Here is a 231,291-nt window from a genome sequence, read left to right on the forward strand (position 1 = left end):
GGCTTCGAACAATCGATCGGTCGTGCAGTCACTGTCGGAATTTCTTACCGACTACACGCTACACTTGCCTCAGTTAAAGATATTATTGATGAAATTTGAAGAAGAAAAAATTCAATAAACTACTGGTTGCAAAGAATTGTAAGAGTTCCAGTAAAATCCATGAAATTTTTTTCTGTACCCATTCGATTCGTGGAACTGCCCGATTAGCATAGCAGTATATTATAGTAACGCAAAACAAATTATTCCTTTGTTTTCTTCTGGTAGTGAATTATGGAATTTAGAAGCTGATGAAAAGTAGACATTATATTTCCAAATTCATAGGACCATCGATGAGAAGACAGGTACCTTCACGAAGTGTCCTGGACATTCGATTCGGCAAAAATACATATGCACTCATTCTGCTCTCCTACAAAAATATTAGGCTGGCCGGAAAATTTTCACCAAAATTCCACCGATTTTCACATTTTTTTCCAAGCAATTATAACTTTATCCATCAAAAATATCAATTAACAAAGTAATGATGATCATGATCCACCACGTATGTCTAGCACTTCACCGGCCTAATCAATTCGAGAAGTTCAGAACTCTGATCCCGGCGAATCGACGAAGCGTGAAAGTTCATTTTCCAGCTCTTTCTAGCCATCGAATTTTTCCTCCCGTAGATGCAGCTTCAGTGCCCGAAATAAATGGTAGTCAGACAAAGAGAAGTCAGGACAATAAGCGGGGTTTGGTAGAGCTTCCCAACTAAGTTCAGAAATTTTCTGGCGAGTAACCTCTGCCACGTGTGCTTGGACATTGCCATGAAGCTTACTCGTAAATATAATAGTTCTTTTTTGTTCTGAAGCGGCCCATGAAAATGATGTACATGTTCAAATCATTCTAATTTTTACTAATTCAAATCATTCTAATTTTACTTTTCATTTTTCATCCTGTGGAATACGTACAGACACAGCAAATCAAATAAACAATCTGAATTATGTGTGTATTCGAACAACTGTCATTTTTGTTAATTCATCCTATGCATACAATGTCTTACAGTATCACGTTCATGATGACTTTATTTTGTCCTCAAATACTCCACCACCTCTCTACCTCAAATACTCTGAAACTATGCACCTACTGAGGTTCAACTATGCATTAATTGATTTCCAGTGCCAGTCTAATAATTACGTTTGTTTTGGGGTTTAAGAAAGCCTAGTAATCTACTCATTTCGAGTTTTCAATCTCAATTGAAGTCGAATCGAAAAAAGATCAAAACATTATGTAGAACTACTTTAGCAACAAAAGAGTGAAGGATTAAAGTTATGGTAAGAAAAAGAGGCACAGAAGGATTTCTTATGACTTGTTTACTTGGAATATCCTGATCCTAACGCCAACGACCACAATGACTAGTTGCCCGTTAACTGAAAATAACGCAAATGAAGTTGAGTCAAAACGACATGAAGCAACGTACAGGCGGCTGCGCTCGAACCGGCGCGACAGAGATAGCGGTAGGAATCGAGGTGGGACTATAGCTAGCTAGAAGCGAGGAATATCGTCACGAAGGGTCCCTCTAGGTTTTAACCGCTAAGCTCCACCGCATCGCTTCGAGCGCAGCTTATTACGCAACTGCACCGTGCTTCATGTCGTCTTGATCCTTCTATACACAAATCAAAACGGAACGTGAAAATTTCACATGTTCAAATTGATGGTGTGGTAAAGGAAACTGCATAGTCCGATCATAAAAATTCTTTCTAATTTTTTTACAAGCTTATGCGTGGTTGATGAATATCGACCAGTGGACTGTGGCTTGGCGACATACGCGAAAACACGAGTTCTCTGTCTCAGATTTGTTGGAGTTTACAATTTTCCATGGATACCGCAGCGGCGGAGGGAGAATGAGACAATGAGGGAGAATGTTACGAAATGATCGACCTTCCTGAGTAACATGTACCTGTCGATACCATCAAAGAGTGCATTACTCGCCCATTCTCGTCCAAACTGCAAAGAGCATGAGCGCGTTCCATCAGCGCTCGCATAACACTACGGGCAGCCCTAAACAATCAGCGTATCGATAAAAATATGTGTCACATCCCGTCCAGATGGCGAATTCACATCGGTAAGTAGTAATAAATGGGATGAACTATCAGGCAAGAAAACGTTTTGGGCAGTATTCAAGATGTAACACAGCCTCAAAGCTGGATTCCCTCTCATTTTTTGAACTAAATCTTCCAGGATAATTTCAGTAGCACTTTTCCAGAAGTTTAGCATCAAGTATTCTAATTCTCTTGAAGGATGGCTTAGATTTCAGCTTCTTTATGAGGCATAATTGCGCCTGGATAACTCCCCGAAGACACGGGAAAATTGGTCGGTAACTACTGTGGAACGGCTTTCGTTCCTTTGGCTCAGTTCTGTTGCCAGTCATAGATACTTTCTGGCAAATCGTGAGATGTCAAATACGATGCATTTTTGAAAATTTACCCATCTCACATTAACGAATGATTTACAACAACGCTAATTGGCACCAGATACCAAATACAATAAAACCCGTTTGTTATATATTCCATAAATATCCTTATATCCATAAAGCTATCGATTTAGTAACTTCAAATTAAAGACGAAACAAATATATTCGAGAACAACCGTTGTAAAAGAATTGAACAATATAAAAGGAGAACAACAATGAGAAGGAGGAAAAGCATAATATCACAGTCCCAGTAAACAAAAATATTTGGTTACTTCGAAGAAGAAAGATAAGATAAGAAAGGGGAATACTTTTCTGTAAGGATTCAGACACCTCATGGAGAAGAAAATAGAGGGATCCTGTCGCGACACTCCGACGCTTAACCGTAAACAACGGTAGACAGGGGACCTCTGGAAATAACAGTTTTTTCTTTTCAAAAATGAGCTATGTTAAAAGTAAAACTCGACATTTTTTTCCACTACCATGTACAGAAACTGTAACCTGATATGTGATTGAAAGAGAAGATAACCAGTCCACAATTTTACTTGTAGACAAGTTACCTGAACAATGTTCCGATCAAAACATATACATTGTGCTGTCAGGAGTCTGCTTCAAATCCGTGGGCAGTGTAGTTGGTAGGTAAAAATGATCTGGATCTTGTTCGTAACCACGATTCATAACGACCGCATCCAAAAGTAAGGAGAGCAGAGCAGCGATAAACAGTTGGCTAGAACAGAGGCAGAAATTAAACAAAAGAATAAATAAAGAAGCAGTCGTCAACAACATTAGGTTGCACTTCGAAATTGTCCATTGATATACTTAATTTTCTTTTCTCAAAGCAACCAAATCTGTCTTTCTCCGCTTCAATTTTTTTCTTTCTTTTTAAAAACCCATGCTTCTAACTTGGTTAGAAATTGCAGTTTAAATGAATTAAGAACAAAATGTAATGGTTGTTGTTCAAGCAGTTACACCCCCATGAGAAATTTGACGAAGACTTAGTGCTCGAAATGTTTAGGAAGTTAGCTACGGTATAGAACCACTAAATTTTATAATCAGCAACCTGAACTTGATTCTGAGCCATTTTATATGGGACCACACTCCCTAAGACTTTTTAAACTTACACAACAATGAATATCATCAGCTTGAATTCTCCTCCTTCAGTTGGAAAAAATGTTAAAATCGACAACGATACGAAAAATGTTAATGGCAGACGAACAAGCGCAAGCAGAACAGAACGCTGATGAAGAAACGGTAAAACGGTGGTCTAAAATAGCTCTTTTAAGCTCTGCTATTGAAAGGCAAAAGATCTTAATATACGATAGTAGGGTACTTACTTGCAAAGCTTCCATTGCTGGACTGTAGACACCGCACGCAATTTCGAACACCACAAGGCAGAAAAATACACGTTCGAAACGAGTCGCAATCCAATCACCGTTCAAGAATGGTAGTTCACGAATTCTAAACGTCTCAATCCTTTGACGAAAAATTCGTAGATAGGAAGCAACTCGTCCCGTAAACTTTGCAACCAACTTCAACTCGAACATCAAATGAAAGATATTCTTAGTCTAGCAGAAAACGTACGCAACGATGAGCACAATGAAAGCAACGACCATCGACGACACAAGAAGGCGTGCATTCCTGACTTTTTTCGATATAGAAGAATACAATAGCAGCCCAGCAAGATATGATGCAACGAAAGAAGAGTAAATAACTCCAAGTGTGTAGAGACTGGAACGCAATAATTTTAAGAGTATAGGATGATAAATCGCAGAAAAAAAAAACTAAAATATAATGACAACCTTGTCCCAGTATGTTCAGCACGAATGAAGAGAGGAGCCCACACAAAAACAAACATTTGAATCGCCATCTCAGCACAGCATGAGGTTACGCTTATAACCAATGCAATTGGATTGGAGCGAATCACCTAGGAAAAAATGATGAAGATGAAAGTTAGAAGTTATAAACTACTATTTCGACAGAACAACAAACGAGAATCTTTGAAACTTCGGGAACAAATCGCAGAAACTAGGTTGAAAGTAAAAAAAAAGAATAATAAAGTAAAAACAAGCAAAACATGAAACTTTACCGAAAGTGCTCTGCCGATAACATTGCTGAAGGGCAATGGCGCATCAACGGACTTATTTTCTCTCCATTGTGTAGAGATGAAAACTCCACCTGATAGAAATCAAGTTATTTTCTAGCAGGTACGAACTTTTTTCGAAAAGGCCATTTGATATGATATAATAAAAACAAGGTTATTTTAGCAACCACAGCGCTTGCCAAAGTTAATATACTACTATGTGCAGGCTGCTGAAGACCTTCATAAATTATTCAATTGCTAACATAACCACATAAATTACGGCTTCCTCAAACATTTGCTTCCACCATAATCGAAATGCACCTTTCCTGCTTTTTAAAGACAATTTTTCGTTTCTTTCTCAAGTACCTCTGAATGATTAGGCACGCCCTTAGCTTTTCTGTTTCTTCTTCTGCCAGGGCTCCGATCAAATATTTTCGTTTGCACGGATAGCATTCGTGTAATTGTGTATCATCAACGCTCTTTGTAGTGGTTGCTGCAGAAAACTTCTTTTCCTTTTCGCCATTTTAATATTTGCTTTTGGTGCTATTGCGCCTTCTCAAAAAGCTAACTAAGCAAAATTACACAAAAAAAAAACAGAAGAACATTCCTTACAAACTAGAAACGGAGAACTATTACAAAAAAAAGCTTTGAGAATCTAACAGACACCATCATGCTACCGACCAATCGTTATATCGCGTCCACGCATCTACCGAAGGCGTGATTCGGTATGTCAACACAGCACGTTTCATACTTTCTAGAGGTTTTCCACTCGAAGAATTCCCAAAAAAAGAACCCTAAGGCCGAAGAACTCAAATCGCTATATCTCATCCACGCAAAGGTAAAGGTCTTAGCCTTCGGCTAACACAGTGTATTCCGAGAAAATCTAGAAAAAAATTACCAATGACTAAAGAGCAGATGGACAGTAGATATGGAATAGCGATCACTTTTGAAATGCCAACAACAATATGCGAAGTAACTCCAGCACTGACGGATAGGAAACCAGCCGAAAGCGAGAGCACCAAAAATGTGGACTGAATCCACTCTGCCGGAAAGTCGAACGAAACTTGGTGCTCATCGACGTACCTGTAGGAACTCATCAAACGGCTTACAGGATATAACTACCTATAAACAATCTTGAGCGAAACTCACCACTGCTGGAATGGGCTGGTAATAAGCGCGGCAAAAAGCCCGTCGAGAATGCGTCCAATAAACAGAACCAAAAATGATGGAAAGAATTTGCAGCCACAACCCAAACAACCAGCAAGAATACATAGTAAACAAAGAGCCTTCCGTCCTAAATTCAAGTATGAATATTGGCAGTTCCAGAGAATAGCGCGAGATTATCGCAATACAATAAAATGTTCACCATATCTCGCAGAGAGGTGGACACAGTAGAAGCTGAACATCATGTTGGAAATAAGCCCCGTCACGTAAAGGACGGCGATTTGCGACGCTAAGTAACGCAAATCGTAATAGAACGCGTACAGGTACGGTGCCTGAAAATAAACAAAAACAAATGCGATTGCGATGTAAATAAATGATATGCGTTATTTAAGAGTGCATGTTCGAGATGTAAGACCTTGCAAAAATATTCGAAAGCATTTCGCCTAAAAACCATTGCATCTAGATTTTTTAGAGTGCTTTACTAAATGCACTGCAAAGCTTCACATTTTGAGAAAGTGCTTGCCATAAGTGTCCATACACAACCCCAGACGGGTCAAAGCAACCTTAACTTTTGTCCATTTGGGTAAGCGGCTGCGTTCGACGTGTCATTTCAAGCGCAAGGATTAGATTGTTTTGTCCACACTTTGCTAAACTGGGACATTTGTCCATATAAACTCCACCTTTTACACACTATTCACATTTCTTCGTTTCATTTGAGTCGATAAGACGATCTTGGAGGATTGATCTTGAATTCTCGAGTGATATCTTGACCAAAACATACTCGAAATAAAACAAAGGACTGCATGTAGCGTTGCGAGCGTATTTCAGTGTTCAAATCACCATAAAATCAATGCAGACGCAATCAAATGAGTAAACGTGGTAAACGGCTAAATTCGAGCTAAATTCTAGCGCCTCAAAAAAGGTTCGAAGTCAAAGCTCGGAGGAGAAGCAATTGAACTGCTGAGAGATCTTCACAGTTGACCAAATCATTTCTAAATATACAGAAAAACCTAATAATAATAGAAGAATAGCAATAAGATAAGATGAGACGCACCTGTAAACTTTCCGAAAATAGCACCACCAGGTATGGGAAGAGAAAACGTCGCTGTAATCCGCGAAACTCTGTATTGTTTTCAGCTGCATCGCGTGGGTGGCTTCTTCTTCTTGTATTTGCAAAATATATACTTGCAGCTGCACATATTAAGCACCAGATCCAAGCTAACAGGTGAATATCGAACATAGAGAAGCTTCTGAATGCTCAAAAAGAGCTGTTGCACATCGAATTTGTGGAAATGACTTGTAGAAAAAACAATTTGCAAATAGCAACGCAGGACACTATTTATGAGAGAGGAACTGGCTCGAAGATGCGGGGAGAAATGTAGTTGGGGAGGGCACTGGACCGCGCTCTTACTTCTGGAATCTCTACCTTCCTTTTTTCTCTTAGTAACCTTAACCTACATGTCACAGATCCTATAAAACTTATCCCTACGTTTTAGGGTGCTGAACAACTTAGTTATGCACGTCCAGAAAAAAGAGCGTGGTGCCCCCTACCCCCTACAATTGCACATCACCCCGAAGATGCTCCTTGAAAAGTGGGTAAAGCGTACCATATACTAACAGAACAAATGAGAGAAAGGATTAATAACATAACAGCTAAAACTAATTCAAGAGACTTGAGAAATTCTCTTTTTCCGTTACCATTCAATCATCAGAAAATACCATCCACCCAGTATAGCAACATGGACCTTGAAGAAGAATTTTGTTTAAAGGTTACAATAGACCAGAAACACTTCCTATATCTACACGCAGAACAACAAAAATCGACATATTATTAAGTTATTGGATTTTTTGTGATGAAAGGTCATCCCAGTGCATTCCACCATTTGACAAACTAGTCGAATAGTTGCTGGAATAGCACTTTTCGTAAAATATTTTCGTCTTGTCCAACCTATTCGTCATAGGTGAGAAGCAGGACCCTCCTCAGGTGAAGGGGGATTAGCTCATTGGGTGCAGCTCAAGTGAAGGGGGTCCTTTCGCCAGCCGTCCAAAAGTAAAGGGGGTAATTTCACCAACCGTTTAAAAATGAACGAGGTGCTTTCCCCAACCATTCAAAAGTGATGGGGTCAGAGCACCGGCTTCGACTATCACATCTATGCTATTCGTTTCCTTCTTCCTTCAGGAAAGAGCGTGGAGAGCCTTCGCAACCTTTTGGAAAGCTACGTACCAAGCCTGTACCAAGCGTTCTTCTACCCAGCGGAGACACCGCTACCACATATAAGAGCCTATTTACTACTCACGGAGCGGTTGGGAGATATCTTCTAAAATTTGACCGCTGCGTACAACATTTAGCAGGTAACTCTGCAGCTGCTACTTGAAAAACAAGTTCGACGTTAGGGAATAAAGGAAACAAATATCGAAACCCGAGGATGGATTACCCAGTCAAATTGTGAGAAGAAGGATCGACAATAAATGAACTAAAAGAAAGTTAGAGTGAAACCCAAGAGTCGTTAAATCCCCTAGAGAAAAACCAGCAACGAAAAGGCCACGCAGATGGATACCAACAGATAGACCAAAGATTTCATAAACATAACGCACGAAACCTACGAACATATTGGATGATGACTGCGAAGGAAAGGAATGAAAGGGAACGTGCTGAGATCTGCATGTTCAATAGAGGAGTAAAGAGGTCATTTAGTTGTCTAAGTAAGTGAGTTCAATTCAAGCAAAACGTGACTTTTTAAGGAATATGAAGGACATTTTGAAAGAGAGAATCAATATTCTGCGTTGAAGCCAGCATATCACAAATTATACTATGCTTGGATCTTTCCACTTATGGAAAGAGGAAGGGATGTAGTTCAGCAACATGAGTGCTCAATTCTGCCAATAAAAAAAGTGAAAAACAGCCTTGATTGCACCCGTGCCTCCAACGATGAAACTTTTTGCGCAATACAACGAGGGCAATCCCGTCGCCGTCGAGGGTCTGCAATCCAACTAATACGCTTCAAATGAGCAACAGCTTTCCGAACAACAGAATCGCAGACGCGTTTCGTACTGCCATCGTACCTATCTATCTGTAATGTTGTGTCGTTGGGAGACGCGAATGCGACCAAGACTTTTTCACACCTCTTTTTCTGAATTAGTGACGGAAATAAAATTAGCGAAAAAGACAAAATGAAAGCAAACGATTCAGCAAATAAACCGCAGGAACGCAAATGACAAAATCACTTTCTAAAATGACCCTTTAAAAAGGAAAAAACTACTGGCCGTTTCAGTGAAACATTGATTTAAAACGTGGCCGAACAGATAGATGAACGACTTGAACAGACTCCGTCTTAGTGGAAAGGCGTGCAAACGGACAATACTTAATGGAAGGTGTGCGGGGGCAAAAGAAATTTCCTTAGAGGATAACAAGAAGTGTTAGAAAACCTAAAAGGCAGATGTGACCAAAAAGGAATCTTAATGCAACGATACAGCAGAGTATTCGAAACCAGCTAAATGAAGCGGAAGACGAAAGATACGCAGACAAAGGATAAAGGATAAAGTATCTGGCGTTAATCAATCCATTTGGGATGCGCCCCCACGTTCACTTCAATCAGAATCGTTTGAGGTTACGAACGTGTAACCGGCAAATACAATGACTTGGCCAATGTGTGGCTAGCCGATGTGTCAAGTCAGTGTTTTTATCCTCCCAGACAAGTCTGGTACCAATTTATTGACCCCGGAGGGATGAAAGGCTTGGTGAGCACTAAGGCGGATTCGAACCTCCGATCGATCGTTGCAGGAAGCGGAACCTCTAACCGCTACACTATACGCATATATATTCAGTTAACTGATGATAAAATTTATGTCATAATTTCTCGAATATGTTTTGACAGAAGATAAAACGCTGATGTCCTAACGCTAACGTGAGTGAATATAAAACGTGCATATGAAAAGGTACGTTTTGCAAATGTTGGATGAAGTGGATGAAAATAGGTCATTCTTCCCAGAACTCAAAAAGAAGGATCATTGATGCATGGAAAATGAAACGGTGGTCGGTATGAAGACAAATAAATCAGATGTGAGACTTATGTAACAATCCCAACTGAATAGCAGCACCTCCCGTATACTTTCTTCGGAATGCGTAACTATTATATGAGTATTCCGAAGGTATCATGAGTAATCCTTCAGAAAGAAAAAGGAAAGACATATCGAAAAAATGGAACACTCTTTGCTGTTGGAAGTTGTCGAACAACTAATAAACAACCACCAGTTATACCCGAAATGAATCAAAAGTCGCAAGTACTCAATCGTTCTTCATCCTTGCAACAATGTAAAGAAAAAACAGCGAATGATTTTGAAAATGAAAACAGCGAACGTACAAAGCATACGGTTTCCATATCATTTTTTTTAACCACGAAAATTACCCACAGAATTATTCTAAAGTATTAGCACATTTTTCTAAAACATCCGCACTGAAAGACAAACATGCTTATTACTTCTTTAAGCTCTTAGCGCTTGATAGTTACATGTTGATAGCCGCAATAAGGTGAAAAGTGACTAATTGAAAATGTTGAATGAAACTACGAAAGTCGTAGGTTTAGGACCTTATCATGTAGCGTCAGTCCAAGAAAGCAATGCAGACATACAGACATTAGTAACACTGATAAGGAGCATAATTTACAAGGTTCTAACTCTATAGAAAAACAGAGATACAGAAACCATCGATGTGGTTACACCTAATTTTTGCATTACTATCCTAACTGCGTCTTTGCAAAAAGAGAAGTCGCTCCTGACCCCTTGATATATTAAGTAGTAAGCTCACTCCGAAAATATATTGTAGAAACTGTTGGTCCTATCTAGGGGAAGCTTTGTTTAAGGAGAAAGCAACAATTCCCAAAATTATTTTGTTCACCTTTTAGCAAAAAAAAACTTAGAATCGCATCATGGCATGAAATACCTGTAGCAGTGACCAAATGACAATTTACAAATGACACCGCAAAATAATACAATGATTAGTTAAAATAGTACAGAAGTTACAGTAAAGTAAAAAGAACATGAAGCACGGTAGTTACCGTAGCAAGTTACGTAAGCGGCGCGGTAGAAGCACCGGCTGGAATCGAGGTGGGACCATCGCGAACAGCAGCGAGCAACGATGTCAGCAAAGGTCTTCACTAGATCATAACCGCTACGCCCGCCGCATCGCTTTGAGTGCAATGGCCAACGCAATTGCTTCATGTCATTTTGACTTTACTATGCGTTTCTGGTGGTGAACAGTTTGCTATGAGTACTCTTAACATCAAACTAAATCAAATAATCGGAGGGAACCAATACAGAAAATATTTGGTTATCATAATAATATTATAAAGTCATTTATTCCAAGAGCTATAAGTACTACAATGATTCTATTCCACACTCTCTAAGAACCACAACAAACTATGCAAGCGATAGGCACCACAGCGTTAATACACGCCTATCCAAGCGAATGAAAACTAAATACAAACATTGGAATAAAAACTCTTATATCTAACGACATAACGTAACAAATGAACCGCAAAAAATCATCTAGAAACGGTGCAATTCAACAAATATGTATCTGTAGGAACTATGGTTAGACAAACAAGCATCCAAAATTTTCGGATCAATCGAAACCAGCGCTCTTGCGCCGACTGTTCACATCAATACCGCAAGTACACGAACAAGTGCAATTGCTCACATAACTGAAGCTCCTGATGATAACTGTTAACAAATAAACGTTGAAAAACACCCTTTGTTCGTCTTTTTTTTTCTCAAATTACATGCAAACAAAAGCGAATACGTAAATATATTACTGAAGGCAATAGCTTTTGGAAAAATTTGAATAGGAAAGTCAGAAAAGGCTAATTAGAAAAAGAAATCATATTCGTAACAGAAATTGCTTGAATCTGTGTTGCGCTGAGATATCTCAATCATGAATTAATCATGAACCAGTGATCTGATGTATTATTGACATAGAGGAGCCTTTATATGATGATCCAAAATGGTTCCTGAAACAAATCGTATTACACATCAGGATCTAAAGGAACAAGAAAATCTAAAGGAACTGTACAAAAGATGCGGGAGAAATTTACCGAACTTACCAATGATTAAGATGATGAAATAGTTCATATAGTAGAACACGTTGTCTTCGGCCCGGTCTCTCCGGCAGAACTTTGTGATACTCTGCCCAGAAATCGCTTCCATATCCACCGAACATGTTCATAATCCCCTGTTCGAATTCTGGATCACAGAATGCGCCCGCAGGATCGAAGATAACTAGAAGTACAGCAATAATTATTTTGAGTTTTTGTCTAACTTTCTTCAAGTGAAACTGAAACACGCAAAAAATTTCAATGTTGAAAATCGAATTGGCAGAAGGATTGATTGCTATTACAATTGTATTTTCGTTTTTTTTAAGCCCTGTAATTCGCTGCAAAGCATGTTTTCAGATTTCACAATAATTCAGAAGTAGCCAACTCGACATAGAATCTATTGTTCCGATGTGATCTCAGTGTTGAAATAGCATTAAAGCTATCGAGTATTACTAAACATTTGTAAGATCCAGTTATTCTGCGTATAAAATCAACACCTTGCCTCCTTTGCTTCCGTCCAGGTATGGTGCAATCATCCGAGGAGCAAAGTATGCTACCAGAAAAAAAAAGACGTTGGTCAGGTATTTCGGCTTGCTAACACAAATGATAATTAATGATATTACTTAAAGATAGGGTATAACGAAACTGATGTAGAAATGTAGAATTCGTGTTGTGGATTAGGGAAACGAACATGGCTCCGCTCCGCTCATTCCCCCTAATCGTTGTAAAAATGGAATGGGAACCGCTTTAGTTCCTACGAGGAATGCAAAAACGTGTCCCCTTGTACAAGCTTCGGTCCTTTCATGAAGCTTTTCGTTGGTTTTACCTCAATAGCCTTGTGAGGAAACATAATTGGTTTTCGACCACTCGCATGTGGATGGGGCGCGCACAAAGATGGCACGTTGCAGATAATTTCGTAGGAAGGAAGGCCATCTTCCACGTCTTTTGACGACGATTAGAAGAAGATGAATGGACCCACGCTCTCTGTAATTTACAACCCGAAATCTACGTTTTCGTTGGGGTTTCTGTATTACGTCAGTTTTGTGATACGAGGCCTTCAATGGTGTGATAGTGATTTGCGTGAGAGGATTGTTTTACCTGGTCCGTCATCGCAGCTCGACCAGTTTCCACCCCACAAGTCTCCGTGAATCAACCCCGGTACCACGTCAGCACATGGAGCGAGAAGCTGTGTCGCCTTTCTTTCCAGTTCCGGCCACACGGATTTGATGTCTCTATCGCCTTTCTTAAAACTATTGTATTTGGGAAGAATACGGTAAAATGTCCGATGAACTCACCTCGATTAATAAATCAACTTGTAGTTTCAAACGGTTTCGAACGAAGAATGTCTATAAGGCAAATTTCGTCCATGGAAACGCACTTCGACTTAACATATAGTCGGGTCAATACGACATGAAACACGAGTGTAGTTTATGTGCATTTGCGTACGCGCTCGAAACGGCGCTGTGGATGCAGCAGTTGGAACCGAGGTGGGCCCGTCGCCAACTGCAGCGATGGGTGATGCCAGCAAGGATTTCACCACGCTTCTAGCCACTATGTTCCACCGAAGCGCCTCGAAAGAAGCCGCATACGCAATTGCGTACGTGTTTCATGTCGTTTTGACCCTACTATATGTACGTACCGCCCAATCATCACACCACTCGTTATTTTGAGGTATAAAACCACAGCAAGTCGACGTATGGAATCCAAATTGCTTTACGCCTTGCTTATAATTGCCAGTAGTATGGCCTCCACCGACATAGCTTCCCGAGCGTTCTGATGCTTGCAAGCACTCTTCATTGTGTTTGTGCATCCTGTAAAATTGTGCATATATAATAATGTGGAGTGCAAAAGTATGTTGAGAAAAGAAACATGAACCAAAAATGCCATGGTAGCCAACAAACGTTCAGAAAAACTTGCACCCATATAGAAAAACAGTATTACTTTTTTATATTATGACCTTGCCAGCTGCGTGCCTAGTTTCACTAAGTCCTGACGATTTCCACCACCCATCTCGATATATTCAGTAACCAGTGCCCATCCATGCGCTAAACTGTGATCGGATAATATCAGCATCAATATGAAATTATATAAGACGAGTAAAACAGGATAAGAAAGAGAAACATTCCTATTCCGGATTACTCGTATGCATAGATGCGATAATCGGAGCCGTGCTCCTACCCCTTCACTTCTGCTCGATTGGGAAAAAGACTCCCTTCACTTTTGGACGATTGGCAGAAGGACAGCGTTCGTTTTTCGATGGCTAGCGAAGAAATCCTGAACGCATGAGCTCCGCCCCATGAGCTAGACCCCCTTCACTTGAGGAGGGCCCGGCTCTTCTCTATCGCACCTGTGCTCCTATGCAGCACAATTGTCAACTATTTTCCACTACAACAAAACAGAAACCACTTACTAGCATCTCACCTCCGAGGTTCACGACACTAATAGGTCTTGGAACGCGTACTGTCCCAGTTTCGAGCATAGCTTTCAGTGATGCGAATTCTCCACGAAACATGACATCTGACTGCAAAATAATTCCAGTAGGATCATCAAAGTTTATGATAGTGCACGACTATATAAAGCATGCATTTAGCTGAAAAAAAGATGGTATTCAGCACGAATATTGCACGAAAGAATAAGAGAGAACGCTACTAGTCAATGTTTGTAACGGTTTTTTTTTTTGTTCAAGGGGCCTTGCACTTAAAGGCATCACTCCACGAATCTGAGGTGGTACGGATTTCAGGTGGAGTATTCGTATACGGGATCGTAGATTATGGAGAGAAGGGTGACTCCGTCCATTTCTTCCTAATTGCCGTAAAAAACGGCCCGGAAGATACGGCTTCGAGTGTTTCGGTACGCTATTTTCTACGAGTTCGATTGGAGCGCGCCAGCCTTGTGCATGCATTTTTTTTTGCGCAATATAAATTCGAAACTATCCAATACTCACCGAAATCCCCTCAGATTCTGGGGTGATGCCTAATGTGAGAGTCCTGACAAAGGCAAAAACGAAAATTATTTTAAATAAAAATTACACCAAATAATATATAATATATATATATATTTTTTTTTTTTTTTTTTTTTTTTTTTATATATATATATATATATATATATATATATAAAAAGTCCAAGCTGAAAATCAAACTCCTGAAGACATTTTCACTTGTTTTCCTCATTTTTTTTTTGTTCTTTCCTATGTACACGAGTTGTACTGCCTTAAACTTAGTAGCTGGCCAACTACAGACATTTTAGAGTACTCGAACATTTCTCGTTTGATAAAACCACTAAATTTCACGATGGAATCACTGAATCACGGCATTAAAACAACTTAAAAAAAACCCTTCCTCTCCACTACCAGCACTGTTATGGAAAGCCATTACGGAGTCGAAGTCGTATTAACAGATATCAGTCAATTCTATTCAGCACTGATCTAACGAAATTCAGATCTACCGGCGCCAAAGAACATGTGCAACATGGACATGTAATTTGGAGAACATCGGCTGTTGAGGAGACCAATATTGTATCGGGTAGGGGCCAAAACAGATAGACATAATGAATGAAGAAAAGAAAAGAATAAAGAAAATCATAGATGAAACAGAAGAGTTGAACTCACTCCTTTCTTTATGTTGGACTTGACAAATACCTTGCCAAGTGATTTTGACTCGTAGCCTCGGCCAGAATTGATGCAGCCGCCTCCGCCGCGACCAAACGGTTTTACTTCTTCATTTAGAGCCTTTCTCAGGGCTTCCTCCATAGTTTCAGCCGCCTTACTAAAAACATTGAAGAAAACCGTTTAACGTAGTTCGGAGCGCACCGCATGAGTATAAAACAGTAGATTTCATGCAATTATAAGTGCTGAACACTATTACTGAGCAAAGGAAACAGTTCAAAAAATGAGAGAGAGCTACAAATTAGAAAGCTATAACCTAAACCGAAAGAAATACTGGTAAGTCGTCACTCAGTTGTCCACGTAGAAGCAAAACCTAGATGACCTCTAACTAGAAGATTCATGCAGTTCTCATTTTTACACAAGATTTCTTCATTTGCAGAAGCAACATGACGCTCTCGAAAAGTATCAAAAGAACAGATGGCACAAATGATATGTCAATCATAAGGAATAAGGAAGGACAAAGTAAGCAACATGTCTGGTGTATGATAGATATACATCTCGATTTTAAGTTGCACACACAAAATCGCCTCATTTCTGAAAGTGAATGAAGCGATAAAATCAATAACTGAGCTCTGGAAAAGATGAAGTGTGAATCATTTTGTTTAAACAATAAATGAGAACACATGATGGAACCGCATGCAAGTGAGTTTCGAAGCAAGTGATCAAGAAAGACTCTTAACTGCTTCTCAAAAGGAGCCAGCATCATGCCAGCAACACGAACGGAAAAAGAAACATCCCTTCACAATGAGAGTTTTGAAATTATTAAAATTTAGAGCACTTACATACTATACTTAGAACGACATCTAGACTTGGCAAGGAGAGGAGTTTGATGGGATATGTATAGCAACAAAATCCTTTAACCATTTTCAGGTTTTGATAAAGCCGAGGTTATCGAAACGTCAGGTCACGGAGAAAGTCCCACCAAAACTTCGTTGGGAAAACAGGAAGATATAAATATAGTTGTGAAATGAACTAGTTAGAAATTATTCGAAGACAACAGTGGACAATAGTACTTTCAAAAATAATGTGAAAATTCTTTTGTCAAGCAAGCATATTTTATCAGCAACAAGATATGAAAATTAATACAACTGACCGAAAGAGGCCAGTGAAACCAGAAGAAGTATCTCTACAAGTTTCAGAAGGTCTTTGACCCCGTTTCCATTCGCAGCCCTATTACTGACGATAAGGAATTGTTTTTTGCGTAATCCTTTCATAGTTTGTCAGTGAGTAGGCCCACAAAGGCAAATTCGGAGCCACTACCGGTAATATTTCCCTTTTTTTTCATAGCCTTATACCAGCACCCATTTTTGCGGACTCTCAAGATATCGTATAATATCACTCTTGACTATGGTCATTTGTAACGACGGAAGAAGCGAGAAGATGAAGGAAGAATTGAGCGTAAAACTGAAAGTAAAAAGGGTAGGATGAAATGAAAATATAATCCACAAATGAATGATGGAAATACGACACCGATTGGATAATGTGGGAAACAGTGCAGTTCTCTCCATTTTTGTAGAATTTCCCACGAGATGTTGGCTATTACATCACAAACACAGCCTCCGTTGCACCGGAAGACCGCAAAGCATGTCTATATGAGGCGCGTCGTTAGATAGAGATTGTGGATTTTTAGGCGAGAAAGAAAGAGTTGCAGTGTGTAACACAAATGCAAACACCTCCATGCACATCTTGGTTTTTTACGGTAAATAAGATGCCTCGCAGAAATGTGTTACATGCAATGGAAAGGGGATGTTTTCTACATATATATAACCCCATTGATTTAGGGAGGACTCCATGATTTTATCCCGAGAGAGGACATATCCGTATAAAATCCTATATTGCAAATCTCTCTCGAAGTTTTTGCACTGACGGGAACGGCTCTATATGAAACTTAGTTGTTATGGGACATGAAAAGCAACCATTATGACTTTGAGGGGATTTAATTTTTTCATTTTGTGGTGAAAAAGGAACAATAGGAAAAATCTGATTCACGAAAGAGAAAGGAACACGGCTACCGGGCAATTGAACCAAGTCCTCAAATACGTGTTTGTAGGGAGTGACGCAGCATCCAATCAATATTGAGTCTATGTTCGAGCAGAAAATGATGAAAATGTCCAATAGAAATACATTAACAATTGTTGAAGCAATAGTTGTTGTTCGCAATTGTATTTTTTTTTTTTTGCATAGAGAGAAACGAGAGATGCCAGAATTTCAACTAATCGCACTGGAGACAATCAAACAACAACTGATCATGTTCAACGCTGAAAAAAAAACCACTACAAATTTAATAACGTCGAACAGTTGGGTATAATGTAATTATTTATTGTAATTTTAGTCTTCAAATACTGAGGACTGGAAAGATGAACAAAACCATCAAGTACTGCGGAGCATACGTGACTGCATGGATGCATCGTTTCGTTTTTGCGCGCAATCGAGAACGGCTTGCGGAACAAAGAACACTCTCATAACAAATGGAAAATCCACTTTACCTCATGAAACGAAGCCCAGCACCTCGACACATCCTTCTTCAATGGATGTTTCGTTGCGCACTCTCACTGCAGTGAACATCCATTTGAAAATTCTTGTATTTTGTCCACATGAATTCTATTCCTACATAACTGCAGCAAGGAACTCTCAGAAAGATGTCAAGAATGAAGAGGAAAGAAACAAAAATAAAAATTTGAGGCATTAGAATGTTCTGTGGTCAGCGATAATGATCTAGATGCCACGAGTACATGCAAAGTTTGAAGAGCAATCAATTTTCCAGCCACCATACCACATCGCCACCGAAAACAGGGATCAACTGTTGCTGAAAATCAATGCTCATGAATTAGAAATTGTTTAGTATACCAAAACGTACAAAGGTACAGTTTTAAAACTACTCTAATTTCATCCGAACTAGAATAACGGAAACTCTTAGAGGAAAAGTTTGGAACAAGGTTTTAAGTAAAATAAGTATGAGAAGTTCCTTGAAATTATTAGAAGCTCTGTAAAAAAAAACAAAAGTCTGTTGGGAGAATTTTAATTGGAAAAGCTCAGATAGTGAAGAAAAGAATATTTCGCGAAATAGTCGTTCTCATTCGACACACCCATCCCCTAGACGTCATAACTTGCATCCGATTAGAATACACATCAATTTGATGGATTTGAATCCTAAGCAGCTTCCGGCAGTGTTTTCGAAAAGGAGTGGAAGAAATCGCTCGTATGAAAAAATCATCATTCTGAAGCATATCTAGAAACGTAGATCGCTCAGACCAGGTTCATTACAACGCATCAATGTACAGAAGTGTTTCAGCTGGGCGATTAGTTTCCATCAACGCAGAAACAGACACTTTTTTTCGGAAAATCAGCATAACAAAAGGCAAAAGGAAATTTTCTTTGGTGGACTTGTTTTCCTAACTCAGAAGTTGTCGGTGACTCTAATGAAGTAATAGGTTATCAATTTCGGAGAAGAAAAGACGTTGCTTATCCAAGTTTCTTTTAGTGTCGTTGAAAGCAAAAAGGTATTCCGTTCTGAGCAGTATGTGTGCAATGAAGCGTTTGTGTAGGGGAGAGCTGCAGTTTTCCTCACAGGTAGGATTAGAAATTATCGAGTAGAACCCGCACTATAAATACAATAATAATAAAAATATAAGTAAGTTCACGCATGAACACATGGGAACTACAAGCAACGAATAACGTAAAAAAAAAAGATATCTAGAAAGAATATCTAAGTAATCTACTGGAAGGATTGGAGTGTTTCGCAGGAACGAATGTATTCATGGCATAACACTCCAGTACCTCAAATGAACTATCCAGAAGATGTGTGAAGAGTTTATTCATCAGCCTTTAGTGTTTTTATGGAATGCCCTTTATCAACACGTATGAATAAATCAACAAAGTCATCCATCAATCACGGAATAACCGCGCAGCACCAACAAAATTCGTGCAGATCCTCAAGTTCAAGACAACATGAACTACATATTCTCAGCCGTCTAAAACAACGCCGATAATGGGGGTGGGGGAGGTATCCCAAACACTTATGTTGCTTCTTAACGAAAGAATGTTATAAGAATAGATGACAGCATGAACACGACCACAATCAGGTGAGGAGATGGATATAGATAAAGATGGGATCAAATCAACATCATACCGTAATATTGTACACAAACAAGCTTGAAGATGAATAAATAGGAGAAATAAGCGACTAGAGAAACGCATCACAAATGGCAACAACTCATCAGTACACGGTATAAACTGGCAATTTATACAATCATGCAATTTCTGCCCTGCAGATACATATTTTGCTAAAACCACAGCTACTCGTTAGAAGACTAAGTAGCTACAACTATAAATTACTACAATAAGAAAAACATGTTGAAATCTGGAGAAAACGCTATACTCTCCTAGACCTAGGGCTTTTGGAATGTAATCGGGCAAATATTTTATCCAACCTGTTATTTGGAAATATCGTGAGTAGTAACCGCTCTAATAAAACGTACAACAAACGACGATTCAATTGCTTATTCTGCAATGCGCATGATATGGTATTTATACCCGTATAGGTCGTATCTGCACCGAGGATCAATCGTAGTTCGTCTGGCAAAGCAGACAACATCAGAGATTTAGCTAAAATTCTTGCACGTGCTTTTAGCTCAGGTGAGCGTGGCAGAGAACTGCTTGCAAGTTGCCCATTTGGCCACACTGAATCCCTATAAATAAAACAGTTGTACGTATTTCTTCAAATGTTTGAAGGTATTCTGAAACTTCCGAATGAAAAGAAAATAACTTGCTAAAATAATAGGTCTGTAATAAGATTAAATTAATGTGTTTCCCCAGATGTTGCCTTTAGTGGGTTTGGATTTAGGAGGATCTCGCATGGGAGCTTTTCACTTCTCAAACAAGAACCACGACTTGACAACTCCCCAGAAAATATGAGGATATGGAATATACTCTATACAGTATATTTCGGTCAAAACCTGGATCGGTGCAGCTGAGCAGCGGTGCTCGAAGCGGTGCAGTACGGCTACCAGCTGGGATCGAGTGAACCGTTGCTGGAACCAGTCCTCTCGCTCTATTTGAGTGAAGCAAGCGATGATCCCACCTCGATCCTAACTGCTTGCTCAACCACGCTGCATCGAGCGCAGTCACTTACGCTACTGCACTGAGCTTCACATAGCTTTGACTAGACTATACCCACTTTCATACATATGGCAGCTAAATTTATTTATTTCTCTTCTTCATGGTGCTCTTTGAGTGCATTGAAATAAATAGATGAACAAGTAGAATAAAGCTCTCTTACAAACCTCAGTGCAGTAAAATACAGGGTGACTTGTTGTTCGCTGGTCAACCAGTGCACTAGGTCTACAATGCGCTTGTTGATAGACGTACCGAATGGCGTTACAAATTGTCGAAGGACTGTTACCTAAAAGCTCTTCAAGTCATCAAGTTGTGGAGAAATGAGCCCACTGAGTTCTTTGAGCCAGTGAATAGCACTAAGGCAAATATTTCATACCAGCTGTCGTCGAAACCACGCGTTTCTTGCACGCACACCGAAAACTTCATCAACAAATAAAATCAGCACACGGAGAGGTATGTTGTTATCAGCAGTCGAGTCCTGAAATCACAATTTCTGGAAACATTTTTGTTGCACATTTCGAACGATTCAAATTATTGTTCTACGGTTTGTCTTAGAGGTACCAGAGCTGAACAAGGGATGTGGTAAGAAACATTTTCATGATACAATGCTGCAATGCTCCAAATATGAGGTCATCGTCTGGAACCGCCTTAGAGACACTATGAATCTCAGGCTCTTGAGAGATATCTACAAAATGTTAACAGTGATCAAGAGGTAAGTCAGAAGAGATATGTCGCTACCATAATTGAAAGGTGATGGTTATCCTAGTAAAATTATTAATGTGAAAAAAAGTTAAAAAAAAAATTAAAAAAGTCAGTAGAAACAAGCTAATATTTTGTTGAAGGAATAACACTTCCCCGAAAATTGTTGTGAGAAATACAAGCTAGAACTTTTGGGTTCCAGATTGAATGAGAATCCAGTCTTTGGATCCGAATATTTCATTTCAAAAATCGCTAAGATAAAGTACATGGATGGAGATGAACCCACATCATCCGTTATTGCGGCAGCCACACGGTCCGTGTCAATAACTGGTGCCTTCGGAGCTCCATTTAGAGGATGCTAAATGAATGAAGAAAAATGAAGGCTAAGAAACAAAACTAAAAACAAAAAAGTAAAATTAATGGGATTAGGTGCTCACAATGATAACTTTCGCTGCGTTATTGATTCCAGCACCGACCTTAGACACACCGCCATACACCTGGTCAGGCACAGCTAGTACGGTGCTACCCACAGCTTTTACGCCCAACTTGATGGGATCGAACATTGCAGATATGACCTGCGGTTCAAAAACAGAGATCTGACTAAAATGAAAAAAGAAAAAAAAGTAGCTAAAGAGAAAAAACTCGAAATAAAAGCAGAACCAGGAAAGAGAGTCCAAGAAAATGAATAAATTTTCGTACCTTTTTAGCTATGGGCTCTCTGTTCCCCAAATACTCTTTCTGACTGAGAAAATCGAACATTATACTTTCTAGCTCAGCATAGGTATCAAACATTGATGGTTGAAGAACGCAATCCAGAAACAAGTTCAAAGCCTAAACAGACATGAAATATACCGAAGAGACAGATATAAAATACACTTCTTCCAGATGAGAATTGATCAGCGCTCGCACCTTCGTTCTTCTTTCCAAGAAATGAGCATCCAAGTTGTTAAATGTTTTCTTTCCTGGGAACGACAAGTTGGAGAGTTTCGGATACTAAAAACTTGTTAAAACTTTGAGCGGAAACACCAGGCATAGTGATCTCCAAACCTTCTGTATAATAAACGCATGTAGAGTGTGGAAATCACTATATCTCCGCAGCACATTCCATCCACTAACTTTCTTGCCATTAACTGATCTGCTTACACGCACATTGTACAGCGCAAATGACTGCCTCCCCTGTAACGGTACAGACCATAGATGGGGATATAATATATAAATATAATGTATATAAATATTATATGATGTACATGAATACAATTTGTGTTGGATTACGTCGAATCTATTCCAACAGCTGATGCTAGTTATCCTTTTCGGTGCACACTCACAGAAAGCCTTATTTTCACGTCGATAAATTTAAAAAGCTGTTTTTTTTTTCGAAGTAATATTCACAAATTACTGCCCATTTCGCATGAATTTGAAAAATATTGGTAAATTAATTCAACCTGCTGGCCAATTCCAAGTGTTTCCACTGCTGCTGACATTACTGGCTTGCCGTCATTCACCATACTCTCCTCTATGATCTAAAACTGCAAGTGCGTGAAGGGGATGGATTGGATAGAAAAATACGCAAAAATTAGCAGGAAACTGAAAAAAAGCTTGCAGAAAAATTCTTTCACCTCGCTCGACGAAGTACGTCGCTCTTGATCAGAAACACCAGATGCGGAGTACGCAGATCCAGCATCTGATGCTGGTGTTTCTGGACGATCCTCATCACTGTTTATGCCCAGCTCAACAAGCATCTTCGCATACAAAGGATTCTTTTTGAAACCTGGGTAGAAGTGTTCGTCGGTACGCAATATTTCAATGACCTGAAAAAAGGACCTTCGCAACCTTAAAGGGTAGATTTGAGATACGGTAAAATATGGGATCAATATGATGTTGCTAAATCTCGAATCAAAAATAACCTTCTCCTGGATTTGTTCAAACCAAAAATCGCAAGGCTCATCGTTCCTCACCCGAGCAAGAAATTTGGCTATGACACTTTCATCGAGTGGTACACGTGTTATCGCCTTGAAAGGATAACGATCAGCTCTTATACAAAAAAGGAAAACCGAAGATCATCCATATATTGCAGAAAAATGCACCCAAAAAAAGGAAATAACAATGACAAACCTCTTGAGAAAGATACTGCTGATACATAAATTGCGCCGCTTCCTTAATCGTTTCATAAACGTCACTCCCAACGGTCTCACCGTTGGAAAGCGTCCTTAACTGATGCTCCACCGACACTTTAAAACCCTATGAAAGAGCACAGAATATTTTGGTGAACCTTCTTCGGTGCTTCAACATATGGTTTCCATCATACCTCAATCGCTAGATAGAAATCGATGTAGTTTTGGCCTCCAACAGTTTGGAGATAATCTATGAAATACGATACAGCAACTCCATTAGTAAGAACGACGTGGAGTGGAAGTTGCACCAGTCCATCATCAGACAGGCAAAGAGCTCGTGCCTAAATTTCAACACTTTGGTCGGTGAAATCAGATCAAATTGAGAACAGAATAAGACGGACCAGAGTGAAAGAATGCGCTATAAAGTACAACTAATGAAAATAATTTATATGATTAATACTAATGTAAATAGTTTCAATCCAGGAAGGCGACCAACTACTAATAGAACGGTAAAGCAGGAAAACGCTTTCAATTAAATTCAACAAACTATCTGCAAATTTCAACCTTTGCAAAGTAGAAAAGTTAGGAAGTCCATTCATATACTACATGGAAGACACGTAGTTTCTGAAAATTTCTAAAGTATAACTGCAACAAAATAACAAGAACTGACTTGATTCAATCCTAATGCAGCCCGTTTAATGGCTGATCTTATTTCCTTGTCAAGACATTAATGTTTTTGAAGAGCAAAGACTTCTTCAGAGGAAATGAATAAAAAGCGTACAGCACAATTATTGAAACAGAAAAGACAGTTCGAAAAATTACGATGTACTTTACTTTGGGACACAATAATGGTGAAATTTTTAACACTGTCTCTGATTATCATCGTTGTTAACTGCATTAATTTAAAAATCGATAGGCAATTTCCGGACTAGCTTTAGCTTACAGCTATTTCATTAAATCACATTTGTGCAGTTCTATCTCCTCAAATACGGGCAGAATCCCAACCGTCATCCAGAAAATATAAAGTACATGGTCGATTCCGGATGTGTTCTACCTACCACATCTAGTCCGCCGTTATCAACCGTGTTGTTAGCAAGGAGAATAAGTCTTTTCTTGATGAGGCTATCGACAAAATCCAGGCTGCTGAGTTGTTGCTTGACAAAGACGCCTGAAAGCAGATCATAGCTTTGAAAGCGATAAAGATAACGTTTTTCATTACATTTCTCCTCACACTTTAGCAATTAGTCGTTTTTCCACCGATATATAGGATGAACATTTTTATTGTCGAAGAAAGTCAAAAATAGCACAATGCTCATTATTTCGCCTTTTCTCTTACCACTTATCAAAATCAAAGAGAGCAGGGAGAAAGATGTAAAATCACCTTGTTCACCACCAGAATCTTTTCCTCGCAATACCACTTTTTCTTCCTGAACCGATTTGTAGATTGCTTCCAACTCATCAAGAGAATTACTATTCTCAAGACAAATTATGAAATCATCTGGTCTCGGCGATATTTCGCTGAGCTGGAATATGTAAAGATCCGGAAACTTACAGAAAATAGAGAAGCAATGTGAGAAAAGACAGACCAGCCAAATGAGAATCTGGTTCATTTCATCAGCCTCGGAGAAATGGTCTAGAAGAGGGAGAATGAGCCGTCGCACTGAAAATTGTGACCATAGATTACAGCCTTTAACCGTATTTAAATAATACTATGTGAATACTAAAAGAAAGCACTGTCAATTCAAAAAGTTAAGTTATAAACAAAGAACAAAGTTAGAAGGACAGAAAACGGTTTTGCAATAGGTCAAGAGGCCTACCAATCACTTCTCGAAGTAAAAACCTTAGCGGTCTGCAGCGAAAATCTTCTGGAGGCATGATGAGGTAAAGTACAATATCAACGACATCGTGTAAGTAGGCTTAAATGAAAACATTTTCAAGCAACTTACACTAAAATAAAGATCAAACAACTGAAGGGATTACCTACCATTTTCATAGTGAGGAGTGGTGCATAAGAGGTCTCTGCATAATGTCTTCTCCATCTCCAATTCATAGTCAAAGAAATGACTCAACAAATCATTCTCTGATGTAATTATTTCGTCTGCAAACGTTAAAATGTGTAATAATCGAGGAAAAAACCCAAGTATAAAAGTAATTCTATAAGAACGAACATCTTCCATGTGATGGAAAGCTCGTGAATTAGTTTTCGAAATGATGGAAATCGTACCCTTTTTCCCCAAGAACTTAAATTTCTCGCTAGCCATCCGATAAAGTCGAAGATGCGAGGCGAAATCGTCAACTACGTGGCGAGTAAAAAACGGGACCCAATCCACTTGTCTCATGCTACAAAAATATCTTGACTGGAAGCGATAAAGAAAGGTAGAAAAACACAGACCATTGAGACAAAGAACCGATAGATCTGCGAGCTGTTCTCTTCAAACTCTCTCTGAACAGTTCGTCGTTGGTGATCTTCTTGTACCATGAATCAACAAAATCTCTCATGACATAAGAAAGCATCTGAAAAGGAAAAGAGCGGTGTCAAGATCGGATAACAGGATAAATACTAATGCAATAAACACCACATAAACCTAAATCAGCATAAAATTTCAAGAAAGATACTTTCAATTCCTGTACTATAACGTTTCGAAAAGTTCAACACCGTTTCCAGAGCATTTCTCAAAATTGGCCCCAACGCACACGCCCAGCCATTTCCCACAACGGAGAGTAGACGATGTGCACTATATTTTAGCTCCATGATGCTCTCGCATTTGAAAAAAAAAAATATTCGAACATCCTCTCAATATATATTGGATTTGGATATATATATATATATATATCCAAATCCTCATTTACACCATTTTTGAACAATATTAACAAGGTCACGCAAATACATTACATTACATTATTAGTTGGTCCTGATTTTTTTAGTTCTAGAAAAACGAAGACGTTTTAATATTTTAAAATGGCATTGAAGACATACACAATCATTCGAATGAATTCAAAAAAACGTATCAAATCGAAGAAGTAGAAATTCACATCAGCGCAAAAACTCAGTTATTCAGAAAGAAGAAAACAAACTTCCCATGCAATTCCAATAAATGCTTGAGAAAAATTCAGCATAAGAAAAGGCGGGAGATTTCTCTATCAATTCTTTCGATATGTAAACCTCCCGCACTAAACTTTCCTTCTTCTAATTGATTTGATTGAAAAATATGCCAACCGCTGGAGCTGCACCAGTTGCTTTTTTGATTAATTTAGAAAACTAAAGTAAAGACCTGCTCCAGAACAGCATCCATTCCTGGGGAATTGGTCATCGAGTGTATTTGCTCGTACATGGATTTGTCATTGAAACGATTCCTATTTTTTAGAAACGTGCCAATTCCAGGCCGGAATTTAAAATCCTTCAAAGCATTGAAATCAGCTTCAAGCTCCCTATAATTCTCTTCTCCACGACGGTAAATAATATAGGAGAACCTGAAACCGACCGTTTAAGACGTGTGCAAATCAAGTGGTAAGGAAATGGGAAAAAGAGCCCTGTAGAAAAACTCGAAAAGAAAATGAAACAAATAGTTCTATCTATTTTTTTTAATGATGAAGAGGACTCACCCGCCAACAAAACACAGAATACAAATAAGAAAGACAAATAATCCATGAAGCCCGAATGATCCAAGAGATAAAGCTATACCGAGTGCGATATATAACTGGGATGATCGTGAAATCATCATCGAAATGACGAGGTGAATAAGAATTTTGTTTACATTTACATCGGAATGAAAGTTCCCGCAATACAGAGAACAACCGCACTCCTAAATAACCACTTATAACCATAGACTAAACAGTTGTCTTACAAGAATAAGACACATTTTGAACAATTCCGACTGAACGGTAAATACACAACTTTTGTAAGGGATGAATGTAAGGGGAAGAAGAGAATGTAAAGAGAAAACAAATGGTGTACAGACGCAGTATCTCTCTAAGTCATAACGTTTGTGTTAAGTAGTGGGAACGAAGAGTCATCCAAAAGACATTTAAACCGCAGAAACATGCAGGTGACATTTTCGGGAAGGAAGAAGAACCGATACTTTTTAATACACTAATCGGTACATTTTTCCTTTCTTTTCTTAAAATATAGTCAACTACAAAACTTCAGTTCTTACCTGATCACCAATTATATATGATACAAACGTCATCAACATTTTATTTGAAATACAAGACAATCAATTGGTAAAAGGCTTTGCCCACTAGCTATCTGTCAAGTGTTACTATCGATTGTAATTATTGGTGGGAAGAGGACAGCAATAAAATTTCAGTTAATATTAATGTTTGCTTTCGTCTGCTGCCTCCAAAACAGCGGAAACGTATGGAAACAGCAGATTATACACGAGCACATTAGTATCAAACCATGAATTCACAAGGGACGTTAGCGGTTGGGATTTTTATTTTTTTCTTTTTTCAATTTTTCAGCAAAATTGTGGATGATAGGCAACTATTTATAATCTAACATCAAATATCCGTCCACAGGCACATGGACCACAACATCAACTATGCAAAATTGCTGAAAATGTGTGCAGATGAAGAGGAACGTGTGGCTGCAGCTGGTCGACTCACTTATTTACTTAAGTCGATATTTTTGCATTTTTTCTTCACATTAACTACTGAGGAATGAAATGAGGACACATCGTTTCACGCTTGATGAGCACTACGATTCACATAGCAAACATTTCATCAGCACATAATGGTCCGGCATAAAACAAATCCCAAGAACAGAAATTCCATCAGAGGATAGAACACGAAGGAGGGAAAATTTCAAAGAGTCACATCGAGAATAAAACACGAGAGAAAATGCAAGCAATCCGACCCAACGATGATAAAGCATAAAACTTTATCCAGCACAAGAAATACGCTAAGGATGCTCCTCCAGAAAATGACGTGATTCACTTCGAATTCCGCGCTCGAATCGAGAAACCGCACCGTTGCAGGCGCGAACGCCGACCTGGCGCAGTCCGTTCCCGTTTCGAATATTTTTCTCAGTGACACATTTCCTCAATACGTTTCACAGTGTGTTGCTTATCTGTTTGAAGCTTTTTTGACGTTTTATGGATGGAAAGAATCATTTCCTACATATTTGTGTTGTCTGCTACTTGTCTTCTCTATTTTTCACACTCGGGGATCTCACTCAACTCCGAACATGTGGTGAAAGTGCCTTTTTAAGCGGATTTGAAACAAATCAGGAACGAGAGTAGACGGAGAAGTTTGGGAAGAATCGAGCTGTATTGTTGTTGTCATGTTGAGTCATACTAACATTCTCGAAAATCCACCAGAGCTGGGAAGTTTCCGCAATAAATGTGTTCTAGTGAAGTTGATCATAGAGCAACTCTTGATCAAGTTAGATCATTTTGAACGCTAAAGATTTCGAGAATCCTCGTTTGGGTCCACGCCGCCCTTCTCTCGAACTTCATATTCTCATTCGTGCACTGTTTTATCTTTCATTTAGGTTTGCCCCGCAGTAAATCGATGAGATCCAGGATAATTTATTTGCTCACATTCACATTTCTTTCTTTTGCTGCGTTCTGAGTGTGCGCAGTGTTCAGGTGCACATGGTGTAGCTTCGAGTTTTTGGATGAAGAAGGATGCAGCGTAGAGTCGATTTTCTCGTTGAACTGTGGACTACTTTTATATTTTAGTGGAAATGTTAGTTTCCAGAGGAATATTTAACCAGATTTTGGTTATTCGGTACTTTAAAGCACAAGGGCTACTACTCCTACTGTTAATCGTTCTCTATCAACGCCTTAATTAGTATTTTACGCTTAGGTTCTTGGTTTATTTGGAACTAAGGTTCAAAGTGTTCGAAGGCCGACCTTTTAGCCGTTTTCCTTGAGGAATATCAGCTATCATCGGACATTTATTCGAAGTCATAATGATTTCCTCTGCTAGAATGCTTCCATCTATGCTTTATGGGAAGAAAAAAGAAAGAACAAGAGGTAAATCTCCTGATGAATAAAGTACCCTGACGTGCTAGCAAGGATCGATCATTTTAAAAATGTCGTAGTGGTGAAGAAGGGAGCCTCTCGATATCTGTCAGACAAGCTGGGGATAATACAACTTTACTCTTCCATTCCTTCTACAGTTTTACCTGTAGAGAGGATGGAAGAGTACACTGTCGTTGTCATCATCACTATTTATTGATTGCCTCAAAGCGTGCCAGCGTTTTTCTACAACGGGCGATCGTACTTTATTGTGACTTCTTCGTGAAGGAATAAATATTAGTTCCTGCGAAGTTTTATGAACTTAAAGTCGGCGTGTCACGGGATCGACGTAGTTTGGAAACCTCATGGAGAATATAGAGTTAGGAGTGTAGGTTATGAGGACGAGCTTGGTCCCACTCAGTTTTTCTAATATTTCGAAAAACGGCGTCTGCGCGGGATCACGTTCGTATTCGTAAAGAGAGGGTGAAGATAATTAGTGTGAGGATGTTCACGCTCAATCCTTCTAATCGTTCTGAAAAAAAAAGATGTGGGAAACGGGCTACGTGTTCGAATTTCTTACGGAGCCATTTATACCTTTGTGCCATTTATACCCCGCCACCTTTGTATGCGTGCCGGATCCCTCGCCAGCTTATTTATTCGTTTTGCTTGAGTAGGCTTTTGGGGGAACCTCACTTAATTTCTTCCGCTCGGCCGTGGCGCATCCACAGGAGTGGAGCGTTATAAGGAACAAGAAGATGACCGTTTTTTTCTTTCAGAACGATTAAAAGGAATTGAGCGTTAAAGGCCGCACGAATCTGAGGTCGTGCAGATTTCAGGTGGAGTATTCGTATACGGGATGGGAGACTATGAAGAGGGGGGGATTCCGTCCATTTCTTCCTAATTGTCGTAAAAAAACGGCCCGGAAGATGCGGCGTCGCACGAGGCTGGAGCGCTCCAGTTGAACTCCCTGTACAAAATAGTGCGCCAAAACGCCTGAAGCCGTATCTCCCGGGCCGTTTTTTTACGGCAATTAGTAAGAAATGGACGGAATCACCCCCTCTCCATAGTCTCCCATCCCGAATACTCCACCTGAAATCCGTACCACCTCAGATTCGTGGAGTGATACCTTTAACACGGTAATCGTGATCTACACCTCCAACCCTATCCTTTCATCCAAGAGATTCCAACATTATCAATTTCTCGATAAGCTGCCTTTAACACAGGATAGTGACTCTTCCCAAGAGTTGTATTCCCACAACAACGAGCGATTGTTGTTGCGAGCATATACATCGGTTGCACCCAATTTGTTTGGGCTCCTCTTGTCTGCCTCATTTGGTAATTTTCAAAGTATTGTTTTGTATATGTTGGCTGGATAACGTTACTTTCACTAAAGTATATGCAAGTGGAGGAAAGGAGTATTTTGGTAGGTTATGGCAAATACGAACATCCCTTGATCCATTTCCTTCTGTTCTGAGTATTGCCAGGACTCTTTAATTTGTACAATTCCAAGGAAGTTACAAGCTTATAGAATATGTTGTTTAACAGTACATTCCTTTAATTTTCCAATTTAGTTCCCACTAACACATACTTTGCGTGACATTCCGTGGCTTTCATCTCTATGAAAGGCTCCCATAATTTAGATGTGATTTGTTTCAGGAAATGACTTCAGTCGGTGTACCAATCAAGATCTTGCACGAAGCAGAAGGACATGTGGTGACCCTTGAAACAGTAACTGGTGCGCTACCTTCCTCCTTATGCTTCTTAGCTACTCTTCCTTTCGGATTTTTTTCCTAAATTGAGAAGAGAAGTTCTTTTTCTGTTTCAAGGCGAAGTATACCGTGGTAAATTGCTTGAGGCAGAGGATAACATGAACTGTCAAATGGCTGAAGTGTGTGTTACTTTCCGAGATGGGCGAACACATCAGCTGGATAATGTTTTTGTTAGAGGAAATAAGGTAAAACACTTTGATATGTCTATAACTGCATTTGCTTGGTTTGAAGTGTAAAACTCCAGTGAACGGAATTCGTTACAGATTCGGTTCATGATCCTACCAGATATGCTTAAAAACGCTCCTATGTTCAAGAATATTGGTCGTGCACAAAAGGTAAATTTCCTCCATTTTTTCTCCTTTGAAAATGTGAAGAAGAATGGCTTGGGTTCGCCATATTATAAGCAGTAGTTCAGATCCAATGCAAACTGCGTTTGTTCAAGAGTAACATATTGTTTTGTTGATTTCTGAAATTGATTATAGGGAGCCATTGGTATGGGTATGGGAGGAGATCCCAGAGGAGGTCGCGGTGGTCGAGGAACGTCGTTCCGAGCGAGGTAAGCACTTTGTCCCTTGGTTGTCGCTTTCCGCTATTGCAAACAATATTAAATATTCAAGGTACAGTATGTTTTCACTTATAAAAACCAGCTAAGTACTAATCTGTTATCGTTATTCCTAACTTGACGAGCTGCGGTATTCGACTACTTCAAATTTCCCTGAGAAATCCGAAACAGAACTTGAAAAAAAAAACTTGACTTTTGTCTGAATATTTAAAGAATCACTAAATCTAACCGCAGCATAGATGACATCCGGGAGTGAAACGTTGCCAGTCAGAGGATCTCTCCGTAGATGGGATTCATGTCTAATTTTTGCTATTCCGTAAGGGGATTATCTCGACTGGATTTAGTTGGGTAGGCACGCATAAATAGGTGAATTTTTGTTTCTTGAAGGTGCAAGTAAGATGCAAGTAGAAATTTCAAGTTTCTGAAGAAGAAATTACCACCAAAGAATAGGATGCTGAAGAAAGAGATCGCCCTCCCCTACGAGTCCCTCTTATGAGGGAATCTCTTAGCTATGACCTGTGCAATATTTCAGTCATGTTATATGAAATACTCAACTTCAGACCAGTGAATAGTGAGCTCATTTCTTCATCTGAAAACCTGTTTCTGTTACTTACTATTTGTCGTCTTATTGCTCACGTGTGAGATTGTGTGATGATTTTTCTTCTCATACTCTGCGTCTTTTGACAAACTATATTCCAGAGGTGCAGCAATGGCCCGTGGTGGAGTACGCGGAGCAGTCCGTGGAGGTCCTGGCGGCTTCCGAGGGTAACGAAATCGCCAGTGCCAGTATCAATTTGGGTTATTTCCTTCCGTTGATTTGTCGATTACGTCGTTATTGAAGTTGTTTTTCGGCGATCTCTGAGCTATCGTTGTTGTATTTTTTGTGTACTGTTGTTAATACGTTGCGGAGGAAGTAAATATTTTCTTATATTGTCATTCCATTCAAATAAATACGTGGATTATTTACTGAAGTTCGCATATTAAAATCTACATTTGCAGTTGACAGAGACGAGATGTTATTCTGAGCACCAATTTCAACCGTCAGCATGGGAAATGAAGAGGTTTTTAGGAGTGGGAAAGGAGAGAACAAGCATGCTAGAGGTTTCAAATCGTGATCAATGTTCTAATTGTTAAATCTTATTTTTGGCATGAATTAGTTGCAAGACAACTCTCTTTTTGCATCATGATACTGCGCCGTCTCAGAGTGCATTGATGGTTCTTGCCCATTTGACCAAAAACTATACTCTCAACTCTACATTGCTACTACAACATTGAAAATTTTCCGTTTACCTCGGCAACCTTGTTGTTCCACTACCATCGTATTCGCCTGATTCAGCTCCACGTGATTTCTGGCTACTCAACTAAAAAATCACTCTGGGAACACTGTTTCGAGTTCATAAAAGAGATTCAACATGAATCGCTGTATGAACTGAAGGCCATTTCGGAAATCGAGTTTGACAACTGTTTCAAGAACTGTTTGGAAGAAACGTGTATAAGACATAAGTGTATTTTGTCGGAAAGGGGTTACTCTAAAGGGAAACGAAATATATTTGTAAGATTAAGTAAAGGCTGTAAAATTTATTTTAAAAAAAGAAGTAGCACTTCAATTTGATCGCTGTAGTGTGTCAGTCATAAGCTATGCATCTTTAGTGCTATCCACGGTGCACGTTAGCTCTTACATATAGTCGGGTCAAAACGACATGAATCACAACGACATGAGTGTAGTTGCGGTGCATTTGCGTAGGCGCTCGATGAGGCGCGGTGGAGGCAGCAATTGAAACCGAGGTAAGACCATCGCAAATCGCAGCGATGGGTGGAGCCAGCAAGGATTTCGCCACGCTGCTAGCCGCCACACTCCATCGAAGCGCCTCGAGAGAAGCCGAGTACGCAATTGCGTACGTGCTTCATGTCATTTCAACCCTACTATAGGTGAGTAGTCGTACATGGGGTCTTACATGGACAAGTATGTAACAAGCCGGATTCAGATGAGATCAGAAAATGTTATAAGTAGGTTTTGCATGCAATTTATAGTTTTGCAGATGTTGCTGGAGCTGCTCCTTTCACTCCATAAGAAAGAAAACTTCTCCACAAAGAAACATGCACATATCCTTAGCGTTGGTTAAGTAGTAGCTAGCGGGTAACACGACCTGTAAGACCCTTATCTTCATCAATGGTATGGCCATACTATTCTACTTTAACACAATAAGAGAAGAAAAAAAGTAGAATTTTAGTTTCATACAGTTTAGGATAAAGGGTAACTCACACTTATCAGTTGGAGACGGGCAGTGTAGCGCATTCGGTAAGAAGTTGCGCCGTGTCTGCACGAATGGTCGGACATTCGAATTCGCCCTATTGCAAACTAAACCAAGCCTTTCATCCTTCTGCTGTCAATAAATTGGTACCAGGCTTGCCTGAGAGGATGAAAAACAGTGGTCTGATACATCGGCTAGTCCCCGTAAGTCATTGTACAGGCTAGCATGCTAGGGATAGTTTGTAAATCTCAAACGATTCTGAATTGAAGTGAATGCGGTGGCACATTCCAAGGAAATTGATTGACGCCAGACACTGCACTTTTTTTTTATAAGGAATGGCCAATGAACTCTCAACATAATTTATAGTCGAATCAAAACGACATGAAGCACGGTGCGGTTGCGTAAGCGGTTGCGCTCGAAGCGATGCGGTGGAGCGCAGCGGTTAGGATCGAGTGAGGACCCCTGCGGTCACCCTTCATTGCTGTAGTTCGCGACCCCGATTGCAACCGCCATCTCCACCGCACTGCTTCGTGCGCACTGTACTTCATGTATAGTTTTGACCCTACTATAGGTCATGTTGATTTTCTTGCAGACCGTTAAGGAACGTATAGATGTTATCCATACTCCATTGTAAATCGTTCACAAAAGGAATAGGATCGGAGATTTTGAAACGAGATTAGTTATTGCTGTTGCTGATGAATACCATACGGTAATGTCAGCGTTCAACATCAAACGACATCAATTCTTGACTTATCAAGCGGCCGCACTCTACGCCATCGTTTTTATTTTTGTGTTCGTCAAACTCGGCAGTGTTGAGGCGGTCGGGTTTGCTTTCGTTAACCTTTCTTGTACATCTTTGAGATTATTGAAGCTGATCAATTTCTGAAAATGCTATGCCCCTGAGAGCCTTGATTTAGGAGCTTGAAGAGAATTCTGCGTACGATCTGGCAACTCACTGCTACCACAAGTACTGGAAGTACTTCAACCTTGAGAATGTAGGTAATTCACATCCCGTTGGATTACTACGTCTTTGAAAGATTACAATTTTTGAACACATTTCTGCAACTTTACCCATTGTTTAAAGTTGTAATTTAGTTTCTCGATTTACTGCCGTTCATAGCAGAACGATGTGCACCATCACCTAGCGTTATGGACGTCTATCGTTTTGGTGACGAAGATGATTGGCGGTACAGTATGATTCCAAAGGCAGCTGTTAGTTCTTTGTGAAGCGGTTTATTGCTTATGACCATTTCGAAACCCCTCTTCAAAAATGAAACCAAAGAAAAGGTAACCGTTATTTGCATCGATTGACAATTCGTTGTTATCAACAATTCAATTTCGTCAAATCCGTGCATACCTTGAAGAATACGCACAGTTCAGACAAAAAATTTATTGTATAGTCGGGTCAAAACGACATGAAGCTCGGTGGTGCTCGGAGCAGTGTGGCGGAGCATAGCAGCTGGGATCGACAGGGACCCTTGCTAGCAACATTCATCGCTGCAGTTCACGATGGTCCCATTCTACCTTCTGCGAGGTGCACCGCGCCGCTGGCGCACCCGCTTACGCAACTGCACTACGTTTCATGCCGTTCTGATCTGACTAGAACAGTCGTTTTATTGCCTGTGTGCTTCCGGCGAATGTTACGTACGCTGTTGTTTGGCGACATGCTCGCATATCTCTAACCTCATGTGGAGGTTATCGAATTGCTGCGTTGCGATGTTCTGTACGTAGTTGCTATCGCAATTATGCACTGCATATCACAATAGACAGAGTAGAATCGGGTGAAAACGACTTGAAGCCTGGACAAGTTTCACAAATGGTTAAAGTAGTACTGCGTGGTATTTTCTGGAAATGGAGAAATCGCAATCAGATTGCAAGGATCTCGATCACACAAATACTTGGATATACTTGGATTTGCGTTTTTGTTCTCATAGAAGTGCAGCAAGGTCAAATTTTAAGTTGTATAGAACTTTTGATGAACATGCCCATTTTTTCTTCATTGAATTCACCTTCCATTCACTTCTCATCTACCTCTGCGTTTTGGTTATCTAACTCCATCCATACATGATCTCATTCTGGCTCATATATACTTAGAACATAATCATACATTGAAGAATTGATTGATGAACTCAAATGTACAACTAAATGCCTCATTAAAACTTGTTTTGTTTAGCCGCCACAAAAGAAATGCTATGCATTCGTATTCGTCGGCTTCTCACATGGACTTGCAGTTGAACTCCAGGTATAAATATGTATTCACGTATTTGGGCTCTTTTTGCTTGATTCCTCATTGTTTGACGGTTGTAGATTAAACGGAGCCTACTCTTTAATTGTGACATGATGGGCGTTCATCCAGCTGCCAGCGACACTGCACACGACTTCGCACTTGTGAGTCTTTCATAAACGACAAGAGTTCGAAAAACCTCATACGGAATTCTACTCTTTTGAAGTCGCCAACTATATCTCCTTCCATTACTCGCTGATCGATTACACGATTTTCGATATTTTGATGGCGCCAACCAACTATTCCGTGACCCTTTTCTTGTGTTTGATAGTTTTTAGTTCTTTCTTCTTCTTAGAATTGTACATGGTTACAAGTCTTTAATAGTCTTAATCATAGCAAAACTTTTTGACAGACGGAGGGACCCAATATCCTCCTCCATCGAGGAATTGAGCTGATCTTGGTCCGTCAGGATACTTAAATGCTTACTTAGATACTTAGATGGCCCGTCTTCACTGGACGTGCGGGCCCCAGCATCTCTTCCACTCGTTTCGTTCCCTCGCCATTGTCATCCAAGATGTTCTCAAGCTTCGTGAGTGACGTTGACGAGGTCCTTGAGCCGTATCCAGCTGAGCTCTCAGCTGGTCCATCCGTGCAGCGAACACGTCACCCCATCTCGTTGGCGGTCTCCCTCGGGGGCGTTTAGCGTCCCAAGGGACTTAGCGTTCTTTTAGTCCATCTATCGTCGATTCTTCTCATGATGTGACCGGCCCATCTATGTTCTGCTTTCGATACATATTCCGCTGGGTCGCGAAGACGGGACATTCCTCTTAAGTCGGAGCTACGAAGACCGGCAAGGTGTTGTGTGCGCCGGTTAAACTTCAGGAGACATCTCTCAAGGGCTCTGTGGGTAGTAAGTAGACGTTTCTTTTCCTTCCTAGACGTGGCCGCAGTGTCTGCCCACGTCTCCGCTGCGTAACAGAGCGATGGAAGGACTGTCGAGTCGAACAGATGGGCACAAAGATCTTGGTCCGTCAGTTGGTCCGTAGCTTCCCTGACGGCTGGACCCGTCAGGATAACCAAGTATTTTCGGCGACGGCCATATTCTATTTAAATCTCAGGTCGTAAATTAAGAGTTGGTGGTCTTCGGTCTTGCTTGGATTAGAATTCGTCTACTCAAGCTCGTAAACCAATGCGTATGGTAGGGTCAAAACGCGGCTGCGGTCATAGCGGCGCGGTAGAGAAAGAGGTTGGAATCGAGGTGTTGACCATCGCGAAGTGCAGCGATGAGTGGGTTCTCCGTGGACCTCAGCCGCTACGCTCCACCATGCAGCACCGTCCTTGATGTCGTCTGTTCTGGTCCCGAGGGTTGCGTTTTCAGCATTGTTGCAGCAACAATGCTGAGAATGCAGCTCTGGAGACCTTAGACCACCTCATTTACATAACTATTTTCTCTTTTTTTGCCTCGGAATTTCAAGAGAATCGATGTCTTGGAGTTGGTTTGCGCGAAATTGATCCTTCAACACACTTTCTTTGCGTATTAGGTGTTTAATTTTACACTACTTCAGCTTCTCTGAAACTGGTAATCTTCTGTTTTTGGTTTTATTCATTATCACTGTCTGGTATTTTTTAGAATATCGGAGAATTTGAACAAGCACGAGTGCAGTCCTGGAATGGTATGAGCTCTAGGAGTCTCGCCACCATAGTGGCTAACAACGTGGATTATGCGGTATGGCTACCAATATGTCTACACTTTTGTCCCCATTGTTGTTTTTACAGCGAAACAGCCAACATATAATTGCCGAACATGTGTTTGTCACGGAAATCGACGATATTTATGAGCTTCTTCCACGAATGCTCGAAGAAGTTGGCTATTCAAGATATATCGTTTCTTGTCAGGTGAGTTTGCTACAATGCTACACATGAACATTGGAAAATTACGCTAGCGGACGTTTCTGACGGCGCCCGCTTCCAACTTGTCTTAAAATAGAAATTTAGAATCAATTTCTGCAACCTTAATTTCCCGTCTCTGAAATCATAGCGAACTGTCACAAAAAAAAAAACAATTGCGGCCCAATATAGCCTGAATATGTAGTTAGAAGTGTTTTCAGGGGTCAAACTTCCATATTTTATCAAAACATCGAGAAATTGTCAGATGCAACCGTATAGTATTGTTTCATTCATTGTCTTTCCTCGCTTATGCAACTTTGAATGAATTTTGTTCTGTAAAATTGTGTTTTGGCTCGAACCTCTGTCGCAGGAAAAGAGCTTATCGAAATAGCCAGTAAAGTCGCGATTAGGCAGAACCATATCTAACCTTTGTGGTTCTTTGTATGCAGCGAGTGAGCTTTGCTAATAGAATAGCGCAGCCGAAACTTTGAAGATCTCATTGTTTCACCGACTTTTCACGTGAATCTTCGCAACACAGCTCAGATTTAAGAAGTCGAACCAGTGCTCTCAGAACATGTAATCTATTCTTGAAAAATGAAAGAGAGGGATAGAGAGAGAGGCAAAGGGAAGAAGAAAAGAGGAGGAAAAAAGGCGAGAGAAATAAAAGCTACGGAGGATATTTTGATAGTTTCAAGAGCGGCCTCACCTCGACTTCGACCTAGAATGCTGCTTGACCTCTAGATGGATTTTCTTGCTCTCTCTCTCTCTTAGCTATCTTCAACAACTTTCCTGTAAACAGCAAACAAGAAGATGAAACATTCGGCTATATTTAATGCTACCATTTCAACATCATACTCATTAATTTGCATAAAAGAAGTACCATGCGTATCAAAGAGTTCTATCAAGATTTTTTTCCAATTGAAATTCATTTGCAGAGATTAACAAGGGTGCAGAATAGAAAAAAAAGTGAAAAAAGGGACGAAAAATGAGTGCTTTTAATGTTTGCGCTGCTCTAACGTACCAGCAGAATTTGTCTATCAACGGAAAGCAAAATCGAAAAGGGATGAATCAACAGTTTTATATAGTTGCATCCTCAGTTTTTTTTTTCAATTATTCATTGAAATATGGAAGATGGAGTTTCTGAACATTTTTCTAGTTATGACCTTAAAGCACCACCACACGAATATGGGGTCGTCCGTTTACACTGAAAGAAGGAGAGATGAACGGAATCACCTTCTCCCCACAATCTACGACCCCGTATAGGCGTATAACCCACCTGAAACCTGTACTACCCCCGATTCGTGGGGCGATGACTTTAAGCTATGTTAAGAGGCAATAATTGCCTTTTGCTGCATATTTTTTTCAAACATTTTGTTTCCTTCTTCAAACGCTAGTTTTTGCATAGATGAGAGAGAGATGCCCGAGGATATGAACTGTTTTGAATTCTCACATTAAAACAAGTAACGAGTGCGCCACAGTCCGTAGCCTTGCTCACTGTCACTTTTTCCAGTATCGAATATGTGTACATATGTATTACTGAGCTACTATTTACATTGTTCAGCTTACGATCGACATTCCTCGCCCGGATGCTCGACAAATTCAGTTGTTTATTTCTTTCATTCAGCAGATTATCACTGAGGAACATTACACTATTTTGTCTGTCCTTGATATACGGAATGTTATGAGGTAAATTGTAAAAAAGCAAGATTGATTTTTGACCTTCATCGAACTCTGATTTCAGGATACATATGTTTAACCATCACCACAACGTTTGCATCAAGCGATATGGAAGCTGGTGATTGATTATGAGTTTTGCTAGCTAACGATTATTTTTTCATAGGATATTCTATCATATGTGTATAAACATCTTATGAGTCAATATATTGAGCGTTCAAATGATTCCAGTAGGTACAATAGTTTTCGTGAGTGTATATGATGTTCAGTCATTCTATTCGACACTTCGACATTCGCGCGAAAATGCAAAAAAAAAGGTTATGGAATGGGGAAAACGTGACGCAAGCATGTAGTCAGTACAAAACGTTGAGTCAGACACCAATCAACAGTTGTAGAGGGGTACGCACATAGCGTATGCGCTACTACAGCGTTATGTACTTGAAGAAAACTTCGGAATCATCAGTAAAGCACATCTTCGGGAAGTTTTTAGAGTTGGCACAACCACCAAAGCCACAATGATTGTAACTTTTTTCCTCGTAAATGTAAGCGGGCGCGCTCAAAGTGGCGCGGCTAGCGATTGCGATCGAGGCGGGGTCTTCGCCGGGTTTGATCGGAGTGCAGAGATGAATAAGAGACTCCCCACGATCATAGTCGCTAGCTCCACTTCTTCGAGGCAGAGTCAAGTGAGTGGAGATGTGGACAGTTTCGCAGTTGCTGAATGAAGCATAGCATGATAATCAGAACAAAATTAGGTGAATTCCATGTAAATGAAACATTTGAAAGTTGTGAGCCTGTTTTTGATATTAGCTTGGCTAGTTACGTCTTAACGCATGTATACCCTTTACAAGTTAGTTGATTGGTTTCTTAATCATCATCGTTTTAATCCTTTCATCGGAGTGCCCGAAATGACATGCGCGCGTCCCATGTTGCTCAGACCATTCGTCGCCAATTTGAGAAACGTTGGGAAACGTATCCCATTCACCTTATTCTCCAATTCACCAAATCATATTGCCACTTGCTGCGGGACTTTAAACATTCGTTGAAGCAAAAACTATTCAATTATTCCACTGACCTCAAATTCGCTGTTGAGTTGCCCGTTGCGTCTCAGCCCCCAGTTTCTGGGCGCAGAGAAGTGAACCCTCCAGGGAAGATGGAACCGTGATAGACTCTCATGATAAATCCATCAACGGATGACAGTCAATGTGTGATTGAGAAGCTAAGGAGTTGCAGTATGATTTGTGTATAAAAAGTGAGTAGCCAACCTAGTACCATGTACAGCTAGGGAGTATGATAACCATAATCTGAACATGGTAACGATAACCATCATATACAGGAACATGTTAATCACTACTGGAACCAGAAAGCTTGGAGACCGGTATCGGTCCGTAGATTTATGCGCAGACGCTAGAAATTATGGTCAGCATGATTGATGTACCATAAGAAATTTTCAAAGGAGTTGTACAAGAAGTGTATAAAATAGCGTGTACAAAAGTGCGTTCTCAAGTACCTCGTGGGAACAAGCGCTTTCCCTTCTCAGTAGGATTAGAGAGAATTGAGCGTTAGCACGGTTATTTTCACAATTTACATCTCAAATTCTATGATCAGGCTTCCACAGCATGTCAATTTCTTGATACGCTGCCTTGAAAGGAGGCACATCACGAAATTCGCAATGTTTTGATCTCTCTAGGAATAGATAAGGTTAGGGATGTAGATAAAGAGTAATGACATGATCAGTTCCTCATAACTGTCCTGAAAAGGGCGTGGGAAACAGGTTTGGTGATCGAATGTTCCTGCGAGGCATCTTATAACACGCCACATCTGCGAGCGCGGGCGCACTTGCTGCATCCGCCAGTGAGTGACAACCAATCAACTATTGACGCTGTTTCTCCCGCTCGTTGGAAGCTCGAAGATGTGGCACGTTATCAGGCGTCTCGTAGAAAAATTCTATCGGAAAGATATTTTTCATGCTGTTTTTCAGGAGAATTAGGGGGAAATAAAGTAGTCACACTCGCCATGTATATCCCTAAACCTTTTTTTTTTCGTAGAGAAATCCCGTCGTCAATTTCGTTATATGTTGCCACTGAAATTACGCTATTTCCAGGTTACGGTTTACTTTCGATCATGTGTCACAAGTCTCCGAAGCGGGCGAATTTTCCTGCAGGGTACATTCTGGTTATCAAAATCGAGCGCAAGTTAGTTGGTCCAAGATTTCCTTGGCTCAGTTTTTAGATGTGACAATAAAGGGCGAAGAAAAGAGCGGTTAGGATCGAGGTGGGGCCATAACGAACTGCAGCAATGAACAATGGTACCAAGAGTCCTCACTCGATCGCAACCGCTACGCTTCACTTCACCACTTCGAGCGCAACCGATTAAAGGCATCACCCCACGAATCTGAGGTGGTACGGATTTCAGGTTGAGCATTCTTATACGGAACAGTAGATTATGGAGAGGGGGTGATTCCGTCGATTTCTTCCTAATTACCGTAAAAAACGGTTTAGCGGCGTGGCACAGGGCTGGCGCACTTCAATCGAACTCGTTGTAGAAAATAGCGCGCCGGATCGCTGGAAGCCGTATCGTCCGGGCCGTTTTACGGCAATTAGGAAGAAATGGACGGAATCACCCTCCTCTCCATAATCTACGACTCCATATACGAGTACCTCACCTGAAATCCGTATCACCTCAGATTCATGGGGTGATGCCTTTAAGCAACTACTCCGCGCTTCATATCGTTTTGATTTTACTATAGTTCATGATGCATTTGTCATAAGGGGATGTTTGAATGTACTCATGGAGAAAAAAAGGATGTGGAGTGCTTTGCACGGAATCAGAGAGCTCCTAAACAGAAAACAAAACCTGTTTGTTTTCTGTTTAGTTCTGAGTCTGGACGCACTCCTCTTAGTGTACTTTCTACTCGAAGAGACGAATAAGAGGAGATGCACTGATCTTTCTTTCTTATAGAAGGCAAATCCGTTAAGGTACTTTTTCTTTGCTACAGAACCTAAACACCTTAAACAACATGAAAATCTTAGTTTAATAACTAATTCCATAACTATTATAACCGCCAAACGCGATGTTTTAAAATTCTTTGTTGAATGAATTCGAATTGCTTGCTAGAATTTTTCTTTGCGAGTGAGTTAAGAACATCTAAAACGAGAAAGTTGGAATTCCAGTGGAAAACTTCAAAAAAAAAAAAACGCATAAACACGTGTAGTGGAACTTATCTCGCTTCTGTATTTTAGATACATTTCTCAAAACTGATCACATCCCACAAATCTCGCCGATCATCCAGAAACCAAAACTGGTCTGATCACCAAGGAACTTTCGCAGCAGTTTCCAGGAATTGTTTAAGATTTCGCGCAGACATATGTGTATTCGATAATATCAACATTGTATACTGGTCAGCGTCAGAAAGATATCGTTGTCGACCTCGTTTTCTCAAGCCTTTCCTAAAACAGCAACACTTTCTACAGTTTGCTGATCCATTTCTTTTTTTCCCACGTCTTCAAACTATGAGTACATGGCGTATAGGCAGTGTTTGGTGCAATCAAAGGATCTATATCGCCCTCTTGATATGTTCCACGGCTACGTGGACGTTCTTGTCGCTGGGTCGTTCCAGTACATCGGTGAGTGCAGTTGCGAACTTTTTCGATTTAAGTCTAAAGTATCCTATTTGTGAAGGCTCCGCCCGCTTACTTCAATGAAAACAGAGAATGTCTTCTCGAAAAAACAAGTCACTTAGATCCACGACAGGTAAGGTGACATTTACTTGCTGGCTCAAGAAATTAGATAAAATTTACGGACATATGAGGTAGGAAGTAATGTATATATCGAATGAAAATAAAAATTTCTTACAGCTTTGGCTTAGTTTTCATGCGGTTGTGAACGAATGTACAACAAGGAAACATTTGGTTCTTCATCGATATCACAACAAGAAATTTGACATCGATCATGTCAAAACTGCTATCCATGTATGACCCGTAAGATTTTAAATTTGAGGGTTGTTAAAATTTATGATCAAAGCAAATGTCAACAATCCCATCTTATTTATAGTTTATTTTAGATGTTTATGTTCATACGAATCTTAGACCTTCTATAGTTCCAGATGTACAATAAATGTGCAAAAAAAGGGCGAACGTTCGTCTCTGCACATGTTCACATCAATATTTTGTCCACAACACAATCTCTTCCTCGTTTTTTTTTTGAGGCATCGCCCCACGAAGGTGAGGTGGTGCATTTCAGGTGGAGTATTCTTATAAGGGATCGTAGATTATGGATAGGGTGGTGATTCCATCCATTTCTCCCTAATTGCCGTAAAAAACCACCCGGAAGATGCGGCGCGCGCATAAGGCTGGCGCGCTCCAATCGAACTTGTTGTAGAAAGTAGCGCGCTGGAAGCCGAAGCCGTATCTTCCGAACCGTTTTTTATGGCAATTAGGAAGAACTGGACGGAATCACCCCCTCTCCATCTCCCCCATCTACTATCCCGTATACGAATACTCTAGCTGAAATCGGTACCACCTCAGATTCGTGGAGTGATGCAAAATTTAAATCTCTGCTTCCTTCCACAGCAATTCTTTCCCTGCAATACAAATAACTGTTCCCTTTTCCTTTTTTAGTCTTATTTTCTTCAGAGAACTCGCATGATTGTAGTCATTGCTGCTCTTGCTCTATTATTTCGTTTCTAGACGGTTCAATCGCATTAGGATTGAAGGCGCCCACAATGCTATGCCTGAAAAACTCGGAAATTTCCCGAAAGATGACTCTAAGATTAACTCAATGAAGAATGCAGTTGGCATCGTCGTCTACTGGTTTTTGAGAATACGGTATCCACTGGTCTCGTCCGCAGAATCGTATTCATTTTCTTTTCTCACTGCTCTGCTGAAACTGAGTGTTCATCACGGTTGTCCAAGCAAACGTATTGTCTGGGCAAAACAACATGGAGTACGGTACACTTGCGAAAGCGACAGCGCTCGAAGCAGCGCGGTGGAGCGTAGCGGTTGGAATCGGCGTGGGACCACCACCAATTGCAATGATGGATGGTGCTGCTAAAGGTCCCCTTGAATCCTAACCGCTACGTTTCATCTCCTGGGCTTCGAGAGCAGGCGGTTACGCAACTGCACCGTACTTCATGTCGTTTTGACCCTAATATATTATTATCAGCGTCATATAAAGGATAAAGGATAAAATGTCTGGCATTAATAAATCCGGTCGGGATGCGCCAGCAGCGGAACTTCCAAACGACTGCGCTACACCCGCCCCCACTGTCATATAAGGCTACCAAATATAATTTCGAATTTGTACTGTAAAGAGAACGGAATGAAGAAATTGGTCGTTAAAGTGGAGCAAATAATTTATTTGCATAATTACTTTATTATTCTAAATTGTTCTGACATGTCTCTTAAAGGCTGGAAACTGTACGATCGCATTCTATGGGTTGAGTGAATCGCTGTCGGCTGAGTTGTCGTTATGTCAAGAAGAACAAAACTGTCAGCTATATGGGATAGATTCCAATAAAAATCAAGAAATCGACTTTAAAAAGGTACTGCTTCAACACTTCATAGAATATTCTGATGAATTCTTTAGTCCTTTATCTTACAGATAGGCAAATTTTTTGAAGCTAAGTCGAATGATGTAGATATGGCAGGTAAATCTTCAGCTTTCTACACTTCTTCAATAATAACTTTCAAATAATGGTGTTGCAGATAAGACACACACGTCTGAAAGAAGAAAAAGAGAAGAAATTATTCTGAATGATGGTCAGTGAATGAGATGCAAAAACAAAAACACAATTATTAAAATGCATTTTAGAAAGGTCAGGATTCAGAAAGGTGCCAAACTCCATCGAAGAAGATGAAAAGTTCACAAAGAAGCACAATAAAGAAGGTCAGCCCGATCCACTATTGTGTAGTGTAACAATACTTCTTAGACCTTAGAGTATGTAGGTTAGAAAAATTCCCCTTATTTTTTTGCAACAGCTGAAAAAAGATTGAATTTGGGTCACTTTAAATTCTCTTCTCAACATTTCTGGACCTTTTCCTATGAATCTTGTTCAGATTCAGTTTTATTTTTGACGATCTCACCCCCGTTTTGTATCGGACCTCATCTCTCCTGTCATGCCGTATTTCCAAGGAAAGTCCTGATTCTGAAAAAAATTTCACTAATAGTACCAATAGTTTACATACCATTAATGCTGTTTTCTAATTACACGCCCACAACATTTATGTGTTTACGTACATATATCATACGCCAGATTAAAGGCATCACCCCACGAATCTGAGGTGGTGCAGATTTCAGGTGGAGTATTCCTATAAGGGATAGTAGATTATGGAGAGGAGGGTGATTCCGTTCATTTCCTGCTAATTGGCGTAAAAAATGGCCCGAAAGATGCGGCGCGTGCACAAGGCTGGCGCGCTCCAATCGAACTCATTGTGGGAAATAGCGCGCCGGATCGCTCGAAGCCGTTTTTTACGGCAATTAGGAAGAAAAAGACGGAATCACCGCCTCTAAATAATCTACTATCCCGTATACGAATACTCCACCTGAAATCGGTACCACCTCAGATTCGTGGAGGGATGCCTTGAAGCAACTACTCAGCGCTTCATATCGTTAAGAGTAAGAATAGCTTCTATATGAAGATTTTCTAACAAAATTAAACGCTGTTTGCCTGAATAGAGTACGAAAATGAGCTGTTTGTATTAAAACAATTGGATTTTCATAAATCCAGACCACGAAATGTAATGAAACCAAATAGTCACGATCTGTGAATAAATTCCAAATAATCTTAGGGTAAAGTGTAATTGGGGAGAAGGACACTCAACTGCGCTCTTATTTATGGAGGTGAAAAAAAAGTAAATAACGAAGTCCTTCGAGGCCTTCAAGGCTTAAATCTAAGCATTAGGATAGGGGGATCCTTGAAGATGCTATGATTGCCCCCCTCCCCAACTACATTTTGATCTTATTCCAACAGTCAGTTCTGTGATAGTTAGGAAATATTGTAACTGTGAAAAAACCTGAAGCTCGGTGTAGATGCGTAGGCGGTAAGCGCACGCGGTTGTACTGGTGGTTGCGAGCGACTCGGATTGCAGAAATGAGTGGAGCCAACGAGGACCCCTCCTCGACTAAAACCGCTAGCTTCACCGCGCCGCTTGAGCGCGCGCGGCGTTTATGGGGAGTTTCAGGGTCCTTTCGACCCGACTATATCAGGATATATCTAGAAAAAGAATTGAAAGATAAAGGGGTCAGAGAAGTCAAGAAATAACGAAAAAAAAGAAAGCTTTTATTATCTGGAAAAAGAGACAAATTTAAACCATAAGTTCTTCTGACACGAGTTTAAAAAAAGATGGAGAAAGAATGAAAAAAAATGAGTTCGGCTTTCGTCACGCTCAATCTCATCGAACTAATTTTTTCCAGAGAATTTGGACCGGATTAGGGATTCTAAGAAGAATCTCAAAACAATAACAGATTTGAGACGGCATAAAGAGGTGTCAGAGTTGAAGGCTAGTGTTGGTCTGGATGTCCCTCATTCACGGCAAAACGATAAGGAAGTCCATAGAGATGCTGCTCATCCTTCTGTTATTTCATTACAGAGCAAGTTTTTTTTTGCTTTATTGTTTTTCTCATTTTTTTCTCAATTTTTTTTCCGAACATATGTAAAATGGTAATGGATGGGGGGTTAAGACTATTCAAAAATTGGATCACTTCAACCATTTTCAGAACACAATGAGCCGCCACAAAATATGGACAAGAAAGGTGCGTGGTAGTTGTTGTTTTCTGTTGTGGAAAAATTAGGAAAAAGTGTTTCATTAAAGGAAAGCACATCAATAATGTAACCGTTATTTGGGATGATCAGTCTGATGAGCAAAATGGTAAGTGTAGAACGATCTACGAAGTTGTGTAAGGTGCTGAACGAATATTGTAAAGATATTCGTATTGTTAAGGAAAGAAAAAAGATCGGAAACTAGCAAAAGAAGTCGGGGAGACAAAAGAAGTAGAACGTAAGTTCCTCAATGTTATTATGATTAAACAGCGAACTTACAGCTAATGATAAAAACACCATGAAACGTAGCACAAATGTTAGAGACACGTTATGTTATCTGGATTTTTGCGGATTTTGTCAATTTATCGTATTACTCAATACGGTTGAAGCTCATAAATCCATCGATCTACGACTGGATAAGAAGAAAGTGTCGTGTTCCCTCAAAACGACGCTGCAAAAGTTCCTAAAATATTAACTTTTTCTAATCTAGAAAGCTTTCTGGCTACTATAACATTGAGAATCAAAGAATTTCAAATTCGTCCCTACAGTTGGTCCTTATTCTCTCCTGGTGGTGGAAAGCCGTTTAAGGATAGCAAAGTTGATGAGCCCTTGCACTTGAGGTCCGCCCATCCGTCGCCCAGAGTCTCTGACGGATTCCTCCGTTCGAGGTTAGGTTGGTCACCCAAACCCTGGCGTCCGTTCATCTACCGTAGCGTTCTGAGTTTGAGAAAAGGATCTCGCGTGAGGACTTCTCACCTTCTGTAACAGGAGAATGACCTGCCAACCCACCACTCCTCATACTTTGAAGGGAAAGTCTTGCTGTGTAACCTTTAGGCGAAATTCTAGTGAGCTCTGTTCCATCTTGTTCTTTTTTGTTTTATGGCACACCTGCAGGTGTTTTCAATAAATAAATAAATAAGTAAATAAATAAATGTACCGTATGTGTTTTGAATAAAGCAAAAATTTTATGTGAATACTTCCAACTTTACAAAAGATTTAATATTAAAAAGCTGTGCATAGAATCGTCAAATGTGGAGGACAAAGTTGACAAAAGAGCCGACTATCTCAAGAAGTATAACGCAGGTAACAATGCAAAAATATGCTTTGTAAGAACTTGAAATTTAATTGCATATTTTTAGGTCCCAACAGCGCCGAAGAGAAAGCAGAAAAGAAAGAAGGTATAGCGAAACTTCTCCATTAATATCCTATTTCAACATTGTTCTTCAGATGCGAAGGATTCAGAACAAACTTTGGAAAAGAAACGAGAAAAAGGACCAGAAGAAAGAAGTGACAATTATTTTTATAGGTTCATTTTTGCCAATCAGTATAGAATAACTATCATTATTACTATTTAGAAGAAACAACAGTAACTGGTGATGAAAAATCGGAAGATCTCACAAATAATAACCCAGGTCAGCTGATATTGAGTAATGATTCGAAAGAAAGCCTGATACTTTCTTTCCGTTTCTATTTTTCTATTTTTGCCCTTCTACAAAAATACACCATACGGGGATTACCTCGCTATATTCATCAAAGGTTAGACACGTCTGTACTAAACTGAGATTTTGTCTATTCTAAAATTAAATGATCGAGAACGGAGAAGATTTTCTGAAATTTCCATGATAAAAATAATGATTTTACAACAAATGCTGCCAGTTTTTATCAGGAAAAAAAAGAGAAAAATTGTTTCATCCCTTTCACTTGTGACGAGATAACGAGAACTGAAGGAAAGTTGGAGTGTATTAAGATGAATAAAGTGTTCAAATTAACTGTTGCTCCCGCGATATGAGGAGGGAGTCGTGATACAAGAGCGAGAAATGTTCTATTGAATGATGCACATATAAGATTTTAGGAACAGTGCATCCAAAGAAGAAACAGTGTCAAAAATGCCCCGTTTCATCCATTTGATACTCCATATGGAAGATCTTAAAGAAAGGAAAATCTACAACACCAAAAACTCAGGATTAGGCTGTATTGTATACTGAGGAATTCTCCTTCGAGAGAAAATCTGGAATTTCTGAAGTAGTTTTTATTCGTATGTGTACTTTTCAACATCGAAAAAACCGCTTGTGATAACGAAAACGCTAATTCCTCAGTCCGGTACATAACTACCCCGATTGTCGTAAAAACTGTCAAATTGCAGGGAACCGTGCAGAATCAAAAAATGTAATGGGCAAAGTTGACAAAAGAGCCGACTACCTCATCAAATACAACAGGGGTATCCCAAAAATAACTCTGTAATAAAATTAAAACTAACTCGCCTCATTTTTAGGTCCCAGTAGTGATGAAATTATATTGGACAGGAAAAAAGGTAGGAAGATATCTTTGCGTCATCTAGTTCTGTCTATTTTACGTAACAATTCAGAATTAAAAAAGGCTGAACAATTACTGGAGCAAAAACGTGAACGAGCATCGAAAAAAATAGGTACTGTTGTTCCTGCTGTTTTCTGGGATGTAATCACCAATCAATCACCTATTTAGAAGAAACTATGGAAATGACTAGTACTCCAACAGAAGATTTCGCCACCAAAAAGCCAGGTTGGTTTGCCTGAATTGTTGGGAATTTATATCGCTGGGAAATGAAGAAAGTCTGGAAGATATGTGGAAAACACTTTAACTTTGAGACTCTGAGAGCACTACCGTTGGAATCTATCCAAAACTCTAGCCGAATAGCCTAAGCTGTTTGATATTGGTGAATAATTTCTCAACATAAACAATTTTAGGCAGTATATATGCGACACTGTTTTCGGTTATCTTGGATTTTATAGTCTATAAGACACATGAACGAAAAAGTTTTGAGCAAAATTTCGTGGTCTTCTTGTTTTGTTAAAATAGATTCAGACCCGATCTATACATCCATACACGTCTCATAAAATCCATAGTTGGTGTTACGATGTTAAGAGCTCACCACAACGCTTTTTTTTGTGTAGGGAACTCCGTGCCCACTAAATCTCTCGACAAAGATCATCAAAAATCCGCAAACGGTTCGGACGCATTAGAGTCTACGACTATCTCGTTTGACAAGGAAACATTTGGAGTTAACAGTGAGTTGGCTATCAATTTGCTTGGAAGATGGTTTGCTGTAAATAAACGGATTTTTATTCCAGATGATGATGATAAAATGATTGAAGATGATCAAGATTACGTGATGCAAACGACATTATCTACAGATGTACACGGTGAAATTTTCTTTTTTACTCTTCAGTTTTTGAAAGTAGAGATGAGAGGAGATGGAAAAGATTGGAATTCGGAAATTTTGTTTCTCTAAAGTATTTACACTGAAAACATCAACTGAGGACTACCGTAGACTGTTCAACCGATAAGTTTGCATAACTCTTTCTAATCACAGATTTCAACTCTTAATAACATTAGTTTATTGCGGAGCGGTATCGTCGTCGCAAAATGACTCGGAAGTTTGGTGGGATTGCGTGAGCGGCTTCACTCGGAGTGCAGGGATAAGTGGAACTAGGGTTCCACCTCGGTCCCAGCCGCTCGCTCCGTGGGAGACCATCGCTGATTTAACTGGAACTACATCGATAGGGCTCGCTCGCTCTGCCGCCCTACTTCGAGCACACCCACTTACGCACCAACTATGCAACTGCTGCCAGCTACACCTGCAATACGCCATAAATTCGAAATTTGTTTTAACAGACATGTTGTTGAATGTTATCCTTCACCAAAATTTTACGTCGCATCATACTTTGATTTCCAATTTTTCACTCCCATTTTTAGGACCTACGAAATACTAGGTCTTACAGATACATAGGAAAGAAGCAAAAACTACTTGTTGCTACTTTCAGCCCATAGATATTGAGACTACGCTTTACTCGCAAACGTACACCTATTCAAACCTCTAAATAAAATGCGGCTCTCCAAACAACCAAATCTAGTCATCTACTGGAACATGCATCCAACAGGAGATGAAATTGACTGCCCGCTATAGCAACGGCGTTGTCTCTGATGGGAACATTCGAGAAATTTATTATTGATTTATAGTAAGGTCAAAACGACACGAAGCCCAGTGCAATTGCATATCCAGCTTCTCTTGAGGCGGTGTGGTGAAGCGTAGCGGTTCGCAGCGTGGAGAAATCCTTGCTGGCACCGCTGCAGTTTGCGACGGTCCCAAATCGGTCCCAACTGCTGCCTCCACCGCGCCGTTTCGAGCACGTACTCGTCTTTATGTTCGTTCTAGATAATTCCAATTTGGACAAGGTTGGCCTTCGCCAACATTTTCCCTCAGCAAGTAGTGAGATATCGATCATTTTGTATGCTTCCTTTTTTTTTGAACGGTAACCGATTGTTCCAGAGATACCGAAGGAAATCTTGAGCGTTGATCTGGAGACGTTCATTCTTAAGAACGTACGGAAACGGGTACGTTCGATTAATAGTTCAAGATTTTTCAGTTAGAGAGAATAGAATAGTACCTAGAAATTATTGTTGAGCCAATCATGAAAAACTTTGAGGAGAGCGGACAAACCCTTAGAATGATGAAACTGCGTTTCAAGCATAGTGAATAAAAAAGGCTTCGATAAAATAAATATAAGTTGAAAAGGAACTTTGATTTCTGAGAAGAAATGAAAGGGTTGTTTCCTGTTTCGAGAACGGTCCAAATCCATTTGGTCAACCTATTCATTTTCTTTTAATTAAAATACTATAGCATCGAAAAAGAATAGTAGAGGATAGTAGAGAGCAACAGGATGAAATTGGGAATCTTTGTTCATCTGAAACTAGCTGATGCCAGCAAAGATGCGGGAGTGCAGAAAGAGGAGTGCTGTGATTTCCATCTAACTCTATTTTTTTTTTTTGGATTTCTACAATTTTTCCAAACGTGCACTATCACGTAAAAAATTTTGAAATATTAAAAAATAAGTGAACCTATTCCTTTTCTTCCTGAACTCAACCAAAAGTTTTATCCAGAACGCAGCTATTTTTGATTGAACTGTCGTTGAATCTTTGTAATCTAAAAAAAAACTCTTGTCATACAATTGTTTCATATAATCATCTTCTTTCATTCATAGAGTGGGAATTTATGGACACGAAAGAACAAAAAAAAAACGGTAGTAATGTCTTAAGTTCTGCTCCTTACGTAAATGGGAAAATTAAAGCAATCACGTTTTGGTAAGTGATTTCTTTTGCAGCTGATTTACCAACTATCGATTAACGTCGCTAATGGATTCTACATTCTAGAAGAATTAGCCAAGAAAGTGCTGAAAAGTATTGATATCTGTCAGGTATCAAAAGAAAATTATGCTTGCTCCTTCCCTTTACATTTAGTCATAATCTCTTTTCAGATTAATATCATCTTATTGAGGCCGTCAAATAAAAATTTGGAACAGTTCGCCTTATTTCACAAACACATTATGGAAAATACTGGTTTGCTACCGTTAATTGCGGAAGAAAAGAATGAGAACATAAGGTGAGTGGTCAATCAAAAATTGTTCGCTAATAATCTAGCGAGTGGATTTTGAACTCTCAAAACTATAGCGCATGGTACGAAGTGGAAGAGAACTACTGGGTGCACTCGAAAAAAGTAATTTTTTCAACTTATTTTATCAGATATTTGCAATTTCATCATTTATTTCAACTTAGGAAAAGAATACCGAATAACAATATCTAAAAAAAAACAGTTCAATGTTCCTCCTTTCGCTTCAATCGATGCCTCTAAATGAACGACCACCAAATGTGTGTCGCAGACACATTGTTCTGACCCAGATCATGCCATATCCTCGTAAGTTCACGATGCAGACGATCTTTCTTTAATTTCCAACATTTTCTTAGAATAATCATAGACAGAGTATTCAAATGAGTTAAGATAAAGTTCATGCTCTTGGTCCATTGAAAAGGACTCGGAGGCATAAGCGTATGCAGAGGTGTTCAATCTTCACGAAAAAAAAAATCTATTTGCGTTTTGCTGAACATATTGCTGTCATCAAAGGCGGTCGTTGCTAATATTTCTTCAGGGCAAAACAGTATATAATAAGAAAGCCCATGAAGATAAAAGAAATTGAAGACAGGTGGGGCGCAGTCGGTAAGAGGTTCCGCTGTGCCAGCACGATCAATCAATGGTTCGAAACCGCCCTGGTGCCAACCAAGCCTTTCATCCCAGGAGTCGATAAATTAGTGCCGGAATTAGTACCAGGAGAATAAAAACACTGACTTGATGTATGAAAACACGAATTCGTAAATTTCGAACGATTCTGAGCTGAAATGAACGCGTTTTCGCATCCCAACTGATTAACGCCGAACACTTATAGAAAGATGCGAAATTTTTTCTGCCATCTCAACAGTGAAATATCGTTGTTAAGTAAAGTGCAGTATTTCTCAAGATTTAATTAGGCCCTGGACTAGAGGACACCATTGTCTACTCGATCATTTAATGAATTAATAAAGGTATGAGGCATCCCTTGCGCAAATGAAGGCAAGAGTAGTTGATTAGTTCTTTTTACGGACTTGAGATCAGGGCAACAAGTATTTTCTGCCTGAAAAGAAAGGGAAAGAGTAAGGAAAGGAAAAAGGGAAGTTGGAGAACCAGAGAAATATGGAATTGGTTTGAAGAAGCAGCAGTAAATTTGCTCAGATGTTCAGCAACCAAAAATAAAAGTAGTGAGAAATTCAGAGATTTGAATCAAAAGAAAGTATGCTAGATTCTTCTTCACTGTTTTACAGTTCTTTATGTTATCGTTATCAGAGCAATATGATTATTACAATTAAGAAATTAAAATAAAATTAGAAAAATTAGAAGAAGACTTTGATAATAGGTAGCGCCGCATCTTTAACCGGATCCTTCGGCTTCCACTACATGGTTTCGTACAGAAAAATTGGTCAAAATTAATTTATAGTCGAATGAAATCAGCAGAGATGTACATAGTTCTAAGATTTCTGGAACAAAGGAAGACCTTCACTTTTTGCCTTCCTGACGCTTTGAAATCTTTGATTCTTTCCTACAATCCAAGATCAGATAAGCACATAAGAGCGCTCAACATACATAAACGTTTCACCTTTGAATTTCTTCACATGTGCCATATTTAATCATATTTTACACCGCGTAATAAGAGACTTTTTTTCAGGATTTACCTCCTCAACACTTCTTCGTGGAAATGCCTCGAGCTGTACTCTTACAATGGTGTTAAGCCTAAAAGTTGAATGTTACAATATTCTGGCCATAGATTCAAAAGATTTCTCAACAATAAAGATTAACTATTTTAATTGTGCTTCTGTAAATCAACTCAATGGGAAATTTTATCTTTTTATAGTATGCACCCGCACAATATACTCATGGTATGAGTATATTGTATACTATGATGGGTACAAAACACAACTATCTGCCGAGCCCGGATAGCAAGCAATTTAGACTTGCTTGTTCCTAAACAACAAAAAAAAATCGAGCCAAAATGTCAATTTAGGGCAAATTCCGACAAATACATGGAAGATATCCAACATTATATGGGAATTTCATCTCCGCTTTTTAGGAAAATAAATTCTGTGTGCGCGGAAATTGTAACACATCCAGAGAAATAAACATACACGTAAAGAAACAAAGCGCTGACTTCCCTTGAAACCTTTTTTTTTTTGCAAATATACACACGTACATCACCTCAAACATTACTAATCAATTGTGATCTGACTGGAGCGAAATCCTCGGTCCCAAAATTTTTGCCGCTTTTCGATATTCGTGTGCTACGCAGTCCCACACATATGTACACCGAATTTAAAAAAAAAAGGCCTGTGTAAAATCCCGCAAAATTCAAAGCAAGGAATTGCATATACGTGCACAACAACAAAAACAAAAAACAAGCATGTTTTCCTAAACCTACATGTCTAGTTTATGTCTAAGGAAATGATTTACCAAAGTCTTTTGGATACTTCCTCTTGAAATGGTTCTCTCTATCATCAGATATGCGCACTTGAGATGTACTTAGATAAACGGACCTTTCGCCGACGACATTGATCCTCATCTCCCACCAATTCTTCCCTTTAAGTGTCAGAATCTATGTAAAGTTATAACACATTGCATAAATGATATTTCTAAAGATGTCAGCAACAATCTTAACACACACTATCTTCAGGTACAAATTAGAAATATCTATCTCATCATTTCCTCGATGTCTCTACAAGTTACTGAAGTCGTCTTAAATAAAAAAGGTATATATTTTATCAAAGATCTGTGTTTTTAAGTGAGAAACGCAGTTTTCAAAATTATATTCCGGAATTAATTAGATTATGGAGGTCAAAAGCATCAACAACACTAAGCTCCGTTGCAGCCAAATGTTCCCAATTTTTAGGGAAAAAATCAAGCAAAAAAGGAGAAAAGTTTCTATCGTTCATTCTGAAAGTGTTTTCTGCTGAATTGCTGTACACTGTAGTAAAAGACGAATCCAACATATATTCCTGCAAAATAGGCGGAAACGAAGCTTTACACTGTTCCTGGCTGCTTAATTGTTTTAATCATGCAGAATCGATACTATATATTCCTCCTCCGCAAGCAGTAAATAAGCCATAATATTTTTCTCCATGCTATTTGATGGACGCAAACGAGAGTTGCCCCAGTGTTCATTTCGTTTTTCTCGTCTTTTTCTTCTCAGTCTTTTTTTTTCGTTTCCAAAAAATAATCATTAATTCCATACGCACTAACATTCCGAGTCCGTAAGCCTATCGTCTATTCTTTTAAGGATTTTTGCTGTTTAAATTACAAGAGCTTCCTATCCAAGCAACTAGATAGCAATACTTTTGAATTTTGGTGAGAGTTCTGAAATTTGCAAGGAAGAAACACAGTAATTTCCTTGATTTTTAAACTCTTTTTTGTTTGTTTGTTTGTTATCCCACAAGTCACAGAGTAGGAGCAATGCAAAGCAGTCGTATTCCTTATCGTGAACCACTAGCGGTTCCCGGTAGTTATATCTGCTGAAATGGAGAGTGTAGGAACCTCTTCACGAATAGATAGAGTTAGGAATATAGTTGTAGCATGAGTATGAGCGCAATCACGTTCAATTAACACCCAATGTCTTAAAAAAAGTGTGGGAAAGGGCCTTGCCCCACCAGTGTCACAATGTCTTCCTACAATGTAGCCTAATAACGTTCCACATCTGCGAGCGGACAATCAACGGTTGCTGACCCTATCTCTCCTACTTGCTGGGAGAGGAGGCGTCTGCTGCCTTCTCTCGTAGATGTGGCACGTTCTAAGGTAACTCGTAGGAGGACTCGTTTTTCTCGACAGTTAGGGGGAATTAAGTATTACCGCACTCATATTTGTGAATTACATCGCTAACCCTATTTAATCGTGAAGAGACGCCTTTAATTTTGTGGCATGCAGCATTTAACTGTGCCAGCGTCAACCATGGTGATTCGAAATGACCTACTCGGACATAGCCCACTTAATATTATCACCTATCATATTTGGGTTGAAATATTTCCGCCTCTTAAACCTTTAAAATATCTCTAAGGACCGAATTAAGAACATAGCAGAACAACAAAGAGAAGAGTAAGTTGTTCAAATTGCAAAGGAATGACAAAAAAAAAAGGAAAAGAACAAATCTTGTTTTGTCAATGTAACAGTGGAACACAGGTTCCACGTCCCGCTAGGCTGCATTCAGCGCTCTGCAAAAGAGGCAAAAAGTTGTAACTGAAACCCAAAAAATGAAGATTTAGATGCTTAAGTACTTCTTTTCTTGACCGCCTGATTCTCTCAAAATCCAGATGGAGAAAATCCAAGGAAGAAAAAAGAAAATTTACAACTACCCACCCAAATTCCAAAAACAAATTAAGATTTTAGAAAAAATAGCAATGCGACTACTTTACAAGGCAAACCTTAATGTATCGAATACTTCTAAAAATATTTCTCAAGATACTCTTCTCTTGAAGTCATTTACGATCTTCTTCACCTAAGAAAAAGCACAGAACCTCAGCTTTTTAAGCAATATTTTTTTTTGTTCAATTCGTGTTGAAACCTTCGTTTAGGTGTAGTTTCAAGTTTCTAATTCTTTTGAGAAAATTGACTCAGCGAGATCTCCGACCTGTCCCATGACTTACCTTACTTTATCGACGAGCTGATATCATCAATTGACTGCCCGCATCTTCGCAGAGGTATGTCGTCCTTGAGGATAATCAAGCCCAACTTTCTCGATCTTCAGCAGAAGCTTGCACAGAATCAATCCATTCGTCTATGTTGCATATTCTGGAAAACCTGACGTCTCGTATAAACTGCCTATCGATGCTGAGTGTCCTCAGTTCTTCTTTTACCACCTCAGTTCAGAACCCTTGTTTTCGATCAAGTGGATTTTTCAAGCTTGAAACCAACTTCGTCCTCAAAACACGTTTAACAAGGTGCTCTGCTGGTCTCCTCAAAATGTGTACAAGAGGCGATTCTCTACGCCAACTTTTGACGGCGGTGCAAGATGTTGATACCTTTCACATGTCATCCGCCACCTTTCCGTGCGATCAAGCATTTTCATCACCGTAAACAGTGCTGCTCATGTCCCCGATCCGTACATTATGATGGAGCGAATTGCGGAAATGTAGACACGCAGACTGACTTGGTTGGCGATTGGAGTCAACCACATACATTTCGTTAAAGAGATGAATATAAAGGTGGCCTTAGGGAGTTCAATCGGCTGATCGTCCATCTTGATTTCGCTGGAGGTTTCGGCGAGATCCACATACGCAGCACCATACAACAATGACAACATGCAAAAGCTTCGCACTGCTTTCCACCGTCGGCGTAATAACTCATAGTCGGTCAAGGGGCAGAAGGTGCTAAGATGACGACTAGAGCATACTGATCGACTGATCCTCGCATGATGTCATCGATGGTGAAGTTGAACAGGAAGTATACCGCCACTGCACCTTGTCTGAATCTAGTTACCACCTCAAGCGGTGTTGTACATCCGGCTGATGTTCGAACTGCAGTAGTGATTGACTCATGTCATCGGTGGGTATTTCAGACATCAACGCATTCACATCATCATAAGAGAAGTCCTTATTGTTGTCCTCAGCGGTTTTCATAGGTGCATGCGCACTTACAATCCAAAGTGTAGTCTCCGCTAGTGATGACGAGCCGGTCTGTGATGCGTGGTGGTGGTGTAGCAAATGGCACACAGAGATATTGAAGAAGCCTAGAAAGGACGGTTTGTTGGAGTTCATCCGACAGTGTTCAAGGCAATAGACCTTTCAGGTTGTAGGCTTTGGCAATGTGCTGGACGGCAGCACCTTTTGTAATATTAGAGATACCCACAAGTAATCAATTATTTCAGCGGCAGCAAAAAAAAAAACCTTACTTACACTTAATTTTATCCCTAGTCGGTTATGTGCTTCCCGTCTTTATCCACGACCTTTTGTCAACTTTGCTTGTGTCTTACTGGTAGAATTTCAATCTCCTGTTCTTAAAATTTCGTCCTCCTTTGAAGGAAAAAAAGATTCTAGGTGAGATCGCTCTTCATCGATATTTTTAAAATTTTTATTCCTTGGGAAATCTTCCATCGAGAAGTGAATTTGTAGACAACTCAAAGTGCAACAAATCATCTCTAATGCATTATTTTGTCGCCGTTGTATCCTTTCTTCTCTAGTGATTGTCACTCATGTTCAACGTTTTCCACAATTCTTTATCAAAGAATTCTACGATTTATTTCGCAGATATGCGATTAACGTGGATTTACATATTGTTCTTCCATCCCCTATAAATCATAAACTTCTTCAACAATGCTGGCGTCTGAAAATAGAAACTAAGGAGAGTGCACTCTAATTTCCTACGACTCCTGAAATAATTTAAACCGACTCAACATTTAATCTTCATTCAGCGGCATAACAAGGAAATACGCAAGACTTCCGCTGCCACGTTACCACCCTACATCTAGAATTTATTTCATTTTGTCCTGACCATCATGCTGTGCACAACTTACCTACTGCCCCACTCTACACACCTCCACCTTCTTACGATCCCCACCCATTCTTTTATTCCTATATAATAGCAAGCATGATCCTGCCTCCACCTACAATGTGCGCCGCTTTCCTGGTTCTACGACTAAGACAGTGCGCTCGATTCATATCAAGATTCGCAATACGGAATATTGGTTCTGTAATTTTGTGAACATTTCACTACATAAAAAAGAACATTATTGGCACGACTTATGAACTCCTAGGAATTAGCGCGCAAGAATTATCTTCGGCATAGTGAATCTGTCCACATGGATCTCAAGAATGTTGGTTTTTCCGCTCGTGTTTTTTTCTTCAAAAAGAACATCTTATATCATTCAGTTTTTGAAAAAAAAAACTCTTGAAATCATCCTAATCCGTCTCCGTAGGTCATTTTGTCTGTATAATAGCTACAGAAGGTGGGTGTAGTGTAGCGGCTAGAGGTTCCGCTGCCTGCACGATCGATCGGAGGTTCGAATCCGCCCTAGTGCTCACCAAGCCTTTCATCCCTCCGGGGTCGATAAATTAGTACCAGATTTATTTGGGAGGATAAAAACACTGACTTGACACATTGGCTAGCCACCGCAAGTCATGGCATAGGCCAGTTACACGTTCGTGAACCTCAAACGATTCTGAATTGAATTGAACGTGACGGCGCATCCCAATTAACGACTGATTAACGCCGGACACTTTATCCTTCATCTTTTCAACAGCTACAGAAATGGGAGTACATCACATTAATACAACTACAACGAGACATAGTTTTCTTCATAATTCGATTCGCGATTGCCAGCACATAAGAACTATCCTTCATGTTGTCACACACATTTACACATAGTGTTCCTGCAAACTTCTCAACATGATATAACTGGTTGTCATAATCCACTATTCAAAAAACTACCGCGATGGTTGAACGGAAAACTAAACAATATTTTTTCTATTTCTTTGGCAATAATAGCACTGGCACAACTGATTCTCATAGTCAAAATCCTAGATGTTATTTTCTCTTTTAAAGCGCCTCCAAACTCAAACTTGGGAGTAAACGTTTTGCAGAATCATCAGCAGAACATGTGCACGTCGCAACACACGACCCAGGCGACTTCAACAAATCAACCGAATCGATATATACGTCATCATACTGTCCACCATATTTGGTGTACATCATGGCGATCATCTATGTAGTCGTTTCAAGTTCTTCGAACAGAGGGGTACGTTATTCCTTTACCCCAGGTGGTGTTGCAACCATTATAAGTTCCCACAACTTATATATTCTAATAACTGATACATTAGTAAGAATTTCTATTACATAACAATCATAGGATGACCTGAACACTAAAATGTATCAAATAAATAAACTGAAATATGTTGTGTAAAAGAAAAGTAATTAAAATAGACTTCTTGTAAGTACTATGATCGGAAAACATGAACGTCTACGCATGACGATAGAAGTGGAGATCCTCGTTTATGTAGCTTGCATCACGGGAAAGGAAGAAAATATTTTCACAAGATATTTCATAGCAGAATGTTGAATTGTTTGTCTTCACAGGACGCATCTAAGATGTTCGAAAGGAATGCAGAGTGCTTGCGAACACGAACGGAAACTTTGGATGTGGAAAAGGTGAGTAGCTTGAAGACAGCATACCAGGAATCCGAGAGAATCCGCTTGAAAAGCTAGAAGTAGGGTCGTAGATTGTGGATGCGGGGTGGTTCATTTCTCCCTAATCGTCGTAAAAAACGGCATCGAAGACGCCGCTTTTTTAACGATTTCAGTTGCTACGCGCCACCTCTCTGTCGTCGCATTCACGTGCAAGCGGTCGAACGACAGTGATGTCTTCTCAAATGCCTGTTCAAGTGAAACTAACGAATAGGCTGCTAAGAGGAAACGGGACGTAAACATAGAGAGGGATTCTAATGTATCTCGTAGGAACAAAAGCGGTTCCCACGCCGTCATTACGTTTAGGCAGAGATGAGCGGAACCACGCCGGATCCATCTCACCACCTCTAGCTTTTCTCGGAGATTTCTTCACTAAGTTAGATTCATGGTATGCTGTTTTTAACGATAACACGGTAGCTGCGTTTGAGCTTGTTACTGTAACACACCCAAAGGAGAGATATAAAAGGTCAAGATTACAAACGTTCGGCATCGCAGTCCACACACGCACCAGTAGCTTCACATTACTCAATTTCAACTCTAGAAATTTTATTGCCCATTAAATGCGAAAAACGAATTATGTCGAAAATGTTCTGTTTTTTTCTAACACTTTTTAAACAAAACAAACAAACAAACAAACACACACCTATGAAAACAACTCACCTGAGTAATTCCTGTAAGTGAGGAACGGATGAAAGCCGGATTCTGCAAATAGTATTTTGATGTTGTGTCTGTGTGATGTGTACAGAGACACAAACGTAGCGATATATCTCGCGCCTTATGCTTGCGAATGACGGTAATAAACTTCGGAGTGTTGGACTTCTAGAATGGTAAGCTTACATTACTCAGCGCGTATAAACATGACAGGATTACGGTGCCTTTTGTCTTAACTGCCTAACTTTTGTCGGGTTCACTTCTATGGTAGTAGTGGTAGTAAAATAAGCGGTTTAGCGGTTAGTATCGAGTGACGACCCTTGTCACCACCATTCAATACTGTAGATCGCGATGATTCAACTTCTAGTCTTCACTACCATTTTTACTCCTAGCTATGGAGCAGAATCGCCATGATCATCAATCAGTGCACAGAGAGGCGGTACTTACGGATTCGAGGATACAGCAATCGCGACGAAATAAAAGTGCATGTGATGCCGAACGAAGAGGTAGGGAGAACATCATATCCTTTGTGTCTTTTTATAAGTCAACTGTTCATAGGAGAAATAAAACGTACTTCAGGCAATTTTGGATGAATATGCGTGCTCAATAATTTCACTAGGAGTTGGCCGAGACATTCAAGTGGAGACGAAGATGAAGAAAGACATGCCTATGTGTGCCTTTTACGGCGCTGACCCGATAAAGGAACCCAATCAAGAGATGTACGAGGAAGTGAGCTGTTCACATCATCGCATTTGAAGCGGTACCGGTTAAAAAGGAGTAAGTAAGAGCCTCCGCAAGTCAATGTATAGGCCAGTTACACATTCGTGAACCTCAAACGATTCTGAACTGAAGTGAACGTGGTGGCGCACCACAAGCGGATTGGTTAACGCAGACACTTTATCCTTTATCTTTTTTCCATTGTGCGCAGGATTGTAACTGTGGATTTTCGACCAAACTGCGCAGAAATCTCTTGGTAGCTAAACTCCAATTCTATTATGGTAGTATGAAAGTGTCGGATACAAATCAACCGTGTAACAGTCTTTGGATGATCGTAACAGAAAGAAAGCTTTTGTTTTTCAACAAGACCGTGATTGCCGCTAAAAAAAGAACTGTAGAAATAAATAAACAACAAAACCTTCTTCAGATCGGCGTCTTCTATCATATAGCAGTTGGCGGGAAGAACGGCACGTCAGAAGCGTCAGTACTGGAACCAGACAGTACGCGTCTGCTTGGAACCGTTTAAATCTATCTAAATATAAACCTAAAATTACGAGTCCTACCTTCTGGTATTCTTAATTCATTCTTTTTCCCGAAACGAAATCTTTAGCTGCCAACTATCGCATCCGTGAAGTCAATCATGTCGACATTGCAACCTTTCTACGAAGTTTCATCGGAAAACAGGTATGGTGCTTAATTCCTCGCTAGCATTGTGGACATTTCTTGGGAAAGGCAAACGAAGAACAAAACAAACATCTGAGATTATGTATGTAAGTATTTTCTAAAATGACCTTCATTTCATTCTGTCTGTAATTGTTCAATCTAGCATAATTATACTTGAAGAAGAATTTGAGATCATTCGTCAAAGAAATGGTATGTCCGAAGTTTAACGAATGTCCTCTTGCTCTGAATGGTTCCTGAATAGATAACAGAGATGGATAATTCAGATGGGATTAAATAGTGTGCAACCCTCCCAGTACCTAACGTAAAGATCATATTACTACAAGAACAAGTAGGAGACAGTCGTGTGATTGCTAGAATTTACTCCAAATTATAATTCCGGACGTTCTGATCTGTCAAGATTTAAGCGAAGAATCTAAAATCACGTGCGTCAAAAAACACTGTTCATTGCTAGATCACATAATAAAAATCACCCGAACAATGGTAGTAATTAACTGTTATGCTGACTTCTTTGTCGTTTGAAAAGCACTCACAGTTTCACCAATTTTCTTCTCACAGATAATTGATCAGCTGATGATCGACATTGAGGGCGGAGAATACGACGTCTTCCCATTCCTATTGAAAGGTGGTGATATTGAAAGGACGAACGTTGTATTGTGTCAGGTGAGTTGCGTAGAGTAAAGAATAAACTAAAAATTAATAAGAAATACTAAAAACAAGCAAGTTATCACCTTTTCCAGTTAAACATTGAGATTCATTTGCCAGACTACGCACAGAAAGCACAGTTTTTCGAATTTTTCGTAGAACTTTTGGATGATGCAAGGTATATGCCATTAGTAGCTGATACTATGCTTGGTCATATCAGGTTAGGTTGCTTTAGGGATTTTTCATATTTTGCTATAAATGTGACCAGTTTCTATTCAGATTGTACATTCTCAACTATGAACATCCAGAGTGCACAGAACGATACATTAACGGAGAATAGTTTCGGTGTCATTATTTCATACATGTAACTTTTTCGAGAACTTTTGTTTTGTTTTTAATAAATGAAAATTCTTCAAGCTTATTATAGCTTTGTTATTTTAAAGGCTATTTCGAGACGTTTCTTCCCGTAAAGGTAGCGACAGCAAGTGTAGAGGTCTGTTTGGCTAGCTCAGAAACTTCCTGTGTACTTATCTATACCACTTTTTCATTAACCGTCACCTCGATATTTCTATTTCTAGTTTTGTGGCAACAGATTGGGGCGCTCAACTGCAAAAATGTCAAATGTGTTTCGAAAGTGTGTTGACTCAATTCACAATTATGCTTCTTTTTTGTAGTTATGTTCACGAAGCTTTAACTCTACTCACGAAGCTTTAGTGAGATTAACTTGGACGCCAGATCATACATTCGCGGGTAAAATGTTACAGCATTTTCCTCCTGCATACAACCTTAGTGAATTCCGAAGCAGGCTCTCACTACCTGACATCTTAGTTACATTCAGAAACCAAGTTTAATGAAAACCACAGCTATTGCAAGCATGTTGGGTAACTGAAACAATATAGGACTAGACGTCCACTGCTTCAGCTCCACTAACGCCAACTTTACATCATTGTTATCACTCAGACCACTCTTGTAAAAGATGTTATTCCAGAACACATCGAAACGTGGACAGCAGCAACTAACTTGCCCTACGCCGCTTACAGTCCCAGTACTATCCCAAATCACCATTAAGGTTAATTAATAGGAATCAACTAACATTTTAATTATAAAGTAATATCAATTAATACCTCCATTTAATATTAATAGATAGAGTTTAGTCAGTTTAGTTTAGTTTAGTTAGTCACCGCAAGCTCAGGCTAAACACGTATTCGCAAACCAGCGTAATAACTCTTATTTTTGAAGTTACTTGGTCTGTTCACTATTGCAAGTTTCAAAAATATGTGATGAAACGCTACAATTAACTTTGCTAGTATGTCATAACACTCCAACATACAACAAAGATATTTATTAGTTTAAATATCTTACAAAACTAAAAATACAGAGCTTCAGCGAGCCCAACCCAGATCTTCGACTCGTGGTTATTACAGAGATCAACGACAACATTTTAGTCGACTTCTTCGATGGTTGGTCCACCAGCGTTAGAAGCACCACCACCAGGCATGTTTCCTGGCATTCCACCTGGAGCACCACCCGCTGCTTGGTACATCTTCGTGATGATAGGGTTGCAAACAGATTCAAGTTCCTTCTGTTGGTGCTCGAACTCGTCCTTTTCAGCTGTCTGATTGCTATCGAGCCATCTGATGACCTCATCACATTTCTCTTCGATCTTTTTGCGGTCATCAGCCGAGATCTTGTCTTTCAGCTAAAACACAACCAGTTTAATATAAATTGATCAAACGAGTAACCTTTACAAACGCGAAGCTAAAAAATTGCCAACCTTTTCATCATCGAGAGTCTGCTTCATGTTGAACGCATAGCTTTCAAGCGAGTTCTTTGCGCCAATGCGATCTTTCTGAGCCTCATCTTCTTTCTTGTACCTCTCAGCTTCGTTGACCATCCGTTCAATTTCATCCTGCAAGTTGCAATTTAGTAAACACCAAGATCGCTACAACATTTCAATAGCAGTGATACTACTTCCTTTAACTGAATACCTTGGACAGACGACCTTTGTCGTTGGTGATGGTAATCTTATTCTGTTTTCCAGTAGATTTGTCTTGTGCAGAGACATTAAGGATGCCATTGGCATCAATATCGAAAGTAACCTAAACAAATAGTTATTCAGATTCGCTTTATAACGTTTTGTCTTTACCTGGACACATTAAATCATCCATACCTCGATCTGTGGAACTCCACGAGGGGCCGGCGGAATTCCGGACAACTCGAACTTTCCGAGAAGGTTGTTATCTTTTGTCATTGCACGCTCTCCCTCGAAGACTTGGATAAGGACACCAGGTTGATTGTCGGAGTAGGTGGTGAATGTCTGACTGGTCTTGGTGGGAATGGTGGTGTTCCTCTTGATCAGAGCCGTCATTACGCCACCAGCTGTTTCGATACCAAGTGACAGAGGAGCAACATCGAGAAGTAGAAGATCCTGCACCGCTTCGGACTTGTCACCAGAAAGGATGGCCGCTTGGACAGCAGCACCATATGCCACTGCCTCATCAGGATTAATGGATTTATTCAGTTCCTTTCCAGAGAACAGATCAGACAGAAGTTTCTGGACTTTGGGGATACGGGTGGAACCTCCCACAAGAACGATATCGTGGATCTGGCTCTTGTCCATCTTGGCGTCTCTCAGAGACTTTTCAACAGGATCCATGGTGGAGCGGAATAAATCAGCGCACAGCTCTTCGAAGCGGGCACGAGTAATGTTAGTATAGAAGTCGATACCCTCGAACAGTGAGTCAATTTCAATAGAAGCTTGAGACGAAGATGAGAGAGTACGCTTGGCACGTTCGCAAGCGGTGCGGAGACGACGCAAAGCACGAGGGTTAGTATTGAGGTCTTTCTTGTGCTTGCGCTTGAACTCGGCTACGAAATGGTTAACCATACGGTTATCGAAATCTTCTCCTCCAAGATGGGTGTCACCGGCGGTGGATTTCACTTCGAAGATTCCGTCCTCGATGGTTAGAATGGACACATCGAAGGTTCCACCTCCAAGATCGAAGATGAGCACGTTTCGCTCTCCGGTACCCTTCTTGTCGAGACCGTAGGCGATAGCGGCAGCAGTGGGCTCGTTAATAATTCGAAGAACATTCAATCCTGAGATTGCTCCTGCATCCTTGGTGGCTTGACGCTGCGAGTCGTTGAAATAGGCAGGAACAGTGATCACGGCATCCTGAAATGGTTACCTTAAGATCTAACCTATCATCTTTCGAATGCGATTAGATTCTGAAGTTTGGCATTTCAGAGAAAGACTAAGCTACAGGAATAAACCTAGCAATACTTCGAGCTACGAAAATCAACATTAGCTGACTGACTTTGACCGTGGTTCCCAAGAATGCCTCGGCAGTATCCTTCATCTTTGTGAGGACCATAGATGAGATCTCCTCAGGAGTGAACACCTTCGTTTCTCCCTTGTATTCGACCTGCACTTTGGGTTTGGATCCCTCAGCTGAGATTACTTTGAATGGCCAGTGCTTCATGTCAGACTGCACAGCCGGATCATCGAACTTGCGTCCAATGAGTCGTTTCGCATCTGTATTAGAAATGATATGCTGAGGAATTCAGACAAAAGTCATAGGAAGAAAAAAAAATAAAAATTAAAAATACGTACCGAATACAGTGTTGTGTGGGTTCATCGCTACTTGGTTCTTAGCGGCATCTCCAATGAGACGCTCAGTATCGGTAAATGCGACATATGAAGGCGTAGTGCGGTTTCCTAAAAATAGCATATTTTAGTAAAAAAATTTCATCCCAGCGCGAATTATCCAAAGAATATGGAGCTACGGAGTGCTCACACAAACCAACCTTGATCGTTGGCAATAATTTCCACTTTTCCGTGCATGAATACACCCACGCACGAGTACGTGGTGCCGAGATCGATTCCAACTGCGTTGACTTTCGTCATGGTAGCTGTAAAATCTCAAATTCAGACTCAATTTCTTCCAAAATAACAATTAATATTACGAAATTGCGACATAGTAAGATACTAGAATACGCTGACAACTGTCTCAGAAAAAGAATTAGAAGATGTAGACATGAGAAATACTAGATCAAAAAAAAGGAAGATACAGGAGAAGACTGGGTCGTAAGCGCAATACGTCTAAATACGGTCACTAACAGAAAACGCCACGAAAAGAAACTACACACGCAGACCAACCTACTTACAGAATCATGTGCGGTTATCGTAGCGACTCATGCCAGTCACCAAGATAACCGCGCAGAAACTCTATGAGGCACACAGACAAGAACCAGCATAAGAAACTTCACAACGATCCCCTCACAAGGGACAAGTACACCAAACGCCACCACAGCCCAACTTGTAAATCACCGAGAATTTATGTGCAACAAACGCTGGTGGTATACTTCCCGACTATTTTACAATCTTTCCTAACTACTCACAAGTTCACAAAGCAACCGCGAAAAGGAAAGACTAGCAGAATGAAAAAAAGACAAGGCGACACTGGATTAGACATCCAGGACACGGCAAGATAACTCAACAGGCCACAACATCCGTCTACGAGGATGATTGAGATCGCATGAGGACCTAAGACGAAGAATAGGATTCAAGGAAATCAGAGAAGCCGAGTGGCACAACCACACCTACCAGGGAAAGGAACAGAGCTATGCGGTCAGCGCGACGAACGGTGTTTATATATGCGCGTACGAAGAAGGTTCTAGAATCGCGTAGAATAGAGCGCGTTATCTCGCTCCTCCCACCGATTTCGACACACTCAGGGCGGTGAGTAGGCCGATTCAGTGCGCATAGATGCTTCCAGAAGTCTCTCGAGTATTTAAATCAACAGAAGTCCATTCGTCCGGTTTCAAAGGGATTCCTTAATACAGTTACTTAGTCACTACTGTTCGTAATTTCAAAGGACTCCCTTTGGCGCGAAGTTTCGAGAAGATTCAGCGCATTGACGTGTGTGTGTGCCTATCGACATGCAGTTTCCTTCTCGAACATGCGGCAATCAATTTCAGGAGGGGACAAATACGGAGAAAGAAAATAGTTCTTCCCTTGCAGGTATTTGCTGTTCTTTAGAGACGATCCTGTTTCTTTTTTCGTTATTGGATTGGGTTTGGCATGGACAATTTATTTTCTTAAGACAGGGTTGTTGGAGAATATTCCCGGACCCGTCCAGCACATGAAATGGAGGAAATACAATAAAGTCCTGCTAATTCTGTTATTTTTTTTCTGCCATTTACCGTTTTATTCTACAAACTAGTTTATCTGCAGAATTTGGACTCTTCAATGTTCAAAATTGTGACTTATGTTTCTTTTCAACAGCAAAGAAATGGAATTTTACGAACATAAAATCAATCATGAGATTTAGAATTGACTGCTTATAATCAGACAAGGAGATTTGTGTTTTCATTTCAGAATTCTACGTAGATCATGTGTCTATGACCTGAGACAGGAATTTAGCGTGACTTTGATTTTAAGCCTAAAAATGTAGAAGATGCTGAAGAACACCGCACTGATATGCGTGTTGGTAACTTCTTTCTTTTTTTTCCAATCTTTTCCTTAATATTTCTCAAACATGCGGGCTGCCTGGGTTGAATCCTCCTGCGACGAAGAACTTCATGTATAATACGGAAAAATACTTATCAAAATGCAATTTTGGAACTGCTGTAACGGTTTCGGTGGGAAAAGCGATGTTCCCGATCCAAACAAAGGAAAAGGTCTTTTCAGAAGAACTCAGCAAACTTTTGCAATTTGTTTCTGCATTTGAGTTGTGTACGTTTACTGTTATCGAAACTTCTCAAGTATAGATAAACACATCAAACACAGCATGGTTTTGTCTGATGAGTACCCTGATTATATGGTGATCTCGTAATCAGTGTCCTAGTAACTACTGTACTTAGTTGTGAGAACTGAATTACTACCCAACTTGGAGAAAATCCTTCGATCCCTTTGTTTTTTCGTGTCCTAGCAAGTACCAGATAAGAGAATAGTGTTAGTAGTGGTCGTTTACAGTTGCATCAACGCGATACGAAGTCCTTGTACGGGATCTGATATTGCGTAAGCAGCAGGGTTCGGTACGGCAGACCCAATAGTTGCGATCGAGGTGGGACCTCTCGCTGGCTCCACTCCGTAGTCCGAGTGGAGCTAGCAATGTTCCTTTAATGAAGGTCAGTTCTCACAGCTAAGAAGCTTGCAACCAGTAAAACTTGTAGGATCCTAATCAAAGGCAGCGCATCACCAAGTTGACGATGTGGGCAGAGATGCGATAGCCGGAGCCGGTGCTCCAGCACCTTTCACTTTTGGACGGTTGACGAAATTACCCACTTCACTTTTGGACAGTTAGTGAAAAGATCCATTTCACTTGAGCTATACCCCGTGAGCTAGATCCCCTTCACTTAAGAAGGGTTCGGCTCCTTCCTATCGCACTTATGGATGTTGGGATCTTTCCACGAATATAATGGGGGAAGAGGTATAGTTCAGGGTTATGAACGTGATCGCTCTCATTCTCCCCTAGTTATTCAGAAAACGAAAAGTTAAGCAGTTTTGTGAGCACATGTTGCCGCAACAGAATCTGCGGCTCCCGCAAAATCGGTGCGGATTGCCATTGTTCTATTATTTGTACTAAGTTTCATCGTTGGGTAGTCGAAACTAAGGGATTCCGCAGTTTTCTGAATTACCAGAGGGATTGGGTGTGACAACATTTATATAAAAGAACGCATATCCCTGTGTGTTCGTGGAGAAATCTCACCATCGTCTGTTTCATGATACGCTACCTTTAAAGTTAACAAAAGGTGCACCAAACAGAATGACGCGTGTTCTTTGCACGTCGATGACGCAACAGTCGGTTGCGGCATCTAGGTCACGGTTCGGGGGATCCTGTTAAAAATATGCGTATTGATGATCGTTCCATCCCTGTGCTAATCATTTTCCCACTCAATTTTCTGTCAGATAACTCTGTATTGCTGCAGCGCATTTCAATCTTGATTTTTTCAGTTGTGATTTGTAGAAGATTCTCAGCGAAAAAGTATGTTTGTGCTTGAAATGACGAGACAATGATTCTGTTTATTTACATGAATAGTGAAGAAATAATTCGTCACAAATCCAGTCTTGAGTCACGCTTTGAGTAGTAGGACTCCTGCAACGAAAGCTTCCGAGGTCTTGGCACAGGCTGCGTAACTGTTCTGACAGGTGCTGAAAAAGAGACATATTACTTTTCATTGGCATTATTTTTCTTTATACACGAGATATGCTGTTTGACCCTTTCCAAACAAGCGCAAAAACGAGAAGATGTTACTTGGGCATCTTCTCGTTTTTGCGCTTGTTTGGAAAGGAAAAAGCCTCCTACGAAAAGGTATTGTGAAACAGGCGAATAAATGGAATGGTGTAGTTTAGGCTGCCCGCAGAGTTCCTGCCTGCCCGCGCGGGCAGCCTCAGAAGTAGTCATTTCTATAGTCAGTCCTTTCGACTAGTAACTAGGATCGGGAAGTAGCTTACAAGTATCACATGGACAGTGAAAAACATGAACACTGCAACTGTTTACGCGTATCTCTTCACACTCCATAGTATTTACAGAATTGAGGTGAATTTCATTAGGAGTGTCAAGAGTTGATTTATCGGATAATTTCAAACTTCTACAAACGTTGTATCACACTAGAAGAGAAATCAGAATTTTTCCGAGCTTTCCCATTCAGGGAAAAAAATGAAAGAACTTGAAAAGAGCGTAGAATTTCCAGTTCTCCCTTCTGATTTCTGAAAAAAAAAGAACTAGGAGAATAGTATAGAACTAAAACTATAAAAAAAAAACTAAAACTTAGTATAGAAGTTCCACATAACTAGCCCTCTTCTACAAAACACGTCTAGAAAAATTAGTTAAAACGCTCTTCTTGTGAAGGATCTTCTAAACTTAACGATATTCACTCAGTTTGAACAATTATTGTTTTTGTATGATTGATTCTTGGCGCCCGCTGAAGAGATCAGTACTGAGTGATCCTTGATGTGCTGTTTTCAATCGATAGCAGCATGAGCAGCCGCATACGCCCAGTTGTCCAGACCTAACAAACATGATTTTTCGATTCGATTCTACGAATGTGGCCGCTGTTGTTTCTTCCAAATCTTACCCTTAGTGCTGGCTGCAAAGTCTGCACTAAGGGTAGATAGACTGTTGCTGTTCAAAAGAGGAATAAGCGAAGTTAAAAAATGTTATCATTGGTTTGTCTGAAGTTATTAGCTGAATGTTTTAACGACTATTTTTACTGGGGGCATAAACGTCGATATAACTTTGCTATCTCTGTGATTGCAGTTTTCAGCGCGGTTGTTCTTGTTAGTTGAAACATTCGATTGATGGAGGGCGTTACAGGTGCAGTGGAGCATCATTGATTTAGTCTGATGATGTTGTTTAGGGTTGTGTTCACTAATATTTAAGTATAGCCACAAAAATCGTGGACATATTCAGCGAGAAATAATTACTACTTTTGTCCGAGTTAGAGTGAACTCCTAAAGTGTTTCCTTGGTAAGATCATTTTAGCTGTTTTATTTTGTCATAGCTATAGGTGCAAAGAGTTATATCGCTAAGTAAGGTGATGTCTGGGGTACTTTTCTTGCTTCTGATTCTTGGATATGTAAGTGCTTTATATGTATTTTAGTTGTAATGCTAACAAAAAAAAAAACGTTCAGTTACTACGCCACCTGCTGTGGAAAAAATCAAACATCGAACGTTTTCTTCAAACGCTGTCTTTAAATGCATCACCCCACGAATCTGGGGTGGTACGAGTTTCAGGTGGAGTATTCTTATACGGGATAGTAGATTATGGAGAGGGGAGTGATTTGGTCCATTTCTTGCTAATTGCCGTAAAAAACGGCCGGAACATGCGGCGCGTGCACAATGTTGGCTCCAATCGAACTCGTTGTAGAAAATAGCGCGCCGGATCGCTCGAAGCCGTATCGCCAGGGCCGTTTTTTACGGCAATTAGGAAGAAATGGACGGAATCACTTTTCTCTCCATAAGCTACGATCCCGTATAGGAAAACTCCACCTGAAATCCATACCACCACAGATTCGTGGGGTGATGGAAAGTGGAAACGGACGACCTCGGTACGCTGTGCAAGGTAAGAAACAGCGTTCGAGGGTCGACCGTTCCCACTGATACAGACAAAGATGGACAGAATCACCCTCTTCCCCATATTCTACGATCCCATTTAAGCATAACCCGCCTGAAACCCGTACCACCCCAGATTCGTGGGGTGATGCCTTTAAGTAACTCCAACAAAAGTCAATGAATAGATTAGTGGGAAGAAATCCCCGTTCTTATCCTCCTAGTTTTCTTAAATAGAATATGGCTTGTTTTATAAGGTGTTATGTGATTTTCTTGAGTCTGTATTCCTTGTTCAGACCGAATCCAATGTTCTAAAGTAAGGGAATTTTGTCACTATTTTTGATAATAGCCATTTCCTACTATAAGTAATGTATACGAAATGAGAAATTGACGAATGTACCCATATATCGATTTACTGTGCGGGACGCATGAGTCATCCTGATCGTTGTTTCACTGTATGGAAATGTTGTGGGGATTACAGAAGGATCACGGGGTTCATGCGTTGACTGAATGATTAAGTGAGATTTAAAACTCTGTCATAACCCATAAATGATGTGCTGGTGCATTCTTAGGTCACTCTTGATCTTTCAACGATTTCCATCCCTAGCTTTTTCTGTGGTGTCAGTCAATCGTACGTTCGCGCTACAGTTGGTAGAGTGTACAAACAGAGCGCACATAAACGGAAGCCGTTGACAGGATTAGGGTCGCATCGCTAAAACAGACGACACCTCGGCGATCGAACCTTGTATTTGCGCAAGGCGCACTCGTCAAGTGGACAACTTGTTGATGTCTTTACATAGTCCATCCTGTCGGTCTTTATATTTTTTTACATTGGATCTTCTAAGTTTGGGGAAAAGCAGTTGCATAATTAGCTCCTATAATTCTAATTATTGAAAGTAATAATAGATGCTCATATGGATAGGCTAGTAATACACCAAGGTGTGGACGAAATCAGTGTCTTATTATACAAATAGAGTTCAAATGCCTATTTATATGATTGTCCAAGTGTTCCTTCCCTCTTTCCCCTTCACTCTGTTTTTCTTTTGTAAGATACGAAATTGTCTGCAGTGCGGAAAATTTCGTGTCTTCGTGTCTTTTCGTGTCTTGTCTTGTCCGTTCCTGCGTGGAAGACTACTGTAGACGTTACTGGCTTCTAAAGTGAATGTCAGCTAATTTAGGGGAGAACAGACAGGAAGAGAGGAAGTTGACTCAACTGCCAGTCAAACCGTTTCTTTCCGTAAAGTTCAAACATTTTTCTTCTTAAAGGCTATTTTTAAGATGCTAGCAAAGGTTTAACCATTTACCTACTACTTTGTTTAGGACTTATTTCGGACTATTTCATTTTTGCTGAAAAATCAGCGAGATCAAGAGAGCAATAAAATCGACTTGAAAGTGTTGGAATTCTATTCAGGAGAATTACATTAAAAAGAATAGCACAATTACCTGAAATGTGATGGAGTTCCTGCATCTTGGGTGGCCTTTTTAGAGTCAGTGCAAATCCAAGCATTGACAGTGTCATCTGATCTACTACCAATATCAACGCGAGTATAAACGGCCATCGAAGCTGACAGAGTCCTAGATTGTACCTGAACACGAGGTTATCAAGGCTATAGATTAGTTTTTGTTCTTGGATGATTTGTTGGTTTTGCTTCTCTGGAATATATCCCCAATATTAATAGTGTGTGTTAATATTATTAGTGTTAGTAATATTACTAATATATTATATGTGATGTAAACTATTATTATATATCACATTGTGTATAACATATACAGTGTAATGTATAATAGTAGTATATTATATCGTATCGTAAGATTTGTTCAACACCAATTCACAGAAGTAGGTGGAAGATACCGGATGTCATCGATGACATTGGTCTGCAGGAGACACAAATGAGTATTGGACAAAGTATTCTCGTGCAGTTGACAAGTACATTTCTCATTATTTTTCATTCTTTACCATGTTGAGGTTTCATTTGTCTGCGGTTACTAAGTTGGATGCAGGCATATAGGGATAATGTATGAGCGTTACTGGGTTGTTGTTATTGTTGTTGTGAATCGATGACGATGTTAGATGAACCTTAATGACAGAGCAGTTTCCGCGTAACGTAGCTGAAGGGCCCTGCTCTTTCAGTATAGTACACACGTTAATGAGACAAAAGCATATTTTTGAAGAAGTCCAGAGATTTTCTCTCGGAGATAAGTACATTGGCTAGTGCTGGAGAGCGAAGGAAGTTTGTGGACACCCTACTGTCCACAAGCGATTGAACTATGTATTTACAGATCGTAACTTCGTCAACAATTATCTTTTTATAGGTTCGCGTACATTGGAACTGCTTTTTGAGTGTAGCAGAAATTGATGAATTTCCCTTGTATTGCACTTAGCCCTCAGAAATTCTCCAAATTAAAAAAAGCATGTTTTACATAGGGCACTTGCTAGTAAGAGACATTGAAGTTCTCGAAATAGATCTCATCTGGTTGTTGTACGCCTGACTGCCAACCCTAGAATAAAACTACACTAAAAAGAAAGGAGAATATGGAATCATTTTTGACTTTGTAGCTGCCTGCTCTGTTTTGTGATTACTCTTCATTTGAAACTACCAAGTTTTTTTCGTTCTGATCTGTCTCTCTTTTTTTTTGTGAAAGTAATTCTCTGAATTGCTCACTGTTATGCAGGAGTCCAGTTGTTTACGCATCGGTGGCTGGATGATGGAAAAATATGTTTTTCAGTGTATACTCGTAGTAAACTCTACTTCAGTGGCTTCAAAGTGGTGGAAATTTGAAAACTTCAAATCACTTGCCTTTTTGACTCACAGATCTCTCGTACTCGAGGATGGTCCCATCCATAAGGAAAGATGAGGCAACCAGCCAACATCGATAAGACTGAAACTGACCGATAATTTACTAGGACACGGGAATGACCGGACTCTACGAAATCGTCCATGCTAACAAATTCGGATGAAGTCACAGACTTCAGAAAATCTTCAAAAATGACATGTTTGAGGCATTCATTTTGTTGAACCTGTCGTCAGCTGTCTACTTCGTTGAGTTGATTGGTGCAAATAATTCCTAGACCTACATGAAAACAGGTACATCCATGAGCAAAGAAGAAGCACATATCGATCCCGTAGCAAAACGAGCAACTGGAAAAACTTTCCGGAAACAATGCATTGGAACAACGATATCGAAAAATCAAGAGAAAAAGACTTACGAATATCGAAAACACTGCAAATGAGCTGAGAATCGTTGCTATTAAAACTAGAAGAGCAGAAAGTTCGAAAGAAGTGGTCAACGTACGAGTCCTGAAATAAAGTCTGTAAAGGGAGGAAGCAGGCATGCTTTCGCTGTCAAAGAGCGGAACTAACGACAAATTTAAAATAGTAGAAATAAATATAAGAAGTAGACTAATAGGGAGTCAGAGAATATCCAACTTTATGTTACATCTGTTTATCTTTATGCTTACCGAGATGTCAAAGGTTCCAATTTTCATACGAATAAACTTGTTTTAAAGAGGCTGTGTGTTCGTTCTGAAATAAGGCCGTATGCGATTCTATTTCGAGAAATTCGGGTACCAGAGTGAACTTCCGAGTCACTGTCAATTCATTTTTCCGAAAAGAAGACTTTTTTTTGAAACTTTTGGCGCTTCGGGAGCTTTTGGCGTTGAGTCCTTTACGCAAGTAGAGTTCTTAACGTACTTTCCAGGATTGGCAGCGAAAGCGCGAAGCAGCGGAGGGATCAGTTTACTAAAGGAGGAAACTCTTTATGCTCATTGGATTTTTTTAGTGAATCTTTGTAATATGGATTTCTCTGCAAATTAAACAGTTGCTTTGTACAGTAATCTACATTACGCAACTTGAATCCCTGAGCAAGCGTAGCGCCTTGTTGGATGAACTGCTGTTTGAGTGCAACTTGTGGTTCTCATGCTTGGATTTGTAGGCGATGATTGTGATATTTGCAAACGACTTCCTGAACTTTGCCCACTAGTGGAAAGAACCTCATGCTGGGAATTCCTGCAAATTCTGCTTTTAAAATAAAGTCTATAATAAGTATATAGTCGCGTCAAGGGCGGGTGTAGCGCAGTCGGTTAGAGTTTGCGCTGTTTGCACGATCTATCGGATATTCGAATCCGCCCTAGTGCTCAGCAAGCCTTTCATCCCTCAGGGCTCGATAAAATGGCCCAGACTTGTCTGCGTGGATAAAAACACTGACTTGACACATCGGAGTAGTCCCTGCAAGTCATTGTATAGACCAGTTACACGTTCGTAAACACCAAACGATTCTGAATCGAAGTGAACGTGTTAGTGGATCCCAAGCGGACTGATCAACCCCAGACCCTTTATCCTTTTTATAGTCGGGTCAAAACGACTTGGAGTGGCGTAGGCGGCTGCGCTAGCGGAGGCACGGCGGAGCTAGCGGTTGCGATCGAGGTGAGACTATCGTTAGCTCCACTTGGACTACATAAATGAGTGATGACCCCATCCCGATCGCTACTGCTAGCTTCACCGTGCCGCTTCGAGCACACCTGCAAATGTTTCAGGTCGTTTTGTTGCGACTGTAACACGTAGGAATACTTTTAGATCTCCCAAAGTCTCCAACAATTTTTTTTTTGGAATCGAACTGTATTTAAGCTTTGCCCACGTGACACTCCATTTCAGTGACTTGAAAAGAAAGAATCGATAAAATAGTGATCAGAATACCACCACATAGCGAGAAATACACTATTAAAAGATATAAAGTTTCGCAGATTCCTCTCATCTTTGTTTCATTATTTATTTTTATTTTATTCTATTTTGGTTTTAGGAAAGCGCCCAAACGAATGAGAAGAATGAACATTTCTGTAGCTTAGAGTTGACTCAAAACTAACCAAACCTTGTGGTTTAACTGCGTAAACTAATGGGTTCGCTATATTACTCCGCTTACCGTAACTCCGACATAACGTAACTGAATAGGTCCTGCCCTATCACGCTATATATGTAGTGTAGACGATAATAAACTTAGCTCCAATTAGACAACAGAGTTGAGGAAGAGTCCCACCGCGTCTTTTTGAGAGCAGTCGCTCACGGATACTATGGCATTCTAATTGGATTGTACAATTAAAACTGTATATTCCTACCTATTAATTTTATGAGGGCATCTTGCTGGCTAATGTGATTGGAAGCTATTAATTTCTATAGCCTATCTTACTTTCTTATTTCCCAATAGTCTTAATCCCCGGCCTGTCGAGATTATATGCTTTTTGAAATTACTAAATTGTCCCCTGCTTTACTGTTCGCGTGACTTATCCCTGCTTATTCTTATTCTACTCTTCTCGTTGCTAGATTTTCTATTGTTTATTTGTATTCATTTCTTGCTTCTTACTCTGGGCACACCATTGAGCGTAATGAATAAATAAATAAATATTCAATTATTCAGAATTCTAAGAATTTTTGAAATGGGATTCTCCTACATCTTTCTAGTAGTACAAGGGATCTAGAAGAAATTTGTAAACTTAAGTTTGATTAATCGTTAAATAGGTAAACCGGTGTGTATGCAGTCTGGTGAACCATCTCCGTTTCTCTATACATCGTTTCCTAATATATATATATATCCAAAACACGTTTTGTGGTTTTATTTGTAGGAAATAAGAAGCTATTTTTCGGATTTCTTTCAATTCCAAAGAAGGACTCACTCAAACATATTCCACGTGCATTCCATTGTGATGCAGTAGTTGTACAAGCCGAAATAACCTCCTTCATCGCTGCCTATCCAGGAGGGATGGACTAGCACAAGAAACTGTAGTACATCTGAAAGTGCTGCGTCTTATGATTATTCATTTCGTGATGTTTTATAAAAGAGTATGTGCACCACTGTAGTTATTGTGCACATATAACTACTAAATTAGGGCTTGTAAGTAGAGCAGAGTCTGTTAGAGGTCCGCTGTAGCCACACGGTCGATGGTTCGGAACCGTCCTAGTCGCAACCAAGCCTTTCACCCCTGCGGGGTCGATAAATTGGTAACAGACTTGTCTGGGAGGATAAAAACACTGATTTGATCATTTGCTGTATAATATGTAATATAATTTCGCTTTCTTCTGTCGTAACGAAAAACTATGCAAATCATCGTTTACTCTTCCAAATTCAGAATGATGTTCGTGATTTTTTTCTTGCAAAATTGAAGAAAGCAAGCGTAAGGAGATATTTGAAGGACCTGAGACTGAAAAATCGGTTTGAAAAGGTTCAACGAGGGAGAGTTTTTTTAGTATCACACATTATGGCTGCCAACAGTACGCTACATATTTTCTCTCAAATGTCTCACCTTTATGCCATATACAAATGGCAGAGGATAACGCAAAACGCACCATCGGACAAACTTTGTCCGGCAATCTTTCACAACCGTGTGAATACAAACAAAATAGTTTGGTAAAGCCGATTAAAAAATTATGTGAATTTCTGTGACAATGGTATTTTGTAGGTTAAAATGAGTATTGGGACAATTCAAGTGAAATGTATTCTGTTGAATTCTTGCTTCTATATTTTCACATTATTAACATATTTGTTATATCGTGAACAATCGGCTAAGAAGTCACAAAAATCTATTTAGTTTGAGGTATATTTTCCAGAGCAGAATTCAGAATGATTGAGTAAAGAAGTCAGGAGAACGAGATCTCAGCGAAATGGTTTCTGGACTGACCAACACTTTGTTCCTTCTATGTGGCCGCAAAATGTGAATCGAAATCGCTAGCGACTAGAAAATTTCACATTACGTTTATATGTTGTTGCATAATTACCGTCTGACCTGCCAAGAATTATTTGACAGTACCTGGAAATGTTACCAGTTTCAGTTCTCTTGAAGCTGACTTAGGGAAAGGGATGTGATCTGCGAAAAGTTGATTTGAAAACAAATTTAGAAAATAGAAATATTTTGGGACGTTTCTTTTGCTTCTGGGTGTTGATGAAGGTAGAGAGTTTTAAACAGGTCTTACATAAGTTTCAAGAAGTTTTCTGGAAAAAAAGAGGAAAATTCTATCTCCTATCCTAAAGTGGATGCGCTACCCTCCTTCCTCGATCGATTGGAAAGACCACCGTCAAAATTTCATCGAATCGTTAAGAATCTGGCCAAGAATTTACGTTGGAGAAAAAGATGATAGCTGAGCTCATCTAGAAAACACAAGATTAGTTTCGATTAGATGGGCAGAGCGAAAACCTGTTCACCACCAATTTAAAAAGAAAATAAATAAACTGCTAGGGAATTTTTGGGTTACACGAATGCTGACCAGTCCTAACGTAAAGAAGAGTTCTTAGAAATACTTTGGATTTTTTATTACATTATTTGTGCTTACATTGCTTTAAATTAATACTTACAGAACTTTTGAATTTCGGATAACTACGAAATAATTTGTAGAGGTGAAAGTGGGACTGGAAATACCATATTTTGATGAATTATAAATGTGTAATTACTTTTCTAATGAATGTTTGACCTACGCAATTGACTGATTTATCTGTGATTGCTTTTTATATTCACGGACACAAATATTTCAATGACATTTGTTACTTTATTTATTTTCCTCATCAATTTCCATTTCATTGCTTATTTCTTTGTGCTATAATAAATTCCATCGTTACCTTACAACATGCTCAATAAAATCTTCCAAAGAAGGGTTCTTGAGTCTATCGGTCTTGTTTTATTTTGGATTTATTTCTTATTCTGTTTATTTCAGCAAAAGAGTTATCGTGTTCTTTACATGTGAGGTCAACTGTAAATGAGGGAAAGAAAAATGAACGAAAGAAAATTCTTCAATCCTTTTACATCGCATCCTGACTAGAGAGACATACCAATGAGCCACTCTTTATTGTAGATATGGAAATTAGTTGAAAGTTATGTGTCTATGTCTATTTATTTTCTCCTTCAAGCATCTACATATGTGTTTAGTGCACAAATTAGGGAACGTTTCGAAACCTCGAGGTGTGATTTCCTTCCTGCAAAGTGGTTTTGAACTTTCTGCTGAAATAATTCGGTTTTTTCTCGGTAAGACTCGAATGTTGGTCTTCTGAGCAACCAATTTGCCGGTATTTTTTGCTATTGTTTCGTTTTTTTAATGCTATAGTCATTTTAGGGTTTGAAATCAGTAGTTGTCGAAATTTAATGGTAGGATTTCTGATATTGAGTTGGATGAGCATGGCACCTGCACAATCCATTTCTGAGACGTAACTATTATTATTATTATTATTATTATTATTATTATTATTATTATTATTATTATTATTATTATTATTATTATTATTAATATTATTTATTATTTATTATTATTATTATTATTATTATTATTATTATTATTATTATTATTATTATTATTACTATTATTATTATTATTATTATCAACGTTTCTGAAGAAATAGTGAGCTTTCATGATAAAAGTCTCTTAAGATCCCCAACCGGACTCAACTGGAAGTTCAAACCGAGGCATTGAGCAGAGCCCAATAAATCCCCTAGCCTAAAACAAAAGTTGGTCGCTTTGCTGTTGTGGATGTGGGAACACGATTTTTGTTAAAAAAAAAAGAATTCATTTCAGTTAGCGAGACAACGAAAAGTATGAAGATAGTGATAAGAGTACACGCAAAGAATAGACAGTAGCATTCAGAAAGGGATTTTATGATCAAGTGAGAATCTTGAATCTCTTAAGCCGGATTTTTTTTAAAATTAGCGAGCATTTTATATAGATTTGATTTGGTTCAAAATAGTTTTTTCCATATTTTTTTTTCTAAAGGATTTTTCGAGAAGACTAGTACGAAACTTTTTAATCGCATTCTAAATCCATCAGGATTCTTTTTTTTAAATTCGTGTTTGTTTGTGGTCTTAAGATTTTTTTTTAGCTTAGTCTTCCTGTGTTTGTGAGCGATTAGGAGCCGTCACATGCTGTGCGAATAGAAAATCTGCAGAGTTTTTGTTAGTGGACGGACCAGACATGCGGCACGAAAAAGGCTTGAACACTTCCAAACACTTAAATGTCCTGTTTTTTTTCGTCGTTTAATATTTGCGAAAGCAAGGACGAGTACGTTGCCTGAAAATAGTTGCTACACTGATGTGATGTTTCGTTTCAGCTGCAGAACGTGTATTCAACATTTTTTTTTCAAGGGAATCTATGGTGTTTCCGCTCTTTGTAGAGAAAATCGCAAACTGTTCGAACAAATTTTTTGTCGTCGAAAAGAGGAAAAAAAACAACTCACTGGTGCAAAGCGCGCTTAACACCCATACTGCCGCCAATACTCGCCATTTTCGAACGTAAACAGAGTGATAAGCTAGCGAATAGACACGCATTTGTACAGGAGAAATGGCGGTCGGAAAGTGGACAGGATGAGTCGCACAACGGACGGACGGTCAAAGAGGGCGGAGGGAGACGTCATTTCGGTCTTGCGCGTGGCCATCACCACCAACCGCGCAAACATGCCGGTTTTGAAAGCTTTGCGGAAAATGTTCGTTGACGTATGGAAGATCCTTCAACCTAGGTATTTGCGTATGGTATTTGATCTTATGAGAGTACGAGCGGACTTCACTGCCTCCTGCCCGATTTATTTCTTTGAGTGAAAATCTGGGAAAATTTCCCACACATATATGATAACATGGATTTAACGGAACGAGATCTAGCTTTTTTGTTGTTCATGGTTTTTTTTTAACAGTTATTGTTAAGAATTGCCGAAGAATACTACTTTCAATGGAATTCCAAGCGTTGATTTACCTTTTACCAGAAAATTCTTAGTGCACTATTTCTACATATTTGAAGCGATTTTCGATAGATTTAACTCCTCCCGCATCTTTGAGGGATGTTTAGTAGCTTTTCGGAGTGATCTTTCTTAGAAAAACGTATTGTTTGGAGTTTTGAACACCTCAAAGTTTTATGGATAACTTTCGCTTGGGACTGAACAAAATCCACGAAACAAGAAAAGTAGAGAAGTATTTATTCGATAAAATTGGAAGCTCTCAAAGAAAAAAAATCTATAAAACAAAGAAAAAGTCCACGACATTGCGTCCGTGTATGGCACGTTTAATTTTTATTATTACTGCTCAAGACAGTAGCAACATTCACAGTTCGTCGTTTCGAGCAGAATATACTGGTGAAAATACGTCGGAACTCACGGTGTCGTATCACAAAAAGAACGAAGTTGAACATGATCTTAAAATAACAGCTTTTAATTCAATGCTTCAGTGAAAACTTTGAAAGTATTCGTTGAACAGTACACTTTTACCGCATGTTAATGTGTGAACTAACACCTTTGAAGTTTGTGATAGAATTCATCTCTTCCTTGTTTATGAGCAACTCTATTGGGATCTTTTGGTTGACCATATGGTTGCTAGACGAAGAAATCCCTGGATAAATGGACTTAATTTTGCTATTGGTTGTAGGCATGTTCATGTTCGTCGTGTTATTACAGTACAAATGTACAGGTAGCGCTTTCCGATGATTGTAATGGTGATGCGTGATTGATCACCTTGACTAGATTTTTGCGTGTATAACACTTTTTTTTTTGAAGGGAATAAAAGTTTGCTTGCGCATCTTTAGCGGAATCAGCAAGACCATACACAATCACATCGTGCTCATCTCCTTTCATTCATCTACAACGACTACTGCTGAATCGCGAGCAAGATTCTTTCCAGTCGCATCGAGCTGAATGGAGCCAATCCTACTCATTCCAATTTCATCTTCTCCGCCTTCATACTATCAGAAAAACTGCAGCAACATTGCTTTTGCCAAGTTTGAGCAAATATAGTTTCTCCCCATCAATTTTTTGTTAGCCTGAAAATGTGCAAAAGTTCTTATATGCTGACCAGTCTGAACGTCCACTTAAAGCTCTCTTCGCTTTCCTTCACTTATAAGTATAAATTTAAAGCAGGTGCAAGTAAAGCAGGTCGTGAAATTCTGTCTGAGAATTATAAGTCCTTTTTTTTCTCAAACGACGATTATTTCGCTCTTTTTCAAAGAAACGTACACATTGTTTGATCTCTTTCTTTCATTTCACTACAGGTGTCTCCGTATTCTACACTCAGATTTAAAAGATATTCAAACTTGATCATACATCTATATTCTTTCGATACCGCAGCACCTTGAAAGCATATATCGAAGTATTGGACAGTTTTCTTCTTTTTTTTCAAAAATTAACATGCAGTGCAAACGTGAACTGACATGAACACCATCATCATTCTGATAAAAATAAGGAGCTGCGTCAAACCACGCAAACAGCTAACGGCTATTTAAAGGCATTTTTCCACGAATCTGAGGTGGTGCAGATTTCAGATGGAGTGTTCTTATAAAGGATAGTGGATTATGGAGAGGAGGGTGAATCCGCCCATTTCTTCCTAATTGCCGTAAAAAACGGCCTGGAAGATGCGGCGCCGCACAAGGCTGGTGCGCTCCAGTCGAACTCGTAGAAAAAAGTGCGCCAGAACTCCCGAAGCGGTATCATCAGGGCTCTTTTTTTACGGCAATTTGGAAGAAATGGACGGAATCACCCTTCTTTCCGTAATCTACTATGTCTTTTAAGAATACTCCACCTGAAATCTGCACCACCTCAGATTCGTGGGATGATACCTGTAAAGGCATCACTCCACGAATCTGAGGTGGTACGGATTTCAAGTTGAGTATTCGTATACGGGATGGGAGATTATGGAGAGGGGGATGATTCCGTTCATTTTTTCCTAATTGCCGAAAAAAGGGCCCGAAGGTACGGCTTCGAGCGTTCCGACTCATTTTCTACAAGGAGTTCGATTGGAGCGCGCCAGCCTTGTACGGCGCTGCATCTTCCGCGCTGTTTTTACGGCAATTAGGAAGAAATGGACGGAATCACCCCTCTCCCCATAGTCTCCCATCCCGTATACGAATACTCCACCTAAAATCTGCACCACCTCAGATTCGTGGGGTGATGCCTTAAAGCAACTTTCTGCATGCATGTACCCAGTCTTTGAATGAAGGTTTCATCAGACATGGTGAGGGTAACCACGGGCTAGAAGGCGCACGGATACCTACATTTTGGTGCAGTGTCACGTCCATAAAACGGTTCACAATGTCTTATATACGTTACAACACAACGCTCGGAATCACTGAGAAATTATGACACACTAATCCCGTTGATTCTAAGTTCTGGCACCAATCCGACGCTGTGGGACCCGTATCAGTGCTTTCTGGAATTTTGTTACACACACAAACACACGTGACAGAATAAGCTCTTTATTACATAGCATGATAATCTGTATTCGAATGTGATGTACTACAATGTAGAACTGATTATGATTGTACCAGTGTGAACGTCCGGCTAACGCCAGACATCAGACTTTTTCTAGAGCACACGTCGTCCCCTTTCTGGTCAATAGAAATTAAATGTAATGGCATTTTCCAAAAATTGAATCGAATCTCTAACGACCCTTTTTTCGCTCTTTCGTTTTAGAAATTTGAGCATTCACGAAACGATCATGAATTGAAGTGATAAATACATGGCTTTCCTTCTAAAGGCGCCCGCATTACATTTGGAGGGTGTTCAGACTTGATTTTACACCTGCGTATGTTCCTTTGATGCAGTAACAGTTGGGAAACACATGAATTTTTCTTCTTTTTCTCCTCAGCACTTAGGCCATTATAATGTACTAAGATGAAATCATAGGAACATCACCATCTGTTAAGGATAAGGTTCCACATAAGATCGTGTAAACTTTTAGCTAGTATTTAAAGGCATCACCCCACGAATCTGAGGTGGTGCAGATTTCAGGTGGAGTATTCGTATACGGGATGGGAGACTACGGAGAGGGAGGTGATCGTCCATTTCTTGCTAATTGCCGTAAAAAACGGCCCGGAAGATGCGGCGCCGCACAAGACTGGCGCGCTCCAATCGAACCTCTTGTACAAAATGGTGCGCCAAAACGAATGAAGCCGTATCTTTCGGGCCGTTTTTTACGGCAATTAGGAAGAAATGAACGGAATCACCTTCCTCTCCGTAGTCTCCCATCCTGTATACGAATACTCCACCTGAAATCTGCACCACCTCAGATTCGCGGGGTGATGCCTTTAAGCAGCTAACTTTGTGTTTCCAATTTCTGAAGGAGGAATGTTAACAACCTGATGAGGCAAACGTGGAGTGGGAGTAGACGTGATGTAGAGTACAAGAAACGCAAAACAACATTTTTCATAGGCATAAAACGGTTCACAACGTTTAGTTTAGTTCTTGAAAAATTCACTTCGAGTCATTGCGCGGTATTACTGCACCGCGTCGGATTAATTTGACCAAAGCGGCGCGGTGGGACCCATACCACGCATTTATAACGGTTATTGGCCCCGGCCAACTCGACACTGTAGGATCCTTTTTTGTGGCTTTCTGGCGCCAGCGCACTATTTCGACGTTGTGGGACCTGTCCCACCTCATTATGACGTTTATTGGCGCCGGCCCACCAAAAACGCACACCCGTGAATAAGCCTGTTATTATATAGCATGATGACTTAGTGTTTGAATCACAATTGTTTCTTCTCTCAGACTCCGATATATCTGTAATAGTAAGATTGTCGCGGGAGCGCGACCTTTCAAATGTGGATCGCCATGAGTCAGTGAAACCTCCTGCTTCAAGGTCACCTTTTCGTTGCTTAATTTTACCGTCATTAGGACAACCATAGATTTGAGATTCCTCAATCTTCCTGTCAAACGCTCGAGTTTTCAGAAACAAGTAGTGGAGAAGAGGTGCGAATTCACGTTTTTCGGAGTTTCTTTTTGATCTACGGAACATTAAAGACATGAACAAGCGGCTGAGCGTTTCCGCAGTTTGGGAATTTATCAGATAACCTCCACTACCAGTCTATACCTTAGAGTGCCCAGAGTTCATAGCTGTGCGCGCGCCGCCGCCCGCACGGTCTGAGGTCTGATTGTTATTGAGTGCACGATTGTAAACGATCGATAATCATCTCGATTAATGCAGAGCCGTACGAGCGGCACCGCCCGCTCGGGTGTGAACTCTGCAGGTACCCTTAGACGGACTCACGGATCTCAAGCGGACAGAATGCATTTGGAAACCCATAGTTGCAGCGAACGTCCTATTGCCGCTCGTTCCAGCAAAAATGATCCCAATGTCTCACTCAGTAGGAAGAGATTTTCACTGGTAACAAACACCATTCACATCGTTATTCTATTCTACACCTAACCAGCTACAACGCAAGGAAAAAAAAAACTGCCACTAACCCTGTTTAACATGAGTGAATACAAAATGAGGAACGCCAAGTGGGCTTTGGATATACGAATGAATAGCAACACGTCAGGGATAAACATAAACAAAAGAGCATTCAGCGTAGATAGACCTGAATATTACAATTATTTTAAAGGTATTTCAGAATTCTTGAAATCTACAGTTTGAGTTCGAATGTTCTCTAGCCTCGAAACCTCGGCATATTCTGTTTTGTGATAGAGATCTGTGAAATATGTGAAAGATGTGTTGTTTTTCCTTACGGAAAAGCAGGTGACTGCGCACAAATGGAGGCAATATATGAGATTGAGTGCTTGATGTGCAATGCAACTTACATTGGGGAGACCGGTAGGAATGTTAATTGTTTAAAACTTTGATAATTCCACTAGGAAGACACAGACATGAGGTCCACAACGGAAACGATTATGATGTGAAATGCGTTATACTGGCTCACGAAACAGAAATATCGGCAAGAAAGACGTTGGAGGCGTTTTGGATTCTTAAAAGAAACCCTTCAATGAATAATAGGAATGAATGCTTGTCGATAACGAATGAGTTCTTGCCACTTGTACCGCTCTGTGACCTATAACTGCCTCATATTCTGTGTGTAGATCAAATCATCTATATCGTCGCTGGTGATCTACACGCAGCAATATTCATTCACTGGTACAGTGACAGGTGCGTGCTACCAGCCGCGCCACATACGGTGGGACAACACGTAAGGAGTATTTTCAATGTAGATGGGTATCTGTTTTCTGTACCCTGAACGATTATCGAAACACTGACCCAGGGTAATGTGGCATTTGACGGGATAAACGTAGCATTGCTCCAGTATGTATCTAAACCTCTGAAGACGGCGAAAAATCCGAAACGTCGGGCAAATAAAATCCATTTAAATCCATTTAAAAACTTCGTACACTACCACAAAAAATGTACAGTTTGAATTGTACATTCCAATTCGTACACTATCACAAAAAATGTACAATTCAAACTGTACATTTTTTGTGATAGTGTACGAATTGGAATCTACAAAGAGAAAGAGTCGCTACTATGATAACTAGTCAGGCTGAGACGTCAGACGAATAAAGGTTCCATCTGAAACCCTTCTAGGGACACTATTAGAAAACATAGAAAGAAGCATGCCGAAGTTTCAGGACACGAGAACGTGAACTGAAATGTTAAAAAGGAAATTTTTGAGAAATTTATCACTCTTTTCTTCCTCAATTTCTTGTTCGTCGTACAGTGGAAATTAGCAAACAACATAACCACGATTGTTGGTACATCTAACAAGTAGGTTGACACTCCTCTTCCCTCGGAAATAAGGAAGCTGGGAGTAGGAGAAGTCGCCGATATCCTGACCAATTTTTTTGAACTTTTTTTTGCCCGAAAAATCACGAGAGAGCGAATCCATTGATAAATAGAGGAGATAAGTCAAGAGCGTATAATGGATGAGGTGACGTGTACCAACCCATCTCTTCGATTTTCCGTCATGTTTCCGTGGAGGGCAGTTATTGACGTGGAAGAAGTGCAGTAAAGCCCTTCTCGATTGCCTACGGTTTCCTGGATCTGAATGGCGCAGATGATAGTAGCGACGGTGCGTCCAAGCGATCAATGGTATCGGTCGATATGCATGTGTTCTGGTCAGTTCAAAATCTCTTCTTCAATCTAATACAAGAATTTTTGCATCGAACGGAACGAGAAGAAAAAATATCACGAAAAACGATTCGTCATGGTACGGAAATTGAGATTAAATTTGGCAAATTTAGTGGAAGCAGTAAAAGATCTAAGGAATAGATCTTTGGCTTCCTTCCAATTCTCCCAGTTGTGCTGACTTTTTCTCTTACATTTTTTTTCTTCAGCAAGAGATGTCCAAGTTAGAAAGATAGCAAATCTTTCTATCTTAGATATCTGGAGAGACGTTAGCCATCCAGACGGCCTTGAATCAATGAACTGAAAGTCAAGAACCAAGGAATATCAGTTGCAAAATGAACGAATCTTTCTATCTGTAATTACGGTAAAGAACAACGGCTGTTGCGGACCTGCGGAAAACGACATGAAGCACCGTGCATTTGCGTACGCACTCGAAACAGCACGGTGAAGGCAGCAGTTGGACCCGAGATGGGACCATCGAAACCATCTCCCTCCCCCCCCCCCCCCCCCCAAAAAAAACCCCTAACAAATTTCCCCGTTTTATTTTTTTGACTCGACTATATATTGCTTACCCATTGTAATAGTAGCATTTATAAGATTTTTCTTTTGCTGCACGTTCGGTTGTGTACCTCGAAATTTTACGACGTTTCGAGCAAATTTCTAAAGCATAGCATCAAACACAGGGCGCTTTAAGATGCATAAATAGTTTTGCATATAGTCAGCAACAAACCTTGTAAAGTAATAAGGAAACGATAATGTATATAAGGGCTGACAATATAATGCATCCCCAACGATGAATAAACAGGGGAATACGAAAAGGCGGATAGAAGGAGTCAAAGCACATTGCAGAGACAAGGTCTCCACTTCTGGAAGCGTCATATTTTAGTTTTGTTAAGAGATCTTTTTCTTTGTATTTGATACATATTTCCGTCATATGGAGGATAGTAGCGCCCAGATCAGAGGAGAGTTACTGCAATCGTTCATCCTCCATCATGCGCTACTGTTTAAATTCAGTGTTGACGGAGGATGCTAAAACTCGTAATAGCCGATTAATGGATACAGTAACCAATGTTTGTTTGACACAGACAGTCGTTGCAGAATCAGCAATTTCTTTTAGTATACCTGCAACCGTGTGTGAATGCGATAAATGATTTAAAAAAATATCAATGGGTGTTGCAGAAATTTCCCTTTGAAAAGTGCAGAAAGGTGCAAGGAGCCGGAAAGAGAGAGCTCATCGAAAATTTGGTTCATAAAATAAAAAAAAAAGAGTTGGAAGTAAACACATGTCAAAGAAAAGATAGAAGATAGAAGATCGTGTAGCATTTCGTGCCAAAATTCATCGAGAACAAAGCAGACTAGCGGAGGGAAATCGGGAAGAGAAGGAAATCGAACTTTTTCTACTGAGAATGGCACTGAAGACGAACCGAAACTAATTATATATTCGATATTGTTGAAATGTGCTTACAAACAAAGGCGTTATCAATGATCAGTGCTTCATAAAATTTGAAAGAAAATCCTGAGTGAGCAAAGAATCGTTTGTGTTGACACTTGTTGTAATGGCAATTTTTACAACACAAGGGAGTTCAATAAGTTATTGCATCTTGAACGGGGTCAAAAAACAGCCTTTAGAAGTAGCAGCAAAACCTAGGATTGCCAATGGTAGTCATTCTGCTGTTATTTTAAAAGATCCACCAACAACGCCTCGGATTTTGGTTGTTGGCAGTGTTCCTCTTTACGTCAATTAAAGGCATCACCCCACGAATCTGAAGTGGTGCAGATTTCAGGTGGAGCATTTGTAAACGGGATGGGAGACTACGGAGAGGGAGGTGATTCCATCCATTTCTTGCTAATTGCCGTAAAAAACGGCCCGGAAGATACAGCTTCATTCGTTTTGGCGCACCACTTTGTACAAGATTTTCGATTGGAGCGCGCCAGCCTTGTGCGGCGCCGCATCTTCCGGGCCGTTTTTTACGGCAATTAGGAAGAAATGGACGGAATCACCTCCCTCTCCGTAGTCTCCCATTCCGTATACGAATACTCCACCTGAAATCTGCACCACTTCAGATTTGTGGGGTGATACCTTTAAGTGTCAGATTTAAGCGTGAGTCCAAGTTTCTCACTCGTTCAACCGCCCTTTACGATGATGCGATAGTGGGCAGCCTGCAATGTGTAGATGGCCGTTTGGGATGTAGGACAAAGTTAGAAGATCGAAAAACGAAGTGCTAATATCGCTCCGGCTTTCGCAATCCTATTTGAGCCAGAATATCCAGATTCTGACTGACTGCTAAGTTCCGTCTACACACCAAATCGATTTTCTCGATTCTAAAACGCTTTTTTAAGAAGACGTCTTATCTGTGATCTCATTCCAATGCAACGCTGGGGTCTTCGTGAGACACGCCCAGCCTGCACTCGTGACAAGAGTTTCACGAGAGGAGCGAGACGACAAATAAGGAGAGTTTTTATTCATTTCAAAGTGAATTTCATGTAATGAATCTTGTTGTGGTCTGTAGGGAGAGATTTTCTCTATATTCCTACAAAGTTTGGTGCTAATAGCTTCCCTAGTCTTTTTGAAGCCTAGTTGAGAAAAATCCTAAACTTTGCCTCAAATATTCGAGTTTTTCTTAACTAGGTTTTGGGAAAATCATAACACCTCCAGAGACCAAAATTTGCAGTCAATTGTTTTCGTTGATGCCCTATCAAAATATAGCGTCAAATTTTCCAGCAGTGCTACCGTAATCTTGCAAGGGGAAAAAGTGCGAGATTTCAGATTTTCGGCAACGCGCCAAAATCTGAATGACTTCAAACAAAGTCCAATAACTCTGCTCGTAGTTGTAAGGATGAGTTGGTTTTGAAGTATGTTGTAGAGGAAGATTTTAGTTATCGAAGATCATCTTCACTTTCTTTCAGTTAGATTTCGTTCTCTCAAAAACTAGTTGAGAAGAAGTTGAGTAAAATGCTAAATTTCTCAACTTTTTCTCAACTAGCTTTCAAAAAAAAAACCAGAGCGTCCCTGAATAAGATATTTTATCCCCTTTATAGCTCGAGCCTTCCTTTACGGAAAGCAGCCACCTTTGTCTTCCTCCTTCTCTTCTGTAGTCCGTTGTTCATATTTATTTCAAGCTACTAAAATCCGACCAGTCCAACAGTAATTTTCAAGCAGGGCCTGGTTCTAATCGCTAAAATAATCTCCAAATAACACCTACATGCGACGAACAGTGCATCTAAATACAATTGCAGAAATTTCCTGGTGAAATGCTCGTCTCGGTAATTTTTTTTCGGTTTTGCAAAAATCAAGATTCCGAGGAAAAAAAAAAAAAATTTTTTTTAAAAATTTTAAAAAAGGGGGAAAAAAAAAAAGGAAAAAAAAATTAAAAAATAATTTTTTTTGTTATTTTTTTTTTTTTTCCCTTTTAAAAAAAGGAAAAAAATTTGGGGGGGGAAAAAATTAAAAACCTTTAAAAACCAAAAAAAAAAAGAACTGTGTCGTCTAATACACGTTGAGAGTTTTCTCATCTTGAGTCAGTTTATATCTGCACATATGTCCTGACTTACTTCTAACCCTTACAGTGGGCTATCAGTGGCGTCTATATTATATATTTTTATTTCACTTGCGACACCTTATATTAATATTCAACATACTTACTTAGATACTTAGATGGCCCGTCTTCACTGGACGTGCGGGCCCCAGCATCTCTTCCACTCGTTTCGTTCCGTCGCCATTGTCATCCAAGATGTTCTCAAGTTTCGTGAGTGACATTGACGAGGTCCTTGAGCCGTATCTAGCTGAGCTCTCAGCTGGTCCATCCGTGTAGCGAACACGTCACCCCATATCGTTGGCGGTCTCCCTCGAGGGCGTTTAGCATCTCTTGAGATCCACTCTAGCGTTCTTTAAGCCCATCTATCGTCGATTTTTCTCATGATGTGACCGGCCCATCTATGATTTGCTTTCGATACATATTCCGCTGGGTCGCGAAGACGGGACATTCCTTTTAAGTCGGAGCTGCAAACACCGGCTAGGTGTTGTGTGCGCCGGTTAAACTTCAGGAGACATCTTTCAAGGGCTCTGTGGGTAGTAAGTAGCTTCCTAGACGTGGCCGCGGTGTCTGCCCACGTCTCTGCTGCGTAACAGAGCGCTGGAAGAAGTGTCGAGTCGAACAGATGGGCACGAAGATCTTGGTCCGCCAGTTGGTCCGTAGCTTCCCTGACGGCTGCGAATGCTGTCCATGCTGCTCTCATTCTTCTATTCAGTTCTTCCTTCAAATCATTTTCCATGTTCATAGAACGCCCGAGATATACCTATGACGAAATTTTCGCGATTTGGGAGCCTTCAAGTTGTACTCCTCCGTCCTCGCAGTAGGCGTTCTTCATGAACTGTGTCTTCTTTCTGTTTATTCGCAGTCCTTTTCTCTTTCCTGCTTCGCTCAATTCGTTGAGCATCGTTTCTGTTTCACTGGTGCTGCTCGAAAAGAGAACGATGTCGTCCGTGAAACGAAGGTTTGTGAGAAATCTTTCATCAATACGTATGCTCCTTTCTTCAATATATTTATTTGTATTAGCGTTATTATATTATTTCATTTATTTATTGAGCGTCCAATTTGTTTTTTAATTCTATTTATTAATAAAGGATAAAGGATAAGTTTTATGGCGTTAATCAATCCGCTTGGGATTGATTAACGCCATAATATTTATCCTTTACCCTTTACGTTCACTTTAATTCAGAATCGTTTGAGGTTCACGAACGTGTAACTGGACTGTACAATGACTTGCGGTGGCTAGCCAATGTGTCAAGTCAGTGTTTTATCCTCGCAGATAAGTCTGATACCAATTTATCGACCCCGGAGGGATGAAAGGCTTGGTGAGCACTAGGGTGGATTCGAACCTGCGATCGATCGTGCAGGAAGCGCAACCTCTAACCGCTACGCGACACCCGCCCCAATTCTATTTATTATAACTAGTTTTTCATTGCTATGAGCGGCTATACTAGAAAGAATGAGATGAGGGGGTCGTTTTCTGTGCTCTCGTTACACTGCTGCTGGTTTTCTGAAGGGTCTTCTATAAAGGGGAAGGGGGTCGCTTTGGGGAGGGTTTTTCTTCAACTACACGATTGACCCTGTACCGACCCTTGAACAAGAACCTTTCTTGTACTGTCGTTACACTGAAAAGGAATAGCTATCTGTAGAAGGAAAATACGATCCACGTAGAATATGTTCGACCGAGTGATTACAAAAAACGCCCGATCAAAGCTAAAATACTGAACATTTGGAATGGTAAAGAGTGTGTGAAGCGAAACGAGTTGCGGAAACGTCAGGCGTTCACCGTGTTGAACAAATTTGGAAATAACTACAAATGTGGAGGAATTTAGTCGGAATATGGACAGAATAAGTTAGAAAGCGTGGCACAAAATGTGGTGAAACGGATTTCTTTCGTGAGCTTTCGCTGTAGGAACCATCACGTCGAAGCGAGCATGAATAAATGAGCCACAAAATACTAGTCAACTTCACCTGTACGCCATTACGAAGTAATAATTAACCGCCATACATATGATAGAATTGATAATAGGTACTGTAATTAAAACGAGAAGTGCAGGTTTCCGATCAGTTGGTTCACCTTCTTGACGTTGATCAACTTACTGAGACACATAATTGCCGGATACCAGAAGCCCTGCTTGAAATGCCACACAGGATGGATAGTAGCGATAAGACGATCTATTGCAGTAAATAAAGTCATCTCACCTGAACTAGCAACTTTTAAGCGTTCTGAGAAATGTTCTCCTTATATTACAACATTTTCCCTTGTAATCTGAAACACAAATTTGCACCTAATTCAATCCTAAAAAATCCTTTAAAAAAAGTAAAAAAATGATGTTTAGATTTACAAATTATAAATATAACAAGAGAATATGTTTGCTAACCTACGACTGCCGTTCCAACGTTGAAGAGCACGCTTGAGAAATCCTGGACACATTCTCCTCTGGTTAGTTTGATGTAGGTAGTATTACCCAGAATGTGAATCTTCCAGACACAGAGAAAGTAATGGCAAACGAATGAAATAAATAAGTAGACAAATAAATAAATAAATAAATAAGTGCATATGTAGGGTGGTCCACTTGAAGTGTGAAGGGGGATGGAAAATCCAGAGATGTAGTGATTCCTTCAGCCAAAGAAGCCGGTAATAATACTCATTGGACCTTTCTGAAAAATTGGGCGCCAGCCCAAGGTGCAAAGAAGACAGTGGAGTGGTGTGAGACCAATCTTCCGGATTTCTGGACGAAGGTGTTTGGCCGTCAAACTCGCTCGATCTCAATCCTTTGGATTTTGCTGTCTGGTCGATTTTAGAGGAAAAAGCCTGCTCTTTTAAGCACAAGTCACTGGATTCGCTGAAAAGAGCCTTGGATGAGACATGGGGCATGGGAACTGATCGCGTGCATCCTCAAAAAGATTAGGATAGAAGAGATTGGATGCTTGTTTTGAAGCTAAAGGCGGTCATTCTGTATGTGATGTGTGAGAAGTTTCGTGGAATTTTCTAACTGTTGAATTAAAAAAATATATATTTTATTTGGATTGATTGGTGCAAAGCTGTGCGCAATTTTTTGCGTCACACTTCAAGTGGACCATTCTGGATACGTAGATAAATGTTCTCACCAGCTTTTTAAAAAATTAAGCTAAAAACTTGTGGGTACAGGGAAACATCTAATAGGAAAGCAAAGCGAGAACATGTGACTCAACTTAAAAACACTTCCGGCAGCGCGTCTCAATCGCATATTTTTTTTTGGAAATATTGCTTTGGAAAGAACTAACAGTTGAGTAGTTGGGGACAGTAGTTCCTAACAACAGACTTAATGAAGAGGAAAATAGTCTGCTTTCTATTAATCCTGTCCATGAGCTCTGGGAAGTCTTGGGCAGGCATTAAACCGGAATAACTACTGTCGGTCATTGATAAGGATTCAGAGCGAAAATTTGTCCACAGTAGTTATACGAAGGGCACTTTGTAATGTCGCTTGGCACGAATCTGCTTGTTTTATTACCACCATCCCCATTATTTGAATTAATCAAAAAATTAACTGTGCAGTTTTGGTTCACCGAAGTCTGAAGGAAGAGGACAGGAGGTGTAGTTGGTGTTCCCCTTAAGTCACCTCCGTGCGCGTGCGTCAAGCGCATCCACCTCACATTCGGCGATGGTTTTTTTTACCGTACTACCCAGTCGCGTCAGCTATGGTTGGCCATGGTCACTCTACGCGGAGATGCCATAATCCAAGTTACACGAGCCTTGATTGTGAAGTGATTCACATCAATAAGTTTGACGTATTTAAAGAATGGTTTAGTAATTCAGCGTAGAGAACAATCTGCGTTTCCACAGAAGCTGTTAGTGTGTGTATTTTGTTGTAAATCGGTAATCACGCTGAAACATACATTTGAAAGATACAGTCGGATCAAAACTGCATGAAACGTGGTGCAGTTGACTGAGCGGCAGCGCTCGAAGCGGCGCGGTGGAGATCGGGGTAGGGATCGAGGTAGGACCATCGCGAATTGCGACAATGATTGGTGGTAGCAGTGGTCCTAACTAGATACGGCCACTGCCTATCTCTATCGCAGCGCTTCGAGCGCAACAGCTTACACAACTGCACCTTGCTTCATGTCGTTCTGACTCTATGGATGCGATGTACGTGTGTGCAGATCATCTGCTAGATAACAATGGTCCGAAAATGTGGTTTCTTTATTTTCTTATTTGTCATACACTAGAAACTAGCCCTCCACAACGGTTTACCGCCTCATAGTGATGTGGAGGTGACTATGGGCGTCAAACTGCAATGTAGAGCGGAGGATCCCCTCCGTCAGTCTCCCAAGCTGAGAAGGAGTTCGACACATCCGACAATCCGAGTTCTCGGAATCGAAAGCCTGGCTAAGAGTAAACCACTGCTAAAATTCATCACCGTCTTAGCAAAATGTCGCAAGGCGGCTTCGTGATCCATATAGGGTGGGCGACGACATGCGGTGAAAGCGTTACGGTAGTTCAATGGAACAAACTTTAGCTGTATTGGTTTATACATCTTTTGTTTCTGAATCATTCCGCTCCCGATGACAATCAAAGCGTGGCAGAGTGATGAAAATAAGAATTTTTTTAAATATCGGAAGCTAATTTCTGACTACTTTCATGTTTAGTTTGTATACATTTTTTATCCTCCATATAGTTACCGTCATAACTTCCAGATGTGAGAATTCGTCGAATTGAGACAGACATGTAGCCAACGGTGTAGATAAGATCCCCAATAGTCACACCGGCAATGAACAGAAATTCTTTACGCTTCCGAAATCGTTGGAATAGTAAAATTACTAATACAAATGGAACATCCATGACCAGGATGAGCACACCTAAAATATTCCAAATTGTTTGATCTTGCGATTCGAGACTTTAAAAGTACAGGAAATAGTTAGTCTAAAGGAAAATTATTAAGAGAATGCTAAGTAATAGCGTTCTTCGGGTACTAGTTTATTGGAACATTCCTCATTGTGTTTCTGTTCTTGTCTCGTTTAGGTTGTTTTCAAAAACGCCACAGCAAAGTTATTCAAGCTTTAATCTGATGCTTACCTTCACCACAGAAGATGTACGAGTTGATCAACAAAGCCGGAATATTTCGCTGATGCATAGCCTAAAATATTAATTTCTCAATTTTTTGATAGTTCTTACAGATTTTCGTAGAAGTCATGTCACGGAAAGATCGATATTGGAAAAGATTAATCCAATTAAAATAATTACTTTTAATTTTTCAGTGAATGAATGTTGCGTGTTTAGGATAACGGCAGGTTTTCATAGTGACGTAACCTTATCTTTCCTTGATTCAAGTATTCCAGAAAGCTTAGTGGTTGTACTTATTACTATGTAGGTTGTTTTTAGAAAGGATGTAAAAATGGTTATGTTTCTAATTCTTTTCACCCGCAAATTTTCATCTAGGTAACATGGATAACATATTACATTTATCATGCTTACATGCGTGAAATGTTTACAAAAGAGACACACATGGGGAATAAATTAGTGGATATACCACATCTGCCGCGAGCAAACTACGTGCTGCGAAATTTCCTAGGAAACTTCATTAGAAGACAAGAATGAAACAAAAAAAAATAATGGTGAAGAGGAGCAGATTCAAGAAAAGTATAAAAATTAGGAAAATTGTTCGATGTAAGCGTGTGTTCAATAGTAAAAAAAGAGGGAATAAGCAAAATAGCTCAGAGGCCCACACCCATGGTGGCAGAAACTACTGAAAGATTTTGTTTAATCTATGGGAATAGTGATAAGAATCTATAATGTAAGGCAACTATTTTTGAAGAGTTCTAATTAAAATAAAAAGTAAGAAAGCGGAACAGGAGAGTACAGTCAATAGGCGGTAGTTAGTTAATTAGTTAGTCTTTCTTAAATCTTTTGTCATTCATCGTTATGTATATTTTCAATGAGCAGTTTGATTTGAATTAACATCTCACTGTTTATGCTTCAGGAGTGTACGCGTCCTAGATTGAAGAAATAGGAAGAGGAAAACTGTCAAGATGTTAAAAGTGTGACAAAAATCGATTCTTTATAAACTAGAATGAAAAGTGTCTCAATTTTTCTATCTAGGAAGAGATGAAAATTTTGAACCTCCACGTTAAAATCTGAGAGGCTGCGGACGAGAGAACTTTTGCAGGCAAAAGATCTCGGTTCTTTCGAGTTGTTTTCTCTAACCTGTGTCGGTCCTTTTTTTTAACATCCTAATAGTGCTACATTAAGGGGAATTTAATTTCGTGGACTTTACTTTTTTTGTGCCCCCCTATGGAACAGAGTCGAATAAGTTATCATGGCAGAGATTCCGATTTCTGATGAGCTGCCCTTCGGCGGCACAATGTAGGTTTAATGAAACTGATTTCAGATGTGTTTGAATTTTTCATTCCATCAGACTAAAATCTGATTTACAATAGGAAAACTAGTGGAGAAAGAAACTGCAAAGGAATTCATCATTTTCTCTTAAAAACATTTAAGGTAAAAACAAGAGCAGATTCGATGAAGAGCTCTAATTGTGGACCTCAGAAAGTGAATAGGAAGAAATGGACTTTGCGTCCCACCAATAGCCAAAAAAGTAAAGGAAACTAATGCAATTTACTCGTATTCATAAAGTTCTACAGTACTATTCGATTGGAAATCCTTCTCTACGTCGCAATTCTTCGAAGTCGTGTTCTTTGTTTACAGAATTCTCAGAAAGGAAATGCAGAAGGAGATAAAGTGAATTTCTACATTGAACTGATCATAACACGAAATTGACGTATCACGAAATTTTCTTGTGGTACGGAAACCACAGGAAAAACGTAGAGTTCGTGTTGTAGATTAGGGAAATGAGCATAGCGCAGCTCAATTCCTATAGTCGTAAAACGCCCTGGGAATGGCTTTAATACCTATGAGGTACGCAAGAACGCGCACCCTCAGTTGCCTATTCATTGGTCTGACGTGAATAGCCTGGCGAGAAGAAGATATGTTGCATTAAAGCTGTCTGACTGCACGTCCCTCGACGAAAACATTCATTATCCGATAGAGAATTCTATGAAGACTAAAAATACATCTTCTACTGCACAGGTACATGCTCTTAGAGCAGTTTTGACATTTTCAAGAAGTGGCTATCGAAGAAATTATTTACATACTTAATATCAGAGATATTTGATAGGGCACATTCTCATGAATCATCAAAGATTATCCAATTCAACAGAATAATAGTAGCAACTACACATGGAATGAAGAAATAAAGGTCAAAGTCAAATAAAATAAAACTCAAACGAAAATGCTTAAACTGAAGAAGAAAGAATTATTTTAATTTGTTGAGAAAGGTAAGGCTAAACGGTTTCTCTATCGATAGGATTTTTATGACGGGAATTTTTAACGATTTCTGAGATCATCAGAAGTTTTTATCCAGAAATACCCAGTGGCAACTATACGTGGGATGGAGAAATAGCACAACATTATTACAGATGCACACATAGCCTGTATTCTCCAAGTGCAAATTGAAAATTAGTGTACCTACGATTAACTCTCTAATTGACTCCTGTAGAAAATGAAAAAAGTCGTCAATTATATGTGCTTTGTGCGTAGTTATGGTGCTACAGTAGACAAATTAACCACATAAAAACTACCGTTGTTAATACTAATATTCAGAAAATAAGTACTTCCCAGAGCGATCATTTACTTGGAATCTTACGAGTTTTTTTTTTTATTGCACGTACTTTCTATAGAAAACACACATTAATGAGAGTTCAAACAAATCAATGAAGGTTGGAAGGGAGAGAAGATTAATGGTTACTATATTATTACTATAAACAAAACAAAAGAGATTGTTATGTGGGGTAGTCGTTAATTCCCACAGAAGCCGCTAATTTAGGATTTAAAATAAACCTAATAATTATGAACATTATACTAGCATATCTTCGATATGTTAAATTGTAATTTGTGCAGTTTGGGAAGGGTACGGGGCAGTCGGCAAGAGGTTTTGCCATGTTCGCAAGATTGATCGGAGGTTTGAATCCGCCCTAGTGCCAACCAAGCCTTCATTCCTCCGGAGTAAATTGGTATCAGACTTGCTTGGGAGAATAAGAGCACTGACTTGACACATCCCGTGCTCCGCTAATTATTGTATAGGCTAGCCGCGCGTTCGTGAATCTCAGACGGTTTTGAATTGAAGTGAACACGGTAACGAATCCCATAGGGATTGATTAACGCCGTACACATTGCTCACTTTAGTTCTATGAGATCTGTGAACTTGAAGAAATGAGAAACACTTGAAGAAAACGCATACACTTTTGCAAAGGATTGGTGTTTTTGGAGCGTTCGGTCTGAAAGTTGTCCGAATGAAACGCGGTTACGGAGCCACTGACAATGTGCAATCCAAGAATGGTGATTGGCTGCCCGTAGGTTCAAGGAAGCTACCTCTGCGAATCAAAAATCGAAGTCCGAAAAAAGAAAATCCGAAATCAAATCGAATCAAATCCTCATCTCATGAAGGCGGACGAGTATAGGGCTGCCGGTAGGTTTCGCTGTGACTGTGGCAATCGGTCGGAAGTTCCTTCCTCTTTTCAGCACAGTAATGTCTCTGTTTCTCTTTCAGAAGGTGGTTTTTTACGTCTAAACTTGGAAGTTTAGAGCAGCAGAGTCCTACCTGCCTCTGCTAATGCAGGCGTCCTTCTCTCCTTAAGGTCTTTTTTCATAACCTCTCTTCAAAGCTCTGCAAACTCTGTCGCGAGCTTAAATTTGTTTGCGAGTACGGGTCTACGTGATGTGTCGGTTCGAGAGTTTTCGGACACGGATATTGGTTACTTTTGAAGGCCTAGTTTATTCGTGCAATCGTGAAAATTCATCGATAGGCTGCTAGTAATATTTTGGATGCAACAATTTCTTCTTGGCCGGCCAAAGAGACTGATAGGAGAAGGCGAGCGAAGAGAACATAACAAGAAAGTCTGGAGTCCGGCTTCAGCCGGACATTCAGGCTGTTCTATGTATATTGGGTAGGTTCCGCCTCTTGTACGATCGATCGGAGGTATGAATCCGCCCTAGTGCTCCCCAAAGCCTCTCATCCCTTTCATCCGGGGTCGATGAACTGGTACCAGACTTGTCTGGAAGGATGAAAATACTGACTTGACACATCGGTTAGCCCAGCAAGTCATTCTATAGACAGTTACACGTTCGTAAACCTCAAACGATTCAGGGTGAAAGTTAGCGTGGTGGCGCATCCCAAGTGGAATGATTAACTCCAGAGACTTTTCACACTTTATCTGAAGTTTGGAGTTAAAAATCGTTCACTTTTATGTAATCTTCAATTGTTCTGAGAGATCTGTGGTAGCAAGGTGAATTAATCGTGTTGCCAGTGATCGCCTAATTTTCGAGTTGGTTGCAGGCGTTTATGGTTATCCTATTGTAACACTAAGCGCAAATTCGTCCTATTTAATTTCCGGCCATTCTACGTTAATTTCCATGTAAACGTAACGATCATGTATGCCATAAACTCATTTAGAAACTAGACGCTGACTTCGGGCACGAACGAAAAGTTGGAGTATGGTTCTACTGCGCTGACGTTCATTGTAGATTAAAAAACAATTCAGTACAGAAACTTCCAAAGAAATGTCATTTGGATGTACACAAGCGGACAAGCCTGAGCCGTTGAACTGGTTTTGAACGAAAAAGAGTGTGCGCTGCAACAGATGCGTCGTGCGCCCGGGATCATAGGAAATCGACGCCGATTGCGTACACCACGCTTTTTATGAAGACCGTTTTTCTTGGTTATGCAATAGCATCAAATGTTGTTGTAGGATGAGATAGGCGACTGATGATGGTGGTGATTGCACAATTACTATGCGTAGCGATCTACTCGCAAAACATTCAAATTACATGCTCATGCGATTCCTCATTCTTAGTGACTTCCTCGATTGAGTAGGTCTCAAAAATCTTCTTTTCACAAGCTAATAAACTACGAGAATTTGATGTTTGAAAGTCGACACGAATGAATTAGAGAATAATTGATGTACGGTGCGATGGAATAGTATGAGACGTCCTACGTCATAAGATGATGAACCTCTTAACAAAAGTCACTTCTAAAATATTCTCCTAGAAGATGGGATGATTAGTAAATAATAAAAAATAGGATAAGACTTAAGTTCTACGAATATATAGTAAAATAAGAAAACATAAGCTCCAAAATATGACCATCAAAAATCTTGATTGAGAAGGAAAATGAAGATTGCTGTACTTTGAACCGAAAAACTTTTTAAAGTTTGTGCTCACAAAAAATTCAATTGTTTACCTCACATGAAAATCAAACCTGTTCAAGTACTGAAGGCAAAAGAGCGCCTTCTTGTCGTTGTTATCAAAGAATTCCGAAATGGACTATCTTCCCTCCCCCCCAAAAAAAAATCCAAAAAAACAAAAAAAAAACTTTTTAGCACTATTTGAAGGTTTTCACATTTTTTCACTTTATATTTATTGCTTTTTTGCTGGTTTTACAATTGTTGTTTCATGCTTAATTCTCTTTATGTTGCAAGAAAAGCAACCACCCTAAAACCATCGCGCCTTTTTTCAATTGCACCCTCAGAAAAATACTAAACCAATAAAATACCGATCTTTTTTCTGAAATGGAAAAAAAGAGCGCGTTTTATAGATTCTACTTTGCTAGTACGCACATTGTGGTCTCCGGGTGTTCCGTCGACGAGTTAGAATTGAAAACAGCATACCGCGATTCTGAGGTGGTGCTGATTTCAGGTGGAGTATTCGTGTTCGGGATAGTAGATTATAGAGAGAGGGGTGATTCCGTCCGTTTTTTCCTAATTGCCGTAGAAACGACCCGGAAGATGCGGCGCCGCACAAGGCTGGCGCGCTCCAATCGAACTCCTTGTAGAAAGTAGTGCGCCGGAACGCTCGAAGCCGTTACTTCCGGGCCGTTCTCTATGGCACTTAGGAAGAAATGAGCGGAATCACCCTCCTGCCCATAATCTACAACCCCGTATACGAATACTCCATCGGAAATCCGTTCCACTCCAGATTCGTGGGGTGATCCCTTTAACAACGTGTCTTCCTTCCGAGTTACCAAAAGTGTGCACTCACTTTCACGAAGTGTTGTTGTATCTTTCAATTCTATAAATTTCTACAAACTAAATGTCAAACAACACTTCAAAGATTATCTACTCAAAATATATTTTGTGGATGAATTTCTTCAGAAACTTTCAGAGTAGAAGAGAAAGGAATATAAGTAGAAATTCTTATGAAGACGGTACCTTATATCCTGCATTGTGTTTGGATGGCAGAAACGACAATTATGTGTGGACTTTTTTTTCAAATCAGAATGTTTCTGAGTGTATACTAAGCCTTTGGCTCTTTGCCACACTTCTGTAATCTTTTCGGTGAAGGGTATCATTCCTGATTATACGCTAGCATCCATCTTCGCAATTAAGCGGTGGCTCACATTATGGGACCTTTCTAATTGATCCATACTATTGTTCCTGTGTTCTGTGATTGTGATTATTTCTTTTGTAGTTTTTACCAATAAGATCTCCAACAATAAAAATAGGCAAGAACAGAACAAAAATAACTTTCCCGTCCACCAAAACCGTATCCTGAACTGTCCACGCTTAACCTTTTGTTAGCCTTATGTAGATAGGAAGAGAACAGCGTTTAAGGAGTTTGCGATTTTTATGGATAGAATGAAATCAAGAACTGGTACCTCATTGAAGCCAGTGTTTTCAATAATATCGACATTTCTTTTTCTTTAGAAACGTAAAATTTTAACAAGATACACTATGTACATCAGGCGCATTTTACAAGATTTTGTAAACGGTTCAGAAATTTAGTATTTCTTACTATTCTTCGTTTTCATCTAACCCAACGGAACACACAATGTGCCCAGCGGTGAACGATATAACACTCTGCACAACAAATACAAATTTAGTATAAAATAAGTTGATGGAAACAAGCGTAGATAAATATGAACAGAACCTCCACACGTGAGAAAAACGTGCAGTAGGACGGATTATTTTCGAAACAATGGCACTGAAAATTGATAGTCTGCTAAATATAGAGGTACATAATCGAGAAGTATTTTGTCATAAAGCTTGTAACGCTGACGAAAATAACATTAATTTGCACATTTAAAGGAATAAGCGGTAATGCTGAGAACTATGAGAAGTGACAGGAAGTTCTAAAGGAATTAAATCGTACAAAAAACTTCTCACTTTTGCAATGTCGATGAAGAGATGGTGTTGGGGTGGCTACGAAGGGTAATGTGCGTCTTTTTCATTGATAGACATGGTGATGTAACCACGCACAAGAATAATGATAGTTCAGAAGAGAAGGAATGTAGCAATTATGAATTCCTAGCTAGGAAAAATTCTTTATGCCATTGATATCTCCATGGTAAGAAAACAATAGGTTTTCTCTCACCCACCCATCAAAAGCCAGATTTTTGAGAAGAAGACGCAACTCCCAGAATGCACCTTTTCTTGAAATGAAGATCAGTTTTTTATTTGGAATTTCTGGTCTATAAGGCTGAAGATCTGGAACATGAAAACCGAACTCTGTTTCATTGTACAGTTATCAACAGCAGTATTCCAACGTCACATTTGGACAGTTTTATTCATATCTGTTAGTGGATTATTTGATTTTACAGCTAGTTTAAGTTTTTTTCACTCGATACCCCAAAATGTCAGAATGTCAAACTTTTCCTACATTTGTTGCAGGCAATGAAAATAAGGTTAGTTGCAAGCAGATGCAAGAATGGGAAACAACTGTGTCAGAATGGACACCGAGAAAAATCCAAATTCCAAGAAAATTCATTTTTGACGACCTCAAGTAAACTCAATTTGAATTGCGCGTTTTCACGGATGCATTTAAAACAGCTTACTGTGCCATCGTTTACTTACTCGATCACCAAAACGGTCATCCATCAAAAATTGCACCTTTTATCAGTGAAATCACTCCTCCTAAAAGGAATACCGAGCATTCCTCGTCGTTGAACGTTCGACAATTAAATAAGTGCGAAAATATTAAGGTTTTTGGTATCTCAGCTTGATATCTCCATTCAAAAATTGTATACATGGTTTGACAGCAAAGCTGCTCTCATATGGGCAAGATGTAACAAACCCTTACCCGTAAGAGTTCGCGTGAAAACATCCAAGCAAATGCTTCTTCACCGTAATTACGTTACATGCCAGAAAATCAAAATCCTGCAGAAATCAGTTGTAGAGCTATGACCCTGAAGACTCTACTTACATCAGGACTTTGCTTTAAAGGACTCCATTTTCTTCACAAATCTAGAGATAAGTGGCCAAATGACATCAGCCATTTATGCCAAACTAATGACGAAAAGGATAGTAGTCTTTTCACCGCAGAAGTTACAACATTCTATTGTAAACCGCTCTTCCAAGAAGAACGATTACTTCCTGCACAAAGCTTTTGAATACCATCTTCACAATTCCTCATTTCATCGTTAAGAAGTTCCCAAAAGCAACGCAACGCTTTTCAAACGAAAGAAGCCGGCTATTTACAACAGCCGAAATCATCATTTGTCGACAAGCATAAATGAATCATTCTCCAAATGACACCATCGATAAACAGCTGAACTTATATTACTGAGAAAAAGCTCGCTTATAGAAACTCAAGTTATCATCGAACCAATATGCCAGAACCAATATTCAGAAGAAAGCTACGAAAAAATACAACAAAACAAATTTTAGTTTTTTATTTAGCTTTTGTGTTTCTAGATTTGTTCACGGCACTTCCTTTCTCTCTGAAACTCCTAAAATCTCTCTATCATGATCATGATATATAATAACGGGCTTATTCTGTCACGCGTGTGTGTGTATGAGTCACGAAATTCGAAGAGGGTGCGAGGGGACCACCGGCGTCGGGTTGGTGCGTCGGGGCCAGATGTTTATAGAAGGGGTTGTGACGGGTCCACCGGCTTCATACTGATGCGCAACAACTTCGTGTGCATGACGCAAAAGATAGATGGTTGCAGCCGTTTCATAGCCGTGACTACTGGGCCCTTTGCTTTTTACCTTTATGATTCCTCCGCATGTCTATTTCCTTCTTCGTTCGCCTCAAGTTGGTAGCATGCCGTTCTCAGAAAGTGGAAACGCGCATGCAAATGACTGCTTAAATAGTAGCAAGACGTTTATGTGATCTGACGTGGAACGTTATCTTTATCAGTATGATGATGTTGTTTACGTAATTGTATGTAAAAAATCATTCTGTGATGACTGATGGGGGAAATCAGGAGGAAAACCCATATTTCGCGTGATACTTCTAAATTTTGACTATAATATATTGGTAAGGAGTGTTTGAAGCTGAAGTTCGAATGTTCTCCGAAAGGAGAACTGACGCGTTGAGAAAGAAGACTGTGAAAACTTTCGCTTTTAGTTATAACATAAAAAAGGAAGAAAGATTCTTGGAGATACACAAGTACAATTTCATAGAACAAATAACACTAATATTAATCTTCGTTGATCAGTGAAAGAAACACCACAGAAAGTCTAAAGTTCGGCTTTAGCCGGACGCTCAGACTGGTATATATACACACTGAAACTCTTCGAATATTTAGGAATTATAGTTTTTATTCTGATTTTCTTGACAGACTCAGATTACGTTCATGCATTTAACTACAGCAAACTAAGGGAAAAGTATCACTATTCAGGCCATTTTCAAATGCTTAATTACTAGTAAACATATCATTTATAGCTATCTTGAACGATGTAAAGAACGTAAATTTAAGAAACCCACTGTGTTAGTATCTAGCGTATATATCTCCGGCCTGTTTGTACCATATGCACATCCATTTATTAGTTATAGCTCCCTAGTTCCGTATACGTGGCTGGCTCGACATTGATTTCTTATTCTATTTACTTCTTAATGATGAGCCTCGGGAGTGAACTATTATTATTAGCTCTGTTAATTTGACTTAACTTCTACTCCTATTCCGTCTAAAGGGAGAGGGAATACGAATTTCCAAGCTTAACACTAGTTCGTTCCCTATTATTAAATTTAATTCCATTCCAATCTATTATCCTTTGTTCTATTCTTTTATTATTTAAAAAAAAAAACTATTATCACTAAGAAAATTTTCAGCCACAGAGAAGGGATGAATTTAAGCGCGTACTAGAAGAAGTGATAACTGTTATTCGAAAAAAGATTTTAAAAGGCAAGGCGATCTGCAGCAGCGGTTACTGAACACAGTGCATGTTTGGAATAGAAAATCATTTGAAACAATCCGCAATTACTATACTATGCAATTTTTGATTCACGTGACTAGATGTGTCCTTCGATAAACACCTGAATTTCTCAGAAAGTTGCGAAACTGATATACGATGCAGAATGCTTCGGATTTATGGAAGAGACTCACGAGGAAGGTAACGAAGACTTGCTAATACATATGGAGAAACGCATACCACATGTTGGTGGAAAAATCGAACAGCATCAAACTTAACAGTATAGTAAGATTTATGTGATATTTTTCTTCAAAAAACATTATAAATCGCTGATGTATATGGAAAGAATCGCAAGCTGTGTCCAGCGTTTTTTACTGCATTTTTAAGCATTGCCAATTACCAGAGGAATTCAAAGAGGAGACGAAGAGAACTCTATAAGAAGCGCTGAACCCTAGAGCTCCTAGTTTGCGACCTCAGTTGCTTCATCAGAATAGAAATTCAATATAATCTTGTCCACTCTACCCTATTTAACTATCCTATACTTTCCTGCAATGAGACAGGTCACTGAAGGGAAAAAGGACTTTCCTCCAGAGAAATATTTCTATAAGTTGTAGAAAGTAACTAAATTGACAAGCGATTCAATTTTTTTAAAACACTTGAGCAGTTTACAATGCTTACTTTTGTTCAATATCACGTATAATTATGATCACGACAGCCTGCAGATCATGGTGCTGAATTCGGAAGTACACATAACTTTGTTACTAAAGTTTTACTTCCTAACTTCCTTCACGAGTGAGAATTAATGTGCACAGGAATTAACCGTAATAGCAACTGTGAGGTCTCTATGAGGTGGTTGTGGTCTGCCCCTACAAATATCGCGGCTGCGAATCCGCTATAAGTTTTTGAAGTGAAGTTTTTTCCAATGAAGAGGTCGCATGAAAGACAATACAATGCTGATTAGAACGCTACGTTTTTTTTCTTATTTTGTTCCACATCGTAGAAAATTATGGAAATGCAAAAAAAAGCGAATCTTCCGGTAGCACGTCATATAAAAGGAAGATATGGAGCACCACTACTTTATGCGCATATATATACATAGATAAAGGATAAAAAGGATAACGTGCCTGGCGTTAATCAATCAGCTTGGGATGCGCCACCACGTTCACTTCAATTCGGAATCGTTTGAGGTTCGCGAACGTGTAACTGACCTATACAATAACTTGCGGTGGCTAGCCGATGTGTCAAGTCAGTGTTTTTGTCCTCCCAGACACGTCCGGTGCCAATTTATCGACCCCGGAGGGATGAGGGGCTTGGTGAGTTCTACGGCGGATTCGAACCTCCGATCGATCGTACAAGAGGCGGAACCCGTCCAGTATACATAGAACAGACTGAATGTCCGGCTAAAGCCGAACTCCAGGCTTTCTTGTAGTGTTCTCTTCGCTCGCCTTCACCTATCAGTCTCTTTAGGCGGCCAATAAAAAATTGTTGCATCCAAAATATTATTAGCAACCTATCGATGAATTTACACGATTGTACGAATAAACTAGGCCTTCAAAAGTAACCAATATCCATCTCCGAAAGCTCTCGAACCGACACATCACGTAGACCCGTGCTCGCAAACAAAATTAAGTTCGCGACAGAGTTTGCAGAGCTTTGAAGAGAAGTTATGAAAAAGGACCTTAAAGAGAGAAGAGCATCTGCATTAGCAGAGGGAGTTAGGTCTCTGCTGCTCTAAACTTCCAAGTTTAGACGTTAAAAAAACACCTTCTGAAAGAGAAACAGAAACATTACTGTGCTGAAAAGAGGAAAGAAATGTCCTCTCGTTTTTCACTTTGACCTTTTCACGATCTCTTGGATCTTTTGGAGGAAGGTAGAAGTGTTATCTCCTTGATTGGTTGTTTTATGACGTCCGATATCAAGATAATCCTTAACTAAGGGTAAGTGGAAACAGACTGCGGCGAAAGTAATTCAAAACGTGTAAGAAAATTATCGTTGGTCCTTGTCGTGCTTATCAGAATGCTCCAAACTAGTGGAGAGCAATTCTACACTATAGAATTGAAAATATTCTATCACAAGTCACAAGTATCATATCACAAGTCTGAATAATATATCATATCACAAACTCATGATAGACCAAGTCGAATGTTTTTTTGTAACGTTATGTTACAGTGTGTTTGTCCACTGGATATCCTAGATAGATATCAGTTGTAAGAACACGCTGTTCACTGATAACAGTAGTAAGAACACATTGTTCACTGAGTTGTTGTTGTGGTTAGGTTCATTTTTTGAGGAACACCACTTCGAAAGAGAACGGTTGCTGGTCAGCCATTATCTTCACCGTTGGCTTATCTTTTGAGCAAATTAATACTGATGTTGTCCTGCAGAACAGCTCCTCTTCTTGGGCGCTTTTTTTTGTTGAATTCGATTGTCTAAATTCTGGAACATTTCTTTCATTGTCAGCAACAACGTTGTTAAAAATATATTTTTAATTCTATAGTGTAGAATTGCTCTCCACTAGTTTGGAGCATTCCGGTAAGCACGATAAGGACCAACGATAATTTTCTTACACGTTTTGAATTACTTTCGGCGCAGTCTGTTTCCACTTATCCTTAGTTAAGGATTATCTTAATATCCGACGTCATAAAACAACCAATCAAGGAGATAATACTTCTACCTTCCTGCAAAAGATCCAAGAGATCGTGGAAAGGTCAAAGTGAAAAACGAGAGGACATTTCTTCCCACTTTTCAGCACAGTAATGTTTCTGTTTCTCTTTCAGAAGGTGGTCGTCTTCTACGTCTAAACTTGGAAGTTTAGAGCAGCAGGGTCCTACCTGCCTCTGCTAATGCAGATGCTCTTCTCTAATTAAAATCTTTTTTCATAACTACTCTTCAAAGCTTTGCAAACTCTCTTGCGAACTTAAATTTGGTTGCGAGCACGGGTCTACGTGATGTGTCGGTTCGAGAGCTTTCGGAGACGGATGTTGGTTACTTTTGAAGGCCTAGTTTATTCGTGCAATCGTGAAAATTCATAGATAGGCTGCTAATAATATTTTGGATGCAACAATGTCTTCTTGGCCGGCTAAAGAGACTGATAAGTATCAAATAATGGTCGTTTAAACAGGTCGTTCTGTGAGCTCCGCAGAATCTTCTCATGACTGCTTCTTGGTAGGAAAAACTCATCGAAACAGATGGTCTGATTTCACTTGGAACAATCACATTCTATGTTATCTTTTCCCTGTATCTAGGCAATCGTTGTGTCGAATTAAACTACACTGCGAACGTTTATTATGACCACACATTTCAACACTTATAATCATTTATATTTTTTTCTAGTTGAGAGTGGAGCGGTCATAGCACAAAGTATCTTTATGTAATAGGAATGCTTTGGAGGTCCAAGACGTTCCCACTAGATAAAGATACTCCAAGAGTTGTACAGGAACGAAAATTTCTCCGTTTTATAATGTCACGATGGGAGAGGGTTTTGTCAAGGTAACAAGATCTCATCCAAAATATTCAATGTCACTCTCGGGAACACGATGCGAAGACTGGAATTGGGTAACGTGAGAGTAAATGTTGATGGCTAGCATTTACACCATCTTCGTTTCGCTGATGATATCGCTCTGATGATATAAAGCGTCAAGCAGGTTGAGTGGATGCTGGCCGAATTTGATGAAAAGCAGAGAGAGATCGATCTTCGGCTGAACCTGGACGAGACGACGTTATTGAGGAACGAATGGCTTTCTGAAACATCATTCCGAACATTCGACGGAACGAATACATCCGAATCTCCCAGCTTTATATATCTAGGTCGTGAAAGTTCTGTGATCATCGACCTGACCTCCGAGCTGGCTAGGACAAAACTATCGCTTTGTGAGCATTTAAGAGCATCAAAAATGTAGTGAAGACGGCTAAGAACATCTGGGACCGTGCTCACTTACTCAACATCATCGTTCTTCCTGCTTTGACCTACGCTTTAGAAACCTGGACGTGTCGCAAGCACAAAGAAAATGCGATCAGAGTCTTTGAAAGCGCAAATGAAAGGGTGATGCTAGGAATATCCTGCTTTACACAAGGCAAAGAAGAGATTTGAAGTCCACTCCTACGTCACCGATCGAGGATCGGAGAGGCAGCCGAGTATGATAAGAAAAGTAAAGTTACATGGGCCGGGCATGTGATGCGGTTTAACGACATTCGTGGGACTAGAGCCGTGACCAACTTGATGCCACGTGACATCAGGCGCACCGAAGGAAGAGTGCCGACCAGATGTTCAGATCTCTTTCAGAAGTGATTCAAAGAAAAATATGACGCTCTTCGATTCCCTCGCAAGAAAGAAGCCACTGGGCAAATCTTCCATGCGATCGGGAGAAGTCAAAGCATTACCTATGTTTGCACGGGTAAATCGACTTAGAAAGAGAAAAAAGGTAACAATGGAGTTAGTAGTTGTTTTTGACATTGTAGTTTGCATTATAAAGATTCTAACAGAGCCTTCACTGTCGTCTCTTTCGCTTCCTACACTCCATATGTCATGCACTTAGTTGGCCTACTTCTTGGAACACATGTAGTGCCGCTTTTAACTCGCCGAATCTGTCGAGGATACTTCACCTCATCTCCCTCAAATTGCTCAAATTGATTGTTCGAAAAAAAAGATTGACTGAATCAACTACGATCACAAGGCTTTAGAGATGATTCCAATTTCTTTGTTGCATGATTTAGCAAAAAAATTACCTAAGCAATGCTTAAAATTCTGCTTATTCCAGGCTATGGAGTGGGAAAAAAGGGTCAATGGTTACCAATTGAGGATGTTTGCGTTGTGCTTTCTGTTTGCTCCTTATATTACTGCAGAATCAGGTTTTGGCATGCACTGGCGTGCTTTTCTATTTCATCACTACCAACATTTCTACGAAAAACCATTTTTCTTACAGAAACATTCATGAAATTCTGTCTCTCTCCATCTTATCAAGGAAAGGGTGTGTTGGAGGTAAGAAAATTTGTTGCGAGTTCTTGAAACAGTTGTCTTTACTGAATTGCTTGAACCAGTGAAAGGCTGTTTTATTTAGTTCCCCTTGCTGTGATGCACTAACTACACTTTTTTCCTCTTTGAATGGGTTCCTCATCGTCTATCATGTTTGTCCCCCCCTGGATAATCATAGCTTGAGCAGATATTCGTCGTGTTAAACGTAAATAGGTGTAAAAACGCAAGAAGTGACATGACTGAAACTTACCTACATGTACCTAGAATGTTGTTTAGGCTTCGTGGCAGCTTTAGTGCCGACTGAATTCAACTTTTTCTATGTATGCTAAATATGAGACGAGTGGCATCTCGTGTTTTTGCAACGCTTGTGTGTTTGATGAGTTTTAAAGCTGTGCATACGAGGTCAGAAGTACGGAACGACTTGCGAGTCGCAGTGTGCTCTCTCTCTCTCTTTTACCTAATCGCGTTGATCTCATTTTCGAACACTCTTGCAAAGAACTTGTAGACGATAGGCAGGTTGGCCGATACTAGTCAATGCCGTGCATAATCCTTTTCTTCCTCCAACTTCCGAACTCTTCATTGTCGTTTTTCTTCAATTTTTCTTCAAATATCCCGACACCAACTTAGAAAATTCATAACTTCTGGATTTTTTCTGTATCATTTTGTAAGTGGGGCGGGCTTACCGCAGTGGAGGTCCACTGTGGCTGCACGGTTGAAGGTTCGACCCGCTCCCTAATGCTAACTAAACCTTTCGTCTCTCTGAGGCCGATAAATTTGTACCAGACTTATCTGGATAGATATCGCGGCGACTAGGCACATCGGGTTGCTCCCGCAAGTCGCTGTATAGGCTAGTTAAACCTCAAACGATTCCTACTTGAAGGGAACGTCGTGATGTGAGACCCAAGCGGATTGATTAACGACAGAAGCTTCAACGTCTGCCCTTTATGATGGCTTGTTAAATTTCCAAGGAAATTCGGAGATCACGTGTCCATATCTGCCCAGGAGGAAAGCTAATGCAGCTCTCTAAATATTGGAGTAAAAGTTGTGAATGACCTTTTCGTTTCTCATACTTGGCGCTGTTGTTATTCTGTCTTTTATCTACAGTTTCAGCCAGTAGTATTCCATTTTTTTGAGAACTTCTTTATTTCTTATCTGCAAAGCATCGCGTCCTTGTTCGTAAGTTGCCGGCTGCATACGGCTTCAGGGTCGATCCACGTATTAGTTTATTAGTTTGGAACCTTCCGGATTTTTGAAAACTTCTTTATTTCTTATCTGCAAAGCATCGCATCCTTGTTCGTAAGTTCGTATTAGTTTGAAACCTTCCGGATACAAGCAGCTCCAGGTGATATCAAAACTTCGAGCTTCCCCCATGAAATGAAATCCACATAGAGATTCTTATGTGCTGATCCATTGTCGATATTGTCCATTTTGGTGTCTTCTAAAAAGCCAGCTAACCGAGCAAAAGGTCCATTTAATAAAATTTCCGGGACTACGATTAGTGAACTTAGCGGTTTTTTTTTTCGTGTGAAAGAGAATATTTTAGAAAGAATTTCTTCCGTTTTCTTGTAAAACTTTGACTCGACAGCGATATCCGTTAAAAACTTTGTTTGTAAATGATGTTATTTTTTTCATTACGATACGTTCCAGTAACATTACGATACCATCCAGTAATCGGGTAACTACCACATACAGTGCAAGAGAAGAGCTTGGAAATGCGAGTTTTTACGGATGCTTTCAGTGTTGAGCTCGAAGAGTCTCCTTCCTTTTCCAATCCATTGTATGGCGTGAGTTGCAGTAAGAAGTTCTCAGAAAGTCTCCTGGACTTAATTTTAGCATTGAAGTTTCATAAATGACCTATTGTAGTAGGTATGATCTCGTTTGAAGAATTTCTCAGGGTTCGTACAGAAGGTGTTTTCTCGTAAATTGCGAAGAAGGTGGTCAAAGCTAATATTAACCGGATTTATTTAGTTAAAGGAAGCCTCGACTTTCTCTTTTACGTGAGTTACGGTGGACGTAGTCAAAGCTGGCAATTACTCACATCTTTTCACCCGTAGGCATCCCAAGTTGTCATTAGGAGCCGATGTTCATTGTCATACTCGTGCTAACGAGAACACCAATACCATCAGCTCTTCTAATGTTGCATGTTGCTTGTAATGTTTCTTCTTCAGCGTCACCGGCTGTGTTAAGCGGTTAATTACGTTTCGTCTCAGTACCTTGACGTCTTGCATGATCTTCTTGGATTGGATCATCAAATCTTCAAAGGTTTTTCTCTATGCAACCGAAATGAGATTTGTTTTCAGATAGTCGTCAAACCTAGATGACCTCTCTTTTCCGTCCGGAAACCTAGATGACTTCTGTGAACTGCTCTTTTCTGGCGCTGCACAGACAAAACATGCTCCTTCTTATTACTGTATTTGGCGTTTAAATTGAAAACAACAAAGAGGTTACCTACCTCTGCTTTCACAAGCCTTTCGAATGCACATTACATCCTACCGTAACACAAATTTACTTCTTTGTTTTCTTTTTGAAGTGCTATAGTTTAAGAGCAATGGCCGTTGCACAGTGCAGTATCCCAAAAGGATGAACGATAGGCTGAAAGCGGAAGAATTTTGTTTGAGAGCTTCGCCATACACTTTCGTCGAGGCTGTTCCCGGAGAATCAGTACGATGTGTCTTTGGTAATTAAACTCTCTTTGATATACTTCAAATATTCAAACTTATGCAGCTATTGAATTGCCAATATACAATGACAGTTGGAAAAAACTGATTGCACGACACCGATAGAAACACATTAGTCTCCAACGTTCTGCAAGGGAATGAAAAAATACAACGAATGTTAGAAGAATTTTCAGTATTAAATCCATGAAACAGTATAAAATTGTGCTTCCAGAATGTCGGAATCTTAGTGTACAGGGTGCTCATGGTTATGAGAAGTGCAGTGGTAAACTATGACTAAAAGCAGACTTCTTTCCGAATGATACACATTTTTCCATTGGGTCTTTGTAGGTTTCAGATTAATACCTGGTCGGACGGTATCGACGAATAATGTAAACGGCAGAAATCGAAAATTTCCATGGGTTTATGGGAAGAAAACACAAGAGGCTAAAAGCGATTAAACCTGAAAAGACATTGTGTACAACTTGAGTACTCGTTAATCCTCGATGGAACGAATTTACCTCAATGCTCTTTTAATGTGCATTAAGATCTGGATGCCAAAAAGATGAGCGTCCTGACTCTGAAATTAAGGTGGCGACGATGAGGAACAGATCACAGAAAAGAACAGATTGAGGTCATATGAAAACTTCACAAGTTCAGTGGAGGTGACAAAGAATGATCTGTACCGTTCCATCTCTTCGACAGCACAGTTCTTTCTGTTTGTGCCATCTATACGTACCATCAGCTTGTGCGCTCTTCAAAGGTGGAAAGTGCATTCAGTGTCATGGACAGACTGATACGTAGAATATTTCGTGCAAGTAAAAGAGGATTCGAAGTTCTATGGGTTGTCAAAGACGCTGCCATCACGCTCTTGCCGGATATTTTTTTTTTGACGAAGCCTACCGAGAAAAAATGTGTTGCTCTTTCTTGACTCTTGTCTCTTTAGAATAACAAGCGGATCAGAAACGCTTAAACAACTCCGACACGAGATGAAAACGAAATTAGTGAAAACACTTCTCGCACCTGCTCTTCAAACTAAGGGTCGAGAAAAGGGTGATGAACACCAAACGATGTTTCTGCTGTTCATACAGTATGGAGTTAAACAGCGAACTTTGTCCCACATAAATAAATCCCACGGCGTCATTCAAAGTTTCGTAGGAAAATTTTACGATGAATTTTGCAAGTATACCTTTGTATTTCGCTCACCTTTCATACGCTACCTTTCCACTGTAACTGTTTTGCCGTAAATCCGTCTTGTCTGTTAGTAGTGAGACTACAAAGTTACTGAATAAAGAAGTTACAAAACGTTTCGATTGAGAAATCAGAAAAGAGAAAAATCAGAAAAGAGGTCTTCATTTATGAGAGATTTCGCTTGTGTGTGTGTTCTGTTAATGCGGGGAAAGTCAGCGAGATTCGCTCCTTTAGTCATCGCCGGGATCGCTGTGTGGTTCCTTAATTTGATTACAATTACAAGGATTGGTGTTCTTCGTCGACAGAAATCATAGGTGTATACTAAAAAGTGTGCGACACATTATATTCGACTTTTAGATCGCAATTGTGCTAGACAGGAGCAATTCGCAAAAGGAACACTTGCTACTTTTTCTTTGGCACCTTGAGAAGAGTCTAAAATACTCTACAATTGCCTTTTCTCTTCTTTTGCTGTTAAGTGAGGTGCTGAATTCTGATCTAATCTATTTACCCATTGACAGATAATAATTTCATCTGACTTCGCGCAGGAGTATTTTTACAGGATGTACAAATAATAAGTCGAATTTTTGAAATTATTTTATCTCTAGAAAAGCAAACTCAGTATGCAGCTTAGAGATTTAGCTATGCAAGCTGAGTTAATTAACACTTAGAGTAATTTCAAATGCAGTTAAAATTCTGCCACCACCGACCGAATTGTGCCTTATGACAATTGTCCTAACCTTGATGTGATATTTAGAGCAAGAAGAACACTAGAACATTAACCCACTTATCAGCAATAATCTGCGATGGGAATTTCCTGAAAATCAGGTCTTCCATTCCAAATGGTTCATACCGATTTCATCTAATGAATAGTGTCGAAATTGTGTGTTGTGCAGAACGCAATCATTTATATATATATATATATATATATATATATATATATATATACTATCACTTATATACTATATATATACTATCACTTTACAATTAGTGAAAATCAGTCTTCTGAGACTCTGTAAACAGATAATCAAGTTCCAGTAAGAGAACACGTTTGTGAAGACCACGAGGAGGATCTTTATGAAAAATGCTTCATCGTGAAACAAGCGATGGAGGGACCATTCAAACCTGATGCTTGCCCGAAGGAATACACTTTACATGTTGTCAGTGGCAAGATAGAGTTACAGTGGCTTTCTGGCAAGTGCACCGTCCATTCCATTCTCTTAAGAATGAATAAGTTGGTGAAAGTGTCTCAATAACCTACTTCCTCTATGTAATAGTTACTATTTTTCAAACGTCAATGAATCTGATTGTACCTTTTTCAGTTATATTCAGAAAATATCCCAGGGTATGGGTTGGAAATAAAGGAAGTTCTACCCGCGTGCTGAAACCAAAAGAACAAAGAGGATCAAAAAAAGGTATAAGTCTTGTTCCTAGAATGACAACTGAATAGATATATTGACACCAACCAGCATGATGCAGCAGATTGGAATTGCCCAAAAGCTTTATAATTGCGCTGAGTAATAATACTCTTGCATCCTTTGTATCCGCACTTCTAAGATTCTTCTCTGCTGTTTTAACGGGATATATTCCCATTTTTGTGAGAAAAGGATCGGACGTTGCTATGCAGGAACTACTACAGATGATGAGTTGAGCTGGTTGCTTCAATACTCATGTAATCATGTTGCGGAGCTAAGAGTCAACTCTTGGGTTCTATTTGAGAATTGCTCGTGATTTTGCTGCTCTACGATCATTATCGCTTCATTGTGCTTGCCTAAAAGACACTAGGTGAGTTTCATGTGCTGCAGTCGAACTAGCGCAAATAGTTTTTTGTGTTGCTCATATTTCATCCCCCTTTATTTGTGGGAAATTTTGCTAAACTGTAGCGAGAGGATCAAATTTATCCTCTCTATTTCCGTTTATGATATTGTTGAAAACCATAACTACTCGGAAGTCAAACTACCAAAGGAAGATGATTTTCTGTGGTCAATTGGCGGTTCAAGATGTGGATACTTTCACGTCTCATCTGCCTCTGCGCAACATTGAATTATACATAAAGTCCTCCATTACGGCATACCGTAAGCACCCGACCCGAAGCCGAAGCGAGCAGCCGTCTAAATAACTTCTTTTCCATACAATCAAGCTTATTCACTACCGTAGGCGGTGCTGCCTATGTCTCCGATCCGTACATCATGATGGGGTGAATGAAATTGCATGGATTGGTAGATTCATAGTTTGACATTGTTAACGATGAATTACGGGAACTTCGAAGTGAAAGCAGAGGTGGCCTTAGCCCATCTCCGCTGACGGCGAAGATTACATGAGAGCCTCTTGTCTAGGTCTGGTTATCATTTCAAACGATGTTACACATCCAACTGGCGTTCGTACTGCAGCAGTTACTTATTGATGCAGGTCATCAAGGAGCCGAACGAACATTCTTAGTACTTCATCGGACCAAAGCGGGTTGAGAAGACGGTCCTGTCGAAGAGAGTCGACGGTGGCTCAAGAGTAAAGAGCACCCAATTGCATTGATTTTGAATACCGCTGCCTAATTTTTAGACCCGTCGCACCCCCATATTATAGCTTTCTAGCGTCGAGACACCAACTCGACGCCGGTGGACCACCCCACTTTTTGAATTTCGTTACTGATACACACAGACAGACACACGTGACAGAATAAGCCCGTTATTATATACATGATCATGATCATGATATCTGAATATGAAAAGAAGATAAATGAAAAATTTAACCTGACAATTTATATGTGCGGCCGGTTACAGGTAATAAAAACTCAGAAAAGAGTGATAGGCCAATATTCGTTCAATTGGCGAAAGGATCATTCGGCGGACTACGGCGAGGAGAAGCCTATTTCGCCAAAGCCAGTGACAAACTGCCATATTATCTGTGCTCTAAATCCGCAGATGCGTTTCAAGAAAGTTGGTTTTGCACTTTGCTGTAGTTTCATCCTTATTATTACTCATTCGTTATTTTCACTTTTTCTCACCTGCTTATGCTTGATACAAATCTATGTTATAAAAATACTTCAATCTTTTCCAACAAGTGTAACTTTCAGCTTTTGCGGAAGCAGGCGAAATTCTTGAAATCCTTGGTTTTGAGTCGGGAAGCTTCACTGGCAAAAATGGTGAAAATCTTTACGTCGTAAATTTCGGTAACTTGCATGCCGTGGAAGCGAAACGATATGAAGCGAACTTCAAAGAACTTCACAGCACTTGCAGGGTTAGTTTTTTCTTAAATTGATGTCTGCGAGTTTTATGCAGATGTCTGTTGAGAAATGTTTCCATATTACAGAACATTTTCGTATTTTGACATTACCTGGTTGAGAAAAAGGTTTTCTTGTACGGTCGTATATCCACATCTCCCTCACTTTGAACCAACCCTTTGTATTCGAGTGGTTGCTCGGGTTACCTAGAAACTTCATGTCCCACTCTATAAAAAGCCGAATCACTCGAAAAAGGCACCTTGGGTCTGAAGGGAAGAGAATATGATTGACAGGTCTTGTTCATGTCTGCTTTGAGCGAGCAAAGACTAGAAGTACTTTCGAGTGTAAACTCTAGTACCTTATTCTGGTGCTTTTGAGGGTAGCGCAGCTGTAACGGAGTCGGTATTGCTTCACTGGTTGCTGCTCTATTTCCTTTCTTTCTCATCTTGTGTGGTGGTCACTTAGCAAAGAAACAGTTTCAACTTCTACGTGGTGCAGCTTAGAAAGTGGACTGGATTGCCGTATATGTCTCTCAAACATTTTTCACCAGAAGCAGCGTTGTTTTCTCTATTTCAAAATTGAAACTGTTTCGTTCATCATCTCTAAATCTTAATCAATTTCTGTTGTAAGAAACTGCAATCCTTCCTAAAACCACTGTCGTAAATTCTTAGAGAATGTGCCCATTTGGCTTCTGTTCAGTCTGCCTTGAAGAAAAGAATTAAAGAGTTGTCTAGACTCGTTGTGCTACGGATGAAGATGTTAAGAATAAACTGTGTAAAGTTGATCAATTTGCCGATTCCGACACGAAATCGTCTGAGGTTTATGAACCCATGGTGGTTGAGGATTTGCGAACCTGGTAGCTCCATCAAGCTTTTCCAAAGAAGTAAAGCACCAACTTATCGACTACGAATCAATTAAAAGAAGAAGTCGGAGATCCTAACGCTTTAGAATGTTGTAAAAACATTTTGTCTGCTTTTTACATATATGTTATTTCTCAGTAGCACTTCACAGGGAATCTGAAGTCTTACTAAAGACACACCAGTACGTGTCAACGCAACTGAAGTGTTTTCGTGTTCGGTTCCAAATCGAGTCAGCAATAATGAGGAAACTTAAAAAGATAGTTCCTGGCGATTCCCACCGTTTTGATTTTCGAATTTTTTTCTGTATTTCCATCGGGTTGCCATAGTGTAAATGCTGCGGCTGGAAGGCAATGGCAATGATGGGACAGCGCAGAGAGGTGGGTAATAGGCGAAGGCGGAGGGTTTGGTAGAAGAATGACACTTCGTTATTCGTTCATGTCTTGTTCACAACAGCTGTCGAGGTGAGAAATGCCCGTTTTCCGTAGATGTTCACTGCATCTTCTGAAACAAAAAAAAAACAGAAAGAAAGAATGTGTCATGTATCATGTGACTATTTATGTAGCTAGAATATGGCGGATTTTAATTGGTGACCAAACACAGAAGGGATTTTTCTCCGCAGCAGTGAAAGAGTTCTGTTGCTTGAAGATAGCTAGCACCATTTGAATTAGCAATACTTTTTAAATACAGTAACAATCAGAAATCCACAAACATAATTCTGTCATTTTCACATTTCATTGATCTAATGGGAGATCGTGCTGTAATAAAATGTTTGAAAGTCTATACTGCACGTGTTGTCCTGCCTTTGAAATAGGCGAGGAGGTCGAGAGGTTATACGGAATCACCAACATTCCTGAGTACTTGATATGAGAAATCGCTAAGCTGAAGCAACACAAATTCTTTTTGCAGAATAAACATCGAGATTCCATCTCTTTTTGGTCCCTACTCAATTACAATAATACGGCTATGCTGCAGGCTTTTAAAGTAAAATCTGTGTGATTGACTACCTAATTAAGATACTTCAAAATGGGTTCGTTGCCGCTCAACATGATTTCAAAGATAAGAACAACTTCCAGAAAGCTTTGGATCTGGTAAGTATTTAACAGCGATGTTTTTTTTTAAGTGAAATAATTATTAAATGCAATGAAATTGGACTTCTTGGTTATAAATGTGAGAAAAGAGCAAAGACTTTTGACTACCTTTTGCTACGATTAAAATCCAGCTTATTCATTCGTTTAACATTTGTCAGAGCCGAGAAGGTCAGAACATTTGTAACACTTCTTTTCAAATGTTTTATCCAGAACTATCTATCATCCGTTAACAGATCGCATCCGAAAAATAAAAACCAAAAAAAGCTGAGGTTGTTGTGGTTACCTAAGTAGCCGCATCGCCGCTAATGCTAATTAGGATGCGTCCTGCACATGACCACTGAACGCTTAGAACTGAACTCGCGAAGAAGATTGACCCTGAAGTAATTACCTTAATCCTTACCATCGACCATGCACTATTCCTTCCTTATTATTTTTGAACCTTTAGCGTTTATCCAAAACGCTTGGAAAGTTCTGAGAGCCAAAATTTTGTGTTCTCGCGATAAGATAGCAGCAGCTAATTAAAGAAAATATTCTCATGACACTGCCTGCGATTAGCAGCGAACTGTGTTGCTGCATTTGAGTATTTCAACCTATTTTGATGTTGTTTTAAACAAACAAAAACTGGTCATCACCTCATCTTCGTAAGATCTTGAAACCGGCCACCCAGAATCGCTACGGTTAATCTAGCGCAACGCATCGCGAGTTCTTACGTTAACATTTCTAATGCACCGTCTAGGCCACAGCAGGCCCCAGTCCTTTTGCTTAGCAAGAACATGCCGCAGTGGATGACGGATAAACAAACTTCTGCTTATCCGGCGACTCTAGGAGAACGATACGGGCAAGTTTGATGGGGTGTGGTCTCAAAAACCAAGTGGTAGTTGTCAAAATACCTCCCACAATGTTTAAGAAGCAGTTCTTTTTCCGATGGAGTGTACGATCGCTTCTTCCTCACTCCACATTGTGTCGCATATCTATTCGGCAAGTTGGAGACAGCGTGGTGTCTGGTGCAGTCTAATTTCGTGATAAAAAAGTGTGGATCAATATATTGGCCAATGAGACCACTTTGTGTTAATATAAAAGGGTATGAATGGGATATGGGATGAAGTGTTCGAATGCAGCAGCCGGCTTCGGAGCTCATCGGAGACTTTACAAACTCTGCTGAATTTGACGACGCTGAAACGTTACTTGTTGTAAGAAGTGTTAACAATCTTAGCTCCTGCTTCTTTTTTATAACCGACAGATTGTAGTCACCGCGCGAAGATTCGGGTGGAAGTGAACTTTTATGCTTTTGAGAAAAAATCGGGAGCCTCAGTGTTTGGGAAGTGAAGCTGTATTATTAGGTTGTCGCTTATTTGTCCTTTCGTGATTTTCTGGCTTTTTCTTCATTCCACTATGAAGATATTTCGATCAGCAAACTTCTCATCAAGGTAGTTCAACGACGTTCAGCAGTCAAATTGGTATTGTTGATTTTTAAATTCGTATAGATATTAGGTTAATAGAAATCAAAATGACCGAGGACTAGAATTATGGGGCGACACAATAAGTTGACCTGACCAAGAGTCGAACTCCTTTTTCTTTGTCCGAGTTAGTATTCGAGGTTGCAGAAATGAGAAGAAACATGTACCTTTCCTAAGCGCTCCAAAGAGTTGATTTAGGCCTCTCTCATTCCAGTGAGGTGAGCCACGAATCTCAGTAGAGCAGTCATAGACGGTTAGTAGAGATGCTGCGTTGCGCGTCCCCAATTGGCGGGTAGGAGGTTAACCGCTAAACAGAAAACAAACAACGTTGTGCCTAGGCTTAGACGGGGTGCATTTAGGGACTGGTTCCTGTTTCCGTATTGCCAGGATTGATTTGTAATATCCTTGTATCTCGCACGTCGGTCCAGCCAAGACCTTGTAATCAAGTGACTGCGAAGTCCAAGAGAGGTTGCCTCCAACAATAAGGCTCCACTTGTCCCCTTCGAGAGGACGCATCGTTCCCAAAAAATCTCATGGGACTAGAGGGTAATAATCTGGTCATGAGTTTTGAAATTATGTGCGTGTTACAGTAATAAGAAAGACTCTGACCATGGAGAAAAGCCTGATACGGTAGCGCCAGGAAGAAAGGTTACATGATTCATCCTGGGTAAGAAAAAGGACTACGGTCCTTGAAACATGATTAAACATGAACATGAATAAAACGCATGCACGCCTATGTCAAAAGCGACTATTGAAGTTCAGTGCTATTGATCAGGTTATTGATCATGCAAACCATAAAGATTAAGGTGGACGACATCGGACTGACGGAGGTGATACGAAGCCGCCCACATAACGCCCTTTCAGAAAGTGGAGAAAAACCGTTCTTGGAAACATGCGACTGTAGAGGAGTCAGTGGAGCTGGTGTGCTTATCCACATGAGCATGTCAGAGAACATCGGCGCTTTTGAACAATATAGCTGAGTCGGACGTCTGCGGATGAGAAGATGTGATTCAACGCCAGCTTCGATCATCTTCGTCGCTTAGGTCTCGACATAAAGGAATACAGTGTGATTAACAGGAGGCGAAGCTTTTCGAGTTTATCATGACGACTAAGAGCAGATAAAGAAACTCAAGTTCCGATCCCTTTACCACGGACGAAGAAGGTGACGGGTACTGTAACGGAGTTGAGCAGATCATCTTCAGTAAAGGGCGTTGTGTGACGGATGTCGTTGTTAAACCGAAGTTCTACAAGGTATCGGACCCAGATTCTTTTCTTTCTTCACACAAAGGAAATCTTAGGACTGTCCGTCTCTTAGGAAAACTCCGCAATGGACGACATCGACGGATTACGATCGGGTCGAAAGCCAGAACTTTTCAAAGTTACCAAGAAACGCCTCTCTCCAGAAACTCTCGTGCTAACAAGCCAGCGTGGAGCAGGGCGAATTGCTGGCAGACAAGATCTAAAGTCCGAGCTTGGCTTATTTTGCAGAGAGCCGGTAAAAGAAGACCTTAGAAAGATCAGAGCCAAGGTGTTTTTTAAAGCTGCGGAGGCAGGAAAGAGCATTATTTATGCCTAAAATCATCCACGATTTCTATGTACACTGTTCTTTTTTTACAACCATGTGTACTTACCTCCTCACCATCTGAGGGAAAATGGAAATGTCATTCCAGGTTTTCTTCCTTGCAAAGTACGACATGCAATCATGTCGGTCAGAATCAGAAAATCGTACGGCACCCGGTTCAGATAGAATAAGACCGAAACACCTGAAGAACCTTCCCCCAGTACTCATCAACACCTTAGCGAGGCTCCCTACACGTTACCTGTCGGAATGGATGGTTTCTAAATAGTGAAAGACCAGCAGACCATAAGTACATAAAGGCACAGTGAATTCACGACCGGAATTTTACCATTCTATAAGAATATTATCAGAATATTATCATCGTCTGGGATAACTGGGAGCTGGGATAATACGACACGAGAGTGAAGATTGATGGCTGGCATTTACACCATTCGTGCCTAGCTTGATGGCTGGCATTTACACCATTCGTGCCTAGCTGATAACGTCTAGCATCAGCCAAGCGGAACGAGTATAGCTGGATGCCCATTTACGCCCAATGGAACGAACATATCCGAATGCACCAGCTATACTTAGATACAACTCGGGAAATAAATTTGAAGAACGTCGTGATTCTCCAGCTAGGCAGGAAGAAAGGCTTGGAAAACGCACAAAATTATCTACGATGTAGCGAAGAAGACTTGGAACACCCATGCTTGGTTCTTTAACCCGGCAGTACTCCCTGTCTTGACCTACGCTTCAGAAACCTGAGCACTCCGCAAGCAGGAAGAAAACGCGGTGAGCGTCATTGAACGCGCAATTGAGAGAGTGATGCTAGGAGTATCCCGTTTCACGTGAGTGAGGGACGAATTCGAAGTTCCCTCCTACGTCAGCGATTGAAGATTAGAGACGCCGCTGCGTTGGCCTAGGAACATAAAATAAAGTAGACCGGACACGTGACCGTTAACGATAACCCTTGGGCCACAGCCGTGAGCGACTGGGTCCACGCGCTATTAACCGATACAGGACGACCGCCGACATGGTGGTCAGACTTCTTCACGAAGTCCTAAAAAAATTGATGCTCTTCGTGTCCCACGCGAAAGGCTAAACAACTGGGCTACTCTAACGCGCTATTAGGACAAATGGAAGAATTACTGGCGTCTGCTCGATTAGTTCGAAGAACTACGGGAGTCGTGGCAATCAGAGACTAATGATGAAACCTTCACAGACGCGCGTGTCAACGATCGTCAAAAAACAAGAACTAATTTAGAATGTATTCAGAATGACAAGTTCAAGAAATGTTCGAGACATCGGTGTAGAAGTAGGGCGAAACCCAAAAGCTGTTTTCTTTTCTTTGCATTATTTTTAAAACGACTTCTTTCATCGATGGTATCACTCTTTCATTCTGCTTCTGTAACATGGTCTATTTAGCTAGAACAACTTTGGTTTGGGACATCAATTACTCAGTGAAATTCTCGTTGCATGAAGACTTCAAACAGATCGCAGGAACTGCGATCTGTTTGAAGTTGGAAAGTCACTGACTTATACGGTTTATTCCCAGTTTCCTACTTCTTACATTGCAGTGCATTAGGTATACGTCTGTCACCGATATATGGATGTGTTACTGGGTTGTTGTCAGCGTAATTTCGATCCACCAATTTCATATAAAATTTGAAAATCAAACTCACGTTCGCATTTTGCTATAGAGGGGAATCAAGTCGCGGTAGTAGATTTGGCGGATAAGGTTGCCGCGTTTGGCAAAAATATCGTTAAAATCAAGTTCATGGTTCCTAAAAAACAATATTAGCGTAGCCTTTCTGTATTACCGCAAACAGATTGTAAGAGCTTAACACATGGAAAAGGTAAATTAAAAATTTGAAATTAATTGAAATGAATTAAGGTGGTTCTTCAGTTCACAGTCATTTAAACAGAAGTGCTGCAGTAAAAATGAACCTATCACGCAGACTCAAATAAATATTATATATAATATATAGAGTCTCAAATGTGGGTCTAGGCCAGATTCGCGTGCATACACTCTACCATGATTTCAATTCTTTCGGCCATTGCGTTCGCAGAGTACGTTACTTCTCTTCTTCAACACTTATGAAGCGTGGATTCGTGTGTCATCCATTTCCAATTTTATCAGGCACAATTACAGCGAAGCGAGAATTAATATAACACATGCTGGGATTTCCACTGGGACACAGGGGGTCAAAGGCGAAGTATTCTTGAGAAAATTGTTCAGGAGATTTTGGGTTTGACCAGAAGCCTTTTCCATAACCACGGATGCAAAATCCTGTATACTTTGTTTTCTCTTTCGTAGCACTAAGCACTCATTCATCTTGAAGAAAAAGAAAACCCCATGAAACAAAAGTGTTGATCACCGAAAGTGAATTTTTGATAGCGATCAATATTCTACCGCTTATACTCTTTCATCGCACAGCTGATCAGTTCTTCTTATTAAGCTATCTATCGGTTCGCTGTTAAGAGTTATAATATGCTACCGCGAGCAACAGTGGGACGTGAATCCTCGTATACAATGGATCCAAATAAAGATTGCAAGAAGGAAGAGTTTATTCAAGAAACCAGGAAGAAATGGAGTTACTTTGATGAGCAGGCACAACCCTTGGTAAGCCAATGAGGCCGGGTTTACGTCTCGACTAAGAACTTATGAGGAAAATTTATTTATTTTAAATATATTTCTACATATTTCTTACTTTCTGACGTGTCTACAACTGTTTGCATCAAAGCTCAACGATTTTAGTTACGAAGTAGTAACTTAGTACGAAGTTAACTAATACACGTACTAGTAGAGAGTAGAGTAGAGAGTTCTGCTCTGGATTGATGCTATAGTATACTCGTGCGTGTGCGTAAGCGCGTGTGTATGCGTGTTTACGTATGTTGTTGTGTACTAAACTGTGGTTGCAGTTTAGAGAGCAGAGAAACCAAGATTGTCAGGACTCCACCTTCAGCTAACGTTTAGGCCTTGTCGTTTAGACCTCGTGGCCTTGGTCAGCTTTTGGAAAGTCAGCGCATTTGTAACGTATGCTGCTGTCAAATGCATTAAATCTGAAACCACCACTTTATAAGAGATCATCGGCAGAATGAAGAGCCTAAGGGTCCGAAATAGTTGTGATTCTTCCAATAGACGAGTCGCTGTGATATTGGCAGGACCACAGTCTGATAGAATTTCTCCGCTGATAAATTTTAGTTAGGGTAAATTAATGATAGTAATTCATATTTAATAAAACAAATTTTAGTTAGGGTTTGACCAACATATGACCCGTAAATCAAGACTAGGTTTCTTCGGTCACGGTTATGTCTTATTGCTGGTATTCATTTTTATACTTTTACTTTTATCTCCCATCTCCTACTCCTATTTTTTAAAGAGAAGCGGAGAATTGTAGGAGTGCGCTCTGTATCATCTGAAACAGAATTTCTTGCTCTACGAGAAAATTGTGTTATGAATTTTATTCTCATTTTTTTCAGATAATTAAAACACAGTTCAAACGAACAAAGCAGAACATTTTCGGCCATCTGTTCTTTGCACTTAATCAAGTCAAGAAACAGTATATAGTATCATTATATTTATCGTATGTCACGTTTTCGACAGAAAACAGGATCGCGTGGATGTAGTGTAGCGGTTAGAGGTTTCGCTTCCTGCACGATCGATCGGAGGCTCGAATCCGCCCTAGTGCTCCCAAGGCCTTTCATCCCTCCAGGGTCGATAGATTGGTACCAGACTAGTGTGGGAGGATAAAAACACTGACTTGACACATCGGCTAGCCACTGCAGGTCATTCTATAGACAGTTTACACGTTCGTAAAACTCAAACTGAATCAATAATTCTGAATTGAAGTAAACGTGGTGGCGCATCCTAAGCGGATTGATTAACGCCAGGAATTTTATCCTTTTTTTTATCATTTATTTCAGGATTAAGTGGCAGAAAACCTATCATGTGATAGGTGAAGGAGGTTTGGAACGATGGAATAGACAACGATAGAAAATGCACCTTTTTAAATTACAGTAGTCCTCTTTTGTTTAAGAAAATGGGAGAAATGGGGAGTGGGGGAAATGGGTGAATTTGTTCTCGACGCACGGCAATTGGAGTATGGCCCATATTTGAAGTCAACAATCCCATTTTCAAAGACAAACGACGAGTTGTACTATAGAAAATTGCTTTTTCTTCACAGCACCAATCTAATCTTTAGTGACTTATAGTCGCTATTAATTATAATTATATGCGATGAACAGATAGGGATTATGTTGCGCTTTGTTCGCTTAATACCATATTTCATAATTAATCTAAAAGACAAAACAGACAACAAAATTAAAAATGTCAAAACACTATCCCCTTGAAAGGAGAGAATGTCTCATAACATGTCGTCAACAGTTTTAAGTTCTATGTGCACATTAACTCTGTTTGTGGTTGTGTCCACTTACGCGACTTCTTTAGATAGTTTTCCCCCCCCCCCCCCCCCCTTTTTTATTTTTTAAACAAAAAATTTTTTTTTAAAAATAGGTTTTTTTATTATTTTTTTATTAATTTTTTTTTTTGGGTTTTTAAAATGTGGAACTGACGCATTTAGGAAACAACCATAACCAATTTTTTTTATCAATCCTGGAATCTCTCCATGAAATATTAAATCAGTTTCTTTCGTACAAAATGCCACTCTTTTCAATTTTAAGACTTTTTAAAAGTATAATTTGCTGTAAAATACGGAACAGTACGACGAAGGGAAGAAAATAAGACGAAGACATAAAATACTGGAAGTGTTGAACAGATTTTAGCTACCAAGCAGCTAGGTGTTCTAAAAGATAAAGAAAAAAAGTCACCATTGTTCATTGCGTTCTCCTTTGGAGAGTTGTGGAATATTCAACGAAAAAAGATAAGATAGTGTTCTTAAACTGATCATGTAGTCGTAGGGGTGAATCATTGTGTTTTTAAGAGGTTGAGTGTTCGTTTAGCAAGTCAAAAAGGAGCATTGGTGCGACAAATTTCCGGACAATATGTGTGCGGACACACCACGAATCACCGCTGTTATGCACAAAGAAGGTTACATTGATATGCCAGCGATGGCACGTCGTCCAATATTATGCGCGTCAGGTTGGAGTTTTCAAAAAATTTAGTTTTTTTAAAGGTGTTCTCATCTCATCGTTTTTTTGATCGTTGATTTTATGGCAAAACAAAATAAAAATACACAAGACACAGGTAGGTGCCTGTATTTTGTCTGGATGATAATGTAATTATGACGATGTGAATCTTCTATGTGTGTATTTATGTATCATGTACGTGCACAGTCACTTACTTATGGGTTTCTTGACAATGGAGCTGATACCCTCGTAGTTAGTGTCCTATTTCATCTTACAGAAATTACAGGAATAAACAAAGCACAAACTTTCAAAAGAAAATGTCCTACTCGAAATTTTCCTGCTTAATGACTGACAAGCGACTCGATATTCATGAATTATGTGCAACCAAACGGAGCAAAGTTTGAACAACTTACCCTTACTTAAGTATAAACAACTTACTTAAAGGCATCACCCCACGAATCTGAGGTGGTACGGATTTCAGGTGGAGTATTCGTGTACGGGGTCGTAGATTATGGAGAGGGGAGTGATTCCGTCCATTTCTCCCTAATTGCCGTAAAAAAACGGTCCGGAAGATGCGGCGCCGCACAGGGCTGGCGCGCTCCATTCAAACTCCTTGCTATAAGGGTATCTTAGACTTTCAATGAAATTTGGAGTGGCAAGATGATCGATTGATTTTTAACGAGCTGTGCACAAGTTTGTAATTTTGCTGATTTTACCCCAAATCATCGATCATCTTTAGAGCGTGAAGTAGGACGGTTAGATAAACAGCGAAAAGTATGAAATCTGTTGGCGACCAAACAGATAAATCTCTGGCCTTGATTTTCAACTAAAAGTGGCGAAACGAAGTGTTCACCCTTAGATTGCAGTGCACGAGGTTTGGAGAAACTTTGTAGTGACCGCTTTTTGACCAGTCACCCAAGAATTAGTGATTCTGATGTCTCATTCAAGTCAGAAGAGCCATTCTAGATGGCGTGGGTTCTAGCATACTGAAGAAGTATCTTTCATATGAAGATTTCCAGGGGGCATCCAAATTGCTTTCAGCGATTTTCGAACCAACGAAATAGATTTGTGTGGCAAAATCATAGCTCTTGTTTTGAAATTGTTTCTTCGGCGCCTTAGTGCTCTGCAGGCCCTCAATGCATCGTTTTCTGCTACTTATTTTTCGCATGATCTTCGGTAATAGTGTAACGATAGCGCTGTTTTGCCGTCACAACCCAAGCAAGAAATTGAGTAGATTCATGTAGTCTCATGTAATCCCTGGGTGGGGATAGTAAAAAGTAAGGAGTAAAAAGTAAAGTATAATAATAATACGGTTTGTTTTGCATGACTACTGTCGTGCAAGCAGTTATGAACTAGCTAATACTTGAAACTGTTTGGTAGTACTTCTATATTACTCACTCTAGGAGAAGTGGGAGGACGGGGGCGGGGGAGGGGAATTGGGATCACAACGTTATCCTACCGTAGTATTTGTTCAATGTTGTAATGCTTGGATGCTCGCACAACTCAATGTCGTTTTGCCCAGACTCTGACAGTTCATTAAATTAGAAATTTTATCGGCTATAGTCGACGAGTCCCTCCTCCCTTCAGGTAAACATATTTTGGCGCATGGAATATGTTGTTAACTGCAGCTTTCCTTATTTATAATGAAGGAGTACCGAAAAAAAGGAGCCAAAAGTCGTTTGTTAGTTTAATTGACGCACATTTTTGTAGAGTACGTACCGTTCGTGATTTCAACCTGGAAGTTGAAAAAGATAACCATACATCATCAAGCCTCTCTCTTGTAACTTTCTATTTCTGGCTACTCCGTACTGACAGTCCAGCGAACATTTGCCCGTGTCCAACTCCCCTGGGAAAATAAGAAAGAAGTTGTCGATGTACCGTGGGTAAAACAAAAGGCTAAATTCTAGAACAGATGTTTCACTTTTGGTCATGGAAAAATTGTCTAGAATAGCAGGAAATCTCTACCTCTAAGCCAAAACTCTAAGTCGTGCAAAATAATTCCTCGACCATCCGGAGAAATTGCAGTTGTGGAGGAGAGCGAGAAGAACCATCCACTCTAAGATAGCTAATCCTTGAAAATTGTTGTCTCATGTTCTCAAAATTCCATGGTTTTTTGAGCGGTTTAAACGTAGCCTGCACTGCAGAGTCATTAGACACATCCATGTATTATGCCTCGATGTCGGAAGATTCCGGGAGGCATCCTCTTGTCAGATGTGCAGTGCAAGCAGTCTAGAAATATAACGCATCTGCTAAATGGACAGCACATAACTTAAAAGGGTTTTGGAATCACACTCTCTCATCTCAGGATCTCTTTCATCTTGATCTTTGCTACGATTGCTCTTCAAATGATGTAACAGGCGCCAGTCATCATTCGATTTGATCTGAACGCGTGCAGAAGTAAGCCAGTGGTTACTCGTTTTGTGAGCATGAACGTTTTTTTCTAAAAAAAAAGTTTTTTTCCCTTTTGCATGTTTAGTTGAAGACCGCTGCACATGCTTCGTTAAATTCGGCCAGCATTCGCTGATGCTAGATGTTATCAGAACGATGTCATCAACAAAGCGCAGATGGTATAGCTGCCGACTATCAGCTCTCACTTCCACATCGTCCTATTGCTACTTACGTATTTCACACCTCAGAGTACCCGTTCAAGTTTTAGGAAAGATTGCATCACACCGCCTAATCTCTCTCTTCACATCGATGATGACGTTTTTGTAGACTTCCAAAACTCCTACGCTGAACTTACTGAGCAGTTCTCAAGAAACGTGTGTGCACTGAGTATTGACGTTGTCCAAGGCTAACACTACCGCTTCCATTTCAACTGAGTCGAAGGGCCTTTTTCAAATCGATAAAGGTGGGAGATAACGGCATTTTGTAATCTGACTATACCCACGTTGAGTTTTGGAACAACCAACCTGCCAATCTCCCATTTTTCAGCGCCTTTCTCTCCACAAGATATTGAGAGCTCAGAAAAGATTTAGCGGTTGTTTTAGGGAAGCACTGATGCACGAGAATTCCGGAATTTCTCGGTGGTTATAGAACTCTCCGTTTTCCTTGGCAGTCGTGAAGGTGCTGTTCGGGCCGATCATATTCTTAATAGATGTTGGGTACAGCAATATTTTCTCAAGAACAGGCTTGGGATGTGGAGAGGTCCCAGTTAATAAGTTGACTTACGCAGAGGATGGTGTCGTCTTACGTTGGCGAGTCCGATAATGTTCTACCTAATCTTCCCCGGATCGCATCATCACAACCTCAATGGGATTTCCATTGCAACCGCACTGCATTGCATGTACAAATCGTCATCCTGGTGTTTTTCTCTTTTTTGTAACCAGATTGATCGTGCATCCTCGCCGTTCCTGGCGTTACCGTACCAAGAGTTCCTACGGAGTCAGATGGTACTTTGATAGTGCTGATGCGTCTTGAGTCTAATTTTGCAACTTATGGGAACAGGTTCCAGGCTCAAGTCTCATTGGTTTTGTGGAAAGAAGCTGCGTCTTTCTGGAGTGACCATGAGGAGATTGTCTGTTGGAGACTACTTCGAATGACTTCTCTTGCACCTCCTAGACACTAGATAGTCTTTGGGCAGGACCGATTATAAGATTATAAGTCGATTATAACCGATTATAAGTCAGTTTAGGGGCAGCAGCAACAGTGAGTGTGGTCCTTGAATAAGCCTGGTCTTAGAGCAGTGGCGAAATCTCTGTTTTGCGGTCCTTACTCCGTTACGTGTGACGCGCACCTTGTGACTAGCCGGCTGTGTTAACTCCAGGGAAAAGATTGGTGGGAATCCTTTCTATACACCGGGTTGCCCTTCTGATTTGAATAAGACACCCGAATGTTTCGCTTTCCCAATCAGGCAGCTTTCACAGTTCAGCTTTTCCAATATGAGGTGAATATTCAGGGGAGTTGCTATTTTTATGATATAAACGTTTTGTCTATTCAGTTCCGGAAAGATTTCATCCTTTAAATTGTGGATCGAATCAAACGTGTTAAACTCTAATGAAGACGACGAATGTCAGTCATGTCAATCAGTTGCCAACTTCGTGTATGGCTACCCCAAATCAATGCTTTCTATAGAGGTCCGGGCATTCATAGTTGTTGTGACTGCTTACGAATGAAGATTTCCGAAAACTTCAGTTGAACTTCAGTTGGATTATTATGTTGACGTGATCAAAGCAGTGGCAATAACCTACAAAATTTTTGCAGCTGGTAGCGCGGATCGCGGAAAACCTCCTCCACGGCGAGAAGAAGTCTGTAATCGTGCTGCCCATTTTAACAAGAACAGAAATCGTTGCGAATGCAACGACCCTAAATCTGATGGCAGAGTGATGAAACCAGAGCTTTATGGACATTATCCTCCCGTATGTTACCTTTTTAAATGCTTTTTAGTTTCAGCAATTTCAGCAATCGGCACCATCGAGCGTTGCAGGTCAATAAATATAAATGATAATAATAGGCCAGGTTTTGTGTATATTCTATTCAAGATGATGGTTATCCCCTCCCCGCAAAGCACACCATCGACTCATTACCAGTTCAGTTATGCAGTGCTTACAGGGGTGGTGGCCCCAGTGTTTGGATACTATCATCAATCATCAATATTTGGAAGTATCAGTCGTTGCAAAGTCTATGTCGTCGGCCTTGATGGTTTAAATCTCTCTTACTTCAGTACTCAACGTTGAAAAGTCGCCCAACCTTTGCCAGTCTAACTTGTATTGTGTCTAACTTGAGTTCGCTACTGTAGTTCTTTTTCGTTTTAAGACGGCAGCATGATGCAGTCGGCATAGAGTAGCGTTTGTGATGTTTCTACAGGGTTGTGAAGATCTACCGTCATTGTTGCCATACTGACTCTGAAGAGCGGTGGAGAGAGAGCAAAGCACTGACGGAGCAATGGAATTCCTCCCATAAAGGCATCACCCCACGAATCTGAGGTGGTACGGATTTCAGGTGGAGTATTCTTATACGGGATAGCAAATTATGGAGAGGGAAATGATTCCATCCATTTCTTCCTAATTGCCGTGAAAAAGGTGAGAAAGCCCGAAAGATGCGGCGCATGCATAAGGCTGGCGCGCTCCAATCGAACTCCTTGTAGAAAATAGTGTGCCGGAGCGCTCGAAGCCGTATCTTCCGGACCGTTTTTTACGGGAATTAGGAAGAAATGAATGGAATCACCTTTCTCTCAATAATCTACGATCTCGTATACGAATACTCCACCGGAAATCCGTACCACTAGAGATTTGTGTGGTGATGCCTATAAGCTCGTACCAGAATGTGCTCGACTCAGTGGGATAACTAGGAGGATTTGTATTCATCCGCGTCCCATTTGCATTTTTCAAAATGAAGAAGACTTAGAAAGTAGAAAATTTTGATTTTGATAGAAAAAGTTTTCCCATGTGACATACCCACAACATAACAGCGTTGCATCAGGTCAATCGTCATTATGACCTCAATTATTAGACATTCTCCAAAACTATACTATACATTTCTTTACGTTCGGAGAAAATCAAAATTTTATCGAATTCTCTGTGTCTATCAAAAAACGGTACCGCGCCTTAATAGTCATCTTCGTATCAGAATAGAGGATCTCAAGAAGTCCATCTGATCTGAGGATTCTTTCTTTAGATGAATATTTTTCTTTCGCAGCTGATCTGGTTCTTAGGGAACCTCGGTAGGGAAGATTCTGAAAACCATTTTGAAATTAAAGGGAAATTTTAGTCTCATTCTTAGTTCAAAAAAAGAAGTGTGAAGGAAAACTGCACTAGAACCTCTTTGAGTATCGGACATGAACTTTGTTTCTAGTTTTTTTTTTCACAAATCAGTGTGTGGTAGGTATATCTTATCTTTCGAAGAACCACATTTATTTTGAAAAAAAAAGACTATGCAAAAATTAAATTGCATCGTATTTAACAATTGCAAAGAAAAACGAAAAATCTTTTTTTCTGATGCTTACACATAGAACTGGGAGGTAGCGCAGTCGATAACAGGATCGGCTGCGACTATACGATCTATGGTTTGAAACCGTCTTAGTGCCAACCAAGCCTACGAGCTCAAAAAATGAGTGTCAGCATTGTCTGAGTGGACAAAAACACTGGCTTGACACAAACATTGCCATGCACCTTGTCTTTTTCCCTTTTGCCGCTGATGTGTCACTATCCACTTTTCTATTTGCTCTTCTTGTTGTTCTTCTTCTTTCCTCCCATATCCTATTCCATTCTCCTTCTCTTCCCGCTTCTTTATTCTCGCTTCACTTCTTCTTTTACAACACAAAAGACCCCTTCTTCTAGAAACGTCCCAACGTACGCCTATTTCTGATAGGAAAACTACAGTATACCTGGGATTGTACCACCATTACAAAATCCTTACCCCTTACAAAAAGTGTTTTCTAGAAAGGTTTCTGTATAAATCGAGGTTCTAAAACCTTAACAGGAACACGAGACTCGCGCAATGCCACTACTTCAAAGAGTCTTTTTGGGTACTGTATAGGACACGGCTTATCATGCATTATTAAAAATGTACGTACTGTCACAAAAAAAAGTGGCAAATAGAAAAGTAGGAGAGACCGTATCAGACCTCTCCACTCTTGAAGCGACGATGAATCTGAAACATTTTGTTACCTCTTTTAGAGGTAGTGCACTATTTTGACGAAGTGTTACATAGGAAAGCTGTAGTTGGAACAAAATGTTATAAATGTCATTTCCTACAAAGCATACTTCCAGCACAGAACTGTTTCCTGAAAACACAAATCTACTCATATGTTCCCACTCTTTGAAGGTTGGCCTAAAATCTCAAATAAAGACTTAAAAACAGATCTCGGTCACTCTCTCATAATGATGTCAAATAGTCATTCTTCCAAGATGACGTTAATAGTTCATTCTTGTTGAGTAACCAAGTAATTTTATTCAGCGTTCAAGTTTTTTCTCTGTATTACAATTGATCAATTAGGGGGTGTGAGAAAGTGGAGATTGTTTTTCGCGGACAACCTTTCTCAACAACAAATTTTTGGAAAAAACACGTTAACACCACTAACTGTTTGAAACAGAATAGAAAAGCGCAAATCTTCATAGTTTGTTCCTTCTAACTTGATCTCTTTTATGTCGCTAGATCCAGATATCAGACGGTCTAAAAGAACACGATCGATCAGAATGATATGAAGCAAAATTAAGGATGAAGCTAAAATATGAAGTGCGCGGCGTTGATCAATCCTTGTGGAGATGCGCCTACGCGTTCGACTTCAACTCAGTCCCCGGAGGGATGAAATGGTTGGTGTGCACTGGGGCGGATTCGAACCTCTGATAAATTCTAGCCACAGCGGAACCTCTTACCAACCGCACTACACCACCCCTGAAGCAAAATTAAAAAGAAAAAGTTCTGGTGCACTAGTGGCAGTGGTGGGACATCTATTGTAGAAAACGTAGTAGTACTCATGGCCGAAACTTAGTCGAAAAGTCGATACTGAGAAGCTCTTCGAGCTAAGTTTTAGGCACAGCTTCTCAAGCAAGGATTCTGGCCTTTTCGCAATTTTATTTCTGAAAGATAGAGTAGCAGCAGCCAAATGGAAGGAGTTGTGGAGAAAACGTGAAGAAACGCAAATTTATGATTCTTCGACTGCCGTAGTTATTGCAGGCGAGAAGCCGGATAGAAGCAACCGATAGCGTAGCCATCTCTGCAACTCCTCTACGCAAGGGTTGCGAGTACGAATGTTAGCGTAGGATAACGGAGTGCGTCAACGCATGAGAATTCTATCCTCATGGGATAGAAGCGGAAGTCTGCAGACAAAGCCATGTGAAAGGCCGATCAACGACGACCACTCTTATCAATATGACCGGTGAACTCAGAAGGTACTCAAACTCTCGGATGTCTATCAGAGCTGAAGCGCTCTAGCGCTCTAGCACACTAGCCGAGTTCGTGCCTGAGCGCTGCAGTAGAAAGGGTGGCTTGGTATCAAGGCGAAGAACAACGGCTGTGGCTTTAAAACTGTCTACACCGGTGGTACTGACACTATCAACGGAGTACGAATAATCGTCTCTGTGTTTCATGGGTGTAACCATAATAGTGGACCACTTCAATGACCCAACGAACTCAGCCATTGTCAATTATGAACCAAAGAAGACCAACCACCATTATTGTTGCAATTGCGGAATCAATAGAGAGAGCACATTCTGCAGTTCCCAATTCGTGCGAATACGGAAACTCGTGCGAATACGGCAACAGAAAATCGCAATAGATCGACAATCACAGCTAGACACCTTCTACTACATCTAAATTTATGCTGATGGAACATTAGAATCGACGGCTTGTCAGCAATGCCAAGGTCATATCTTACAGGGTTGTTACTTCACACGACGGCTAGGACCTATTCGTGTAAAGTAGTGCCAACTGAAGGCGAAAAATACGTTAACTCGTAAATTCAACTTGCACTTGCCAAAAACTTCGAGGATATCTGGAGCGAGATCGTAGAAACATCATCCTCCAAACTTGATACAACACAGGCCCCAGCAACCGAGAATAGAGAATCAGACGTGTCTATGGGCGGAGGAGGTGAAAACGAGGGTCTTGCAAATTCTCCTTGGTCTGCTTATCTATGCTGACTTCGTCTATCTTATTAGAATGGAATCTAGAGAGCCTTGCAGCAAATCACGTAATTCCTGGAGCGACTATAAACGATGTGCCAAAACAAGAAAAGGCATCTAGAAAAGCATTATCTCAACTCGCCTTTCTTGTTCAAGCTCAATTTTTTTGCTCATAACAAGGAACTGTATTCTACGTTGTATGATAGTTTCGTTTTCCGGAATGATTTAGCGAGTAATAGAGACTTGTTTGGCTCTTCCATTCTTCACTTTCATTCCAAAAAGAAAACGTTCAGCAATTTACCATTCGAAAGTTTTTCGAACTGTCGGATACGAATTAGACATGAGCATCTTCAAAATCCATTAGAAAACGGATCTTTTTCTTTAATGTTTAGTATAATTATTGTGATCGAGGGGGCCGCGTATACGAGTCTGATTGCTCGCCCTCTTAACAAGCCTCCTTTTTGGAACTTCCCATATAAAATCTCCAGCACATCGCCAAAGCCCATAACCTGAAAGGTCAACTGCCTGATTGGAGCATGGAATCTTTGCAACAACCATTCGTTTCGTTACGCTGAACTGCCGAACACTATCGAGTGAACTCCAACAAGCCGCTCTATCCAGACTCTTGCGATATCTCTGTGTGACTTTTGCTGCACTGCAGGAAACACGCATGAGAGATCGGCCCGTCGTCAGCATCGAAAATTACATCATATACTGCGGCGATGCTGATGAGAACAAAGTAGGTGGCTGCGCGATAGCTGTGAGGAACGATTACAAGAACCTGGTGGAGGAATTTGGCTCAACGTCGTCTAGATGCGCCTTTCTACGAATGCGGGGTCGCAGAGGACGTAAACTCTGGATCGTAGGTGCTCACGCACCTACGGAAAACGCTGAGGACAACAGCAAGGATGCCTTCTATGATGAACTCAATGCTTTGATGTCTAAAATACCAAGCCAGCAGGTGGTCATTGTCGGAATCGACGCAAATGCGAAGATGGGACTCGAACAGTAATCCGATGTGCTAGGAAGATGGTATTATCCAGCGGAGCACACGTCGGACAACAGTGACCGTCAGGTCGACTTGTGCGAATAGACGGGCCTCATCATCGCTTCCACGTTTAAGAGGAATCATCGACTCCATCAGCTCACGTGGCAGGGGTCGACCCTTTTAACGCCTGAAGAGCAGCTCAAGTGGAAGACTCTTAAGCTTCAGCTCGACTACGTTCTGGCGAGGAACATTCCTCAGTCAGATATCCGAAAATCTAGAGCTGTTTGGGACGTCGCTTTTGACTCTGACCACCGTCCAGTTCTTCTCAGCTTCAAGATACGGTTGCACAAGAGAAACCTAGGAGTTCCTCTTCAACCGAAAATCGACATGGCAGGTCTGAAAGACGATGAATGCAGAACAAAATCCCGCCAATGTTTGTCTATTCATGTTGGAGTACGGACCAGAAAAAAGCTTAACAATGCGGATTCCTTCACAAAGTGCATCCAGGGCGCTGCAAGGGAAACGCTCCCGGTTCTATTGCCGCGGAAGACGTTTGCCTTAGCATCTGCGGAAACAAAATCCACGTACAATTCTGTATGGGCAGCACGCAGTTTGAGAAGGCGTGGGAGGACAGGAACCCGCGGAAAGGCTATGCTCTACTAAAACAGTATAGCGACGAAATGAAAAGATGTTCTCCAGTCTTCAACACTGCCAATGGAGTAGCTGCCGGTGAAGCAACCCTTCCAATTTGGAGAGAACACTTTAAGGCCTTGCTGAACCGGCTAGCACCGTCAGCTCCTGAACTTGAGCACGTTCATAGACCGACATATGCGGTTGACAAGGAGCCACCGACCGAGTCGGAGGTTCTAGTCTGTATTCAAAAAATGAAGAATGGAAAATCTGGTGGAGACGATGGGATTAGCGCAGAAATGCTAAAATATCTTCCTCCGTCTGGGATTCGTGAGATGACAAAGATCATCTGTTCATTATGGATAGATGAAAGGATACGTGACTCGTAGAGACACGCTATCATAATTTTCCTCCACAAGAAGTTATCCGTCACGGACCCTAGGAACTGTCGAGGAATCTCTTTGCTGCGTGTTATGTACGAAGTATTGAAGCGCATTATCATGGACCGACTTATTAAACATCGCGAAGAAACAACGTGCGACGATTAAGCTGGCTTTGAAGCTGCGTTCGACTCTCTTCACCGAGGCCGTCTTCTCAACGCGCTCCGCGCCGATGGAGTACCAGGAAAGTTCGTTCGCTTGCTTGATGACATGAATCTACGAACAACTGCTGCAGTTCGAACACCAGCCGGATGTGCAACACCGTTTGAGATGGTAACTGGAGTAAGACAATGGGCAGTGGCAGGACCTTTCCTGTTCAATTTTGCAATCGACGACATTATGCGAAGAACAGTCGACCAGTGTCCTGCTGACATTGTCTTAGCACCATCAGGGTGCCTCTTGGCTGACCTCGAGAACGCCGACGATGTCGTTATATTTGCGGAAAGCAGTACGAAACTTCAAGATGTTGTCAACCTTGTATCGAAGCTGGCTGCAGCCTATGGACTACGTCTACGCCCTGATAAATGCAAGCAGGTGTGGATCTCTTCGAGACCTCGAACGGGAATCAGGGTGGACGGACAACCGATAGAACTCGTTGATGAGTTCTTTTACCTAGGCTGTACGCTGAAGAACAATTGCAGCTACGAGAGAGATGTTCAGCAAAGATGCGCTAAGGCCACTTCTACATTTAACTCCTTAACGAAATGCCTGTGGTCGACCCCCGTCACCAACGAAGTCAAGCTACCTATCCGCAATTCGCCCCATCATGATGTACGGATCGGAGACTTGGGCAGCATCATCAACGGTTATGAAGAGGCTTGACTGCATGGAACGCTGCTTATACGGCTACTTGGCTACTTTCGGCCTGCCACAATGAAGATCTTTAGCAGAAATTTATGTGGTATACCGGCGGATGACAAGTGGAAGACACCAACATCTTGCACCGCCATCGAAAGTGGCTAAAGTAAATTGTCTTCGCTTCTTCGGTCATATATTAAGGAGAGCGGCAGATCGCCTTTTTCAACGAGTTCTGAGGAGTTTGCCGCGTTTCAACTGGAAGAAGCCACCTGGCCCAAAACGGAGGTTCTGGACTGAGGTGGTGCAAGAGGACCTTAGGACACTCGGCATGGATAGGCAGTTCAGGCGAGACGTAAAGTTTCACAGAATATGGAATAGCGACGGATGAATTGATTCTGTGCAAGCTCTCGCAGAAGATCGAGAAGGTTGGGCAGAGCTGTGTTACACAGGCACACCTCGGCGAAGATGCGGATAATCGCGTCAGGCGATGACATCAGCCCTCCGATTAAGTCAAGTAAGTCATTGTGATCGAGATACCAATTAGAAGGAAGAGAAGAAGTAGTAATAGAAATAGTAAATTTTTCCGAATAGGTTTCTGAAAAAGAGGAAGATAATCTCTAAAACATTAAAGATTAACTATAAGATGGAAATATTGCAGGGTACCATTTGTCTTTCGTGTGATTCAACCAGAGAAGGAAGATCGATAACGTTCATACTTGACAGGACCGGAACAGTGGGCGTGGAAGGTTGGGAAAAGGTAAAATTTTTCTATAATCTAGAATCTAATAAGTATTAGTGAATGCTCCTAATTAATGCTGATTCTAAATGTACAGGTAAGAAGGAGTAGGCGAGCAAAGTAGTGCAGAGGGGTTACAAAGCTGCTTGCTTGTTTCGTGACGGTCACATGTACGTGCAGTAAGACAGTCCTAGTAGGTACTGTTCCATGCGCAGTACCCCAGTAATTGAGGAGTCTCATTGAGAATGACACTCTTTTTCAATCAGCGGTGGTTCAGTTCTTAGTTAGATGCCACGTGAATAAGCCTCAAACTTGGGTAATTAAACTTTTATTTATCACGTACAATATACACCAATATCAGAGGCACGTTACATGGCGAATGTAAAATAGCAGACGTGATATAATAATGCACGAACAGAAATGCATAAAATACAAGCATCACAAAAAGGGAGGCAAAAATATATAAGCACACGTGGGAGGGAGGCAAGAGAAAAGAAGATGCTTTAGGCGAATGCTCGACTATGCTCTGAGCAATAAACACAGTTAGACTGTTTATATACGGTCCAACCTCTTTGTCTGCCCTCGGCGCTGTGTTGCTCTCCCAATCTGATTGTGCTCGAATAGTTTTTGCACACCAGATGCGCCTGCTGCGCGAGAGTGCAACTCTCATTCATTGCCTGTTATTCAAATGCTCTTTGTTTGAGCATACCCACCCAGCGTAAACATATTTTTCTTACTTCTTTATTTTTATGATCTATGGTGACGTTTGTGACACTCCCCCCCAGGGTTGTGAATTCGAGGGCCCTGGTTGACTGTTTTGGTGGTTCCTGAGCATCTGCAGCTCTTACCTCACCTTTTCCAGCTCCTTGCGACGCCTATTTATTGTTTCAGGCAAGGTACACAAAGCCTTGTGGTGCGTACTGCCGCAGTACATGCATATTTTTCCCTTGCTCCAGCAATGGTCTGTGTCATGACGGCTGTCGAGACATAAGACACATCATGCTCTTCTCGATCTCGTGTCCACAGTTGCATACTCTGGACAGCTATCTGAGTAATGCTCTCCCTTGGCTAAACAGAATGAGCATGTTAGGAAGCGCTCTTCCGATCGAATGTAATTAAGCCGTCGAATCATCTTTTCTGGTACGTCCCTATTGTATTTGAGGAACTCCTCGATTCTGTCTCTTCGTTCATCTAATTGTTCTCTCCGTTCCTTCTCTGCATGTTCCCTTTTTTGTCGAATGTTTTCATTTGTATAGGTTGAAACTTTTTCGCTTGCATCCTTCTGCTCTCTACATTCGTATTCGTCACCTAGATCCAAGAGGTCTTCTCCGACTTCCTCCTCTTCGTCATTTCTTTGTCTTATAGGATCTTGATTTTCCGAATTAGGGTCCTCTGTCCAGTTTTTGGTTGTTGTCCCTTCCGATGCCACTTCTTTCGGCATGGTTGGCTCTTGATCTGTTTTCGGTGCGTGAGAGGGAAGAGTTGCCACCCGTGTTTCAAGCGAATTTTTGGTCAATTCAATGCTTCCCTTTATGCTATCGCTTTGGTCACGAATCTGCTCCTTTATTTCTTTACGACATTGCCCAAACTCGCGGTGGAGATTTTCCCGCATGCTATTGATATTTTCGCTCTGGTTAGTAATCCTTTTATTGAGTTCGACGAAGTATTGTTTGAAGTCACGGCAAAGTTCCTCCTTGATGCTTTGAGTGTTTTCGTTCTGATTAGTAATCCGTTTATCGATTTCGGCAAAGCCTTGTTTGAAATCTCGACGAAGTTCTTCCTTAATGCTATGAACGTTTTCGTTCAGGCTACGGGTATGTCCCTTAATTTCCGTATAATACTGTTTAAATTCGCAATGGAGATGCTCTATTTCTTCTTTGGTCTGGACGCTTCTCTGATTTCGGTTTCCACTTGACTTCGAAATTCCTTGATGAACTCGACTTCTCTGCATATGAAGTCGGCGGTAAAGCTAGGTTCCAATGTTACTCCTTCCTCCGTGTCATTGAAAAACTCGTATCTCGAGTTTGCCAAGTTATTGTCTGCCATCACAAGTAGTCCGTACAAATCGTACGTCAGCGATAGTCCTTGGGCAGCGGCGCCGATTCTTTCCATCGTAATATTGACCGCTTGATGAACCTGCTCTAAGCGGCACTCGTAGAGCGTTGCCTCCACCTTTGCGAAATGTTGAGGTCTTTTTCCTCGAGTTTTAGTAAACATATCGGAGGTTATTGGACCGAGGTTGCATTACAATAACTTTTAAAAAATTACGAATCTTCTTCTGAATTTCTTCTTCAGCTGGGAACGTTGCGGCTAGTCTGATACATGAGCATTTGTAGGGGATTTCCTCTATGAGTTTTCGTTCCTCAGCCTTTCTTTTCTTCGTGAACATGTCGTCGGTCCTATTTGATGCCATTACACTAAAAGGATAAGGTATTGTTCCATAATGCTTTGTAATTATTATTTTGTATGCTGAACGACGTTTAGAGAAGCTTTTCGTTGTTCTTATCCTTCTTTCCTTTGCGAAATGGAATTATAAGTTGCATCAGGAATACTGAGAATATGCACAGGAGTATGTTCCATCCATATTTAATGATTTTGAAGATGGTTTTGATGCATATCATTGTCGCTTTTGTACACACCTTTGGTAGGTATAGATAGCTCATAAGAAGAGCTCCCGCAACTGAAATCATGGTAATGAGTAGATACTTGTACCATTGCAGATAAATGTCCAAGATGTGATTGAGGTCAGGCCACTGGAAGTCAGAGGTTCGGTTGTGGTCAGATTGGATATAATGCATGAAACTTCCTTGGAAATTATATGGGTACTTCAAGATTCCTGTTAACTCGAAAGTCGACGTTTTTGTTCCGCATTTCAAGGAACATTGAATTTGGATTCGAGCGGACTGGAATAGGAATCCAATTTTAGATGAAGTGCCCGAAGGCGAACAGGGAATTGTAAAGCCGTCCTGTCCACATTCAACTTCAGCGGATATGTTGTTGAATGTAGATTTACATGTTACAGTAGCAGTTGCTCCTTTACTGCACTGATAACATCCGTTGAGGTAAGTGTTTTCAACGGTACAGAAGTCATCTCTGACTTCTCTGATGGAATTGTCGATACTTTCTTTCAAAATCAAGATGATCTTGGTCGATATATCCTCATCTGCTCTTGCGATGACTCCATGTAGTGGATGTGGCGTAAATCGTACTTGTTGATGTGTAATTGGGAGTACTTTGGTGATGTCGAAGAAATTTGTTCCGACCCTATCTTCGTTACATATGCACCTTACTTGAGACTCAGCAGCTACGCAATCACAATCATCTCTTAAATGACATTGTAATGTAATTGCATGTTTGCGTGTAGGACAGCTAAGTAGTGGATATGTCTTTTTATCCCATATCGCTGTTTGGTTTGTCGAGGCAATGAAAACTTGTTCCAAGGCCGGTAATGGTGGAGTTGCGAGTACGCTTAATGTTACATCCATGCTTTGGATTTGATTAGGAATGTTCGGGTGGAGTCCGAGTACGTATATGCGAAGTGTAGAGCCTTTGCTGATCTCGAGACGGAGTTTCATTTCTTCTTTCCAGCGTATGCACTTGAAGAGTTCGTAGACGTTATCATCTGTTGGTACTGCGTATATCCTATAGAACAAACACCCGGAACTGAGATAGAAACAGTCGCATCCTGGGCCATCGCATGATTCCATGCAGCCAGTAATTCCAGGAAAGGAGTTGCCGATAGCCAACTCAGGCACTATGCTCGTCGTGTTGATGTCAGCACATTTGTTTCCGGTACATGATCCCATGTGTGGGCATCTCTTACTGTCGATTATTTTTTGCACCACATTCCGTGTGTATGTTACCGGTATGCGGTCGCAGATTAGTCTCAGTCCTTCCCACCGAAGACGCGTCCTTAGTACGATGGAGTTGTTTCTCTGGAAACTTATGCACACGTCCTTTTTGAAGGGGTTCATCTTTACCACTGAGGCCACTTCTACTTTACAAGTGCTTTTTCCTGTTGTGGTTCGACAATTTCTCAGGTGATGTTGAAAAATGTTCACCTCTTGGTATGCTACAGCTCCTTGCAATAAGCTGCATATGGCTAATGCTTGCAGAATTCGGTTACGATGTTGCTGTTTTCCTCTATGCAGAACCCAGAGAGTAATCCGCTGGCAGCAACACCATATAAAGAGTGCCACTAAGTCAAGCACTTTGCCTATTCCCGCAATGATGATGCGGAATGGTCGGCCAACTGTAACTGGTATGTAACAGAGGGTGTAGCAGATGGCAGTGAAAAGGTATATTATTATATCTAGTCCTGCAATTGCCGCCAGAGGCCAACATTCGGGGTTTAAAATATTGGCGGCACACATAGTACAGTCTATTGCAGAGCAAAAAGGTAGTGCTGAACAAGCCGTTTCAACTGTAGTATAACTATCTCCTATGCGTATTTTCCAGTTTACTTCAAAGTCGTGAAGTACTTCTTCTGGTGGCAAGCGTAAGAGTTTATGTAGTGGAGGTGTCTTCTCCCTTATGCAGTAATTGTTAACGCATAATTCATATTCTTCTGCCTGTGGGCATGAAGGTATAACCCTTGTTCTTTGCATTCTATGGCATAGTTTGGGTGTGGGTAATTTTGATACGATCTTCAGATGAATGAGGCTAGTTACACAACATGTGAATATACATCCATAAACGTTTGTACGTTCCTTATGATCATCATGGACGGTTATAGGGCCGAAGTAGTCGGGTCCTATGTTTTCAAACGGGCGTGTTCTTGTTACTCTCCTTGATGGAAGATCGGCCATTTCTGGATATCTATATGGCAGATTATCCATCTTTTGACAAGGAACACAAGACCGCATGCATTTCTTCACTTGTTCTCGGAGCCGTGGAATCCAGTACTGTTGTCGAACTTCTGCTATTGTATGTCCTGTACTGTTGTGATACGGTCTATGCGCTTCGAGGATAATAAGACGACACAGCTCCGTATTCGAAATGATAAGGATGGGATTTTTTGCCATAATGTTTAAATTGGATTTATTAAGACGTCCGTATGCTCTGAACACGTGGTTTTCCTCCTCGTTCAGGTTTAGGTTTTTTGACAACTGTTTTTTGTAGTGAGAATTGAGGTGTACCTGCTGGTGATTTCTTATGAGTATGCTATGCGCTTCGAATATGTCGGTAGCCGTGAGCTCTTGATCCTCTGCTTGTCGAACTAGGTAGGGTAAAGAATCTCGGAGCCTTTCCTGCAACGGGCTTTTTAGACGAGTTGTAATGCTTCTCAGAAATTTTATCACGTAGGCTAAGATCCTCAGCGGCTTGGTTTTAGTATTATACCTTGTCAGATCAAGAATTTCTTCGACTTTGTCAGTCGTTGCATGTGTTTTTATAACATTCGCTTCTGCATTCAGTAGAATATCATTTTCATCATCATCATCGTCATTTTGTAATTCCGGATCTTTAACAAGGGAAAAGAGAGTGGATGTAAACCCGTAATTGAGAATTTTCTCAAGAGAATAACCATCCCACCACACATGAGACACGAATTCATGATTGGAAGCTCCCCGTGTTCCAATGTCGGCAGGATTCCATTTCGTGTCGATGTAGCCAAATTTCACTCCGACTTCCATACGTTCTAGTGACTGTACGATGTCGCGAATCTCGCGTATACGATTTTTGACGTAAAGTCTTGTTTTAGAATGATCAAGAGAACCTCTCAGCCAATTTAAGACGATTTCCGAGTCGGTTAGAAAAATGACGTTGTTTATGCTTATTGAGGATTTTAAGCTTAGGAAAGTATTGAGAGTAAGTCGTGCTCCAATGGTTATGGCATTTATTTCGAGTTTCGGTACGGTGGTTGGTCGATTACTGTCCGTAATCTTAGACTCAGCCATAAGAAAGCTGGATTCCCTTTGGCTAATGAGATAGGTACATGCTGTCATAGCAATTCCACTAGCGTCGAAATAGGTTACCAGTGTATAAGGTGCGGAGTTGTCGAGTGTGACTTTCCGTGGCACCCTTTTGTGGGAGTTGGATATTTTTGTTATAATGAGGTTCCACTGACGTCTATATTCTTCATTCAGTGGTTCGTCCCAATCATATTGCTCCTTCCACAAAAGTTGTTGGAAACGTTTTGCTTTGACCAGGAGTGGTATGAACCATCCTAGTGGGTCATAGATGGAAGCAATTTGTTGAGCAACGGTTCTTTTGCTAACAAATTCTATCGTAGGCAGGTTAATCAATAATAAGAAGTTGTCGGCTATAGAATCCCCATAGATTCCAAGTACCTTAGGGCACAGATTGGAGGAGCGATCCTTTGTGGATATTGCATCCATGATGTCCATGTGGTTCGTGACAAATGCTCTTAGGTTCATCTTGAGGTCGTTAAAAATTGATTTTAGCTCTTTATATTTTTGTACGCCCTCAAGAGTTGTTTCTGCTCCGACAAATAAATTATCGACATACAGATTAGACGGAATTTCTCAAGCTAATCCGTCATTTTTGACATAGTTGCTCAAGTGGAAGAGGATTGTTGCGCCGAGAAGAAATGGTGAGGCATTGATCCCAGAAGTGACTCTGGTAAATCTATATACCACCAGGTTATCATCTGTCAATGGTTTGGTGATATCCCTAAGCATCTTGTAAAATCTCTGTCGTCTTCGTGAAGATGTACTTGAAGAAATGCCTTTTCTACGTCAGATAGAAGAACGTATTTTGCAGTGCGGAAGCGTAATAGAATTCCGTATAGCTTAGGCAGTATGGTAGGTCCTTGGTGGAGAATATCATTGAGTGAAGGACAGTTTTTATAATGCGCGGATGCATCAAACACTTCTTAATTTCGTAGTGTCTTTTTGGGGGGTGAAGACGGGTCAATGTGGAAGATAGTGCTTCATTTTCCAAATGGTATCCTTGTTCTCTTTCACTTCTTCGAGGATCTTTTCAGCAATTTGATCTTGAAAGATACTGTGATATTGCTGAAGAATATGTGGCTCTTGTTGATATTTGCGAAGCACGCTTCGCAGTCGCTGGAGCGCTAATACTTTGTTGTCTGGAAGATATTCATGATCTTCCTTAAAAGGACGTCGAACAACATAACCAGCATTCCGCCTGGCTATAGTGTTGTTGAAGTTTTCGAGCAATTGTGCATTTATGTTAGCTTTTTCTTCCTTCTCAGGACCGCAGAACTCCTTTTCTACATCATGAGATTGAATGTTCCAGTGACGCTCCCATGGATGGTCGTGAGATTCCATGTAATGTACTGTGGAGTGAAGTTCATCTCCATGCTGCATTTTATCACTCATATGTTGTCCAGAAATCATATATCCTAGACGTTTAGGTACGAGGATGAGCCCAGACGGCAGAGTGAAATGTGCTGCTTGAAAGTTGATAAAGTTCCAGAGTTGGTCGCAGCCAATTAGTATTTCTGAAGGTTTAACGTCTCGCAAGGACTGCTGAGTTTTATTTGTTGTTGATGAATGAATTGTACGTCTTCTTTCCCTAACTTTCCTTGAGGGAAGCCCTTCGTAAGGTTGTCGTGAGTGTATACGCGAAGTTTGTATTGCTTTCCTTCCGAGTCCCATACACTCAGACATGTTTTTGTGCACAGGATTTCCTTTTTGGTTTGTGCTGCAAAGGTTTGTAGTTTCATAGTAACAAAGCCTTGGCTAGGTAATTCAAGTTCCTTAGCAAGCTTAGCATCAATGAAACTTCGATCTGCCCCCGTATCTAAGAGTATCCGAAGCGTTTTGAGCTCTTGTGTCCTTGGATGTAGCGCCTTCAAGGCTCCTGTCAAAAGGAATATCTTCCCTTGTCAGGTTTTGTTGGAGGTATCCTCAACTCTCATTACTGCGAGATTGGGTATTGAGCCCTCCGTAACGTGTGCGCTTTGCTTCTCGCACCTTGTGAAGTTCTGCCGTACATATGACGACTTCTTCTTTTCTTCCTTTTTTATATTTGAAACAGGACCTTGTTGAGGCGGCTTGACTGGTGCTGTCTTGAAGCACGTAGACGTATGATGCTTTTTTCCGCAATTTACACAGCCTTTGCTTTTGCAATCGGCATAAATATGGGACTTTGATCCGCACCCAATGCAGCGGTTTGTCTTTTTTAAATATTCCAGTCGTGCTTTAGGTGCCGCGATTTTCGTGCATCTTGTGGACCAATGTTCTTTGCTATCGCAATAGAAACAAAAGGGAGACCGCCCTTTGATTTGGAACTCCGGTTCCTTTGTAGTTTTGCTTAGAAGTTGTGAACGTTCTATCCTCTTTGGCAATTGCAGTTCAATTTCTTCTTCGCGTTTTATGACAATGTCAATTGTTGTCATCAATTTCTTTAATGTCCAGGTCTCTCCTTGGGGCAGAGAGACCTTTTCTTTAAGTGTGCTGCGTTGAATCCTTTCTGTGAATTTAGAAAGAATTTTTGATAGCAGCCATGGACTATCGAGAGGTTCGCCTTTGCTTTGGAGTTGTGCGGTAATTGCCGACAGTTGATCATGCAGTTTTCGCTGGTCCCTTAATTATGGGCTCCTAGCACTCCAATGCTCTAGCTGTCGATGCAGTCCAGTGATTATATTTTGGACGTTGCCGTATCTCTCCTTCAAATGCTCTACTGCTAGCGGGTAGTTTTCTGAAGTGATTTGAAAACGAGCTATTGATTCACGGGCTTCTCCTTTTAATGCTCTCACAAGATAGTTGAATTTTTGCAAATTTGAGAGCGGTAGAGAATGCACCGTAGCGTTGAATAGCTCCCAGAAGCTATCCCACTGCCAGCTTTTGCCGTTGAACTCCGCTATTGGTATCCTCGGCAGCTCTATCTTGGCTGCAGGAACTTCTGGAGGAGAATGAGATCCAGTATATGTTGAAAATGTAAGGTTATGAGAGGCTAGGCTAGCCTTGGTCATTTCCAACTTAAGAAGCATATCAGTAGTACTGGCGATGAGTTCCTCTGCGTTAGTAACATATTCGGAAACTTTATCGTCTTCTTCCTTGGTGAGGGGTTCCGATATTTTGTCCATCGTGTCCGTTAATGCGTATAGGGCTCCTTCAAAGGTTGTTTGAAGGGTTTTGATCTCCACTATAGCACTCTGGACTTGCTTTAGTGCTGCGTTGCATGCTTCCCTATCCTGAAGATTGACGTCGCATCCCAATTCTGCATGCTTTGCCAAAAGTTGCGTTAGGGAATTGAATGCCTAGTCAAAACTCTCTTTCTTGTTTTGAGAGATGTCGCCATTTTATCTTGGCTTGGTCAGGTTGGAATATAATTTGTGAACTGATGATGTTCAACAATTATATTTAAGTGGTTTCGAGGATAAGAGAGTGCTTTGTATGCAAGAGGAATAGTTTCCCAAGTTCGAAGAGGCGATAATGATGAATGCAAACGCAACTTTATATGAGCATGCAATAATATTGTGATGCTCACCTCTTTTTCGCTGTTTTGTGGTAGATTTGTTGCTTTTGGCGCGGTCGTTCGTATTGCCGATGCACCAGTTGAATCAGCGGTGGTTCAGTTGTTCGTTAGATGCCACGTGAATAAGCCTCAAACTTGGGTAATTTAACTTTTACTTATCACGCACAATATACACCAATATCAGAGGCACGTTACATTTCGAATGTAAAATAACAGACGTGATATAATAATGCACAAACAGAAATGCATAAAACACAAGCATCACAAAAAGGGAGGTAAAAATATATAAGCACACGTAGGAGGGAGGCAAGAGAAAAGAAGATGCTTTAGGCGAATGCTCGACTATGCTCTGAGCAATAAACACAGTTGGACTGTTTATATACGGTCCAACCTCTTTGTCTGCCCTCGGCGCTGTGTTGCTCTCCCAATCTGATTGTGCTCGAATAGTTTTTGCACACCAGATGCGCCTGCTGCGCGAGAGTGCAACTCTCATTCATTGCCTGTTATTCAAATGCTCTTTGTTTGAGCATACCCACCCAGCGTAAACATATTTTTCTTACTTCTTCATTTTTATGATCTATGGTCACGCTTGTGATACTTTTGCTAGAAATGATTGGTTAATTAGTCAAAAATAACGGTCGGCTTCGGCGCCTCACGTATATGAAAGCGATAAACCTGCCGATTCCCATTTTTGTCGTAGATGCTTATAATGAAGAGGCATAGTTTTCCTATAAGTACTATAAACAGGTTCAGTATTGAAGATTTTACACGATATACAATCATCATGATCTACTATATAATAACGGGCTTATTCTGTCACGTGTGTGTGTGTGTGTGTGTGTGTGTGTGTGTGTGTGTGTGTGTGTGTGTGTGTGTGTGTGTGTGTGTGTGTGTGTGTGTGTGTGTGTGTGTGTGTGTGTGTGTGTGTCAGTCACGAAATTCAAAAAAAGGGTGCGACGGGTCCACCGGCGTCGAGTTAATGCCTCGAAGCTAGGAAGCTATAAAATGAGGTGTGAAGGGGTCCACCGGCGTCGGATACCTATAGAAGGGGGTGCGACGGGTCCATCGGCGCCAGATACCTATAGAAGGGGGTGCGACGGGTCCACCGGCGCCAGACACCTATAGAAGGGGGTGCGACGGGTCCATCGGCGCCAGATAGCCTATAGAAGGGGGTGCGACGGGTCCATCGGCGCCAGATAGCCATAGAAGGGGGTGCGACGGGTCCATCGGCGCCAGATAGCCTTAGAAGGGGGTGCGACGGGTCCATCGGCGCCAGATAGCCTTAGAAGGGGGTGCGACGGGTCCATCGGCGCCAGATAGCCTTAGAAGGGGTGCGACGGGTCCATCGGCGTCGGATACCTATAGAAGGGGGTGCAATACTTTGGGTCCATCGGCGCCAGATAGCCTTAAAAGTGGGTGCGACGGGTCCATCGGCGTCGGATACCTATAGAAGGGGGTGCGACGGGTCCATCGGCGCCAGATAGCCTTAGAAGGGGTGCGACGGGTCCACGGCGTCGGATACCTATAGAAGGGGGTGCGACGGGTCCATCGGTCGTCGGATACCGTTTCAGAAAGGGTGCGACGGGTCCATCGGCGCCAAATAGCCTTAGAAGGGGGTGCGACGGGTCCATCGGCGCCAGATAGCCTTACGGATGACGTGGAACTATCTTATCATTAGGGATTGTTCACGTCATTTATGTTAAAACATCACTAGATAGCTATTGAGGGGGTGCGACGGGTCCAAGACGTCGGATACCTATAGAAGGGGGTACGACGGGTCCATCGGCGTCAGATAGCCTTAGAAGGGGTGTCGCGACGGGTCCATCGGCGCCAAATGTAGAATTGATCGCCTTTAGAAGGGGGTGCGACGGGTCCATCGGCGTCGGATACCTATAATAATTTAAGAAGAGGAGAAGCGACGGGTCCATCGGCGTCAGATACCTTTAGAAAGGGGTGCGACGGGTCCATCGGCGCCATGATAGCCTTAGAAGGGGGTGCGACGGGTACCATCGGCGCCAGATAGCCTTAGAAGGGTGCGACGGGTCCATCGGCGTCAGATACCTATAGAAGGGGGTGCAACGGGTCCATCGGCGCCAGATAGCCTTGTAGAAGGGGTGCGACGGGTCCATCGGCGCCAGATAGCCTTAGAAGGGGGTGCGACGGGTCCATCGGCGCCAGATAGCCTTAGAAGGGGGTGCGACGGGGTCCATCGGCGCCAGATAGCCTATAGAAGGGGGTGCGACGGGTCCATCGGCGCCAGATAGCTATAGAAGGGGGTGCGACGGGTCCATCGGCGCCAGATAGCCTTAGAAGGGGGTGCGACGGGTCCATCGGCGTCGGATACCTATAGAAGGGGGTGCAACGGGTCCATCGGCGCCAGATAGCCTTAAAAGGGGGTGCGACGGGTCCATCGGCGCCAGATAGCCTTAGAAGGGGGTGCGACGGGTCCATCGGCGCCAGATAGCCTTAGAAGGGGGTGCGACGGGTCCATCGGCGCCAGATAGCCTTAGAAGGGGGTGCGACGGGTCCATCGGCGCCAGATAGCCTTAGAAGGGGGTGCGACGGGTCCATCGGCGTCGGATAGCCTATAGAAGGGGGTGCGACGGGTCCATCGGCGTCAGATAGCCTATAGAAGGGGGTGCGACGGGTCCATCGGCGCCAGATAGCCTATAGAAGGGGGTGCGACGGGTCCATCGGCGCCAGATACCTATAGAAGGGGGTGCGACGGGTCCATCGGCGTCGGATACCTATAGAAGGGGGTGCGACGGGTCCATCGGCGCCAGATAGCCTTAGAAGGGGGTGCGACGGGTCCAAGACGTCGGATACCTATAGAAGGGGTACGACGGGTCCATCGACGTCGGATACCTATAGAAGGGGGTGCGACGGGTCCATCGGCGCCAGATAGCCATAGAAGGGGGTGCGACGGGTCCCACGACGTCGGATACCTATAGAAGGGGGTGCGACGGGTCCCACAGCGTCGGATTGCTATAGAAGGGGGTGCGACGGGTCCACCGGCACAAATACCTATAGAAGGGGGGAGATGTGCACCGAAAATACCTTTAGAAGGGGTGTGACGGGTCCAATGGCGTCGAGTTGGTGTGCCGGCGTCGTAAAGCTAGGGACGTTGTAAAAGTTTTATAGTTGTAACCACTTTCGGCGTTGCGCTCCACCTACTCCGCTCCGCTGTTCCTCAGAAACTGGATATACACGTTCAAACAGCTGCTTAAATAGTAGCACGCTGTTTATGTGATCTGACGTGGAACGCTATCTTTATCAGTACGATGATGTTTTTCACGTCATTTCATGTTAAAACATTATTCTGTCAAAGTGATAAACACGAATGAAACCGGCTGGTGAAATAGTAGCCAACAGCTTACATAATTTGACAAAGAACGTTACCTTTATCAGTACGATGATCTTCACATTATTTTATGTTAAACATCATTCCTTGATAGCTGTTGAGGAAAATAGGGAGAACACCCATTCTTCGCGTAATGCTTTAAAATTGTGTATATATTATATTCGAACCGAAGTAGTGTTTGAAGCTAAAGTTTGAATATTCTCAAAATGTAGAACTGACGCGTTTAGAAAAAAACTATGAAATTTTTTGTCTTTATATACATTAAAAAAAAGAAGAAAATAACAAAACAACATGAAAACAGAACTCTTATTATTTACAGAAAATATCACTACCACTAATTTTTGAATTTCAATTTAAAAGTATATTTTGGTTAGTTGATGAAAGTGAGCGAAGCGAACACCACACAAAGTCTGAGAGTCCGGCTTAAGCCGGACGATCAGACTGGTATATAATAACGAGCTTAGTCCGTGTGTGTGTGTGTGTGTGTTTGTTTGTTTGTTTGTTTGTTTGTTTGTCTGTGTGTCACGAAATTCGAAAAAGGGGGTGCGACGGGTCCACCCGGCGTCGGTTTGGTGCGCCGGCGCCAGATAGCTAAAAAATGGGTTGCGACGGGTGCGCCGGCGCCAGACACCTATAGAAGGGGGTGCGACGGGTCCACCGGTGCCAGACACCTATAGAAGGGGGTGCGACGGGTCCACCGGCGCCAGACACCTATAGAAGGGGGTGCGACGGGTCCACAGGCGTCAGACACCTATAGAAGGGGGTGCGACGGGTCCACCGGCGTCAGATTGGTGCGCCGGCACCAGATAGCTATAAAATGGGCTGCGACGGGTCTCGCGGCGTCGGATTGGTGCGCAATAACTTTGTGTGCATGACGCAAAAGATAGATGGTTGCAGCCGTTTGATAGCAGTGGTCACAGGACGCTTTGCTTTTCATCTTTATGACTCCTCCGCGTGCCTATTTCCTTCTTCGTTCGCCTCACGTTCGTAGCATGCCGTTCTCAGAAATTGGAAGTACTCATGCAAACAGCTGCTTAAATAGTAGCAAAATGTTTACGTGATCTGACGTGGAACGTTATCTTTATCATTAGGATGATGTGTTTCACGTCATTTTATGTTAAAACATCATTCTATGATAGCTATTGAGGGAAATCAGGAGGAATACCCATACTTCGAGTAATGCTTTCAAATAGTATATACATTAATCTGGCATCGAAGGAGTGTTTGTCGCTGATGGTTGAATTTTCTCCAAATGTAGAACTGACGCGTTTAGGAAGAAGACTATGAAATATTTCGCTTATAGTTGTAATATAAAAAAGGAAGAAAGATTGCTGGAGTCCAATTTCATAGAACTAATAACACTAATATTAATTTTCGTTGATTAGTGAAGGCGAGCGAAGCAAACAACACATAAAGTCTGAAGTACGCACCAATTCGACGCCGACGGACGCTCGCCCACCGGCGTCAGATACCTGTAGAAGGAAGTGAGACGGGTCCTCCGGCGCCAGATACCTATGGAAGGGGGAGCGACGGGTCCACCGGCGCCAGATACCTATAAGAGGGGGTGCGACGGGTCCACCGGCGTCGGATTGGCGCGCCGGCGCCAGATAGCTATAATAGAGGTGCGGCGGGTTCAACGGCGTCGGATTGGTGCGCCGGCGCCAGATAAGTATAAAAAGGGGTATGACGGGACGGGTCCATCCGGCGTCGGGTTGGTGCGCTGGCACCAGATAGCTATAATAGAGGTGCGGCGGGTCCAACGGCGTCGGATTGGTGCGCCGGCGCCAGATAAGTATAAAAAGGGGTATGACGGGACGGGTCCATCCGGCGTCGGGTTGGTGCGCTGGCACCAGATAGCTATAAGGTGGGGTGAGACGGGTCCCGCGGCATCGAAGTGATGCGCAGTAATTTCGCGTGCATGTCGCAAAAGATAAATGGTTGAAGCCTTTTCATAGCCGTGGTCACTGGGCGCGTTGCTTTTCACCTTTATGACTCCTCCTCGTATCTAGTTCTCTGTTCGTTCGCCTCAAGTTGGTAGCATGCCGTTCTCAGAAAGTGGAAACGCACATGAAAACGGCTGCTTAAATAGTAGCAGGATGTTTATGTGATCTGACGTGGAACGTTATCTTTATCAGTAGGATGATGTCTTTCTCGTTATTTTATGCCAAAACACTATTCTTCGATAACCGTTTGTAGAAAACAGAAGAAAAACCCATATTTCGCAAGATACTTTTAAATATTGTCTATAATATATTGATAAGGAGTGTTTGAAGCTGAAGCTGGAATGTTCTGCAAATGTAGAACTGACGCGTTTAGAAAGAAGACTATGAACTCTTTTGCATTTAGTTATAATATAAAAAAAGAAGACGGATTGCTGGAGATACACAAGTCCAATTCCATAGAACTAGTAACACTAACATTAATTTTCGTTGATCAGTGAAAGCGAGCGAAGCAAACACCACATTTCACCACAAACACCTTATTATTATATTACCAGTCTGAAGTCCGGCTTCAGCCGGACCTCAGACTGGAAATATAATAATAGAACATGTTGAATGTGTATGCTTTATTCTGAGCAGATAATACTATGAAATTCTGTCAGTCACAAATTCATCTTTAGCAGAAAAATACGTACACCAACAATTTTGAGTATAATTCTGTAGTTTACTAATTAGAACAGCTTTAAGTTGTGGAATGACCACATTTTACAGTCAAAAGGTCCTGTTTTCGACAGTTTTGAAAAAAAAAACCGTTCGAGTACAAAAATGCCAACCTCAGTGGGCGTTATGAGATGAAGCAGAAGCTGATTGAACTTGACTTGCTGCTTCACTATTGAATTTTATGGAAGAACCATTTGAGGCATAATTATGACCACAAATATCAGCGAAATCACCTGGGCTAACGACGTTTGGTCATATTTCCTTTGCTATAGTCGTCACTTCCATTGATTTGACTCACAGGTTCAATTTTGACTGTTTCCATACATTGCGACTTTCCAATTTTTGATCTAACCTAATGGCTTTGCACCCCCCAATTAGCCGGATAGTAATGAATCTGCCCAGCATTATATTTTAGAACATCATTAATGAATTTTTTTTTCAGCAAATTGAATTCATGCGTATATTAGTGGAAAACATCAAAGATGTTAGGACAGGAATAGTCATGATGGTGAATAGGCCTTATGTTTCTTTGAGCATGGGCAAACATAGCAAGCAAGAGCTGAGGTACAGTACTGTTTCCAGAGTTTTAATTCATGATAAATGTACTCAAAATTCATCGTCGCGTATTCGGCAGCGATGACAAAATAAAGTAAGCAACACTTTTTTGATAGTGAAACCATGAGGAGATAGGTACAAAATGAAAACGAGCAGCGAGAGCAAGTACAATCATTCGTAATCTGCAGAAATAATCAATCATAATATTATTTTTCGCCATTAACTTTGATACACGCGTTGCTTTTCTGGAACTTTATGAAAGGCTTGATGCTTCGATATGAGTGTTACTGTCAAATTCATTAAAAGATCTTGATTCTGATAATCTTTTTTTCTGCAAAAATCAGTGTACTTTTGGCTGAAATTGTGACTGCTTTCCTGAGCAACCATGACAGAGATCATCTAAACATAAAACTTGGCTTTTTCTCCCTAATCTGTGCGAATAGGTGTGGTAATACTTTACGTAAGTAGTCACTGATGTAAAGCGTGTATGTGTTTTGGGTCGTGAACGATACGAATCAGGCAAACTATTCTAACATTTCATCTCTATCAAATGTCTTCTCCACCAACACCAACCAAAATACTTCCTATTGCTCGAGTTCAGTTGCAAGATTAATTCAGCTCCAGTGTCCATGTTCAGTGTGCCGCAAGCCAACTTTGAGACACTACCAGTATCCTTCAGATGAGCTTTGCAGACATGGTAAAAAGGTTGATACTATCCTTTGAAATATTAGATTGGTGCAAAAAATAACGTTGCCCTTTTCGTTGCCTTATATTCACGACAAACACTTCCCGGTTACCCTGATCTTCAATATTAGAAACCGTATAGCGGTTTGTAGCGCATTTCGTTGTGGCTGTTAATGCTGAAGTGGTTGTGAACAAGAATCAGTATTTTGTATCCAAACTTAGAAGATAACATATCCAGCAAAGAGTTTCACCAAATCTTCTTCTATGAGTCCAAGCTGGTCAGATCTGCAGCGGAGACAGCCCGGAATATCAACGCTGTTTGGGGTGAGAGAGCACCACCGAATCCATGGTACGGCCTTAGTTCCAAAGGTTTCGTTGTGGCGATATGACCCTCGAGGATAACAAAGGTTGCGGCCGCCCCTCCGAAGTTGACGACCACCTGCTGAAGGCAATCATCGAAAACGATCCGCTTAAAACAACACGAGACTTTGCCCAAGAATTAGGAGTTGGCGATTCAATAGTCGTTCGCCATCTGGGAAAAATTGGAAGGATAAAAATGTCGAACAGGTGGGTGCCCATGAACTTAGCGAGCCCCAAAGAAACCGCCGTTTCGGGATCTGCTCAATGCTTCTGTTACGCAATAAGAACGATTCATTTCTCATATTGTGAAAAATGAGAAATGGATCCGTAATGACAACAGGAAGCGCCCTGCTCAATGAATCAATGGACAAGGATGAAGCTCACACGCACTTCCCGAAGTCGAAAATGCACCCGAAAAAGACCATGGTGACTGTGTGGTAATGTGCTACAAGTGTAATCTACGACTTTATGAGACCTGGCGAGACCATCACAGCAGAGAAGAACTGCAAAAAATTGGGAATTCCAACTTCTCCGCCGGGCATTAGTGAACAGAAAAAACTCGATTCTCCTACGCAACAATGTCCTGCCACACATTTTGAAAGTTCACTCAAGTTGGACTAGTTAAGCTGCGAGGCTCTGCCCCAACCACCATATTTGCGGAAGCTTTCGCCGACCGACTACCACTTTTCACGAGCTTAACTTTCACCACAGGACGATGGTAAATCTTAGCAGTGGTTTACTCTTAGCTAGGGTTCCGTTTCCGAGAGGCCGAAATATCGTAGTTCGACGCCCAGAGTCACCTCGACGCCACTATGAAGCTGCAAACCGTTGTGGAGAATGAATCTTATTTCGACTGATAAAGTTGATTTTGAGACAAGTTATAGTGTTTCTAAGTAAATATTTGAAAACGCGATTTATTTTTGCACTAACCTAATACATATTGAGAAATGGATGCATGTGAAAAACACAACGAAATCGAATGTGAAGTGAGAAGAACGACACTCTTCTTGGAGAATTCCTCTTTTTTACCGAATCTATGAGTGTGATAAATCGAAACAATATCAATGAAAGTCTCTCTGCAGCATTTTGTGGTAGGATTTTTCAAAACTGAACAGAGAAAGTAGGTATGCAGATATGGTCAATGTTGAATGTGTGTATTCAGCCGAAGGAGAGCTATATGTACATCTGCCGCAGTATATGTTCTCTAATTCTCAAAAATGCAATGGTCTTTTTTGCAGCAAATACATGTTCGTACACTTAATACCAAAACCTCTTCTCAAGGAAATGGGGACTGTGAGGAGTATAATTCACTACTAGGAAATGATTGTTTCAGCGATTGGATTGATGAAAATAGGAATTATGAGCCCTCATGGACTCTCCTAGGATATGCGTTCACATTGGCAAGAGGAATGTTGACTGTGAGTTAATAGGAGTCACTATTTTATTCGTTCATTTATTGCTAGTCATTGTGCCTGTGCGTTTCAGTTGCAACTAGATTTTTTTTGGATAAAAAAAGAAGGAAAAAAGCCTATCGATTTTTTAATAGTAGCAATGATGAATGCTCTATCAATTTATTCTCTTCAATCAATATCATTACAAAATTTCAACAGAAAGACGCGCAAGGCAGTAAAAGCAACTTTTCATGCATTTTCCTCAATTCCTCTTCTTATTCGCTGGATCTTGAGAGTGAAACATAAGAGGTTGAACATATATTTTATATCCTCGTGTAGAATTTTTTCTAAATGGATGTAGCATAGTCTGTAAGAGCCATGAGTGTACGATCGATAACCACCTCATTCAAAACCACCTCAGTGGTCATCAAGCTAATCATTAACCTCGGGATCGACAAATTAGTGCAAAGCTTGTCCGGGTGGACAAAAACACTTATCTTACACACCAAACTGTCCCTACAATTTATTACATAGGCTGCACATCCACCGTTCAAAGACCTCAAACGATTTTGAATTGAAGTCGAACGCGCAGGCGTATTCCTCTAGGGATTGATCAACGACGTGCACTTTGAGCACTGCTGGTCCACGTTTCCTTAGAAGTAAAGAAATAAATAACAATGCTAATAATAATACAAAATAATAATAGTAATGCTTGAAAATGCTACCTGCCATTCAAAATCTTCACGCTCCTAAAATGGGCTTTTTGATCTCAGCTGCCAATTGTACACCAACGTTTCCCGAAAATCGTCTACCCATCCTTGAATAGATTTCGCCAAGCCTTCATATTGTTTTTTATCGTGTTTTTTGCTTGATTTTTTCTTTGTTGTGAATGTTTTTTACTCAAGCTCGCTTTATATCATATTGTTTGACGTTGACATTGATTTGACGTTTCTAATCTACCATTTAGCTCGAAAAATCGAAACACAAATCTATTATTCTGTTTTCTGATGGTGATCCGGACAAATGTAGAACCGACGAGTGCGAAGAGTTTCTCGAATACGACCAGTTAATCGAAGCGTATGAGGTAATTTCGTATTTGATTTCGGACAAGAGGTTGTTTATTTCCAACTTGTAGAAAAGTCTCATAAACATTTTCTAACGAAAATTGCAAATTCCATCAAAAGATGCTCTAACTGTCTATTAGCTCAGTAGAATATCGTGACGAAAGAATATATTTCTGAATATTTACCCAGCGCTAGTGACAAATACAACAACCAAATAACAGTGTAAAGTGTCCGTCTATTCTCTTTCAACACTACCAAGAACTGTGATGCTTGATAAAATCCTCTGAAAACATTCACCGTGTTTTATGGAAGGTTGACGTATAGTTCTTTGGATTTGCAGAGTGAAATAGATGATAACTTCAAGATATTCCAGAATGTTTGTACGCAACATGCAAAGACGTTCTATTACAGTATTGTCAGTGCATATCGCTAGATTGAAACGCGATGTGATTAGGGAGATGGTGAACGTGATTAGGGATATCCGATGAAAATCCTACACAACCACAAACACTAGCAGGCTGAGTAGAATGTTACATTCGAATACTATCTTACCGCTCTTCCGTTTTCAACATCTCTAAAGATACCTCTAGAGAGTGGGTATTACTAGAGACTGAGTAGTTCAAATGTTCTTTTGTCTTGAAACCTCGGCATATTCTGTCTGTGTTTTGTTATGGTGTGCCTGCAAGATTTTTAGATGGAACCTTTATTTGCCTGACGTTTCGGTTTTTTCGCCGTCTTCAGAGGTCTAAATAGAGGATGACTGGAGCAATGCTACATTTATCCCATCAAGTGCCACACTACCCTGGGTCAGTGTTTCGATAATCATTCAGGGCAGTGAAAACAGAAACCCATTTACATTGAAAATGGTCTTACGTGTTGCTCCACCGGATGTGATGGTTGCACGCACTTGTCACTCAGTGTACCAGCGAATGAGTATTACTGCGTGTAGATCACCAGCGACGATATAGATGATTTGATTTACACACAGAATATCAGGCGGTTATAGGTCACAGAGCGGTACAAGTGGCAAGAACTCATTCGTTATCGACAAGCATTCATTCCTATTATTCATTGAAGGGTTTCTTTTAAGAATCCAAAACGCCTCCAACGTCTTCCTTGCCGATATTTCTGTTTCGTGAGCCAGTATAACGCATTTCACATCGTAATTGTTTCCGTTGTGGGCCTCATGTCTGTGCCTTCCTAGTGGTGTTATCAAACTTTTTCGTCGCTTTCCTGCCAAGTGTTCATTAATCCTCACTCCAACATTCCTACCGGTCTCCCCAACGTAAGTTGCATTGCATATCAAGCACTCAATCTCATATATTACCCCCATTTTCGCACAGTCGCCTGTTTTTCCGTAATGACAAATAACACATCTTTCACAGATGCAGTATCTATCATATAGTCTGTTTCTAACAAGCTGGCTTTTGATATTTGCATTTGGGATATTCACCAAGATCACGTCATCTTGTAATTGTGCTTGGATAATGCTTCGCTGAACAGCGGCACTGACACTGTCAGAGATTAAAGGAAGACAAAGAGAAATTTTGTTTTCACGCGAAAAATTGCTATTTACAGTGCGAGTTCTTCGGTAGTGCGGACGTACTGTATGGCCATTAGCACATGCAGTTTGCGAGGCTAGTCTTCGTGATTCGTGTCGTTCTTGGTTGCCAGTGCATACTTCACTAGCGGTTTTGAACATATTTCGAATCACTGCGCGTTTTACTGCAGTCGGATGTGCAGATCTGACGTGAGACTTGGCACAGACATGAGACCCACCACGGAAACGATTACGATGTGAAATGCGTTATGCTGGCTCACAAAACAGAAACATCGGCAAGGAAGACGTTGGAGGCGTTTTGGATTCTTAAAAGAAACCCTTCAATGATTAATAGGAATGAATGCTTGTCGATAACGAATGAGTTCTTGCCATTTGTGCCGATCTGTGACCTATAACCGCTTGATATTGTGTGTGTAAATCAAAGCATCGTCGTCGTATCGTCGCTGGTGGTCTACACGCAGTAATACTCATTCGCGAGTGACAAGTGCGTGCAACCAGCCGCGCCACATCCGGTAGAGCAACACGTAAGACCATTTTCAATGTAAATGGGTTTCTGTTTTCACTACCCTGAACGATTATCGAAACACTGACCCAGGGTAGTGTGGCACTTGATGGGATAAACGTAGCTTTGCTCCAGTCATCCTCCATTTAGGCCTCTGAAGACGGCGAAAAAGCCGAAACGTCAGGCAAATAAAGGTTCCATCTAAAAACCTCGCAGGCACACCACAACAAAACACTAGAGACTGAAATAAGTGCAAGTGCTATACATTCAATCCTAAGGGAATTTTGTGATAAAGGGATATTTTATTTATCTGGCTTAGAAGTGTTAGAAATTTCCCAATTCCTTGACAAAATTTGCCACACTCAGAAAAACCATACGATATTTCCTCTATTTGATTTCTTTTTTCCCCTTTTAGCATGGACCACATAACCGCTTACAACAATTTTTTTTTAGTGTAGGGAACAAGGAATGCAACTTCTTTATATAATGGTTGGCACAACCATAGATGAGCAGCGAGCTATCGATGTTGCTGGTGGAGTTCAGAACACTGTTTCTGTCGGCGATTTCCACGCAAGTCTTAGTTTTCTAGTTTTAGTCAGAATTTTGTTTATGCTCATGATAATTCTGTCAGAACACACTTGACACTATGTCTGAGAAAAATATTTGCTGTACTCCAGTATTTGAAATACGTTTCAGAAACAATGATTCAAGGGACGGGTATTTTTATAGCCATACATGATGCAGGAATTTGGAGTCCAAGATAAGTTACGTTAGGAACCCGGTGAACTTCCTTTGGCTACCCTGGCCAACTCAGATCCAGCGTTGTCGTGGGCTTAATTCGCAAATAAGTTGGGAAAATGACTGGTGGTAGACTAGGTGCTGGGTAACATTAACTGCAATTTTAGTTCACAGCCTCTGATGTTAGTCCAATTTCCGCTCTACCTAGGTTCGTGAGGTACCTAACGTAACTTATCCTGAAACGATACCGCTAACTCTGTGCAGAATTTGCGGACAGAGAGCTGTCATTTCGGCTGAATCCCGTGAATTTGAATGAGACTTCTCAACGGCAGTTTTTGATAATCAACTGCACTTTTGTTTGTTTGACTTTGATATCGCTATATCTTCTCTTTTTATTCAAGTATTTTGTTCCATTTGGAGACAGGATCGTTGCCAACAGAACAGCGAGGTCTTTTAACATTTAAACCATTTAGAAGATTCTGATCAGTTCCTCTGCGGTTGTGACTCCTTCATCGCTGGGTTTACTTGATATGTTAGTATTTGAGGAAATATCACGCAATTCTAGAATACTAAAAATCAGGGCAATAGCTACTTACAAAACCTCTTCCGTTTTCATTTGAAACATTTGGAGGATTTTGTTGTCGCCTTACTGGAAAATCAGTACTAAATTTAAAAAGAAAAATAATCAAGCATCTGAAGTAGATTTCATAGCTATTCCCTCCAAAAATAAAAACTATTTGAATTTCTGAATTTGCTGTTTGATAGGAGCATACTACAAGATTAAACGTTTTCTTCACGAAAAGGTAGCATTAGGGGTGTACTTCACAAGTTTGAGTGAGATCACGTTCGATTTCCCTAACCATCCAGAAAAACGACGTGGAAGACTCCCTTATCCCACCGTATTCCTCTACAAGAAGCACCTAATCACATGCCACGTGCGCATAAGCAGACCCTCCGTTCTGCATGTGCTTTCGAGGCGAAAACCAATCGGCTGCTGGTGCTGTTTCTTCCGCTCGCTGACAGATTTGGCGCATATTTACTTATTTATTTCAAAAATCATAAGGGTTACGCTACTGTTAGGTTGGTCCAAAAATTTTGCACCAAATTTCAGTTTTTCAAACAGAAAAACGTGAACTTTATTGTTCATAGATATCAGTTAACAAAACAATGACCATCCGAGTTTTTCTTCTCGTAGATGCGGTTTGCCCGAAGCAAACGGTTGCCAGACGGGACCACGTCTGCATAACAAGGAGGCTGCGGAAGCTGGGATAATATGTTCGGCGACTTTATGTCGAGTAAGCTTTGCCATGTGAGGTCGGACATTGTCATAGAGCTTACTCGGCAGAAACTTGCCGAACATGGTTGGAAAATTCTGTTCTGTTTCGTGCACCGAAGTTGCATCTAAGAGAGAAATAAATTCGATGAACAGAGAGCTGGAAAGCGAGGTTCCGCGCTTCTGCGTCTCGCAACCATCAGAGTTCTGGACATCTGGAATTGATTGTCTTGTGAAGTGTTGGACATGCGTAGTGGATCATAATGACTATTAATTTGTTGATTGATATGTATGAGAAAACAATTTCAAAACTGTTTGAAATTTTGTGCAAGACTTTCGGAACAACATAACAATAAGGGTGGAGGTTGACAGTGTACCTACTTCATTAGCGGTCGCACAAACACACGAGAGAGAAGCTGGTATATGAGACGGGAGTGGCTGGACTTAGTTTCGAATACCGAAGTGCCATACCTGAAGAACTAATAACTTTAGGGATATGAAGGATAATCATAACCCGGGGACGTTGCTGGAATGGTCCGTTCTGGAATAGACGGACGGCATCGTTCTGATCTCGTTCGAACTCCACACGTAGGCATAGGTGGATGCTCGTCGGTTCATTACCGGTAGTACGAAGGCGCGATGGTAAATCATAACAACTTACCACAACATGAGCCTATATGAAGTTAAATCACATGAATCAATCATGTACCCGTGTAACGCAACAATGCATGAATCGTAATGCAACTAGAGTAAGGTGGACAAAACTAGAGACCACCTACTCGCTTGCATAAAGACCCCAGCTAGCTGCTATGGAAGACAAAATTACAGATCCAAACCGAAAAAAAGAAAAAAAAAACGAGGCCTTGCGAAGTAAAAATATGCCTGTTCTCCAGATGTTGTTCGTTATTAGATGCATTGCAGGAGGAACTGGTTAGATAGGGTCTTTTGTTTTGCCTTCCTCTCGAGTATTAGGGGAATTGAGCGCTACGACGTTCATACTCGAGAACCGAAGCTCTAACCCTATCTAGAGACGGGCTGAGCAACAATGTTTAGTTGCCTCGCGTAGCCTCACACAATGCGCGTTCACACATAAAGTGGGAAATTAACGACGTTGACTCCAATTTGATAACATTTTGGGAGCATTTCGATCATAGGTTTGTTTTGTTCTATAATCAGAATAATATAACGTTCTCAAAGTCGCATTTTTCCCGAGAATTTTGAAGATTTTTGATCCTTATCAGGCTGTGCGCGGGAATCTGGTCACATTCCAGCAGAGAGAACAATGAGCTCCACCCTACAGAGAGTTAGCTAATTAAACTAAATCATCCCTCATAACTGACCTGGAGAGTGAGAACGGCAAACTTCAATATTTGTTAAAAGCGTCCATGGTGCAGATTATTTTGAAGATAGAAGTTGACAACAGATAACTTCTCGCAAACATTCTTCGTAGTATCCACATTCAACGAAGCGGTTGTACGCACTCACAAGATTTTGAGATAAATTTCCAGAATACATTTCTATGGCTCCGGTATATGACAGAGTATTTGAAGAAAACTATATTCATAATGAAGAGTATAGACAATAAATAGAAAAAAGAGAAAATAATCAAATAAATAAATAAAAAGGAAATAGAAATAGGAAATGTTGTTCTTTGGTTTAAAAAAGACAATTATATTGCTGCATACTAGATGGCTATCATATGAGAAACCTTATAAATCAAATAAAAGTTCACTAAAACACCTTTAGAACTTCGCAACCTTTATTCGCTGATTTAGAGTCCCGGTGAGGGCTGTCGAGAACTCAGCCTTAGATTGATATGATTGAAAATGATTCCTTTCCTACTAGGTAGGCTGTCACGAGTGTTTTAGCGGAAGTTTTTTCCTGGAATTCTTTTAGTTCACTTCATACTCTTTATACAATCCGAAGCAACTGTACAGAAAAAAATCTGGTTAGTACTAATATGTAGGATGTGTAATACATCAATAAATTTTTCGTTCAAGCCATTTATCGCGAACCAAAATCATTCAAAAGTGCGCTTTGTGTTCTAGAAAATTCATATTGAGGTACTATGGATGTTTGCAGGAGGTTCTTTGAATATGGATACGACCGACAATGTTTGCAGAATTTTTTAACGTTCGTCAAAATTCCAACTTCACAATAATACACGTCACGAATACATTCAACGAATACAAAACAATTCTCACTTATCGAACCAGTTGTGAAAGCTGATTTGTTTTAATAGCTGACCATATTTAAAATAGAAAGTCATGTTTCTACATTCATTGTTTTCTGCCCTAAATGTTCCCATTTCCCCGCGCCATGGAAACGAAAATTTTCAAAATTTTCAAAACTTTGAAAAGGCTTCCACCTCTGGTTATAGAGGAAGAAATGAGTGTACAAAACTTTGCGGACCTTGTTTCAAATCGGTGACTTCAAGTAAGCAAATTTTTATTCAATACATAAACCGGAATCGTGTGAAGAAGCGTGAATCGTTCAGCATTTTGCGAGCTCCCTCACACGATGCCTGTAGTCGTGGAGAAATCCAACTTATGTAATTTCACGGTGTGTTTCCTTAAAAAAAACCAGACATGGTTATCTTTTTTTAATCCCAGCGAGTGTTGTCTTAGAAAACATGGTGGCCAAATAGAAAGGGGTGTGGTAGAGGGGAGTATATACGCACACACGAGCATTTTACTGTGTAACTTTCTTTCTTACTTTCTATTTAGCCTTGAATGTTGCATAAAGAAGATTTAATTTTAGAATTTGGATGTCTCCATCTTGAAAGAAGTTGTCTCGACATTGTGCAGACCTCAGTTGTAATTCAAATAAAATGTAAAGTGCATGAGTATATAATAAAACAACCGAAGAAAAAACTCGAAATAAAAACCTTCTTTCCTTCTTCTTTCCATAAACTTCTCAGTGATCCACAAAGACATCTCAACGGCAAAAACTATTCTCGTCTTGCAAAACTAGAAGTCAAAGACTCGCCGGTAAATTAACGAATTGAATCCCTATCATAGCGGATATTCTAATAACGTTTGGAAGGATGTATCTATGTACAAGCGACGATTCCCCTTTGATTGATTGTTGTCTAGTAATTAGAACACTGAAACTTATGTTTACAGTTATCCGGGTTGAAGGAGAGTAGATAAGTCACTGCATCGAGAGAAGGCATTTTTCAATACCAACATATTGCATAGGGTTGGTTGCAATAAACATGACGCTATGTGGAACTGTTATGCAGATCGAGATCTTTCATGTAAGCTGAGGACTGCAAAATGTGTACTGGCAAGTGGTTAATCCCAAATTGTCATTGCTAACATAATAAATTGAAAACAACCCTGCATCTGCATTAGTCTACCGTCAAAACTGAAACTGCGAAACAGTTCTGATTCTAGACGACAACCTTGACCACCAGATCCTTCCATGCGTGACCTGACCGCACATTTGTTAGCACAAAAGTAAGGAAAAAGAAAACATCTTTTGCGTAGGGAGTTGTGTAGGACTACATAGCAAGAAAAGAAGTATTAGGCTAGAGAGGAAGTCGTCACCATTTGTCATTTTTTCTGCTTTATTGTGTTCCAGCCTAACTCCTCCAGTTTTTTATGGGTCTCCTTAGCTACACGGGGCCTAGCGTTATCGTGGAAGTGCACCGAAACTCGTCTCGCCGTTTTTCTCGAACCGCCGATGCGAGCTTCTGGAGCTGACTAGCATATATGGAACCGGTGACGGTTTCATTAGCTCAAGAATTTCCTGCCTGATATCACATGGCTGCCACTCACGTGACTGGCGCGCACATGACTGCCCAGTACAATCGGAGTTCAAGCGAAATCGAAAGAGCAACATTATAAAACAACTACCTGCAGTAGCAGCATGCAACAAATACATAACATTGTACAAGAACCAGTACACGATACTGACACCGAAAGAGGGATATTGTCGTGGAAGTATGTGACAGGCAGCAGTACGGTTGCTGCTGTATTACAGTCATTGACGACCCAACATCAGAGGTTCTTAGTTTCACAGTCTGTGATGACAACCAGAAATATCCCATGCTAAATTTTTTTAAAACTTTATCAGATCTGTTTGTGTTATTTGCATTGATGTCAAATCATATGATTGGTCGGTTTGTTATTATTACTTTCTGCGGTAGGTTTCAACATATCATCGACCCCGATGATATGTTGAAAGAGAATAGTTTGTTGTTCCTATGTTTTTCGAGTTTATGACATGGTTGAAAACACGACAAGATGTGACTTCGCATACACGTTATTAGAATCTGTGCAAAGAGCGTTGTGACGAAATTATTAGTATAAACACTACTCTGTGCTTACACGGAAGAGTACATGAATTTTCAAGAACGATGCGGACGTCTTTTCGTGTGACCTTTTTTCTGCGAACAAGATCGGATAGTTTTTGAAAAAAAAAACACGGCAAGATAATGCATTGGTCAAAATTAAAAGAATTCATATGCTGCTCATGGGCGGTCAATTATCCTCTGAAGTAAGCAAAAGCGTTTGTGAACGAAACGGTTCCGTTGCAATAGACATGGTTTTGGCAGAAACTTTTATTTTTATTTCTGTATAGATTCTGATGGCAATTGCACTTATTTTTATTTCTGCATGAGGTTCAAGAGAACTTTGATCCTCGTGAACTTCGGATGGAGGGTTGGAGAACCTGTACTGGAGAAGGAGGAGTGTAAATGTTAGGTGTCTACAAAAAACAAAAACATAAAAATGATCTGAAAGATGTTCGGGCTTAATTCCAATCTCTTTTCAAAAAACGCTCAAGTGAACTATTTGAATTTAAAGAACGTTTTGCGCCTACCATCTCATAAGTCAACTGCACAAATGAATTACAACTGGAAAGAGTAACACCGAATTGCAGAGGTAGAATCTGCAAGGCCAGTACTAAATAATCTACTTTTTACCAACATTTCAAGAAGCCATTTCAAGAAAAATTGTCCCCAACAGATATCATCTGAGCCTTATCTTCTAGAAAAAAAAAACTCAGCATTGTGAGTTATGACTATGTTTTCTTGTTTTGATTACAAGGTTTCGGTGAAACGTTATTTGTGCACTTTGACATCGGTTTTGACATCATGACCGTATTTATCAAAAACCTGAAAATTATTCAAGTTTTTTGATGCTATGCACAGACGATCAAACTCCTATTTTCTTGCCAAACATTGATGTCGTTCTAAGTACTCATCAAGCAAGAACTCCAAACAAGGAAACGAACTGACCGTTGTTACCGAATAGCGGGGCAGGTAAACCACCGCTATTCGGTACTTGCAGATTGTCCCTCAAGGCGAGTGAGATCTACGCAGTTATACCCCATAGAGTTTTACGAACGGAATAAAGTCATTAGTAATTGATGAGCACTCATTCTTGTTATTTACGGATGGATTCCTAACGGAAATCTAGAATGATTCCTATGCGTTCTTAGCAGATATTTCTTTATCGCAGGCTAATATCGTACACTTTATTTCAAACCCAACGCCATCATAATGCTCATTCTTGTGCCACCCTAATCAGGTATCCTAGACATGTGAATTTTTATTTCTAATTATTTTCATACTTTAACTTATTTAGACAAGAGAAGCCTTCAACCCGAAAATTTCGTATTTATGCACATTAGGACTAGACAGATTTACAAATCATTCAGTAAATACAAATTATCACATTAAAATTTTAAAGGCAACACCAGCTTCGTTTTTTACTTGATGGTTCCATTTCCAGCTTAAGAGCGTCCTGTAGATGTTGTTCCTCTCGCTTTTGCAGACGCCTTAAATTGAAATAACATACTGTGGCGTGTCATATGCCAGTTTATGGGATAAAGGATAAAGTCACTGACGTTTCAATCCGCTTGGGATGCGCCAACGCATTTAACTGCAATTCGTAATCGTTGAGGTTTTGGAACGCGTATTCTCCTATACAATGACTAGCGGGGGCCAGTCGATGACCAAATTAGTGTACTTATTCTACCATACAGGTCTGGTACCATTTTTATCTACTCCAGGGAAATAGACGGCTCGGTTTGCACTAGGGCGGTTTCGAACCATCGGCGGTGTGGCTACCACGGACTGTAACTGACTGCGCCACACCTGCCCCAGTCTATGTGATAGTGAGAAGAAATAGGAAATGTGGCAAATAGAGCGAACAATGTCAAATCTTGAATCCAGACATGTTGTAGACAACCACATAAAGTTTTCAGGTTATCTAAAGCAGTCTAGTTCATATTTTTTGAAGCCAGAGAGAAAGGGCTTTAACGCAATTGAAATTCCCATTTTGAACACAATTGCTCTGAATCTTCCCAATACAAGAGTGAGGATTCAGCAAAAAGAGTTAATTGAGCACATTTTTCAGCCAACAATGATGATTTTTCACATCAACACTGAGGATGGAGTTGAATTTGAATTCAATTTCAATTCAAAAAGTTTCTAGTCATTGTTATGCGAAAAACTGCAAGCTTTTGGGCGTGGGTGACACCTTACCAGTCTAGTCTGCAGTAGGTCGGTTCAAGTACCCAAGTTTAGTGTTCTCTTGATTTCTGAGTGTCCGTGGGAATTCAATTCGGACGGATGGACAATTTTGCGCAATGGTGGAATAGTGGATCTCATTGTTCCGTGAAAAAGCCTGTTACACTTTATTTTTTCTGATTTATGAATAAAAAGTGTTCACTTATGAGAAAAGACCAGATGCCGTTGTTCTGGAAAGGGGTCTTCCTATGGTTAGATTAGCCTCAATGAGTGCATTCATTCAAGTACCCTTTTCTTCTCGGCATGCAACAATTTTACAAGGATCAGGATCTGATACCGCAGTCCTTAGCGATGTTATCGATCCCAAACAAAAATAACAAGATTACCACCGTATGAACCTCCATCAAGACACTCGACTTTTTATTTTGTTGTACACCCCTCGGGTGATCCTACAACTATGGAACACACTCTTTTTTTTTTCTCCAGGACCAGATTTATATCTTGATACGCTAATAACTTCCTAAGAAGAACAAAAGAAAAAGAAGAAAGAAGGGACATAGATATGTAAGCAAAGGCGTAAAGATGAAAAAGATGGAAGACGGTAATGTTACATTTACGCTTACTCTGCTATAGTCTTCATACAATGATCGATTCCATATCCCGTATAGGCACTGGTTTCGTAGAAAGGCATACCAAACTCCTAGATATAGCAACTTTTTGCGCAGAATAACGCAAAACAAAAAAAACGGCTTTTCCACCTCAGCAAGTTTCTTTCCCGCTCTGTAAACACTGTTACGAGTCGAGTCGCTACCGAACAAATCAACCTTAAACAAAGATACAGCTTACGTCTGTAAAACAAGCGGAGAATATAAATAAAGAAAAATGTTGCAAATAACCTTATTCCCCACTAACGCCATCACTGTGGTCTCATCAACGCCAGCTCGCACGGATTCGATCCAGTTTCGGACATTAAGAAAGCTTTGCTCAGAGGTCACGTCAAACAGTAACAACACTCCATCAGCTTTTCGAAAATACTGCTTAGTGATTGATCGGAACCTAAAGAAAAGAGACCTATTGAAATGTTAAATGAAGTAGAGTTCTTCAGAGTCCTTGCAAAAGCAGCTAAGAACGATTTTGTCCTTAGGTTGCATAAAATCTGTGGTCTTGAAAGGAAAAGATTAGAAAATAAAAGTGTCCTTTTAACCCGCAGCAATAGTTTTCGACTCTCTTCCATCTTTTTTCGAGTGTTCCGAAGGGAAGAGCGGTTACGAAGATTGAGAATGCTAACCTATTTCAGTTGAAATGTGGCCGTACTTTTGAAATAAATAAAATAATATTTTGATTCGTAAACGGTACAACAAACAGTTTTTAACAGCAAAATATTCAAATTATTCGGTCAAAAAAAAGTGTTAGATGTTATTTATTCGCGTTATTAGATGATTAAGTAAACTGTCAACGGACAAAACGGCGAATTTTCGACGCCCTCTGCTTTTTCCATGTAGTCAAAACGATAAGGATATCGAAGCTATTCACTAGATGGGACATGAGGCATCGAAAATTTAAAAAAAAATACAAAAAAGAAACAATAACAGTAAAAAAGTAGCAAAAGACATAGAAAGTTTATTGAACGATGAGAGAAGTAAGTTAAAAAGAGCGGAGAACAATGAAAAGAAAAAACTACGAAAGATAGAGGAACAGAAAAATTTGCTGCACGAACGATAGGAGGAAATAATCGCAAACGGGAGGGACCAGAGCAACAGCAGAGAGTATATTATAAGTTAACTTATAGTCACCAATTATTCCTCAACCCACTTTAATAGACTGGTTTAAAAAAAGAACTTTTTAAACGGAGTTAAAAAATATAGAGAAAAACTTACTCTTTTTAGTGAAGAACAAGTTGATTTATTTAATTCCTACTGCTGTACATTAGAGTTATGTACAGCAGTGCAGTGCAGTGCCGGTGAACTTGAAGACATTTTTGAATTATCTTTAGTTGGCGAGGAACTTCCTGGCAAAAAGTTCTCGATTGTGGTTTAAGAAATGTTTTTTGGTCGATTACTTAAAGGAAATACTACCCGATATCGAAGAAACCCAGGGGAAGAGGAAGAGAAAATTGTGTTTTTCTAGTGAATGGCAGGAGTGCTATGACATATTTGTGTGGACTCTTTTACCATAAGCATGAATAGTAACGTTTTCCGGTGAACTTCGTCGAGTCCACTCAAAGCACAGCACTTCTGTGATGGTCTGGCAAAGATGCGATAAGTTGTGGTGTGGTGTAGCGGTTAGAGGTTCCGCTTCCCCACGATCGATCGGAGGTTCGAATCCGTCCTAGTGCTCACCAAGGCTCTCATCCCTCCGGGATCGATAAATTGGTACCAGACTTGTCTGAGAGGAAAAAAAAAACTGACTTGACACATCGACTAGCCACCGCAAGTCATTGTGTAGGCCAGTTACACGCTCGTATACCTCAAACGATTCTGAATTGAAGTGAACGTGGGGGTGCATCCCAAGCGGATTGATTAACGTCAGAAACTTTATCGTTTATTTATTTTCCGCCCAGCTCTTTCGGCAGCACCAAATTTTCCGAACTATTTAGTATATCCAGATTATTCCTCGCTCTACGCTTTAATGACATTTGATAACAATCTACTTTGCTCCTAAAAAATAAGTAACAAGTCTGAACTCATAAAACGATTATGGCAACATTTTTTAGACTGTCTAGACAAATACTGTCTACACAATGACTTGCGGTGGCTAGCCGATGTGTCAAGTCAGTTTTTTTCCTCTCAGACAAATCTGGTACCAATTTATCGACCCCGGAGGGATGAGAGTCTTGGTGAGCACTAGGACGGAATCGAAAATCAGATCGAACGTGCTGAAAGTGGAAACTCTAACTCACTTTCAAAGAAGTGGAAACTCTAACTCACTTTCAAAGATGGTGTAAACATTATACAGTTGCTGAAATGGTAACTACCAATTGACGTATGTAGCTTGAAGCGAAATTTTTATCCTATCGGTATCACATTGTTTTGTTATATTATTTATTTATTTAATTAATTATTTCTGATCGCATTATTCTACGTCAATCCAGTTTAGAACAGAAAAAAGATAACTTTGCTCGTTATTTCAAAAAATACTGATCTATTCGTGCGAGTGTATGATCAAGCATCGCTAATTATCTCTAAATGTAATAAAATCTAAAAGAACATCATAGTCTGAGTCCCGTCCTTTAAAACATGCCAATCGATAACATGCTGAGCATCGGTTGTCACTTCTGCCTGCCAAATACTGTAGCAGCTAACGGGGAAAAAATACGACAGATACCATACAGTAAGATGCGGATGCTTTCAATCGGATGAGTACGGTACGCGTTTGATTTGGAGACGACAAATGCAGAAGAAAGTGTGAAGAAGAAAGAAAAGAATGAGAGCGGTTTACGGGAAATATGCCTCGCTCGAGCTGAACATACGTTAAACCCTATTTGAAAAAGTATAAATAAATATGTAAATTTAAAAAAATGTACATACAACTGTGCCTGACTCGCAAACGGAAAATAATTTTTTCAAGAAAATCATTTTAACATTCACTAAGCGGAATTTTATGTACCTACATACCTTTCCTGCCCGGCAGTGTCCCAAAGCTGAAGGGCAACAACTCGGCTACCAACTTTAATAGTCTTAACCGTAAAATCGACACCAATTGTCGCATTGAACAGTGGTTTGAATCGATTATAACAAAATCTAGAAAGAATAGACAAACAAACCACGTCATAAATAATCATATATACCCACTTGTTTACATACCGATGAAGAAAACACGTTTTTCCAACAGCCGAATCGCCGACGAAGACAACTTTGAAAATTCGGTCCGGAGTGGTTATATCCTGAACACCGCCTTTTTAAAACGTTTCACACAGTAGATAGAGGTTAAAATTACAGACCACTGCATTTTTTCGGTCTTCTTCTTTTTCTGCTTCGCTTAGTTCCTGAAAACGAGGAAAACTATATATTCGTGTGTATTATACGTTGACGTTGATGTGAAGGGTTCTACCGCAATAATTGAAGCATAGAAGCATCGCTGCGCAAAATTTTTACATTTCCACAGAAATTTGTTCGAGCATGTTCCAGAGAAATTTTTGAATAAAAAATGCCATTGTGGCTGTGCTATGCGCCCTCTCCCCCCTTCATTTAGAGAAAAAAAAACAAAACAAGAGAGAAGAACGACAATAGATATGCGATGTATGTATGTATGCTATATGCATACAGTATTTATAAAGGCGTAGATCGCACGCGTAACAGAAAGTATAAAAGCAACTGATACAAAAAATGCAATGCCGTTTAATTTGCAAATGTAATTCCGTTTAATTTAAAGTATATAAATTTATAATTATATTTTATTATTTTATTTCTTTCATGATTTTATTTAAAGTGTCATATATTTGATTTAGCAAAAGTATATAAATATTTCAATTCTTGTATTGTTTGCATTGCTTCAGATATCTCTTTTAGATCTTTTTCTCATGTTCTATAGTTTCCAAACAAATTTCTTCATTTTAAATATAGATTAGGGGCAAGTGTAGCGCAATCGGCAAAAGCTCCTTTGTGGTTCACACGGTCGACGCGGTTTGAAACCACCCCAATGCCAACCAAGCCTTTTATCTCTCCGAGGTCGATAAATTGGTGCCAAACTTGTCTGGAAGGATAAAAACACTGACTTAATCACCGGCTGGCGCCCGCATGTCATTCTAGAGTCCAACACGCGATCCGGAATCACAACGATTACGAACTGCAACAGAACGCGTTTTTTTATTCTATGGGGATATTATATATATAATTATATAGGAATAGGATATTATATATATTATTGTATTTTTATCCTAAATATAGGTAAAAAGTTAGAGTTTGCAATAAATGTGCAAGAGCTAATTATCAATGCCATTATGCTGCTTATCGAGGTGCTGCTAAAAGTATTTGTCAACGTTTCAAGAAAAAAAAGCTAACGTGAAGATTCCCAGAAGTTTCCGAAAGAGTTTGTCTCAAAAGTTTCAGAAAAGTTTATAGCTATTCTCACATTTAACCAGCCGATATTCAAAAAGAACTCGATAAATTTTAAAAGATTCCCGTGGAAGAACAGAATAATCTAAACAGCATTTGCAGAACCACAAAAAAACACTTGCAGCAGGATTCATTCACAGCAAAAATTTGATCCGTGCAATTGAATTTATAGTTTTGATTGGAAATCGAGCATAAGTTTGTGCATGAATTCTCTTCTTATCATCCACAAGTTAAAGGCATCACCCCACGAATCTGAGGTGGTACGGAGTTCAGGTGGAGAGTTTCTATACGGGATAGTAGATTATGGAGAAGGGGTGATTCTGCCCATTTCTTCCCAATTGCAGTAAGAAAACAGCCCGGAAGATACGGCTTCGGCGTTCCATTGACTGCCTTCTAAGGGGATGAAGGATTATCATCCACGGTGACACCCAAGTTGAGCACCACTAGCTATTCTCAGGCCTTCTTAGGCGATTTCTCCACTCTGTCGATGTTGCGATGGATATCACAGACTTTTGACTCCAGCACACTTCACATTGAATTTCCAAGAAATTCAAGTCAGGACAACATGGCGAATGCTGATTAAAGGAGATGAAATCTGGGCAGCTTTGGTAATACCAATGCTTAATGAGGCGACATTTCTGAGATAGTTCTCCGCCTTTTTGCAACCTCCATTGATGGGTTTTAATGTGAGATTGTATCCAGGAAACCACTGATACCTCAAAAACCCTCATTTCAGACATTTCGCAGACAGAACAGTCTGGGTTTCCGTGAATTCTCTCATGGGCTTCCTTGATAGCTCTTGAAGAGTACACTGATCGATGTCTACCCCATCCAGAACAGCGGTCCTCGTTTCCCAAGTTTTTGTGACGTTGAACGGTTCTGTATACAAGCAGTCGCGTTAACCCCAAACGTTGCTGAATTTAGCGTGCCGGGATGCACTGGATATGAAGTTCAATGAAGGAACGACGACAACTTGACGGCTCAGTCATGCTAAAAACTACCGGATAGTTTGTGAAACTAGATTGTATGCAAGACAAAAAAAAATTATCCAGAGTATGATAAATAACACGTTTGCGTTTTGCGTATAATTACGTTTGTATGTATGAATGTATGGATGTATGCACATATGTCCGTAAGTATGTGTGTATAAATGTAAGGATCTTAAGGTAAATAAAGGACTGATTATGAATAATTAAGTGACTGGAAATATTCTTGAGTCAGAACCCGTACAAATTAACAAAAACACTGAAAATCTCCGGATGAGAAAGGAAGATGTGAGATAAGCCATGAAGGGAAGAGAGAATGTTCAGAAAAAAAAATAAGTTGATGGATGAGAGAATCGGAAGTCATAAACTACAAGAAGAAATAAAAAGACAAACGAGTTGATTAGCGGAACACTCGATGAGAAATGAAATCCAAGAAAAACCTCCTTGAGAACGAGAGACATTAAGGATGACGATCGAAACTCACTTCTGCAAGCGATTGCGGTGAGTTTATTCGAGGAACAGGGGAGACGCCGTAGATGTCCGGCTCCATAGGTCGGTATTGGGGCCGCTGAAAATGAATATATCCTGTGTTAATCAAGTATTGGAGTATTGTTCCCCTATTTATGACTAAATAAATTCAAATACTTGTAACTAAATTTCTGATATTTCCATAGATTTTTAAAATCTCAAATTTCCAAGTATCAGCCAATCAATAGACGTACCTTGATTCGCACTGGGTGCTCGTAAATAGTGGATAAATCCTGCTTCGGTTTATTATCCTGTTCAGCAAGTTGTTGTCTGAAAAAAATCTGGCTAATGAAAGAGCGAACGCTGTGAAATGTTTGGGAGCATCTATAGGCAAAGATCAGTTGGATACCTCTTAAGGGGTGTTTCTGACCAATATTTCGCTAACGAAGAATCCTCTAATCCAGTGGAACAAAAGCATAAATTTTGTGCGTTGATCAGTACACACAGTTAGGTTCTTAGTTTCAGTATGAAAGGCGAGTGCGAAGTAAAAAAAAGTCTATGCACACACTTTTAACGGTCCTCTCATCATTAAAAGATGAAAGATGCGAGGAAATCGTACATATTATTGTTAAAGCGAGGGTATCACGAAATGGACAATCTTGAGAGGCTGTGTGAGCAAATATAGAACTCAAGGTGTGGATGACATGACCCCGCTAAATTCCCGATAATTGTCCCGAAAACTGAATGGGAACGGCGTTTATCCCTACGGGATACGTCACAGTCCCCTCAGTGGATTATTCGTTGGACCACCGTTGCACGAAGGTGTTAAGTTTTTGCGCCCCACATAGGAACAAACTCCATTTCCTACTTCCGATATGCTGCTTCCATCATGCAAAAAAGCAAAAGTTATCGAAAATGCTCGTTCCTTCTAACCTTCCATTTCAAATTTGAATTTTCTAAAATTCAAATTATACCTTGAAAAAAAAACAAGACAGCCCGTAAATTTGAGAAAATAAATTTTGTAAAAAGAAAAAATGAATAATGAACAAAACCACTTCTATTGTACAATTTCTTTGTGCATTTTTGAGCTAGAAAAAAAATCATGGATTATTTCTCAACATAATACGTTCATATCTGTCTCAGGTTACAGCTACTCCAAGTAGAAAAAGTAACAGAAGCTAACCGCAGAGCCTCTGTGTAGGGATCATAGTAAGGCGGAGTTGGTTCGACCGACTCAAGTTCATTGGCCAAACTCAAACCACTTGGATTCAGCACTGATGTCATTGAGATTTCGGGAAGAGGGACATCTGCCTGTAAAATAAGATCACGAAAAGGTGAAAAGACTGAAGTGTTATTTAAAACCTTAAGAAGTGTATGACAATAGTTGAAGAAGAAATAAATTTTCCGGAACCTTAAAGAAATAGGAATTAGGAAATAGGGAAAAAAAGAAAAAGAAATAAGAATTTGAAAATTTCTTGAAAAGTACAAAAACTAAAGATTCGATAAATCGGCATGAATGTGAAACTTTTTAACGAAAATGGAAGGATGCCGTATTTCTTGACACGCACTTCACACCGATGAAACTTGTAGAAATGGAGGATCCTATGCGGTGAAAGGTTGCAAGGTGAAAGTTTTGAACGGATCTCTGCAGGTATGTAATGGCCAATAGAATTCCTTCACTCTGAGATTGTCCGCCTATCCAGGTTTAAGGCAAAACACTCATCTAGCAGAATGTGAATGTTATTAAAAAGCTGCTTTTTTTTTTGCTTTGCAGTTTCCGTCTTTGACGCAACATTTCCCATAAATGAACTCCGCAAACAGTAGGTCAGTAATGCCTCATTTCAGGAAATCGAAAAGAGAGAAGTATGACTTATCATGATGCTACTAGTAATTGATTTTCTCAAAGAATATTCGGAGTCCAACATTATGATCGAAACGTTTGGTGATCTGAAATATTATTTATAATGGATGCGACGACAGAAAACATAGGACAGGAATTTGATTCTGGTAGCATAGGAAACCGAAAAGTAAATAAAGGATGATTTTACTCAAGTTTTCTTTTAGCTTTTTACATCTCAATAAACTCTGTCTTTGTTGCTCAAGAAAGAAAAGAACATGTTCGTTGATATTAGAGATGACACGGTTTGTCCATTATAGTTTTTTTTATCAAACAATGCTGAAACGAAGACCACATGCTTTTGAGTGCAATAAAGTGTTGGTCGATTTATTACAGGTCAGTAGAACAGGTGATGTTTCAATACGACAAATTTCACTGCATCAAAACTTCTTTCTTCCGGAAAAAATCAATGGAAGTTTAATCCAGACAGATTTATGCCTGATGGAAGGATGACTATGCAGTGAATGACCATTGATAAAAGAACAATATCAAATTCTACCGCAACAAATCAGCGAGTTATCAATCCACATTGTAAACCGGAAAGTAAAAAATGAGCCACAGCCCCGAAAAAAAGAGGTTTTATGATTTACACTCGTCCGAACTCAATCTCAATGTTCCTCCATCTGTAGCCGTAGCCATGTGGTTTCGAGGATGAGTACCAGGGCAGAGTCTATTCGAATTGATTGTCTTGATATTCGAATTTTTCACCAGACGGGTTGCTCAAGAAATATTTTTATTTATCCTATCGCATACCAGAGTGGTTAAGTGGTCTTTCCTTGTGGGACACGGATAGCATCAAACTTTTCTTTGGAAGATTTTGTGAAGAAGTCAGACCATAGGGGCGATAGCTTTCTGTAGTGCGCTTAATAACGTGTGGAACCCAGTCGCTCAGGCCTCTGGTCCAACAGCTGTACATGCCAGTTAAGTACATCACTTGTCTGGATCTTATTTTGCTCTCCCTGAAAAATGCAGCGGTGTCTCCATTTTTCGATTGCTGACGTAGGATAGAACATCGAATTCCGTCTCTCACTTGGGTTAAGCGGAATACTTCCAGTATCAGTCTCTCGCTTGAACGTTCAATGCCATCACCTCGTTTTTCTCCCGCTGTCAAAGCTCCTAGGCTTCTATAGCAAAGGGATAAAGCAAGTACGGAGCTGATGAAGAGGTGAGCAGGGACCCGGGTGTTCCATGTCTCTCTCGCTACATCCCCGATACTCTTATAAGCTCTCCAAGCCGCTCGTTTCCTTCTGCTCAGCTTGGGGGTCAGGTGGTTCTTCATTTTCATTTCCCGACCCAAATGAACGTAGCTGACGCATTGGGAATTCTTCAGTCTGATGAGCGTAAATGGAGCAACCAAGATCCATCCGTCTCCCATTCCGTTTCCCCCATTTGGTCCTTGCAGCAGAAAACTCGTGCTCTCCTAGTTTCGTCGAATTTGTCCAACATTAGTGCTAAGTATTATTAAAACAACGTCATCAGCAAAGGACAGATGGTGTAGCCGCCAACCGTTCCGGATTTCGCTTTGCCTTCTCGAGATTGGCCGTAAACATTTCAGGTGAGATTTTATCACTCTCCCAGATCCCTTTCTTCACATCAACCATGATATTCTTGTAGATTATGAAACTTCGATATGAAATTATCTCTGTGTACTGGGTATGGGCGCCTCGGTGGTAAGCTTGCTTACATCATCACGCCGCACCCATCCAAACTGATTTGAGTGTCTTCTTTAAAGGCATCACCCCACGAATCTGAGGTGGTGCAGATTTCAGGTGGAGTAATCGTATACGGGATGGGAGACTACGGAGAGGGAGGTGATTCCGTCCATTTCTTGCTAATTGCCGTAAAAAACGGCCCGGAAGATGAGGCGCCGCACAAGACTGGCGCGCTCCAACCGAACCTCTTGTACAAAATAGTGCGCCAAAACGAATGAAGGCGTATCTTCCGGGCCGTTTTTTACGGCAATTAGGAAGAAATGGACGAATCACTCCCCTCTCCGTAGTCTCCCATCCTGTATACGAATACTCCACCTGAAGTCCGCACTACCTCAGATTCGCGGGGTGATGCTTAAGTCGTCCTTTAAGTCCTTTAAGTCGATGAAGAAGAAGAGTGGAAGACATAACATCAATTGGTACTCGATCCTCAATGAGTTTCGAAACAGGATGAATGTATTGGATCGTGCTGAATCTTTCTGACCCTCGCTTGGGTGTCCTTCTTCTAACACTTTTTCAATGAATGTGGATTCCTATTCTTGTACGGTCTTGCTGGTCTTCCACTGGTTAGAATCTTACAGTCCAACAAGTAAATTGTAAAGACCCTTCCTACGAGGTTGATGGAAACTGGTGGAAGATTCTTCAGGTGCAAAGATCTTATCCTGTAAAGATCGGATGCCGTATGGTTTCGACATGATGGCATGTCTTAGAATAGGAATGGCACCTCTGTAATGAGGTGTCCGTCTTCGCTCAGGTGGTGACGATGCACGTGGACATGGCTGTCGCAATAAAGATCGTGGATGGTTTTCTTTATTTCCCTCCTTAATGCAATCGTTGCTCCATTTGGGTTCCAGAGAGCAGTCGCCTTCGTCTTGCGAATGGCGAATTCTCGACGAGCATGACGAATTCTTTCAAGCCTCTGCAGCTTTATCCAACTGCTGCTTTTAATGACTTCTTTTATCGCCTCTCTGATAAATCTAACTAGGTCGGACGTTAGTTTTTGTTTGCCTACGGCTCGTGCCTCGGCTGCACTACGCTGGCGTATTAGCTTGAGAGTTTCTAGAGACAGATGTCTCTTGATGGTTCTGAAACACTTAGCCTGTCTCGTGCAGGTATTTAAAGAGCTGATCGTATCTTTTGTCCACCTTTCCAATTGCGGTATCTTCCCAAAAGTGAAGCAAAGAGATCTCAGTTAGGGATACTTTTGAGACCGCGCTTCCTGAGCTTCTCTCCTACGTCGTACTTAATCTTCCTGGCTTCCATCATCAAATCTTAAATGGTAGCGTTCGATGCAAGCGTATGTGCATTGTAAGTAGGGATCGTCGTCCTACTCCTTTTCCGTTTTGGTAGCCTAGATGACTCCTGCAGGCCCTTCGTTCCTAACGCCACTATACGGCATTCCTCCGAACTCAGGAGACTCTTCTTTGTTACTGTGTCGTGCATATAATTTTCAAACCGATGCGCAGTTTGAAGAATCTCAGTCCCATAGATTTGAGGGTGAAGTCCTGAATGGAGAAATGGGACTAATTTGTTGGATGCGAAACCATCCATTGGACACTTCTCAATCATTTGATTGCAGGCTTTTGACCGGACCGACGTGCGGAGTCTTAGGGTACTATGATCCAATTCTACTATTCTAAACACAGGGAGTGCATTTCCTAAAAGAATTCGCGTCACAGAGAACGTGACAGAGGTCGCTTTGGTCCGCGATTAGCCCAGTAATAATGAATTAATCGACTTAATAATTTCCATATAGCATCACACAATAAAAATTTGTTGAAGCTAATGCGTAATCAGGAACCAACGGATCTGCAATGAAAGTATTCGTCAAAATTAACGAGGGAGAGAGATCACGCGAGCTGCTGAATTCCTTTTTCATCTGCTGCAAGCATTGTTTAGGGAGTGGAGAGTAATCAAATGAGAAAAGCTAATCAACACGCGCATTTCGTTTTTCCTACTGAGGGATATTTCTTTAGATGGAATCAATCAAAATGTCATATTAAATAAGGCGTAAGCACTAGTTGGTGCTAGCACTTGTGCGACCACATAAAGATAACCAAAGCTAAAAAAGAAGTATTCAAACTTTGAGAAAAAGAGGAGCGATAACTACGGGAGTGCCACTTACATAGAATTTCCTTCAATGTCTTTGGGAAATCCTTAAAAGCATCGAAACAAGGAGCGCTGTGAGTAAGGCGCATAGAATGTGACGGATACTGTTGGAACGGCTGGACGTGGAGCGGAGATCCTTTCCATACGCTTCATCAGCTCGGTAAACATTTGCTGTTGTGCCTTGGTTTGATCTTCCAAGATGGTATGCAGAGTTTCGGCATCCATTTTGGAGTCGCTGTTCAGTGCAAGGTGCGTTCAGAACGGTAGTAGCAGTAGATCGACCGGGCTCAGTGCCTGGGTTGAGTGGGTGTCTACTCAGCAGTTTGGCCAAGGAAAAAGCCGGACTGTTTTGGGACCTGACCAGCATTGCGGCAGGGCTTGGAGCTGGGGCTGGAGCAATTGTAGCAGAGCCCGTCGTCTTCAGCTGTCCGCTTCGTAGTCCGCTGATCGCCAGTTGTTGTAAATGTTGTTACAGCCGAAGACTAGTAGCCTTATTAAAGGCGAAAAAGGAGAAGAGAATGTCAACATAAAAACAACAGGGTGGCGACAGAAGAATACAACGTATCCAGTTCGGGGTTGCACAATGCGAATAACACGGTGAAAATCCCATTCTATAACATTTTCTCAACTAACTCTCGAGATAACGAATAGAAAACTGGAGGAAAGTAAAAACAATTCCAATAGCAAACGTTCTTCTTTATGAAATACATTGAATAAAAGTTTTTGTAAACTATGAGCTGTAGATGTTTTTTTTGCCTAGTAACTCCATCGAATTTGCTTTTTTGAGCGATGTTTTGAAAACTCATCATTGTTGGATGAGAGAGGTGCTCTTCAAGCTCTTTATTGCTAAGTGCAAAATCTCCTGTTGTCAGGGATCGATCGCTGACAGTTTCAATAAATGCACTTCTACATCAAGTTCATCAGCACATAAATCATCATCACCACCCGCTGAAACATTTTTGGAGGGATCGCTGGTAATTTCAGCAGTGCACATTATGGCTAAGTAATAGATGTCCTTAACAAATGCCGCATAAATGTGCGATCGATAGGGATTAAATTACTGCTAATGATCAATAATGATAACTACTGCTTTTGCCCTCCTGGTAGCTTCTGACGATCTCGTTTGTCATCTATTCTAAGAAAAATTTGCAATTTTCGCTCCTTTCTGACTGCGCATCTTCAATATTTCGAACTGTGTATAACGGAGGAGTGCTGATGCAATGTCCAAGCAATGAAAGAAATGAAAATCGTCCCCTACAGCCTCTTAGTACTCAATAAAAAGTCACCTCTAGTTGATTCTATCTGTTTTATATACAATAATAATACAAAAATTCCACATGCTAAGATTCGATAATTGCGACAGCAAGTTAATTTTCTGAAAGGATCAAAATTTTCAGGTATCAACTTGTATTTAAAGCATTTTTTTCCACTTTATTACCTTCACAACTTTTCTCACGTTAGTTATAATGCATTATATTCAATTAAGTATTCGATGGCTTGTTCTCACACTGAGAGGGTTGACTGTGAATACCGAATACCGATTACTCAATTTTGTTGATTCCTTCTCTCACACTCAATATTTTAGAATTTCTTGGTGAATTTTTCTGAACATCCCAGTTTAAGGCAAGCCTCTCAGACGTTGTTCAGAATGAATTGTTTAATTTTTGCTTTTTTTTTCTTGTCTTCGACCATTTGCATTTATCGGAATCTTAACCTCCTTAGCCATCACTATTTTTTCAAGTTATTCCCGGACCAAAGGTATAAAATTATTCCAGCAAAATCTTTTCGAAAAACACTCCACGCCATCTATTTTCCTAACATTTAGTACCCTTTAGTAATTGTTTATTCAGTATCGACAATCTCACTCGTGATTTCTTCTTTGCACGCTTCATCTTCCCTTCCTCTTCCTACCCCCCTTACGAATCTTTCCTGCTCGCACACTCCTTTAACGATCCCCTGTTGAGAGATTCTCAACGGATGCTTGACCCTGTTTTTATGTCGGTTATTGCTTCTTCGTGTCAATAAAAAGATAATAAAACTCGAACTGTTGAGAGGCTTCAAAGAGGATCGTTAAGATTTTGCATTGCTGTGGGATCCATTAGTTGCTCCTACTGTCAGTTTTACATTTTTACGTTTACGTTTTACGTAAGCGATAGCCTTCATTTTTAGAACAAAGACAGATTGCTGAGCAGCTTTTGAGCAATTTTGGCTCTTGAAAAACCATATTCGCTTATACTTTTATGGAGAAAAAAGTCTCGTGTACACTAAACATTTGTATTATTTACAGATTATAAAGAGAGAAATTGACTATTATATTTATAAAGAAACCTAAACTTCTCAAAAAGAAGAAAGGAATGCAAAAAAAATTGCTGACAGATAACAGTTAAAATATAAATGGAACAAAGTTGGCTCGAGATTTTACTTTGTAGTCATACGGAATTTGAAAAGTGGGAAGTGTAACGTTGCTGTAAAAATCGGAGAAAATTTCTAGTTAACAGAAATTCTTACTAATTCCTAGAATTTCTTACTAAATGGATACACTGCTAATATTACGAAAATAAAAGTAAAGCCCAAATCTTAACAAAATCCAGCAATCACTACATATTGGGGTGGGGAAGGGCACTCGGTTTCAATTCTTTCATTCGTGTGAGGTTTCTGAACGCGCATCTAGCCTTACAGACTTGCTGGGGCGAGCCAATGTGTCAAGACAGTGTTCTTAACCTCTCACAAGTCTGGTACCAATTTATCGACTACATTGGTATAAAAGGAATGGTTGACACCAGCGCGTATTCGAACCATCGATCGTGCAGTCACAGCTTGACCTCTGACCGTCATCCGCTACAAGAGATGACTTAGCATGTTCATACAATATCCATACGCTTCAGATACGATGAGTCACTTTACGTGTTGATTTTCGGGAGAAAACCCAAACCCTAAACTGAGGGTTTTCTTCAAGGGGATTAGACGTTAAATTATGTGATACACAGGCATTTACAAAACGGTGGGTTTTCTAGAAGTAATCCATTCTTCGAAACAGAGGCGTACAGTCAACTAAACACAGCAAGCGAAACCACGATTATGTGAAATACATGAGCTTTTATATCCTACATAGTATTACGCAAAAATTCATGCTTGTCCTGAGAATTCAAAAATTCGGAGGTATTCTATTGTTCGACCTCACTGTTCACAAATCTTTCAAACCTATCTTCTTCTGTGGTTTAACACTCAAAAACAATTGATTATGAACCAGTGACGCAAAAAAAAACTTTGTAAAACTTCCACATTTATTTGAATTGTCTGGAATTTATGCCATTCATTAAAATGAACAAAACCACAGCAGAGTTAGAAGGCTACAGAACTTACATATTCATTTTTTTGGATCATCGTCTTCTCCAATTTGGTCTTACAATAGCGTAAGTTCAACAAGAATAGGTACGCATATCACGGAACCTCGATGATTCTTCTACGTTCGCGATCGAAAGCAGAACAAACCCACTGTCATTCAGCTATGCAGAAACGTTGACGTGAAACAAAGGCGCGAGTGCCAACGCAACGACGGATTTCATTTGATCCTTTGCAAATATTTTCGTGGGATTCCTCCGTTAATGGACTGACTGCCAATTAACTTTCAATTAACTTATTGAGCAGTGACGTTTTGACGTAATAGTACAGCAGAATTCGCTACTGAAATAGCACCCCATAAAAGATAACTTTTCTAATTGTTGTACGAATAAGAGATAAATGATAAACTCTTAGCGTTCTTTGATTTCTTTGAAATACACCAGTGCATTCGACTTCATTTCAAAATCATAACGGTTTATCGTAGGGGTTACAAAAGTGTATTTGGCATCAAAAAATGACTTCCCCGAGAAAAACGATATTTCAAATTAGAATGGAGAAGAAAAGCACTGCAGTACACTAAAAAAAAAAGCACTCTAACACAAAAGTAAATCAAACGGATTTCACTGAACTGCAATTGGTCTGGAAGTGATATCACTACCAATCCCTCTGGTACTCATTTATCTTCAGCCGTTAATTTATAGAAGTTGGTCGCCATAAACTAATTGTTGAGAGAGCTGTTGAGCCAAGACGAAATTCAGTCGAAAGAATCAAGAAAGAATGAATGAAGGATCGAAATGCTGCGAATTAAAGGCGTCACCCACGAATCTGAGGAGGAACGGATTTCAGGTGGAGTATTCGTATACGTGATCGTAAATTGTGGAGAGAAGGGTGATTCCGTCCATTTCTTCCTAATTGCCGTAAAAAACGGTCCGGAATAAACGGCCTTGAGCATTCCGGCGCGCTGTTTTCTGCAACGAGTTTGATTGGAGCGCGCCAGTCGTATGCACACGCCACATCTTCCAGGCCGTTTTTTACGCCAATTACCAAGAAGTGGACGGAATTACCCACCTCTCCATAATCTACGATCTCGTAAACGAATACTCCACCTGAAATCCGTACCACCTCAGATTCGTGGGGTGATGCCTTTAAAGTTGACGGTGTTATGGTGGGAAAAAGCAAGAAACTACTGCACCTTCTGATTTGTGCCATTGTTAAAATACGATGTAATTTGAACAAAATCCTCGGACAGCCTACAAGTGGTATCCTTTTTTGAGAGATTACTGATGTTAACATCCTGCTTAATATTCAAAAACAACATAAAGGAAGCACACGAATTTTTAGAGAGCAGCGTTTCAAATTCAGGACGTTAATGTCAGTATCTCACTGTTAATACTAGAAAAAGAAGAAAAAAAGAGAAAAAGTTCGAAACAGTCGGAGTAGCTGATAAAGATGGCGAAAAATATAAAAAAATGGCTACTACTGTGCTTTCGGAACAATGCGTCAATTATTCTTATGACCAAAAATTAGACATACATGGGTGTTGTGTGGGTCGAAAAAGCCGAAAAAAATAGTAGCACTTCTTTCAGATAACTCAAAGAAATCGGATAAACGGATTCATCTTTAGGTTGAGCCACAGAATAACTTAAATAGTGGGCCACACATACTTTATTTTTATTTTCTTAGCATTAGCAGAATATCGATTTCGTAAGAAACTTAATTTCTGTTAACTAGAAATGTTCTCCGATCTTCTCTCCATCCACTTTTTGCTGCAGCGTCACACTTCCCACCTTCTAACATCCGTACGATTACAAGGTAGAATCTCAGGCCAATTTTATTGCATCTATATTTCGACAGTTAACTGACAGCAATTTTTTTGCATTCCTCTCTCCTGTTTCAAGAAGTTCTGTATATACAAATACTTAGTCTACACCCAACCTTCTCTGTTAAAATGTAAGCAAATATGGTTTTTCAAGAGCCAGAATTACTCTGTAATGTGTCTTCTTTCTCAAAACGAAAACTCTTACTTATGCAAATACAACGGACGTCAGGAGCAACTAATGCATCCCATGGCAATGCAGAATCAGGGTCAAAGGTCCGTTGAAAAGGGTCAAACGTCCGTTGAAAATCTCTCAACAGGGGGTCATTTGGGAGGTCGGAAGAGGAAAGAAAAATGAAGCGAGCAAAAAGGAAACGACCAGGGAGGAATTCGATGATGATACTGAGGTGCATGCTCAGGAATGCAAGATGTGAGAAAAAAAGATGGTGGGAAGTGCTTTTTTAAAAAGATTTTGCTGAAATAATTTCATATCTTTTGGTTCGGGACTAGTTTGGGAAAATACTAAACAAGTGAAGGGCATTAAGGGTTGGGTAGATGCAAAGGGTCATGTGTACGAAGACAAGAAAAAAAAAGCATAATTTAATTTTTGCAATCTGTTCTGAAGTAATCAAATAAAGGATTAGCTATTTTTGCTGCATATTTTCAGAAAAAAAGGACTTCTTTCATTTAGAAAAATGAGCTGAGAGGTAATTCTGGAAATTTTGAAACAAAGACCGTTAGCGGCATAAAACTGTTCAAAAGAAAGAATAATAAAATAATAAATAAGTAATAAGAGCGCAGTAAGTATTTGGGGAAAATCTTACCACAACAGCCGATTCGTAGTTGTTGTTTTGACAGCTAACCAAATCTCCTGAAAAATGCAATATTAACATCCTATTATTACCAATAAATTCAATACTTTTGTGATTTAGACATCAACTCGGTGATAAAAAAAATTAGCAGAATTAAGGGGAACAAATGGACAAGAAATGAGGGATAATAGAGTAAATAAGTGAATAGCTTTGGAGATTGGCCGAAATATAAGCGTTCTGAATCCGGGTAACACATTTCGTTGGAGGAAATTCCGCATTTTCTGAGAGAAAAAACGAATTGATTTATCTATTCTGGGATGTGCACGCTTCTACTGCCAAAAAAAGAACTCAGTGCTGAAAATAGGTTTTAAATTAGAGCTAATAACGTTCGTTATCTATTTGTGCACCATCTGTGTTTTTGAACAAGAAGGATAAAGGGAAGAGTGCTCAAAAAGGGTGTATATCTTCCGAACAGACCAAGTCTACAAGAGTCCTTGTTACCCCCTTTTAAAATAGTAAAGTATACCTATTTTTATATAAAGGACAAGACTCTCCATTCATCACTCTACCGTTTGAGCTTGCAATAACGTTCAGCGCATTTTCTTCCCATCTGCGATGTGCCCAGGTTTCTGCAGTGGCGGACAAAGCAGGAAGTACCGTCGTATTAAAGAGGTGAGCGGGAGGCGGATGTTCCTGGTGTTCATCATTACTTCGTCTCTTATAAGCTCCACGAGCCGTTCGTTTCCTTCTGTTTATCTTGATGGCAAGGTCGTTCTTCATGTTTACATCTCGACCAAGATATACATAGCTTGTGCATCATTCGGACACGTTCATTCTATTAAGTGGGGCACTTGCGATCCATCCGCCCTTCACAAACATAGTTTTAATCAGATCCACCTGAGGGCTGGTCCTACCACGCATTTTGTTAAGGTCGGCTAACAATCGCCTGGTTGATGTTCCATGTTATCAGAATGACATCTTTAACGGAAAGCGGATGATGTAGCTTCCCGCAGCCAGCTTTTACTCTCATCACAGCCCATTCCAACTTTCAATTTGCGTCCTCGAGAGTGGTATTGAATATCTCGGTTGAGATTGTATTATTCTGTCGGACCTCTCTTTTTACATCGAGGATGAGGTTCTTGTGAATGGAGAAGAAACGGTTATGCAGTTAGTGTACAACTTTCGAAGCCTTCGTGTATGTAGCAGGAAAACCTGAGATTTTCATAAGCGTTGCCGTCTTAGCTCAGTCAAAACTCTTCTTTAGGTCGATGAGAATGAGACACAGCGGAATCTTGTCCTTTTGAGATATTTTGATACGATTCGAAACTGTGAGTATGTGATCAGCGATTATATATATGATATATACAACTCTTCACCGACATGTCTTCGGAAAGGAGAACCTCTAGGATGACCTGTACAATTTGAAGACTTTGACACCTCAGACTGACTTCCTTCAACGTTTCTTTCCGACTACCTTCAAAAATTTCTAGGCCTATCAAAATCAGTAACAAAAAAAAATACCACATCTATGAAATGTGCAGTGCAGATTAAGATTAAGAGTAGACTGCATCAAATGTGTTCAAGCGGCAAAACTCGGCGCTCTAATTCTTGTACTTCTTCGCAAGTGTTACCTATTCCCTCTAGCCTTTTCCAGTCAAAGGTGCATTGTGTTCATTTAGTTGAACACACTCACACATTCACCATACAGCATCTTTGCAAGAATGTTGAGCAAACTCAGGAGAAGGCCTTCTTAAGGGCATCACCCCACGGGGTGGTACGGGTTTCACGGTAATGCTCATTGAAGGTCGTAGATTGTGGCGAGGAGGGTGATTCCGCTCATCTCTCTCTGTATCACTGTATACGGACGACCCCTGGACGCCGGTTCTTACGACGGCTTCTGTTCCAGCCATTGCGACCCACCTCCGCCTCTGATTCGACAACGAATCGCAGATGGGAGGGCGCAAGGGTGGCGCGCTGCAACAGAAGCTGTCGTAAGAAGCAGCGTTCCAGGGTCGCCCGTATGCATTGATACAGGGAGAGATGAACGGAATCACTCTCTTCGCCACAATCTATCCATCCCGTTCCCCTCCTGAAACCCGTACCATCCCAGATTCGTGGGGTGATGCTTTCAACTTTAACAGCTACTCCAACCCGCTGTTACCACTGAAGTTCTAATAATAGTAACAGTGGAAAGTTATAGAAAAGCATTTTAATAAAGAAAGCTGAATTAATGAAAAAGTGCTGATGAATTAGATAGCAGAGAAGTCATCTCATCTCTGTACTAACGAGGAATGAGCGTTATCCAGTACGTGCAGCATTAGATTTAATGAAAAATACGAACATCAAAACAAAGCCATAAGAAAAGGGATGTGGCGATAACTCTATTTAATGGGTACTCTGTGAGAGTCATTAATTTCGGCAAATAGGTTAAATAGATTACATAGAGTGCAACGAAACGTTCCAATTCCACGAATCTGGAATGGATAGAAAAATGATGTATGAAAGAAGATGAATTTTACAAAGTTCTGATTCAGTACACTCTGAAAGTTATTTGCTGCTATTAAAAAGGTTCAAGGAAATTTCAAGACAGCTTCCTGTTTCCTATAAAGCTTTCCACTTGTAGCTCTAATATATGAGTAGAATTGGAACGCTTCTATGTTTGTTCAAGAAAAAAAGTAGCATTCTTATTAATCCTAGATGCACGATCTTCATCAGAATCGTGTATCCGGGACTGAATGTTGTTATTTACGTAGACACGGTGTCTCCGGCTATACTGAAGATGGACTCAGCTATGTTCAAGGAAAAAACATTTCAGTGAAAGTACGGATGACGTGCATCAGACAGTACCAGCTGATTACATCGAGTAACCATCTTCATAGCGTATCTACTGAGAATCTTACGGGACTAGTGAAATTCGTTTTCTTTCCATTGACCTGACACCATCACCGTTTTGTGCGGTCTTCTCTCACCCACTGAAAATTCTCAGTAGATACGGTATGAAGATAGTTACTCCTGCCGATATGGGCAAAAATACGATTACAACACAATTTGGAATGAACAACACAATTAATTGCAACACAAGATTCCTATTAAATTTTTTATGATTTGAAATATTATTCTTATATTTTCATCGGATGCAGGCTAATATTATCAGTTCTCTCACGGAAAAAACACATTCGTAGCATAAATAGGTTGAACGAAAACTCACGAATTATCTGTGTAAACTGTTCCCTATCTATTTGCTTCTCTTTGTTTTCCTCCATTTTCTTCTGAATTTCTTGGATATCGTTTTGTGAAACGAATTCCGTAAGGGATTTCAGATCATTCTGAAAAAAAAAAACAACGAATGGAGGGGCTAAATTGAGAATCCAGCAAGAAAAACTGGCAAATGCTCCAAAAAATAACGTTAGAACACAGCCAGAGCAACAGCTGTCATAAATCTTATAGAACTTCTTTTTTTTACTATTGATCATATGAATTAGTCGCATGTTTGATTAAAATCAATGAATCAGAGAAGTATTTTAGTAACTACGAGAATTTTAGGACACTTTTCCGTTCCATAAGAGTTCCTGGATATTCATATTACAAATGATATTTATAAGATAGTTCAGCATACGGTTTTACTTTACATGGTTTTACATGTCGAAGACATAATGCTTCCGCAAATAGCCTACCCTTCGTTTTAGTTTAATGCTATAAACAAAAACAGGTATATTAAGGAATAAAATAACGACAAAATTAAGGGTGTTTGTGTGAAAAATTTGGTCATTAAACGAGAGCATTTGTTCTATACTATCGAGTCATACACTACTAATGCGGTCTTTTCAACCACACATTGTTTTTGTCGCAGATAAATAAATTTTGGGAAAAGGATCTTGAAAATCTGCGGAAAAATGGAAGAAGAACGTGGAAAATGAATGAGGTGAGAAAGTGAGTTAAAATCTTGAGTACAAAGAAATACTACCTTAGCAAACGCTCCTTCTCTTATTTGATTTGGATAGATAATAATATTTTTTTCCTAAGCTTTAAATATCAAACTTTATTGAATCGAAATAAATAATTCTAGCATATTATATGCATGAAAATCACTGAAAGCTATTAGGAAAACATATAAATATTGTTTTAGAATAGAACATATGTAAATGCAAAGTTAAAAGCAAACAGATCAGTCCAAAACAATTAATTTGCGGTGATTGTTCAGACGATAATTCTTTCTGACGTCTAGATTGTTAGATTGATGATCCAATCAGGAGGGTTTATTAAAGGCATCACCCCACGAATCTGAGGTGGTGCAGATTTGAGGTGGAGTATTCGTATACAGGATGGGAGACTACGGAGAGGGGGGTGATTCCGTCCATTTCTTCCAAATTGAGGTAAAAAACGGCCCGGAAGACACGGCTTCATTCGTCTTGGCGCACCATTTTCTACAAGAGGTTCGATTGGAGCGCGCCAGTCTTGTGCGGAGCCGTATCTTCCGGGCCGTTTTTTACGGCAATTGGCAAGAAATGGACGGAATCACCTCCCTCTCCGTAGTCTCCCATCTCGTATACGAGTACTCCACCTGAAATCTGCACCACCTCAGATTCGTGGGGTGATGCCTTTAATGACGTTTCTTGAAAAACATGCAAAAACGATGTGAAATGTTGCAAACTATTCAAAAAGGTGAAAATCTGTTCCATATCGCAATCAGTTATCGCTCATCGAAAACAGCGCTACCTTTACGGTAAAAACGAATTCGTAGGAAAAACCAGCGTTGTGAGCGGTGATGAGCGCATGTATGTATGAAATATTTTGATTTTTCCGAAACGTGCAAACATTCCTACATTTGTGTATTTGCAGAACATGCGGAATGATGAATAGCCATGAAAAAGGGAATGGTTCCAATAGAGTTTTGGAGAATAATTTGGAGAATAGAATAATGTTGAATTTTGTTTAGAAAAAGAAAAAGGACTGTGAAAAACAATTGACTTGACTCACTTTCATTATATAGCCTTTCTCGTCCTTGTCGCAAAGCTCAAACAATTTTCTCGCCTGTAATTATAGGTTGTACGGAATTAATTGTCAATACAATACAATGAATCTTTAAAATCTTCAAAAATAGTAAGAGCGATATCAATCTCTCACCTGTTCTCCGACGATGGACTCATCGGAAGAAGAATCGAGTATGATCTCGTGATCTTCCATACAACTGAACACCTTTTTTGGAGAACCTAAAACGCGGAAACAAGAAATGGAAAGTCTAAATTGGGACGGAAAATACATTTGGCTTTCAAGCGACCTTTTCCATCTCAATTCTCTTTCATAAAGTTTGATGCGAGAAAAAAAAAACCAAGAGTGGCATCACTGAAAATGTAAAAATGTGTACAATAACAAGCAGGAAGCCGTGAAACGGTGTTGGTATTGATTGTGTCCACTTTTCGTTCAGACTTTCAATACGCCTAACCAAAACGAACATTAGATGTAAACTGTAACTCAAAATCTAGTAGGTCTAGTAGTCTGATAAGTAAAGATTCTTTTTTACGTAATTTGGAAATTTTGCAGAGATCAACGTATGGACGAGATAAATAGTTTCAGATTCAAAAGAGAATCTATAACTTTGCAACCAGAATCGGCCTTTGAAGCGTTTTTTTTTCCTCTTAGAAGACATATTTTGTGGAAGGGATGTCGGAAACGAATCCTGGCGAATGTTATGGCCTAACTCGGCTTACCCGCATCTTCGCCAAGGTGAGTTGTCTTTAAGTAACATATTTGAGCCCATCCCATTCTCTAGCTAAAGAGAATGGGATGGGCTCAAATATGTTACTTACATAGAATCCATCCATGTGTCGCTATATCATAATCCGCAAAACTTTACGTCTCGACTGAACGGCCTGCTAACGTAGAGTGTCCTCACATCTTCCGACATCTCCTCTCTCCAGAACTTTCTTTTACGATCAGGAGGCCTTTTCCAATTAGGATTTGAAAGCATCTTCAGGACAACCTGGACAAGACAATCAGATGATCTCCTCATATTGTGACCAAAGAAGCGGAGGCAGCTTTCTGTGACTAATTCAGAAGTTCGGACAAGATGTTGATGCCTTCCTCGTGTCATCCGCCGGCACATCACATCCATTCCCAAGTAAACCTTCGTTATGGGATACCATTAACCAGAAGTAGCTTAACAGTTGTCTAAACAGCTTTCTCTCCATGCAGTCACGCTGGGGATGGGGGTCGACCACAAGCACTTAGTAAGTTAGTTAGTCGAATGCCAAATTAGCATTAGTACATCTTTGGCGAATATCTCTCGTAGTTGCCATCCTTTTTCAGCATACAGCCCAAGGAACAAAACTCATCCACGAGTTCAATAGGTTGTCCGTCTACCCTGATTTCTGTTGAGGATTTCAAGGAAACCCACACGTACTTGCTTTTATCAGGACAGAGTCACAGTCCTGTGCTAATTTACAAGGTTTACTGCATGCTATAACTTTGTATTGCTAGAAGCAAATATTTCTACATCGTCGGCGTATTCCAGATCCACCAAAGGAGGTGCAGACTGTGCTAATGACATCGGAGGGACACTGCGCCTTACACGAAGTTGAATAGAAAAGGTCCCACCACGATCACCGTGCCTCTCTCCAGTTTCCACTCGTTCAAACTGCAGCAACTCTTCTTCCAAACATGTAGATATTAGGCGTACGAACTTTCACGGAACTCCAACGGCGCAAAGCGCGTTGAGAAGAAGCCTCGATGAGGAGAATCAAAAGCGGTTTAGAAGTCTAAAAAAGGTAACTGCGGAAGACTCAAATATCGTTGTTGCACTTCGGACGCTCTACTCACAATAAGCACCTGCTCAATCGTCGATCGAACAGGCCGAAACCTGGTTTCCTCTTCGCGGTTAGTTTTTTCTTGAGATTTTTCATTGGCCGACTCAGGAGGATCCGCTCAGAAATCTCCTTTATCACAATCTTATACGTAGCAGTGATAAAGGACAAAGGATAAAGTGTCTGCCGTTAATCAATCTGCTTAGGATGCGTCACCACGTTCACTTTAGTTCAAAATCGTTTGAAGTTTACGACAAGTAACTGGCTAGCCAATAAGTCATGCCGGTGTTTTTTTTTCGTCCAGAAAGTCTGGTACCAATTTATCGATCCTTAATGGATGAAAAGCTTGGTTAGCACTGCGGCGGCTTCGAATCTCCGATCAATAGTGCAGAAGCAATAGTGCAGTGAACCTCTTACTGCACTACACCCGCCCCAAAGGCATTTCAGCATTTCTGCGCTAATTCCGTCGTCTCCATCAGATTTTTTTGATCTTCTGGATACCGAGCAGAGCCTCCGCTTAGTCGGTGGTTCCTTCTCAATCAGAGTGTAGATACCGTTAGACGTGCTCAAGTTTAGGGCTAGGCGGTGCTTGCTGGCTCAGCAAATTCTCAAAATGTTCCCTTGGTTGCCTCCCGACAGCAGCTTTCCTGGCAGCGTTGAGAACGCTCGAACACCTCTTTATCTTGCCATTGTACTGCTTTAGCAGAATATAAGCTTATTCTGGGTTCCTGCCCTCCAGCGCCTTTTCAAACTCCTTCACTCTTGACATCCATTCGTTGTTAAGATCACGTTTCTGCTGACAGCTCTCAAACATCTCAGACGCTTCTTCTTGCTGAAGCCAGCCGTAGTGCGCCCTATACACACTGAATTGTACGTGGATCTTTTCTCTGCAGATGCAGAGGCGAACTTCTCAGTGTTATTACCGGTAGCGTTTTCTTTGCAGCGCTTTGAATACATTTGTTGAAAACGTCAGCGTCATCCACCCTCAGTACTCCAAAATTGATCGATATTCTTCGAAGAATCTTCTTTCTCTATTCATATACTTTCAAATCTACCAAGTCGATCTTCGGTTGTTGTTGAACTCCACGATTTCTTTTCTGGAACCGTACAATCAAGCTACGAACTGAGGTGTGGTCGAAATTGAATGGGACATCTTAGACAGCACCAGATTTTCGGACAAAGGGATCTGTATCTTTCGCGTTCGCAGCATTTCTAGCGTCAGCTTGATTGTCCCTTGCCAATGGCGCCGATGATTCCACTTGAACGTGGATGCAATGATAAGGTTCCTCTGCTACCAAAGGTCTACCAGACGACTTCCGTTATACGTATGTTTGGACAGTACTTTTTTTGCCAAGCACATCGTATTTTTGTTCAAGTCTCATCTTTGCGTTCTTATGAATTTCTACGATTACTGCCTTCTGACTGGGTACCTTGGATATCAACGTGTTGAGTTCATCGCACAAGGCGTCCTTCTTGTGGTCCTCAGCGGTTTCCGTATGTTTATCACGGGTGCATGAGAACTTGTGATCAACAGTTTGAGTACTCTGCGATCTCGCAATCGTACGAAAGCGCATCTTGACGACGTTGTTCCAAACATCCTCACCAGCTGTTATGGTCATTGCTTACAGCTATTGCGCAGCCTCCTACTTTCATCAGGTTCGCCACAGTAGACGGTAAAATTGTTGATACTGATGATGGGGAATCCTTGATGGGTGTTTCTGCAACACAGCAAATGGTAAAACAGATATCGCTGTATTCCAGACAGAGTGGCTTGTTGGGGTTCACTTGACAGCGATCGAGAGTTCATTGTTTTAAGACAAATATTTGTTGTCAAAGACTCCAAGCTCCTATCAGAGATTCGTCCTGGAAGGGTATGGGATCTGGCATGGTACTGGACGACAGCACTTTTCCCAATATAAGGGAACCCCCGTAAAAGTGTGCAGGTTATGTAGCTCGTACGCTCTCAAGGCGTATACTCAGGCGCCTTATTGTGGTTAGTGAAAGCAAGCCCGTTACGTGCAGCTAACAACCAGACTTGTATATGCAGCCCCGGAAACTAAAACTACAAAAAAAGCGTTTAAAATCCAGAACATTTATTGGAAAATAGAACAGTTTCCAATATCCTTTATTCATTCTAGAAAACCATGCATTCTTAAAACAAACTAAATATTGTGGGAAATTTCAATGCGTGTTCCATAATTTATGAATTCCACTAATAATTAATACTAGATTAGAGTTACGCTTTGGTTAGATTACTTTCTTTGAAACATGAAAAGATCATTTTAATCATTTTACAAGAGAGAATCATGAAGAATTTTTTTTCTAGCACAAATTTTCAGTCTCGCAACTGTACTTCTCAACAGTACGGTTAGGAGCCGTTCAGTGTGAGAGTCGTAGCGAACATTTGGTACAGTGCATTGACCATAAGTCCGTCATGAAATACTAAAATGTTCGAGCAGTGTTTACGTAAATCTTTTTTCGCTGATCTTTACCGGATTTTGAAAAGCACAATGGTGCATCAGGTGCCAGAGATTCTAAGTACTTGGTGCACAGTGATTTAATCCTACAAACTGGAACTATTAGAGTTGACGGTGTTAACTGATTGAAGAGCTGCAGGAACTACATAATTTCTTACGAATAAGATTACACAAATATTTAAATATAAATAGAATTTCTGGTCTAATCTTATAGAAGAGAAACGGATAGTGTGTAAGGGCCCGAATCCATCGAAAGATGGCCTAGAAGTAACTAAATGAAATTAAACCTATCAGCTAAGGAATTTTAAATCAATAGCGCATACGTTTTATTACACCTTCATTCATTTTTGTAACCTTATTTTTGAGCTTTGTTCGTTTGTTATTCGCTATGGAATATATAGATATGTACTCTTGAGTTGTACAGCTACTAGTTAGAGAAAAATTGATCGTCTGACAAACAAAGAGGCGCCACCACAATCCAGCTTCTTAGCTTGCCTTAACACAATTGAGGAGACAGAAGAACGGGATAGAGAACAAGTGAGAAAGGATTCAAGCATGAAGCGCAGTTTGAGGAGATTGCACATAGCACCATTTTCTGCTCGTAAATTAAGTCGAACAGATATCGCAGCGAATAGTGCAGAAAATAACCGAAGTAGAGATGGGAATGCGACGTAATGGGGTTTACGTTGTTGGAAAAAAAAGTAAAAATAGTGTTAAAGCTACAGTGATAATCGCAGAACATTTTCCCTTTGTTTTTTTAAAGATTAAGCGTTTGTAAGTTCTATAGCACTTCTGTGAAAAAAAAAACAGAATTTTCTTAAACTCAAAACAACACTTTTAACTTAAAGAAACTCCTTCTTAGAAGAGGTCAAGGATAAATCTCTCAAGTAAATTTTTGCTCGGCTTTCCGTCGTTTATGCATTGTTTATCTCTCATTTTTCTGCTCCATTTTTTCTTTTTCATCAGATTTTTCAGTTACTCAGCCTTCGAACACTCACTATCTCTTCTCTATTTATTTCTTTCTCTTTTTTCTTTCGACTAGCGTTCCTTTATTTGTGAATAATATCCAGGCTACCTCTAAACCTTGTCTTATCCCGAATGGGTGCTCTCCCAACATAAAGCCTGATAGTGGACAAAGAGACTTTTCGTTGCAATTTTGTGTTAAGCAAAAAATTTGCACTTGGAGCGTTGCGGCCAACCGGGTCAACATACATTGTCTAGCTTATATGAGGATATACTGACACTCTTTTAATCAAAATAGCGAAGTAAGAAACCTGAAGTTCTTTGATTTTTGCAAAAGAAAGCAATTTGTGTAATGCAGCAAAGCAACGTATTTGAGTTTTTGAAAACCTGATGCGAATTTTCATACTGGAATTTGGAACCCTTAAACAATCAAGCAATTTCCTTTACGTCTTACTTTCCTAAAGATCTAGGGAAGCTTTACTTTAATGAATTTACAAAATATTGCATTAAAACACTAAGAATTATATTTAATTATAGTGATATTACTTTATTTAGTCATAAATATGTTATATTAAACCGACTCAAACCAGGAAAAAATAGGCAGTTTTGAAAACTTTGTTGAGACAGGACTGGAAAAAAAGGACATTGCGGATACAGAGAAGGAAGGAAGGGGAAGTAAGGAAAAGTCAGTTTCACAATCCATGGCAGTCAAACATACGTAGAGGAGTTCACAAAATAATCTGAGATGCGTTTTACTTGTTTCATTTGCTATAACAAATCTTATGTATGAAATTTAGCGACTATCTAAAATACGAAGCATTTTAACACAAGAAAAATGAAAGTGAAAGTGAAAAAAGTGAACAATCACTCCTATGACATATCTTCAAATCAGAAAAAAGAACAGAAATTTGTATTCGTGAAAATTCTAATTGAATTCAATGAATAGAAAAAAGGAAGAATGGTAATGGAGACGATATTAATGTGTTACATAAATCTGCTAAAATCAATATGTTAATATAGACGAATAAATTGGAATTCAGGCGATCAATCGAAGCTGGACACACACAAAACGGCCTTCCGCTCCTATGCCATATATACACACACAACAGCTTTCATCATCGATTACACGTTTTAGACGCAACATCTATGGAAATGATCGGCACATTTGAAAGTGAACCGTCAACTATTCCAGGTGTTGAAACGTGAAGAGGTTTGAAGTTTTTGTTGCGAAAAGAACCACGTATGTGCTTACGTAATACGTATGTACGTACACGTTCTAGTAATTCCATTTGTAGAATTCGTTAAGCTAAAAATATACATATGAGAATGGAACAAATGTTTTTTTTCTAAATAACAATCACCGTTCCCGTTGTTGCACTATGATATTTTCTGTTTTTTTTTTCTCGGCTACATATCTATTTATATCTATTTATCTATTTATTTATCATATCTATTTAGAGTGTAAGATTGCCGCAGGCAAATACCATTATGAAACAACAAATTAAGTAATAACTAATAGTAGTAATACTTAAGTTTAAAAAAAACTGAAAGCATCGAGGAAAGGGAGTTCGCGGATTAATTAAACACTGCTTCATGTGATTTGTTGCGATTAAGAAAGACTAGGAAAGATGATCGTTTTTGAATGTGGCTACTGGATATCCAATTTACACTCGTACACAGAACAAAAAATGCGCTTCAGGTTTAATAAAAAATGAAGCCTAAAAAATTAAATAAATGAAAAGTAGGATAGAATTAAAATTTAAATGTTTAATTGTGTTCTAATCTATTTGTTTTTGTTCTATTTTCCTATCATTCTGTTAAACTATCATTAACAATGATTATCACTAATTAATTTAATAAAATTTCATCAATTTAATAATTGATTAAATTATTATTCATATTCATCATTATATCATTAATAATGATTTGTAGATGAGTATCTAACTCATGTTTAAGAGTAACCGTGAACGTTTCAATAGGAGTGAGTTTTTCTTCTGGTCTTTTATTAGAACTTTTGAATTTTCGACTGTGCTTTCGACTGTGCTGTAAGTTCGTCGTAGAAAAGCAACAAGTTGACTCTAAACTCTTTTCTCATGGAAAGCATTTCAAGGTGCGCTCATCTCATCTACATCGAGCCCCATCGTATAGACTATAAACGCGGCAAATGTTGCGAAATTCTCTTCTCCGCTTTCAGCAATTAGTTACGGTTAATTAAATGAGAAAAAGGGTTGTAAAATAAAGAGAAAGGAAAGGATGTGAGAGATGAAAAAGGAAGGAGGGAAAAAGGGATATGTATGTAAAGGTAGAGTAATTTTCCTTCAGAAAAAAAACTTGTCTTAATTTTTCTACGCACTATGTACTTCTAATGTTCAACGGTTCACTTTTCTTTTGGATTAAAGAATTCATATTTGACTGAGAGCAGCAAAAACCGATGGGTAGCTCCTTAGTTGGAACTTACAGGTTTAGATGGAAGAAAGAAGTATTTCCTTTCAAGGACAGCTCCATCCGCTATGAAGGCATCAATTGGACAGCTTCGTCAGTGTTCAGATCTGTTCTGCTTCATTCCAGCATTTATAAGCAATTCGGTCATGATCGAGAATTTCTTTAATTTCTATGGAGAGCAAGTCCGGTGCCGTCGTTGGAATTTTTGTTTTCCATCTCCAATTTTAAGAAACTGACGATCTGTCGCGTTAAGCACGTTTTTGAGAATACGATGAAAATAATGTAGCAGTTTATCTTCTCTTATCAATTGCTCAAAGTTCTGCGTAGATTACAACCCGGCCGGTTGTGGGTTGTTGAAATTGTTTGGTTGCTTGTTTGTTGTCGACGTCCCACCATTGCGAGCATGTTCAGAAAGGTCATGCGGCTATTCGCACCGTATTTAGTGCACTTGCAGAGATGTTTCGTATCAGATCACAGCAGGACTTAACGTTGAGGAGTATTTACTTCACGTATGTGATACGCTCAAGAAGGTAATGCGTGCATGGATTAGTTCTTATTTCTACATAAGATGCTCCGGAGATTTCGAGGAAAGCGATGATCAGTTTCAAATTGTACCAATTCAGTTCTTTAAGTGGGCCAGAGATTTCGGCAAGTTAAAAATGTGGTTTATATAGTTAAGTGTGTTTTTATTTGAGCGCCTTTAAATCATTTTCGCCTTCTTCCTGCTCGATAAGGAACTTACAATCATCTGCGAGTCGTCGAAGCATGGTAAGATTCCTAAATTTGCCGGTATGTGGTCGATATATTAGGTTGTTCGGAAAGTAATGTTCTTTTCGCCAGGTCCGCTTAGCATTCTGTTTTTCGATTGATAATTGAACCAGTTCAGAGAATTTCTGTTAGAGAGCTTGTTTCTGAACTTGAAATGTCGTGTAGCACCGCTTTTGCTCATCTACGAGGATTTATGAAGTCGAAGAAGCTGAACAGGTGGACTAGTTAGGCCACCGTATTCGTGGGGCCCTTCTCCTACAGACTACCATTTCTTCAAGCACCTGGACAATTCTTAAACGATAAATCCTTCAAGGTGATATCGAAACGACTTACAGAGAATTTTTAGCTTTTAGATGCTCAGAATTTTATGCTTTTGGTAAAAATGAGCTTATACCTCTATCTTATACCTATAATATCTCGTTGGGAGAAATGTATTGATTGTAAGGGCTCTTACTTTGACCAGTAAAGTATAGTTTGAGCTTGGATGTGTCCGTTTAGATTTGTCGTATTAAAATGGACATTACTTTCTGAACACCTTGATATATTATTTGAGTTAGTATATGTTAAGAAGGTAATAGTTGTGAGTTCTGTAAGAATTGTGAGTTCGCACAAGAAGCAATCAATAGTGCATAAAGCATGATCGTTGTATTCGCAGATAAAAGATGCCGATTACAGAGATCGAGGGAAGCAAAACTGCGCATATAATTGCACTCGGGGTAATGGGAGTAGCGGATGTTGATCGCCAAAGAGCGAGGTGCTCCTCAAACTCTCGGATCTAACCATCCCTGCAGACTGTGTCCCATATTCGCTGCTAATAAATGTATTGTAAGCGATAGTTGACATTTATTGTTCTGCTGATGATGTGACAATAAACCTCAAAGATTCGCTTATATTCACATGATAATTGGCACGAGGCCACCCATAACTGGTAGCAGCGAGTGGTTACTTATAACCTTAGAATAGCCTTTGAAGGATGCCAGTATCACCGAAGTCCTGGGACTTCCCTCTCAACGACATCGACTTCGACGACTTGCCCTCGCAGAAAATCGCGCCATTGTCTCATGAGAGATGCGCTTTTCTGAGCCTCCAATATCTTTGGAAGCTCAGACCACTATAGTAAATTTAGTACGACGATTCCTCGCCGCGAAACCAGCAGACGTCGTCCTCCATATTCGGATGTTCAAACTCCTCCGAGAAGCCCAAGAGTGGATTATCAACCGCGATGAGTCCTTCCCCAACTATGCGAACAACCCAAGATCAGCACGCCGCCGGGTACATCAATTATTCGGTGTGCCTGTTCAGCCCTCGCCACCATCAGTGTCATCAATGACGACAAGCGTCCGTGTCTAGCCTCTCCTCTTCTTTTCCGTTCGGCTCGAATTACGACTTTCTAGCATGACGTTCAAAAGCGGCTAGTCAATCCAGCGGCCTGTAAACGCGTGGATTCATATGGGTTCATCAAAGACAGGCAGAACGATCATCAACCAAGCAGGATTCACTTTCGAGTCCCAGTCACTCGATGTACAGTTGAACACGGCGATATCGTGCTACAAATCGATCCTAAGGGCAATAGAACGGAATTGCCGAACCCCCAAAACCACATAGAAGTAGTTATTTGTGTCAGGTTGGCATGTGCTACGACAGGGACTGATCCAGTAAACTGATCAACGAAGAGCTCTTCTCGGAGCAGCAGCAGGCATGCTTACCCAACGATGTCCCCGACACAGTATGTGGGGGAGTAAGCCGGTCGATTTGTCAGAAACCAACATCTCTCCGACTTCCACCATTATTAGTGGCGCTAGGCTCTGAAACTTCGAGAGGATCAAATTCGAGCTACGCAAAAGCAAGGCGAAGACTATACAATACTTGCAGTGCAAACAGCTGTCGGCACCGGGAATACAGTTATCGAGATCTTCATAACAGCTTGTACGACCTCCACGTCATCTTGAAGGGAATCAGCACTAAGTACAGCGATTACCTTGAGTCAGAAGAACTGTCTCTATGCGAGACGTATGCCTACATAGGACAACTGATCGAAAACACCATCTTTTATCCGGAACGAACATTATTCCAAACCGACGGAACGCGAAAAGTACCGGATTGCAGAACCGGAAATTTCAGAGGCAATAGCGGACGCGGTCGCAAACATATTCCGCGTGCGGCGACCCTGAATCCTCTGTACGACACCAGTACATGCAGCCACACCAATGAGAAACTGCTAACAACTGGAAAAATTCCGACTCATGTGTACACAAATATACAAAACCCGTATAAATAAGTGAATAAATATTTAAATAGTTATACGTGGGCCATTTTTGTCACCTTCTGCATAGTTTACTGCGCATTTCGGAACAACAGTAGTGCTAGCGCGAAGGCGTCTCTACCTCTACCGACCTGCATCACACTAACTGTTTTGGTAGATCGTTGTTCCGTGAAACACTTTGGCGATGAAATGCTAAGATTCCTTCACATGTGTTTGAGAATGAGAACGTGTGGTAAAATCCCGTTGATCACAGTGACTGTGAGAAGATGTCGAATGTGCAATAACTATTTCCGGAATGACTTGGACAGGCACTGGCACCACTAACCGCAAAAATCTTCTCCTGCATTCCGTGCTGCAGTTATTAACCATGCCGGTAAAAAACACTTTGTAACGCCATCGTGGGTGTCACGGCACTTTCTGCAAGGTTATAGCAAACCCTCAATCGCAAACCATTCAACAGTTGCCCTCTACATTGCGTTAGTTAAATTATGTTGGTAATAAAACGTTCATTTCTCTCATTCACTTTTAAGAAAGATGATGGTGAAATTGCAACGCCTACAAGGAAAGTGAGGGGATTTATTCGTTCTATTTCGTTTATTCTACGCGATTCACAGTCGCCGCCTGCCTTACGTTATTAACTTGTTGGTTAAGGTACACATAAATTTTCTTGTTTTGGGAACGAGGTTTTGACAAAACTCTGTTAAAACTCTGTCCAACGTTTCAATAACCTCGTCTTTATCAAGGGCCTAATAATGGTTCAAGATATTTGGTGCCATACGTATCTCATCACATATCTCTCTCCCGTTCCGCATCGATGCCGTTCTGAGTACACTACGCATGACCACCAAACTGACCGGTTTAGCGAAGTTAGTGAACATGGTTCTCACAGACTGTCACCCGATGCGAATGAGATCTACACACTGTGCAGTGTTCCTAAAAACATCGTGTTACAAATGCGACATAGTTGGGGAACTTGTGAGAAGACATAGAGTTTGAAGAGTAGATTACAAATATGGGCGTGGTCCTATTGAACCACCTCTTGAAATTCCCCTAGAAAACAGCGTGAGGGCGCTTTTTTTCCTACAGACTATGTAATAGCGCAGCCCTTGTACACGCCCTGATTCCCCCCAGTAGCCTTTTCATTAGTTTCACTGGAGTAGTCTGGTGAGGAGATCTTATTGATCTTCGATCACTTGCTCGTAGCGCTTATACAAGGGTGGAGTGTTCTCACGTAATGGTAGAAACAAACGCAGTTTCGCATGCCGTTTTTCGGGGCGAGTAGGAGCGGCGCGATGCTTGTGCTCGTGTCTAAACCCGCTACTCTATTTTTTGAGATTTTTCAATCACTTCATATTCGTGATGCACTGCCTTTAGGTTATGATGTATGGGTAGTGTTAAGAAACTGCGTAAGGGGAATTTTCAAAGATTGCAGTGTGTTACGAACGGCCTGAAGTTGTAAGAAATAGATAGGCGCTAACTTACGTTAACCATTGATGGATTCCTGACAGAAATCCAGAATTTCAATTCCTCCCCAGTAGATATTTCTTTCTCGTTGCTTATATCGTACACTTTATTTCAAACTCATTTCCATCATATTTCTCACTATTGCGGTCTCTTATGGTGTCACTGAGTTACCACAATTTTATCAGAGTAATGTTTTTTGATACGCAAGCTTAGGGTCGTTCCAGTTTCTCAAACACAAAAAGGCACTGCACGCTAGGCACTTTATCTGGTAGATTACTGCGATCTCTGCGCGATCTTCAACCTTTGTCTTCGGAAGTAACAACGCCAAATTCTGACAAGCCTTGTTTATCGTGGAGTCCATAACAAACCAGCTGTCCCTTGATACCGTTGGAATGCTCATCAATAGAACATCATCTTATTCATGTGCTCGCAAAAGGGCCCGGTGAATAGCAGTAGGTAAGGAGTTGAAGATGATGGGGATCCACAGATGAATTCTTCGTTTGCGTGGAGTCCTCACTATTTTACTAGCACTTCGAAATTAGGCGTTAGATTTCGATTTCGTGTAAAATTCGAAGAGCTATGCTCAAGGCTAGTTTCTGTGATTCTTCTCGTGCCCTATGTCCTGCGCAAATTGCTAGGACCGCTTTGACCATATTGCAAACAATAGGATGAGCGACGAACTTCCATTCATCAGCATGCTCCTCGAGTTTTCTTCGCGATGCTATTTCACACCTTCAGTGCACAGTCTTATTTGACCTTTCGTTTGGTTGTTCTTCAGTAAGTTGCGAGTGCTCAGTTGAAATTCTCAAGAACTCATCCATTCCGGACTGCGTTGGTGTTTCAATAAAGCAGTCATCGATATATCGGCAACGTAACATCATCACGTAGCATCTCTGGATAACATTCTATATTTAGTTTCTTTATTCTGAACAGGAGCCAAAGAGCAAGAACAGGATCAAACCTTTGGCCCATAACAAAGTCCTCTAATTTCAGAGGAGTACTTCCCTGATCCTTTATATATATAATGCACTAGGTATTAGTTGATCAGGATCATTATGCCTTGTTTGTTTAGACCAAAAGTTTCTATACTTCGGGTGTCTCTATCTAGCATTTCGAATAATGCTTACAACGGCTGTCCGTCCTCAACATTTGGGTACAAAGATGTCGTGTCAAATCATCCCACTACACAACTTTGTTCGAATTTAGTATTTCTGAGACGTCCCAATAGTTGTGAAGTGCTGGATAGAAGATAGTAGTAGCAATTTTGGAAGTACCCGACTTACAGTTCTATTCAGAAACCAAGAGATGCGATCTGTTGGTCCTTGTGCGCAACTTATTATTGACCTAATTTATGCTACCAAAGTCACAAGATAATGTCATATTGGTGAGTGTTGGTGAATTTCTCGAACGACAGTACCAAGCGACAACTGGTTCACAGACAGACTCCACAGTAGGCAATACATTTTGAAATGCTGCGTTGTTTGTCCATGCGTATCAAAGAACATTTGGCTGGTAAAAAACGTGGAGATTCATTGACACCATTAGGGACCGCAGCAAGAGTGAGAAATATGATAAAAATGAGTTTGAAATCAAGTGTAAGATATGAGCTAAGAGAAAAAAATCTGCTAGGAAGGAACTAGAAGCATTCTGGATTTCCGCCAGGAATCCATAGATGAATAGCAAAAGTTCGTGCTTATCTATTACTAACAATTTTATGTCGTCCGTAAAGCAACTTTACGATTTAAAAATTACAGCAACCTTCAACCCCAGTAGATAGTACAACCTAAAGGCATCACCCCACGAATCTGAGGTGGTGCAGATTTCACGTGGAGTACTCGTATACAGGATGGGAGACTACCGAGAGGGGGGTAATTCCGTCCATTTCTTCCTAATTGCCGTAAAAAACGGCCCGAAGATGCGGCTTCATTCGTTTTGGCGCACCATTTTGTACAAGGGGTTCTATTGGAGCGCGCCAGTATTGTGCGGCGCCGTACCTTCCGGGCCGTTTTTTACGGCAATTAGCAAGATATGGACGGAACCACCTCCCTCTCCGTAGTCTCCCATCCCGTATACGAATACTCCACCTGAAATCTGCACCACCTCAGATTCGTGGGGTGATGCTTTTAAAGCCAGATTTGAAGTGATTGGAAAATCTGAGAACAAAACCTGAGAACAAAAATAGAGTTCGGGTGGGGATACGAGTATGAGCGTCGCCCGTTCAATTCCCGTTAATTGTCTCGAAAAATGGCGTGAGAAACTGCGTTCTTTCCTACGACTACGTGGGAACGCTCTACTCTTGTGCAAGTCCCAGAGCGAGTGGTCGAAGAACAATAAGCTTCTTTACCAGTCCAAGTGGAACTAATGAATAGGTTACAGTAGGAATCGGTACAAAAAGGCGCGTTTTGACGTACCCCGTAGGAAGAAAAACGCCCTCACGCTGTTTTGTAGGGGAATTTCAAGAGGTGGTTCAATAGGACAACGCTCATATTTGTAATCCATTCTTCAAAATCCATGTTTTCCCACAAGTTCCCCAACTACGTAGCTTTTCCAACACGCTGTTTTTAGGAACACTGCACAGTGTGTAGATATCATTCGCATCGGGTGACAGCCTGTAAGAACGATGTTCATTAGATTCGCTGGACCGGTCGGTTTAGTGGTCGTACGTAGTGTACCCTGAACGGTATCGATCGGGAATAAAATAGGCCACAAAAAGGCTTGAAACTTATAAGATAACGACAATCATCATCCCCGTTAGTTAAGAAAGTTGGAATGTTCCGTTTTTAACGAAAATTTTCATGTACGTTATTTGAAGCTACTAAACACATCCTTATCTCATATTTCAGGTGAGGATTTCTCTTGCTTCTGATACGGCTACAAAGGAAGAGATAGAAATCTTACATATACAATTAGCTCATATAAAAATGAGTATTTGAGCGATGTAAATACAAGTATTGAATTCAAAAAGACTGACGAGATTCCCGCAATTCCCCACAATTGATCGTTTTCCAAACGAAATGCAATGAAAAACAGGAACATTGCTCAGTGCAGACAGTAATCCACTTTCCAACGTTTCCTGTCTCGCGATATCCCCGCCCAAGTAACCGGGAATTTCATTTTCCTCACTTTTGTAGTGACTGGGAATACTGCATATGTTTTTTTCTCAAATGAGCTTGATAGAAGGAGCTTCTGTATCTTCGACCTCTTGGAACTTAAAGGGAGAAAAAGAGTTCAACTCTAAGAAGATTTCTAGACTTCCTGAAGGTGAGATCTAAACAAAATCCGCTTCCGTCCTCTTACTAGAACACCACACTAAATGGCACGTCAGGCTCAAAGTTTTAGTGACAATGTGGAACGAATTGAACTGTGAAATAAAATTGTTATAACTATGACAACGCTGAAATGAAAGTAGAAGGTGCTAACAGGCCGCTGCTTGTAAGAATCTTGTCGTACAAATCGAAGGTGACGAAGGAGTCAAGCGATAGTCGTCACAACAAGTTTCCTCCAAAGTTTAAAACTGACCTACATGTAACATATTTTTGCAAAAGTACATACTTTTCGTCGAAGAAAAAAAGTTAGTAAAACCTCAAGCTGGGAACATTCTGTTGACAGAAAGCATTGTTTCGAATGGCTAGCATACACCGTAGCTTTTTTGAGAAACCTTTCAACGAAACGTGACACCTTTCGCACGAACAGCTGTTGTCGAACATTTGTGAACATCCTATAGTGGCGTTGGTGTTTATTGCGATGTCCATGATAAAACTTCAAACAGAATATTCCGAAAGTCACAGTTAAAGTCCTCTCTAGGGTACGTAGGTGGCGTTGCGAAACCTCTTGGATAAAGACTGGACAAGCAGGACCGATTTTCAGAAATTGGAAGAGTTCCGGTTTTGGGTTTGTTGAGGACCGGTTGGTTATGCATTTCACTTTAACAACTCTTGATCACGGATCGTGCCTTTCCCTGGGCGGTTAACTTCATTTCAAGAAGTCTCCACTAATTTGGGTTTTCCGGTTGGAATTATACAGAACTGCTCACATATCATTTCGGACTCAGAAAATCTACGTTTTCAAATACAGTTATGCTCTTGGCCATAGACGATTCCACGATGTCGGTTGCTAACTCATTAGTTTCTTCTCCAGGCTCCTTTGTTTTGAGCTTCTGTTCTTGTAAAAAGGAACAGTAAACGAACTGTTTTTTTAATCAAGTAAACTAAGGTGAATAATCAGAGCAGAGAGAGACGGGTTTGAGAGATGTGAGCGAGGAGGGAGAGCAGCAGTAAAAGCAACATTTTCTAAAATTGATACCACTGAAATAGTCCGACTGCCCGCAATGGCCCTGCTTGAGCCAAATGTAATCAGACATTTGAATGTATGCTCTGGGCACGCATGAGCTATTGATTGCAAAGTTAAATTGCAGAAGTTACTCAAATATTGCGAAAAGGTGCCAAAGCTCAAATTAAACAGGTCTAATACTTTGAGGGCGCGTGGAATCCTTGATAGCAACTCTCCTTTCCGTTATGCTGAATTGCCGGACATTGTCGACCTTTGGTATTCGGGACATTCTGTATCGATAGGGTTAGATTCACGCGAGATGTCAAGTCTCGCCTGATATGGAAGTGCGAGCTGTTGGTGTAGATTGGGAAGGGTTGGGCGAGCTGTGTTCCAGCCCGCCGATTAAGTCAAGTAAGCCCCCAATAACAAATATTTCGTAGAAGTCAAAAAGAAAAATTTCTCTTTTAAATAACAAAATCTTCTCGCTATGTAGGAAGACGCAACACAGAGTTGTTGAAAATGGGATGATGACTAATATTGTAATTTTTCTAAACTTCCTAGTCGTGGTTGATGCCATTGGTAACTGAACAGTTAGTATTGGTAATCGACTAAGAAATTACGAAAATAGAAACAGAATTGCATGCATAGATATAAATGTTTGCAGAAAAATCTTGTTATCATGAATGGATCACGTGAACAGCTTATCTAGACTCAAGCGCAATATATTAAAATAGACTATTACAAAAGAAAAAACACTAACGAGTTGTGTTTAAGTGCAATACATATACTACCAGCAGAAAAAGAAGATAGAAATGGAATAAATAAAGGTTGATGAATGTGTGGGTTACGAGTTAAAGGGACCAAATATTTTGCTTGTTCAATTGATTATTTGTACGTCAAAATGTCATATTGATATTCTTTTCTCATATCTCCGTATGTCATGTCCATTTTGATCAAAAATTGATTCTGTCTGGTTCCTCTTAGAAATTAACTATTAGCTTAAACGGGGAACAGTATGGGGGGTGCCGGCGAATTCTCCGCGAATTCCTACGAGAGCGGATATTAGACAAGGGATACGCTAACGTACCTCGACGAGGTCACGCTCCAGTTGTTCAAGGAGTCGCAGACAACCGTCTTAGGGGTGCGCGTAAAGAGGGTCCCGGCGGTTCGGGCATGCCCCGGTCAAGCCTCGTCAGAGGAATTAGCCATGGTGCGTATCCTAAAGAGATTCACTTTCGTTGGCGCCTAAGTAGTTGACTCTGCTTACCTACCGCTAATCATTCGCTGCATCACCGGCTAGGATATAATTCATAGTCTAATAAATTGTTTTGGAGAATCAGACACATCCACTGCAATTTTGTGATGTGAGGTGAACTTATAATCGCATCAGAAGCAAAAGAAATCCTCACGTGAAATATGAGGTAAGGGTGGCCTAATTTATACAAAAGACCTGCAGATGGACCTTCTGCATTCTTGGAACTTACAGGAAGAAAAAGAGTTCAAATTTGATAAAATTTCCTTCTTACTTACCTTCTGAAAGTAATATAAAGACAAACTGACTCCCTTTTTTTTAGAACACTATACAAAATCCCATGTACTTCTATCTGACTCCGCTATTCTTTGCATATTTCCTTGTAATTGCACAGTTCTTCGTGTCTCTATGATCAAAAGAGCATCTTAGACAGTTAGCTGCGTTTCTACGAATGACTGGAGCGTGACCTCGTCGAGGTATCTTCGCGTATCCGCCAGCATATCCAGTGAGCACGTTATGTCTCGGAGGCATTCGCGGAGAATCCGCCGGGATCCTCTTTACCGTTTCCCCCGTCTTAGATGTTCTTCTAGCAGTAGAGAAAGAAGTACAGTTATAAGGAAAAATGTAGTGAAGAATGAAGTGAGTTGTCGAAATTATTGAATAAATTAAAGAACAATGTAGTTAAAATTACATGCCATTTAGTGTGGTGTTCTAGTAAGAAAACGGGAGCGAGTCTAGATCTCACTTTCAGGAAGTCTAGAAATCTTATCAGAGTTGAACTCTTTTTCTTCCTGTGTTTTCCAAGAGATCAGAGATACAGGAGGTCCTTCTGTCCGGAAATAAATTAGGCCGGCAAAAGCTTGGAACTTACAGCATATTGATAACCCTCATTCCCGTTACTTTTGAAAGCTAGAATGTCCCGTTTTTAACGAAAATTTTCATGTACGTAGTCTGAAGCTACTAAATACATCCTTATCTCATATTTCACGTGAGGATTTCTCTTGCTTCTGGTACGGTTACAAAAGAAAAGATAGAAATATCACATATACAAATAATTAATATAAAAAATGAGTAGTTGAGCTATGTAAACATAATGACAGTAATATTAATTTTGAAAAGGTTGACTAGATTGCTGCATTTCCCCCCAATTGATCGTTTTCAAAAAGAAATGCAATGAAAAACAAGAAAACTGCTCAGTGCAGTTAGTAATTCACTTTCCAGTGTTTCCTGTTTCGAGATATCCCCGCCCAAGTAACCGGTAATTTCATTTTCCTCATTTTCGGGTGATTGGAAACACTGCGTATGTTTTTCCCCCAATGAGCTCTTCATTAATGGCTTTATGACACAGAGATAACTATCCGGGAATTTGATTCGTCAGAAGCAAAATTTCACCTTGAGGGAGTCCATAGATTCATTTTACATGAATTTAATTTATTAAAATCTGATCTATTTGAGAAAATCAGAAAATAAAAGCAGGAAATAACTCCGTAACAAGTGTAAGTGCAGTAAATTATTGCATATTAATTTTTTGAGAAGAGAGAAAGTAGAGAGAGAAACGGAAAAGTATGTACTTGCTGCTGCCGGTGCTCCATTTGGCTTAATTTGCATTCCGTTGTGTAAAAGGTCAACCTTTTTAGACGACGACATGACTACTGTCTGATGTCCCTTGTGGTTAAATAATTATGGAAAATGGTGTAGTAAAGGTATGAAGAGAAATCGGGAATAAAATTATGGTACAACGGCGGCAGATCGGCAATGAATCGCTACTTTTCCCATATACGTATGACCACATCCGTGTACGTTATGCTAATATCGCTTGAATTATCTAAACTTCTACTAATACTTCACTATCTGCTATCTTGGAAAATCATTCTTGTCGAAATATTAGAAACTCGGGATCAAATGTTTTTTCTTTCACATTCTTTCACATCTCACGTATTTTGAAAAATCTTAAAATTCTCATATTCTCATTTTAAAAAAAGATTGATTGAAAATAAGTGATAAATGATTTTTCGCTGAAAATAAATGAAAAGAGGAGAAATATCTGCTAAATCAATTATTTTCTGCATTTATGCGTCTTTTTTTCTGATTGTCAGATCAACGAACAATGCTATTCTTCTCTGAGAAACAATTTCCTAACCCTTAATTTCACGTTTACATAATTCAGGATAGAAAACAACAGAACAAGTGAAACGATGAATGGAGGACTCAATATCCAGTATAGTGAACAACTAAAATTATGCAGTTCTCGGAGACGAACGGCAACGGCTCCTTTTATTTTTGCATAAATTGAGCAAACGGCGCCCAGCTGCCTGCTTGCGTGAAGCATTTGTAGACAATAGAGGAATGTAACAGAAAAGTAGAGAAGAGAAATCTCTCCGTTAAGGAATAACGACTCACAGAGAGTTCGCATCCACTATTTGGGACGTTTGCAACTTTTTTTAGGCCAAAAGAATGTGAACGTCTTCGCATGTTGATCATCAGAGTTGAGACGAACAGCATTGAAAACGAGTTCAATTTGTCATTGGTGTCGTTTAGGCAGCGACGTGGTGGAAAATGGCAGTCAGCTGGTTGTGGTCTTAGCTTCCTTGTCGTTTTTAAAGTGACTCACACCCCTTCAGAGACATTCTCTCGACTTTTTCTAATTGTTTTGGAGGCTTATAAGCCACTTTTAGCTTATTTAATACTACTACGATACGTAGTGTACAGTTTGTACCGCGACCTACGTTGATGCACACCGATATTGTTTGGTTAAGTCATTGAAAAAAAGGAAGAAGATAAAGAAAGAGTGGACGTCGACATACATAAAATTTGGATAAGGTGTCTGGCGTTAATCAATCCGCTTGGGATGCGCCACCGCGTTCAGTTAATTTTGAAATCGTCTGAGGTTTAAGAACGTGTAATTAGTCTGTGAAGTGACTTGCGGGGGCTAGGCGATGTGTCAAGCCAGTGTTTTTATCCTCTGAGACAAGTCTGGTACCAATTTATTGGCCTCAGAGGGACGAAAGGCTCGGTTGGTAGTAGGGTGGATTCGAACCTCTCAGCTGAAAGATCGCATGGGAACAACGATCCTCTTACCGACTACGGAACACCACCGTACCAACAACATACGTAGAGATCAAAAAGAGGACTAGAACAAAATATTCGAGATGTGATCATCATTCCTGCTTCGAAAAATCCATCTTGGCAAACTAGGCATACCCTTGCAGAATTTTTTGCATCTCTTTATCGGCATTCTATCTCACCACATTGTGATCGCTCCTTCGTTTTGTGTTATCTTCGACAGAATTCAGTAGAACGACCGGTGATTCATCTTGAATTTCAAAATACTGAATCTCTATTAATCCAACAACATCATTTTAAAACTAAAATTGTTAGGAAAGGAAGTATAAATCCGTGCCTTTTTCTCGAAAGAATTTTATTTTTTTAAGGACACACGCATACTATCAACTCATCTTTTTGACGACAACTTACTTTTTTTCTGAAAGGTTTAAAACTAAGGCAGCTAAGTCCGTGACGTGAGCAAAGAGGTCCTTATTCTCTTTTTTCGCTTCTGAGCATGAGCTCATATAAAAGTTCATTGACCTTTTTAGAATTTTTAGAATAAGGGTGGCCAGAGAAGGTAAGATTAGTTGAGCATAAATGGTTATTTCAATTTCATAATTCATAAATTATTCTATAAATGGTTGATTCAAAATGCACTTCTTAAGATTTTACTTCTTACTCAGCATCTCCTAACATCGTGGATTCAGATCAACACTGAATTTATCCGGGACACAACTTTTTTCCATTTCTAGTTGCTTCGAATTGTTTCAATTGAAGTAACTAGTTTTAATTTAACGTACATACATACACCTTAAAGGTCGATACTATGTGCAGTCGGCGGAGAACATTTTTTCTTATTGTCGCGGGCCGGAAACGACAGAAGCCAGCGGTTCGGATCAAGGCATGACCTCCGAGCTAACACCACTCTTCACCAATCCTAGTGAAGCGGTGTTCCCACCTCAATCCCGTACCGCTAGCTAAGCGTTCCGCTTCGAGCGCAGCAGATTACGGGCGACTGCACCGATTTTCAGGTCGTTTTCTCCCGACTATCACATTATGACGCGACATCGGTGAAGGTGTGCAGTAAATCCTCCCTACAGTATTCAAAAAAATCCCTGAACCTTTTTCCATTCGCTTTGCATATTTTCTCACTATTTTGCTCGGATCTTTTTTTGTGGCGTTTCTTCACAGTAACGTTCCTGCTGCAATCTCCAAAGAGCAGAGCATAAATGCACTTGGAGCTTATTTAATAGCCGTTCTTAGTCGTGAACTTGCTACAGCCTTATAGTTGAATTACCTTTTAAAATGCAAGAAAAAATCGCTGTGCTGAACTTCAAAGTTTGTGGAAGTATCGGAATTCGAGCTTATTTACATTTACAGTATCGATACAATTTCACTCTTAGCGCGCAACGGAATGTTAGAGATGGGTTTTTTTAAAGCGAATTACAGGGCAAACGTTTTATCTTCATTTTATTTCATTTCATTCATTACTTCATTATTTTCACCCATTATTTTTCATTTCTTCATTTTTATTTTCATTATTTCATTTTTCATTCCATTATTCATCATTGTTTTCATTTCATCTTGTTTCATTTTTACCTTCAGTTTTATTAGGTTGAATCATAAATAACTTCCATGTTACTTTTCATACATACATTTATTGGTGATGATGATTTATTGTGATTGTGACGTATTGAGCTTCTCTGCTAACTCTCCTTTTGTTTGTATGACGTAGATTTTGTTTCAGTATGACTTCAAAATATCATTGTCGAAGTCTGAAGGGCTATATCCACCACATTGGTTCGTCTTCCAAAGTCAATTCTCCAGAACGGAATTTGACAAATCAATTTCTAACCCTCCAACGGGTTGTCATTTGTTGACCGTTCACTCTGCAATTTTTTTCTGAGCCGTGGCCGCAGCACTATTGTCGTGTACAAATTTCCAAAGTATTACCTGGCATATGTGTATTTTTTGATTTTTCACTTTTAAAGAGCACTAAAAAATTAAACGTAACGTACACAACCCTAAAGTGCTGTCTAAAGACTAGCTGATGTTCTGTATGAGTTGCGGTAACAAAAATCCTTTGTTTCACTGACCCACTGTATGCGTAAACAATAACAATAAGTACCCCTGCCCGGGAGGAATTTATTTATGACGACCCTTAATAGGAAAGCTCTTGGGAAATTTGTCACCGTCCAGTTGCCAAAACCAGTTGTTGTTTTTTTGTACCAAAGGTCAAGTGTGAATATTCTCACTTTTAAAATTAGTCGTAGTTCGGTTAAAAATTCCTTTTTTGTATTTATTCTGTCGACATGAAGGCATAAGGCAGTGAAAGATAGACGAAAATTATGGAACCAGTGGTTATCATCGATGTATACAATCCAGTTGGTGTTCAAAGAACACGAAGCGAAATTCGGATTTATTAGAAGAAAACACAACTGAATACAGACATAATGATCTTTTGGATGTATATCTTAGCATCGTTTAGGTCTAAAACAGTGAGAATCCCTTGTCGTGATTCTTCGTTCTGTCGAATCTGTCGGGATGCAGCTGCTGACTACTGACATACATCAGGTGTTGTCAGAGGCAGTCCGCCAGAGAGACAGCAGTCTCGTCTACTCGGCCACGCCATCCTGCTGGTGCGAGTCCCTCTTTCCCCCTCCCCACTTTTGATGTCTTAAGTATTTAATAATAAATATTTATAATATACGTTTGAACTCCCCGCAACACATCAAGAATAGGAGTGCACCCTATGACTTAACATGGAGGTTCCGAGTAGATTCTAGAAATTAAAATTTTTCTATATGGTAATGAATTTTCAAAAAATTACCCTATTCATTCCTTCATCTATTGCACCCCTCTGCGACACTACAACGAACGAGACGTGAGTATTTCCTTAAATCATTTTATTATTAAAACATCAGATGTAATCAAAAAAGTATATAAATGTATAGAAAAAAAAAGAAAAAAAATTACCTACGAAAAAATAAATAAAACAGTCCATGCGAACAAGTTCCTGAACCCTGCGTTTTTTTACTAGTACTTTTCATTGCTGCCGTTAACGCTAGCAACGTTAGATTGAGATGCTCCTTTTACAAAAGTTAATGCTCGGTAGTTTTGAGTAAGATTATTCGCTCCTTGCTGCGCTAAATTGCTACATAAATTGTTTATTCCTGTTCCTACATAGCTTATAAGCCTAGTGCCACAACATATAACTGATTACATGTCTTGCACTGTAATCCCAGATATATATATATATTAATATTTGCACTATAATTACACTTATGTTTCTTCAAAATTCTTAAGCCTAATGATATTTGTATATAACTGGTTATTCTTACGCCTACTAACATATATATGTAACTGCTTGCATGTCTTCAAACTGTAAGTCTAAGTTTATATGTTAGTTTAGGTCATAAATGCGCGAAAATAGATAATATAGCATTTCAATTGTTTTCAGATAGCAATTTATTAATTGTTATCTGTTTAATTTGTTCTCATAGCTTATATTCCCTCTTCTGGACTTGTTCGCAAAAGGCCGGCTAACCAAAATACGGTACCTGTAAATATCTCCGTACTCGAGCACTGCGAGAGCAATAAACAGAGATTGAAGACGCATTAGAATCGGCTAACTTTTTTTCAAAATTTATTTTCAAAAAAATTATTTTCAATTTAATTCGGAGATTTGTTTTTATTAACCGTACTATACATCGTATAAGAAGGTTCGAGTGATTCGATAGCGATGCACAAAGTATCGCAATCATAGTTATTAGATCTCCTTTTCAAAATTTCGCTATTAAAATTGAGTCAAGAAAATCAAGAAGGTAGAGGTCTGTACAAAAATATCATGTCATCACACAGCTCAGCGTTTACGCAAACTAGTTTGGAGGGAACCAACACCATCACTTTCAAGGTCACAATAAAGTATCTGCCAAAGGTAAGTCAGTCAGAAAAGTTAGAAGTCAGAAATTTTGATGTCAAAGTTCCTGCAATCGTTTTCAAAGCGGGTATTCTTCTGGTCTATTGCAAACTTTTTAGCGATTGATTTGAACGAATTTCGAAGTAACCGCTAAGTAGCTCCTTATGAGCTACACTTCTCATTTCGAAACCGGGAAGAAAATTTTGATTTCTTGTTCACCTCCAGATCTTGAGTGAGCAGCTTACAGTTGGCAGTGCGAAAACAAAGGCGATTTAAGGAAAATCCGACTCACTCAATAGGACTCCATAATGTTTGCTGGTCGTCATTGGAAGCACAATTGGACATTGAAAACATCTTGATTGGAAGTGAACATAACTCCTAAAATAGGAAAAAATGGGATATAGCGAAACTTGCTGACCTGTCTCAAACTGCTCTAACTGACTGATGACGAAATGATCTCGATGATTCTCACAGCTCTTGATACCGTAATTGATCAGAGAACTCATTTTAATCCCTTGACGACGGTGAGCCGTCCCTTTTTGGTCAATGCGGCTTTAGCTGCACGCGTTCCAACGGTAATTTTTTCATTCATTTCCCAATTTTTTCTTTTTTTTCATACTTAATTATCTTTGATCAATGTCACACACAATATGACATATAGGCACACATATGGGCCTGGAAAAACGTTTATATATTTTAAAAACAAGTGACAAATTCAAACTTTACCTTGCAAATCACACTTTTCGTCCATTCTATAGAAACATTTACTACAAATAGTCCGATAAAACTACTGAACATACTAGGTGTCATTAAATTTGGCCTTCTGCTTAGGTTTGCTTACCCGTGTCTTCGAGAATTAGTGAGAACATTTTCCTTGCTCAAATATATCAAATATAGCCCGTAAAAGTCGATTGGTTTGTGACAGCTACGTGATATTTGGATTGTTGAAAAATTTTTAAAATTGTTGAAAAAAACTTGCAGTCATCATGGGTCTGTGTGTCGCTTGACCATTCGTTTTCAATATCTGACACCAACAATGTCTCATTACTTCTCGAGTCAGACTCCTTATCCCCAGACAGCACGAACGTATCATTGAAGATAGAATCATTTTGTATAGATCCCATTATATCTTCTTCATCAGCTTCAATGAGAAGTCTTTTAAAACTACTCTCCAAACTCTCCGACTCAGATTCCTCCATCTTTTGCTCCTAAAATTCAACTGTATGTAAGCAGAATGAGTGAGAGTAAAAATAGTCCTATAACAACGCGATTAGACAAATAAAAGTCAAATCATGCAAAAAATGCAAAAATTTGCACACAGAAAGTGGTAAGCATAGAACAACGCGGCTAAACGTTGAGCCGCGGTCGTACGGTGTTCTTGAACGCGCCTGTCCCACGTGTCAGATGCACGAAAAGTGCACTGTCGTCAGTTGGTTAAAGGCATCACCCCACGAATGTGACGTGAATGCATTTCCGATGGTCAAAGACTAAACAGGATCGTAGATTGCAGAAACGGGTGGGATCTCGCTCATTTCTTCCTAATCGCCGTAAATAACGGCTCGAAAGATGTGGCTTCAAGCGTTCCGGAGCGCTATTTTCTACAGTTCTATTTGAGCGCGCCAACCTTGTGCACGTGCCGCATTTTCCGGGCTGTCTTCGCGGCAATTAGGAAGAAATGGACGGGATCACCCTCTTCCCCACAATCTACGTCCCCGTATAGACATAACCCACCCGAAACCCGCACCATCCCAGATTCGTGGGGTGATGCCTTTGAGGACGGTATCTTACCCAGAATGAATTTAGCATCCGTTAGTTGCGGATACGGTGGTCGTTTTGTGGGAATATCTAGTCTATGAGAAATACAGGTAATAGTATAAATAAACAATGTAATAATACAGAAAGAACCCTGTTAGCTCTGCTAACCTTCTTCAAAATTTTTTTCTGAAAACTGAGAAAGAGCGAAGAATGACGGCTTGTAATGGAATACTAGTACGTCAGAGCTGACAAAATTCCACTGAGACTAAGAAAGTCCGAAAAAACTGAGTAATCGATATTTTCTATTTTCAGGATGATTTTTAGATGATTGTCATCTTAATAATGACAGAAACAACCCTGAAGAATTTCATGGAGTCAATCAATCAAATACCCGAAATGCGTGAATGCACAATAGTCAATAAATCGATATTTCTAACTAGCGTTATTACCATATCCATTGCCAATGGACGCCGAAACTCCAGCCACGAAGATGTGGAAAGAAATGGGTACAAACGTGCTGGTAGCGCTACTTTTAGCATGGAAATCAATGCGAGGAATCAACGAGTTAAAGACATCGAACTGGCGAGTCGCTGAAAAAAAAGTCCACGAATTGTCTTGTTAAGTTCGGAATTTTGAAAGCATACGTAAAATTGTGATCTGGATATGTGTAACACGTACTTATTTCACAAAGTTTCTGAAACTTGCTGTCACTGCCAACCTCTCAGGTATTAGGTCGTCTTTTGCTTAATGGCGCTAACGATACGCTTATAAAGGTAAGGGTGCAGGTTTCCCTCCTTTGTCAAGTTGTCTGAGAACACGACATAGGGGAAATTTGTGGTTTAAAGTCTGCAGTAACATTTTTGCATCTGTGAAAATACAAATTTTGAATAATTCACTACAGCAAATACACAAAAAAAAAAACACGTGAGAGAAATTCAACGACAATAGCAGAAGAGAAATGAACAGCGGGTGGTGGTCTAACAATGTCCTACATACGTTGCAGTTCTTGGCACACCACAATTTCACAGTACATTTGTTTTGGTTTGATTTTAGTAAGGCTTCGTCCTGTCTGGAAACATCGTTTCGGCCGGAATCCATTAATATTCTTCCTCGGCTGGATCGAATGAATCAACACCGACTTCTTCGTAGTCTTTTTCAAGGGCAGCCATATCTTCACGTGCTTCAGAGAATTCGCCTTCCTCCATGCCTTCCCCGACATACCTTAAAATCGTGCACTTTTGAATTACTACCGAAAAGAGCACCGATCACAAAAAATTCATATTTTAAAACCGAAGCGCTATTGTAATAACGAATGGATGTCTGTCCATTTAGGTCTCACCAGTGAACAAATGCTCGTTTTGCATACATCAGGTCAAATTTGTGATCGAGTCTCGCCCATGCTTCCTAAAACAATTCGGAAAAATGTAGGAACAAGAGAAAATTGATCAAGGCAATGAAGACACAAATACTACTCAAGGATTATTCCAAGTTGAATAACGTCATATATATTGAGATGGAATTGACAAAAACTAACCGTTCGTAAGTTCAACAGCCCTGCTGATTATCTGTTATGGAATAATTTGTCAATTTTCAGAAGTATTGGTTTTATTTTGATTTTTTAATTAGTTTTTGAGTTCTTGATGATATCCTTTGGAGCTCCTTTTATACAGCCCAAGTGCATGAATATATGTATATTGCACCCGGTTTTAGTTCCTGCTATAGAGATCTTGTTCCTTCTAGTCATCCTTTAATAGCTGCGGAAAGTGGTATGATAAGTCGCAAGCGCATGATAATTTCCTACAACCTACATAGTCCTCGAAAGATGTCTGCTTGAAGTGAAACTTGAAAAAAAACTTAGCCGGTCTTCGCAGCTCCGAATTACGAGCTGCCGTCTTCGCGAGCCGCAGGCAGAATATGCATAGGAAGCAAAGTATACATGGGACGGTCACAATGTGAGAGGAACCGACGATAGATGAAATAAAAGAACGCTAATAAAAAATAATAGAATGAATCTCAAGAGATTCTAAATGCTCTCGAGGGGGACCGCCAACGAGATTCGAAGATATGTTAGCTGAGCGGATGGACCAGCTGAGAGCTCAGCTGGATACGGCTGAAAGACTTCATCAACGTCGCTCACGAAACTTGAAAACACCTTGGATGACAATGACGATGGGAAAAAACGAGCTAAAAGGTGCTGGGGCACGGACGTTTAGTGGAAACGGGCCACCTTAGTGTCTAAGTTTAGTCGGGTCAAAATGACATGAAGCACGGTGCAGTTGCATAAGCGGTTGCTGTCGAAGCAGCGCGGTGGAGACATCAGTTGGAGTCAGGGTGAGACCATCGCGAACTGCAGCCATGAACGGTGCTATCAAGTGTCTTCACTCGACCTCACTCCTCAACTTGTTGCACCGCAACGCTTCTAGCGCAACCGCTTACGCAACTGCATTGTGCTTCATGTCGTTTTGACTCTACTACAAATTACAACAGGTAGCGTTTTAGATCAAAACTTAAAGGAACCAAAAGTTAAGCTTCATAAGTACATCATTCTTCTTATCAAAGAAGAATTAGTATCTTAGAAAAACATAGGGCTGCAACTACGCTTTTCAGACGCTGATCGAGGTCGGAGAAGCGTTCTTTCATTCAAAATTGTCGATTACACCTGAGGACCAGTTCTCGCAAATGCCAAGCTCAACTCATTTCCATAACGGTGTTTTTAACGATATCACCTGAATAGCAGTGGTATTAGAAAGCATACAGACTGCTCGCTGAAGTTTCGCCAAATCACCGTTCGGAACGACGGTAGGTGGTTGGTAGTTGATGCCGACCTTGAAGCCTGTTGGACACCTTAATCAGAGATATGTAGGTTTTTACTTCTTAAAATATGACATGTTTGAAAGCAAATACGGACCAGTCCACAAACTGTATGTTTCTTTTTGTTTTGATAACCGATATGGCTGAGTTGATGTCCTGAAAGATAAAGTCTTCCGCATGCAGAACTACTAAATTTATTTTAAATCAGTGTGATCTACAATGTATCGACAATGGTTACTTAGTTTACTGCTGATTCAATGCCCACAAAATTATCTACAAAAATATGCGCAAGATTTTGTGAAATTATAATCTTGTGATTATATAGATGGTGTAAGGAAGTTAGGCTCCGGTTCACTTTTTCCGATTCAACGACCAAATACTCACTTTAGGAACGACATCCCCTCTGAACAATAAGCAACATGCCATGTATTTTCCATTTCGTGGATCACATTTCACCATTTGGCTTCCCGATTCAAAACATGCATTGGTGATCTCAGAGACGGTCAGCTGTTCATGATAGGCTTTTTCTCTGAAAGATAAATTTCCTATTCCATATCCCTATTCATATACATATATTTATATTATTTATTTTTATATATTTATATTCTTATTCTCCTATTTCCATTTTCTTGAGGAAACTTGTTGATTGACCTAAAAACAAAATATAGAGGGCGTTATTTGAACTCTTTAAACAATTGCATATTTTCCTCGGGGATCCCCAAAACAAGTGAAATGTTTGGATCATAAAAACCGTTTATAGACTTTGCGGGTGCAGATTCCATACATTTCTATAGGTTAATGCTTTGTGATAAAGACAAAAAGTACTGTTTTCATCATATTCTCAGTGAAGGGAATGGGAGAAGAGAAAAAAGAACTCATGTTTCGCTTGCATACAAAAATACGGTTAAAAAAAACTTGCTCATTCCATACTTCAGCTCTTGAAACTCACGCGGATATGATTGGTGCATAGGTGACCAGAGGAAAGTGAATCCTTGGATACGGGACGAGATTAGTCTGGAACTATCGATGATGAATACTCAACCACATATACACTCCACCACCGTACACTACAGAATGAAAAATAAAGGAAAATTAAAGTGCTTGGCGTTAATCAAACCGCTTGTAAATTCAACTTCAATAGAGGATTTTTCTCCACAATTGGTGCAGAGTTGTAGGTAGTTTTTTGCGTCACACGTTTGTGGTTTTTATGACGATTTGCAAGCACCAACGATGTATCTAGCCTTTTACTAATTTATTGGAGAAGTGGAAATATGGATCGTGAGGACGCTGCGGGAAATTTTCACCACTGCGCTACACTTGCCATATTCAATATGTTAGGTGGTCCACTTGGAGTGTGACGAGCCATGGAAGATCCAAAGATGCGGTGATATCTTGAGCCAAAGAAACCGGTAAGGACATTGACTGGACCTTCCTGCAATTGAAGGCCATCCCAAAAGCAAAAAACCTGCAATTTTAAGCACAAGTCACTGGATTCGCTGAAAGGAGCCCTGGATGAGGCATGGAGCATGGGGCATGGGAGCTGATCGCGCGCATTCTCAGAAATTTTCGAAAGAAATTGGATGCTTGTATCGAGGCTGAAGGCGGTCATTCTGTAAGTGATGTGTAAGAATTTACGTATACTTTTCTGACCATTAAATTTTGAAAAAATCATATTTGGATTAATTAGTGCAGAGTTGTAGGTAGTTTTTTGCGTCACACGTCATGCGGACCACCGTGGACATAGTAGAAGTGATTCTTTTTTTAATGCCTAAATTTCTGTTTGTATGAATGTTATTGCTTTGTTTCTTTTATATTTTTTTCTTATTATTTTGGAAAATCACCTGGAATTCTGTAAGATCCACATTTAGAGCACCGTCAAAACGTAGCGATGCGGTGATTGAAGAGACCACTTGCGCGATCAGTCGATTCAGATTTGTGTAGGTTGGGCTATAAGGAGAGAAGCACTGTGAAAATTCATAAAGTTACTTGCTCCAGTGTCGTTCTGTTGCTACAATCACTAGAGGTAGGATTTTTTGAGTTTCAGCACTCTTACCTTCTTATGTTCAAGTTGCTCTTAGCGATGTCGTAGATTGCTTCGTTGTCCAACATGAATGAACAGTCAGAATGTTCCAAGGTAGTGTGTGTGGTGAGTAAAGAGTTGTACGGTTCAACCATGGCTAAAGATGACTGCATTTCAATTCGCCGGCGTGTCTCGAGGAAAAGGATACCTGTACTAATCTGCGGGGCCGGATAGATACTAAATTCCAATTTCGCTTTCTTTCCAAAGTCAACAGATAAACGCTCCATCATCAACGAGGCGAATCCACTGCCTGTGCCACCACCAAAAGAGTGAAAAATCAGAAAACCTTGAAGTGCAGAGCAGCGTTCGGTAAGACCTTGAATTGAACCATAAAATGATGATTTTCATTTTTACCGGAATAGAATTCTTAAAATTGCTCACGTCGAATTCGATCCATGCACACATCGATCAGTTCTTTGCCTATTGTATAGTGTCCACGAGCATAATTGTTAGCTGCATCTTCTTTGCCTGTGATTAACTGTTCAGGATGAAAAAGTTTCGCATAGGTTCCGGTGCGAACCTCATCGACTACCGTCGGTTCCAAGTCCACGAACACAGCACGAGGGACGTGCTTACCTGGAAATGTGTGCATTTTGTTGCGCCAATGAAGTGCTCACAGAAAGGAGGCAGTCTTGAAGGTTTCTACATAGTTTTTTTCGCACGATACCATGCTGAATCGTAGGGGAATGTAGCCAGGAGCTTGCGTCGTTCTGCGTGTTCCTGCCATAATTAAAATGGGTCATGTTTGCTCCTCGCACATTGCTTGGAGAAAAAATAAACAGTAAAAGCCTTCGGCGAGATTTCATAGTTCTCCTGGGTGCAAGTTCACAGCGCCAACAGGCAATCGGCAAATTAATGGTTTTCGCTATCGTTATCGCCAAGGCTAATCATCCCGTCACATTGGCGTTAGAGCTAGCTCCGGATCATGAATGATGCGGTCTCATGCGTTTTTCTTTGATGATTCTTGTTCACAACATTTGGTACTCTGCACATTTGGGAATGTTAGGATGTTTTCATTGTTTTTCTATAAACGCAACGACGCGCAATAGGTGACACGCACCGAAAAAACGTTGTACGTTTTCTCCGCTGCACAACAACGATGGATCATAAAGCATCCGATGCGTCGCCAACTTGCAAGCCAAAGCGGTTAGATCTAGCGGCACCGAAGCACCGTTCTCTGCGTCGCCTGGTGCAGAGAACTTGCGCTTACCGCTCTCTTATTGTCCATCAAACAACGTGGCAGAACTACAAAAACGGTTTAGCTTCACATTTCCCTTCTGCGATACAGTAAAGGGTAAATGATAAAGGATAAAGTGTCTGGCGTTAGTCAATCCGCATGGGATGCGTCATCACGTTCACTTCAATTCAGAATCGTTTGGGGTTTATGAGAGTGTAGCGAGCCTACACAGTGATTTGCGGGGGCTAGCCAATATATGGAGTCAGGGTTTTTATTCTCCCAGACAATTCTGGTACCAATTTATCGACCTCAAAAGGATGAATGGTTTGGTTGGCACCAAGGTGGATTCGAACTTTTGATCAATCGCGCAGATACAACGGAACCTCTTACTTACTGGACTGCGCTACATCCGCTGCTGTGTTACAGTAGATTTTTGCGGATGTATATGTAGTTGGCGCCAGACAGGTTCAAGCTCCACAGCTTCATGCATCTTTGATTGGTGTAAGTTAGAGAGAATACGAAGAATTTATGTCAAGCATGCACACAGAGTGTACGTCAATGCACGCGTGAGTAGGTTTTGTTTATCAAATACGTCAGATTATCAACTTAATGGTTGCCAATTAACATTTTCAACTCATTTTCAATTAAGGAATTTCTTTATCAATAACTTTACCCATTTTTCTTTTTCTTCACTTTTTCTCGCTTTCCAGCCTCTACTTGAATTTGTATAAATCTCCAGATTATCCTACACTACTAAAACTACGAATAACAACATGTTTTTCAAAAGTTAACTGTTGTACAACAAAAGAATTGTATTACTGTACAGTTGTTCTTCAAGCTATATGATTAGAATGCCTTGCAAGTTACTTAGAATATCAATGTTTTCCTATCATTATCTACTATATAATAACGGGCTTATTCTGTCACGTGTGTGTGTGTGTGTGTGTGTGTGTGTGTGTGTGTGTGTGTGTGTGTGTCACGAAATTCGAAAAATGGAGTGCGACGGGTCCACCGGCGTCGGATTGGTGCGCCAGCGTCAGAGAGCTATAGAATGGGGTGCGACGGGTCCCACGGCGTAGGGTTGGTACGCCGGCGCCAGATAGCTATAGAAAGGGATGCGACGGGTCCACCGGCGTCGGATTGGTGCGCAGTAACTTCGAGTGCACAACACAAAAGGTAAATGGTTGCAGCCGTTTCATAGCCGTAACCACTTGGCGCTCTGCTCTTCACCTTTATGACTCCTCCGCGTGTCTATTTCCTTCTTCGTTTGCCTCAAGTTTGGTAGCATGAAGTTTTCAGAAAGTGGAAACCCGCATGCAAACGGCTGCTTAAATAGTAGCAAGATGTTTATGTGATCTGACGTGGATCGTTATCATTATCAGTAGAATGATGTCTTCCACGTCATTTTATGTTAAAACATCATTCTGTGATAACTACTGGGGGAAATCAAGAGGAATACATATACTTCGAGTAATGCTTTCAAATTGTATCTATATTATTCTGGCATCGAAGGAGTGTTCAAAACATCACTCTTCGATAACTGTTTGTTTGGGAAAAACAGGAGGAAAACCCACATTTCGAGTGATACTTTTAAACTTTGACTATAATATATTGGTAAGGAGTGTTTGAAGCTAAAGTTCGAATGTTCTCAGATGTAGAACTAAAACGTTTAGAAAGAAGACTATGAAATCTTTCGCTTTTATATAGTATAGTTATAATATAAAAAAGGAAGAAAGATTGTTGGAGGAACAGAAGTCCAATTTCATAGAACTAATAACATTAATATTAATTTTCGTTGATCAGTAAAGGCGAGCGAAGCAAACACCACAGAAAGTCTGATGTCCGGCTTTAGCCGGACGCTCAGACTGGTCTAATAATAACTTTAATTTGTAGCCTGGTTTCCGTAGGTCTTCTCGCTGCATTATGCCCGGGAGATGTTGAAAAATTCAATGTCGTCAATGTCTAGTCTGAGCAAGGTGCTGGGACCTCCTTCACTTCATTTCACGGTTGGCGAAAGGAACCTCTCCATTTTTGGATTTTTGGCGAAAGAATCCCTACCATTTGAGCTGCCCGCCCCCCCCCCCCCCACCCCCTCCGTGTGCTAGACCTCCTTCACCTGAGGAAGGACCGCCTCCTCTCAGTCGCAGGTATGGGGAGGTAGTGTGTTTCTGCAGCGAGTGCAAGAAATACCGTATACTACAATAAATATTCTGTGGAGCAGTCAAAACGACTTGATCAATCGCAAGCTGTTGCGTTTGGACCGCAAAGTGGTTTTCCAACCGAAATGAAATCAAATGTGGCGCAGAACGTATCGTTCTTTTTAATGAAATTAGTGTTTGGTTCGCATTTCGAAAGCGGAGTTTAGTAAACTCCGCTCCAGGGCGAAGGTCTACTGTAGGTCCGTTTGAATCACAAACCGTAGTATTACAAACGAGCACAGCTTGGATGACGCAAATCTTTAGTGGAACTGTAGTCAAAGGAATTCGTACAAGGTCAGGATTAGGTTCGAAACTGTAGCTGCAAAGATTTCTCTGCAAAGTTCGTGACAGTGGCAACGGCTCGATTCCAGAAATCGTATACTAGATAACTCGAGGTTAAGAGAAATCTGTGCAACACAAACAATATGTGTTTATTATCGAAAAATTTCAAAATGGGAAACTGTACTGTTTTTTTCAAACATTTATTTAGATTTATTTGTAATTATAGAGACAAGTTTTTAATCTTTCATCAATTCCAAATTTTTAATTCCCGTAATGTTCTCCTCAATAGTACTTCAGTAGAAAAAGATACTATTTCTTCCTTTTTTCGTTGGAAGAATCGGATATTTCTGTTTTCCCGTCGTTAGTCCGTTCTCGTATCATGGCAACCGCTCTAATAAAAAGCAGGTGATTAGGCGCAGCAGGTGGAGATGTGATTGTGTTAACGCACCATTCGTAAGTGCACCCACCAAATAAAGCGTTTGCAACGCAAGTGCAAGCGATGGATCAGGAAAAATTACTAAAAAAAATACCCTTTACGACCCTCTAAGTGGTGGGTTTGACGTTTCAACGAAAAGCGCACGGTTAGAAGATAGTCTTTTATATTCATCTTCATTTTGTTCACATTTTAACAGTGACAGCAAATTTTAGCCGTTGTAAGCGAGTTCCATATAAAAATTAGTCCTGATTAGAAAATTCAAACCTTACTACATTAGTAATGTTTTCCTACAATAAAATTAGTGTTCTAGCTAGAAGAACAATTAACAAGTGTATTTCCGTACGAAAATGTTTTCACAAACCCACCACTTTGTGTCTCGGAGAAGAATGTGTTGTAGGATGAATCCTCGACACCCACTGTTTGATCGGTCGGCATGATACCATCAGGCTGAAATAAACAAAAAAAACACTATATGCTACGTCGATTCGTCATCTACGCCCACCGACTGTGATCCATCTTCAAACCATTAGGCTGAAAACAAAAAAAGTATGCTGAGAGCTGAGATCAGTTCACTTTTAATGTTGTACCCCGTAGTGAACTGCTCAGTTCTGGAATCATACAACTGGAAGAAAAAAAAAGCATGGGACTTACTTGAATACCGTGCTCTAAACAGTATAACTCCCAACAAGCGTTTCCGATTTGCACACCGGCTTGTCCCACATGTAGTGAGACAATCTCACGCTGCAAAAAAAGAGAATAAAATCCTTAAGGAGAAGTTTCGGATATGTGCAATACTGCGCATTTTTGGAAAGAAGCTTGTTTGATTTCTTTTCTTTTGTTTCCAAATGTCATACTTTGTTCTTGGCCTTTTTGAGTTTCCACTAAACGTTAATTATTTGTAGCTGAAAATTGAGCCCTCCAATTTAGGCCCATTCCTTGAAAACTGTCAAAATTAGAGTTCTCAGGAACTATGAGCTCTCTTTTGTCTACATTTACGAGCATGTCATCGTATCCTAGGAAACAGTAATTTCCAAGAAAAAAGAACAGGCTTTCAAGTCCCCATACTACAGTCTAACAATGCAGGAGAACGTATGAAAGTAATGTTCCTACGTTTTGAAGTAAAACTTT

At 40.3% G+C, this 231,291-nt stretch overlaps 21 protein-coding genes across 33 annotated transcripts in view; 9 read left to right on the forward strand and 12 right to left on the reverse strand.

Moving 5' to 3' along the window:
- Nucleotides 1-2,822: 2,822 nt before the first annotated feature.
- Nucleotides 2,823-10,800, reverse strand: RB195_003237 (uncharacterized protein; the record flags this gene model as incomplete). Its single annotated transcript, XM_064200809.1, has 12 exons — nt 2,823-2,853; nt 3,033-3,170; nt 3,565-3,707; nt 3,778-3,901; nt 4,025-4,171; nt 4,243-4,367; nt 4,530-4,618; nt 5,422-5,606; nt 5,673-5,817; nt 5,890-6,019; nt 6,742-6,937; nt 10,742-10,800. The coding sequence occupies 12 exons, from the start codon at nt 10,798-10,800 to the stop codon at nt 2,823-2,825; spliced, it is 1,512 nt and encodes a 503-aa protein (XP_064056690.1).
- Nucleotides 10,801-11,625: 825 nt separating this feature from the next.
- RB195_003238 (uncharacterized protein) lies at nt 11,626-27,087 on the reverse strand (the record flags this gene model as incomplete). Of its 3 annotated transcripts, XM_064200811.1 has the most annotated exons (31): nt 11,626-11,692; nt 11,786-11,960; nt 12,875-13,019; nt 13,072-13,122; nt 13,416-13,587; nt 13,734-13,821; nt 14,198-14,297; nt 15,384-15,540; nt 17,927-17,962; nt 19,919-20,128; nt 20,723-20,841; nt 20,932-21,033; nt 21,541-21,612; nt 21,692-21,829; nt 21,954-22,085; nt 22,164-22,247; nt 22,302-22,430; nt 22,697-22,774; nt 22,871-23,062; nt 23,159-23,263; nt 23,367-23,492; nt 23,560-23,706; nt 24,424-24,533; nt 24,747-24,888; nt 24,952-25,025; nt 25,183-25,281; nt 25,350-25,463; nt 25,590-25,705; nt 25,758-25,879; nt 26,638-26,836; nt 26,969-27,084. In XM_064200811.1, the coding sequence occupies 31 exons, from the start codon at nt 27,082-27,084 to the stop codon at nt 11,626-11,628; spliced, it is 3,717 nt and encodes a 1,238-aa protein (XP_064056691.1). The 3 variants fall into 3 exon arrangements, with proteins under 3 accessions (XP_064056691.1, XP_064056692.1, XP_013294484.2); XM_013439030.2 differs by lacking the exons at nt 11,626-11,692; nt 11,786-11,960; nt 12,875-13,019; ... (4 more) ...; nt 15,384-15,540; nt 17,927-17,962 and having other exon boundaries at nt 19,813-20,128; nt 26,969-27,087; XM_064200810.1 differs by lacking the exons at nt 19,919-20,128; nt 20,723-20,841; nt 20,932-21,033; ... (17 more) ...; nt 26,638-26,836; nt 26,969-27,084 and having other exon boundaries at nt 17,927-17,958.
- A 3,900-nt stretch (nt 27,088-30,987) lies between these two features.
- Nucleotides 30,988-54,595, forward strand: RB195_003239 (uncharacterized protein; the record flags this gene model as incomplete). 3 transcript variants are annotated; one of them, XM_064200813.1, is made up of 38 exons in its annotated part: nt 30,988-31,063; nt 31,155-31,282; nt 31,361-31,432; nt 31,580-31,653; nt 32,359-32,424; nt 34,560-34,731; nt 34,829-34,906; nt 35,007-35,123; nt 36,085-36,153; nt 36,219-36,299; nt 37,766-37,861; nt 37,912-38,031; nt 39,584-39,708; nt 39,764-39,817; nt 41,798-41,888; nt 43,551-43,664; nt 45,101-45,235; nt 45,295-45,340; nt 45,399-45,452; nt 45,505-45,579; nt 47,107-47,283; nt 47,410-47,445; nt 47,505-47,561; nt 47,634-47,690; nt 48,473-48,535; nt 48,592-48,630; nt 48,680-48,739; nt 48,808-48,864; nt 49,596-49,670; nt 49,725-49,763; nt 49,818-49,877; nt 49,934-49,990; nt 50,383-50,496; nt 50,560-50,631; nt 51,759-51,823; nt 52,591-52,683; nt 52,744-52,868; nt 54,520-54,595. In XM_064200813.1, 38 exons carry the CDS (start codon nt 30,988-30,990, stop codon nt 54,593-54,595), a joined length of 3,165 nt encoding a protein of 1,054 aa, XP_064056693.1. The 3 variants fall into 3 exon arrangements, with proteins under 3 accessions (XP_064056693.1, XP_013294486.1, XP_064056694.1); XM_064200812.1 differs by lacking the exons at nt 30,988-31,063; nt 31,155-31,282; nt 31,361-31,432; ... (2 more) ...; nt 43,551-43,664; nt 47,107-47,283 and having other exon boundaries at nt 34,624-34,731; XM_013439032.2 differs by lacking the exons at nt 34,560-34,731; nt 34,829-34,906; nt 35,007-35,123; ... (28 more) ...; nt 52,744-52,868; nt 54,520-54,595 and having other exon boundaries at nt 32,359-32,428.
- A 3,589-nt stretch (nt 54,596-58,184) lies between these two features.
- On the reverse strand, nt 58,185-62,823 carry RB195_003240 (uncharacterized protein; the record flags this gene model as incomplete). Its single annotated transcript, XM_064200814.1, has 5 exons — nt 58,185-58,348; nt 58,469-58,560; nt 60,189-60,199; nt 61,671-61,712; nt 62,797-62,823. The coding sequence occupies 5 exons, from the start codon at nt 62,821-62,823 to the stop codon at nt 58,185-58,187; spliced, it is 336 nt and encodes a 111-aa protein (XP_064056695.1).
- RB195_003241 (uncharacterized protein) lies at nt 60,879-64,044 on the forward strand (the record flags this gene model as incomplete). Of its 2 annotated transcripts, XM_013438284.2 has the most annotated exons (8): nt 60,879-60,974; nt 62,054-62,167; nt 62,241-62,390; nt 62,806-62,878; nt 62,989-63,062; nt 63,618-63,722; nt 63,800-63,924; nt 63,984-64,044. In XM_013438284.2, the coding sequence occupies 8 exons, from the start codon at nt 60,879-60,881 to the stop codon at nt 64,042-64,044; spliced, it is 798 nt and encodes a 265-aa protein (XP_013293738.2). The 2 variants fall into 2 exon arrangements, with proteins under 2 accessions (XP_013293738.2, XP_064056696.1); XM_064200815.1 differs by lacking the exons at nt 60,879-60,974; nt 62,054-62,167; nt 62,241-62,390; nt 62,806-62,878; nt 62,989-63,062 and having other exon boundaries at nt 63,633-63,722.
- Nucleotides 64,045-65,145: 1,101 nt separating this feature from the next.
- Nucleotides 65,146-67,611, reverse strand: RB195_003242 (uncharacterized protein; the record flags this gene model as incomplete). The annotated part of the gene is made up of 7 exons (XM_013438285.2): nt 65,146-65,403; nt 65,479-65,613; nt 65,693-65,803; nt 65,875-66,879; nt 67,022-67,239; nt 67,318-67,422; nt 67,512-67,611. 7 exons carry the CDS (start codon nt 67,609-67,611, stop codon nt 65,146-65,148), a joined length of 1,932 nt encoding a protein of 643 aa, XP_013293739.1.
- A 3,170-nt stretch (nt 67,612-70,781) lies between these two features.
- Nucleotides 70,782-97,239, reverse strand: RB195_003243 (uncharacterized protein; the record flags this gene model as incomplete). 2 transcript variants are annotated; one of them, XM_064200816.1, is made up of 13 exons in its annotated part: nt 70,782-70,860; nt 74,204-74,346; nt 75,572-75,640; nt 75,969-76,059; nt 78,426-78,540; nt 82,794-82,905; nt 86,945-87,060; nt 89,168-89,255; nt 89,326-89,461; nt 92,707-92,891; nt 94,203-94,327; nt 96,788-96,964; nt 97,182-97,239. In XM_064200816.1, 13 exons carry the CDS (start codon nt 97,237-97,239, stop codon nt 70,782-70,784), a joined length of 1,494 nt encoding a protein of 497 aa, XP_064056697.1. The 2 variants fall into 2 exon arrangements, with proteins under 2 accessions (XP_064056697.1, XP_064056698.1); XM_064200817.1 differs by lacking the exons at nt 70,782-70,860; nt 74,204-74,346; nt 75,572-75,640; ... (7 more) ...; nt 96,788-96,964; nt 97,182-97,239 and having other exon boundaries at nt 92,484-92,867.
- Nucleotides 97,240-110,943: 13,704 nt separating this feature from the next.
- On the forward strand, nt 110,944-134,051 carry RB195_003244 (uncharacterized protein; the record flags this gene model as incomplete). Of its 2 annotated transcripts, XM_064200819.1 has the most annotated exons (14): nt 110,944-111,160; nt 111,527-111,684; nt 112,048-112,138; nt 112,213-112,268; nt 114,807-114,939; nt 117,143-117,298; nt 117,427-117,519; nt 118,882-119,037; nt 119,175-119,338; nt 121,195-121,269; nt 126,770-126,910; nt 129,250-129,388; nt 133,579-133,733; nt 133,857-134,051. In XM_064200819.1, 14 exons carry the CDS (start codon nt 110,944-110,946, stop codon nt 134,049-134,051), a joined length of 1,929 nt encoding a protein of 642 aa, XP_064056699.1. The 2 variants fall into 2 exon arrangements, with proteins under 2 accessions (XP_064056699.1, XP_064056700.1); XM_064200818.1 differs by lacking the exon at nt 110,944-111,160 and having other exon boundaries at nt 111,592-111,684; nt 133,927-134,022.
- On the forward strand, nt 124,054-124,302 carry RB195_003245 (uncharacterized protein; the record flags this gene model as incomplete). The annotated part of the gene is made up of 1 exon (XM_064200820.1): nt 124,054-124,302. The coding sequence occupies one exon, from the start codon at nt 124,054-124,056 to the stop codon at nt 124,300-124,302; it is 249 nt and encodes an 82-aa protein (XP_064056701.1).
- A 4,558-nt stretch (nt 134,052-138,609) lies between the features above and the next one.
- RB195_003246 (uncharacterized protein) lies at nt 138,610-140,819 on the forward strand (the record flags this gene model as incomplete). 3 transcript variants are annotated; one of them, XM_064200823.1, is made up of 4 exons in its annotated part: nt 138,610-138,947; nt 139,206-139,360; nt 139,435-139,935; nt 140,107-140,819. In XM_064200823.1, the coding sequence occupies 4 exons, from the start codon at nt 138,610-138,612 to the stop codon at nt 140,817-140,819; spliced, it is 1,707 nt and encodes a 568-aa protein (XP_064056702.1). The 3 variants fall into 3 exon arrangements, with proteins under 3 accessions (XP_064056702.1, XP_064056703.1, XP_064056704.1); XM_064200821.1 differs by lacking the exons at nt 139,206-139,360; nt 139,435-139,935; nt 140,107-140,819 and having other exon boundaries at nt 138,610-138,951; XM_064200822.1 differs by lacking the exons at nt 138,610-138,947; nt 139,206-139,360; nt 140,107-140,819 and having other exon boundaries at nt 139,524-139,946.
- Nucleotides 140,208-140,819, forward strand: RB195_003247 (uncharacterized protein; the record flags this gene model as incomplete). The annotated part of the gene is made up of 1 exon (XM_064200824.1): nt 140,208-140,819. The coding sequence occupies one exon, from the start codon at nt 140,208-140,210 to the stop codon at nt 140,817-140,819; it is 612 nt and encodes a 203-aa protein (XP_064056705.1).
- A 1,709-nt stretch (nt 140,820-142,528) lies between these two features.
- On the reverse strand, nt 142,529-143,482 carry RB195_003248 (uncharacterized protein; the record flags this gene model as incomplete). 2 transcript variants are annotated; one of them, XM_013439195.2, is made up of 1 exon in its annotated part: nt 142,529-143,482. In XM_013439195.2, one exon carries the CDS (start codon nt 143,480-143,482, stop codon nt 142,529-142,531), a length of 954 nt encoding a protein of 317 aa, XP_013294649.2. The 2 variants fall into 2 exon arrangements, with proteins under 2 accessions (XP_013294649.2, XP_064056706.1); XM_064200825.1 differs by having other exon boundaries at nt 142,529-143,143.
- On the reverse strand, nt 143,398-143,748 carry RB195_003249 (uncharacterized protein; the record flags this gene model as incomplete). Its single annotated transcript, XM_064200826.1, has 1 exon — nt 143,398-143,748. One exon carries the CDS (start codon nt 143,746-143,748, stop codon nt 143,398-143,400), a length of 351 nt encoding a protein of 116 aa, XP_064056707.1.
- Nucleotides 143,749-144,011: 263 nt separating this feature from the next.
- RB195_003250 (uncharacterized protein) lies at nt 144,012-147,908 on the reverse strand (the record flags this gene model as incomplete). Its single annotated transcript, XM_064200827.1, has 1 exon — nt 144,012-147,908. The coding sequence occupies one exon, from the start codon at nt 147,906-147,908 to the stop codon at nt 144,012-144,014; it is 3,897 nt and encodes a 1,298-aa protein (XP_064056708.1).
- A 495-nt stretch (nt 147,909-148,403) lies between these two features.
- On the reverse strand, nt 148,404-149,114 carry RB195_003251 (uncharacterized protein; the record flags this gene model as incomplete). The annotated part of the gene is made up of 1 exon (XM_064200828.1): nt 148,404-149,114. One exon carries the CDS (start codon nt 149,112-149,114, stop codon nt 148,404-148,406), a length of 711 nt encoding a protein of 236 aa, XP_064056709.1.
- A 935-nt stretch (nt 149,115-150,049) lies between these two features.
- On the reverse strand, nt 150,050-150,547 carry RB195_003252 (uncharacterized protein; the record flags this gene model as incomplete). The annotated part of the gene is made up of 1 exon (XM_064200829.1): nt 150,050-150,547. One exon carries the CDS (start codon nt 150,545-150,547, stop codon nt 150,050-150,052), a length of 498 nt encoding a protein of 165 aa, XP_064056710.1.
- Nucleotides 150,548-155,241: 4,694 nt separating this feature from the next.
- Nucleotides 155,242-167,908, forward strand: RB195_003253 (uncharacterized protein; the record flags this gene model as incomplete). 2 transcript variants are annotated; one of them, XM_064200830.1, is made up of 6 exons in its annotated part: nt 155,242-155,283; nt 157,403-157,524; nt 159,893-159,977; nt 160,918-161,034; nt 163,531-163,647; nt 167,849-167,908. In XM_064200830.1, the coding sequence occupies 6 exons, from the start codon at nt 155,242-155,244 to the stop codon at nt 167,906-167,908; spliced, it is 543 nt and encodes a 180-aa protein (XP_064056711.1). The 2 variants fall into 2 exon arrangements, with proteins under 2 accessions (XP_064056711.1, XP_064056712.1); XM_064200831.1 differs by lacking the exon at nt 155,242-155,283 and having other exon boundaries at nt 157,463-157,524.
- Nucleotides 167,909-170,781: 2,873 nt separating this feature from the next.
- Nucleotides 170,782-198,181, reverse strand: RB195_003254 (uncharacterized protein; the record flags this gene model as incomplete). The annotated part of the gene is made up of 15 exons (XM_064200832.1): nt 170,782-170,875; nt 172,193-172,269; nt 172,328-172,393; nt 172,466-172,625; nt 175,184-175,309; nt 175,373-175,452; nt 175,510-175,554; nt 178,094-178,177; nt 178,332-178,407; nt 179,261-179,388; nt 189,775-189,821; nt 192,971-193,088; nt 194,740-194,793; nt 194,887-194,972; nt 197,905-198,181. The coding sequence occupies 15 exons, from the start codon at nt 198,179-198,181 to the stop codon at nt 170,782-170,784; spliced, it is 1,518 nt and encodes a 505-aa protein (XP_064056713.1).
- Nucleotides 198,182-204,280: 6,099 nt separating this feature from the next.
- Nucleotides 204,281-204,562, forward strand: RB195_003255 (uncharacterized protein; the record flags this gene model as incomplete). Its single annotated transcript, XM_064200833.1, has 1 exon — nt 204,281-204,562. The coding sequence occupies one exon, from the start codon at nt 204,281-204,283 to the stop codon at nt 204,560-204,562; it is 282 nt and encodes a 93-aa protein (XP_064056714.1).
- A 16,941-nt stretch (nt 204,563-221,503) lies between these two features.
- On the forward strand, nt 221,504-221,773 carry RB195_003256 (uncharacterized protein; the record flags this gene model as incomplete). The annotated part of the gene is made up of 1 exon (XM_064200834.1): nt 221,504-221,773. One exon carries the CDS (start codon nt 221,504-221,506, stop codon nt 221,771-221,773), a length of 270 nt encoding a protein of 89 aa, XP_064056715.1.
- A 503-nt stretch (nt 221,774-222,276) lies between these two features.
- The window catches only part of RB195_003257 (uncharacterized protein), a gene marked incomplete at both ends in the record, with an annotated part of 22,802 nt that continues 13,787 nt past the window's right edge, over nt 222,277-231,291 (reverse strand). Inside the window, 12 exons of one of the 2 annotated variants that reach the window (XM_064200835.1) lie at nt 222,277-222,400; nt 222,519-222,583; nt 223,906-224,023; nt 224,088-224,146; nt 224,375-224,519; nt 224,940-225,004; nt 225,832-225,937; nt 226,044-226,167; nt 226,219-226,386; nt 226,452-226,646; nt 230,529-230,610; nt 230,815-230,904. In XM_064200835.1, coding sequence (XP_064056716.1) covers nt 222,277-222,400; nt 222,519-222,583; nt 223,906-224,023; nt 224,088-224,146; nt 224,375-224,519; nt 224,940-225,004; nt 225,832-225,937; nt 226,044-226,167; nt 226,219-226,386; nt 226,452-226,646; nt 230,529-230,610; nt 230,815-230,904 — 1,341 coding nt within the window. Of the gene's footprint in view, nt 222,401-222,518; nt 222,584-223,905; nt 224,024-224,087; nt 224,147-224,374; nt 224,520-224,939; nt 225,005-225,831; nt 225,938-226,043; nt 226,168-226,218; nt 226,387-226,451; nt 226,647-230,528; nt 230,611-230,814; nt 230,905-231,291 lie in introns of those variants that run through there. The other variant, XM_064200836.1, reaches the window with a different exon arrangement.

Source organism: Necator americanus, chromosome IV, assembly GCF_031761385.1.
Source record: "Necator americanus strain Aroian chromosome IV, whole genome shotgun sequence".
Taxonomy (NCBI): domain Eukaryota; kingdom Metazoa; phylum Nematoda; class Chromadorea; order Rhabditida; family Ancylostomatidae; genus Necator; species Necator americanus.